The 252,111-nt window shown below is 45.0% G+C and overlaps 1 protein-coding gene across 2 annotated transcripts; it reads left to right on the plus strand.

Moving 5' to 3' along the window:
- Positions 1-31,345: 31,345 nt before the first annotated feature.
- Positions 31,346-178,311, plus strand: TOX2 (TOX high mobility group box family member 2). 2 transcript variants are annotated; one of them, XM_063108865.1, is made up of 9 exons: positions 31,346-31,454; positions 85,037-85,104; positions 119,261-119,506; positions 167,242-167,481; positions 170,394-170,621; positions 173,736-173,816; positions 174,540-174,935; positions 175,610-175,737; positions 177,549-178,311. In XM_063108865.1, exons 1-9 carry the CDS (start codon positions 31,346-31,348, stop codon positions 177,583-177,585), a joined length of 1,533 nt encoding a protein of 510 aa, XP_062964935.1. In that variant the 3' UTR covers positions 177,586-178,311. The 2 variants fall into 2 exon arrangements, with proteins under 2 accessions (XP_062964935.1, XP_062964934.1); XM_063108864.1 differs by having other exon boundaries at positions 31,346-31,444; positions 85,039-85,104.
- The last annotated feature ends 73,800 nt before the right edge of the window (positions 178,312-252,111 follow it).

Genomic DNA, 252,111 nt, shown 5'->3' on the forward strand with positions numbered 1-252,111 from the left:
GCATGGGGTGCAATTTGATGAAAAAACTCAGGCCCAGATTGGAGTTTCTACACAACCCAGGTGCACCAAGTACCTGGAGAGCCAAAAATACCTATAAGGTCAGCCATTAAACCCAGAGCTTCACAAAAAGGTTTCCCTTGGGAAACAGTAGCAAAGCAGCAATTTATTCAACCAAACAGCTCAAGTACTGGTTCCCACAGGGAGTTCCTCCATATTAGAAGTAAGCACAGGACAAAAAGTTGGTTCCAGCCCAGGTATGCCAGCAATGCCTTGGGGCCCAAATGGGACATGAAGCATGGAGCCAGGGGTAAGACCCCCGCCCACAACCACTCACATGACCAGCACCTCAGGGCCCTGCCCAGGAACCCGAGGATTAGAGCCGGGACCAGACCCCACTCTCACATCCAGGCATACCACCAAAGCCTCAGGTCCCACCCGGGGACCCAGAGCTAGCAGCTGGGGTCTGGACCCCCTTCCCAGACCCAGGCACACCTTGACAACACCTCAGGGCCCCACTCAGGGGCCCGAGACATGGAGAAGGGGACCGGAGCCCCCGCCTGCAACCAGGTACACTGCACCAATGCCCCAGGGCCCACCCAGAGACCCAGGGCATGGAGAAGGGGACTGGACCCCTCTCCTGCAACCAGGCATACCATGCCAGCACCTTGGGACCCACCTGGGGACTCGGGGTATGGAGCCAGGGATCAGACACTCTGCACAACCAGGCACACTGCCAGCACCAAGGAGCATGCCAAAATCATCTCCTCCATGTGGGTGGCCCACCACAGCCACCACGATATCCATGGCTGCCACAAAGGCAGCTAGACACCACAACCACCATGCAGATGGTCTGCCAGCCACTGGAGTACATTGACACAAGGAGAGTCACCAGCAGGGATAAAGAAAGGAGGAGGATGTCTCTCCCCACGGAGCCCATTTCAGAGTGACAGAAGAGGCATCTGCTCTATGATTGTATTGGGGGACCTGATCATGCCTCTCAGCATTGGAGAGATCATTTGGGCAGCAAATCAACAGAATAACCATTATTCTTTCAGAGGGAGAGAAGAAATCTAGGGTAATTGGTGGGGGGGGAGGAAAAGGGGTTGGGGAGGGATTGGACAAGGGGCATAAAGAATAATTATGATTTGTAACAATATATATGCTAGTAATATTGATTTGATCAACATATCTCAATGTTGAACCCCCAAAATATGTATAATCAATTTTGATTCAATAAAAACTAAATTAAAAAAAATCACCTATACCCTGAAAAAGAAAAAAAAAAAAGAAAAAGAAAAATGCTTTGAAATTTGGAGGATAGACGTAGAAATGCCAATATCCAGAAAATAAAAAATTAAGAAAAGAAAAATGGAGAAGATGAAATATTTGAAGAAACAGTGAAGATTCAGCTTTCTAAAATTGAAGACAAAAGTCCTTGGCTTGAAAAGGGTTATAGAAAAACAAATAAAAGAGATAAGAAAAAACCTGCACCTATGTTAGAGTGAAACATAAGAGCATCAAAGACAAGTTCTAAATATTTTCGGAGATAAAGCGTGTATTAGTCTATTTTTGTTCCTTATAGCAAAATACATGGAACTGGGTGATTTATAAGAAAATGAAATTTATTGCTTACAGTTTCTGAGCCTAGGAAGTCCACAGTCCAGGGAACACATGTGGTGAAGGTCTTGATGGTGGTGACAGTGACCCAGAGGTTTCACATGGCAGAAATGGTGGAACAGAGAGAGAAAAAGACACTAACCTCCTCATTTACTCTCTTTTTAAAGCCCTCAGAACCATGCCCCTGACCACCATTTTTAATCCATTCACTACAGCATGGTCCTCAATCTAATCACCTCCCGAAGGCACCACCTTTCAATTACCGTAATAGGACTTCCCACCGCCAGCAGTTACAGTGGAGATGAGGCCTCAGTGAGGTTGGGGGGTGGGCATCCAGTCCACAGCACAGCAGATTGCCATCAAGCAAGTATCAAACCAACATCAAGAGGAAGCTACAAGTAATATGAAAAGCAAGGGGGACCAGATATAAATACTGTCAAGTTCAAAAAATAAATAAGGGCAAATAAACTTGAATATGGGTCTTAAATTAGGAGCAACCAATGCAAGACCAAAAGCAAAATATATAACTTTTGAACTGGAAAAAGGAAATTCTCCTTATCCAAAAAAAGCAGGAAAGAAGAAGAAATAAGAAAAAGAAGTCCCTATAAGTGTAAATTGTGAAATATGTTCTAATATAATAATAATTGCAATAAATGGAAATGAATTAAATTCTCTAATTAAAAGAGAGACACCTCAGATTAGAGATTTTAAAGAGAGACTCAATATTATATTTTTTAAAATAGAAAAAAAATACAAAAAAGGCATAGAAAGTCTGAAAAATCAAAGACTGGATTCCAGGAAAATATCAAAAGAGATCTAGGCTATCCATTTTGATATGCAATGAAATAACATTTAATGTAAAAAAATCATAATAAACAAAGCAGGACATTGTATACCAATAAAAGGAACAATAAAACAAAAAATATAACCAACACAAACATACATGCACCTAAAAATATACACTAAAAATATATCAAGCAACAATTAACAAAACCACAGGGAGATGCTGATAATTCATTATTTGTAGTTGGATCTTTTATTCTATTCTTCTTAGAAGTGGACAGATTAGGTAGTCTAAAAATATTCAGAAATATTTTTTAAAATTTTCTTTGTTCCCAGTGTTCTGAAATTTTGTGATGATATATTTTAGTATGGGTCTATTTTTGTCTGTCTTACTGGATACTCATGGGCCTTTTCAATCTGGCAATTTACGTCTTTCTCTTTTGGAGAAATTTTTTATTATTGTTTTGTTGCTGATGTACTCTCCTGTGTATCTCTGTTTTCTCTGAAACTCCTTTTATTTAGATGGCATCATCTGAATGGTTTCTCTAGTTTTCTTATCTTTTTGTGCCTATAGCCTATATCTTCGTCTTTTTGATCTACTTTCTGGAAGATTTCCTCATCTATATCTTCCAAGCCTGCTGCTGACTTTTTTTTTTTTTTATTTATCCTTTCGTATTTTTAACTTTAAGAGCACTTTTTTGGTCTCAGAATGTTGCTTTTCTTAAAATAGAATCCTGTTCCTATTTCGTGTTTGCAATACTTCATCCTTTTGAGGAAACTAATAGTTTTTTAAAAGAAATTTTCTTCTTCCTGACTCATATCTTTTTCTCTAAATACCCCTGTATTGGTTTTTAACACTGCTGTAAAAAATTAACACAGCACAAGTGCGTTATCTTATAGTTCTGTAGCTTAGAAGTTCAATATGGATGTCACTGACTGGAAGTCATGGTGTTAGAAGAACTGTGTTTCCCTCTGGAGGCTCTAGGGATAATCTATGTCCTTGCCTTTTCCAGCTCTCAGGGACCGTTCACATTCCTTGTCTCATAGCCCTTTCCCTCCATCTTCAGAGCCAGTAACATCACTTCAAAGCCAGTAACATCTGACTCTCCTCTAGTTGTGACTTCTCTCTCTCTGACCATGAAAATGAAAAGTTGTCAGCTTTTGAGGGCTCATGTGATTAGACTGGGCTCACTTGGATATTCCAGAATAATCTCCTCATCTCAAAGTCAGCTCATTAGCAACTTGAATTGCATTGCAACCTTAAACCTGCAAACAAAACCAAACAAAGCAACCATGTAATGTAACATATTCACTGGTTCTGGGGATTAGGCCATTATTCTGCCTACTGTACCTTCCTCTTGTTGGGTTTTTTGTTGTTCTCTGATTTTCACATTAGAGGTTTTCTTTGGATGTCTGATAACCTTTAGTTATCTGCATATATTTAAGAATGGGAGATTAAAAAATGTATTGGAAGCTCTGAAAACATGAGTGGAATTTATCAACTTTGTACTATGGGTGATTTGACTGCCATTTCCTTGGGGAACCCCATTTCAATGTCTTAGGGTCCTTCCTGTTGGGCTGGATTCTCAGATTCCCCAGAGAAGACTTTTACATTCTCCTGCCTGGAGAAAGAAGGCCTGGCCACCACAGCTGTGCAAGCCAAGTGGGTAAAGAGGTATGGGGATTCAAGATCCAGGATGTACATGTTTACTTAATTCTCTTGTGTCCCTCAACTATGCCTGGCATCCCTTGTGCAGAGACTAGACTTTCAGTCTTCTCTCTGGATGTGATTATTCAGGGGGGAATAGGAAAGGGGTGTCCAACTGTCTCTTAAACAGACTTTCAATAATCCTTGACATTTTAGTCTGTAGTAGTCTGTTTTCTGTTGCTTATAACAGAATAACTGAAACTGGGAGATTTATAAATAAATGGAATTTATTTCTCACAATTTTAGAGCTTGGGAAGTCTAAGGTCCAGGGGGTGCATTTGGTGAGGACCTTCTTCTTGGTGGCAACTCTCTATAGAGTCCCATGCTGACACAGGCTATCACATAGTGAGGCCCAAGCAAGGGCATGCTAACATGCTTCTTCCTGTCCTTATAAAGCCACGAGTGCCACTGCCATGATAACCCACTTATCCACTAACCTATCAATCCATGAATAGATTAATCCACTCATGAGGGCATAACCCTTACAATACAATCACCTCCCCAAGGTCCCACCTTTCAACACTGCCACATTGAGGATCAAGCTTCCACATGAGCTTTGGAGGGGACGTTCAAATCACAGCAAGTCATATCCTTACTTCTTCTAGAGGTACTGCGTAACAATTGCTGAGTTATTTAGAGGTTCTTTAGTGTAAACTTGGCTGGTTCTTAACTTTACCCTCTGTTTGGCTTAGAGCCCAACATTCTTAGTTCTCAGCTAAGTCAGTTGAACTTGCCTATCTGCTTTCCAGCTTCCAAAATTTTGTGTTGCTTTTTCTCCTATTGGTCCATGTTAATAGATGCCTTATTTGTTGTTGTTAAATCCCTTTATTGTTGCTTTAATGGAGTTTCTAAAGGGAACAGAGCTCAAAGCTTAGGTTCAATTTATCATTTTTAACTGGGAATTGGTACATTTTTCTTTATATGTTGAACCCATTATGCAACATGGAGCTGGGGAAGTGCCCTGTCCCACTGTGATTCACATTTCTTTGCCTTTTGCGTGGTGGACCAACCATATCACAGAGACATCAAGCTAAAGGAAAGCTCATAACCATAGGCTTTCCATGTTGGGGGCTACTAGCATTCTCACCCAAACAGGCATTTGCCGATAATATTGGTCTATAGCTGTGAAAATAGCTCCAAAATCATTTTCCCCAGCCTCCCTGATTCTGCCTTTTGCCTTCATAACATCTGAGTGTGTACCTGTTTGTGTGTGCACACGCTCACATGCGCACACACACACAAACATTTTCCCCCTCCTTTGGAGTGTGCACTCAGCAGTATTAGGAATCTGGGTCAGAGAGATGTGATGGGGAAGGGCTTTGGTCTTCTCATTCAGCCCTGTTACCAAGGCTCAGAATGTTGTCTATGTAGGGAAACGGGTCTCTGATTTTGTCACAGCCCATCATGTCTTTTTTCCTCATACCTCCAAATTGGAGGTAGTGCCATAACTTTGCATTTAGTTTTATACTTATAGGAATATACAGCACCATATATGCTTAAATACAGGACAACCCAAAATATAAAGCACCTCCATCCATTTTCTAACTGTGAGCACCCTCGAAAATTTTGGCCAGCTTAAACATAAAAAACCTTTAGGGCCTAATTGAAACAGACATTTACAGTACTTATGAATTTTATTGGAATAATTTCATTACACACACAATTTTAAGCTATGTATTCTAAAAGTAATTTAATTTACTGCATTTTTCACTCATATTTTAAGAAACAATTTTATTTAACTCTTCACTGGCAGCTTGGACATCAGTGTCTTTGTTATCAGTAGAGCCATTTTTTCGAATCATCCAACACAGTTTTCCATAGCACATTGTGTTTATTTCCATCTAAGGCATTGAGATACATTAATGTTTGAATCTATTTTTGCTGTCATAGAAATTTTTATTTCAAGCCACAATAACCCATTATGTCAGGACAGGTTTTTGGTTGTTTAATTCGTCCTGGTGCTGTAGGTGCATGATCTCCACAGACAACCGTTTCCTGTGCTGATTTTAAAGTGAGCTTTAAAGGGCTTGTTTACAAAGACTCCTGACACTTGGAATTGTGATGTGGTATCTTCAGCAATAATTACTAAATCTGTGTCAAATTCCTTTGCCTTCCTTATCTACTGATGCTGTCAGGTGACGTCTCTAATCATCACAAACTAGTATTGATTGAGGTCATTTCAGGCTGATGTTTCTTCCCCAAACAAGATTTTTTTTTTTTTTCAAAATAAAGAAACTGAGAGTGTGTTTCCATATAAGATGTTGTAAGGACTTAAATTTAGGGCAATTCATTTCTGAGAGTTAATTTTTAGAAATGTATGATATTTGAAGTAAATTCCACACATAATTGGTTTTATTGCTTATTGTTAGTCCCCTTTCATCACCATCTTCTCATTTCTGGGTCCAACACTTTGACCCAATAGCCAGTGGGCTTAAAGCACGGTGGTTTTAAACATCATTTACACACTGATGACTCTCAGTTTTGTGCCCCCAGTCTTGACATCTCCCTTGATCTTCAGTTTATATATTCATCTGGCAACTCGACACCTCCAATAGATATTTAAAAGGCATCTCAAACTTAAAATGTCCAATTCAGGATCCAGAAGTGTTGACCGATGTCCTCTCCCCCTTCCAGAACCTGTTTCCCCTTCAGTCTCCCTCCCTCAATTAATTACTCCATCATCTACTTTGTTGCTCAGGTTCAAGAATCTAAGAGTTGTTGCTTTTTCCTTTTTTTTAGTCTAATTTTAACTTTTTTTTTTTCTCATTGTATATGTTTCTGGGGTACAGCTTGTTCTTTCCGTACATGCATATATTGTATAATGATCTAATCAGGAAGGTTAGCATGTCTATCACTTAAGCATTTATCATTTTTTATCATTATAACATTCAAGATCCTCTTTTATGGCTATTTCGACTAAGAGTCATTCTTGATTCTTCCCTTTTCCCCATTGACTCCCACACCGAACTCATCCTCATGTTCTGTTAACGCTTTCTTCAAAATGTTCCGTTGATTTGATCACATCTAACCTCTTCCACCACACTCACCCTGCCCCAAGCTACTAATTCTGTCTCTCTCTCTCCATTGTAAAAAGCCTCAAAACTGCTCTCCCTGTGGTATGGATTGAATTGTGCCCCCCAAAGTCCTTGTATTGGAGCTTAATCCCCACTGTAACTGTTAAGGGTGGGAAATCCTATTATGCTAATTGAAAGGTGGGGCCTTGAAGAGGTGATTAGACTATGAGGACCATGCCCTGATGAGTGGATTAATAATGGTGGTCATGGTCGTGGTTCTGAGGGCTTTAAAAAGAGAGCATGTGAGAGTCTCTCTCTCTCTGCTCTGCCATTTTCACAATATGATACCTGTATCACTGAAATCACCACCAAAGAAGACCCTCACCAGATGTGTGCCCTGGACTTTGGACTTCCCAGCCTCCAAAACTGTAAGCAATTAATTTTGTTTTCTTACAAAGTACCCAGTTCCAAGTATTTTGTTATAAGCAACATAAACAGACTAATACACCCTACATTCACTTTTGACCTCATACAACCTATTCTTTACACAGCAACCACAGGAATACTTTTAAAAACCTAATCCTTTGCTTGAATATCTCCAATGTATTCTCTTCATACACTGAATAAAATCAAAAGTCCTCATCTGGCCTACAACAGTGCCTCTCAATCTTTAACAGACATACAAATTACCAGGAGATTTTAAAAATACATATCTGATTCCATAAGTCTGGGGTATGGCCTGAGAATTTGTGTTAAGCTTCCAGGTGATACCAGTGTTGCTGTATTACACTTAGAATAGCAATGACCTTTAAAACCAGCCACAATCTGGCCCCTGCCTCTTTGATTTCATTCCTACTACTCTCCTTCTTTCCCAATTCTCACCAGCCATTCTGGCATTTTGGCATTCTTGGTATTAAATACCAAGCTCATTTCCTTCTTAAAGCCTTTTCATGTGCTTTTCCTCTTTTAGAAACACTTTCCCTTCAGATATCCACAAGTTTCTTTACATCATTTTATTTAGGTCTCTATTTAAGTGTCATCTTCCTGACTACACCCCCTCCCCCACCCCACATACTCCAGTCACTCTGTAACCTTTCCCCTGTGTTCTTTATCTTCATAGCACTTATCATTCCATGACAGTATATTTATTATAATGTAGATATTTATTGTTTACATTATACTTGTTTATTGTCTGTATTCCCACCAGAATGTGGGCTTCATTAAGGCAGAAACTTTGTTTTGTTCACACTTTATTCTCAGTGTCTAGCACCAAGCCAATGTTTAATAAATATTCATTAAATGTATGAATGAAAGCACTTCTTTGGAAACACCAATTTTCCTACGGCAGATCAGATAGTTGGTCCTCCATTTTTTGCCTCCTCTTTCATAATTTTCATCCTTTTTCTTTTACCACTGCATGCCTGAATCTTCTCAACATTGATGACTTGATGTGCTCTTATTTTGCTGCAGTACTTTGCTACTTCTTGCACAGTGTAAAATTCTGCTATAGCATTACTTATTTCTTATATGAGAGATTATTAGTTTGTCACATTTAAAAAATCTCAATCATGCTTCCGTTCATCTCATTCTATTGCATTATCATTTTTTCTCTCATCTTATGTTTCATGTGTTCCATATTTTCTTGCATTTTGTTTCTTGACAGAGTATTAAAGGTGTGTCCCAACATCCACACAGAGTACCAAGCCAAAGAATGGGAGACTTATTGGTCTGAGGCATTTAAGGAAATCTCTGTCCGGTCATTAGTGGCTAAGCTAGTCATGCAGAGACTTCTGTGGCAACATGTGACAAAGAATACAGAATTTATAGAATAATTCAGAAAAAACACTAAACGAACAAACAGTGATAGCAACAACAAACAGTGATAGCAACAACAAACAGTAACAACAACAATAAACTCTGGAGAAGAGAAGGATCAGATTTCCAGAGTTGCCATGTTATATTATTTTAAAGGTCCATTTTTTCAACAACAAAAAACAAGATATGCAAAGAAACCAGAAAGTATGGCCCATAAATAGGGAAGATAAAAAGAAGAAAGAAAGACAAAAGCAATCAATAGAAACTGCCCTAAAGAAGTCCAGACATTGGACATATTAAACAAAAACTTTAAATTGGTTATTTAAAATATGTACAAAGAACTAAGGAAACCATGTCTAAGAACTAAAGGAAAGTGTAAGAATGCTGTCTCACCAAATGTAGAATATCAATAGAAAGAAGTTATAAAAAAGAATCAAAAGAAATTCTGGAATTGAAAGTATAAGAACCAAAATAAACCATTTGCTTAGAGGAGCTCAACAGAAGATGTGAATAGGCAGATGAACAAAGAACCAGCAATCCTGATGATAGGTCAAATGAGATTATCTGTGACCAGAAAGAAGAAAAATTAACAGAGCCTCCGACACCTATGAGCCACCATCAAGCATACTAAGATATGCATAATGGGAGCCCTAGGAAAGAATAGAGAGAAAGGAGCAGAAAGAATATTTGAAAGAAATAATGGCCCAAACCTTCCAAATTTGATAAAAAACATTCATCTACATACCCAAAGACATCAACAAACGCCAAGTAGAATACACTCAAAAAGATCCACACCTAGACACATTACATAATCAAACTGGTGAGAGGCAAAGACAAAGAGAGTATCTTCAAAGCAGCAAGAGAGAAGTGACTCTTCATGTATGAAGGATCCTTAATAAGATAAACAGCTGACTTTTCATCAGAAACCCTGAAAGCCAGAAGACAGTGGAATGGTATATTCAAAGTGCTGGAAAGACTGCCAGCCAAGAATTCTATATCCGACAAAACTATCCTTTAAAAATGAAGGAGACATTTAGATATTCCCAGAAAAACAAAACCTGAGACAATTTATCACTAAACAACTTGCTCTATAAGAAATGCTAAAAGACATTTGGTCCTTCAGGCTGAGATAACAGCACACTCGACAGCAACTCAAATCTACACAAAGAAAGAGCATCAGTAAAGGTAAGCGCATATGTAAATACAAAAGTCAATATATATATATATATATTTCTTTGTAACTTTTTTCTCTTATTTATTTTAGAAGACAACTGCATGAAGCAAAAATTATTAATCTGTGTTGATGGTCATGCAACATTTAAAGAGGTACCTTGTATGACAAAAAATGCACAGTGATGAGGGAGGGAATGGAGCTATAAAGGAGAAAAGGTTTTTTTTATTTTTTTACTGTATAACAGATTATTTTTATTTATTTATTTATTTACTTGCAGCTGGCCAGTATGGGGATCCAAACCCTTGACCCTGGTGTTATAATTCCATGCTCTAACCAACTGAGCTAAATGTCCAGCCCTGGAGAAAAGTTTTTGCATGCAATTGAAATTAAGAATAGTATTAATCCAAGCTAGATTGTTATAAATTAAGGTGTTAATTGTATTCTCCTGGGGCAACCACTAAGAAAATAACTAAAACATATATAATGAAAGAAATGACAAAGGAATACTAGAAAATATCTACTTAGCACAAAAGAGAGCAATAATGGAAGAACAGATGAACCAAAAAATATGACACATAAAAAATAAAGAACAGAATGGCAGATGTAAATTCTACTTTATCAGTTATTGCATGAAATTACATGGTCAAAACTAAAAACTTTTATGCTTCAATGGACACCATTATGAAAGTGAAAGAAACACATAGAATGGAAGAAAAGTTTGTAAATTATATATCTGATAAAGGACTTGTATCTAGAATTCATAAAGGACTCCTACAGTTCAACAATAGCAAGGCAAATAACCCAATTTAAAAATTGTGCAAATGATCTGAATAGACATTTCTCCCATGAAGTTGTACAAACGGCAGTAAGTACGTAAGAAGATGCTCAACATCATTAGTCATCAGGGAAATGCAAATCAAAACCACAATGAGACAGCCTCCAGACCTACTAGGATTGCCATAATAAAAATGTGGTACGGTAATAAGGATTAGCGAGGATGTGGAGAAATCATAACACATACACTGCTGGTAGTAATATAAAATGGAGCAGCTGCTTTGGAAAACAGTTGGACAGTTCTTCATAAGGTTAAACCTAGAGTTACCATGACCCAGCAATTTAACTTCTGGGTATACACCCCCTGATACTGAAAACCTATATCCACACAAAAAAATTGTATGTGAGTGCTTATAGCAGATTTATTCATAGTAGACAAAAAGTGGAAATGACCCAAATGTCCATTAACTGGTAAATGGATAAACAAAATGTGGTATATCCATACAGTGGACTATTTCTCAGCCTTAAAAAAGAATGAATTACTGATACATACTGTAGAGTGGATGAACCTTAGAGGTGTTATGCTAAATGAAAGAAGCCAGACACTAAAACCCACATATTGTATGATTGCATTTATATGAAATGTCTGGAATAGGCATATCTATAGAGATAGAAAGAAAATTAGTGGTTGCCAGGCTCTTGGGGAAGTGGGAAGTGAGGAGTGGTTGCTAATGGTTACAGAGTTTCTTTTTAGAATGATGAAAATATTCTAGAATTTGATAGTGGTGATGGTTGAACCACTCTGTGAATATACTAAAGACCACTGAATTGCACAATTTAAAAGGGTATTATGGTATGTGAATTACATGTCAATTTTTAAAAATGAGATGGAGGCATAACTACAACTCTACAATACAAGGTCGCCCATGTCGTCCATCCATCACCTGGGTACATCTAAGTGGCTCTCCTGCCATCCCTTGATCCCTCTTGGTCTGTATTAATCAAGATTCTCCAGAGAAACAGAACCAATAGGATATAGATATTGATATTAATATTGACATCAAATCTATCTCAATACAGATATTGACTTAGACATATATATATAGAGAGGTAGAGATTTAGATACAAAGAGAGACCAGCCCTTGACCCTACCTGCCCCTTTTTGCCCAGTCTGAGAGCTCTATCCTTTATATGCCCAGTTACTAGCTAGAATCCTATGACAAGGATGATCACCCTTATTTCCTCCTTGTTGTGAGGTTAAAGAGGGAATATGTATAAAGACATTGAGCCCAGAACCTGGCCATTCCAGGCACAGGTTGTCCCAGTGAGGGTGACTAGCAGACAGCTGCTGAGATGGAGAAGCTGCAAGTCTATGTTTCTGCAGACAGTGTGGGGCTTCTGAGAACCTAAGCTCTCTCTGCACTGACTAGCACGTGCCCAGCTCTTTTAGAGACCAGGGTTAAAATCCAGTAATATTACAGCTGTACTCAAAAACCTTCATTGACTCCTCTTTGCATTCTAATGAGCCTAAGTTTTAATCTAACACTCCCATCTTTCTAGAATATGATCCCAACCCACCTGTCTATTCTCCTGGGCAATATTCTTCAAACTCCTCTCATCCTTCTGTGGGACACTTGACCAAACTTACCAGTGAATCTGGACTTCTCCCTCATGCGTCTGGCATGCCATTCAGCACAATGTAACTGACAGCGTGGACTTGGGATACAGGAAGACCTGTTCAGGAAGTCCAGCTCTGCCACTGACTAGCTGGGTGACCTTGAAAAGTCACATCAACTTCCTGAGTCTTAGTTTCTTTATCTGTTGAAATGAGGATGAGTCTACCTATCTCCCTTGGTGGTCATGACGTTTAAATGCGATAGGGTATGTGAAGAATCTTTAGAGAACTAGTTTTGCTTAGTTCAGCATCTTTTTCTTTGGGGAAGAGGCTTCCCTTCCTACTTCCAACCTTTGGTTCTGCAGGCTGTCAATCATTGCAGCTTATTTCCCTGGACACACAGGTGGAGACACAGAACTCTCTGTGAACTTTCACTGTGGAGTTAAAGGAAGAGGGGTAACCTCTTTCAGATGGGAGAGCTTCACAGATGTGAGGCAGGGAGTTGGTGGTAACCATGTGGCCCAGAAAGCCAGTGTGTAAGAATGATGCCTAGAGAGAGCCTTGGAGGCATTTAACTTTGGGTTCTGGTTATTTTTACAGCCGGCTGCAGCCTTTTCCACATGAAGCAAGCCCACCCATCAGTAAACCCTTTTTTCCCAAGCTAGATTAAGATAAATTTCTGATCCTTGCATGAAGTCACCTGACTAACTCAAAGGTCAGTCAGAGATTGGGGGACCCTCAGATAAGGTCATTTTTCTTCTCCATTCCCTCCCCCTCCTCAGACCCATCATAACCCCAGCTTGATATTACTCTCTCTGTGTGATTCTTACATTCTTCACCTGATCCAAAGCACTATGTGGGCAGGGCAATGGTCCTCATAGTGAGCTAGCTTGGAGTCCAGTCAGAGTTTGAGGATGTGTTAAATACTTCCCGAGGCTCAGGCAGCCTCAGCAGGGCACTGAGAGTCCTTGCTCAGGGAGTGAGGGGCTTAGAAAACTTCAATATGGTTGCTAAGACTTCTGCCAGCTTCCAAAGCAGTGCTAAGTTTGAACTTCCATGAATCTCAATAGCTAAACCACCTTCATTTCCACTAAGACCCACCAAATCCCAGTTTCTGGAAGTGGGGCCTGAGAATCTGCATGTTTTTCAAGCATCTGGGTGATTCAAAATTGACCAACACTAGAGAATCTTTGGGCTGAGTCTTTTATGAAGCCCTGAGTTAATAGTTTTACTTCAGATTCCTGAGCAGAGAGAGAGCAGTTCAAGAAAAGTTATGACCAAAACAAGCCAGTGAGCTTAGTTTCTTATGCTAATTGTCACAAAGGTCTCATAATTACAGGACAACACAAGTGTCCCATAATTAGCATCTGCTGTTCTGTTCCTGGGGGTCAATTGTTCTGCAACAATGGCCATGCTCACTGCAGGACCACCAGCATCCCTCAGCTCACTCCCCTCCACATTCCAATCTCATGAGAAAAGAGCCCAGAGTTCTCAGGACTTTAACCCTCTCCTGCCAGGACCCGAGGATCGATGCTGGGGACAGGGGAAGGTCCTGATCTGACTCTGGGCACCCAGAGGGTAGAGGGAGAAAGAATTATGGAATGACTGAGTATTGGGGGCAGCTAACGCTTTACATCTAAGGCTGTGTTTCTCACTCTGACCTAACAAAACATAATTTATGGGGCTGAGGCATAGGAATCCCCTTGGGATTCCAATTGTACTGGGATTTGAGATGCACTGACCAAATCCTTACCTCTTTCATGCTGAAGGGTTGACTAAAAGGGCAGGGGAACTTACTTGACGTGTATCTATCGCTCAAACCATCACAATAGACTTCCGCCTTCTCAGTGGGATTATGGGTGACCCAGCAGCAGGACACAGCACAGTGTGGTGGCAAGAACACATGTTTGGCCCTAAAACCTGGGTCAAATGCTGGCTGCCAGTCACCAGTTATGTGATTTCAGAAAGCTTAATCTCTGAGCTATAGACTCCTCATCTATAAAACAAGGATTAGAACACTCGTTCCCAGTATTTGGATATTCAGATTGTTTCCTCTTTTTTTTTCTCTTCTTTTACACTATTCTTTCTGGGCATTATGAGTTTAGCATTCAAGATTTTGACCAGTGAATCATACTAGAGTTGTCCATGAAAACCAATGTGGGGAGCTTTTACAAAATAAAGATCTAAGTCCATTGAGTTGGAACCCATGGGGGCATTACTCAGAAATGGGGTATTTGTAGAAAGTTCTTCAGGTCTTCCTGATGCACACTGTTTGCTCAAACCCATCTGTGAGAGGCCTGGAAGGACTTTGACCTATTAAAAAAAGTGTGATTTTTCAGAGGCATCAATTTAAATTGTGTAGACTGATATGTTGGAGCAAGTTAATTAGCAGGGAGTGAGCCCAGGCAAGTACCCAGCATACACCTGTCTGTCTTCTGTGTAAGATTTGCAAAGGACTAGACACTTTATTTTCCATATCTTATTTAATCCTAAATCTGTGTTGCTAGTCCAGACTACTCCCCTGACCTCCAGACCCATATGTCTCACTACCTGCATGATCCCTCTACTTGGATGGGAATAGACATCTCCAGTGTAGCTTGTCCCAGCCGAACTTCCGATCTCACCTTAAACCTGCTTTATCCTCAACCTTAATGGCAATTCACTTACTGGCAATTGAATTCTTATAGTTTCTTCGGCATTTTGATGATGTCCTTAACTTCTCGGTATCTCTCTCACCCTTACATTCTATTCATGAGTAAATTCCCTTGATTCTACCCTTGTGAAATATCCAAACTCCGTTAATTTCTTACCGCACTCATGGCCACCCCTGTATCCTAGGCCACCATCACCTCTCTCCTGAATACTTGCTATAGCATCTAAGCAATGTCCCTGCTTCCACCCTTGGCATGCTATAGTCAAATGTCATCTTAACAAGAGCCCATCCTGAACACTCCACCTCAAATGTAAACCTCTTTTCCCATTTCATTTCCCTGTTTTATTTTTCTTTTTAGCCCTTACTAGGAATTCTCGTAATTTTGCCTATCCTGTTGTTATTATCTGTCTTATAGAATGTAGGTTTATATAAGGCATGGATTTTTGTCTGTTTCATCGGGGCTGTGTGTCCAGTGTTTAAAAGAGTGCTGAGTATGACAGGCAGTCAGTATATATATATTTGCTAAATGAGTGAATAAATCCTCACAACTTCTAGGTATTGTTTTCTTCATTTTGCAGACAAGGAGATGGAGACACAGAAGATATCTTCCCCAAGACCACAATGCAAGTAAATGTGAGTGTTGAACCCATGACTGACATACTCCAGAAAACATTTTCCTACATGTGGAGGAGGGACTGATTTTTGCAATCTACCACAATTTCCTTCTAAATGTAGCTCTTACATTTGCATTTCAAATCGAGACTGCTATACTTGCAGATCAACATGGAGACTCAACTTTCAGACAAGGGGGCTTTCTTATCCCAGTGTCCCAAAGCTCTCTGTGCTGTTCCACGTTAACCCACAGGTGTCCAGGCAGCTGGAGTCAGTACTGACACGATAAGGAATTGAACCCTCTGTGGCTTTCTGCTCTGTGTTCCCACTCATGAGAAATCCTAAGGAGAAAAATACCCAATCCATGGGAAGACCCATTTGCACAAAGATATTTATCACTGAATTGTTTATCAGTAGAATTGCAAGTCTGAGCTCTGGGGCCCAATGTCAAGAGGTCTGGGAGAAGAGGAGAAAACAGTAAAAGACAATGAGTGACCTGTGAGGTAGGAGGTAACCAGAAAAGTGTGGTGTCCTGGAAGTCAATAACAAGTGCCTCAAGGAAGATTCCTAGAAATGAGATCAGGAAATGGTTTTATATGAAGAAAACAATTTATCTCCACTGAAAGATATCAATAGGATTTTAATAAATGGAGACATATCTTGGATAGGAAGATTTAGTATAGTAAGGATGTCCATTCTTCTTAGACTAGTCTTTAATTCAATGTGATCCCAATAAAAAACACCCCACTCAAATTGATGGGAATTTAACAAGATTATTACAAATATGGAACAATAGGTAGGAAAGAGGAGAATGGAATTTCCTGGAAAAGAGGCATAGTAAGCAGGACTTGCCCTGCTCATTCACAAAACATATTGTAAAGGTGAAATAATGAAAACCAAGCAGGGGGGGCAGGGGCGATGAATGAAAGGGGCCGCAGAGCATGTGGTTATTCAGTATATAATAAAGTCGGTGTTTCACATTTGGGGAGGAAATGATGAATTATTCATTACATTGTATCTAAATAGGCTAACCATTTGGATAAAAAGTTAAGCTAGAAACCATCCTCTGTCTTACTCCAAAATAAACTTCACATAGATCAAAGAATTTTTTTTTAAAAGTGCAATCTGTACAGTATAAAAGAAAACACAGGAGAATATTTAGTAATCTTTAGAAAAACTAGAGGAAGAGATTGACAGATTTGATTGTATAAAATAGAAAATTTCTATAGAGCAAAAGAAACCATAAGGTAAAAGATAAACACCACTGTGGGAAAATGTTTTTTAAAAATCTGTATGTGAGTGAAGGAGATATCATTAATATTAATTTGGGGGTAGGAGTAAAGTTGAGGGCTAAATAAATACTTTGGTGGACAGAGAAAGAGCCTTAGGCTCTGTCCCTGACCCCTTCCTGCAGGCGTCCACCTCCCTCTCCCTGAACTCCCACTGGGCCAAGCCAGCTTCCAGGTGGGCAGGCTGGGCCAGTGCAGGTTCCTAAGTACCAGGAGCTGAAAACCTCACACCACTACTTCTCTACCCAAATGGCCCACCCTGGACCCTCCTATTCTCTCCTTTGCACCAGGCATGGTGATGGGGGCCAGGAGGAGTCATGTGAGACCCCTACCCTCAGAGGGCAAGCCAGGGATCTTGAGGCTATGCTGGGCAGCTGAGTCGGGGGGTACAAGGAGGTGAGGTATGGGGTTAGGACTGGTGAGAGGGGTGGGGGATGAGGTGGATGCCAAGTTAGAGGGTGGGTGGGAGATCTGAAGGTTGTGGGCAGTGGCGAGAGGGGAAGCAGAGAGGAAAAACCTGGGGGTGGGAGCCACAGGCAACCAGAATGGGGGGGGGAGGGTGCAGAGCAGAGGCGGGGCAGCTGAAGGGGGTTTCTCCTTCTAGGCCCCAGGGCTATCACTTTGCACCTGCACCTCCCAGTCATGCAAACTACCGGGAAGGTACTCAGGTTCTTGTTTTCAGGAAATAAGGTAATGTGTGAAAGCCCATCTTGAGACATTAATTACTTATTTGGTTCATTCATTCAACGAATGACTTATTGATTATCTATTCTGAGCCACACCAGGCTAAGCACTGGGAATACTGGGCATGCTCTCCATACTGATGCATTTATAAGTTTTAAGACAATGTGAGAACACTTGGATTTAGAATGGAAAACCACAAATCACAGGTTTCTCTGCCATCTCTAACCCACTGCATTTCAAGAAAGTCAGAGAAACCCAAGGTGTGGGTTTCCTCCTAAATTTACTGAGCCTGCTGTGGCACTGGGAACACAGCGTCAACTATCTTCATGTTTTTATTAATTTAATACGACGCCTAAACACAGGGTCACACAGTGTCCAAAACGAAACAAACTTTGGACTGACACAGCCTATTTCAAAGCAGCAGAGATCCATTGCCTTTCTGGTATTTGATTTTTGGTGCTGGGCCAGAAAAAAAAAGGGGGGGGTATGGGAGGGAGGGAGGATCTTATCATAAATGCAGCTATTTAATCTGCTGTCACTTTGTAAGAGTCTCATTGAATTTTTGATGGAAAAAATGTTTTTGCCTGAGCCCAGCTTCAGGACAAAGGGAAATGTAACACAGAGCAGAGTTGATAGTGTTTAAAAATATGTTAAAAGATCTTATACTTTGTAACAGAGTTGCTGAGCAATAGTGGAAGAATGCCTGACACAGCAGGGTGAGCCTGGCCAAGCCCTGTCCCTGGGGGCTGGGAAATAAAGGCCCCCTCCTCCAAGCTGTCATTGAAAGAAATCGCCCAGCCTGATGACCACATGCCACTCCCTCAGTGCTGGGAACAAAATTGTGATGTGCCATGCTATACGTTGTTTTTCTGGAATAACATAGAAATCTCCATGGCATTCAGAGAATCAGTTTAGGTTCAGGGGACAGATGAGCCAGCACTAGACTAGGAAACAGATGCCCTGGGTTCTAGTCCTGGCTTCACCTGTGTGACCTTGCCCAAGGCTCTCTCTCTGAACCTGTTTTCTCATCTGTAAAAGAGGGAAATGAGCTAATGAGCTCCATCTCCCAAGAGGACCAAATGTAGCAATCAGTGGGTGAGACGGTCACTCGTGCCTCACACCTTCCTCCCTGATGCACAATTCCATGTTCCAGTTGGAATCTCAAGCAAAACCAAGAGCTGAATTCAAATGGTGGCTGCTCATGTCCTTGACCATGACCACAAATTAGGCCCAGAGGCCCCACCTTCCTCATGTCCCTGTCACCTCTTATGTCAGTGCACCAAAAATCTGTGCTGCCCTTTCCATGGTGTGAAATTGTTTCGAAGCATCATCTTTCCAGTCTAGGACTATATTTCCCAGACTGCCTTGTGTCTAGGATTAGCCATGTGACAAGTTCTCATCAAGGGAAGGTAAGCAGAAGGGATGTGCCACTTCTGGGCTGGGGTTTATATGAACACTCTCCTGGCCTTTACCTGCCAGTGGAATGCAAAGGACTTCAAGGCCCTGGTGGACAGTGGAGCCCATGATAGAGGAAGCCTGGATCCCTGAATCACCACATGGAGGAAATCTGTCAGCCAATGAGGAACAACTAGATTGGACTCTTTAGTGAGCAGGAAAAAGACTTCTGTTTTTATGTGAAGCCACTGAAATTCAAGGTTTATTTGTTACAGCAGCTAATGTTACCCTAACAGATACACTCTGTCCACATATTCACCTTCTCTAGCACAAGCACCCTTGGTGCCTTCCCTTTCAAACCTCTCATACATTCACAGATGACATCCACACAGTTCCAGGGTAACTGGATCACTGATGGTATCACTTCAGTCACTGATTGAACTTATCTGCTGTGTACAAGAAGCAGGGCTCGGCACCCCGGACACAGCACAGATTCCACCCCTACCCTTCCTGGAGGAGATTCCTGTCTGGTTGTTCTGGAGGGGACAGTCCAGCTGCTGATCTGAGGCCCTCATTCTCCCACCCCATGGTCCAACAAGTACCCCATCTTTATTTTAAAAGTCCAGCTTGAAGGCCTCCCCACCTATCCTCAGCTCTCTCATCTTTCCTCAGGTTGAGTCCACAGATACCTCCCAAACCAGAGCCTCTTCCCTTTATCATCCTCTGCCCCCTCATGCCTCCCCTTCTCCCTTAATCTAGAATTGATCTGAAAGCTGAGGGGTTCCCCTGCTGCTTTGCAAATGCCCTCACCCCCAGATACAGAATGCTGGAGCAACTGGTGGACTGTGGGGTGCATGTGCATACATCCCTGGAAGCCCAAGGGTCTCCTAGTGGTTCTCTAAGGCCTACTCATTTATTCTGCTTCTTGCCTGGCCTGCTTTTGGACTTGGCACCCTGCCCCCTTGCCTGAAGCTCAGACTGAGGACACTGCTGCCCACTTCCGGGAACAGACACATGTGTTATTAACGCCTTTGCAAGCCGATCTTGCTGCCTCTTTAAGTGGAAGGATTCAGCCATGGTCACAGGGCTTGTCCAGCAGACCACAGGTTGGATTTGAACTCCACTCACTCCCTTTACACAGTGTACAACTCATACAACTATGCATGGTCAACTTGGCTTTGAGCTCCTACACCTGGCTCATGGGGTCCTCCCTCTGGCTTGCCTCTCTGTCTGTGTCCAGGCCCTCTCTGCTGTGCCCTGTGTTCTCTACAAACAGAGTTTCATGGGGAGCCCTGCACACAGCAGGCTACTTCTCACCACCCTGCCTTTGTTTGCTCTTGCTGTTTCTTCTGACTGAAGCATTCTTTGCTCAGCCAGCTCCTGGTCATTTCTGAGACTGTTTGAGAGTGTCCTCACCCTGGAAGTCCTTATGTCCTTCTTCCCTCCTGCAGCCTCCACCCTGGCTCCTGCAGTCCCTGGGTGGCCCCCGTTGGCACTCATTGCCCTCCACTGCAGTGTCTGCCACACATTTGTCTGAATGCAGCCCTCTCAGGCAGGGACCATGTCTGTCATCTTAGTAGTATGCCCCAGTCCTGGGCCTAGCAACAGAGAACAGCAGGAAATAAAATTAAATGAGGAAAATGGTTTCAATCTCAAAGAGTGCTTGATAGGATGAAATGCGTCCATCCTGATAGATCCATTCATTCATAATTCACTGGTTGAAATGTTTTCTGAGTACATAGTGTGTGGAGGCACAGTGCTGGTCCCTGGGCCACAGTGAACATGATGCACACTGTTATTGGCTATGTTGGAGCTCCCAGTCTTAGCTCTTACATACCTCGTTGGATCAGACAGAGAAATATGAAATGATGATTCTGGTGGGAGCAATGAGAAAGGAAAGGATAAAGGACTACAGGAGCCTAACACGGGCCTCACCTGGCAGGTGGTGGTGGAAGCCCATGGCTCTGGGAGCTGGAGGAGGGCTGCAGTCAAGGCCTGGTGGCTGTTTACCACTCACCTGTGACCTTGAAGAGCCTAGGCCCAGAAGTTGGGAGGCTAGACTTCTGGTCTTGCTCTCTTGGGACCAGCTTAGAGAGCCTGGGCAAGGCACTGCCCTGTATTAGGCTTCAACTCTGAGGAATGAGGATAGTCCAAGGTTGAATGAAACATGAGACCCCAGATCTCATCTGACTGCATGGGGAAGGGGTGCCTTTAGTACAAGTCCCTTGGGTACAGAGGCCACTACAGAGCCAGGGGCAGCCAGGACCCCTTTCCAGGCCAGGGCCAGGCTGCTTGCTAAAATTTGAAGAACCCATCTGCTCACACACTGCTGCTAGAGTTGCCATTTTAATAACCAACTTTAGGAGATTCAATTAAGATTGGGAGCCTCATTCCTCTTCCAGGGAGGCCTCACAATCGGTGTTTTTCTTTGCAAGAGCGTGAGTGGGGCCTTTTGCAGGGGTTTTTGTACAGCAAGCAGCACAGAGAGAAAAAGAAAAAAACAACAACTTTGGTTCAAAGATGCAGTAAGAGGGGATTTCTTTTCCTGGTCTCCCCATGGAAGGTTGTCAACAGCACAGGCATAATTGGGCCGGTGCTGGCCTGCTCAGAGAGGGGGACGTGTGCTCCTTTGTTAGGATGGGCTGAATAGGATGTCCCTGCACCCAGACCTGGCCTCCCGGCTAACAAAGGGCCCCTTTGTCACCCCAGGCAAAGAGTGCTGCCGAGGTTGCCACAGCAACTCAGGGACACAGACTTAACGTGCAAGTGACATTTCAGATGGGAAGCGGGCATTCAAAAATTAAAATTTCTTTATGTAGAGTGGTCTCCTTCTCTGGATATTTTTAAAGAACCATATAACAAACCAAAGAAAAAATAAAGAAGCCAGCAGTAAATACATAGCCAAGCCAACAAACAAGATCGTTGCAATTCACCATGCTGATTCCTCCTCTCTCAATGAGAAAGTTGGGTAAAAAGCCTTTTTATGGGCATTGTTGGGGGCCCTGGGTGACCTGTGGGTTTTGCTTATCCAAAAGGTAACTGGACACCACTAAGGAAAGTTTGGGGAAAAAATATCAGCTGGAATTCCACCCACTAGCCACAGAACACTTTTTCCTTGTCTCTGTCTTTGCATTCACCAAACACTACTGGATGATCCGCTGCAAGCCAGGCTAAGAGTTGGGGTGGGCGTGCAAAGACACATCAGGTTTTGCTGCCTAAAGTGGATGGTATAGTGGGGTCCCATGTAAGTGCGATCTGCATACAACTCCACACGGCCTTTGGTTGAGGTCTAGGCAGTCATTGATCAGAGGAAGTAACCAATGCTGCATGGGGACAGGAGGTAGGCAGGGGGATAGTGAACCTGGGATTAGCTGCCACCCAGCGCTGGCACTTTGTTGCTATTCGCTGGATGAAATGAGGGAGGAAGGGAGGGAAGGAAGAAAGAGAGGGAGGAAGGGCTGTCTCAGCTTTCTTTCAAAGGGGAAATTATGGTAAATAGCAGAATGCAGGCAAAAGTGGCAGGCACAAATATGTTTGTACAACTGCCACCATACTGCACAAGATATTTTCCCTCAACACTTGATTAGGACAGTTTATTAAACAATGTTGTCAGACAATTACAGTGAACACCTGTATATCCACCACCTGGATTCCACCATTAACATTTTCTCTCCTGGCTTTATCACATTTTTATCCATTCATTATGCCATCTTATTTGGGGGGCACCATTTCAAATTGCAGACATCCTTTCAATCCCCCTAAAAGACATCAGTATGCATATCATCAGAGTCCAATATTTGTTTACATTTTTTCTTTTGATTTGAAATTTATTTACAATGAAATGTACAAATCTCAAAATGTACCTTTGCTGAGTTTTGATGAGTGTGTCAGGGTAACCCAAACCTTTATCAAGATATAGGACATTCGGATCACCCCAGAAGCTTATCTCAATGCTCCTTTCCAGTCAATTCCATCTCCCCTCCCCACAACATTTTGTCATTTGCTTTTCATTTACCATTATAGCAAAATAATTTCCCCATGTTGCTTTCTGTCTTACTGTCCACTCACTCAATTCATTCTTTAGTCACCTGGGTCTTCACTGTCACAGACACTGGGGACGTGCCCCCACATGAGATGGTGTGTAAGTGCTCTGGAGCCAGGTTGTTTGGGTTTCAATCGCAGGCCTGGTGTTTTCTAGGTAAAGTCACCTCACCTCTCTGAGCTTCCCTTTCCTGACATGTAGACTGGGGATAGTGACATTAACAACAACCCCACAGGTTTCTTGGGGGATTACATGAGACAAGTCATGCCAAACACTTAGTACACAGCAAGTGCTCAGTCATCATAGTTCTTCAGGGAGGCCACAGTTGAATGGTCTCCGACAGCACCCTGGAAACTTGAAACCCTTTTTTTCTCTCATGGCCATTAATTAAACTGTGGCCTTTGTCCAATTTTAGCCATTTAAAGTCCCATTTCTCTAAATGTTTTTGGACCAGGAAATTTAGGCTTCTGCAGAGTGATTTTCTAAGGCCCCGAGACTTGAAAGGGAGTGGCCAGAGAGTTGTACACATTTTATTTTAGTGTTCTTGTCCTGACGTTCCTTCTACAAAGTCACCAGCAGGGGAGAGTGGTCATTTCCATAAGGGGCTTTGCCAAATGTCTTCTTCAAGGGGAGAAGTAGCAGCCAAGTCTATCTTTACTCTCCTTTGCCCAAGCTTGAACATCATTGAGGCCACTGCAGGTGATAGAGAATATGGGACCAGAAGAGTCTCTGGGACCAAAGTGGAATATCGTTATCCTTAGAAGGGAGAAATATTAGCAGAAACTCTCTTGTGGAAATGAAGAAGTCTTAAGATCAGATTCCTGAGTCCAGGCAGCCCACCCCTGCTCAGAGCTGAGCCAACTAAAGATGAGCCCAAGGGTAGGCCAAGAGACACCCATCTCCTTCACCTGCCTAACTCCCGTTCATCCTACAGTCCTCAGCTCAGCATCACCCCCCTGAGGAAGCCCTCCTTTGTGTTCCTGTTCCACTTTGTACTCATCTCTATTATGTTTATCACGCTGAGTTTAACTGACTGTTTACCTGTCTGTCCCCCTGATTCAGCTGTGAGTACAAATTGTGTCTCAACTGCTGTTTAATCTCAAGTACCTGCCATGTGCTCAAAAATATTAATTTAACCAATACTTGCCAAACACTTTGTAAGTGCCAAGTACTTTACACGTATTACCTTTGTTTTAAAAAATGTTAATATTTTACCCACTTACTGTAGAAAATTTGGAAAGAAAAGAATATGGAAAATAGAAATATATAATAAAAATATATAGTCTAATAACATTGACAAACTTCGGGTATGACTGATTAAGAAAATAAGAGAAAAATCAAGGATAATAGACATGGTAGCGTTTTAAAAACCATAAAATAATACTAAAAACACTTTTACAAAAAAAAATTTTAAAGTTAGGGGAAATGAGCAATTTTCTCGAAAAGTATAACTTACTAAACTTTACTGGAAAAAATATAAGTTGTAGGGATTCAATTATAATTTAAAAAGTTGAATTAGTTATCAGAATTCTTCTTCTCTACTCATTAGGCAAAACCAGTATAACCTTTATACATAAAGCTTGGCAACAATAGATGGATTTTAGACCAATTTTAATTCTTAACATAGATGCAAAAAAAATCCTAAATGAAATAACTGTAAATAGAAACTGTAATAGTGTATCAAAAAATAAATTATGACCAGATAGAAGTCCCAACAGTTACACTAGGAATTCAAGGATGGTGCAATATAAATAATATCTATTACTATAATGTACAATAATAATAGGTTAGAAGATAAAAAACGCTGATGACTATTTCAGTAGATGCAAAAAGATATTGCAAACTATAATTTCATGCCAGAAAAAAAAAAACTCTTAGACTAGAAATAAAAAAACTTTATTGATTAATAAAGAGTATTACCAATAGCTTACAATAAGTATCTTATTCAATGGCTTAATGATGAAATATAAGAAGTGTGTTCACTGAAGTAAGAAATAAAACAAGAATGCCTGATATTACCACTTCTTTTTAACATTGATTCTAGAGGTGCTTGACAATGCAGTAAGAAAAGACAAAGAAAGAAGTAGTAAGGTTGGAAAGGAAGAACAGAATCAATCCCTCCCTGCAGATAACATGATCATCTACATAGAAAACAAGAAAATCTACAGAAAAACTATTAGAATAAATAAGAGAGTTTATTAAGTTTCCTGGATATGAGATCAACATCCAAAACTTTAATGGTATTCTGAAATATCAATATATATATATATACTCATACATAGATATGGATATAGATATAATCTCAATGAATTGAAAAAACTTTTTATCAAAAAATTCAATTCTCTCCAAGTTAATAGAATAGTTAAATGTAATTTCAATCAAAACACTAACAGAGTTTTATTTTTATCTTTACCTGAAATTTATATGAATAATCAGAGAGATGCAATGAGGTCTAGTGGTTACAAATGTGGGTTTTGGAGCCAAACTGGCTAGTTGCAAATCTTGGCTACAGCATGTACTAACTGCAGGTAAGTTCTTGGCCTGTCTGTGCCTCATTTTCCTCATTTGTAAAATAGGATAGGGATAATAGTAGTATCTAACTCATGGGATTGTTATCAAGATCAATACAGACAGTAGATGCACAGTACTTTGCACAGTGTCTGGCACATCTGTCACTCAGTAATTCTTAGCTGTTATTAGCACTTGCACTTATTTCCCTCTAGATAGCCACACATAGTGAATTTTTTTCTTATTTCTTTTTGGAGTGGGTTTCATTCACATCTAATTTTTCTCATTTTTCTTCCTATGTAACATAACACATTAGTATCCAGGTGTTCACATGGCAGACAAAAGTAAGGAAACCTAGAGAATTCTTGAGGTGCATGTTGCAGGTAGTTCACCCATCAACAGCTCTTTGAATAGTAGGGCAATCTGCCCAATGTAATTTAACCTCACATGTAGCATGTTGTTATACAAGGAGTATGGATTTCAGGTTTGAATCCCTGGCTGTAAGACTGAGGTTCAGGGACTTCACCTTAAGGTTTCCTCATTTGTAAAAAGTGCTTTGATAATAATATCCACCTTCAAGGCTGGTGAGAGGACCCCAAAAGACAAGGTACAGTTCACAGGAGGTTCCTCATGAACCTCAGTCCTCTCCCAAGGACTCTACACTCCCTCCTTCCTTTCTGACCCTCCTTCCCCTCCCCATGAAACTTCAAGGAGTGTGGAGTCTCCCAGATGGACCTTGGCATGGCCCTCTAGAAAGCTGGAGAGGGGTCATGGTTCAGGGGTGGGTCATGAGGGAGAAGAACACCTGAGTAGGAGAATGTCTTTCAGTAACAACTACTCACAATTTAATGGTGCTTCAGAGTGTTCCAAGTGCTTTGCTATCCATTTCCTTACTGCTTCTCACAACAAGCCAGTGGCATAGGCATTACCACCTGATTTTGCAGATGTGGAAACTGAAGCTCAGAGAGGTACAGTGACTTGGCTAAGTCCAAACAGGGAGTTAGTTGAGCAGAGATTAGGACTTGGGTTCAGTGCCTTGGGTGTCCCTGTCTCATCTAGGGCTCTTCTCGTGGGCAGAGGCCTGAGTGGATCCCTTTGTGCCAGTCTCTGCCACACACATATTGGTCCATCTGCTCTTTTGTCCAGCACACCTTTTGAGTGGAAGTTGTGGGCTGCCTGGGCCAGTTGTCAGAAATAATGGACAGATTGGAGTGCCATATACCACTTCTGCTCATGTTCCATCAGCTAAAGCAAGTCTCATGATCAAACCTAAGTTCAAGTGGGAGAGAAAGTACAATCCTTCTATGTGCCCACAAGGAGAAAGAGGAATAATACTCATGATTAGACCTAAGGTCTCCACAGTTGGGCATTTACTTCCTCTGCCACACTTGTTTTTTAGGGGTTGGTAATTTTGATTTAAAGCCAAGACATTACCCAGATAAAGGGGCCACAGGTGGAGCAGGACACATTTCACTTTGGAATCCCATGGGTAAGTGGACATATCTTGTATTAACCATGTCTTTTATTTTCTGTATTCTGATGCATTGACATTTGGAGCTTTGCAGACCCTGGAGGGACTGCCCCTTCTAGGGTTAGCCAGTTCCTAGAAATAGTGTAAACAACTTGCCTGTGAGTGTACTTTTTAAATGTAAAAAAACCAATCCAAAGCCTAAACCTCCAACCACCTCCTTTATTGGGCTCTTAAAGTCTATATTATTATCCACCTGCCTTCATCACTCCAGGGCCAGGTACAAGACAACCAGGGACAGCCCCTATGCCCTAGAGCTGCCAAAACCATTCAAACTAGCCAATCCTAAACCTGCTGACCCTGCCTCGCCTGTTCCTTTCTCTGGAAACCACAGTAAAGTCTCTTGTCCACAGTTCTCCCCTCTCCCTCCTGATTGACACCGGTACGTCCCCAAATGGCCCCCCCTATGGCATGGCATGCCCCTCCTCTTGGAAACTGTGAGTACCAAACTATCTTTTCAATGGCAATTGTCTACTCTGTTGGTCTTACCTTACTTAAAGAATAATAAAACATGTTAAACACCATCTATATTCTCACATCTCAGCTATTGATGATATCAGAAGCCGAGAGCTGGAAGACGCATGAGCAGATACTCTGGGTATCTGCTCAAACTGGACCAGCTATTCCATTAGCTGAGACCTGAGACTCCCTTGTCACAGATTCCCCCTGGGGTCAAGGGAAAGAGGGGAGGGCTCTAGTCCCACTCCCACCCTGAAGACAATAAACGTGGCTGTGCTGTTTCTTTGGGGGAAGTGAGCCAACAAATTCCCATCTGATCACTGCCAACATGAAAGCAAGCCCGAGCTTTGGGGCCCAAATGGCATCCCTGCTGGACTTCACTTCTGGACTTCCCAGATCCCTCCTGGGTGCTGACTCCCTCTTCAGGATAGGGAGTGGAGGTAGGTGACTGGCAGGCTCCAGGGAAGCCAAATGGTTGCCTGAAGCTGACCCATTGCATGTGAGCCTCCAAACTCTGGGGGATATTGTTCTTCATCCCTGGCCAGAGTCAGTGAGACCAAGGCTGTGGAAATACAGGCAGTGGGAAATATTCTAAGTGGGATTTCCAGGCTTAGGTATAGTCCTGGCTCTGCTATTAGCTCTGTGATGTTGAGCATTTCTCTTTTGGCCTTACTGTTCTCATCTGTAAAATGGCCACAGACTCAAAGAAATGCTATGATGATTGGTCTCCCCAACCTGCAACAGAGGTATCTACAAAAACAAAACAAAACAAAACAAAACAAAATGAAGCAAACAAAAACAGAACTTATCAAGCATTATAATTAATGTTGAAATATTTCCTTCTGAGATCAGGAATGAGACAAGGATGCCTAGTATTATTGCCTCTTTCCAACATTATATTGCTGATACCAGCCAGTGCAACAAGGCAAGAAAAAAATAAAATGTGTAAGAATTGAAAAGAAAAAACTAAAACTCTCTTTTTTACAGATGAGACAGAAAATTATACATATTTTTAAAAGCCAAAGAACCTACAGATAAATGGTTAGAATTAATAAGTGAGTTTGGAATTAATAAGTGAGTTGCTGGATAAAAGGCATTATATACAAATTTATTTTCTATTGTGTTTCAGATCTGTGCTGCTAAGTAACAAATCACCCCAAAACTTTGTGGCTTAAAATAACAAGAATCATTTATTATTTCTGTTGGTTTCTGTGCATTTTGGATTCAGGAAGCCCTCAGATGAATGTTTCTGGGTTTTTCATGTGGTTGCAGTCAGACATCAGGTAGAACTGGAACAGCAGGCACTGGCCCAGCTGGGAAGTGGTAAGGTATCTTCCTCTCTTCGCTTAATCTCAGGCTGTCTGAATATGGTTTCTCTGTGTGTGTTAGTTTGGGCTTCTTCAACTCATGGAAGCCCAAAACTTCTTATATGATGGCTTAGGGCTCCAAAGACAAAGGTCCCAAGACAGGGAGTCAGGCTGAAGCTGTATTAACTTTTATGACCTAGCTTAGCCTCAAAAGTCATGCAGCATCACTTCTGCCACATTCTATTAATAAAAAACCATTCCGTAAGAGCAACCCTTTTCAAGGGGAAGGTTATTAGATCCACCTCTTGGAAGGAGTGTCAAAGAATTTGCGGACTTGTTATAAAACCACAACACTGTACTGGCAACAAACGAAATAAAATCAAGAAAACATTTACAGTAGCATCAAAAACATAAAACATCCAGGACTAATCTAAAAAAAGATGTGCAAGATCTCTACATAGAAAATTACAAAACATTGCTGGAGAACATTTTTAAAAACCCTAAATAAATGGAAGGACATACCATGTTCATGAACAGGAACACAATATTGAACATGTCACTTTATCCAAATTTATCTAAAGATTAAATGTGATACCAATCAAAATCTTAGCAAGATTGTATGTGTGGAAACAGACAAGCTGATTTAAACATTTCTATGGAAGTGCAAAGGTCAAAAATTGCCAAAGCAGTCTTCAAGAATAAAGCAGGTAGATTTATTCTATAGGACATTAAGAGTTATAAAGCTATAATAATCCAAACAGTGTATTGAGGGCACAAGGACAGAAAAATAGGCTGGTAGAACAGAGTAGAGAATTCAGAAACAATCCCATGCACATATGGGACTACTTGATTTACTACAAAGTTAGTACTATGGAGAAGGGAGGAGGTGTTCTTTTCAATAAGTAGTTCTGGGTCAATTAGGCATCCAGATGGTTTTTAAAAAAGGAGAGGGCACAGTGGAAAATTCCTTCTGATGAGGCGTGGCACTGTATTTCTAGAAACAATGAATGCTGAAATTTATTTGGAAGATCTTTCCTTTCTGAGTCGTAATTTCCCTCTGTTGTTTCCCAACCTTCAGTGAAAGCCTGTTTCCCACACCTATCTTGTGTTAGTGCATCTTTTTGGTCACAAACAGTGGTCCCAGCTTAAGGCCAGGACCAGCAAAGCCCAAGCAGCAATTGGGAGCTAAGTACCAAGCTGGCTCCTGAGTGGACAAGAGGCTCTTTTCTCCAAATAGCAATCCATGTCCTGCAGCCACCCAAGAATACTATTTTGGTAGACTTCTTCCTCCTGGCCCCTCCCCAGCAGGCATCTCAGGTGCCAGAGCCAGGAACCAGAGGGCAATGGGTGGAGCAGTGAGTGGGTGGTGAGGGAGTAGAGATTGCTAGTGTAGACAATTCTTGCATGAAAAGGGGAGGAGCAACATTGTAGCAGCCAGCAAGCGATGTGAGGAATCAGGGGGCCTTTTTGTGTGTGGGGGAGGGAGGCCATTTCATAGTCATCTTTGCGATCCACCATCGGAGCCATCCCATCTCTTTTCTTTTATCCCTCCAGGAGATTCTAGACCCCTCTTCAGAGCTTGGGGCTCTAGACCATTCCTATGGCTCTTCCCCTCCCTGTCATTAAAGGGGGCGAGGTCCTTCTGCCTTCTCCAAGGGGTTTCAGTTCTGGATCCTTTGGGGGCAGTGGAGTCCACCACCCTGGAGCTCTATTACTGATACCGCAAGTCCTTGCCTCAGTTTCCCCATATGAAAGAGTTTAAGCGCAGCGATCCCCCCCCGGGGTGGGGGGCCTTTCACGGTGATTCAAATCAGCGGGACAAGGAGGAAGGGCATCTTGAGATCAGTTTGGAGAGCTGGGCCGCGTCCCCCGGTAAGGCAGCACCCATCTCTGAAAGTCTTCCGGTCACCACCTTGCTCCCTCCTCCCCACACTCCCACCATGCCGCTTGTGGGCTCAGCACCTCCCGAATATCTAGGGCAGGGAGTGTCCCACTTCTGGGGAGGGGTGTCGTACAGCTTTCTCCCACCCTCTCCGTTGGTGGCGAAAGGCGGGGACTGGAAAGGGCCGTCTGGACAAGCGCGCAAGCCCCGCGGTCCCTCACGGGCAGAGGGCCGGGCGGGGGACCCGGAGGTGGCCCAGCCGAGAGAAGAGACCTCCCCGCCCGGCCCCGGCCCCTGGCCCTCGGCGCCGCCGGAGGCCGGAACAATAGCGTGCGCGGGCGGGGCGGGGGCGGGGGCGGGGCGCTCCGCCGGGCGCCGCCCCCGGCCCGCCCCCCGCGCTCTCACACCCGCTCGCACACTGGCTCCCACCCGCCGCCCGCCCAGGCACTGCCCGCGGGAGCCGCCGCCGCCGCCGCCGCGCCCGCCATGGACGTCCGCCTGTACCCCTCGGCGCCCGCCGTGGGTGCGCGGCCCGGGGCCGAGCCGGCCGGCCTGGCCCACCTGGATTATTACCACTGCGGCAAGGTAGGCGGGAGCGGGCGGGGGCGCCAGACGGGCGGGGCCTGCCCGCGCCTTCGGACCCCGGGCCGGGGCCTGAGCGTCCCGGATGTGAGCGCGGGACAGGAGTCGCCTGGCAGTTCCGGACGCGGGCACTGTCGGGGGCACACGGGGGGACACGCACACATCTGCCCTGCCGACGGGCACATGCCACTCGGGCCGCTACCCTCGCGGTTACACTCACACCCTGAGTTGTTGAGATCACAGGCAGAAGTCACCCCGACAGCCACCCACACGACGACACAGTGACACAATCACCCACGCCCCCCTTGACAGCCTCACATTCATTCACAAGCTGAGACACAGTGACCCACTGTGACACACACAGACAGCCATGCACTACTCACACTGACCTACCGTCCACGCAAGTCACCCTTACAGTCACTTGTGCACGGCACGCAGTCACTCGTGCAGGTATACTGTCGCACTGCCACATACAAGTCACCCATCACACACACTACGATGCACACACCGTTACGTGCCCCCATCCGCTGTCACACCCAGTCACAACTGGAAACAGCCACACAAAGACGTCGCTCGACAGTCACGCTCACACTCACAATGACTCATACAGGCACACACAGCCACCCCCTGGACGATGAACCTAAGACACAAATCGCCCTGACGGCCACACAGTCATACGCAGTCACACCCAGGGAAAACCACAGTGTCCGCACCGACCCCCGCCTCGGTCATCTACACTCGCGCGTCGGGGTTTTAACTTCTCGGTGCCGCCGCACACTAATTGGGTCGTTTACTAATTGGCCGTCACTGCCCGGCGGGGCCTCGGATTCTGAGTTGACAGCAGCCAATCGAGGCCTGTCTCCTCCGAGGAACGGTGAGCGGGCGTCCCTCCAGCCAGGGGCTGCAGTGAGGGAAACAAACCCTCTTCCATTTTTGCAGGATCGCCGCCCCCACCCGAGCCGCGTCCCCCCGCGAAGGAGGCTCGCGCGCCTCGAACTCCGGACCGGCGCGGCTTGGGCCCAGCCGGGATGCTTAGGTGTAGCTGCGCTGTCCGCGTCCTCTTTTCTCGCCAGGGAGGCAACTTTCAAACTTAGTTAGGAAGCCAGGCCGTCCGTGCGTCCGCCGGTCGGTGCGTCGGTCCGAGCCCGACTGGAGCCGAGCGCGGCTTTTCGTCACTCTGAGCCCGGATTGAACAGCGCGCGTGGGTTTCCCCGCGGCCCGGGCGCAGACGCGCGGGCTCAGCGGCGCTGCTTGGTGAGTGCGCGTCCGGTGGCTGGATCGGCGGCCCCCCAGGGTCTCTCCCTCACCCCACAGGCTTTTAGCCCAGCCCCTTGCTGTGGGGAGGCTGCGGGAGGGGGGCGTCCCTGCGCCGATCGCGGGGCCTCCCGGGCTGGGCCTCGCCGAGGGCGTCCTCGGGCCCAATGCAGTTTGCCCGGGACGGGGGTCGGGGAGGGTCTGGGGCTACCAGGGCCTGGGACGATGTGGGGTGGGGTGGGCGACAGGTGAGGTCTCGCGGAGGGTGGAATGATTATCTTTTGTCCAGTGACCAGCAAAGTTAGAAGCCGAAGAGGGGGATGGTAACCTGGAGAGAAGGCAAGTTCTCAAGCAGTGCGATGGAGGGAAAATAGATTAGAAAGTAGCGACTGGAGTTTTCAGGGAAAAGAAGGTTGGGTGTGGGGCCGCTGGTCTGTCTTCTGCCCTTCGCTTTGTTAGTTTTTAAAATATGAGGTTGGCAAGGTAGGTGACAGATTCTGGTTTAAGGGTGTGGGTGGGAGTGGGGATTTGTGCCTCAACGTTTGGGTGGTTGGGTGGCTGGGACCTTGGCCGAGAGTGCTCCTTTTGGGGATGGTGTTTCCGTAAACCTCGCCAGTTTAGGGCCGTCCCACATCGGGCCTTTGAGAGGCAGCACTCAGCCCAGGCCCCTGCTTTATTCTGATGCTCTCCAAACCTCTGACTCAGCACCAGAAACTGTGTGAAACCGGCAGGAGGGCCCAGGCGGAGAGAGAATGAGAAGATGGTGACTCTGGCTTCTGTTCTGTGATCTAGGACCCTTGGCCCATATCTAGGGAGGTGGGGGAGGGGGGTGTCCAGCTGGGCCACCCGGATAGGTGAAAGGAAGTTCTAACCTTACGCTTGGATGTGAGACTTGCTACTCAGTCCTTCAGGCTAGGGCAGGATGAAGCAGGGGAGGTCACTTGGCTCAGCTAGGAGCCAGAGGTCTGTTGGTAGCAGATCCCAAGTGGTGTTCTTCAGTGGTAGTGGTTATGGAGTGGGGCCCTGCCATGACCAGGAACTCCCTTTTTCTGTCCCTGGCAGCTGATGGTGAAGAGTTGGGGAGGGAAATGCCTGGGCTTCATCTTTACAGCTGGTCACTATCAGAGCTGGAGAGGAAACTGAGGCTCAAGGTACAGCAGTAATCACATTTGGGGCCTGTAGACTGGGCTGCAGAACCAGGACACAGGCTATACATTGAGGGTTCTGTCTCTGGAGCCCAGAGAAGAGGCTTGTCCCTAAGGGATCCAGACTTTAGAAACACAAGGGTAAGCATTTGCCCAAGTGATGCCGGACAACCATGAGGCAGTTGACCTGGAAGGGCCCTTGGTGACTGTCCCCTTGGTGACCGTCCCCTTGGTGACTGTCCTCTTAGTGATCCTCTATACAGAGATTCCCAGCCTCTTTAAACCAAAGTCATGAGCAGTGGTTGTTCTTTTGGTATCTTTTGTTTGAGAAAATACATGATGACAGAAAGCTGCTATGGTTTCATTTTTGCTTTGAAATAGATGTGCATTTTATTAACCACATAATATTAGCTTGCATTAGAAAAATAGCTTACCAGATATGAGGCAGGCACATTATTTAATGTAATAACGGTGCTTGGTGAGCATAGGGGCTTGTGGCCCTCAGCATCTGTGGCCCCCTGCTGGGAACCATTGATCCCCTCCTTCTTCTTTGCTTCACAGAAGGGGAAACTGAGTCACAGGGTAGCGTACTCACAAATTACATAGCGAGTAAAGAGCAAAGCTGAGGACTGAACCCAAGTTTCTTGACTCCCAGCTGGACACTCATCTGACCTCCCCACAAGTCTTTGCTGTGGTTAGGGGTTGGGGGCCTGGGACATCCTTCCTAGGGTAACTGTGAATTCCGTTTATTCAGATTTTGACAAGGCACTTTACCAGGCTAGGAGACTGCTGGCGGCTCCTCACTTATCTGTGGCCCTCCAGTGTAAATTGGCCCCTAGAAGTGGGCAAACCTGGTTCAGATCTCCATTTGTGGCTTTGTGACCAAGGGAAAATGACTTTTGGCTCATTTTTTACTGAAATATAATTTATATATAATAAAATGCAGATTCCATGAGTTTTGATAAATGTAAACACCTATGTAACCACCATCCCAATCCAGATATAGAACATTTCTATCACTGGAGCCTCTTTCCAGGCAATACCCCCATCCCCACCCCCAGATGCAACTACTTATCTGATTTCTATTACCAATGCTTTATGTAGTTCAGTTTAGGTATATTAACTATATTTAAGTTCTAGAACTCCATATGCAGCATAAATATTTTTGAGTCTGGCTTATTACTCAAGGTTTTTCTGTGTTGTTGCATGTATCTATAGTTTTTCCATTTTATTCCTGCAAAATATTACATTATATGGATATAGCGCAATTGGTTTATCCATTTACCTGCTAATGGACATTTGGGTTTGTTTCTAGGTTGGGGCTACTATAAATAAAGCTTCCATGAACATTCTTATACAAGCCTTTTTGTGGGTCGGCAATTTATTTAATATCTCTGAGCTCTGGTATCCTCTTGAGGACATTGCCTGCCTCTGAGGTTCAGGAAGGTTAAGTGAGGTGATGTAGGTTAGAACAGTTCTTGGCACATAGCAGCTACTAATTAGATAATGATGGTATCAACCATCTGGGACCTATTCCAGTAAGAGGCTTAGCCTCTCTGTTCCAAGCATCCTTCATCCCTGGTCTAAACATCCTTCAAGGCCAACACGAGTACCACCTTCCCTATACAGTGCTTCGTGGCAAGCAAAATTCTCTCTTCCTCCAGGCTCCCCCAGGAACTGGTACCCTGTGGAATGTGGCATGTTCTGCCATCCATCATTCAGTCGACAAATATTTATTGATCATTTCTTTTGTGCTAGGCTCTATGCTAGGTAACCAATTCTACAGCAGTGAACAAGAGTGACTCAAATTGCTGCCCTCCGGAGTTTATATATCAGTGCGGGAAATCATAAATATGTGGATGAAATATATGGTATTATGATTGATGGCAATATAACTATGGACAAAAACGAAGCAGAGAAGAGGGTTAGAGTGGTGCCAAGGCCTGGGGCTGGTTTGCAGTTTTAAATATTTGGGGAAGGTTGGGGAAGGCCTTGTGGTCTAGACCAAATGTTTCTCAAGTTTAAGTACACATCTTTATTAAGAATCATCTGGCAAGATTTTAAAAACAGATTCCTGGGCTTCACTCCCAGAGATTCTGATTCAGCTGGTCTGGAGGGGGCCCCTGAGAATTTGCATGTCTAATGAGCCCCCAGGTGATGCTACTGCTGGTCCAGGAACCACACTTCGGGTAACAGTGGTTTGGTTGTTTGTGTACAGATTTTTGTGGGCTCCTGACAGGCAGGAACAATATCCAGCACTTGGCACAGTTCCTGGCCCATAATTGCTCAGTGGATATGTGCTGGTAAGGGAATGATTCAACTCTCCACCCACACAGCTCTGGGCGCAGCATCATGTAAGGATGGGGATCTAGACTAGCTTGCTTAATGAGTGATTGGAGCCTTTTTTTGAGAAAAATCCATGAAGTGGAGGTTGCTGTTACTGCTTCATCTGGACTTGAAATCTGTGAAGCCTGCTCAGCATCCCTGGTGGGTGAGATCTCCACAGCTTCTTTCTACAGGGGCGCAGGTGGCTGTGGTGGGTCCTGTGGAGGCCTGGGCCAGGTGGGCTGTGAGCTGAGATGGCTGGTCCCAGGGAGCTCTAGAAGGGAGCCTTCATCTCTGTTGGGAAGCTCTTCTTTACTTTCCATTTAAACATGTTCCCTACAGCTCCTTACCCCACCTGTCCTGGAGGCTCCTCCTGGACCACACTTTGTATGTCAGGAGCAGCAGCCCAGGCCTGCTGGGTGATCTTGAGCACATCAGTGCCCTTCTCTGGGCCTCTGTTCCCCACTGTTCAAAGGGAAAGTGAATCAGTGACCATCAGCCTAGTGGGATGGTATGGTGTGGAAATATTATGAAGTAAGGGCTGGGAATGTCCTTTATAACTGTGGAAAGAGTAGTGCACTGGGAGGGATGAGGGAGGTGCTTTTGGAGAAAATGGGCCCCATATGCTTCAGAGTGTCTGCTTTCACTTTTGTATTTGCAGAGCTGGCCTGGCACATAGGTGCTCAACAAATATTTGCTAAATGAATGAATGAATGAGTTGGGGCTGGCCAGTTGTCCTCTGTGACTTGAGGAATTTAGCATCTGTTCGGCTGTTATAATCTGAAGATATTGTGATGAACTTACTGAGTCCAGGGTAGGACAGGGTTCTCTTGGCTGACCTACCATTCCTGGAGGAGCTTCCCTGAGCAGGCTCAGGAGACAGTGCCTGGCTATAGATAGAGTAGGGAAGAGCAGCTGAGTCTGTGCACACAGGCCAAGGTCCCACGCCTCACCCTCATCCCATGAGTCCCTCTGCTGTATGGCTACTTGCCCCATTGATTCTATAGGGCAGTCTGTTTTGCTTCTCTGATTTCCTAGAGCTGGTCTCAGAATATGAAGGCAGCATGGATTCTGGAACCAGCCAGATCTGGGTTTGAACGCTGCCTTCATCATCATCAGCGCAGGCAAATTATTTAACCTCCCTGTGCTTCAGTGTCCTTTTCTACAAAATGGGCCTGATGCCTCCCCCACAGGGGAGCAGTGAGGGCTGGAGATCATGCACATATAGCACTGGGCCCTAGCAGAAAGTGCTTTCATTTCCATTGACAAAGAGCCACGCAACTGAAAGTTAAGCAGGAGGGGAACCTACCTCTCAGCGCTAGCTGTGGGAGGACTGACCACACCCCCAGCTGCCTTCCTGAGTCTTTGTGCTGGGCGGGGCCTGGCTTTCCCAACGTGGGGTGCTTCTCTGGATCCGACTTTGCAGGGCCTCTGGTTTGAAGAAGTCTCTTGTTGGACTGTTCAGGATAATAAATTGCGGGGGGCGGGGGAGCTGCTCATTTCCTCCACGTCCTTCTGTTACCTTCTTGAATCTGTGTAGGAAAGTGGGTTTTGGAGGCACAGAAAGTTGTTCAGATTGTGTGACATTCAGATTAAAGTAACAGATATGGAAGTTCTCTCTAGTCTAGAACACTGTTTCCCAACCGCGGCACTATGGACATTCTGGACCTGATAATTCTGTGTTGTGGGGGCTGTCCTATGCGTTGTAGGATGGTTAGCGGCATCCCTGGCCTCTACCCACTCGATGCCAGTAGCACCTGCTCCCAGTTGTGACAACCAAGAATGTCTCCAGACTTTGCCTCTGGTTGAGACCCACTGGTCTGGAAAGTGTCGTGCAGGTAAACTAGAAGAGGATGGTGCAGAGAGTGGCAGAGCTGTACGGCTTGTGCTTTCTGTCCAGTATTTCAGTCAGTAAACCCCATATCCGCAGGGTTGACAGTCATTTTATTTACATGGACCCAAACCTACATGGCGATTTTTTCAGTGTGGTTTGGGAGCAGCAGGACAAACATATGGTAAGTAACTATTAATGAATCATGGTTAATTGTAATTTTACATCTTAGTGAAAAGATGTTCTATAACACAGGCTAATACATTTTGATCAATTACCCTGATGCTTAGCACTTGCTACTATACAATTGTGATTTCTGGGGCCAACCCCGTGGCGCACTCGGGAGAGTGCTGCGCTGGGAGCGCAGCAGTGCTCCCGCCGCGGGTTCGGATCCTATATAAGGATGGCCGGTGTGCTCACTGGCTGAGCGCGGTATGGCCGGTCACAAAAAGACAAAAAAATAAAATTAAATAAATAAAAAAACCACAATTGTGATTTTTGGTGCCTGCTAGAATGAACAAGAAGATTGTGATTTTTCAACATTTACAACCTGTTTACCGCTGGGTTTTTGGGTGTTCAACAGGTTTTTATTGAATGCCTACTATGTACTGAGATGCTGGGGATTCAGCTGTATCCTGAAAGCTCGGTGACTAAACAGGAAAGTTTTATTTACTGAATGAAAGGCTGTGTGGAGCTGTGATCTACTGGCTCAAAATGCAGAATAATCATTAAATATAAAATTACCTGGGGCAGTGACAGTTCCAGGGGTGTGGGAAAGGAAACTCCAGGTGGGCTGGGGTGGGGGGTGGGGGCGGTGTAGAGGGAGAAGCCAGTGCAAAGATGGTCTGGGGCACCCTCAGCCTAATGAGTGGACACCAGCGGAGACTGTCATAAAGAATGTTGCATTCAGCCTGTAGGGTTTTAAGTAGAGAAGTGCCTGGAAGCCAGAGGTGGGGGGCAGAAGTATGGAATGTTTCATGTTGCTGGATTCAGACCATTCTCAACGACTGTCTCATGGTCTTCTGCTGATGGGAAAGCTTAATGACTTGTGTTTGATTTTCCCCAGTGGCCAGGGATATTCCACTTCTCAGGGATACTTTGGCCCAACAGAATCACCTGGAGGGCAATTAAAACAGATTGCTGGGCTCCACTCCCAGAAGTTCTGATTCAGTAGCTGTGGGGAGGGGCTGAACATTTTTGCTGCTAACAAGGTGATGGTAGGGAACCACTCGTCTAGACTAGAACAGGGGAGGATTTTCCTGCCTTGGTCTAGGACAGCAGAGATGTATTGCTGGCCCAGGGCATGTAGCTCTGGCTCAGACACAGGTGTCCTTCTTCAGCCCCCTGATAGGTCATGGGGAGAGTCTTATGTTAGGTTCCCTAAAAGCAGACACTGGGATAGAGAGTTGCCCATGGAAGGTTTATTTGGGGGTAAGTTCTCTGTGAGGGGCTGCACTATAAGGGAGTGAGGGAAGCAAGCTTAGCAGAGAGAGAAGCTGACCCATCATGTGGTTACCGATGAAAGCCATACCACAGGGAGCTCTGGAGCTGGGGAGGCTCTTCAGAGTTGTCCCAGACTGAGGCAAGGGACTGCCCAAGCATTTGATTCCTGCATCACCCAGACATTGGCTGCAGGCAGTTCCCTTGGGTGAGGTAGGTCCCTGCAGCGGAGAGCAGTTCCTGGGGCAAGGGGGTCGGGGGGACAGAGCTGTGAGCCCAACACCTGATATTCCTGCAGTTGGGGGATGTGGATGTGTGCATAGATGGGGGGGCACCACAGTGTTCCTTTTAGGGAGATGCATCTTGGGGTGAAAACTCACCTTTCTTGCTGAAGATTTCTTCTCTGTGCCATCTGCCCTATGTGGGAGATGCAGGATAGTTGCTTCTTAGGTCCAAGGGAAGAAAAATTACAATTAATGAAGTTTTCAGGGGCCCAAAGAGATGCTCTTTCACATTCCAGGGTAGGATTCCAGAGCTCTTGTGCTGAGATGTTGCACATTTTTCTGTGTATGGGGAGGACTCCAGATGGATTTCTGAGGAGCTTCTGGGCCATGCCTACGCAAGTCACCCCTGGGCAGGCAACCATGGCTTTCTTTTTGGACTGGAGTCCTGTCAAGTTCTTCAACAAGAGGCTATTGGCCCTGCCCCCACCTTAATGTAGGTCAGTGTCCCTGGCTTTGCCCATCACCTTCTCTGAGTTCCCAGGAACCTGAGAGGCCAATGAATGAGTCACTTGTAGCCTTAACAGAGTATCACAGCATGAGTTTTGTTCATTAATTCTCTCCCGACTTTATTTCACTTTCCTATTGTTTTCCCCCTTTATCTTGAGTTATTTTTTTAAAAAACTGCTTTTGTTCTTTGTAAAACACAGAGAAGTATTCTAGAATATAAAGACATGAGTAAAGTCCCTCTCACCTCCCCTTCCCTGCTCAGCCCTACTCCCCAGGGGACCTGCAAGGAGGGCTTGCTAGGTGCTCTTCCACTCGAACCCACTCTTCAGTTCAGCACTGCTAATGCATTTATTGCTTTTAATTCTGTCATCGTTTTTTCCAGAATTCTGCTGTGTCATAGTAGCCTGTTTATTTTTTTATGGATATGTGAATATCTTGAGTCTTTTTGAAGAGGATAATTCGATTTTTTAAAGTTATCTTTTGTTTCCTGCATTAACTCTTTTCTTGGTGGTTAGTTCTTCTGTTCACTTTTAGGCCTCTCTTTTACGCTGATATTTACTAAAATGTCTGGTGATTCTTGGTTGACATTTAAGTTTGTACATGGGATCTAGATTGATCTGTTCTAGAGTTGTGACTTTCCTCAGCACCAGTGAAAGCCACGACTGTGTGGGTCACGGTGTGGATGTCACGTGCAAGTTGAGAGGTGTGTGGGTGGAGACTCTTCGCCCAGAGCATCTACGAGAGTGTGGGATGTGCCCACTTCATTAGGGACCTCTCTTCCTCTCCTGGTGGCCAGCAGCCACCGTGGGCACTGGTGCACCACTTTTCTCCTGCCTCAGGCCTGCCTGCCACAGGGGATCTCTGAGGCGGATTTCTCACTTCAGTTAGAGTCTTCCCCCTGGCTTTAGCGTGGGGGAAAACCCCACAATAAGCTTCTCCAAGGGCTTTGGACTGACACAAGGGGTTCTGTCACTTTTCCTTCCCGGGGCTCCCCACCCCAGCTGCCTCTCTCTTGGGATTTTCTGGGGTTGTTAGGAAAATAGCTTTTATTTTTGGTGGCTGGCTGGGAATCCAAACTCTAGACCTTGGTATTACAAGGCTTCGCTCTAGCCAACTGAACCAACCAGCCAGTCCCCAGGAAATTCGCTTTTTTAGAAGTTTTGTATGGGGGTGCTGGTCCCTTAATGCTCATAGGCTTCCTTGTCAGTCTGTCTCTTTGACCTCTTAATTTCCAGCACCCTACCTATGTATCGCCAGCCTTTTCTTGTTTTCTTATGGGCTCTTAGGGAGTGATTCTATTTTCATACACGTGTGTGTACGTATGTATGAATTCTGAATGGTGTATGTACGAGGGCACTTCAGAAAGTTTGTGGAAAAATTGAATTAACTTTTTGAAGACCCCTTGTATGTTTATATATGTTATATATATTTATTTATATATATCTATAGATATAGATACAGGCTTTTTTTTTTTTTTTTTAATGGTCATTCCGGTGGGGGTTAGAAAAAAGGGGAGATAAAAGTGTGTGCTCTATCAACATCTTGGACAAAAAGTCCTCTCACATTGATTTTCATTTTAAATTTTGTGGTGTTTTATGGAGAGAAATAGGGTAGAATTAAGCACAGATTACTCACTGAGCATTTACTGCATCTCAGGCTCATTCACTCATATGATCTCCTCGTATCATAAGAACTATGAGAGGCACCAGTGTCTCCATTTTGTAGGTGAGAAAACTGAGATTCAAACAGATCAAGTAAATAAGGGCAGCAGAGGAGCTGGCTGGGGGAGCTGGGATTTGGCCTGTGCTCTCTCTGCAGTCCCCACCATCCTGGGCAGAGCTCCCTCCAGCTGCTGGGGATGCAAGAATGGGCAGCTTGCCTCTTGTTTCTATGGGGGGGGACGGTTCCCAGCTGGGCTTCCTGCCTTCATTTTCAACTTCAGACATCATTTGCCAGTAGAATGCCTTCGCATTACAGCTAATTAAAACGTGCTTACCTCAAAGTTGTGCCTAATTTGCAGGAATGATTCAGAAACTTCTTGGAAATGAATCCAACTCAGTAGTATAACCCAGGGTCAATCTCATGCATAAATTTTATTGTTCCATGGTGCTGTGTTTTGACTTGAACTGAACTTTATAATGTGGAAAGTGGACCTTGGGCCTTTCGTTGCTCATTTAATCTGCAAATATTTACTGAGTGCCTATTGTTTGCTACTTACATTATTTAAGGAGGTCCTTTCACCCCACCTACCCTCCAAGCTTTCTCTGTTCTCTATATCCACCTTAGATGTGAGTTAATTTTTATGTAAAACCAGATGGTGGATTCAAATTTGACTTTGAGTTCGATGGAAGTGCCTGGGTTCATATCCTGGCATGTACAAGCTGTGTGACTTTTGACCTGTCACTTACCCTCTCTGAGCCCCAGTTTCCTTACATAACCACAATTGCAACTCAGGCTTGTGGTGAGGCCTCTGGGAGATCAAGTGAGCCATCCCCTCCCTCATTCCTGCTGCCACTGTGAGAATAGGCTCTATCCCAGGATTTTAAGTTCTAGAGTCTAAGGAGATTTCAGTTCAGTATAGGGGCAGTGCTTGTTCCAGTGGAGATGTTCTCTTTTCTGTATTGTTTCCCTTCTTTCTCATTGCAGCTCCCACAGGGAGTCTTTAAGGATTGATCAAACATTCAGATGCACAAGACTAACACAGATGACAACGGGTACCAGTCTCCTGGAAGGATTTGGGACAGAAACCACAGCCTGCCAGCAAGGCACAGGAACTGTCCCTCTTCTGCAGGATGAGTTCTTGTAGAAGTCTCTGCAGTTGTTCACCGAGGTGGCCAGGAGGTGTTTTCTTTGCCGCCCGCTCTGTCCCAGGTTGTAGTTCAAGTGCAAAGGAATGAGACCCACAATGTGTGGATCTGGAAGCCACCCTGGCTTGGAATCCTTGTTCTCTATAGCAGCTGGATCTCTTTTAACAGTTCCATAGGCTTAGCTTCAAGGACCTCACAAGGGACATGCCTGTTACAAATGTCACTGCACTCAGAAAAGCCTAAAGTATGGCTTCTTTATCAGATATTTATAATTTATATGTAGTCCTCCCAGTGTGGATGTAACTAACCAGCCAGGGGTCATTATTACCATGAACAGAGTTGCCTAGTAACATAGTTAACATCCTACCTTCATCAAGTTTCCAGGGGAGTTATGCTAGATTGTTAGCAAAGGTGAAATTCTCTTGCAGCAAGGAAAAGGGTTTGGTTAACCCTTTACCCACATTCATCATCCTATTTTCCCCTGAGTGTGGTGCTTTTCAGCATCAATTTGAACAGATAAATTAATTACTCAGCATGTTTTATAATATATTCCACACCGTGTACATTTTCTAATTATCTGCCTAAGACACACACACACTCACACACACTCTGGCCAAGAGATATGCTTTGATGTCTTACTGGCCTGGGATCAAATCCTGGCCTTGCCACTTATTAAGAGTTAATTCACTTATTCACTCCTTCCTCATTCATTCATTTAGCCATCAGAAGAACATTCACTGCCTGCTGTGTGCAAGGCTTTGTGGTAGGTGCCGGGCATTAACAGGTGATTTAGACATGATCTTTGCCCTTGAGGAGCCACAGTCTTATTAGAGGGACAGACAGAAATAAACAATTTCAAATGTATGTGGTAAGCATTAGGTAGAAGTAGCTCAGGAGACTGTGGAACCACCAGGCCAGGCATGATAGTCAGGGAAGGCTTCTCAGAGGAGGGGACACCTGCCTGTGCTTGAAGGTAAGTAAGACTTGACCAAATGAAGAAAGTAGGGGAAAGCATTCTAGGTAGAAGGAACAGCATATGCAAAGGCGTAGAAGAGGATGAGAGTGTCAAGAGATGAGGCTGGAGAGGGAGCCATGGCCATTTGGAAAGCTATTTGTTATCTCTGGGCCTCAGTTTCCTCATCTGCAAAATGGGATTAAGCATACTACTTGTTTATGGAATTAAATGAGGTAGTAATATATGTTTAAGCACCTGGAATAGTTAGCTTTAATTCCCTTTCCAAGTTTATCTCAGATGCCTAAGAGCCAGGATGTGATTTTGATTGAGGCAAGGATTAAAAAATACCGAAGGGCCTGGCCACCTGTTTGCACAGAGCATGCACTTCCTCCAGCTGCTGTACTGTCTGTTGCTTTACGGCTCTTTGGGATGGAGCACTAAATGTTCTCACGTTGTCCTGGATTTTGTCTTACAGTATCAACAAAGCATGTAATTGTGTTTTCTTAATGGCTTGACATTAACAGTAAGCAACGACCCTGTTGAGGTGTTCTCTGGGACAGTTTTCCGTCTGCCGAGAGCCATGCTTCTGTCTGATGCTCTGTCACCACGTCCTGTCATTTGCAGCTTCATCTTGCTTTCTGGAGGGTGGCTGCCTCCCGTATACCAGCTGGAGAAGTTTAGATTTCAATGGAGTTTGGAGATATTTACTCTCTGGTGACCAAAAGTCACATCAGGTTGAGCCGAGGAGCCATTGTGCCCACGGTAGAGATCTTTCTGACACATAAATTGGATCCTATCTCTTTTCAGTGTGAAACTGCTCAATGGTTCTCCACTGTGGCTTGATGAATTCTTACAAACCCCAATCATGTGTTCTCAGGTCTCTACTTAAAACCTTCCAGTGCCTTCTCCTGGAGTGCAGATAACATTAAACTCCTCTTTTGGCCCATAGGTCCTCATGTGATCTCGCCCCTGCCTGCTTTTCCAGCCTCACTCCTAGCCACTCTGTACCAAGCACCAGGCTTCGTGCTGGGGACATGGTGGTAAGCACAGCCAGCATCCCCTCATTGACTTCATTCTAGCCACCCCAGCCTTCGTGCCATTTCCCAGACTCACCCTGCTTTTTCTTGCCTGAGGGGCTTTGCACATGCCGTTCCCTTTGTCTGGAATGTTCTTGCCTTCATTCTTCATGTGCCGGCTCTGGATCATCCCTCAGGTCAGGCTTCATCCTCATCTTCTCAGACTCTGACCCACTAATCTCTGCAGTTAGTCCTGTTCTCTATCACAGTCTCTATTTTTCTTTTCATGGCATGATATATCTGTGAGATTACTTGATCATTCCCCCTTCAGAACAGTAAACTTTAAAACTCACTGGGATCGTGTTTGTTTTATTCACAACTGAGTCCCCAGCACCTTGCACGGTGTCTGCTATATAGTAGGTGCTTAATTAAAAGTTGTTGAAAGAATGAATAAGTGAATGTGGTGGGTTGTATTTTCTAGAAATGGCCATTGTAAGATGTCCCAGGCCGTGTTTCTAAGAATAGTCCACCTTCCCTCTCCGGGCCTCACTTATCTTGTTTGCACATAGTCATCAGGTGGATTAAACACATAAATGTGAGGGACAGTGTCTGGGGCCTGCAAGTGTTAATAAATGGGAATTCTCGAATTCTTGTTTTAGCAACCTGCTAGGCTCTTCTCCAGCTGAGCTTAGGGAGAAGGCTGAAGTGTGAGTCAAGAGGGCTGATGTTCATAATCCTCCTCCTTGTGGTTTTTAATCAATGCTCGACTCTCTGGGGCGAGGGCTGGCAGATCCAGCCCTGTTTTGACCCCTTTCCATCTCCTTTCGGGCGGTGACCTTGCTTTTGTCAGCAGGGAGGCATCACTCCCAGTTGCTTGGGCTGGGGTATCTGGGGCACAGTAAGCCCGGCCTTCGGAGATAATGAAATCTCTCTCCAGCCCGTGGGAATGTTTCTGTTGAGGAAGGAGGACTTTCTGGTGGCTTCTCTCCTGAAGCTCTTACCCCTGTCTTTTCATTAAATTTTAAATTATGAACACAATGTTACCTGCCCAAAAGTTTAGGAAATGGTGGGACATCACTTGCTACTATCCCACTATACAGATTCAAGAAAAGTGTTTCTTTTGGCACTTTTCCTTACTTAATGATATTCAATGCTGAAAACTGCTCTACCTCACCCCTGGTCCACCAGAAATCCCTTACCTATCTTTGTCTTTTTCTTGTAACAATGGTAATTTACCTGTTCATCATGTTGATTGTTTATATCCCTCCTTCCTTTCTTCTCCTCTCCCCAGAATATCAGCTTCACGAGGGTGGAACTCTCTGCTCTTTGCTTATGAATGCAGCTATCAGAGCATGTCTGACTGGGTTTCTGGTTTTGGTATTCCTCACCCACCTGGCAGACTCCTACATACATGTCTTTTAAGTTTCTGCTCGAGTGCCACCTCCTCTGGGAGGCCTTTGCTGCTGTCCTCCCTGTGCCACTGTCCTCCCTCCATCCAGCACCTGTGATACTGTGGGCCCCCTGAGAGCTGAGCTGCTCAATGTCCTCAGGAGACAGGGGCCTCAGAGGCCGTGTTTGGGAGCTTCCACCTTGATTCGAGGGCAGAGGGAGTTGTGAAGGTGTGTTGCATTTGAGAAGAATCTTTGCGGCTCTTTGAGGTGGGGGGACAGTAGATGGGCCTGGAGTGGATGCAGGAGAACAATCGGGAGGGGATTCCTATGGTTTGGCGGGGGGACATTGATGATGGCCTGCGGCTGTGCTATCCAGTATGGAAGCCACTAGTTCCACTTAAAATAAAGTAAAATAAAATAAAATTGAGTTCTTCCCTCACACTGGCCACATTTCAAGTGCTCTATAGCCACATATCTGTAACCCCTATTGGGTAGTGCAGATATAGAACATTTTCATCATTGCAGAAAGTTCTATTGGTCCACTCTGGCATGGACTGTGGTGGGGGGGCAGGAATGGAGACAAATGGAAGGGCACGGGGGATATTGGGTGGTAGGATGTATGAGATTTGGGGATGGGTTGGATGTGGGGTGTGGCAGAGGGGGTGTCAAGGATAAGACCCAGGTTGTTGGCTATGGCCAAAGTAGAATTCCCGGGCCCAAAGGAGTGAGCATTTTTATGGTCATGATTCATGTCACCATGTCCTTTTCCAACAGGTCATCCACATTCATCAGCAGCATGAGTTGGTGCCCATTTTATCACACACCCCCAGCACGGCTTGTTATCTTTCGAAAAACCTTCCATCGTGCTCATACCTCCACTGTCACTTAGGTCTAACATGTAGACCATGAGGTCTTTGTGATTGGGGAATTATATGTGTATTAATACAGATTTCAATAAAAAGAGTTATGTTTGCCATTGTGGTACGGTCTGATGCTGTTTAAATGCCTTTGGTAATATCTTCAATCAGATGGCAAATAGAAAACAGGAAAGTTAGTAATAAAAAATGAATTAGTACGATTAGCAAAAGGTGAACTTCTTCCTTCCTCAGGCGACAGGCAGAGTTGACTGAGCTTTGCAGGGTGCCTCCTGTCCAAACACACGTCTGGATTATTGCAGCCTCCAGGACTGGCCCTGGGGTCTGCTCAGCACATAGGACTTGGTTATTGCATTTAGTTTAGCAAAGGTCATGGACATCCCCTCGGAGGGATTTTGAAGGGCTCACCCCAGTATGGGGAGCTCACACCCTGGGGTGGGGCCTCTGAAGAGGGGTTCCTGCCCTCCCTATGACCTTTGGCTCAGGGCAGGCCAGGGGCTTCTTCTTCTGAAGCAGAGACTATGGGCCTAGCTCCCCAACCCACATCCTCTAGGGCCCTGGAGAATCTCATTCATCCTACTTTCTGGCACCTTCCTCAGGGTTGCTTTTGGGGAATCTTTTCTAGCTTTCTAGAGGTGGGGGTGAGGTCCCTTCAAGAGGGAAGTAGAGGCAAAGGCTTTAATTGGCAAATGCAAATGCTGGGACCAGTCCCTGTGGCATCAAAGAAAAACAGAATTCTAGTGACCGAGTGGCTATGTGGGATTAGAGCTCAAACCAGAAGGACAAGAAGCTTCCACCTGGGTAATGTTGAGATTTGCACTCACACAGAGCAAAGGAGACCATGTAGATCCCACAGCTGGAGTCAGGTGGTTAATGTCCATATCAGCTGGCTCATTTGCACAGTTGATGGTCAAGGTTGGAATTATCCAACCTTGATCATCTTAGTCCATTCAGGCTAATAGAACAAAGTACCAGAAACTGGATGGCTTATAAACAACAGAAATTTATTTCTCACAGTTCTGGAGCCTGAGAAGTCCAAGATCAAGGCACTGGCTGATTCGGTGTCCAGTGAGGGCCTGCTTCCTCATAGACCACCATCTTTACAATGTGTCCTCACATGGTGAAAGGGCTTGCTAGCTCTCTGGGGTCTCTTTTATAAGGGCACTAATCACAATCATGAGGGCTCTGCCCCCATGACCTAATTACCTCCCAAAGGCCCCACCTCCTAATACCATCAGGATTTTAACATATGAATTTGGGGGAGACACAAACATTCACAGCATAGCAGATAACATCTACATTAGCTATATGATTGCCACGACAAATGGTAGGTTTGGTTAATACCCGTGTTAGTTGGCTGATCCCTACAGTGGGCTGGTAACTACCTACCTTAAGCCAGCACTTCTCAAACTTTAAGGTACATGTGAATTGCACGGAGGTCATGTTAAAATGCAGATTCTGATTCAGTAGGTTTGGAATGGGGCCAGAGATTTTGTAATTCTTACAAGGTCTAGATGATGCTGTTAGTGGACCACATTTTGAGAGTCAAGGTGTTTGTGTTAGGCTGAGCTATAGAAGCAGAGGATTCTTGTGGGGGAGATTCAGTGGGGTACACTCTCAGGAGAAGGGGAGTGGGAGGCAGGACAGGGCAGGGAAGGCGTGGAGTGAGGATGTGGCCTGATCCCAGGGGAGCATGGGTGACACTAAGAGCGGGTCCCATCTCGAGGTGGGGGGTGGGGGGTGGGGCCTTCTGCACCCTGCATGTCAGTCAGTCATTGGCCATGGGCTGCTGGGAGTGATGGGGAGGGTGCCAAGCCTCCTGTGCCTTCTCCCACCAGCCAGGCACACTTCCCCAGAGGAGGGGCAGCTGTGGGCAGCAGCGCTCACAGCCACTGTGGGACGGGTGCACAGCCTGAAAGTGGGTCTGGGTGGGGCCCGTCATCATCCACACACAGCATCTTTGCCTGAGAATGGCCTTAGGGGATGTGGTCTGGGAGGCAGGACTGTTGGGCCCTTGTGTGGACTCAGCTGTGTCACCTTGGGTAAGTCACTTCTCTCTGGGAGCTGCTTGTGCTGCAGCCTCACAAGGTGTTGGTTCTTGTTGGTTCTTGGTCCTTGTCCTCAGGATGTGATGGAGCCTGAGGATAGGGATGGGTGGGGGTCTGTGCAGGAGGAGGCAGCTTTTATTTTACTCCCAAGGTAGGAGTGAGGGAGAGTGAGAGAGAGAGAGAATGAGAATTCTTGTGGTGTTCAGGGAGGACTTCCTGGCAGAGGGAGCCATTTGGTCAGGACCTCCAAGAAGGGTAGGATGGGTATATATATGCCAGCTATTTAGCATCTATCACAGGATGGGTATTTCTTTCTTGTCATTTATTTAATTTCACAACAATCCCCAAAATAGAAAGCCATCCACACTGTGCAGATAAGGAGCTGAGGCTCCAAGGGTGAGGTGACAACAGTCATATTGAGTTGTGGTCACAATGGGATTGGACCAAGCCTGTTTGCCAGGAACACCCATTCTCTTCCTACAGGACCACACTATGTAGGGAGGGGGCGGGGGAGAGGGGGTGGGGATGTAGTGGCTTAGGGAACTCCTGCAGACCTGTCTAGATGGCTACAGGCTCATGTCAGGCTCCGGAGTTTGGATCCTGTACTGGGGAGCCACAGAGGACTTTGGGGCAGGCATGGTGTGTGCAGGGAATGATCCAGATTCGTGCTTCTCTGCTCTGGGGGTCCCCTTCCCACCCCCATTCTGAGCCATCTTCTCCACATTGTCTGTCCTCCCTGGATTCACACTTCTTCGTGTGTGTGTGTGTGTGTGTGTGTGTGTGTGTGTGTGTGTGTGTGTGTGTGTGTGTGTGTGTGTGTGTTGGGTGGAGTCCATCCAGGGCCTTTCCTGTAGACCACTTTCTGGACATTTGGGTTACTTGGGGCAAAGGGGCATCTGCTTTTGCTGTAGGTGCCTTGTGCAGTGGAGACCAGGCCATGATTCTGACAGTGGCCCTGGAACCAAACTGCTCTCCAGGGGTCTTGGTCACAGCCAGTGCCTTGCCTGTCTCCCTCCTTTTTGCGAGGCCGCCTCAGGCTGTGCACTGGTGCACTGGAGGTGAATGGAGAAAGGACCACAGGTAATGGTCCCAGATGAAGAAAGATGTTTCAGACATTGGGGATGAGGATTCAGTTCTGAAATGTCTTCAGTCTTCTTCACTCTGTCCCCACCTCTATGACCTGAGTGTTCTCTCCCAGTCAAAGCCAACAACATCAAGCTCCTCCTTACTTATCTTGTGTATAAACTTTTGCTCACAGGATGTTATGTAAGCTGCAGTCTCAACTTGGCACCTGGCACAAGATACTGGTATCAAACATGGAAACCGTTACCACCAAGTAGAGTGGAGGGGGAGGGTAAAAGCAGTGTGAAAGGTACTAGTGTAGTGGGGGTGGGAACAGAGGAGGAACTACTATTTATTAAATACCTACTGTGTGCCAAGCACTGTACTAAGTGTCTTTTGTATACTATCTTATTTAACCCCCATAACAGCCCTGTAAGTTGTTTTATTATTACCATCATGTTACAGATGTGATACCGAAGTTCAGAAAGGTTGAGAAACTTGCCCAAGGTCACACAGCCTGTAAGGAGCAGAATTGATCATGAACCTGAATCAGTCTAACTCTGAAGTCATGATCTTTATTCTGCCCCATATGTCCCCACATGTTCCGGGATCTTTAGCTTCATTTTGGAGACACTTTCACATAGGTTCCTGTTGAAATGCAGACTGTCCCACCTGAAGAGGCTTGGCATGGGATGTGTTATTCCCACTGCAGAGACAGGCAGACCAAGGTATAGAAGCCAAAGTCACAGGCCAGCAGGGCTCAAACCAGGGGCTTGACCTTCCCTGCCACCTGCACTCTCCAGCTCACAAAGAGGCTTTTGTTGTTTTCAGCTTGATGCTGTATAGACCAGACACATGTTCTCTGGCTGTGAAGCTATCAGGCCAAATGCTCTTCTATTATCTCCTGTATTAGTTGTGTATTGTTTCATAACAAGACACCTCAAATTAGTGGCTTAAAACAACCACCACTTTATTTAGCTCACAGTTCTGTGGGTTGGTGGGAAGGCTTTCTGGCTGGGTGGTTGGTCTCTGCAGGCTCTCATGTCTGTGGCCAACTGGCTGGGGCTGGCTGGTTGTTAGCTCAGCTCTCCCCTAGCCTCTCATCCTCCAGCAGGCTAGCTTGGGCTTGGCTGCCCTGCTGCTCCCAGGCTTCCCGGCGCAGCAAGAGGGAGCAAGCCCCAGTGCCCCAGCGCTCTTCAAGCCTCTGCTTGTATCATATTTGCTTCCTTCCGTTGGTCAGATAAATGGCCAATCCTAGCTTCAAGGCATGAAGTAGACCCTCTCTTGATGAGAAAAGAAGCAACATGATAGTGCAGAGGGTGTGTGTGTAGGAATGGGAGGATTCATGGTCATCTCTGTAATCTACCTGCTGTAAATTGGATGCCCCCCAACCTCACTGAGGCTTAATCTCCACTGTTAACTACTGAGGGTGGGAAGTCTTATTACAGTAATTGAAAGGTGGGAACTTGAAGAGGTGATTAGATTGTAGGACCATGCCGTAGTGAATGGATTAAAAATGGTGGGCAGGGGCCTGGTTCTGAGGGCTTTAAAAGGAGAGCACATGAACGTTTCTTTCCCTCTGCTCTGCCTTTTACTGCCATGTGAGACCCTTGGGTCACTGTTGCCACTACCAACCAAGACCCTCACCAGATGTGTTCCATGCACTTTGGACTTCCAGCCTCCAAAACTGTAATCAATAAATTTCATTTTCTTTATAAATCACCCCATTCCAGGTATTTTGTTATAAGCAACAGAAACTGACTAATATACCACCACAGCTGCCTTTGCTCTTGCAGACAACACTGAGCCCCTGCTGCATGCCAGGCACTGTTGCAGGGACTCTGGGGTGTGCAAGACAGGCCTAGTGTTGTACTTGTTTGGCCTCTAGTCTGGCCAATGGATACTCACATGATGAAACACATAATAAAAGTATGACAGGTATAATGAAGGAAAGCTGCATGGGGCTTGGAGACCAGATAACGGAGCGTCAGGGAGGACTTCCTGGCACTTGAGCTTAGAACTATGGGAAGACTAGTAGTTGCTATGTGGTAGGGACAGGAGAAGCATGCCAGGCAGAGAGAACAGCACATTGCAAAGGCCCTGTGGAAGGAGAGACCTGGCACATCTGGGCAAGCAGTGAAGCACCAGTTCCCTTTAAGTGTTGGCAACCTTGGGCTGAGAAAGGAATTTCTGGTTCACACATGTCCTCTGAGCATTCCCAGGTGATGCAGTCTCTGAAGAAAGGTGAGGCGAGACCTTCCTACAGGCAGCTCATACACGAGAGTGGCCTTTGTGGGCACTGGGAAGAGGGAGAATTTGGTGCTGTTATGGGGACTCAGGAAAGACTTGTGGGAGAGGAGGGATTTGAGCACTGAAAGGGTAAGGAGGCAGTGAGTGAGGGGTCAGAGGCGTAGGATTTGGGGAGCACTGATGTGTGAGGTAAGCGGGGGCAGGAGAGCTAGGTGAAGAAATTTGGATTTAGTTCTCTTGGCTGGTGGTCTTTGAACCATGGACTGAGAGTGATGTGCTCAGATCTGGGTGGGAGACCTGTGGGGAGGGCACCCAGAAGAATGCTGGGGAACTCTCAGCAGCTAAGCCCCAAGCCAGCCTCTTGTGTCCATGTGCCAGGCCAGGAGGATGTCTTGGGGTAGGCACCTGAATTGCGCATCCCCCTGGGGAGCTGCCTTTGATGTCCCTAGAGCTTTCAACAGATTCTCTCAAGGCATATGTGGTTTTGGAAAAGGCCCTGGGTTCCTGGGAACCAGAATAATGATCATAAATAATGAGCTAGCACAAATTAGAAAAGTGGGACAAGTTGGACAGATCCAACCATGAATCCCTGCCTCTCCTTTAGGTCACCATGAAACTCCGGGTAAGGAGCTGTTCAGCCTCGAACCTCAGTTTTCACATCTGGAAATGGGGCCTGGTCCCATCTCCTGGGCCAGGTGAGGAGGAACCCCAGGGGCCAAGTTAATGTTAGCGCCTTTGCTCCTGTGCCTGCAGGCTCCTGCCTGTGTGTGGCCAAGGACAATGGGGACCCTGGTGATACAGTAGAGAGAAAGAAACCCTCCTTTTACCAGGCATCAATGTCAGTGAACCTATCTTCCCCGGAATAAACAGAAATCATGGCAACAGGGATGCGTCAAGTGGGTTGTGGCCAGGAGAAGGGCCTACCACAGATGCAGGTTCCACTCAAGACTCCACCAGCTGTGGGGTGACCCACAGGGACTCCCTTAGCCCTCCCTTCCTGCCTGAGGTGGCACCAAGCAGTTCTAGAGAAATCACTGCTGACTTTGAGTTTCTATTCAACCTCATATTTTATTGTTACTTAATTTTACTTTTTTAGCCTTGTCCCAGAAAGCATGTCTCAAATGAGATAAGTTGAAGCAAACCTCTCTGCCCCCACCCCGCATCATCTGATGGACGCACTAGAAGGAATTGTAGGATGCTGCTGGAGGCAGGCTCTGAAATGGCAGTGAATCTACCCTGGGAGGGCACTGGCCAGTGGGCTCTTTAGTCTCCAGACATCCAGCGAGGTGGTGGTACGAATACCCCATTTCATGGACAGTCTCAACCCTTTATGCAGAGTTCAAAGCTAGGAAGTGGCAGTGTGGAGATTTGAACCTGTGTCTTCATGCTTCAGAACCTATTCCTACACTGCCTTTGGCTGAATAGGGAGCTTAGCCACCAGTGTGGCAGGGAAAAGTTCCCTGTATGGGGATGACTGGCCTGTGAGGCCTGCCCCCAGCACAGAGGTCCAGGTGGTGGTGGTGGGGGCAGCTGAGACAGTCTTGAAGACCGCAGAGGTTTTCTAGCCCTTGTGTTTTTGCCTCATGGCCTCCTAGTGCACCTCTCAGGACTAGACTTCTAGAAACGTGGTCTTGCCTTAATTGGAAGTGGGGGTTGGGGCTTCCTGAAGTCCCAGCTTTACCTTCTGTGTCTGCAGCCATCCAGATTGGACGTCAGAGCCCTAGCATGGGCAAACCCCTTGTCTCTCAGAACCTTAGTGTCCTCATCTGTAAAATGAGGTAATCAGTGATGCAGGTGACAGTGTACCCTAGTGGTAGTGAGCATGCATGGTAGGGCCCAGGCCCTTCGTTCCAATCCTGTCTCTGACAGTTACTATCTGTGCACATCTAGTAAGTTACATAACCTCTCTGTGCTTCAGTTTTCTCCTCTGTCAAATGGGAATAATAATCCTGTCCCCTTAATGTATGGCGAGGTTTGCACAGGGATTTCATGACATTAGGATGCAAGGGGTTAGGCAAAAAGGAAGAACAAAACCCAGTTCTAGCTCCTGTCAATTTCTGAACAAAAGCTGAAGTCAGCGCAAAGTCAGCCCAAACAGATTCATCTGTGCCCCCAGTATAGTTCTGCTGTCGGAACCTGGCCAGGGGAGTGTGTCTGTGTGTAGGAGGTGAGCGCTGATTAACAATAGGACAGATGCACAGGCCAATGGGGCATTTTAACAAAATGAATGTGGCATTGTGCAAAAGTCCCACAAACAAGTGCATGCAGTGGGGTTGGAGAAGTGAGGGCTCATTTGATGAGACCATTTGTACTGACCCTGCAACTTAGAAGCTATGAGGCCTCAAGAACTTACTTAACCTCTCTGAGCCTATTGACACCTGGAAAGAGAAGCAATTTATCTCATTTTGGTATGTTGTTTGAAGATTAATGGAAGACAGAGAGTGCTGGTGCCTGGCACACAGTAGGTGCTTACTAAGCGTCAAAAGAATGTTGTGTGGTGCATTTATGTGATGTAGCCCAAAGATTCAGCCAGTGCTGCCATTGAGTGACTACTGGGGTTGTGCCCACATGTTCGACAGAGGTTTCCTTCTGTGTTGAAGGGGCAGGGAGCCCAGCCTGAGACATTTTTTCACAGGGAAAATGAGGTTGCAGGGGCCTATTTATCTGATTAATTCAGGCCAGGGGTGAATGGGGCTTGGGGGACTGCAGGCAGGACCCTGGGACAGTGTGAATGAGGGAGAGGGACAGTGAGTTTCATGACTAGGCTTAACAGAACACACAGTGTGAGGACTTTCTACCTTGAGGACAGTGGGCACCAATTCAGAGTTTTAAACAGGGAACAGCAAGCATAGAGTCACATTTCTTTTTTCTTTTTGTGCGAGAAAACTCTAGTGATTGGTGTGGGAAATGAATGGGACAGGGTGATCTAAATGCTATTGTGGGGGTCCATGCCAAAACGATGAGAGCCTGGACCAGGGCCGCGGGGCTGGAGCGGGGCGTGGGAGGTGGGGATCAGGGACCCTCAGGAGTGAGGCGTGGCTTGTGGTGGGCGGTGTTTTGCCACCAGAAGGTACATGGATTGAACAACAACATGCCCGTAGGCATGAGGATCTAGACAGGGCACCTTAGAAGCTTCAAGCGGCTGTAGCGACTTCCCTTGGGTGAGATTTGTTTCATAGAAGCTCGTAGCTCCTCAGCACTTACAGGTGCTGATGGGGGCATCACAATATTGTGAAATGAAGCCGTGAAGCCGACTTCATTACCAGCTTACCTGGTGCTGAAGCAGCTGCCTTAGTTAGCACCGATGGTTGAGCATGACGGAGCTAAAATTGAACTTGGCAATTACCGCGCCTGTGAGGTTCTCGGTGCTGTGAAAGGAAGGTTCCATGGAAATCAACCATGGTAATCACAGGGTTTAAAATTAGTCAGTTACTATTAAGGCTGCTCTGTCAGCATCTGCTTCAGGACGATGCAAGGGGAGGGGGATGGAAACTTGGGTGCTGGCTGTCTTGGGTTACCTAGTGTTCACCGGCAGCAGGACTTTGAAGAAAAAAAATTAGTTCCAGGACAAAGGTTTGAGAGACTCAGTGTTAATGTCATGGTGTAGGGTGGCCATTTGGGTGATGGATCATTTTAAAGGCCTTTTCCTTTTATATGCATGAGTTTTTCCTCTGTGTTGTCTAGAGTTCTTCCTCTAGTCTTGTGAGGGGGTTTCCTGAAGGGCTTCGTGCCTCTCCTTGGGATGTTGTGCAGGAAGAGCTCAGCTCTTTGTCAACTCCTTGCTGCGGAGGAAGGAATCGTGTGATATGCCTGAAGTTTCCCGAGTCCTTCACAGAATTGTTTTTATAAGCCTTGGTTAGAATATCTCAAGAGGCTTAGAATATTTGTCCCCATTTTTCAGATAAAGACAGTGAGGGGCTGGTGTGAACCTGGTTGCTGGTACAGGGAGAGTTAGAGGAGAAAGCTCGTATAGATTCGATTGTGAGTTGGCTTGGGGTTGTGCACTGACTCACGTGAGTGGTAAGACAAAATCTCAAGTCAACTCATTGCTTTGAGCCTCAGTTTCCTCATCTGTAAAATGGGAACTTGTGCTGTGCAGGCATGAGGATTAAATGAGATGTAAGCCCCGTAGAACCTCAGCATGCTGGCTGTTGTCATTAACATTGAAATTTAGGGACCACCTACTTTCTGCCAGGCACCAGACCAGACCCTTTCCATAGGTGACATCTGCTTTACACAATAACCCTGCCATGAAGGAACTATTATTTCCTTCTTAAGATTAGTAAACAGAGGCTCAGAGAAGACATAACTTTGCCCAGATTCTCTGGACAAGTAAGGGGGAGGGCCAGGGTTCAAACGCAGGCAGTCTGGCCCCAGAGCCTGACCACTCTCCCTGCCCCTCACTCTGGGAAAAGTGGAACAATAAGAAAACAAGGCAGTCCGGACAAGCCACCTCTATGGCCAAGAAGAGAACGTCATTAAAACAGAAATATCTTTTCCAAAAGGCTACAGCTCCTCCACAGGAAGCTGAGTCATATCTCTTTGTTTTGAACCTTAACTATCAAGCTGCCTCAGAATCTGAAAAATAAAAATAAAAATAAAAACTGCTGAGTTCTTTCAAGGTATAAGGGCCCCACTCTGGCTTCACCCCAGAAGGAACTGAGCAGAGGGTCCATAGAGATGGGACCCCCCTGCCTCCAACCCATGGTGGGCACCTTGGCCTAAATATTTAGTGCAAAGCCAAGAGCACTGAGCCTGGAATCCAAGCCCACACACTGGGGTTCGCCTTGCTGGGTCTCAGTTATCCCACCAGGTGAGTGCACCTGCCCCAGCCTTGCCTGTCCTGTGGGGCTGGCGCTGTCAGGGTGAATGAGTCATGGTCGGGAAGTTGCTTTATTACCTGCACACCTGGATCACAGCCTCAGAATGCCTCTTCCCAGCACATGGGGCACAATTAAGTCAGGAATCTTCAGGCCCCAGACTTAGCTCCTATAGACTCCCTTTCCTACAGGTCGATGGTGGAGTTCACTGAGTGTTGGATGAAGAATGCAGGGACTTCCTGTACTTGCCCCATGTAGTCCCATCTCTGCCTCTTAAATGCCTCCTCCCCTCTATATACCCAAACTCTTCCTCCCCTTCAAATTCTAGCTCCAACAGCACCTTTTCCATGAAGCCATCAGTCAGTCAACCACCCTGAGGCCCTTAGTTGTGAGCACTGTCTCCCTTATATCATAATTACTCACCTACGTGAGTGAGCCAAGATGCCTTTGAGGGCAGGGACAGTGTCCTGTTCACCTATTCCTCCAGCGCCTGGAACCTGTGTGGAGCAGGAAGTAGGCAGAGGGAACAGAAAATGCTTGTTGAGTGAATGGATACATAAATGGTAATTGAAGGATTTTTGTCTTCACTCTTTCTCTGTTACAATCAGTTTTACCTTGAATATGTCAGAATCTCTGGTTTCTGATGAGCAAGTTTAACATTCAACAAACAATATAGGCTTCTTTTCACATCAACAAATGCTGATCATTTTCATGGCTGCATAGTATTCCACTGTATGGAGAGCCATGATTTATTTAACCAGTCCCCTATCCATGGACTTTATTTTCCTTTCCATTTTCTTATACATAATGATGAAGTAGACATCCTTCTTCACAAAAATTTGGGCCTAGAAAGTTGTTTCCCGCCCTAAGTCTATATAAGTATTCATGGATAGTTTCTTCTAGCACCCTTACAGCTTTTTGTGTGTGTTTCTAGATCTTCAGTATGTCAGAAATTTTCATCTTTGCACCATGGTGCAAAATCTGCATCTCTTTTTCCTTCATCTGAGCTCCAGGTACTTGGATCTTAGCTTTTGGTCAATGGGCTGTGTGTACTTTCTATTTGGTAAGCACCTACTGTGTGTCAGACTCCGTGCTAGGAGCTGGGACCCCGTGATGAGCAAGACAGATGGTCCCAGCCATTAGGAAGCTGAGAGCCTAGTGAGAAAGATGAACAATAAACCCAGAAACAAAAACCATCGAAACAAACAAGAAGAAACTGTCAGCCGGAGGAGTGTGCTATGAAGAAAATAAGTCAGGTGTAGGTGAGATCAGAGAAGCCCTCTTTGGGGAGAATCTTTGAGCAGAGCTGGAAGGATAGGAAGTCAGTTGTGTGAAGGTCTGGGGAAGGGCATTCCAGGCAGAGGGAACAGCATGAGAAAGGCACAGCAGCATGGGAACAAGACTTCTTCCTTTCTGGAGCCTTTTCTAATCAAGCTCTCCACACTGTCTTCCTCCTCTTACAGACACACTGGGCATCAGCCCTTGTCATCACCTGGCATTTGCTGTTCCCCAGGCCCTAGTCTCTGTCACTTAGTTTATTACTGTTACAAGTGTTCAGTAATAGGACAATTCCCCGGAACTCTTCTTGTTCAGTCCTGTATACTCTCTTAGCTCTGCAACACTTCTCCAGCAGCCTTTTCTGCTTCTGAAATTAAAATTCGTTTAATAGCACCCAGCATAGTACATGGCATTTAATAGGTACTATTATCCCCATTTTATAGGTTAAGAAACTGAGGCTCAGAGAAATTAGCTGTTCCAGCAGGCAGACCTAGGATTCAAACACAGTTGTCTCATATTCCAAAGTTTGCATTCTTCTTAATTTAATTGCATTTGTGTGAAAGCTACTGAGACTCCTGGGGGGTCCACAGTGCCTCAGGCCAGCACTGTCACAAACCCAATGAAGGCTTGTGGTAGGTGACCTTGGCCCTTAGCCTGCTGCTTCAGAGGAGTGGGAAGGAACCAGGGGAGACTCCTATGTTTTTGTTTTAAAATACAAATATAATACATGCTTTGTTGTAAAGAAAAAAAAAATGAAACAAGACAAGAAAGAAAAAAGTAGCAACTGAAAATACCTCCATTTCCTACTCCCTGTGTACTTGGTATCTTTTACAGTGCATATCCAAACACACACACACACACACACACACACACACACACTTATTATTTTTATAAAGTTGAGACCATGTCCTTGACTTTTTCTCCTGACCAGTTCCAAGTCAGCACCTACAAACCTTCTTTATTCCATCCCATTCCACAGAATGGATGTGTTTCAATTTATTCAACCAGACCCTGGCCTTAGACATTTAGCTTGCCTCTGATTCTTTCTGTAACAAACAATGTCCTTGGGCATGCATCGGTGCACAGGGACAGGTATTTCTGCAGGGTGGATGCTCAGAAGTCCAAGTGCCGAGTGAAAATGCATGCAAGTTTCACACGTTGACAGGTGCTGCCAAATTGCCTTCCAAAGGCCCTTCCAGTGCAGCACCTGCTCCAAGGGGGTGTGTGCGAGTGGGGAAGGCTCTTAAGCCACAAATGACGCAGAGTGGTGCGGTATATAGGGGCTGCCTCCCCTCTGCTCCCTGAGACCTGGTGTGGAAACCGCCACCAGGAGCTCTGAACATGCAGGCCCAAATTGGGATACAAGATAGATTTTTATAAAAGAGGTTAAATAACAGGTTTTTCCATTTCACCTTATAGGATTGGGATGGGGGGTGGGGGTGCTGGGCCTCCAGCCAATAGAGGACCAAGAGTTGTCAGGAGGGCTTGTAAAGCTTGCTATTTCTGGCATTTTTTCTCTTTCTCTGCTGATTATGCAGCAGAATCGCACAGAGGCTGTCACGGGCGCGTTCTCTCGCTGCCTGGGCTTCTGTGGAATGAGACTCGGGCTCCTACTTGCAAGACGCTGGTGCATTGCAGGTGTGTTTCCGTAGAAGGTAAGAAGTTGGTGCCTGCTGCCTCATGGGGTGGAGGCTGTCAGGCTGTCGCTGCGGGGTGAAGGCAGACGACACGTGGGTGGGGGCAGGCAGGGACCTGGACTGGTGCCTGTCATGTTCTGGAATGAAGATGCTTTGGAGTGTCCAGGAGGCCTGTGGTTGGCAGCTCCTTCTTGAAAAGGAATTCTGGAGGTAGTTGGGATTGGCCTTTGAGAGTAGGGTCAGGCTCTGGTCTTGGTGCCTAGAGCATCATAGTTACCCAGTTTGCTCAGGAAGCATTCATTCATTCACTTGTTTGTTCATTCAGCAGGGGGTCTGGGTGACTCAGACCAGAAACTGAGAGCAGTGATGGGGACAGACCATGGCATTTAGGAACCCAGAAGAGACCTGGGCTGAGTGGGAGGGGCCTTCCAAAAGGCAGGAGGAGTAGCTGGGGATGTCACCAGGAACAAAGTCTGAGCTGCCTCTCCCGTTGGATTTTGGAGTTTGGGGAACCAATAAAAATTCCTCTTAAAATTACGTGAATACCACCTTTTCCTTTTGTCAAGTAAGGATATTGAAAAATAACCCCTCACCATACTTTTGTAGAAGAAAGGACAGTAGCAAATGAGGAAGGACATAGTTACGGGTTTACGGGCAAACACATACATGTAATAGGTGGAAGAGATTTTGAATGCAGAAATAACGTGAATGGTCCTTTCTGCCGTTCCTGGGTAGCAGTCCTGGTGATGTGAGCTGAGCTGGGGGCAGGGCTAGTTTTGACAGCACAGTACTTGCATGCCAGCAGGCCCAACTTCTGCTGCTGCTCTGATTTATCATTGTTGAAAACCTGGCTTAATGTATGTGTGTCCCAGAAGTGGAAACCACTGCTCGGGTCTGCCTTCTCTCATTTGGAACATCCTGGGTGAATGGAGAGAGACCAAGAAACAGCAGTTCTGTGCCTCCCGGGCTGCTGTCCACTTTCTGCACGCTGGCTCTGAAAGCAAGCAAGAGGCAGCAGGCCCCAGGTCTGCTAGGGAAGGCTTTGGAGACAGCCGGCTGTGGAGGAAATAGCTATTGAGTGCCTACTGCATACCAGGGCCTGGGTTAGGTGCTGTTTTCAAATCTCAGCTCTGCCACAAATATAATATGTGACGTAGGGCAAGCTCCTTGAGCCTTCCAAGTCTCAGTCTCCTCATTCATTAAATGGGGCATGATACCTACTTGCCTGTGTTGGGATGATTGCATGTTTGTGTATTGCATGTAGGTATATATGTATGTGTACACACATGCACGCACACACATGCACACATACACATACTGCCTAACACTTGGCCTTGTATGTGGAAGGACCTCCATAAATGTTGAATGAATTAATGAACAAATGACCCAGACCATCAGCTCGGCTCAGGAGGAGGACATGACTCACAACAGAGGCGTGTGTTTGTGTGCTTATGTATGTAAGGCCTGGGGAGCTCTCCCCCTGTGCTGAGAGTCAGAGACTGTGTGTTCTGTTCAGGGAGCTCGAGCACAGGGCCACATCCTGGTCACAGCCCTGGCTCACAGTAGCCTCTCTATGTCTCTGTTACTTCTATTGGTTCCTGACTGGGAGAGGAGTTCATTGCAGAGACTTACTGTCCATCTTGAAACAGAACTGACTCTTTTGCCTTCCCGAGCGACTTACTGAATGCCAGTCATCATCATATTAGTCAGCGTTATATTGGTGGGATCTCAGGAGAATGGCCAGCCAGTAAAACAGTGTTCAGACTGCTACTTGATCACCTGTTTGCTGAGAGCCCTGGCTGGGGAGGAAGGCCTTGGAACAGAGGAAGTAGTCCTAGAAGGAAGCACATGGCTGGAGAATTGTCACCTCCCCTGCACCCCCCTGCCTGGAGAGAAGAGTCTGTACCCAGGTTTAAGATCTGGCTTTTTAAGTTATGTCTCTGTTCCTTGTTTGCTGTGTGACCTTGGGCAAGTCACCTCACCTCTCTGAGCCAGAGTTTCCTCACCTACAAAATGGCAGATTGTCACTGCTGGAAACCCCCCAGGCTTCCAAGCTGGAGTAGGGGGAGCCCACAGGCTTCAGCCATGCCCCCCACCTCCGCAACCAGGCCAGCGAAGTAGCTGGCTTTGGGCCAGCCCTGCCCCCCCTCCACCTCCGTCCCCCTACCCCTCCCACTGCTCTGCAACATCTTTGCATGTAAAAAAATAAATAATAAATAAATAAATATCTTTTAAAAATGGCTGATTGTTAGAAGATTAAATGAGACAAGATATATAAAGCTTATTGTTGGTGCTCAGTAAATAAAAACGCTGATTCTTCCTGGGGAAGGGACCCTGGGAGCCTTTGACTGGGGCCCGGGGTGTCTGCTGGCACACAAGGGCTGGCACACAGTAGGCACCCACTGAATACTTCTGGGAAGAATGAAGTTGCCCAGGAGTGGGAAGCCCATGTTATAGGGCTCTTCCTGCTTTTAGGTAATTTCTGTGTGATTTGAGGCAAGTTCTTTGTGCTTTTGGCCTCTGGTTTCCTCAGAAAAATTATTCTGACTGGTCACACCAACACCTACTGTTCTTCTATGTTGGACATAGAGGGTGTGTGGGGAGCCTCCAGAGGAGGCATGTTTGAAATTAATTTTCTTTCTGCGACTAGTGGCATCCCTGGGGACTCTCCCCTGCTGCTGCCTTGTGCATTAACAAACTAGTAATTAATGAAATTGGGAGCAGAGGTAGGGGGTGGGGGTCCCCGAGGAGGCAATGCGGGCACAGCTGGGACAGCCTCAGTGACACTCACTGGAGGCCCCAGGGCTGCCATCTCTGCCCAGCCAGGGGCCTAGCAAATGTTCACACATGTGGACAGTCACAGCGGAAGGCCTGAAACATCACAGACAGGCAGTGGGTTCTCTGACTTCTTCTAGGCCCTGGGGAGCCATTTTCCAGGGAGGCCCTTGGGGGCCTCCCGCTGCTGGGTGTCTGTCAAGAAGAGCCGTAGAGCAGGAGTCAGGCGGGCTTGGCTTCTCAGTCTTTGCTCTCTTGATTTCTGACTGTAAGGTTTTAGGCAGCTCACTTACCCTCTCTGGGTGTTACTTGCTGTGAAGAACAGTTCAGGCCACGAGCAGCAGCCCCTTAATAGTGGGGGGAGGGAGTTAGCGTAGAAAGGTGGCTTTGATTTGCATGTCCTTCCCCCACCCCAAGAGGGGAGACAGTGACTCTAAATGGCCCTTCTCTTGAGTCACACCCCCTCACTCCCGAACATCATGCCCCTCCCCCATCATGCCCGTCTTAGTAAACAGGACCATACACCCCTTGGCTTAGACGACACGTCCAGAGTCATCCTTGGCCCCTCTCTCTGTCTTACTCCGTGCATCGAATCCACCTGTGTGTGCTACTGGCAGTACTTTCAGGGCACAGTCACATCTCCAAGCTTCACTATTCTGTCACTTGGGTGACTTCAGAGCCTCCTCCTAGGCCTCCCTGCCTCCACCCCTCACTGTTAGTCTGTCCTTCTCCCACCACCTCTCACACTGTGGGCCACCTTATACACACATCCCTTCCCTGCTGAAAGCCTTTTTTGTCAGATGTCCCTCATAATCTGCTGGATCTGTTCCGATACCCTGACTATGCCCACTGGGGGGCTGGGGCACCTGTCTGATCTCACTTTGTGCAGTCAGAGAACTGGCTTCTGCCTCCTCCAGCATCACCGCCCCGCTGTTCCCTAAAGCCCCTCCCCCTGACCAAGCTATCATACCTCTCGATTATATGTATTCAGAACGCTTTGTCCAGAATGCGTTTCCTTTACCCCTCAAACTCCTGCTTATCCTTGCAGGTGTGGTATGACATCATGGCTTTCCAGAAGCTTTCTCTGATTGCCCTCTTGTCCCAACCCAACAGTCTGATCCAGGGGCCTCTTCCCTGTTCCCAAGCCTGTCATAGCCCTCCCCATCAGTGCTGTGATGCTCTGTTCTTTATTCTGTATTCTCACACCTGCTGGAAGGCTGGAGAGCACAGAGTCTCTGCTTGGGAAACATTCATTTAGGCAGTAAATTCAAAGAACTCTCTGCAAGTAAAGCGTCTTCAGACCTAGCCAGACTGGATTAGAATCCTCAGTTTGTGGTTTGATTTGGACAAGCCACCTAACCTCTCTGAGCTTGGATGGTCATAAGGATGGACAAGATGACACATATAACAAATCTCCTCTAGGCTGGCTGGTTAGCTCAGTTGATTAAAGCACAGCCTTATAATACCAATGTCATGGGTTCAGATCCCCATACCGTCCACCTGTCCCCAAACAAAACCAAACCAGATTTTCTCTTCTTTCCCATTTGCTGGACAGTAAGTGTCCCCAAGGACACTTGGAACATTTAAATGAACTCTCACATTTGCTCCGAGGAGAGCAAACCCAACTGTGCACAGAAGAGCCCTCCCCAGAACCCCAAACGAGCAAAAATAGCAGCCATCGGGGCAACCTGAGATGTAGAAGCCACAGGAAGAAGCCGCAGGCTGAGCGGATGTCAGCTGCTCTGAGGCGCCGCTGAGGTTCCTCGGATGTGCCGAGCTGTACAGCCCTCACACGCCTGCCCTCGCTGGCTCCTGCAACCACAGCATCAGATAAGGCCGGTGGAAAAAATGCTGGCTTCCTCTCACTGGGGAGGGGTAATCTCCGTGCCATCTGCAGGGTATGCTTACTCCCCAGTTGCCTCGCTGGCCTCTCCTCCTCTGCCCCCCATGCTTGCTCTGCCCGCCTTGATGATCTCCTTGCTGACCGAGGTCACACCAGCACACTCCCACCTCAGGGCCTTTGCATAGGCTGTTCAGCTGCTTGGAATGCTCTCCCCCACACATCTGCTTGGCTCACTCTCTCATCTTCAAGTCTTTGCTCAGCCATCACCTCTACAATGAGGCCCACCTTGACACCCTAAATATGCATACCCTCCATCTTAACCCTCCTGATTCCCCTCACCTGGGGACTCATTTTTCCATAGTACTTACAACCTTATAAGGTACTCTGTAAGTCAGTTATTTAGCATGTGTATTGTTTGTTCTCTGTCTCCAGTGCACGAGTGTAATCTCCAGGGTCTTCATTCACTACTATGGCCCAGGTGCCCAGAATAGTGCCTGGCACAAAGGAGGTGCTCAGCAAATATTCTCTCAGTGTGTGGATATATATGAATAAGAACCAGCCCAGCAGTCCAAAGTAGTTCAGGCTGAATTGGGGGTGGGGGGGGGTTGTTTCAGGGCTGCAGGACCCAGGGATAGACTTACATTGTTATTAAGGATTCTGGCCCCAGGATCACCTGCATTGGCTAGAAGCCCCTGCTGACCTTCAAGGTGACAGCTGTTTGGTACCAGAGAAGGCTCTGGAAACCTATGGTGCCCTGAAGGAGGGACCCCTTGCAGCAGTTAAGAGTTTGGAACCACACTGCTCTGGGTTTGGATCCCAGCTCTACCATTTCCTAGCTGGGTGGACTTCATTTCTACCTCTCTGTATTTCAGTTTCCTTGTCTGTAAAATGGAGTAGATAATTCTGATCTTGCTTGGGTGGTGATAAGGAGCATGACATGTAATGTGTGTGAAGTGCCTGGCTTTCAGTAGATGGTCAGCAAATGATTGTTACTATTAAACTCATTAATTGAGTAATACAATAGTCAGGTTAGGTTGGGATATACTACAGTAAGAAATATGCCCCCAAGTCTCAGTTGCTTATCACATGGAATGTTCATTTTTGCTCTTCCTACATAGCCCGTGACAATCAGAGAAGTAGGGGGTTGGGCTCTGCTCCACACAGTCACTCTGGACTGTAGGCTGATTGAGTCTTGACTGCCTGCAATCTTGCTGGTCCTACAGAGAGAGCCTGGAGATCTCATGCTTGCTTTTCTATGCTTCCACCCAGAAGAGACCCACGTCATTTCTGCTCATAGCCCATTGGCCTAAACTAGATGCATGGCCCCCATAAATGCCAAGGGGAGCCCAAGGCATAGTGTTCCTCATGGTCAGAAGGAGAGGAGAGGCAGATATTGGGGAGTAGTAGTAAAGTCTACCACAGCAGGCACGTCATTCCCTGTCATCTCCAGACAAGTGGGGAAACTGAGACACAGTTCATCAATAGCTTCATGGAACTCACCTGTAGTTGGCTAAATAATGGCCCCTAAATATAACCATGTCCTAATCTCTGGAACCTGTGACTGTTACCCTATATGACAAAAGGGGCTTTGCTGATGTGGTTCAGGTAAGGATATTGAGATGGGAAGATTATCCTGGGTTATCTGCGTGGGCCCAATGTAACACAATGGTCCTTTTAAGAGGGATGCAGAAGAAGTCAGAATCAGAGAAGATGTGAGGATGGAAGCAGAGACTGGAGTGATGTGCTTGTAAGATGAGGCCACAAGCCAAGGAATGTGGGCAGCCACTAGCAGCTGGGAAAAGCGAGGAAACAGACTTTCCCCTGGAGCCTCCAGAGAACCAGTCCTAATGACACTTTGATTTTAGCCCAGTGAATCTGATTTCAGACTTCTGGCTTCCAGAACTGTAAGAAAATATTTCATGTTATTTTGAGCCATCAAGTTTGTGGTGATTGTTACAGCAGCGATAGGAAACTAAACCATCACCGTACATCAGAAAACAATTTGAAACCCAGTGCACAGAGGCCCCATCTGTCTGCTCTGACAGAGCTAGTCCCTTCCTCCTTTGTTCGTGTGCTCCACCATCCTGTTGTCATCATGTTCATGCACAGAGTGATCTCTTAACAGAGTCCCTCCATCCACATACACACACACACTCTTTCTCAGCCACTTTTTGCATTGTTCAGGCCAGGGCTGGCCCAGGGTGGGCACTCATCAAATGTTCGCAGGAAGGAAGGGGAGGCGTATAGCAATGCCTGAGTAAAGGAGACCCTGTGCTTCAGGCAAAGGGCGCTAGCACCGTCCAGGAGTGGATCAGGACCTCAGGACCAAGGGCAAGTGGTAGTCTTTATCCTGAGGACAGTGGGGAGCCTTTGAGCAGGAAGTGACTTACCAATGAAGTATGACTGGGTTCTCCTGGTTTATGATTGGGTGGGAAAACCCAGTCTCTGTTCTTCCACCTTCTGAGAGTCAACTCTATGCCAGACACCCCTGGACTATGCTTTTCACAAGGTATCTCATGAACCCATTTTATAGATGAGAACACTGGGACTCACAGAACGGAGTCTCATGGAATCCATTCTCCCTATTGCTGCCCGAGTCCTCATGTAAATTAGAGCATGAACGCCTCTGCAAATACTCTCCAAGGGCTTCCCATATGGGATAAAGGCCAAGTCCTTTACCATGGCCCCAGAGCCCCACATGCTTTGGCTCCTGATGACCACTCTGATCTCATCCTCTCCCAGCCCCTCTGCCTGCTCCAGCTGCGTTATTCCTCCTCCACATGAGAGCTCTGCCTGTGGGCCTCAGGGACTTTGTGCTTGCTGCTCCCCCTGCCTGGTGTCGCCTTCTTTTCCTTCAGGGCTACCTCCATTTAAATGTCACTTCTATCCGTAGTTGTTTGAGGAACCTCCATACTGTTTTCTATTAATGGCTGCACTAATTTATAGTCCCAGCAACAGTGCAGGAGGGTTCCCATATCTCCACATCCTTGCCAGCATTTGTCATTCTGTCTTTTTGATAATGGCCAGTCTAATTGGGGTGAGATGATATCTCAATATGGTTTTGATTTGCAGTCCCACTCCTGAGTATATACCCAAAGGAATGGAAATCATCATGTCGAAGGGATACCTGCACTCCCATGTTTATTGCAGTTGTATTTACAATAACCAAGAGTTGGAAACAACATAAATGTCCATCAACAGACAACTGCATTAAGAAAATGTGGTATACATACACAATAGAATACTACTCTGCCATAAAAAAGAATGAAATACTGCCATTCACAGCAGCATGGATAAACTTAGAGAAAATTATGTTAAGTGAAATAAGCCAGGCACAGACAGAGAAATACCACATGTCCTCCCTCATAAGTGAGAGGTAAAAAATAAACAAAGAAATGAAAAAAGAAAGATAACAAATAATCACAATAATTCATTTAACTTTCAAATGGAGAGAACAGAACTGAGCCCACCGGAGATGGGAAATAGGCAGGAGGAGGGAGAGTTAGCAAGAAATTAGTAAAGGGCCACAAAAAATGATTACATTGTGAATGTTGAATATATTAATTATCCTGATTTGATCATCACATATTGCACACAAGCATTGATATTCAAAGCTATACCCCACAGATATGTACAATCAATTATGTTTCAGTAAATAAAATGCATAAATAAATGCCACCTTTAGAGAAAGACCTTTTTAGGTATGTTCCTCTCCATCCTCTATCTCTACACATTCTTTGTTTGCTTCACAGCATTGGATCACAGTTTGTGGCCTCCTTTGTGTGTCTGCTTGTTTGTCACCCACATCCCTCAGTGGGTTGGAGCCCTGCAGGGGCTGGGACCTGTCTGCCTGGCTCCTCACTGTGTCTCTGCCCCCAGGACAGGGCCTGGCATGAAGTGGGCACTCAGGAAACATCTGCAGAGGATGCAGGGAGCTCTGGACCTGAGGATGGATGGTTGCTCCTGGACCTGCCTCAGAAGAGAGACACCATGCAGGGGCCACCTGTGGAGGGGCACAGGAGGAGGGGGTTCAGCACCTGATCAGCCTCATTCCTGTTGCACCTGGTCTTGATCCACTCCCAGTTCCTGCCACATTCTCTGTAATGGTAAATGTTCTACCTGGCATTTCAGCATCCTGGAGGATCCATGAGGTATGGAAAGACATCAGACCTGGGTTTGGATCTCAGCTCAGCCACTTAATAGCTGTGAGACCTTGAGCAGTTTCCTTTGCCTCTCCAGGCCTCAGTTTCCTCATCTGTAAAATGATCACACAGAGGGGCAGTCTCCCAATGAGGGACTAGCACACATGTGCCTGGTGCTTGATTCAGCTCCAAATTCCCTTATTCGGAATCCAAAAAGCTCCACAACTAAAAGTTGTTTTGAGAATATGCTGTAAACTCATTTGGCCCCCAAACCTGACCTGAACTGACACGAGGCTCTTTGTAATCTTTACTTAACTGACTTGTGTGAATATTCATACATGTCACTGCAGAAACATGAATACGTTTGATGGTAGGTATTGCCCCAGAACCTCCTGAAGCCATTCCATAGTTGTGAAATCTGCACTTCATTACTTTTCTGAAATCTAAAGAAATTTTGAATTCTGAAACTGCATGGGTTCTGGCCAAGGGCCATGTATGTGAGCTGCTGCTGAAGACCCTCCTGGGGCATGGGAGGGCCCATGGGGACCTCTGGCAGCGGGCACAGAGCTGAAACCTCTTGTTTCCTCTCAGTGGGTTTCTCAGCAGCCAGCATCATAGTAACCTGGGGTTAAGTTGGGTTTTGCTGGCTCAGGGGCAGAGGTTGAAGCTTGGGGCAGGGTAAGCCCAGGTACTCAAACATTTCTGGTTTGAATTTAAAAGAGGAAATGTTTTTTCTTATGAATCATCAGAAAAAGAAATCAGAAGGAAGTATGTGACCAAGGAGAGGAAATTAGGGTTTGCAAACTGCGTGAGTCAACCCTTTCTGACTCCTGGGTGATCCCTTGCTCTTGGCAATTTCATTCATCTCTGAGACACTCAGTGCTGTATTCTTCAAACATGTCAGGGCTGTCATGGTTTGATTCTGGTGCCACACCTGCTTCCCATTCTAGCCATCAATACAGATTTCCATTTTTGAATTACTGTCACACTGTTACTTATTATGGCTCTGCCCAATGTTTCTTCTCGTCCACGCCCTGCTCTGAGTCCCATTTCCTTGTCCGGCCCTCAGATCATCGCAGCAGCTTCTGCCTGTGATGCCCTAGACGGGGCTCCAGTCTTATCTTCCCCAGTCCATTCTCTACCCAGAACCCAGAGGCCAGCTCCTAAAATGCAGCTCATATTCTGGGCTTCAGTCTCAAGCCCCGGAGTGGCCCTGAATGTGCCATCACGGTAAAGCCCTGTTTGCCTTCCCGTCTTTTCTCTCGATGCCTCCCCACTCACTGAATAGGCCCTTCTCTGCAGCTCCCAGGCCGTGTGGATGCTCCTCCCACAGTCTCTGCCCTCCCTTTGGTGTCCCCTTCCCTCACTTGGCTAATTCCACTCATCCTGCAGGTAGGTCTGCTGAGAAACCACCTCCTCTGTGAAGTCTTTTTACACACCCTTGTCTAGGCTGCATGAACCTGGCTCGCAGTATACTTGTCACTCATCTATATTCTAAGTCCTGGTCTTGTTCCCTTCATTAGATCATAAGCTTCAGGAGGACAAAAAAGTGTGTCCTGTTCATTACAGAATCATCCCTAGCACTCAGAAGGCTATTTTAAGCAAGCCTGGGTGTACTTGAAGCAGACGGACAGTGTGGTGGGGGGTGACTCCTAGGACAGCAGGAAGCGTCTTGGGTACCAGCTTCTGGCTGGCCGTCTTCCCAGGGGTGGCCACCATGTTGCTTTCCTGGAAGTCAGAAACTATTTTCCATCTCAGCAGTGGTGCGATATATCCCAGTTTCATTACGTAGGTTTGTTTTATGTGCATTTCTCCACTGCCGTTGAACCAAGTGCACATTTTTTCCTATGCATTTGTTTCTTGGTATTTTGCCTCTTGGGTGACCTCTCTGTTTGAATCCCTTGTCTTTCTGTGTGTCGGCATCCTGCTTTCTGTTTAATTTGACTGAGCCATTTCTCCATCGTATATATTAATCGTCTCATGGTTGGTGCTGATATTTTCTTAGCCTGATGTCCTTTTCATTTTGTTTTACTGTGTTTCCTTCCATGAAAGATATTAATGCATATATATTTGAATCTGTCAATCTCTCATCCTCTGTGATTGCTTCAAGGGCTGAGGAAGTTGTCCTGCCTCCACAGTTCTGATAAATTTTCTGTTCTGTTTTCTGATTGTCTCCCTGTAACATGACTTTTTTTACTTAACTCTTTAGTCCGTTTGGAGTGCTTTTTGGTGAGTGTCTTAGTGTGGGGATCTAGTTGAATATTCCTCAGTAGGAACACGATAATCCTGTGGTCCCTACTCTGTTTATCAAACAACTGGTCTTTGTCTCTGAGAAGAGACAAAATGGAGTCGTTGTTAGGAGCAGGAACCTTGGCAGAATTAAGATTCTGACTCTGCCTCTTTCTAGGGCTGCGACCCATGAGCACAGTGCTAAAATTGAGCTTGTTTTCTCCTCTGTAACACGGGGCAATCACACAAATCTCCCTCCCAGGATTGTTGCAAAGATGAGGTGAAATATCGTGCATGAGGCACATCACACGGTACCTGGCATAAAGTAAATGCCCTCTTAATCATGGTATGTTTCCATACTTAGGTCTAATTCTGTACTTTAGTCTCATTGATTTAAACTTCTCATTTTATGCCACTACAACACTGCTTTAATCGTTGCTTCACAGAATGTTTTACTCTCTGGCCAAACTGGGCACCCCTTCCATTAATCTTCTTTTAGGAATATTGTTTTAAATTTGCACTTGTATTTTTCAGTGAATGTTGATTTCTTCCCTCCCATTTTGCCCCATAGCCCATCTTCTTCCCCTAACACACATGCCGGTTTTCTCACCCTCCAGCTGCCTAGCCTGTGCTCTCTCCACTCTCTCTGCTTGATAGGTGTATATCAACTTCTCTCACCTAGCCTGTCTCCCACTTAGTGCTTTATCACCCCCGGGTGGCATCATGCTGGTGCCTGTGCCCTCCCTGGATCTGAGCTTCCCTGGGGATTGGTTCTGTGTCCCAGCTCCCCCTCTGAGCCTGGCACTGGGTGGGTACATTGCAGGTGCTCAGGTCAGGGCTTAGGGGAGGTGGGATGCTCACCACGTCCTTGGGCTTTGATAGTACTGGGCTAAATCTGGCTTCTCCTGGAGGCACAGGCTCAGGGGATCCAACAGTGTGGTGGTTGTAACCCTTGGCATGTTGTTGCTACTAGTAACTGAGGGCCATCTACCAGCCCTGGATTCAGTTTCTCCAGGAGGATACTAAAAAGGTCTCTGAAGCTCTGCCAGCCCAAGGCCCTGTGATTCATCTTAAACTGGGCGGCTCGATAGTGAAGATGAATTAGAATAACTCATTGGCACGTGCTGTGTGTTGGAGGGGTTTTCCCTCTCTGTTTTCTGAGGGAGAAAAGGCCTACCAAGACAGATGCCCCACTGCCCTCCTGGGTCTCCAGGAGAGAGCCCAGATCTGGAGAGTAAGGGTTCAATAGTCAACAATAGAGGGGTGGCCCTCAGCCTGGGAAGGTAGCTGGGATGAAAGATGGGGCTCACCTTTCTAGGGCACACTCACTTTCTAGGGCACAGCATACACAACCCTGCCACTTCCATTGCCATCTTACAGGGGAGGAATCTGAAGAGGTGAGAGGCGAGATCTCTGTCTTTACCCATGCAGCAGCTAAGTGCAGAGTCTCGGCTTGAACTAAGATCTGCAGGATTCTAGAGCTGTGCTGCACCAGCGCTCTCTTAGCAGCCAAGTCCAAAGACTGATTTTAATACAGCACTTATACATCAGCAATGTTTACAAATATCATTTCCTGTGCTATCTGGTACTGACAGAAGGAAGTGAACCTGGCGCTTTGTGTGTGTTAGGTTTGGGGGTTAGATGCATAAGTGCCAAGTTCAGGTGACCTAGAAAAACCTTTCTAGGTCAAATGACAATTTCAAAAGATTTTTTTTCTTTTCTTTTTTTTAACCTCCCCACAATCAAATGCTGTCGTTGACATATTTCCCTTCCAACAATACAAGCCCTTTGTGGCATGATTGAGGGCTTGTTTTGTGGCACTGGGGAGAAAATATCTTCCAAATCATCTGCTGCTCATTGTCTCCGTCACTCTCGCTCCCCCCACGCCGCAGTCCCACCCGATGTACGCTCATGCGGCTTTTAGTTAATTGTCTTTGGCAAGAATCAGTTTTGGGACTTGTTCCCAACCGCTCAGATGATAGATAATTGTCAAGCACAAATATTGGCAGGGCTAGGCCCTAGACGGCTGACCGCCGCCCAGCCTCTGAGGAGGAGGCAGGGAGGTGGACAGCTCCATGCTCTGGGATGTGAGGAGCAAGACCGCAGGAGCAGCACAGCCTCGTCCTTACAGCATGAGCTCCGAGCTGCACTTCCTGGCTGCGAATCCTCCCTCCACCACTTACTAGCTCTGTAGCCTAGGGCAAGCTCCTTAACTTCACTTGGCCTCAGCTTCCTTATCTATAAAATGGGAGCCTTAATAATAGTAACTTACCTCATAAGGCTGTTGTGAGGATTACATGAGTGAGTATTTGTAAATCAATGAAAAGAGTGCCTGGCTTGTAGTAAGCCTGATTTAAGCATTGCGCACATTAGTTAAAACAAATAAATGATCGTAGCAGTGGTGGCTGCTATCGTCTGTCACTCAGATCCCTCCTCGGGACTACGGCACTTTTTCTGCTACCTGTTGAGAATTTTGGCCGCTCACAGCTGAACCTCTCTGGGTATTGCCTTTGGTGGAAGGAGGATGCCTTCGTCAACATTATCCTCCCACCCCAACCCTAGCAGCCTGGATCCTACAGTTGGTCCATTTGAGAATACAATGCTGGGTTCCCTGCCTCAGTTTGGGACATCTCTGCAGGGCCATCCCAGTTCTAGAGCTCCCTTTGAGACAGGCTGAGGCCTCTGTTGTGATTACGTCACAGTTCCACTTGTCCCTCTGGCCCATCCTGCTCCTGTCTCTCCCCTACAGTGCTCCCCAATAAACTTCCTACTAGTAGATTTCACCCGCAGGGTCTGTTTCCAGGGAACCGGTCCTAAAACAACAAGTAACTCATCCAGTGAAAACATACATTTATTTCACTTGCTTAAGTTTCCAGGAGCTCTTTGAGGAGTGGCCTTGGGGCTCTCCACCACCCCTATCCCTCAGTTCCTGGGTGTGCATCATTTGTGCATGATTGATATGCCTTGGTGAGCTCCATCAGTTCCTGGAGGGCCCTCCTGCTCTTCAGGCAGGAAGAGGAAAACCTTGCTCCTAGATGAATCATAATACTTAAAACTGACGGAACTGCTGAGAGGCCCAGAGAACCTCACCCATTCAATCCCTCCAGGTACAAAAGAAGAAACTGAGGCCTGGAGAGGGGGAGGCCTTGTTCAAGGCCACACAGTGAGCGGGTGCCCCTCCTTTCAACCCTTGGAAGGGATGGTGCCTTGAGATGTAGTGAACAGGCAGGACTTAGAAGTCAGACATGTGGCTGTCCATTACTGCATTGTGGTCCAATAAGCACTTTAATAGGTGTCCCCACAGCAGAGGGGTAGCCAGTCTGGCCTGGGAGTGGGTATCAGCAATGGCTTCCTGCAGGAGGCAGCATGGCAGTTGAATGGGTGTTAAGTGCTTGGAAAAGAAAGAGAAGGGAGTTTCAGAGGGGGAGTACCACAGGGGCAGAGACTTGTGGGAGAGTGTGGTCCATACAGGGAACTCAAGGTATCTTGGAGAGATGGAACAGGGGACCAGCGTGTGTGAGTGTGGGGAGGCCAGCCTGGGGTGGTCAGGCTGGCAGGGGCAGATTCTCAAGTGCCTTGAAGGCTATGGTCAAGAATTAGGACTATTCCCCAGTGGGGTAGATGCGACTTGATGGAGAATGGCCTGGGCAGAGCCACACACATGGTCACAACTGGCCGCTCCCTGCCTGACACAGTCGATGCTCAGTACATAGCTATGGAATAAATGAGTGAGGGAAGGGACAACGGTGCTGGAGAGAGATGGCTCCAGCTGTAGGGTGGGGTGGGGCAGGGGCAAGCTCTGAGGCTCTAAAGAGACCAGCTCCTGGTGGGGGAGGGTCGATCCTTAGGGCTGGGACTGTGGGTCCTTATCTTCCCTTCTCCCCATCTCTCGAGAGGCCCGTTGACACCAGCTTAGATGAGTCTATGGAGACGTTGGGGTACAGGTGGGACCAGCTGAGAGCACACAAGTTGGCACCTCCCATGGCAAAAGCCTGGTGGAAGGCCACAAAGTCTTGAGCCCAATCTGATGGGGGCCTGGCTCTGCCATTTGGATGGTCCCTTCTGACCATACTCTGACCCACTTCCCAGCCCAGCTCCCTCCAGCCTCAGGCGGGGCGTCTGCAGCCCCCCTTGGAACCATTCCCCCTCACAGCGGCCAAATGAAAATGTTTGTTGAAAACAACATGTGCATAATTAAAGCTTAATGAGCGCTTGTCTGTTTGGAATGTGCAATTAGATTTATAATTGGGGATGGGAGTGAGCTCCAAATGGCTTTAAATGGAGCCGAGAGAGAAGATAATTTTTGCCATAAATCTGCAGTAAGGCAGACGGTGTGTGAGCTCCCAATGGCAGAACCAGTGAGGAAACACAGGCCTGTTGGGCCACTATGCTCTGCCCACTTCGCTGCCCTGCCCATTGGGCCCTTTTTGGCAAATGCAGCTGCTTAATGTCCCATGATGGGGCTCACTGGTGGTCTTGTAGGCAGATCTTCTCTGGGTTGGAGCTAGAGTTCCTGTCCACATTCTGTGAGCTCTGTGGTCAAGCCAGCTGTGGGGAGATGAGGGACTGGTGCTGAGTCCAGATGCTCTGGCCCTCAGGCTGACTTGGCTGGGCAAGGAATCCTGCATCATCACCACACTCACCCAGCCTGCAAGCTGGCATCAGGGCAGAGCCCTGGCCTGGGATGTGGCCCCATATTTTGTTCCCTGCTGTATCCCTGTACTCAGAGCATATAGTAGGGCCTCAGTTAACATTTGTTGAATGACTGAATGCCTCTTTACTAGACTCTTGCCATCAACAAGTCACTGTCCCTTCGTGGGCTTCAGTTTCCTGATATCTATCATGGAGAATTGGATTCAGCTATCACTGATGTCAACTCTTCTCTCTCTAAGGTTCTGGGTCTGGAGCAGACAATGGCTAGGGCAGGGCGATGTCAAGGTCAGCAATATGTAATAGGAATATAATGCAAACCACATACATGATTTTAAACTTTCTAGTAGCCACATTCAGAAAAAGTAAAAAGAAACAAATGAAATTAATTTTAATAATACATTGTAGTTAATCCAGTCTACTCAAAATATTATCATTTCAACCTGTAATCAGTATAAAAGTACTGCGGAGGTATTTTACATTCTTTGTTGCTGCTGCTGTTCTTAGTCTTTGAGATCCAGTACGTATTGCGCACTTCTTAATTTGGACCAGTCACGTTTCAAGTGCTCAGTAGCCCCATGAGGCTGGGAACCACCATTCTGGATAGTGCAGGTCTGGAAGGAACACACAGCCAGGTGAGAGGGCTCCGCTTTTTCACCTGTGAAGTGGGGACAGTGATTCCTGCCTTCTAGTGGAGCCAGGTGCTGGGTGGCACTTGTTCATGGCAACTGTAGTGATCACTACTGTTTTTATACTACCTCTTTGTGGTTTTTAGTGACTTTATCAAACGTGGGGCACCATCCACACCCACTCTTGTCAGCAGCAGGGACGAGGGTCCTGCAAGCAGCCCGCAGCACCAGACTTGCTCATGAGGGACATTCTCAGCTCCTCCGGCAGATCATGCCCATGGCTTTGTTCCTTCTTACAGACAGAGAAGACCCCAGGCCCAGAGTCATAAGATCACCTTGACATGCTGGGGGTGGGAAGCCAGTGTGGGCTTTTGGGGGTCCAGCAGACTGGACTTCAGACTGAGGCATGTCTTGGCTGTGTGGCCTTGGACAGATCCCCTGACCTCTCTGGGCCTCAGTCATAGGGCTGGATTTCTTAGTGGGCAGGATAAGAATGGGAGTTATGTCTGGCAAAGAAGGAAATAACTTTTTTTTGAGAGAAATTGATATTTGATATTTCAGGAACAAAGCACATAAGTCGTCATCATGGGGAAAAGTCAGCCCTCAGCTGGACTTTCTTACAAAGACTTTAATTTACAAATTTCATTTTAAATTATACACAGAGGGCAGAGGCATTGCGGATCTTTCCCATGCTTAAGACATCAGAGGACTGTGAGAAGCACGATTTAGTTTCTTCATCTACAGAAGAGAAGTCCTTATAGCAACCTGAGAGAGTTGTAGTGAAGATTAAATAAAAAATAAGAAATTGCTAACAGTTATTGAATGCTTTCTCTATACTAGGCAATGTCCTAAGCACTTTTCATATATTAACTTATTTAATCCAAACGACATTCATACCCATTTTCCAGATGAGGAAACTGAGACACAGTACTTAGTTAAAAAAAAAAAATCACACAGCTTGAGAGCAACAAGCCCAGTAATTGAACCCATGTTTGTAACCACTGTGCTATCATGTTTCTCCAGGTGATGATGGACCTGGTATTGGGCATACAGAGCCTAGGTCAGTTTGAGCCCGAGGCTTCCTGGAACATCCCCTATTCCTGTCCTCCTTCCATCTGTGCAGGCCTCTCTGCCTCCACCCCTCCCCCAGTGTCTCCCTGGTCCTGATGTGTATCTTCCTGTGAGATTTCCACATAAAACTGCACTCTCGGCAGGGCCTAAGTTGCAGCTGCCACAGCTTGCTTCTTCTATCTGTTGAGCTGTGTTTTATCTGTGCAGAACAAGTGTTCTCACAGCCCGATGCGGGGGCAGGCGGGAGCAGTGAATGCTGCTTTGATTGTTTCCTCTTTAGATCTCTGTGAGGTACATCTCTCAGTGCCTGTGACTGTCTGGGCTGAGCGCTGTGCATCCTTGGTCTTTGATCTGTGTCTCTGTGCAGAGGGTAGGGGCAGCAGCTTGTACAGAAATGTTGCTTTGGTACCTGGGGTCAAGGCCAGCTTCAGAATGGCTGGGTGGCTCTGGACAAGCTCCCAACCACCTTGAGCCTTGCCTTGCTCATCTCTACAGTGGGGCTGTCATGGCAGCCTTGGGCTTTCCAGGCAGTTCCAATGAGATGACTAGGCACAGCTCTAAGACAACTGCTGGTATACAGTAGGTGCTCACAGCAGCCTTGGATGTCATGTTTTCTGCTCTTTGCCCAGCTACCTCCTGTGCATCCTACATTATGGATCTTCCAAGTCATCTTTTTCAGATGCTGTGGGAGCTGAGGCTCAGGACAAGGTATCTCCGAGGGTCCTTGATGCAAGGCTAAGTGATGTGGAGTCACTGCAGGGTTTTGACCTGAAGAGTGAAGTGATTGCACAAAGATTACTAGTGATACCAGCATGGGAGATGGATTGGTGGGGAAGTTGAGCATGAAGCTCTTGTGGGTAATTGGATCAGGGAGATGTAGGAGAGAGGGAGTCCTGAGTCACCACAGGGGAGCTGACTATAGGACTATGCAGAAATTGACACCTTCTATTAAGATGGGCGAGTGCTGGAGAAAGAGCAAGTCTGTACACATGTCATGAGTTCAGTGTTGGACGTGTTGAATTTGAGGTGCTCATGGGCCAAGTGGGGGAGATATCCAAGGGGAAATTGTACAATTGGAATCTGGAGGTAACTTTGCTGAAGATGAAGATTTGAGAGTCAGTGATCTGTAGCAACCCTAAGAGGTCATGGCATTGTCCAGAGAATGTGTGAGTAAGGACCCCTTATCTGCTTACCTATCCATCCCACCCACCCATTCAACCCATTCTGTCTTCCCCAGCACCCACTTATTCAGGCATCCACGCATGCATTGCAAACAGCTATCCAACGATCCATCCATCTATCTCACCCACCATTGCCATCATCTTCCCACCAACCCAGACATCCTAGCTCATCCGTCCCTCCATTTGCTCCTCCTTCTTTCCCCATCCTTCCAGTCCATGCATCCCAGCCACCCATCTACTCATCCCTTCATCCATCCATTCCTCCATCCCATTAACCATCTCATGAGTAAAAAATGTTTATATTGGTTATATGTTGAAATCATAATTCGAATATAATATGAAGTACTTCAAAAAATTCATGGAAATGTGGAATTAAAAGATAATCCAAATCTTTCCATGGACACTTTGAAGACCCCTCATATATCATTAAAATTAATTTCATCTGTTTACATTTACTTTTTAAACTGTGACTGCTCTAGTATTCTAAAATTTTAAATTACATATGTGGCTCATGTTTGTGACTTGCATTATATTTCTGTTGGACAGTGCTAATTTATATAATCCATCCCTCATCCATCCCTCATCCAACTATCCATCACCCATGTATCCATTGCCTGTCTGTTCATCATATGTTTATCCATCTGTCCGGCTATTCATTCATCCATCCATCCTATTCTTTATTCCCTTCTTTCCTTCCATCTGTTTATCCACCCACTAATCACATCTGTCTATCCCACAAATATTTAATTTATGCTGTCATGAACCAGTGACTCTGTGGATCATAAGAATGAGGAAACTGAGTCTCAGAGCAATTAAGGAACCTGCCCAAGGTGGCACAGATGGAACTAAGATCTAATTCTTTAAGATCAGGGCTCTTCATCTTTCACCTTGGCTGCCTATTTGCTAAGTTTCCTTAAAGATAAAGAAAAATCCTTCTGGGGAACATGGTGTGCTTAGGTTGGGAGGGGGATGTTGGAGGGACCAAAGACCCCTCTCTATGAGGGGACCACACAATGTGGGGAGAGACAGACCCTTCAGAAGCCTCTGTGATCTGTGTCCGCAATGGCCGTCATGAAAGGGTTATCCCTACACATTTGATATTTGCAAAAATGTGGATTCTTTCAGATTCCAAAACTCATTTCCATGACAAAACTCTTGGGAAGAGAAGATGTAGGCTTCGCTTTTGCAGAACAATCTTCCAGCTGTAATGAGGACTGAAGATGGCAATGGGAAAAGGAATTATAATTAGAATATGAAATGGGGAAAATTAATCTATTCCAGTCAGTGGGTAAGAGGATGTTCTCTTGGCATTTCATGGAAATTCTTAGGCTGTTGTTTCCCCCTACATTTTTTTTTTCACATTTAGAATGTACAGAAGGTTGTGTGGTATGAGAAAAGATTTTTGACCAAGGCAAAGATACATTGTGAAATATGCACAGGATTTTAAGTTCATGTGCATTTTTGTTTTGTATATCTCTACATGCACATGCAGGATGAGCTTGTGTTCACATTTTATGTGAATTACATTTATACAGTTGCAGGTGCATGGTATATTTACACACATCTGGGCACACCCTCCTTTCCTACATGTGCATGCTATGGGTATTGTGTGCCCAGTCATGTAAAGGGTCTCTGATATGTTCACACTAATGCTTGTGCTGTGCACACATTGGTTTATGTTGGTTTGTGTTACCCTTGGACGTGGCACATGGGTGACTAAGTGCCGTCTTGAATGCAGTGTTGTGTGTGACATTGATCCACACATACATGGATTTGTGGTGTATATGTCCCCATGCTTGTGCATACTGAATACATTGTGTACCTTCGTGTTCTCACTCAGCGTGCACTGTGCGGTGGGTGTAGTGTGGGCATTTTCGATTTTGTCTGTGCACACATGAAGGAGGAGGTAGTCCTGCTGTGTCTGAGGGCAGAGCCTGCTTCGTGACCTCTCCCCTTGGCTTGTAAGTTTTTTCCTCCAGAAAGAGCCTTAGTGTCCCAGAGGCCAAGCCAGAGGAAGCTAGGAATCCTCAGGGTCCTCCTGCCTCCTCTGCCGTGGTGGAGCCCTGGGCAGAGGTGGGCAGTTAACAGGGCTCCCCTCCACCTCAGGGCCTCTGTTCACAGCTGCTCAGCAGCGGCCCTGAGCCCAGCATGCTCCAGGGCACTGTGCAAGGTGCCCAGGGGTAACGGAACCGAGGCACCAGCCCTGCCTCGGTAACCTCTGCCAACTTCTCAAGTCCTCCTTGTAAACTGCAAGCAAGCTTTACTTGACATGTGGCAGCTCTTTCTTAGATGTTGGTCGAATAACTGAATGAATGAATAAGCCCACTTATTTGGTGGAGACAGCCTCGTGGGAATCCACTGCCCCACTCCCTTGCCCACCCTGACACACACACCCAAATCCAAGATCTCCTTTCCTTTCCTCTTCAATGCCGTTCGCACTCCTCACTGTGGGCAATTCCTCCCTCTCCTGAACCACTAACATACTTGGCAAGCACCTATTACGTGCCAGGCCCTGAGCTAATTATTGATCATATGGTAATGTATTAGTCCGTTTTGTGTTGCTATAACAGAATACCTGAAACTGGGTAATTTGAGAAAAACAGAGGTTTATTTGGCTTATGATTCTGGGACAGCTGCATCTGGCACGGGCCTCAGACTGTTTCTACTCATGGTGGAAAGCGGCAGGCAGCTGGTGGGTACAGGAAGATCACATGGAGAGAGGAAGCAAACGAGAGAGAGAGAGGGGAGGTGCCAGTGTCTTTTAAACAACCAGCTCTCATGGGAACTAATAGAGCAAGATCTCACTCAGGCCCCCCTCCCCCAAGGAGAGCATTAATCCATTCATGAGGGATCCACCCCCATGACTCAAATAGCTTCTAGCATCACCACATTGGAGATCAGATTTCCACATGAGTTTTGGTGGAGACAACACATCCATACTCTATCAGGTAGGATCCAGAAAAGCCTTGATCCCTGCTACCAAGGAGCTTGCAGCCTAGTGGGAGAGCCCAAGCAGAAAAAATCTCAAACAACCAACTGTTAATTCTGGTCTCTCCTCAGCTGAGTAATCTTGGGCAACTGCTTTTCCTCTCCCCACCTGTTTCCTTGGTTTTAAACAGGGAAAAGAATACTTTCTTCATTAGGTTGTTGTGAGGATTAATTGAGATCTTTTCTGTAAAGCATTTCGCTCTGTGCCTGGTATATTCATTCATCCACCAAAGGTTTTTTGATTGTCTGCTATGCGCATTGGGGAACACAGCAGATAGTGGCCCCTGCGTCATGGTGGCACTATTCTAGCCAATATTTGATAAATAGTGGCTGTTACAAAGGGTTTTTTTTTGACATCTTTCCCTCTCTGCCACATATTCCTATATTTTTAACCTGTACCTTACTGTTTGATTACTATTGCTTTATGAAATGTTTCAAATACCTTGTTAAACTTAGTCTCCTTCCATCTCTAATTATTCTTTCTGTTAGAATATATTAGTAAATTATACCTTTGTCAAAGTAATCAGTGGCCATGGTGACACATCAAGTAGCACCCAGGAGCTTTTGTTGACAGCTCCCCTACCCTGCCCAATTCATAGTCTCATTTCCTGATGCCAGCTTGTGCCAGCTGGAGGATTCAGAGATGACCAGGACATGTCTCCACATTGCTCCCATTCTGGGGCAGACAACAGATGTGGAGAGAGTTTGTGTTGTAAGAGGGACAGCCAGAGGAGATAAGAGCATGGCAGGTCTCCTGAAGGTAGTGACCTCTGCAGGGCCTTGAAGCATGAGCCCTGGGTGCAGTTTTGTGGATGGAGCCCTGCATTTAGGGTCAGTGCACAGACTCTAGGTATGCCATGGCCTTCTCTTCTGATAATCCAGCAGTCACTAAGGGACTCTGCCCACCCCTGTGCTGGGGAGGCACTTAGGTGTAACCATCACTCCCATGTGATGAGAAGACTGGCCTGGCACAAGACAATCTGAATGTCATAGTGGCTGCTTCATTCATTCATTCAACAAGTATTTATTGAGTATCTACTCTGTGCCAGGCACTATTCTAGGAGTTAAGGAGGCATTAGTATATAGATAGACTAAGATCTCTGACCCTTAGGAGCCTCTATTTTAGTAGGGCAAATCCAATTATAAGCAATGAACATGGTAAATAAGTAAATTCTAGAGAATGCTGAAAGGTAAAAGGGGCTATGGAACAAAGACCAAGGGTAAGCAGAGCAGGGGAGTTGGGAATGATGGTAGAGGTGGCAGGGGGCTCTCAGAGCCCACAGAGGTAGGGGGTTGACATCTGAGTCAGTTGTGGAGCAGAGCCTTTCTGAGCAAGGGGCTGGCGAACTGACATCTTGTGCATGGTTGTGGAGTGAGGATTTTTACAACCTCCACGAGGGCTACTTGGTGATGTCTGTCAAAATTGCACACACACATACAGTTGAACCCCGCAATTACACTCACACAATTAATCCTGCAGATAAACTCACACCATGCTAAATGGTGGCTGTACAGAAACATTCATGGGAGCACTGTTGGAATAGTGAAAGACTAGAAACAACACAACAGCCCATGTGCTCAACTAATTAAATAATATGTTACATCCATACTATGGAATACTGGGAACTGGATGAAAGAATTATGTTCTGGTATAAAACACTTTCCAAGATGTGTTGCTAGGAGGAGAAAAAGGTGCAAAAAATTGTGTCTTGTATGTTGTCACTCATGTGGAAGGAATGAATGACTATGAGATGTGTAGATGTAGACTGTCTCTGAAAGGTTGTAGAGAAGCTGGGTGATACAGGGGCCACTGGGGAGGGGCAGTGATGGCTGGCAGATGGGCTGATATTGCTTTGTGTACTTTTGGAATTTTGGACAATGTAAATATATCCTAATAAATACATGGTTCAATTAAAATAAAATGGCCGGTTGCTGTTGGTGTCCCATCCAGAACCCTTTACCAGCCAGCACAGTCATCTCCACCCGCTTTGAGCACTGCTGCAGATGACCTGCAGATGGTGTAATTCTCTGGAGAATTGTCCTTGGCCAAATGGAACCACCATGCTCAGAAGGTTATGCCTCCCCGTGTCCCCTTAGGGCAGCCTCCAGCCAATGACTGATGTATGTGGGCTATAAGAGGCTGCCTCTGCTTCCTGCTGGGATGCGCTTTGCAGTACAGTCCATGCCCCAGGGCTCCCCACAGGACCAGGCTGAAGCCAGTCTCCAGCTGAGACCACAGCCCTGCTTAGCTCCATCCATGGCCCTTCCTCTTCCTCCCACCTTTACAGCTCATTCCCAAAGAGCACTCACTCAAAGCCACATGCACCTGACCCCTATCTCGGGCTCTGTGTCTAGGAAACCCTATCTAAGACACCCATCTCAAGGAAAGGGAACCAACTGGAATTGGGTCAAGGGCTTAACATGTTGACATGTTGAGTCAAGGGCTCTACAGCACAGCATCCTAGGAAGAGAGGATGCTGTTCTGTTATTATCCCCCTTTGACAGATGAGGAACCTCAGATGTTTAGACACCAGCTCGAGATCACATATCAGAGCAAAGAGGGAGCCGGTGGCCCCCAAGCCCGTGTTTCTCCCACGGCACCTGTTCCCTGCCATAGGGAAGTCTTCCCGAATCCACACTTGACAGCTTTTCTGAACACAGGATCATAGTTCCTGTACATGGTTTGTACTGCAGTCCTCATTGTCTGTGGCCAGGGATGACCATAGGAACTAGAATGGGATAGGTGAGGGGCAAAGGAACTGAGGGTAGTAAGACCTGGAAGACATGTCTGGGGCAGGCTGTCATGACCCCAAGGCTCTGGAGATTTCGGTCTCCCTCTGGCACACAGGATTCTAGCTCAAGCTGATTGCCTGATGTCATTTTGGCCAAGGGAAGTGTTTGCATACTTCTAAGGGTGGGAACCTTAGTGCCTGACATAGCAACGTCTATGCACAGGTATAGAGGGCAGAAGGGTTTTCCTGTCTTCATTCCAAGTGTGATTAATGATGCTAACCTGAGCCCTCAGGAGCCACAGACCAGGGGCTGCTCCTTCCACCCCAGAGGGAGCCCTTCTGAAGTGAGCCTTGTCATCTTGTGCTCCAATCTGTGCTTCTTTGGGCCCCGCAGCCCTGTGCATTCAGTCCCCTGACCTCCTCTGGCTGTGCTTCACCTGGTGTCTTCTTGAGAACATTTTAATCAGAGCTGCTTTTCTGTCTCTGTTCTAGTTTGATGGTGACAGTGCCTACGTGGGGATGAGTGACGGAAACCCAGAGCTCCTGTCAACCAGCCAGGTGGGTGCCCTGTCCTCCCTGAGTGGGGGTCTAAGCCTTGGGCTGGCTGGAGTTGATCTGCTCCTGGGGTGGAGATGGGCAGGGTACAGAGTGTGTGCGGCAGGGGTGGGGTGGGTGCATAGCCTGTTACTATCCTCTCTCTGAATGTTCAAGAATATCAGCTGAGTCCTCTTAAAAGGGACAATCAAACTGGTACTATAGTGTTTTCTGCAAATCAGCTACCTGGCAACTGTTGGCTTAAAATTGACATCATTGAGAACTTGATGAAACTCGAAATATGTGGCCCACATTTCCCATGATTAGAGGGAAGTTTCCAGCAGCAGTGAGTAGAGGTGCCAGTGCTCCCTGGGGCTGCCTGCCTCTTGCCAGCACACAGCACTCATGGGACGTGTGGATGCACACACACCCATGCACAGGCGTGCGGGGTTCTCCTGCCCACCTGGAGTTGTCTAAGGCCACTGAGAAGGGTTGTGGCCACGGCGCAAAGGGAGGACAGCAGAGGCTTCCTGTGAGACCCTTCCCAGTGGCGAAGGGGGCTGAGTCATCCTGGGTAAGGCTGTCCCAACCCCAGCCCAGCCCTCTGGGGGGTCAGAGATGCCAAGTAGAATCATATTTTCCACTGAAAGCCTGGTTTCTGAAAATTAACATTTCTGTCAGCTAGGAGCATCCTCACTATAGACTACAGTGCCACAGAAGGTCCTCACGGCAGGCTGGCACCCTGAGGAAGAAGCTCCCTGCAGGCTGTGGCACCGTGGAGGATGGCTCTCTAAAGCAGTGGTGCCTGCAGGGTGTCATCGGCTCAGGGTGCTAGATGGATGGCCAAGGAGTTTCATAGCTGCTGAGAAATTTTGGGAGCGGGGGGACAAGCCTGGCCCTGGAGCTGACCTCCACCCTCTGTCTATTCTGTCATGGGGACTGTGGTGGTCCAAGTTGGGTGGCCCCTCGGCCATCAGGCTGGGCCCATATTTTCCAGCTGAGGAAACAGAAGCTTGTTAACTCCCAAACATTTATGTGCCTCACTCTATGACAGGTTCTGTGGGGGCCGTAGATGAGTAAAACATGGGCCTGTGGCCCTTGGGAGCACTGCCAGTAGGAAGACAGTGCAGCTCCAGGGGGGCATGGAAGCTCCACTGCAGGGCAGTGCAGTGCAGGGGAGCTCATGCTGGCACCCCTTTGCCGTGCACCTTCTCTAGCCTGTCCCCCTGTGAGTGCTGTGCTGCTGCTGCAAAGCTGCCATTATATTGCTTTGACATGTGCCAACCTGCAAGACCGGTGGGCAAGACTCCAGGTCCTGGAAGTGGTCATTTTGGAAGAGTCACTGAGGTCATTCAGTTGTCCCTAATCAGCTTGGAAATGTGGTCATCTGAAAAGACCAAAGCTTATCTCCGAGCATCTCATCTGAGCCTTTTCACAATGTTTAAATAGCATTTTGTTAACATACTGAGCCCTGATTTTCAGAACCACGCTGTGGTGAAGTCAGTTCTGACTGGGGCCCTGATGAAAAGTGTTGGCATCGTCCTTCCAGGAAGGGAGGGTGAGACTCAAGAGGACTCTGTGTCTGCTCTAGGCCTGGGCCCAGGGGAGCACAGTTGTTTGGAGGGGAAACTCAAGGAAAATAAATGTTACCCTCCCCCAACCCTTCATAGTAACAACCTCAGCTATGACCCAACTCTTTACCGTTGTGAAGCCCTTTTCCTCAGTGGTTATTTCAGCTGATCTCTGCAGCACTTTTGAGAATGAGTAGACATTATCATTAAGTCCATTTTATAGATGTGGCAGCTGAGGCTTAAGGATGTGGACAGATTCAGCCAAGGTGACTCAGCCAGGGAGCGGCACAGCTGGCATTTGAACCCACGCAGCTGGGACTCGAACAAAGCTGGACATACCCAGCTTTCCCTTTCTGTGGAGAGCCCCGTTCCCACTCACAGCTCCAGCTTGCTTCAGTCTACATGTCACTTCTTCAGAGAGCTCTCTGTGACCTCTAAATCCAAATTAGGTCCCTTTCCCGTGATTCTTTTTCATGGCACCAGGTCATTTTAATTCACAGGGTTTGTCACTATTTGTGGTTGTCTCCTTATCTGTGTGATGACCTGGTTGATGTTTGATTTACACACTAGACTGTGACCTCAGTGGGGCACAGTGTCTGGCACATAGAAGGCACTTGGGAGATATCTGGATAATGAGAGAAGGTGGCCCTTTCTCTTCTCTGAATTTCAACTTCCCTAACAATGGAACGAGGTTGTTGGACTTCTCGAGGTTCCTTCCAAACCTTTTGTGCTGTCACCCAGAGGGTCTCCCCAACTTAGTAATTTACAAAGAAAACATTAGAATTCTCTGAGATTAATTACCCAGCAGCATGATCCAACCTTAATGTGAGCCAATTCTGCCACTGCAATTTAGACTTCTTATAGTCTATAAGTTAGATTTGGCCACATAACGAACACCTCAGAACTTATGGCTTAAAACAACAAATATTTATCTGACTCATGATTGCGTGGGTTGGGAGTCTGGCTGGGTTCAGCTGGGTGGCTCTTCTGGTCTTGGCTAGGATCATTTATGTGGCAGCAATTAGCTGCCAGGTCAACTGTGGGCTGGTTGGTATGAGGGGCTCACTTCTCCACAGAGTCTCCCGTCCTCCAGCAAGGTAGTCCAAGGTTGTTCACATAGGGAGAAGTGTTCCCAAAGCAGGAGAAGTTGCAAGACCCCATGAGGCCTAGGCTTGGAACTAGCACATGACTACTTCTAGCACATTCCATTGGTCAAAGCCAGTCACAGAGCCAGTCTAGATTCAAGAAACAGGGAAATAGACTCCACCTCTTGATGGGAGGGGCTGCTGAGTATTGTGGCCTTTTTACAGACTACCACATGTAGGCAACATGTGGGATGTAGTTTATGCTGATTTTGCTGAAGAATAAGTTAGATTTTTCTGGGACCTACAGCTTCCTACGGCTCATTGGGACTCTTTAATGGCAAAAGTCCTATATGTTTCCTTCCAGTATTTTCCCTGGAGTGCTTGCTTGAACTCACTCACACACACACACACACACACACACACACACACACACACACACACACACACACTCTAACACCCTCTTAGGGTGTGTTGCCTCATCAACTGCAGGAGTTATATTGTCCCAATTTCTGAAGGATTGACATGAACATGTGTAAGTCTGTTTCTGTTGCTTATAACATAATACCTGGAACTCGGTAATCTGTAAGAAAATGAAATTTACTGCTTACGGTTTCTGAGGCTGGGAAGTCCAAAGTCCAGGGAACACATCTGGTGAAAGCCTTCCTTGGTGGTGGGTTCAGTGACATAGTATCACACTGTGGGATGGTGGAAGCAGGGAGAGAGAGAGAAACTCTCATGTGCTCTTCTTTTAAAGCCCTCAGAACCAACCAAACCCATGACCCCCATTATTAATCCATTCACTAGGCACAGTCCTACAATCCAATGACCTCTTCAAGGCCTCACCTTTCCATTACAATAATAGGATTTCCCACCCTCAACAGTTACTGTGGGGACTAAGTTTTGGGGGGGCATTCAATCTAAGGCAACATGAGAGCAAAATGAAGGAACCATAGCCAGTAGAGGATTCAGAGGATGAACACCATAAATGGCATAAAATACATTTTATAAATACAGGTAAATACAGGTTTCACCCATTCAACACCTGTTTATTGGGCACCCATTATGTGCAAGGCTCTAGATATGAGTGGGAAACCATTTCTGAAAAACATATTACTTCTAGAACACCCAATATTATCATGTTATAAACCTGCTCTTTAACACTTCTCCTGAAACACCATCTTCTTCATTCAGAGCCGAGACAGAGGCTCCCATGGGGTATGTATTAGCTGACCACGTTCCTTTTTAAAAACTTTCAGACCAGCTTTTATGGGCTTGAAGTTTATGCAAATTCATATTGCATTGTTTGGTTGTTGCAAGTTCTCCACAAAGTTCCTGCATAGTTGCCTTAGCTTTCACAAATTACCACTTTTCCCCCATTCCCTAGACCTTGTGGGTTTTTTGGACCAGACTTGCCTGCGTGGTCTGAGAATGGGATGTAGTTCTCAGGCAGGGCTGTAGCATTAGCAGCAGCTTGGGGGAGGGGCTGGAGGGCCTGGTAGAGATCAGCCCTTCCCCCTGTTAAGAGTAGACCCTGTCCAGGACTTACAGGGATTGATATTTCCTGCTTATGTGACCCAGGAAGTATCTTCCGGTGAACAGGGGAAGAAGAAAGGAGGTGAGCTTGGGACTCAGCAGACCTGGATTCAGATGCCAGCTCTTCCATGCTCCAGCATGGGCCAAATTGCCTTATGCAAGTGATGTCAGCTTCCTATCAAGTGGGAAGAGTAATGCCTGCCTACTAGGGTGCTGAGAGGAGTAAATGAGGTGTGTGTTCTGGATTCAGATGGTGCCTCACCAGATTCTCTTCAATAGGCCAGGCTACTCACCATCCAGGTGTTGCCAGTGTTGGCTGTGAACTACTCACAGCTGCCCTTTCTCGGAAAAACCAACCTCTGTCAAATGGGAACTATGAACCAGGAAGGGGGGGGTCAAGACCCACCCTCATATCTCAAGGGGGGACTGACTTTGCAACTCCCCGTGGAGCTCCAGCTGACTCCAGCCAGACTCCAGCAGAGACCACATCCTTGCTCAGCTCCTTCCCCATCCTGTCCTACATGCTTCTCCTGAGAGCCTTCCTCCGCTAGGTCACTGCCGTAGGAATCCCCATCTCAGGCTGTACTTCCAGGAAATCTAAACTAAGAGAGTATGTAAAGCACCAGTGTTCGGGGAAAAGTAGCTAAGGCTTATTTTCATTGTTTTTATTACCATAAATAATGCTTTGATCACACAAGATGAGTCTCTGGTCACCTCTTGAGCTCATTTACAACTCCGTGTCTTTGTATGCACTATTTCCCCTGATGGGAATCCCCCAGCCATTTTCACCTAACAAATGCCTATTTGTTCATTCAGGGGCACTGCAAATGTCATCTCCTCATTATAGCCTTCCTGGCTACGGGTAGAGTTTTCCACTGTCATAGCCTTAAATACCACTTCTGCTAAAGATCTCAGAGTTTTTCCTAAGAATTATTGAAAGAACTTGTGTGTGTGTGTGTGTGTGTGTGAGAGCGAGAGAGAGAGAGAGAGAGAGAGAGAGAGAGAGAGCGAGGAGATAGAGAAACAGAGTCAGGAAGGTGATTGATTGAGATTGAATGACATGATTAGATCTGCAGTTTTGAAAGCTCTCAGTGGCAAGAGTGGATACAGGGAAACCAACTGGGAGAGTGTAGTAGAAGGCCAAAGGAAGGATCATGTTGTCCCGGATTGTGGTAGAGGCAGAGAAGATGGAAAGAAGTGGATGGATCTGAGATGTGTATTGGAAATAAAGTCAGTAGGTCTTGACAATGATGGACATAGCGGGAAAGAGAAATGGTGGAGTAAAGGATGACTCCCCAGGCTTCCAGCACGAGCCCATTTCCTAGCATGGTGGTACCATTTCTGAGTTGGGAAAGGCCTGGGGAGACATGTATTTGATAAGGTCAGACTTGGACATGTTACATTTGAGATGCTCATCCAAGTGGACGTGTCCAAGTGGGTAGATGGTTGTACAAGTCTGGAATTCCTGGGAGGAGTAAACTTGGAAGTCTTCAGCCCATGGTATTAAAACTTGGGAGTGAATGAGATTTATGGAGAGAGAAGGAAGAGTGAGAGGAGCAGAGGACGAGTGAGAGGAGCAGAGGACCAATGGCTCTTATGTGCTGAGTTCCAACCGTTGAAGGCAAAGTGGAGGAGACGAAGACTATGAAGCAGAGTGAGGAGTGGTTTGAGAAGCAGCAGGAGAACGTGGAGTCTCCAAAGCCAAGAGCAGAGTGTTTCAAGAAGGAAGGAGAGGCTCCGAGGAAAAATGATGTTGGACCTATCAAATTAATTAATTGAAATTTCAATTGATTAATTAATATTTAATAAATTAATTTTAAAAATCACAATTTAAATTAATCAAAGATTTAAATGTACTTGATAAAAGCACAAAAGACCAGCCAAACAGCTTTTAAGGTATACTTTACAACCTTGGATTGGGGCAGGCATTTCTATGACTCAAAGCCTTAGAAGGAAAGACTTAAAAATTGGGCCATAGATTAACATAAAACACCTTTGTATGGTCAAAACAGCATCAGTAAAATCACAAGATAAAAATGGGGCAAGAATATTTTCAGCTCCCCACATAGTCAAAGGATGAATCTCACTAATATATAAATAATTACTAGAAATCAATTCAGAACCCTGGCAGGGAAAGGGAAGCAGACCTGAACCAGCAGTTTACAGAAAAGGAAATAAAAATGGAACTTAAAAATATGAAAAGATACTAAAAATAGTTCATAAGAGAAATTAAAACTACCATTTTCCAGCTATGCGATTGAGAAAAATCCAAAGGGTTTGATAACACACTCTGTCAGGGTTCCGGTGGGGAAGCAGGCACGTCTGTACATTGTTGTAGGGAATCAGCTGTGGGGGGTTGTAAATTGGCCGTGTCTACCCAAATTACAAATGCTTTTCCTTTCACTCAGCCATTCTCCTTTTGGAAATATTTCCTACAGATATGTTTGAACACATGAGAAATGACATATTCAAGATTATTCATTTTGGTATTGTTCATAATGGCAAAAGATTGGAAACAACCCAAATGTCCAACAATGGGGGATTGGTTCATTAAATTATGTGCATCTATCGGATGGTTTACCATGTGGATCTAAAGAAAGAATGAGGAAACTGGAGTGATATAGAAGTTCTTTAGATACATTACTTACTGAAAAAAGCAAGGTGTAAAACAGTTAAGTACAGTATGCCACAATTTATGCAAAAAAGGTAGTAAGAATGTATGTTTCTATGTGTTTGTATTTGATTAAAGTAAACCTGGAAAGATATGTGGAAACGAGTAACAGCAGCTCTGTGTGTTGTGTGTATGTTACGGAAACTGAGCCAGGTGGTAGACAGGTAGAAAAGAGACTTTCCACTGTACCCTTTTGTATTTATGGGGTTTTAAACGATGGAGATTTATTATACCTTCAAAAAGTTAAAGTAACATTTAAACAAGAAGGAAAAGATCAATCAGGTCAAATGCTTCTGAGGGATTGGTTGAGATGAGAGTTGAAATGTCCAATAATTTTAGCAAAAAAGAAATCGTTCTGGATTTCGTAAAAGTAGTTCTGATGTGTGGGGACATCGTGCAGGTCATCTGGGTGAATTGAGGAGGGAGTGTGAGGTGAGAGCATGTACATAGTAGGTGCAGACAACCTTCATGAGAAGTCCAGCTGTGCGGGACAAGGGGGAGGGCTGTCGCTCAATGCCACGAGGACTCCACAGAAGGGATTTTCTAAAAGATGAGACAGTCTTTAGAAACGAGAATGTTTCATCATTGATGAAAGGCGACCAGGAGAAAAGGTGAAGCTCAGGGTTCAGGAGAGGCAAAGGTTAATTGATGGTTTAAGTTTTCAGAGAAGGTGGCAGGAGGTGGGTCCTGCCCAGAGGTGGAGGCTGTGGCTTTAGCAAAGGGTGTCTGCTCCGGAAGGCATGTCTCTTCTCAGAGAGTTGATGGGCAGGTCACCTGCTGGGAATCAAGGCACTGAGGGACTGACTGGGGGAGGAGGTCTGGGATATTTGTCGTGGAGCATGGGAGAATCGGCTCCTGGTGCAGGAGCTGTGGGGGAAGGCAGGTGGGTTAATCAGGGCAAGAGATTTACCAGGCAGGTGTACCAGGAGGACTCTCACGCCTTTTGCCCCAAAGAGAGGCTGACGTGAAGGACCCGGGAGTCTAAGCTGAGTATGGGGAGAAGACGGGATTCTGGGCTCAGAGTGTCCAGTGCCACAAAAGAGCCCCAAGGAGCAGCTGGGCAGCAAGGACACTTTAGTTAGAGTTAGAAGCGGCTGGAGATTTCGAAGGTGAGCAGCTGTGGCATTGACAGGATCCTGGGTGTGTCCGGGGAGTGGGGAGCTGAGGCAGCAGGGAGAAGAAGCCCCTGGGAGGTGAAGCATTGACATGGTGGCTGAGCTGAAGGGACCCAGGGGGACGCTGGGGCGGGGTGCACAGGAAGCCGGAGCCCAGAGCTGATGGCTGGGAGCATGAGGGGCAGGCGGGTGCTGATGGAGCTGATGGGTGCTGATGGAGCTGGGGTGGGGGTGGAGATTTAGAGGGACAGTGGGCAGTGGCCTGGATGGGGCAGTGGAGAGGGAGGAGGATGTCAGTCCCACCTCCAACCTGAGGCAGGTGGGTGGTGGGGGAAGGCAGCTCAGTGCAGGAGTGGAGAAGGCAGGTTCCTGCTGAGGCGGGGGCTAGTGGAAGGTGTGTTCTAAGATGCAGCTGGGGAACAGGAGACTCGATTGTTCTGACAGCAGAGTCCCAGAGGGCTAGGAGCTATTTGCAAGAGCGAGACACTGCACAGTAGGGCAGGAAAGTTCAGGGGTTTACCTGTGAGGTGCTCACTGGGGAGCCCATGGGCCTCTGGAGTGGGATGAGTACCACCAGGTATGAGCGCTGCCAGGTGTGAGCGTCACAGAGTGTGAGCAGCACCCAGTGTGGCCCTGCCACCCACTGTGCCTTCACATTCCCTTCCCGGATGCTCCACCAGAATGTGTGTGGAGTGCGGTTATCATGTCACAAAGGCCAACGGCCCCAATTACAAAATGAGGCTTCCCAGGGCCTCACACAGATGGGGCACACACAGGCATGCAAGAACTTTGAGTTCAGTGGATTCTTACTCTTGGTTCCAAGCACCATCACTGTATTGTGTAGCAGCCTTCTGTCGTAGATCCCCAGCGATGCCTGTTCTGTTTTTCTCACTATTTGGATCAAGCATGGACCTAGGGTGGGTATATGGTACCACCAGGAGGCCAGAAGACAGGGAGCTGGTCAGCCTGTGCAGGAGAGAGCTCAGGGCTCAGTCCCTGGGCACTGAGGTCCTTGTGACCTTGAAGTCACAGCTTCCTTCCACCAGGATGTGTAGGTTGCCCAGAATGGGGAAAAGAGCCAGAAACTCTGAGACTGAGGTTCTGCCCTGCTTTGTTCCCTCGACCTATGTTGGTATCTCTCTGAGCCTCAGTTTCCTCATGCGAATGATGAGGGAGGGTCTGTTGACTTTTGTCCCAGACCTAAATAATGATGATGCTGATGGTCATTAACATTATTATGGACTTCTTTGGGCTCAGGCACATGCCTTCCATGGCTGGTCTCATTTCATTCGCATATTGACTCTATCAGGTAGGTGATGTTGCTGTCCCCATTTTGCGGATGAGAAAACTGTAGCACATGGAGATGGAGAGGTAGCTAAGTCTTTTTGAAATAAATACACTCCCCAGTAAATGTATTGGGAGACAGGAAACCCTCTTGCGTTGTTGAAATCTAAGATTTTAGGCTTAGTAACTCTGGCCTCGGAGTCTGTGTACATTGTAAAGGGCAAAGATGACACGGCTTTTATTGGTTTAATTAAAACCTGTGTGAAGAGCTCGCGATTCATATTAAAATGAAATTGTGTTTTGCCTGCTGTGGTGCACAGAAGGTAACAGCAGCGATTATGGCTAAGATTACAAACAATCAAAGAGAAAGGCCTTTTGCGAGCATTTCCTATTAAAGCCACAAACATCACACTTTAAAAATAATTATGGTTGTGTTATCGGAACACGATTCATGAGTTCTGAATAAATATAGAGGGGGGACTTAAAGGAAACTGTTTCAAAACCACAGATTTTGTTCAAATCTGATGAAATTTAGTATCATTTCACAGCTGGAGAATAAAATGCAAGGAGGAAAAAAAATAACCCATCCTATGTATATGGAGAGAATTGAGTGTATGTCAGATTGAGCTAATGAGCTCTCGCCCATTGGCCCTAAACACATGCTAAGAAAGAATGGACTAGCCTCTCCTGTTCTCATTGAGAGCACACTGCCGAGAAGGAGTCAGTACTTACCCTCACCAATCTTAATTTTGTGTCCTAATGGCTGAAAATGTATTTATTTTAAAGCTCTGGATTCCTGCCTTTGAGCTGTTTAAATATTTGAGGGCACAGGCATGGAGGCATTAGGAGACGGATTTGGGGGAGGACCTTGGTCTGCATGTACCGTGCCTCCCCCTAATAAAGATATTTTTCATACAATGCAGTGGATGTTTACAGCATATAGGTTTGTTTCCTTCCAACTATTATGAGCAAAATTGAATCCCAGGAAATGTTCACTCTTTCTAAATGGGATGGGAACCATGAGCATGGTGTTGGCAGTGGCAGGGTGGGGGAGGGGACAGCAGTCACTTGGAAATGTAATTTCAAGGATTTTCTTGAAAACAGCACCCCTCCCCCTCTCCTGCCACCTTGAACTTAGCATCCTCTGTAGGGCCTAGGTCTTTGCTGGGGGTAGTTGGAGAGTCCTTGATTTTACACATTTGTTCATTGCTACATGTGAGCCCACCCTGTGACCAAGAAGTGGAAACGAGGCCAGACATGGGGAACTTTCCAGAATGGCACTGGGTCCTTAGATGCTGGAGAGTCAGGAGCCTGGGTCTGGCCCCTCTTTCAGCCTCTCTCACTGAGTGCCCTTGGATAGATCCCTTGCCCTCTCTGGGCCCTGGTTTTTGCATCTGCGAATGGGGACTGGATGGATATCTCCAAGGGATCTTCCAGGTTATGTTTTGTGGCCAGCAAGGGATTGGCTTCCTCCACTGCTGCCTGAGTGCCTAGTGGGGACAGCGGTCTATCCAAAAGGCCAGACACTGACCTTCCCCCACCTGGCTGAGTCACACCAATGCTGAAGGGCCCTGAGATGAGGCAGGTAGCTCTGAGAGAAGTTTCAGCCCATTGGGGATGACACTGAGGGGATGCTGTTGGTTGGGTGGGTTTTGAGGGTAATGACACGAGAAGACAGACAAATCTGGCTCACATTCTGTCTTCACACTTCATGGCTGGTGGAGCTTGGACATGTTATCCGGCTTTTCTGAGCCTCACTTTCATCTTTAGAAGTTGTGCAAAGTGATGTAGGCATGAGCATCTATTAGAGCACTCATTTTACAGATGAAAAAACTAATTTTCGAGAAGATAAAACAACTTTCTCTGGGTCAGCCACCCAGGATGTGGTGAGCTCAGGAGTCAGATGCAGCATCAGAAACACGAGCAGAGGGAAGGCCAGTCAGTATTTTTATCTAATGAAAACTGAATTATGCTAAGGACTGAAATGGAAAAGATGCTATTGGAACTGTCTTGCTTTTAAAATTGCCAAGAAATGCCCCCATAAAATAAAAACAATTAGTAAAAGAAACCTCCTGATCATTTCTAGCCTGTTGAAAATGAGCAGCCTCCCCCACCCCCGGGCCCCCGCCATTTGACTACCCTCTGCTTAGTGTTCTGGGGAAAAGCTGGGTTTGCTAAACCTCCTTGACTCATAAGGAGTCAAGGGCTTTATGTGGCCCAGACAGCTAGTTTCTCCATCTCTTGTATGTTCAAAGCCCGAGGCTCTGATGAGGAATGAAGACACATGTGTGAGGTTGTACCCCATCCAAGTCCTACCAGCTCCTGGGACAGTGTGGAGCCCAAGGGACTCAGGAGACCGTCTTGGTGGCAGGTCTGTGTTCTGTGTGCTCCATTTCTGCTTTGTTTCTCTGTATGACCTTGATCAAATTACTTAACCTCTTTTGGCCTCGCTTTCTACCTCTGTAAAATGGGAGTGTTGATATCTACCTGGCAGGTTAGTTCAGAAACCCAGAAGTAGATGTGAGGTAACCACCTTGGCCTGTGCTGGTTATGATAGGAGCTTGATAAAGTTATTTTGTTAGAACTGGCAGTTTAGAGAAGGGAAGCAAAATAGTGAAAGAGCTAGGAAAATGTTGGCTCCAGTTTTCTGTGAATGTTTTCTACCTAGGACTGGGGTGGAATCAATGAGATGAGGCTTGTGTTTAGGTAGACAGAAATCCAGCCCAGAGAATAGGCCTGAAGCCCTCAAATCAGGCCAGCCGCAGGCCTGTGTCTGTCTGCCAGGTGGCAGGGTCTGTGCTGGACAGCCGCCCAGGGCACTGAGCTCAGTGTAGGGAGGGCGGCTTACAGCAGACTGGCGGCTTGGAGTGCGTGGCCTCCAGAGGAGACTGGAGGCCTGGGGCAGGACGCGGGGTGGGGGGCTATGTGCATGACTACTTGCTTTGGAGAGGGAGGTGGGGAGGAAGGAAGGGGGGCTTTGAGGACGTTTTAATTGCATTGTGGGTGGGATCTTCCTCTTAAAAGTCCCCTCAAGGAAACCTCAAGTGAAGTTCTTGTTGTAATTGGCTCTGTGTTACTTCTGACTCTACTGTGCTGAGATGGCCCTCCAGGGCAGGCAGGTTGGGGTTAGTGGTTATATTTGTGATGGGTAAACATTGAGCGGTTGTAGTTGTGTTCTTGCTGCTGGCCTTAATAAACAATTGTTGGAGGTAGCAATGGGAGGTGTATCATGGGGGAGAAAGGGGGAAAGCATTTTAAAATTTATGAAACACTCACCCCAAAAAGGAGAATATAAAAAAGACAGAAGATACCAAGTTGACAAGGGTGTGGAGGAACTGGTGCCATCGTACATTGTGGTGTAGATTGGTACAACCACTTTAGCAAACCATTTGCAGCATCTAAAGCTAAACGTGTGTCTCTGTGACCCAGCAATCTGACTCCATAAATGCCTTTATAGGTTCACCAAAAGATAAGTATAAGAATGTTCATAGCGGCACTTTTCATAAAAAATACAAAACTGGAAACAATCCAAAAGTCCACCAGTGGTAGACTGGATAAATGCTTGTGGAATATTCTTGCACAGTGGAATACTATACAGCAATGGGAATGAACAATTTATAGCCACATGTGGTGATATGATGAATCTCACAAACATGTTGAGTGAAAGAAACCAAGTAACATGGCAGAACATTCTGTATGTTGCCATTTATATAAACAAGTCGGGCAAGTTAATCAATGATGATACAAATGTAAATTATGGTTACCCTGGGAAGGGGCTTTGAGGGTCTGGTAAGGTTTTCTCTTTTCCTTTGAGTGCTGTTTACACACATCTGTTTGCTTTGTGAATATTCATTGAGGTGTACATTTATGATTTGTGAACTCTTCTGTTGGTATCCCATGCTTCAATAAAGAGTTTTTTAAAAAAGGATTAAGGTATTGTATTTGTACAGGTATCTATTTTTAGAAACGGAGCGGGCTGGGGGAGGGAACCTAGCCAGGTTTGGTCATTTGTATCTTGTGTTAATCAGGTCACCAGGGTAGTACATTCCCACTGGGAGCATGGATGGACTTTTACAGCCTGAACAATTTATTAAACTTCCTGGGAGGGGAAGAATTATTTTAGCTTCATAATGGACAATGAGCTGTGAAATTGCTCTGGCAGTGACTTGCCCCAGGGAGGCAGATAGCATGGGCTTCCCCAGATCTGCTCAGCTCTGCAGTCTCCGGCCTTCACTCCCATTTCTCTGTGGACAGAGTTTAAGAAAATGTCTGAAACATAAGTATCTTGTAGCACATGCATGCATGCGTGTGTGTGTGTGTGTGTGTGTGTGTGGTATTGTGATACTATACCGTGATACCAGAAAATCTTGTTAATGAACTGTTTGAAGATGTCTATGGAAAAGTTTCTCCAGACACACACACATAAACACACACACTCACACTCACATTGTTTGCAGACACATTCATGCACAAATACAAGCATATGAGCACAGCGTGCTGATTATATACAGCTCTGCACACATTAAGCATTATTGTGTGACTCTGGGCAAGTTACTTAGCCTCTCAGTGCCTCAGTTTCCTCAGTGAAATGGAGATAATAATAGCACCTGGCTCTTGGGGCTACTGGGAGCAACACTTGCACATGTGTGTACACATACACACACAAATGAGATTTTTATCTGTTTGCTTGTTTAATGGCTGCCTCCCTCCTAGACTGTGGGTTTCCTGGGAGCAGGGACCTGGCACATAGTAGGAGCTGAGTTAATATCTGTGAGTGAGTGAGTGAGTAAGCAAATAAGACCTCTCACAAACCACTGGCACATGTGCTGAAATTTAGACACATTCACAAGCACCTCTGTCCAGACATTTGTACATGTCCGCAGAAACCTCATTCACATATGCAGATGCATACAGGATTTTATACATGCACACACCCAAACAGACATGTTCAGACTTGGAACTCAGGAGGGTGGGTTTAGCTGCACCTTGGGGGCTCTGGACTGGATGTCAGAGCATGGGATTATGTTTGTGGCTCTAGGTTACTCTAATTTGTGTGACCTTGGCTAAGTCTCTCCTTCTCTCAGAGGTCGAGGACTCCCAGCTGGGACATGATAGAACTGGAATTCGAACTATGGTCTGTCTGCATCAAAGTCTATGCTTTTGATGTCTAAGGCCTTGCTATACACAGTGTGATCCTGGAGATTGTAAGGAATGTGGCATGTCTGTCCCCACCCAGACCTCCTAAATCAGAATCTGAATTTTAACAGATGCCTCGTTGATTTGCATGCACATTACAGATTGAGAAGTACTGGCCTAAGATACTCTGCCTTCCCCAAGCATTGTGAGGAATTAGAGCCCATGCACAAGGAGTTCATAAGCCAGTGGGGCCCAGGCACATGCCCACCCTGAGGAGCAACCAGAGAAATGGGAGAGGAGGCAGTCGGGAACTGCCTTTCAAGACAGAATCAACATGGAATATGAGGAGGCCCAGTCCCTCCTACTTATAAAGATGGAGAATCACCTAACTGTTAAGAGTACCAATTCATGAGCTAGACTTTTAAATTTTAAAAACAACGCTTATTAATCATCTCATAGTTCCTGTGAGTCAGGAATCCAGGTTGGCTTAGCGGGGTGCCTCTGGCTCAAGATCTCTTGTTCTATGCACTCAATGTGGCAATCAGGGCTGTGTTCTCATCTGGCAGTTCGATGGAGGAGGATTTGCTTCCAGGCTACCTCTGGTGGTTTTTGGCAGGATTCCCTGAGCTAGACTTTCAAGTTGGCCCCCTCCCTTTCTGCCTGTGTGACTCTGGGCAAGTTTCATATCTCAGTGCCTCAGTTTTTTGCTCTGTACAATGGATATAATCATAGCACCTGCCCCACAGTGCTGTTGTGAAGACTAATACATTTATGTGTGAAAAGTGCATGGAACAGGGACACACATGCACATGGTAAGTGTTATATAAATGTTTGCTGCTATTATTATTGTTTGAACATAGCTGTAGAACACCATGAGGATGGGGATGGAACTGTCTTTTCACTAGTAACTCTTCAGGTCACAGCACAGGCCTGGCTCAGAGTGGGTGCTCAATAAACCTTAGCAGAGTGGATGAGCTCTGGGTTGTCCCCTGATGAGATCTGTGGGGAATGTTGACAGGAGTGGGGGCCTGGCTGCAGGAGGAACAGGCCCTGCTCCGTTCTGCTCAGAGCTGGTCTAGAGTGCTGGGGCCAGTCCTTGGTACCACCACATGGGAAAGCAGGAGGGTGTTGTAAATGTCCTGTCAATAAGCAAGTGTTACCTGAGGGGACAATGGCCTGATCAGGGGGGGTCAGCATGCCCAAGTTCATGGTGGTAGCAGAGTGTGTGGTGTCTGGGAGCTACAGTGGGCTCATTGTGGCTGGTGTCAGGTGGGGTTGCAGGATCTGGTCCAGGAGGCTTCAGATGTCAGGCAGAGGTGAGGACCCTCATTTGAAGGCAGCCACTCTTGGAAGAGTCTGAGCAGGGTAGTGTCCATGGAACAGCGTGCACTGGGGGACTTTTCTGCTTAGCCTGGTGTCACAGGACTGTAGAGCACTCATGAGGGCCATGCTCTGAGAATTTGGGTGCCTTCCTCCACAGGCAGCTGGCTTGGCACATTTTTAGACAATGCTACTTCTATAATTTTCAAAAGGTAGAAATGGAAAATAAAAAAAGCTGCAAAGAGACATAATTTTTTCCAGAAGCTATTTTAGCACAGAGACAATTAAAGAGCCTACTCATCATTTTAAAATGCTTTAAACATCAGCACAGCCTTGCATCTGCCTGTGTACCTGCAAAACAGTGACAAAGGCATGAATTAAACTTGGGTTTAAAAATCCCCTTATCTGACTTTTTCTTTTTTACAAGTGGTGTGAATGAGGCCCAAAAAGGTGTGACTTGGCCAAGGTCACACAGCCTGTCAGGGGGAGAGCTGAGACTCAAACCTTCATGAAAAGATGATTTCCAAGGTAAACACAAGGAACCAGGAGACTATCATGAGCCAAGTTGAAATTATTTCATACTGAGTAGCATCTCTGAGGGGAAGGCCACTTTGGAGCTTTGCTAACTTCTTAGCGCTTGCAGGGAAAGTGACGCAGAGCTCGGCCTAATGCTATCTCAGGCCATCAATAGATTCATTCATTCAAAAACATATTTACTAAGCATCTACAGTGTGCCAGGCAATGGCGTATGTGCTGGAGATACTATTGTGGCCAAAATAGAAACATGCACCTTCATTCATTCATGTATTCTTTCATTCAGCAGATGTTTATTAAACACCTACTATGTGCAAAGCACTGTCCTTGGCCCTTAGGATATATCAGTGACCAAGTACTGGAATCTACATCCTAGTGAAGAAGACAGGCAATTATTATTTTTAAAAAATCAAGTGTATTGCATGTTAGAAGGTAAGAGTTCTATGGGGAAACCATCAGAGCAGGTAAGAGGGACTGGATATTCCAGCAGGAGCTGTAGTTGCAAACAGGGCGGTCAGAGAAGGCCCTGCTGAGAAGGGGACAGTTGAGCAAAGACTTGAAGGGAGTGAGATCTGAGAAAGAGCATTCCAGCGGTGGGAATGGTGAGTGCAAGGCCCTGTGGTGGGAGTATGCCTGGCATGTTTGGGGAACATGGCTGGAGTGAAGTGAGGGAGAGAGAGGAAGTAAGAGGAGCTGGAGACATATCTGAGCAATGGCTGGCATGGTCAAGGGCAGCTCCTGACCCTTTGGAACATAGAGCTGAGTGACCCAGGACTGCGTCAGCAGTTGTAGTATAGGAGCCAGGACGCCCCACCTCCTTCAAAAGCCCCCAGCATTGACATGTGGGCAGGTGGGGAGCTGCTGGCCTGCATATGGCCCAGCATCCCTTGTAGTGATTTAAAGGGAGGTCTCAGCATCTCAGAATGTCTTAGAGCCAAAGGAAATCCCATTTTCAAGCCACCTTAGGGAATCAGTGTGGTGTAGAAAAGGATCATGGCCTGTACATTCAGTCACTTCTGAGTTCAAATCCCATGTCTGGAAAAAGTCATGGTTGAATATCTGAGTCATACTAGTGTGGGGAAGTCATTTTCTAAGCATGATTTGAAAGCCAGAAATTATGCAGCATTAATACATTTAATTTTATTAACTTAAATACAAACGCTTGGTATGGCAAAAAAAAAAAAGTATAAATAAGATCAAATGACAAACTGGGGATAATATTTGCAGCATGTAATATGCAAAGTGCTTTTTCAAATACATAGAATAAGATAATTAGGAAAATAGTAAAGGTAACGCTGGTTTCAGAACACGAAATACAAATTGTCCATAAAAATATGAGCAGGTACACAACTTCATTAACAATTAAATAAACAAAAATGCAAGCAAGATATTCTTTTCTCGGGTGGGCTAAATTTTGAAAACTTGGTAATATTTGGTTATCTGTCATTTTTACCTCTAGGATTAGATTTTGTGGAGAGTTTTATACAATGTGCAAACATGTAAGAATGAGGCTATTTGTCACAGTGTTTGTAAAGTGAAAAATTGAAGAAAATAAGCCAAATGTCCATCAGTAGGAAGTCAGTTAAATAAATAAACTAAATAATTGAATCACAGTATTTTTACTTGGTTCCTACTCTGTACCCAACACTAGGTTACATCCCGGGGATACAGAAATTTTGTCTTCCTGTCTCATGGGGAAGATGAGCATTAAAAATATAATCTCACAAATAATTGTAGTTGTGATAAGTGCTAAGTGTGAGAAGTACTGGGGGCTGGGGAAGGGTATAATTGGTGGGCAGCAGGGTCAGGGATGTGTTCTATTTGGGGGTTCAGGGGTTATCTCTCAGGCAGACTGGAAGACGAGAAGCTGCTGAGCAAGGCACCAGAGAAAGCATTCTGGACAGAGGGAACAGTGTGTGCAAAGACCCTGAGCTGGGAATGCCCCTGAAGCCTTTGAGGAGCTGGGAGAATCAGGGTGACTGGTGTCAAAGACAAATTGCACCAGATGGGGTTAAACATGCAGGAAAGACTTTATTCCAGACTATTACAACAGGAGTCAAGACTGCTGCAATGGGGGAGAGAGATTGATTCCAACTCCAAATACGACAGGAGCAGCTGAAGATGTATAAGCAGTGTGGTGGGTGAGGGAGTCAGTGGATGGAAAATAACTAAGAGGAGCTGGTTAGGTTTTGGGGGTGTTTGGGGTTGGCAAGGGGATTCTTGCTGAACTGGTCTCATTAGGCCAAGGATGGCAGGCCAGGGACAAGGCTAGTTGAGGACTCAGAGGACTCTCAAGCAGGAAGCAAATGGGAGAGTGGCTACAGATGATGTATGTTTGATCATTCATTCATTTGTTCACTCAATGAATATTTCTTAAGTTTCTACCATGTGCTGGGCACTGCTGTAGGCCCTAGGGGCTCAGTATGGAACAAGACAGACATGGTGCCAAGCCCTACTGGAGCCTGCACTTTGGTCGAGGAGACAGGCGATAATCATGCAAACAAATCAGAGAGTGTGAGGTGTCATAAAGGAGAGAAGCAGGGTGCTGTGATGATGGAGAGAAGGAGGGTCCAGAAAAGCCTCTCTGGGGAGTTGGTGCTGGAGCTGAGACCCGAAAACGAGAAGGCACCAGCCACACAGAGACGTTGGTCTTGTGCACAGCCATGGAAGGGAAAGGTGCCTGGTGTGTTAGATGCTGTCAGGGCTGGTTCATAAAAATGAGGAGGTGTCACAAGAGGAGAGGGGGTGTCACAGGAGGTAAGGCTGGAGGGCAGCTGGGCCATCATGCAGTGCCCTACAGGGTATAGAGAGGGTTTCTCTTCGTATCCTGAGTGCAAAGGGGACATCAACTAATGGCAGTATCATGACCAGGTTTGAGTGTAAAACTCTCGCCCTGACTGCAATGGAGAGAATGGACTGGAGGGAACATAATTGAAGCTGGGAGACCATTCAGGAAGCAATTGCAGCTGTTCTGGGGGAGATGATGGCCACTTGGACTAGGGTAGTCACCCTGCAGATAGATCATAGTGGGTAGATTCAAGATACAATAGAGGTAAGGCAGCAGGACTTTGTGACTGATTGGAGGTAGGGGTGAGGGAAAAGGAGGAACTGAGTATCCCTTCCAAGGTGCTGTCTTGAGCCACAGGTGGAAGAACACTGAGGGAGAAACATGCCTGGTGGGTACCAGGAGGACCCTGGGCTCAGTTTTGGACATGTCAACTTTCCTAACTCAGTTAGGACAGGGGGCAACAAACCATGGCCCATGGTCCAAATCCAGCCCTCCACCTGTTTTTTGTAAATAAAGCTTTACTGGAACACACTACACTCGTTAGTTTAAATATTGCCTGTGGCTACTTTCATGCTTTAGCAGAGTTGAATGGTTTTGATAGAGACTGTATGACCCACGAAGCCAAAAATATTTTCTGTCTGGACCTTTGCTGAAAAAATGTGCTGAGCCCTCCTCTAGGACATCCAAAGGAAAGGGTCAGAGAGGTTGTTGGATATGTGGTTATAAAAGTGATGTTTAAGAAAAACAAACAACTCTTCCACTTATTGGAAAAGTGGGCTTCCTTATCTGCAAAATGGAGGTAATGCCTGTTTCAACCTGCCTCTCAGTCGAAAGCTGGGGTCCCCAAATTATGTCCGGCCTTACTGCTTAAGTTCTGCTGGGACTGCTTCCTAAAGAAGAAGGAAACCCCCAAACCCAACCACCAATCCTTCATCTTTCCAGAACTGCCCCTCCCTGCAAGGTGAATTACCCCGAAAGCTGCCGGAACCTTAGAGTGAGTCAGATAATTTCTTGAGCAAGAACACATGGGGATTATCATGTTTGTTCCTAGATACGGTTTTAGTAAACAAAACTCATGTCTAATGTGTCTGCATGTCAGTGTCCCATTATGATACCTCTGTCTGCTCTGACCCAAGCATTTCAGGGTCAGGAACAGCCATGAAGGAACCGTGGCCGACAGCATGGTGGACACACTCCTCCACTGCAATTACCACGGCTCGGCTCAGAGGTTCTGCCTGTAAATAAAGGCTTAAAAAGATATTACGTCTCCCCTCCCCCACCTCCTCCAGAATCCATGTTCAATTTTAACAGTATGGCTTTCTCACTTCCATTTGGTTTATATATGGTATGGTATGTGCTTTTATTTATTTATTTAAGAAGCATTTTTAGTCCAGGAAAATGACAGGCCAAGCAGAAGGCATAATTGTACTGATTTTCAGAAGTGCCGCAATACTCCAGATCTGATGTTCTGTGAGACATGAATCAGAAAGATTCTATTAAACATCTCTGGGATGGGTGTCACAGGGGTATTATCCAAGATGATTAATTTGACTCGGTCATTATAGACACAGACAAGCCTGACAAAATTGCATTTCATTCCCTGCAGAATTCATAAAATCACTGTACACATGATGAGAAGTCACAGTGCTGGGAGACTTGCTTCAGTTTCTGGGCTCTGGGTTTGGATAGATACCATTTTCCTTGTTTTGAACACAGAGTTGGGAAACACTGAATTGCATGACAGCCTTTTAGCTGAGATGTCCTTCCAGGGTATTGATGTTAAGAGAGTAGGATGGTGGCCATATGATATATCATCCAAACAAGGACACTGTTTAGAGTGAAAGAGAGCACTATTAAACATTACACACAGACTGAGGTAGGGGTAAGCAGGGTTAATGTGTGTGTTGGGAAGGGCACACATGGTGACAGAGCAAGCTTTGGCTTTAGGAAGGCGGGATTTCTCATCCTCATTTCCATAAATGCTACCCATGTGACTTTGGATAAGTCATTTCACCCTCTTGCACCTCAGTTTCCTCATCTGTGACATGTAAATGCTATTTAATCTTTGTTCTGCTTACCACCTGAAATCTTTTTTTTTCCTTCCTTGGGTATGGGTGGGGGTTCATTTTGACTTTCGGTTAATGAGTTTTCACATCTGTTTCCTTGTATAATTCTCTCAGCTGTTGGGGGAGGGGGTTCCTAGAAAAGGAAATGGAGGAATAGGCAGTTTGGATAAACTGCCAAAAGTCCCTCAGCAAGTGGCAGCACTGGATTTTCCAGGCCAGCCCAACTCCAAAGCCAGAGTTCCTCCTGCAGATCAAAGAATAGTGCTCACTGATTATGAATTCCAAGAATCTCCAAGCTTTGCTGGAAGGAATGTTTGAAATACGTGAAAGCATTTGGAACCCCAGAGTCCTGTATCGATATAAGGTACTGTTGCTGAAACACCAGCTTATTCAGCAGGCTGGACTTACGGGGTACAGAAAAACATGGGTTCACCTTTCTTCCCATGGTCTCTGGACTTGCTCTGCCGAATCTCACTTAACAATTCATAGAAGACATCTCCGGCAGATCCTGCAGCTTTTTGAGCATTTTCGGCTATGAGAATCAGAACTGCAGTCTCTTGGCCAAGCCCATGATATTTCCCCTGCTGGCTCGTGGCCCTGGGAACCTGTGGTGGGGATGGGAGTGGTCTATCCCTTACTCTTCTACGCCCATTTCCTCTGCTGCTGCTGGGGACTCTAGGATCAGGACAAGGTGAGGTGGAACTAGAGGAATAGGGTCAAAACACCTTGGCTGACTAGTGCTGTTGATGTCCTACTGTCGACGCTGCTATCCTATCAGACCCTCTCATGCTGGCTCTATTCCATGAGTCACACTGACCTGGGGGCTCACTCTAAGGTCATCTCTTGTGACCTGCCCTGCAGCTGGTACCACTGTTGACATACCTCCTGCTGCTGAGGTCCCCCTGCCCTATCAGGCCACTGTCTTAGGGGGACCTCTTTAGATGCCTTTAGCTGGCTACCTTCCTTAGCATTCATCCCCTCCCACCACGAACTCACATGTCCTTGCCTTGCCAAACCATGTACATGCAGATTGCCCTCAATCTCTTTGTCTGTCTGTCTGTCTCTCTCTGTCCTTGCCCTGCTGTTTCAAGCAGTTCCAGCTATCCTCCCAGCTTCCAAAATCTTCCAGTGACAGGCAAATACTAGTTGGGGTCCTCCTAAGCTTCTCAACTCTGCGGACACAAGTTGGGATCTCCCAAGAACTCTTCTCACCAGGCTTCACCAGGGAATGAGGTGCCACTTTCTCTTTTGTGCTGTACTCCAAGTCTCAGCAAGCTGTTTGGAGAAAGGTCAGATCACCCCCTGCTCCCTCAGTGAATCTTCACCTTTCTCTTATATAGCACTGGGGTGGGCAATGGAGATGGATAGTCAAAATGTCAGTTTCAGAACCTCATAGTAAGCATTAACTAGGACAAAGTAGAAAGCCATCAAATAATGAAAGGAACACTTCAGCGAGAGGGAAAACAGTATGAAGGTTCCTCAGATAACAACAGATGGAACTGCCATATGGTCCAGCAATTCCACTGCTGGGTATATACCCAAAGGAATGGAAATCATCATGTCGAAGGTGTATACCTGCACTCCCATGTTTATCGCAGCTCTATTTACAATAGCCAAGAGTTGGGACCAACCTAAATGTCCATCAGCAGGTGACTGGATAAGGAAAATGTGGTATATCTACACAATGGAATACTACTCTGCCATAAAAAAGAATGAAATACTCCCATTCACAGCAATATGGATGAACTTAGAGAAAGTTATGTTAAGTGAAATAAGCCAGGCACAGAAAGAGAAATACCGCATGTCCTCCCTCTTAAGTGGGAGCTAAAAAAAATAAACAAATAAATAAAAAGAAAGAAAGGAAGATAAAACAATCACAATAATATGTTGAGCTTTCAGAAGAGAGAACAAAACTGAGATTACTAGAGGTGGGAAAGAAAGAGGAGGTGGGGGGTAAGGGAGGAATTGTTAAAGGGCCATGAAAAATGATTACATTGTATATTGTTGAATATACTAATTATCCTGATTTGAGCATCACATATTGCACACAGGATTGATATTCAGCTCTGTACCCCACAGATATGTACTATCAATGATGTTTAAGTTAAAACAACAACAGAAAAAAAAAAAAAAAGAGGAAGGAGAAGATACAGTTCCAGTACTGGCCAGCTACAAGAAAAAAAAAGATATTTAAATAAAAATATTTGTGTTAAATATATTTTTAAAAAGACATGATAATAGTTAATTTGTAAATAGTAAATACTTAGCAACACACCTTTGAAATATACAAAGTAAAAATGGACAGAAATACAAGAGGTGGATAAAATCACTATTATGGTAGAAACTTTTAACATACTTCTATCAGAAACCAATGGATGAAGCAGAAGAAAATGTGGGGCCAGCCTTGTGGCTCACTCAGGAGAGTGCAGCGCTGGTAGCACTGAGGCCGCGGGTTTGGATCCTATATAGGGATGGCTGGTACGCTCACTGGCTCAGCGTGGTGCGGACCACACTGTGCCAAGGGTTGCGATCCCCTTACTGGTCAAAAAAAAAAAAAAAGAAGAAAATGTAACAGTTATTTAGAAGATTTAAACAACAGAATTAACAAGCTGGAAATTATAAACGCTTATCAAAATTAGCCTTATATTGTGTTACAAAGTAATTGTCAATGGCTTTCAAAGAATCAATATATTTTTCATTCCTTTTTGGGTATCCTCTTTTTTCTTGTTACCTATTTCATTGGCCTTTTCACAATATCAGCTCTTTCTTATATTTCTTATCTAAATTTTCTTTTTTATTTTATTACTTTCTCTTCTACTGACTTTTGATTTATTTTGTTATTCTCTTTGAATCTTCTTGAATTGAATGCTGAGTTCATTTATTTTGTCTTTCTTGTCTTCTAATAAATTTATTGAGGTAAAAAGGTATAAATTTTCCATTGTTTACCTCTCACAGGTTTTGTCAGGTAGTAATCTTATTATTTCAGTTGATTTCCTCTTTAACCCAAAAGTTATTTAGAAGATTGCTTTTAAAGCATGCACATGTTGAGGAGGGTTTCCCTTTATTTTTTCTGCTTCCTCTTTCTTTCTTTTGTTTGTTTTTTAATAACTAGGTTAGTGCATTTAGATCTTAGAATGTGGTCTATATAATTTCTACCTTTTGACAAGTTTGAGATGTTTTTTGTAGCTTGTACATGGTTGTTTTGTAGATGTTCCATGGACATTTGAAATGAATGTGTTTTCTTTAAGTATCGAGACAAATCAAGAGGGTAAATTGTATTATTCAAATCTTCTATCCTTATTCACTTCTATCTGATTGATTTGTCAGTTTTTGAAGAGATGGGTTAAAGTGTCTCACTTTGTTGTACTCACTTTATATTCCTATGGTTTATCAATCAACATAAAAGTTTACATCTTCATTTCTTCTTAATGGATTGTATCATTTATCAACTTAAGTATTCCTCTTGGTCTCTTTAATGCCTTTTGCCCTGTATTTTACTTAATGTGTTATTAATTTTGTCACTTTTCTTTTTATTAGCCTGATACATCTGTTTATTTTTAACCTTCCATGTAATTTTATTTTTGGCATGTCTATTATAAATGTCATATGCTGGATTCATGTAGATTAATCAAAATATTAATTTTTATCTTTTAATAAAGCAACTGAAATCATTCATGTTGATTGTAATTACTAATACTTAGGTTTAATACTGCCATTTTATGAAGATTCTTTATCATCATGGTTTATAGTTCATTCTTATTTTCTTTTCAGATTTTTGTTAGGTTGATCAAGTTCTTCTATTTACTTTTCCTTTTTTTGTTTTGTTTTTGATTCCTCTAATGGTGGAGAACTTCTGCTTTCCCTTAAAATTATAATGAGTAGTTAATAAACACGCTTAGCAAAGTTTCAGGGTACAAGATCAACATGCAAAAATCAGTTGTATTTCTATAAGCCAACAATGAACAATCCCGAAAGGAAACTAATCAAACAATTCCATATGTGATTGCATATAAAAGAGTAAAATATGTGGGAATAAATTTAACCAAGGAGGTGAAAGACTTGTAGACTGAAAACCATAAAACATTGCTGAAAGAAATTAAAGAAGACCTGAATAAATGGGAAGACATCCCATGTTTGTGGATTGGAGGACGTAATATTGTTAAGATGGCAATACTGACCCAGCGATCTACAGATTCAATGCAATTTCTATCAAATTTCCACTGGCCATTTTTTTTTTTTTGTAGAAATGGAAAAGCTAATTCTCATATTCATACAGAATCACAAGGGTCCTTGAATAGTACTAATAATCTTGAAGAATAAGTAGAACTCACATTTCCCAATTTCTGCAGAGCTACAGTAGTCATAAATATATAAGGATAAATATATAGACAAATAGAATAGAATTGAGAATTCAGAAATAAATCAATACAAATAGGAACAAATTATTTTTGAGAAGGATGCCGAGACCATTCAATGGGGAAAGACCAGTTGCTTCATGAAGTGGTGCTGGGACAACTGAATAGCCACATGCAAAATAATGAAATTGGACTCTACCTCATGCCATATACAAAAGTTAATTCAGAATGCATCCAGGATCTAAATTTCAAGGTTAAAACCATAAAATTCTTAGAAGAAAACATAGGGGTAACTCTTTATGACCATGGATTTAACAATGGATTCTTAGTTATGACTTTAAAACCATGAGCAACAAAAGAAAAAGTGGATTGGACTTCACCAAAATTAAAAACTTTTGTGCATTAAAGACATTATCTAGAAAGTGAAAAGGCACCCTACAGAAAAGGAAAGAAATGTTTACAAATCATATGTCAAGGGTCTAGTGTCTAAAATATACAAACAACTCTTACAATGCAACAACAGAAAGACAACCCAATTTTTAAAATGGGCAAAAGACTTGAATAGATATTTCTGCAAAGAAGATATGCAAATGGCCAAGAAGCACATGAAAAGATGTTCAACGTCATTAGTTTTTAGGAAAATACAAATCAAAACTACAATAAGGTACCACTTTACACCCATGCAGGTGGCTATGATTTTTAAAAAACGGAAAATAAATATTGGTGGAAAGGATGTGGTGAAATTGGAACCCTCATGCATTGCTGGTGGGAATGCAAAATGTGCAGCTGCTGTGGAAAGCAGCTTGGCAGTTCCTCAAAAAGTTAAACATAGAATTACCATGAGACCCAGCAATCCCACTCCTAGGTATATACCGAATAGAATTGAAAACAGGGACTTAAACTATTATATGTGCACACTTGTTCATGAATGCTGTTCACAATAGACAAAAGATGGAGACAACCAAAATGTCCATCAACAGATGAATAAACAAATGTGGTATAACCATACAATGAAATATTATTTAACCATAAAAAGAAATGAAGTAGTGGTACATGCTATGAACCTTAGAAACATGATGCTAAGTGAACATTATGTACATTATGCTAAGTATAATGTGGATGAACCTCGAAAACATTATGCTAAGTGAAAGAAGCCAGACATGAAAGGTCATATGTGATTCCATTTATATGGAAATATCCAGAATAGGTAAATCCATGGAGGCAAAGTGAAGATTGGTGGTTACCAGGGGTAGAGGGGGCAACGGGAATAAAGAGAAGCTGCTTAATGGGTATGGGGTTTTCTTTGGAGGATGATGAAAATGTTTTGAAACTAGATAGAGGTGGTGGCTGCACAGCATTGTGAATGTACTGAATGCCACTGAATTGTTCACTTTCACATGGCTAATTATATGTCATGTGAATTCATCTCAATAAAGTTTAAACATTGTAACAAATATATTTAAACCTATATTTTTCTTACAATATAAATAATGAATTACTATCTGTAATCTCTGTTAAAGAAGACAACTTCTAGCTGAAATCATCTAGATTTTTAGTCTAGGATCGAATTAATTTTATAATCCTATACTTTTTCTATTTTAAGAATCCCTATTCAACAATCATGTTAAATTCCACAGTCACTTTATCAGCAACTATTTTGAATTGATATAAATTGTAGTGGTTTTTTAGCTTGCTGCTTTTTCTAGAATCCCTCTCTTGGTTTCACTTTTCATTCTCTGGGTTCTAGATTTGAGTATTTTTCCAGAAAGGATTATTTAAAATATTTTTTGTTTTTACTTTCTATGGTTGAATTTTTTATCAATTTGTCATTTTATTTTATGGTGGTAAATGAATGAGTTCATTGTGATAATTTGATAGAACATAAGCTTATCACTGTAACACGTTTCTGACCCGCTGGCTGTTCTTCAGGTTCCTTCCTGTTTATCACTTCCTCAAGGCCCACAGGCTTCCCCTTTGCCCATTTACTCCCCTGCCTTGAGAAGTTATTGCCTTCAATGCTTTAAGATCTCTGCTCCCAGGAATTCTAGGAGTGGGCTTACCACTTCTCTGACCCAAGGGCAAGGCATAGCTCATTTGAATCAGTCCAGCATTCTTCCTTTCCTGGAACTGGTGCATGAAAAACCTAATAATCTGCCTGTCTGGATGCCTTTTCTACCCCACCCATATCACTTTGCTCTGGATTCCCATTTCTTTGCTGATTTGGAGAGAGAAGCACAGATGGAGTAATTGAGGAGCAAGGTGATTCTAGCAGCCTTATAGCACATCTCTGCATGATAAGGGAGCTCTGCCTTCTCACTTGTTAGTAAATCCCCATCTCCTAGTCCTGCCATTTGCCTCAATGTCTCTCCTCCTCCCGCTTGCCAACTCACACCTCCCCAAAAGACAGCCAGTTTTGGTTTTTCATGTACCAGTTCAGGGAAGGCAGGAATACTGGACTAATTCAAACAACCTGTGTCCTACCCTTGGCTCCGAGCCCTGGGTAAGTCTTCTCCTGGATTCCTGGGAGGGAAGGATCTTCCTGATCTGCCAATCCATTTATTTTCTTACCACTATTTCTTCTGGCATTTGATGAAAAGTTCATTCGTTCATTCATTTTATTCATTCATTCATTTAGCAAATACCTTTTGGGCACTTGCTATGTGCCAGGCACTTCTAAGAAGTGGGTACAGAGCGGTGAACAAAACATGAAAATCTCCTGCCCCCATGGAGCTGACATCCTAGTATGGTGTGACAGGTATAAACATAATAAATAAAGAAAATATATGGGAGGTTAGAAGGTGGTAAGTGATTTTTTAAAAACAGCATGGTCAGTGTTTGTAAGTTTAAATTGAGCAGTGAGGGTAGACCTCGTTGAGAAAGGGGTGTTAGAGTAAAGACCTGAGGGGGTGAAGGAAGGAGCTGTGTGGATATTTGAGAGAAGAATGTTCTAGAGAGAGGGAACAGCCAGTGCAAAGGCTCTGAGGTAGGTGCATTCTGGTATGACTGGAGTGGTGTGAACTTGCAGAGTAGAAAATGATGTCAGGGAGGTAAAAAAGACAGAGGTGGGACTCGGGGGAGCTGACCATGTAGCACATTGTAGGAGACCATTGTAAGGACCTTTTTCTGAGCAAAAAGGGGACCACTGGAGGATTATGAGCAGATCTCACTTTTTTTTTTCCAGATCTTACATTTTAACAGGATAGTTCTGGCCCCTGAGTGAGAATAGTCTGCGGCAAGGGTGGAGACAGGGGAACCAGTTAGGAGAGGCTGATGGCTTGGACCATAGTGGTCACATCTTGAGTTTATTCTGAATGTGAAACCAATGGGATTTCCTGGCAGGTTTAGTGTAGGATGTAAGAGAAAGAGAGAGTCAAGGATAGCTAGTGGTTTTTGGCCTGAGTAACTGGAAGGATGGGGTTGCCATTAGTTGAGGTGAGGAAGACCGTGGGATGGACAGGTGCTCTTTTGGATGTGTTAAGTTGTTTAAGATGTCAACTGAAATTCAAGCAGAGGTGTCAGATAGCAATGGGATAGCTGAGCTGCAGTTCAGGGGAAGGTCTGGGAGATGGGAGCTGGGGAGGCAGCAGCATATAGATGTATTTAAAGCCATGAGTCTGGACGAGAGCAGCAAGGGATTGAGTGTGTTTAGAGAGGTCTCAGGTCTGAGCTCTGGGACAGGTCATCATTAATAGGTTGAGGAAAAGAAAGGGGACCAAACAAAGGACACGGAGAAGAAATGGCTGTGATGTCAGAGGACCGACATCTCTGCTGTTCCAGAAGCCAAGTGAAGAAATTTGTTCCCAGGGAGGAGGACATAGCAATTATATCAAGTTCCACTGAGAAGGTCACGTAAGATGGTCAGATGAAGACTGAGAATTGACCATTGGATTTAGTAACCTGGAGGTCATCGGTGATCTCCCCAAGCAGTTTTGGTTGAAGGAGGAATGAAAATGGGATTGGAATGGGTTTGAGAAGGGGTGGAAAGGAAGAGGGTACTTTTTGCAGATTTTCTGGAAGGTTTTACAAATATTTTCAGCTGCCAGAGCTCTTACAACTTGGCATATATTTCTTTATTTCCATGAGGACTCCAGTGGGAGAGAACAAATTCGGCACCATTGAGTGGCCGGTCTCTTACTTATGGGAAAGTCTGAAATATGGATCTTGAAGAGGCATCTCACCTAGTGTGGGAATATGTTGGATTCAAAGTCTGAGTTTGAATGTCAACCAAGACCTGTTAGTTATGTGACACGTCCACTCTGTCTTCCTCATTTACAAAGTGGGAATAATCGTCACTTATTTGCAGAATGCATACAAATTAAGTGAAGAATGTGTATGGAAATACCGGGTCCAGTGGCTGGCACACAGTAGGTACTCAGTATAAATCGGTAGGAGGACAGATTGGTTTGTGTTCAGGTGCCATGCATTTAGGATTTGACTGCACTCAGAAAGGCATGTATGTGTTTGCATGCTTAGTTATTTTTAAGTGTGCTAATTGCCTCTTTAAATGAATTGTCATAATTGTGTTATTCCAATATTTTGATGCAACATATGCTTAGTTTTTCAAAAGGCTTCTGGTCGATTGGGCTGGTTCCAGTGGATGGAGGTTTTGGTTTTTGACTGGAAGGATTGGACACATGCAGTCACATAGCAGTCACGGGGCACCTGCTAAGTGACAACACATGTTCGGAGTGCTGGGTGTCAGGGTGGGAGGTACAGTCAACAGTATGTTGGGAGGGACAGATATGGAAACACCTAGGGGGGATTTGAACCTAGAGCCTGGGAAATGCCCGCATTTTGTGTGCTCATTTATTGCGTTGTAAATGAGAACAGTCATCCCTCAGCATCCACAGGGGATTGGTTCCAGGAACCCCCTATGGATACCAAAATTTGTGGGTGCTCAAGTTCCACAGTTGGCCTTGCAAAACCTGTGGATACAAAAAGTTGGCCTGCCCTGTACTCGGGTTCTGCATCCCGTGAATACTGTATTTTCAATCTGCAGTTAGTTAAATCCACGGATGCGGAACCTGCATATATGGAGCCATGCATTTCAAACTCATGTTGTTCAAGGGTCAACTGGATTTACTATGTGCCAGACACTATGCTAGGCATGGTTGACAAGAGAGACTTAACCCCTGCCCTCATGGAGCCTGGGATCTGGGGGGAGGGGGGCACAAAAAAAAGGTAAGCAAAAAGTCAAAAATAATTGCGGGTAGTAATGCATACTATGGGGGACGTAGACAAGGGCCTGTGGAGGGGGCATTGGAGAAGGGGAGTCTTGCTGCAGGATGGTTAGGAAGGCTTCCTGGAGGAGGTGATTCTGAACAGGAAGGCTGGCAGTGGGACTCTGCTTTCAGGGGTGATGTGATACCCAAGCTGATTCCCACCTAAAGGCAGTTGCCCTAGCCCATCTCAGTGGTCAAGTTGAAAACAGATGTCACCTCACGGTGCAGAGGTCTGTGGCTTGCAAATTAGGAACACTCACGAGTGAGGATCTGAGCCAGTGAGCTGCTGTTTATCAGCTCTGTGTCCTTGGGGATGTCCTTTAACATCTCTGAAACTCCAGGAAAGGACAACTGGGAAAGCAATAATAACTCACACTGAGAAGGCTATGTGCCAGGCATTGTCCTAAGCAATATGCATGTATTAATTCATTTACACTTTATAGCAACCCTATAGATACATGCTGTCATTATGCTCTTTTTCACAGATGAAGAAACTGAGGCACAGAGAGGTTAAGTAATGTGTCCAGAGCCACACACAAGTAGTAAGTGGCAGGGCCAGGAGTCCAACACAAGCTGTTTTGTGACCACTACACCACACTGCCTCCTGTATAACAGACACACGAAGGGCAGTCACCCCCACGGCAGCACGAAGGTTAAGTGAGAGACATGTTAACAGCACTGCCCCATGACCCAGCCATCCATTCAACTCACTGTTTTTGAGTTCTTTGTGCCCCGACTTTGTGCCAAGTTCTGACCTAAGCATTGGGGATACAGTGAGCAGAACTCACACTAAACATTAAACATGATGATCACACAAGAAGTCAGTTAACCACAAGTTCAGTGGGCACTTCCAAGGGGAAATGCCAGGCAGTCATGGGGTGTACAATAGGGTATGACCCACCCTAGAGAGCATCAGGGAGGACATTTAAACGAAACCTGTCACTGAAGGATGAGTAGAGCCAGAACGTTTGGTGGGCGGTGCCTCCAGCGGGGGGAACAGTGCAGGTGAGGGCCTGGGGGCAGGAAAGGTCACTGAGGCTAGACAGGTGACAGGGGCCAGGCCCTGTGAGGACTTACAGGGCCACATTTGGGACCGTGGACTTTATCCTAGAGGCAGTGGGCAGCTGTCAGAGCATTTTAAGCATGGGAATGACATGATGAGATGATCATCTTGATAAAGACCACTCTGGCTACGTTGAAGGGAATAGAGGAGGTGGGAGAGGACTGAGGGAGGCCAGCCTGTTGTCACTTCCTGGGTAAGAGCTGGTGGTGGTCTGGGCTAGGATAGTGACGGTCGGGATGGAGAGAAACGGACAGATTTTAAAGATATTTTGGAGGAGTTTCATCACCTGTGAGAGGTGACTGAAGCTGCACCCTAGGTTTGTGGTTTTATTAAGTGGATGGAGGATAGCGTCATTTGCTGAGATGGGAGCACACAGGTACAGGGTAAGGGGAAGGGCATCATGATCATCAAATGAGATTATCAATTGGGCATGACCAAGGCTCGAGATGTAAATGTGGCACCTACATGGGACTTGACACTAAGACTGGTTGAGGACCAAACTGGAGAAGAGCATAGGCCAGGAAGAGAGGAGAGCTCAGGACTGAGCCTGAGAAACTCCAGCATGAGAACAGAGAAGAAAAAGGCAAAGCACGAAGGTAGCCACAGTCACCTCTTCCCAGACCAGTTTGTCCATCTGTGAAGTAATTGCACAACAGCTCTGCAGAGGGAGCCAGTGAGCAAGAGATGACGCAAGCTCAAGGTCCAAAGGGGTGGGTGCCAGGGTGGCAAGCCCCTAGCCTCTCAGAGTCTGTCTGTGGCTGTAAAGGGCAGTCCAGAACTCTTCCCCATGGGGTTAGGGTTAGAATTGACACTGAGCAGGCATTTAGGAACCTTGTGCTTTCTGCTCTTGCTCTACTTACCCATCCTCACTGCTCAGTGACTTCATCCAACAAGAATTAGTGAGAATCTGCCTATCAAGAGCCAGGCACTGGGTTAGGCTCAATGACCCTAGCTGTTGTTACACACATGCTTGACTTACCAAACAAGATAAAGATGCTAGAAGATGGTGTTTCTTATATGCTCTTGTGGTTTAATGTTTTTTTCCTTCTTTACACATATATTTTTTATTGATTTAAAATTTACCATCATATTCACCAATACCTTTGCTATCATTCATCAGTTCTGGAATATTCTCAATCACTATCTCTTCAGTTATTCCTCTGACCCATTCTCTCCCTCTTCTCCCTGCAGAATGCTGATTGAACAGAGATGTCCATTAGCTACTCTTCCTCTGTCCTCCGTGCTCATAATCTCTTTTTCATATTTTCTCTTTGTCTCTCTGTGCTGAATTCTGGATAATTTCTTCAGATCCATCTTCCAGTTCACACATCTGTCTTCTGCTGGATCTCATCTCTTCCAGATATAGAAAAGGAAGAATGACTCCTCGAGCTAATGTAACCCTAATACTAAAACCCAACAAAATTATAAGCCGGTCCTACTTGTGAACCTGATGCAAAAATCCTAAACAAATATTAGCACACAAAATCCAGCAATACATTAAAAAAATACATCATAATCAAGTGGAGTTTATTCCAGGAATACAAGGTTGTTTTAACCTTAGAAAACCAAATGAGCTATTTGCCATATTAACCAAATTAGAAGTCATTTGAGCCTTTCAGTAGATGCAGTGAAAAAGAATTGGATAAAATTAAAAATCCATGCACAATTTTTAAAACACTACACACCTTGACAAACTAGGAATTCCCTTGGCCCACTAAAGAATACCTGAAAGAACCCATGGCAAACATCATACATTCTGGTAAAATGCCAAGATACATAAGATAAAGAAAAAGGCAGGGATGTCTACTCTCACCATTTCTATTCAACATTGTCCTGGAGGTTCCTGGACAGCTGAGTGAGGCTGGAAAAAATAAGCAAATAAGGATTAGAAGGAAGATACCCAGGATGACTCCTAGTTTCCAGCTTGTGCTCCTGGGGGGATGTTTGTACCATTTACCAAGATGAGAAAGACTAAAAGAGGCCACACGTGGGCTGAGTATTGGGAACACTTAAGAGAAAATTGCCCAGCTGCCCTGAAAAGACCACCAGACTGGAAGCCAGGATACTTCAGCTCCATTCCCAGCTCTTCTACTAACCTTGGAGGGGCACCTTCCTCCTGAGACCCGAGTGCCCCTCTTTAAATGGATGGGTATGGAAAGATGGATCCAAGGTGGGAAAACAGAGAGAGGCAGGTGAACAGGAGATAGCTCCGACTCTCCAAGAGGGCAGGCTGTGGGCTACAGAGCCTCTAGTGGGAGGGAGCATCATTTGGGGATGGGGCAGAAGTCTGACTGAGTCAGGGGCCATCTGGACCCTCTGCCTTGCACAGGGATCACCCTTTCTCTCTTTGCTAAGGAGAGCTGTTATTGGTGCTGTTGAGTATGTTTTGAAGTTTGAAGACACTGACCCCCAACAACATGCCCCTTTGATGTTTTAGACCTACAACAGCCAGAACGAGAGCAACGAAGACTATGAGATCCCCCCGATAACACCTCCCAACCTTCCTGAGCCATCGCTCCTGCACCTGGGAGACCACGAAGCCGGCTACCATTCACTGTGCCACGGCCTCGCACCCAGCGGTCTGCTCCCTGCCTACTCCTACCAGGCCATGGACCTCCCAGCCATCATGGTGTCCAACATGTTGGCCCAGGACAGCCACCTGCTCTCAGGCCAGCTGCCCACGGTGAGTCCCCGTCACCTGCCGTGGTTCCCTCTGGCTACAGCAGGGAAGGGGGTTGAGAGGGAAGCAGAATGCCAAGGCCTTGATGAGGGCCCTCTGCTCGTGTGCAGGGTTTGGGTTTTCAACTCATTGCTTACCTGGAAGTCTGCAGAATATGAGAGGTGAGCACAGAGGGACGTTAAGTGTCATCCCGCTGCTCATTTTGGGAGCTCTGTTTATAATATCTGCTTATTTGTTTTATTATTCTTTAATAGCATAATCTCATTTATATTTTATGTTTTATTTTTTAACAGCTTTATTGAGATATAATTCACATACCATACACTGCAGCCATTTAAAGTGTACAATTCAATGGCTTTTAATATATTCACAGAGTTGTGCAATCATCAGCACAATCAACTTTAGAACATTTTCATCACCCCAGAAAGAAACCCTAGACCTTTGGCCTTCACTCCCAACCTGTCCCTTGCAAGCCCCAGCCTTAGGCAACCACTAATCTACTTTTTGCATCTATATGTCTATTTTGGACACTTTACATAAATGGAATTATATTACTTTTTATAAAAATTGTATCCTGCTTAAGCTGCCAAGGAAGAGTGATTACCGAGTTAAAGTTCATGGGATAGGTAGAAATTTAGCAGGTAGATGAAAGTAGGAAAGAACCTTCCAGGCTGGGGGAACAGCAAGGAGGCTCGTGCCATGCTTAGGAACTGCGTGAGATTCATTCTTTTATTGGGCTGGAGAGGAAGGACCTGGAGCCAAGGAGGTAGAGAGGAGGTGAAAGGGCTCAGCAGAGCCTGGATCACAAAAATCCTGAATCCCATGCTAAGGAGATGTATGTCTTTTAGCATGAATGGCTGATTTGAATTATCGAGACCTATAGAAAACTAGTAGACCTTTTTTTTTTTTTTTTTGGACAATGGAAAAATCTCCTTAAGGGAATTCTAGTACTTCTCTTGAAGGACTGTGATTTGTGTTTATTTTTGCTTTTTTTTCCTTCACACTTAATAGTATGTGCTAGACACAACTCTTACATTCATTTTTAAGTGACAGGAACCAAACTCAAACTAACTTAAGCAAATAAGTCTTCAATATCTAGGTCTGGACAAAGGATTTCAGGCATGGTTTGATCCAGGAACTCCAGTAGTATCATTAGGGCCCTGTCCCATACCCATTTTCACACAGCAAGCCTGAGGAATGCACATCTTCCCTGACATCTCTGGCAGGTGGCTGTTTGGGTCTCCCGGGAAGGACCATGACTGAGCATCACTGAACCAATCACGGTGTCCAAGAGAAAGCAGTCCTCAATTTTGTCAGCTTAGGTCACAAACACACCTGTGGCAGGGGAGGAGGGGTTGCTTAATTAATTTTCATATCAGAATCACATGTGTTGGCTGGATCATGTTTACCTCTGCGATGGCTGCTCAGAAGTCACGGCCAAATTCGTAGGCCAGTTCTAGAAGATACCTGGGACCTTACGTATACTGCATGTATATTCTAACAGTCTAGACTGCATTTTATTTATTGTTTACTCTTCTTTTATTACCACCAAATTTCATTGCTTAAAAAATATGGTGAACTCTGTGTATTTTTGTAAGCCAGATCACATTTTTTTGTTTGTTTTTGAAGCCAGGTAAGAAATGAAAGGAGGAAGAGAGGAAACCAACTCAAGATCCACATTTTACAGTGTTTGGTTCTCACTAAAGAGCTCAATGAAAAATCCATTTCTTGAGGAATACTTTCCTTTTGGGCTTATCAATAATGCAGGTCCTCAGCTGCCTCTTTTCTCTGTAAGAGACCTAAGGATTCAGACTCCACAGCCATATGGTCCTAATTCCACTTTGTTAGAATGCTTATACCTTAGCTGCTTGCCTGGTTCATTTCCTGTCAAAAACTTCACTGCTGCAGACCGTCCTTGTTTGGGATTTATGGTAACACAAGCAAGAGCAGAACCAGGCAGCCACCTTTGTCATGTATTACAAGGTTCCGTGATTCAGGGTGGGCATGGCTATAGTTTTGCACCACAGTGTCACTGGTGTTTGGTACTATGATGAATGGAGACAGTGTGGGGTAGTGGTTGGTGTCTGAGTTCTGGAGTCCCATGGACTGGAGTTGGATCCTGGCTCCACCTTTGGAGCTTCCATTTCCTTGTCTTAGAATCATCATAGTACCCACCTCCAGACTACGGTGAAGTGCATCTGAGATAATGTATGCAAAGTCTTTGCAAATGTCTGGCAGAGAGTAGGCAACCAGTGAATATTTGCTATTGTTATTATTAGTAATAAAAATTAATTCTCACTGTAACCAAATGGCAGTGTTTTCCCTTAAGTCTCATTTACCTAAGGGAGTAGATTGCAGATATTCTCAAGTACATTTGCAGGGCCACCTGGTTATAATAGCTCTGATAATTACAAAGCATGTTATCTGTTTATCAAAGATGACCCCCTCATCACCCCTCCTAGGAAATGCTTTTGTTGGGCTCTGTCCAAATAGGCACTTTACAGTCATTTTCCAGATTTCTTTTAAACTAGCTCATGTTTAAGATGTTTCACAAATTCAGATAGCCTTAATTCTTCCATTAGTCAGACTTTGCAAGGGTTCAGTGAATTTTATGTTCCCTCATTAGGTAACAAAAGATAAGCCAAACCCTATTACCCAGGGGAGAGTGCTTGGACCAACTGGGAAAACCAGATAAGAACATGTATATACATTGGGGCTGTCTAGTGGAAAGAGGCAAGGGCCCTTAAAGACAAAGTTTTTAAATTCATTTCAACTGCAGGAGGAAGGGGTGTCTGTGTATGCCTGCACACTGTGGAGGTGACGCTGGCATTTATGTTAATACCTGCTGGGTGTCAAGCACTGTGCAGGGGCCTTTGCAAATGTTTTCTCACATAATTGCTCCCAAAAACCAAACTGAGGAAGGTAGGTATTACTCTCATGCGGGGATGGGGGCTTCCAGGAGGTAGGTGATTGTATGAGTTTCTTGTGGCTGCTCTAACAATTTCTACACATTTAGTGGCTTAAAACAACAGAAATGTATACTCTCACAGCTCTGGAAGTCCAAAATCAGTATTCCTAGGCTAAAATCAAGGTGCCAAGAGGACTTCACTTCCTCCGGATGCTCTTGGGGAGAACCCATCCCTGCCTCTTTTAGCTTCTTGGGGGTGGCTGGCCTTCCCTGGTCTGTGGTCTCTTTCCATTCTCTGCCTCCATCTTCATTTTGTCTCTCTCTGTCTATGGAAGCTCTCTCTGCCCCTCTAATAAGGACACTTGTGATGGCATTTAGGGAGAACCCAGGATCATCTCCCCATCTCAAGATCCTTAACTTACATCTGCAAAGACCCTTTTTCCAAATATGGTAATATTTACAGGTTCCCAGTATGAGGACCTGATATCTTTGGGGGGCATTTTTCAACCTACCACAGTGATCTTCAGCTGTGCAGCAGCCTTTATTGAGCACCTGCTAGGTACCAGGCATTGTTCTGGGCTCAGGATTTATAAGATGCCCTTGAGGAACTCCTGCTGCTGAAGGAGAGAAGGTGAAAAGCCCATTTCTAAAAATGTAGTAAATGCTCTAGTAGTGTCAGTGTGTGGTGCTCTGTGTGCCTGGAAGAGGCCCCCGACTCAGATGTGGGCTTATCACTTGCTATAGGAAGTGATGGCCTGATACAGAGTAGGTTCTATCAGTACTTTGTGAGTGAATTAATGTCATGTTGTTCTTAAGCAGCAAAACCAGAACTCAAACCCAGCTCTGTCCTGCACCACCCACCTCTCCAATTAACCAGTGACTGAGGGATGGCTCAGCGGGTTGCAGGGCCACAGGTGGCACGGGGGATGCCCTGATGGCCAGGATGCTTCAGGTGTTGTCTGCACAGACTGAGATGCACTGAGGATGCCATCCTTGGAGAGGTGGGTGAGGCCAAGGCGTTTGACAGCTATCTCACAAATGCCACACTCCCCTTCTCCCTTGGCTCTGATCCCAGAGGCCACTGATTCCTTCTGGTCTCCTGACCCAGCCCACTCGGCCTCACAGGGATGCATGGGAGTCAGCCCTTCTGCTTTAAAAGTATGGCTGCTGGCAGGAATCATGTGCAGTATTGGACTCAGGCCCCTTTTACAAAATTAAATATGCTTAAGGCTTCTCTCTTGACTTCAGCGTCTTAACTGATTAAACATTCATTTCCAAGACAAAAAGAGTCAATTTAGTATGAAAGATATATTTTGCCGATTTAATTTAAAGTGCTGCACCTCCATCTGACCCCTATTTTCATAACTCAATAATTTTATCCTGTGTTGATTGTCTCATTTTGAGAGAGATATTGTGTGTATAAATCAGTTTCTAAAATACCAACGAAACTCAAAGAGTGGAATTTGTTGAGCAGCTTCTGTTAAGTCTGAAATCATTTATTTTGGAGTCGTCCTTGGGAAATGTTCAAGTTTATGGTCTAGGCTTACTGAGGAGAGTAATTATCCTGGGAAGGGACAGAGCTTGACGTTCTCAGACAGGTTCCTGGGGAACCCGCATCTTTTGCAAGATCAGAGAAACTCCTGAGAGAGCCTTGGGCAGGTGGAGGCTGGGCCCAACAGGAAGTGAGTTCTGGAAAAGCTCCCCCGACACCAGCCATGGATTCTGGTTATCTGAGAAATACGGGGTTTTCCTAAGCTGAGCCCTGTGGGTCACTGGCGCTGTGTGGCCCAGCTGCAGGACTCACTTAGCACAGGGGTGGTACGCAGATGTCATTCAAGCATTCTCCTGCCAGCTCTTGTGTGCTTCCTCTGGGACCTTGGACAAGTTACTTCTCTCCCAGCCTCAGTCTTCCCATCTGTGAAGTGGGGATCAGGAATCCAGCTCTGGTGAACTCACAAATAGGACAGTGGGCATAATTGCTTTGTCAGCTGTGATATACCAAGCAGTATATGGGTTTGAGGTTTGATCCCCCTCCCATTACCACCACCTCACAGGCCACTGATCTGGGAGGCTCAAATCCCTTCAACTTGGATCAAAATCTTGAGTGCCGAGTTTTAGATCCTTTGTGCTCCAGGTTCCTGTCCCAGTGCATCTTGCCAGGCTGATCCTTCTGGCCACAAACAGAGGGCTAGGGGCCATGGCCCAGGGACCTCCCACCCCAAGTGAAGGGCCTTTCCAGGCAAGTGTCCAGGGGTAGGCTGCTGGGGAGGGAGCCTGGACAGTACCTAGTTGTCACTTGACCAACTTGCTTTAGAGATGGTTCCCACAAGAGAGCCTGCAGCTCTGGGTTAGGGCCTGGAGCCTGGGAGTGAGGCTTAGAACCTGGGGTGGGGACTGGATCCTGGGCCCAGGGCCTGTGTATTGACACTGGGAGGTCCTGACTATACCTCCTCACACCTCCCCACTTCTCTTCCTGTTCTGTATCATTCCCCTCCAAACTCCTTTCTTTCCCCTCCTCCCTGCCCTGCCATTTTCCTCCTCCCGTCGGGAGGATTCATCTATCCCTGCTTGTTTCTCACAAGTTGAAACACAGGGAATCCCCTCCTGAGTCTGAGCCACAGGAACCAGAAACTCTCAACCCTTGGTCCTCTGGATTTCTGAGGCACAGGGGGAAGTAGAGACCCCTAGTTCAATCTCTTCATTTTATTTATTCTTGATGCATAACATGTTTTTGGTTTGGTTTTGTATTGATTGTATCAGTTAGATCTTGCTGTGTAACAAACTACCCCAACACTGAGTGGCTTAAAACAATGAACTTTTATTATTTCTCATGCTTCTGTGCATCAGTGAGGTAGTTCTTTGATCTATACTGGCTTGGGTGATTTCTGGGGTCAGCTCTCAGCTTGCCTGGGGCTGCATGGTCTAGGATGGCAGCATTCACATCTCACCAGTTGGCCCAATGTCAGTGGACACCAACGGCTCTCTCATCACATGGTGGCCTGGGCTTGTTCATATGTCGGGTCTGCCGCTGGCCAACCCGAACAGCCCTAGCCTCATTCCTTTCGGTGGGCGAGCAAATGGCCCGGGATTCCTCTTTCCCTCCTGTCCCCTTTGGAAGGAGATGGGGGAAGAGAGCCGTGAAGAGAGGTGAGCACACCGCCAGCCCCCCAAAAACAGCCCAGTTAAAGGACACTCAGATGCGGAGGGGGTTCTGTCGAGCAGTTCCGTTTATTAGTACACAAGCACTTGTTTTTAACGGCAAATGGGGAAGGCAGGTTTTTTACATCCTCCAATCAGCTTAAGGGTCCTGTCTCAATGCCTATCTATTGCAATCACGCAGTGTTCACGAGTGCGGCCAATTAAGGGCTAAGGCAAAGTTCCCGCAGACACTCCCACCCTACTTCCTCCCGGTGCCATCTTAGGCTGCCACATTAATACGCCCTTGTGGGCCCATAATGGCACTGCTTGTAATGTCACTTAAGGTGGTGTTAGTTTTTAAAGCCCGACATTCATATGGTGTTGGTCACAGGGTTCCCAGGAGCATCAAGAAAGGGTTGGCCCCACTGCACAAGAATTTCACATCTCCGCCAGTGTCACTTGTGCTACTGTCCCATCTGCCAGCACTACCACATGGCTAAGCCCAGAGCCAAGGGGTGGAGAAATGGATCTCACCTCTTGAAGGGAGAAACGGCAGAGGCACATTGCAGAAGGGCACGGATGCAGGGAGGTAGGGATGTGTGGCCATTTTGCAATGTTCTGTGATATCTTGTTTTCTGTGCATTTTTGCTTTCTTGGCATATGCTATCATCTAGCAGTTAGGAGCATAGGCTCTATGGTCAACAACCTAAGTTCAAAACCAGTATTTCCCATCTGTTACTCCCACCCTGTGACCCAGAGCAAGGACTTGTCCTCCCTGAGCCTCAGTTTCTTCATCTGTACAATGGTGGTTCTGTTACTTGTCTCATAGGAACTTAGGAAGATTCAGTGATGGGTGGAAGGAAAGCAGCACACAGCCGGCCTTCAGTAAATGTGAGCTACTCTGTGTGTTCATTTGTACATCATATTGGCAGGCTTTGGTGGCTTCAGCCTTGTCTCTTAGTTCGTCCAGCCTGCCCTCCTGGGTACGGGCTTTGCTAGGGCAATGGTCAGACTGGCTTATGGTGGGATGGGTGGGGAGTGGGTGGGTGGGTTCCAAGAAGTGTTGGAAAGTAGATGAGAGGCTGTGATGGCTGGGGTGAGGGTTAGGACCCCCACAGTGGGCAGGCAGGGGAGGGCATATTCATGACACTAGGACCTCGGTCAGGGCTCAGAGCTTAAAAACAACAGTGAAGTGACAGGTGCACGGCTCCTCAAGAAAGTGGAGGCCCACAACTCAGCTCTTCTTGGCTGCATGTCCAGGGGAGGATCCATCTTAGTCAAAGCAAGAGGTTGACAGGGGCACCTCCAGCCTGGGCTTTTCCTGGGTGCTGTGTTTTTGTTTAATTTCCCTCTGGGGATGGGAGTGGCCCCAGGGTGGCAGTCTTCTTAATGGGGCTCTGAGGGTCCTAAATGGGCATAACTAGAGGCCCAAACGTTTCTTTGTATTCATCAGAGTCAGGATGAAACCCTGTCCTCCTGTTTTTCAGAGGCAGTAAGCAAAAGAAATATGTCTTTTTACATTTTCTAAAACTCAGATAAATGGCTTTAAACAGCTTTTGCTCCCCTGCTATAATTATTTATTTTCAAACACTCCTGCAGGGGACTGCTCCGTTTTCTTATCCTGCACTCCTTTTTCTCATAAATGAACCATCACTTCAATAAATCATTATGAAAACAGAGACTAACACTGGCTCTGAAAGGTTGAAAGATTTATGTAACACATTTATGTTTCCCATTTTCTCATTCTGGTACTCGGCTGCAAAAGCTAAGCTAATAAAAGCTGCTATTAATATTTCTTGTTGCCTGGCAACCCCAGAGCGGGAGTAATAGCTTTGGCTAGAAAAATAGATGACCGATAAGGAAAAATTCAATTCTTTTATTATCTCAGGGGGAAATGGCCTTTTACTGGAACATTATGATGTACGAGTGTGAAGTTGAACACAAAAGATTTTTTTCGCGTGTTTGTTTTCTATTTTTAATGAACATTATTTTACCTCCACTAACTCTTTTAGGGCACTTTTGTTTTCTTTCCTACTCCCCCCCATCCCATCCCTCATGCTTAATTTAGCAGCTATACTAGTTACGAGTCTGTCAGTGGTTTTTAGTTTAAAAATGGTTTTTTGCAAAGGTTTACAACTCGGTCATAAAAATTCACTCCCTGTTAAAACTCAGGCCAGTGATAAGCCAACACGCAGGCTAGTTCCTCTGCAAACAGGATTATGTTTGTCTAGAGATAAGGTTCATGATTTTCCCTATAAGAAAAGTCGGAAAGAAACAAAACATGTCCTTTTCCGGGTCCCAGTTTTCTTTGGAACCTAGGGATGCTGTCTCATGAGAACTGTTTTCCCTAAAGTTTGGGGTGTGTTCAGAGCAGGAAAAGATGGAGCATAGACATTTGCTGAGCACCTACTGTGTACACGCTTGGTGCCCTGCCTCCTCCTAATAACCCTCTGAGGTAGATATCATTATTATTCCCATTTCTCAGATGCAGAAACTGAGGCTTAGAGAGGTCAGGAGATCAGCCTGAGGTAGCATCATATGTCATGTTTCCCACCTTTGTTCTTTAACACAGGGTTTCCCAGCCTCAGCACTACTGACATTTTGGCTGGCTGATTCTCTGTCGTGGGGGGCTATCCTGTACCTTGTAGGATGTCTGCCAGCATCCCTGGCCTGTATGCATTCTTCCTGGCCTCTAATAGCACTCCCACAGTCAGAATCAAAATCAAAAATATCTCTAGACATTGCCAGGTATCCCTTGGGGTACACAATTGCTCCTGGTTGAGAACCACTGCACGCCGTTCCCTCTGCTTGGCAGGTTCTTCCCCCTTGTAGACGTGGTGAACTCCTCTTCCTACAACAGGACCCAGTTCAGAAGTCATCTTCTCTCTGAGGCTGTCTGGATCCTCTGGGCTGGGACCAGGGTGAGGCACGTGAGAAACTTATCTCAATCATAAAATATAAGGGAGTGCCAAAAAACTCAATTATCAAGATAAGTAACATTTTGATGCAATATTTTTAAAAATAAAAATTAACACACAAAAAAACATGGTGAACAAAATATAAAAAATGTAAATGAAGGTGGGAATCAGTCTGAATTCACAGAAATATGGGCTTGTCCATTTTCCTGCTCATCTGTGCTGCCAGGCTGGAGCAGACTGAAGGCTGGGCCTGCTTTCCGCCTTTCTCTGGCACCAGCAACTAGCAAAGGGCCTGGAGAACAGATCACCCTCAATGTCTGCTTATTACTGAATAAATAGGCAAAGATAATTACTTGTCCAAGGTCACAGAGCTAGACAAAGGGTAGAGCCGGAACTTGAACCTGGAAGGGCCTCTGACTCCAAGCCCAGTGCTGTCTTCACCCTTCAGGCTGTGTATGGGGTGAATCCTTGTTGTCTGCAGAGTGGTACCTAAGCCAGAGAAGATTTAAAGATGCCGTGGGATGCTCACAGTCTGGGGGAGGGAGGCAGGGACCAGCAGCCATGATTTCAGGTTGGTCTCAACTTGGCTGTCCCTGTGGTTGTCTCATTTCAGCCTCAGAACCTCCGTGCCAGGCAAGAGCTGGCACACACAGCTCACGGATACAGAGAATCCCCAAGAACAGAGCCATGATGGCCAGTCCTTTAGAGCACTGCTCATGCTCATGTGATCAGATGCCTTATCTTGGTTTGGAGGGCAAGGTCCACAACTCATTTGACCCTATATCCTCTCGGTGAACTTTTCCTAAATGAATGGCTGAAATATCTATAACTATAGACAGCTAATATTTATTTTGCACTTTCTGTGTGCTTGGCACCCACTTAAGCCCTTTATATTTGTTTTATCGTTTAATCCTGGACCCTGAGAAGGAGGTACTATTACTGTTGCCATTTTACAGATGAGAAAACAGAGGCACAGGGAGGTAAATGACTTGTCTGCACAACTATCTGACTGGTGGTGCCAAGCTTTGAACCCAGGCAGGCTGACTCCCTAGCCTGTGCTCTCAATAACCTACATAGCCTTCCAGTGAATATGTGAATGAATAAATGAATGAGCAAGGGACTGGATGAACCAGGACTGATATGAGCTTTACCTGTTCAGTCTGGGTTGAGCCATTCACATTCATGAGTAGCCACAACGTGAAGTGTGAGCTGCTCAGAGTTTGGAACAAGGGACGGAAGAAGTTCTGAGGATCTCAGAGGACAGTGGGGGCAGGGAAGGCTTCCTGGAGGTGGTGGCCTTGGGGCTGGGCCTTGGGGGCCAGAAGATAATGGCAAAAGCCTGAGAGAAGGAAACTTCACGCCTGCACAGACCTCCCTGTTCAGAGCTAATCACCACCCCTCCTGCTTGAATCATAAAATAGTTTGTGATGTTTTATGATCACTTAGCCACCCCTGGTACCCACCCTCTCCACCCCATGCCAGGCTCTTAATCAGAGCCATGACTCCCAGCCTCAAAGAGTGCAAGGGCCAGGTGTTTAACTTCCATTCCAGGCAGGATGCCAAGCTTAGCAGACTATGAGCTCTGAGAGAGACCTGCTCCCGAATCATGAGGGAGAATTCAGAGAAAATCGCAGTGACATTCGTCAGCTGCAGTTTCGATATTACTTGGTGTAATGACTCTTCCCTCCGAGTGCATATTCGGTACCATGTTTGGGAAAATGAGCTTTTAATGTACCATCGGCATTGCTGAGAAGCCATCTCTAGCTCTGCAGAATGTCTGGAGCACATAAAACTTGAGATTTATTGGAGTCATTTTCCCCTTGCTCTGGTTGGATAATAAAAGTCAGTCTCGTGCGCTCTTTCTCTCATCTTGTGGCTTTGTCCATTTAGAACTCAGAGTCTTTATAAAAGCTAGCAAGACAAATAAGACTCATCTAAATATTAAAGCTCCAGGAGCGAGTGTCGATGCACTATGTAAGACTTGAGGCCAGAGCATTTCCAGGAGAAGAGTGTTCTGTTGGGGATTTAAGCACACCACCTGGGTAGCTGTGATGGTGGCAGCCTGGTGCCCCAACGATAACACTTAACTAGAAGTCTGGAGCCTGGGGTCCCTGTTCTGCCCTGGTGGGTGTCTTGGGCAAGTTACTCTCTCTCTCTCTCTGAGCCTCAAGTAAAATGGAACTAATTCTGTCTACTCTATGGGGTGACGGTGAGAACTAAATGTGCTAATGAATATTCCAGATGCTTAGCTTTGTGTGTGGGATATAGCAGGTGTCTGAAACAGGTTTGTTGACTAGCTGAATGACTGAATGAGTGAATGAAAAATAAATGCCTATCTAAACACCTCACTGTAGAGTGATGCCTACCTCATTGCTGGAGAGTAAGCCAAATGGTGACCCTATAGCTTATTCTGTCTTATGGTGCAGCCCACCTTATCTCATCGAACACTCTTGTCAACTCTGGAGTGAGAGAGAATTATCCTCATTTTGCACATGTGCACCTGAGACTCAGACCGAGCTAGGAAGTGGTGGAGGCAGGATGGGAACTATATTCCCTTGACCCCAAATGCTTCGTGCCCTCAACAGAGAAGCATCCCTCACCCCAGGCCTCTGAATTGGGGGTGGGACTCTCACCCCTGACTCCCCATCCGGTGTGGGGGTTGGTCAAAGCTCTCAGCCAAGACAGAGTGTTGCAGGAGGGGCAAAAACATCGGCCCCAATGGCTCTGTCTCCAAAGTCCTTGAAGCAGGGAAAAAGGAAAGGAATGTGGGGAGAGTAGTTAGGGCCCTTTGTTGGGTTGTGGTGTTGGAGGCAGCTGTGGGCCTGGGATGCTGGAGCCCTGAGGAGTCTCTCTGTCAACAAGGCTTGGTTGGTTCTTCCTGTCACTCCAGAAACTGATGTCAAGCCCAGGAGTCAGGAAGCCAGGATGCACTCCCTGTCTCTGCCGCCACTGACAGACTGCGTGAGACTAGTCCCTTTCCTCCCAGCCTCACTTTCTTCGTGTGTTGAACAGACAAAACCCATATTACCTCAGGGAGTTGTTGAAAGCCTCAAGGGAGAGAGTATCTCTAAAGCATTTCATGAATGGGCCTGCAAGGTTGTTGTCCCTGGGGTTGCAGATTAGAGCCACAGAGCAGAAGAGCCCAGTGGGTTAGTGGGGAGGACCCTCTGTCAACTGCACATGTAACCAGCTGTGTGACCTCCACCAAGCCACTTAACCTCTCTGTGCCCAGTTTTCTCATGGGGATGTTGTGAGGAGTAAATGAGACATCCTAGGTGTTATCCAGATCCATGCTAGAGGGAGGTCTGCCTGGTCCCACAGGCAGCTCTGGAGCATGAATTAAACCACAGAGTTGCTGGCATTTGTACCCCCATGTGAGGTGTGCGTTAGTCACTGGTCAGTCCAGAAGGGGAGTAGACCTAATGCATAACTTCCTCTTGGCCAAGGGCAGCTGTGGGGGGATAGGGCAGCTATGAACCTTTGGTAGCCACCCCTCCCAGCAGCAGATCTGGGTGGGGCTCCAGCAGCGGACAACCACATGGTTCGGTTCTTACAGTGTGGTCCTAACACCAGCAGGGTCAGCAGCTCCTGGGAGCTTGTTAGAGATGCAAATTCCTAGGCCTCTCCCCAGACCTAGAGAATCAGAGACTTCGGGCTGGGGCCCAGCAACTCATGTTTAAGCAGCCCTCTATGGTATTCTGATGCCTGCTCGGAACCATAGGACTGCAGCCATCCTCAGATGAGTCCTGAGTTTGTTGTTTTTAGGATACACAGAACTGTCACTTGTGTTTCTGTTTGCCTTGAGGATTTCATCACCCCTGTGACAGTTGCAGACTTTTTCTCCCAGAGAAACCAGGTAATCCACATCTCTGCCTGTAGTTCTTGATTCTTTCCAACCCTTGTGCCTCCCATCAGCTCAGGCCTTGAAGCAGACACTGGCCTGAGGGAAGTCCCCAGCCTGTGATCAGAAAGACTCCAGGTCTCCTTAGATTGTAGAATGGCTCATCCTGGGGAGGCTTCTTGCGCAGCTGTGTGGCAAGGGCCTAAGCAGAGTCAGAAACAAAATGCAACCAGAGAAAAGAAAGGAAGCCCAGGACAGGGGTTATATCAGGGACCTCTGTATGACCGGAAGGCAAGTTTCCTCCAACTGCAAATGGGAGACTGTGTGTGTGTGTACCAGGTAAGGGATGACCAGTGAAGCCCATTCTGGAAGAACAGAGTGACAGAAGTTGGATGAAAGACTCAAGCTAGACATCTGCAACACTGGCAGCAGCTGGACCAGAAGAATTGGGCCTTGGTCAAAATCACAGGGGGACAGTAAATCGTGGAGCTTCAGCTGAGATCCTGGGCCCAAAGGGTCAGCCTGAGATGGTCATTACCCACAGGACTCCTCTTCTCCCTTGGAACTCCAGACCTCAGGGCCCTATGCTTTTGCACACAAGACCCCCAGCCACCCCACCCCCCTTGTCTGCCTTGGGACAAGTCACCCACATCCTCCGAATTTTAGTTTTCTTATGTGTAAAGTGAGTGTATTAATAAGTCTTCCATTTGGGGTTGTTTTGAAAATTAAACGCTGAAATGCCTACAAAATGCTCAGCATGGTAGCCATAGCAATGCTATTATTTGTCTCTAAGCACGTTAGGTGTGAGCTGTCTCTGTTTTCCTTCCCTGCCAACCCACATGGAGAACTCTATATTCCTTCTGGTTCCCCCAAGAAATCCACCTGTTCAACTATTGGTGAGCAAAGTTGATTCGCTGGTGGTCTTACAGGGTACCCACTACAAACAGTTTACACATTTCTGTGTTCCCAAGTCCCAGTCTCTCTCTTATCCCTGCCCCATGGTGTGTTCAGTGTCTGGGGCTGCTCTCAGTCCTGTCCCATGCTATAATTTCCTCACCTTGGCATCTCCTCCCAGACTTACAGATCTCCACACTTATCTCTGTGCTTACAGAACAGAGGCTCCTCTGTTAACAGGACCTGTCTTCCTTGGCAGTTAATTTGATGACCCTTTGGTTTGAATCGAGCATCCGTAAGGTCCGCCTTCCACCCCAAGTGGGTCCTCAGTGTATTTCTATCAACCAAGTACAGTTTTCTCCCAAAGAGAGATTCTAGTTGTATTAGTTTGAGTCTACCAAGCAGCAGGTGCCAGGTAGGATTAGATGTGTAGGAAATCTGTTGAGGAGGGAGAAAGAGAAGGTGGGAGGTGGGGGAGATGTCAGACCACAGTGCAGGTCTGACACCTGAAGAACAAAGGAGAATCAGGGAGGAAGCGTCTTGGACTGCAGCATAGTTTTAGGAAAGGTTTGGCCAGGCCAACAGGGAGTGCTCAAACCTAAGTCGCACACTAGGTCTCTCCAGCATGGACCTGCCTTCATTCCCTGTGGTGTGCTTGGAGTGGGAGTGGCCCGTGGTCTGTGGTGCCTGATGAGCAGTGGCTGGCACTCAGCACTGGTGCTCCCCAGCGCAGGGGACCTGAGCAGTGCACCTCTCATACCACACGGCTCTGCTTCTCCACGCAGGTGAGGAAGCAGCACTTCCTTGAGGCTGTACCCACTACTCAACCTCTCCCCACCTGCTCAGCTATATTCCCCTCACTCAGCTGCCACCTCGGCACACCTGGTGGCCCACCTGTCTCACCTGCTTCTGAGAGGTCTGAGTCCTTGACAGTCATTCGCTTTTTGGGTCTGGGTTGCTGCACATGTCCCTTCACAGCTGCCATGGGGGAGGGAGTACCAGGGAGTGCCCAGGTGGATCACCTGGGTCACATGTGGATCCCTCCCTGCTCCCATGGGACAACAGCAGCCATACCTCCTCCTGCCAATCGGGGACAATTCCCCCTCCCATGATGGTGTCTCTTCACCTGCTGGTCGCTAGCCATAAAAGGTCCAAAGGGCCCTGGCAGCAGCCATAACTCATGGTTCAACAGGGCCCTTGTGTCTTCTGGCAAGAGTGCACCCCCTTTTGGGAACCAAGTCCTCCAACCCTGTAGAGCCAAGAGCTGCAGGGTCAGGAAGAAATATTCCCCAGTGGGTCCTGGGGAGTGACAGTGAGGAAGGCCACTCCTGGTTCCTGGACCCACGTATGCTTCAGAGGACCGCATGGAGGTCTCTGATTACTGCTAGTACCACATCCTGAAGGACAGCACTCCATCCTTTCAGAGTGATGTCCCCAAGCTGAGGCTTCATCCACACTTTTAGGCCATTCCAGCATTCTCTGAGGCTGGTGGCTTTTGGATGGTCCTGTGATGAAGGGCCCATTCCCATGCCTGTCACTGTGACGTGGGCCATTGGTTGGATGCTGTGCTGTGTGGGATTCCACACCTGTGGACCAGGCCTTCTATCAGTCTCCAGAGTGAGGTACCGGCTGAGGCTCTGCAGACAGGAGAGGCAACCTCAGACCCATAATATCTGTCTCTGAGAGGATGAACTGTTGGCCTTTCCATGATGGAAAGGGTCCAGTATAGTCCATTTGCCATTGAGTGGCTTGTTGGTGACCTCAAGGAGGAGAAGGGTCCTATAGGGGTACCCAATTCACAAATACAGCTCTCCACCAATAATGAGGATCAATTGTATATATGTATAGATACATGGATAGTGGGTACCCCTGTAAGACCCTTCTTCTCCTTGAGCAGACCAATCAGCCACTGGTTGGCAAGTGGACTGCACTGGACCCCTTCCATCATGAAAAGGCCTCAGAATTGGTTTCTGTTGCTGACAGGTTGGACCTGCAGAGGCAGCAGCAGCTAGTCTGGCCTTAGTCAGTGGCAGTTCATGCTGTTGGACCCACATATGGCCTCCATCTCTGCCACCTTGGCTCCTCCATTCATGTGCCCAGTGCCAGTTCTGGGGTGGACAACAACAAAGGCTGCTAATGTCAACAGCTCGCACATTTTGTCTGCTTGATTGTTCAGTGCCTCTTCTGTGGCAAATGCTCTCTGACTGGCAAAATGTGTGAGTCAAAGTTACCCCTTATGTCTCCTTGCATGTGTCCACCCATGTGCCTCTTCCCCAGCGAGCTCGCTTCCAAGTCCACAGTTTTCTTCCTTCCAGACCCTTGACCAAACAGGCAGACATTGGCCACTGCCTGCGAACCTATATATATATATACAGTCAATCCTCATTATTGGTAGAAAGCTGTATTTGTGAATTGCTAAATATTATCTACTCAGTAAAATGCACTTGTAACCCCAAAATCAATACACACAACACTTTCACACTTATTCGTGGACATGCACAGAGTGGCAGAAAGTTTGAGTCACCCAGTGGCCATATCTCCAGCTGAGGTCAAACAAGGGTGAAGTTCTGCTTTCTTGTTTCAGCCTCATACTGTAAACAGGAGTCTTTTTCATGGTCTATTTAGTGCCATGTTTTTCGCATTTCTGTGCTTTTTGTTGCTGTGTAAAATGGCCCTGGGCCTAGGGCTGAAGTGGTCTAGGGTCCCTAAGCCCAAAAAGTCTGTGATGTGCTTTATGGAGACAATAGGTGTGTTAGATAAGCTTCGTGCAGCCATGAGTTACAGTGCTGTGGGTTTAAGGTTAATGAGTTAACAATATATATTAGATAGAGTGTCTTTAAACAGAAACACACATAAAACAAGGTTATGTCTCGATCAATTGACAAAAATATTGTGACCAGAGGCTGACGCAGTTCAGTATTTGCCAATTTGGTGTCTGAGGTGACTTTAAATAGAATATCCCTACCATGAAAAACAGGAGTTGACTATATTCTCGCTTCAGGCCACTTCCCCTTCCACACAAAGTGGGTGATTGGGTGCAGAGCTTACAGCTCACCTCCCAGAAAGATTTCCTTTCTCTAGTCCCTTTCGAGGCCCCCCGTGAGCTCTGCTGTGCTAGAGCCACTGTCCACTTTTAGCTGGTACTCACATGTGGACCTGACTCACTTGTCAATCATACTTAGGCCTTTCTTCTTTTTTCAATGGTTGTGCAGGACTGCCCCTTCCCTGGTACAGCCATAGATGTGAGCTCAGGGAGGGGCATTGGAGCAACTATGGTAGGTGACAGGAGGGTTTGAGCTGTCTTCCCATTCAATGTACTCCTGCCTCTAGTCCTGTTGGGGTCGATCCTGGATATACCATTTCCATCTCATGATGGACAGCTGCTGGGCCCATCTGATGTTAGGACTTGGCTCATCCAACAGAAGCCAGCTCTTAATAGGCAGTTCCAGATGCATGGCCATGTGGTGCCCTGTAGTCAAGCATCCCACCTCTACCACAGCCCAGTGGCACTCTAGGAACTGCTTCCCAAATGGAGTCTAATTATATGCTGTGAAAGGTGTGGCTCTACTTGGAATCCCAGGGACCTGCATTGGGATTCTTTTATAAGCCCCCACTGGCATTTTTTCCCACCACTGATGTGTCCAACATCGCAGGCCTTACCATATCAGATGACCCAAGTGGTAGATCTGCTTGTACTGAAATCTGGACCACTGGAGAGCCCTTTCATGTCTGGGCCCCACCCAAAGCCGCAGCTTTCCATGTCACCTAATATGTGGGCTAGAGCGTCTCCCTAGGCTGGGAATGTGTGGCCTCCAGAGTCCAGAGAGGCCTTCCTTTTTTGTGGAGAGGGATGCAAGATGCAGACATTTGTCTTTTACTCTTACTGTACCCCTAAGATGTTCACAGAAGCGGCAGGTATCTGAATCTTCACGTGGTTTATCTGATACTTATTTTTATCTGGCTGTCTCAAATTCTAACACTTTTAGGATTTGAGGTTTTGGAGGTTTCTAGAAATGCACTCATCTCTACAAAGAAGATACTTTCCAGTGGTTGTAACTCATTTCTTTTTGTTTCATTGCATTGGGCCAAACTTTCACTTAATAGTGGTGATACCAGTGACCAGTGACCTTGGCCTTCCCCTCCAGGGAAAGGGAAATGAAATTCATCCTTGGCGTGGAGTCGGTTTTCTCTAGCATATTTTAAAACGTTCTTATTTTTTCAGCTTACTCCTAGTTTGTGTTGAGTTTTATCAAATGCCTATTAAGTATGTGCTGAAATGATCATATAATTTTTTCTTCCTTGGTATATGGAGGTGATTAATTTTATGAATAGATTCTCCAATATTAATACAAGAGTACCTCAAAAAGTTTATGAAAAGATTTGTATTTTAATCCTATTTTTCATGAACTTTTTGAAGTACCCTCATACTCATATAGTCTACTTGGTTAGTAAACGTATATACCTTTTTAAATATACAGCTGGGTTTAATTTACTGTTTTGCTTATGTTTTTCTTTTACATTTTTTTATAGTAGAATGGGTCTGTAGTTTTCTTTTTATACGACAGTTTTTTCATACTTTCGTATTCAGGTTATACCACCTTCATAAAATGAAGAATTTGATCCACTGAGATCTATACAGTCATTACTGTTGAATTGTATATAGTATTATCTTATCATTTTTATAGGCTTTGCACCTATAATTATACCCCATTTATATTTCTAATGTATATTTGTGGTTTCGCTCTCTTTTTCATGCTCATCTTTGCCAGGGGTTGATCACGTTATTAATTTATCTACTTAGTTTTATTCATTTTATTCAGAGAACTAACCATCAGAGTTATGTTTCAATTCTGTTACTTTTCTTTTCCTTCATTTATTCATTTTCTCTTTTATGTTTATTAATCTCTTTCCCTTTCTGTACATGTTTAAATTCTTCATTTTCGGTTCTTTACTTTTATTGTTTATTGTTTAATAATAAAAAGTTTATGGCTGTACATTTTTTTCTGAGTATGGCTTTGGCTGTATCCTGTAAATTTTGGAATGAAACGTTGTTACATCTTTTACTTCTTTCTTCCCAAAGCATAGTTTTGTGGACTTTATAAAAATGGCACATGTTCATTGTAAAAAAAAAAAAAGGAATTAAACACAAGCAAATACGAAGAAGAAATAAACATCGTTAAAACTGTGCCATCCACAAATAACCATATTAACCTAGCCATTTGCTAAATACCTTTTCAGTCATATCTTTGTGTGTTATACACATATAATTTACATAAATGGGACTACAATATGCTGCCTTTTCCTGTACTTTCGAGTCTGTTTCATTGGAACTGTTCTTTGAACTCCCCATTTTCTACAACTGTTTGGCATGGATATATTTCCATGTCCATAACTATAGATCACGCCCTTCTTTTTAGTGACTGCATAGCATTCCATTGTGTGGATTTTTCAGCATGAAATTAACCTTCTACTGACAAACATTTAGGCTATTTCTGATTTTTCTCTATTATAAACTCTCTTGATATGGGTTCCTTAGGAGCTGTGAAAATGATTTTTTGAGGGTGGGATCTCAGGAGAGGGAGCGAGAGATGTGTGTCAGGGCAGGCTAAGAAGTTTCCCTCTGTTAGAGTCCAGCCTCAGCCTGACCCTCCAGTGGCTCTGGGGCATGAATTGCACCACAGAGTCAATGCTGTCTTAGGGCAAAGGGGTTGCCTTTTGGTACTTTTGGTTGTCATTTGGTAATGGACTGTAGGTTGGGGGATTGAGTAACCTCCTGGGAGCACTGGCGCCTGTTGGCCAAGGAGTGTTTTCTGGAGAAGGGAGTAGCTATGAGCCTCTTAAATCAGGGCCTCATACTAGGAGACACTCAATATTTATTTTTAAGTAAAATGTGAGTAGATAGTGGGCCAGAAGACACACACATTTTGAAGCATGTTGCTAAGTAACTTTGATTATGGTGGTTGATGATGATATTATGATAGCTATTGTGTACCGAGGGCTTTCTTACTATTTGTCAGGCACTGTACTAAGTGCTTCCTTGTGCATTATGTAATTCTCACAGAACCTTATGAGGCAGGCCCTGATATTACCCCATTGTGTGGATGAGGCAGTAAGGTTATGGAGCTGTGCAGTAAGAAGTGATCAAACCAGGTCTGTCTGCTCAGTGCCGAGCCCATACCCCACACACTGCCCACCAAATGGTGCCTCAGTTACACCCCCACTAATGGTGTCAGAGATGCCAGTGCTCTCCCAACTGTGTCAGCACTGGATTTTGTAGATTTAAAGAAAAAACATTAACTAATCTGATGATTGAAAAATATTATTTTCCCCTTCCTCCATAAGACAGAACCTCTATCCTCATTGGAGAGGCCACTGGATGCACGGAGGAGAGGAGGGATCTTGGGCTAGAAGCCCCCAGCCCAAGCCCAGCGGTACCCTGGGCACGCTTCTGAGCTCTCTCAGCCTGATTTCTCATCTGTACATATGGGAATCATCATAGCACTTGCCTCATAGGAGGGGGTGTGAGGACACAGGAAGAGCCATTTGTGGAGACTTCTAAACTTTCTACAGGGGGCAAAGGGGACACACAGTCCTCTGACGTGACTATGGAGGGGTGGGCACTCTGCTTCTCGAGGGTGGAGCCAGCCTGGTGCCTTGAACAGCTATACCTAATCTGGTGACATTTGCCATTGCCCATAAGAGGCTGAGAGCAGGGAATGCCTGGCTTCCTCTGCCTTGCTGATGTTGTCTCAGAGGCCAGATCTCCACAGACCCCCTTCACCCATTAATTAGTGGCATATTAGGCAGCGGGAACTGTCCCAAACTCCAAGTCCTATCTGTGACTCAGATCCACTGTGTGACCTTGGGGCCAGTCCTCACCCTCTCTGGGCCTCCCTTCCTCCTCTGTGGGGTGAGGCCACTAAGAACCCTCTCTGGACCCCCCTAGCCTGACCACCCACAAGTCTCCTGAGAAAAGATATGGGAAGCTTTGTCTGTGGCCCCCTTCCCCTCCCAGGCATTTCAATCTCAGCTTAACCAGGAACTTCAACAGGCAATGCTTTTCTCAAGAGTTCATAAAAACATGTAAACACGGGTGAGGATACAAAATATTGAGTAGCAAGACAGTAAAACATGCCAGTGTTTGTTGTGTTAATTGAATATTCATGAGCTGACTGTTTAAATCACAGTTCACAACTGTTGCAGGGTCTGATGAATAATTTAAATGAGGTGGCCAAAGAGATTTCAACACTACATTAGCAAACTGCTCAGGATCAGCTACAGAGAATTTATAATTAGCCTGGAATAGCCTATAATAAGTTCTTTGGAAAGATGGTTTTAATTAGCACATGTGCCAGTTCAGAATGTAGAATGTTCGGCATTAAGGGGGAGGGATGGCTCACCCTTCCCTTTCCTTATGTTTTCCTCTCATGTGGGGTCTCACCACCTGCCAGGAATCTCTGAGCCATGCTGAGCCCACCCTGAGCCTGCCATTAGGTTCTGCAGATCTTGCCTCCCGAATCTCTCCCACATCCCTGCCCCATTCCAGCTCAGACATCCTCCAGCGTGACCTGGGCAGGTGCAGAAACCTCTGACCTGGTGTCCCTGCTTCTATCTCCCCTGCTCCAGTTCATCCCCACTGGGGCAGCCAGTGCAAGCTTTCTGAATGCAGATCAGGTTCCATCCTTCCAGCCCCAGTGCTGGGGGTTGGGGGTATCAGGCCCCCTTCAAAATAGAAACTGAAGATCAAAGTCAGGAAGATGGAGGATTCACACCTTGGACAGGTCATTTTGGTTATTTGCCCCCTGTGGCCAAGGGTGGCTGGTTCCACCTCCTCAGCTCTCTCCTGTCCCTGGCATCTACCCCAGGTGCCTCCTGACCCTACCTCTATCCTCTTACCCTGAGCACAGAGGAACCTGCTGGTCCATCCTCTGCTCACACACCACTCTGGCTCCCCAGTGCCTGCAGGACCAAGTCCTTGTACTCTTACATCCAATCAGCCTCTCTGGGTTCCCCCGGCTTCATCTCTGCCTCGGCCCCATGACCCACAGAGCCCTAGCAGCCCCCTGATGCTTGGGGCGGCCAACATGCTGACTCTGAACCTCAAGCCTCACCCTCCAGGGTTTCTTTAATCTCAGCAGTTCTTTGGTGGTTTGTCACTGTTTTTGTCCAGTGTTTCCCTCCCAGTTCTTCACAAGATGCAGGATGATTAGTCACCAGGATTAGTCAAAACAAAGCAGATATTGCTGGGCTGACTCCCTGTACAGTGATACCAAGAACTCTGAAGCACTCTGTAGCTGTGGTGAGGCCAGCCCTGCCCACGCTGCACCCCTCTGCCGTCAGTACTGAAAAGAGCTCAGACTCTGGGGTCAGACAGACCCAGGTTCAGATCCTGGCCCTGCTCTGTGTGAGCTGAAGACAAGGAGTGGTTGGCCTCACCTCTCTGAGACTCTATCTGCTCATCTGTAAAGCAGAATCAGCAGCGTGGCCCGTGAGTGGCAAAGCTATGCTGTGGTCGATCAGTTGTGCAGTTAAGGTCCCATGGGGCATTGCTGCGATGGGACACCCACCTCCTACAATTACACTCTCTCCTTCACATTGAAATAGAAAGTCATTCTTTGACACCTGCCTACTGTCCTGTCTCTCTCCTCATGGTCGCAGTGGAGCTCCCAGGAGAAGTCATCAACCCTGGCTGTCTGTATTTTCTTCCCTCCCCTTCTCTTTGGCCTCTGCCTTCCCTTTGATTATGAAACTGCTCTGGCAAGGGGCACTGGTGGCCTCCAGATTGCCAAACCCATCGGGCACATGCTATTTTTATTATTCTTGACTTTGGCTGTATTAGACCAGCTGGCCACCCCCTTCTTCTTGAAACTCTCACTCATCTGCTCCCTTGATGTGACATACTCTTGGTGTCCTGCTCTGCCCCTTTGTGGCCTCCTCTACAGGCCCCTCCCATGTCTCTTTCTCTCTATCTGCTTTTCCACCCTCATGGCTGAGTACCAAAGGGGAGCTCAGGCCAGTTTCCACCGATCGGTCCTCTCTCCTAAGCACCAGACCATGTAATTGACCTGTCCCCACCTGGAGAATCCCACTTGGATATTGTGCCCAAGCTCAGCCTGTTCACAGCTGACCATGCCTCCCATCTAGCTGGACATATGTCTTCTCCTGTGGGACCAGCCCAGGAATACCATCAGTGATTCTGTGTCATTCTTGACCACCTGTCATGACCAGTCACAAATCCTGCCTCTCTCCCTTGGTGTCTCTCGGACCCATGTCTTGCTTTCCATCTTCCGAGGCTCAGGTGGTGGCCGTACCACTTTTTGCACCACTTCCGTACCTGGAAGCTTCCACCTGCTCCTAGCAGCCAAGTTGGCCTCTCTAAAATACAAGCCACTGCTCTAAAACCCTACTGGGTTCCCAGTGACCCTCAGGACAAAGCCCACTGTCTTCACCTGGCATTCAGGGCTCACCCAGCCTGGCCCTGCCTGTTTCTTTCAGCTGATCATTCCTCAGCCTCCTCACTGTCCTTCACTCCAGCCAGACTGGGGCCTTTCTGATCCCTAGTCTGCCCTTGACCCTCTCCATCTTACAGTCTCACAGTGGCTTGTGGCTTTCCTTTCAGCACTCACCGCTGTGACTGTGTATTGACTTGGGTGTGGAATCAGCTCCATGGGGTAGAGACCATCTGTTAGTCACTTGATTGAATCCCCAATCAATGCTCAGCACAGTACCTGGCACAGGGCAGATGACTAATAAATACAGATGTGTCTGCTGTGATGTGACAAATGCATTCCTGAGACACCTGCAAAATCCTAAAAATAACAATTTACCGGAAATATAGAGCAAGCCACTCAAGGTCCATGCAACTTTGTAACCAGAGCACTAATGGAAAATGGTAACAATCCTGATACATGTACCTGTGCAGTTGAAAAATGTTTGTTAAATTCTTACTGAAAAACTTTCAGTAAGAAGTGGGGAGGCAGCTCGGTGGAAGGCAGTGTAAGACACCTGTTCACTGCTGGGTTACAGAGACAAGGGCAAAATGCACACACACTGGGGAGGAGCACACAGTCAGCGCTTTCATGCCAGAACACTATCTGGCCGAGAGGGACAAGAGGAGGAAGGTGGCGAATGCCATCGGGAATGGCGCTGATGCCTCTGTGGCTTGCTCAGTCCCACTGTGCTGGCTCCCTCTGCGTTCAGCGACTATGTGTTTGGTAGCACAAAATACTACTGTGCTGGAACAATCGCTCTGCCAGAGCAGGACTTCTGCCCAGTGCGATTCAAAGGGATGGGATGCTTTACATCAGAACACACTGCGGCTGTTGAGTGGGTGAGGGCATTCATGGGACGGATTGTGCTGTACTGACTTGTCTCTCTGTCTCACTGGACTTGGTGGCCCTTCCTGTATGGCAAGACCTGTGCCTGACTTCTTTATGTCCCAGGACCTATGGCCCATGGGCTGTCACCGTGTGGGCCCTGAGGCTGTGATAGTTCACAGGCCACAGTTTCTGTCCTCAAGGAACCAACTGAGAAAGCACCACATGGTACATGGGAGTTGCCCAAAAACACTTGCTGGAGAAGTTCCCGAGCGGCCCGTTAAGAGACTTTTCATTGTTCAGGAAAAAGAAACTGGCTCTGAACCTTGGCAAGAAGAGGTGGATTTGGGAGATCATGAAGAGGTGGCATGTGCCTGACTTGGAAGCCACATGAAAGTGGGAGGTGAAGGGAGGAGGAGTCTGGGCAGATAATTTATTCAACAAACATCTGCGGAAGTCCTGCTAGGTGTCACGTGCTGTTCTAGGTGCTGGCAATACATTGGTGAACAAAACAAAGATCTTTGCCCTTGTGGGATTTACATCCTAGCAGGGGGAAAAAGCTAATAAACAATAAACTAATAAATAAGTCATATGGTATGTTAGCGGGTGTTAAGTGCTTTGGAAGAAAGAAGAGCAGCAGCATAAATGGCAGCTTTAGAGATGCTGGGGGGTTGGGGGATGGGAGGGGGCAGCTTGCATGATCAGGCCCGGGGCTCACGGGAAGCGTGAGATTTGAACAAAGACTTGCAGGAGGTGAGGGAGTGAGCCAGGTCAGCCCAGTGGAGGAAGAACATTCCATACGGGGGCAAAAGCTAACTTCACAGAGTTTTCCAGTCTCAGCCCTATGGACATTTGGGGCTGGATAATTCTTTGTTGTGGGGGGCTGTCTTGTTGTCGTAGGATGTTTAGCAGCATCTCTGGCCTCTACCCACTAGATGTCAGTAACATCCTCTCAGTTATAACAGCCAAAATGTCTCCAAATATTGCCAAACATCCCCTGGGGGGCAAAACCACACTGAAGGGCCCCATGGAGGGAGCATCTTGGATGTTCAAGGGGTAGCAAGGAGATGAGTGTGCTGCAGCGGAGCCAGTGAAGGGAGAGCAGTAGGGAGGAGGCCAGAGAGGTACCAGGTGGTGGTGGTGGGGTTGTTACAGGGTCTTGTAGCTTGGTGAGAACTTTGGCTTTTACTTGGAAGGAAGTAGGGAGCTAGTGCAGGCTCTGAGCAGAGGAGTGAGGGCTTGCATCCCGGCAACAGAAAGCGTAAGGACCACAGCCCCCCTTCCAACTGGAACAGAAATCTCACACTCACAGCCCTGCAATCCAGACCCAAGGGCTCAGCACCCTTGTTTGCAAACCTTTCTTCAAAGGCAAAACCAGCCCCAAAGGGGACAAATTGCTTTTCATTTACATCCTTCCCTGCTGGTGCCTTCATATTCATAACAGGGTGATCAGTATAACAGGAATGGGGCTGCTGCTTTAAAGGATAAATTAGTCTGACTCTTAACTCAATAATTAAAACTGTGATGGCGCTCGGCCTGCAGGGATAATGTACCATTATTATAGTCGTTTGTTTCAATTAAATGCTTACTGATTTTACAATAGCAGCTGGGCACCTGTGTGCTACAGCTATTACTCTGAACAAGACATCTACATTTCAGGAGAAATTTGTCAGCGTGCGAAGGATCTCCCGCCAAGCATGAAAGTTTATTAGAAATACTTACCGATGAAGCTTCAGGGCCAGAGCCAGGCATTGGGGAAGACTTCCTATTGGCTTTTTTTCCCTTCTCTTTTGTGCTGGAATTTTTTTTTTCCCCTAAAAGGAGATCATTTTCAAATATTAGACTTGTAAAGCCTGAGGACATCTCAGAGAACAGTGTGCCACTGGGAAGGCTGGCATAGGGGAGCTTTGATTGTGACTTCCCATCTTGTTAATTCCAGGGTGCAGTAGGCTGAATAATGCCCCCCATCCCCCCCACTCCAGATGTCTAAGTCCTGATCCCTGGGACCTGTGAATATGTTACTTTATGTATCCAAAGGGACTTTGCAGATGTGATTAAGTTAAAGATCTTGAGATGTGGAGATTATTCTGGATTATTTAGGTGAGCCCAATGATAAAATTACAAGTGCGCTTATAAAAGAGAGGCAGGACGGTCCAACACATGGATGGCCTATGGGACTGTGGAAGCAGAGAGAGAAAAGGCCATGTGATACAGGGCCATAAGCGAGGAATGAGGACAGCATCCATTCTAAAAAATAAATCAATTAATTAAAAGTGAGAAACCAGATTTTCCTTGGAGCCTCTGGAGGGAAGGCCTGCCAACACCTTGACTTTAGCCCACTGAGGTTGACCTTGGACTTCTGACCTCCAGAACTGTAAGAGAATGAGCTTGTGTTATTTTAAGACCCTAAGTTAGTGATAATTTGTTAAAGCAGTAACAGGAAACTAATACACAAAGTCTTTACCGCCTTCTCAGAGTGCAAGGATAGAGTGACTTTCACTAGGGTGACGGATTTGCTGCTGGCAGTAGGACTTTTTTTCAGCTGTCAGTGCACAGACCTATTGCCTGTTGCCGTCCTCTTAGCACCTGTAGGCACAGTCCCCTCCACCAAGCCTAGCCTTTGGATATCCTCATCTCTCACTCTCCCCAGCACCTCAGCTCTGCCAGGCCATGGGCAGCTTGCAAAGCTCATCATGCCACTCCATGCCTCAGTGCCTTTGCATATGCCATTCTTGCTTCTGGGAACACCCTCACCACCCTCCTTGTCTTCCGCAAACTTCCCCTTCAAGAGACAGCTCAGAGTTTTTTCCTTGGAAAAGCTTTCTGGCTTTCCAGACATTAATAGCGCTTCTTCTCTGGAACCCACAGGACCCCCAGCATATTTGGGTGCTGCACTGGTTAACACTGTGTGGGTGCATCTCTGCCTTTGCCATCAGACTATGCACTCTGGATATGGGATATTTTTAATATGCTCTTTGTCTCCTGTATTTAAGGGCCCAGGGTCTCAGACATAGCAGCCCTCAGGGAATGTTTGTTCATCAAATGAATGAATGAATGAGTGGGTAACAGGAACAGGCTTGGGGACCTGGGAAGCCTAGAGAAGTAAAATGACCACAGAGAGAGTTCTGATGAGAGTAGCTCAAGGCAGAGGCCCAGTAGAGGACATGAGAAAGAGGCTCAAGGCAGCAATGGGAGCTCAGCCTCCAGATCTCTGTCACCAATCCTGGCCTCTCTGCTGGGTCTAGACTTCTAGGCTGGACCCCAGACCTATGAGCTCTCTTCTCCCTCCAGGACTGGCATGAGGAAGTTTTGGCATTGACTTCTCACATCATTGATCCAAGTGTGGTAAGCTGAATAATGGCCCCCAAAGATGTCCACATCTTAATCCCCAGAACCTGTGAATGTGTTAGCTTCCATAGACACCCTGTAGGCTCCTCAAACTCAGCACATCTCAGCCTGTGCTCATCATTGGTCCTGCTCTCCCTCCTGTGTCTCTGCCTCAGAGAACTGCAATACCCACCCCTTATCACCATTTCATCCCAAGGGTCTTGCTTGACTCCTGTCCACTTTTCATCCTCCACATCCCACTCTGCCACCTATTAGTCTTCCTTAGTGCCTCTCAGACCCAGCAGGTGGACCTAGACTCAGCAAAGCCACACTGAGTGCTGCCAGGTCCATCTCAGCTCCAAGGCTTTACACAGGCTGTTCCCTCTTCCTGATGTTCTCCCCCTCTTCACCTGCTAGCCCTTGACCAGTTATAAGACTCAGTTCAGACTCCACTTCCTCTTGGTAGCCTCCTTCTTTGCCAGATTGGGTAGGGGACTATGCACAGGTCTTGCCACCACTGCCACCCCCACCACCACACAAGGCCTTGAAGGGAGGACTGTGTCCGTTCACCCCTGTATTGCCTGAGCCCAGCATCTGCACTTGGCACCTGGGCATGCTCACCAGGGTTTGCTGAATTGCTTCAGGGAGGTGTGGCTAATGAATCAGGGAGAGGCTGGTTCTTGCTCTCTCAGCAGGAGCCTGTCCAATGCCTGGGAGACAAAGAGAGTTTAACTGTGCTGGTCAGTGGGTTTGCAAGGGCCAGCAAGGGAGCCATTGTCCACCAGGTTCCCTGGAAACGGACTCTGAGATGAAGATTGTGTGCAGCAAGTTTGGGGAAGAACACTCAGGAATGTCACCTGTGAGGAGCAGAGGAAGTAGAACTGAGCAAGGAACTTGAACCAGAATGTATTGCTAGAGGCCTCAGCCAATCCCCTAGGGAGCTCTGGAACTAGGATGCTCCTTTTGAGATGTCCTGAATTGAATTAAGGGGACTGGGCCTTTGAGCCCCCATATCACTGGATGCGGGCCACCCCTTGGGAGGAGTTGTAGCTGTGGGTGAGGCAGCTCCATTAGCCAAAGGCAATTCCTGGAGAAGGTTGCAACTGTGAACTGTCCAGCAGCTGGGGACTGAGTGTCATGGTCCTGAAGCCATAGTGGCATGCCACAGTATTCCCTACGGGGTCATGGCTGCATCAATTTTAGAGAGAGACTGCAATGCGAGGTCAGAGCAAGAGCCCAGCTGGTGGCCAGGGCAGGGCACACTGAGCAGGAGTTTGCCGAAACCATGCTGGGCAGGGGGTGGGGTGATGATGTAGGGCTAAGGACATGGATGTGGGAACCACACAGACCCTCCTGTGAATCCCAGCTCTACCACCTACAACAAAATGACCCTGGGCATGTGACTTCCAATTCTGAGTCTCAGCTTCCTTATCTGTAAAATGCTCATGATAAACACACCTTCCTCCCACGAGAGGGTAAGAATTAAATGTGGTCAGAAAATCAGTGCCTGGCAAGTGTTACCTGCCAAATAAAAGGCAGCACCTCTACCATTATTTCCACTTACTTAACAACATTCAACTAACACAGAGGTTGGCAATCTGTGGCCATGGGCCAAAGACCCTCTGCCTTTCTTTTGTAAGTAAAGTTTTATTGGGACACAACCAAGCCCATTCATTTTCATATTGTCTGTGGCTGCTTTTGTGCTACAACAGCAGAGTTGAGTAGGTACGACAGAGACCATCTGGCCCACAGAATATTTACTATCTGTCCCTTTTTGGAAGTTTGCCAACTCCTGATCTAACAATATAGCAAGTATTTGTGAGGCACTCCCGCCCCTATGTCAGACCTTGTGCTGCTGTTTTTTTTTTGTTTTTTTTTTAAAAGATGACCGGTAAGGGGATCTTAACCCTTGACTTGGTGTTGTCAGCACCACACTCAGTTAGTGAGCAAACCGGCCATCCGTATATGGGATCCGAACCCGGGGCCTTGGTGTTATCAGCACCGCACTCTCCAGAGTGAGCCACGGGCCGGCCCGTGCTGCTGTTTTTTATTGTCATTGGAGCCTGCCTCCTGGCTTCTCTGTCCTCTCGTATTTCAGAACCTTCTATTGTTTCTAAACTCTCCTTAGCCCAGTTGAGATCCGGTTCAAACTCACACCTTGAACAAGTTCATTAGGGGATAAAGGGAAGGAAACCTTCTGATTGAACACCTACTATGTTCCTGGCTCTGTACAAAGTTACCTTTTCATTCAATTTTCACAGCTGCTCCCTGAGGGCAGATTCATTATTACCCTTCACCCCTGTGAGGGCCGTTAAGATCAGTATGGGTGCAGTGAAAAGATCTCAGGATCAGAAGACAGGCAGAGTTCTGGCTTTCCCTCTTCCTTGCTGTGTGATCTTGCAAAAGTCTCTTAACCTCTCTGAGTTTCAGTGTTTTTATTGTAAAATGGAGGTGATAAGAGTGCTTATATCAAAGATTTGTTTGTGAGACTTCTAGTACAGTGCCTGACACATGGCATGCACTCACCAAACATAAGACTAAGTATTATTATCATGATTACTATTGTTTCCATCCTTTATAAAACAAGGATGTTAGTATCTGTTGGCAATGGCTACTCTGAGACTGTAGAAGGGATTGTAAAATGCTGGTCAGTGGCTTGTTAATTTTTCTTTGGGGTTTGATCTGCTCAGAAATTGAGAAGTTTCTGGATCCTCCCAAACTGAGGCAGAGTCCAAACTGAGAAAACACAATTGAGCAGATCCACTATCCCCACCAGAAAAAAAAAGTTCCAATTCCCCAGGGAGAGCTTGAGGCTGTGTTTGAAGACACTTCGTTTCCCTGGGAGGAAGCAGGCAGGGTGTCAGTTCTGTGAATCAGCAGAAAGGGGGAAGGAGGAAGGTGTGATTTCTTACTCTCTCCCGTCTGTGTGGGGTCATGCCCAGCACATGGGCTGCTCTCCATAGAGATTGCAAATGGGCAATTTGTGAAAAACACCTTTGTATTTCTGCAGCCCTGAGAATCTGTTAAGCCCAGTGAACCTAATTACGTTCACGACGCCACCTCATTACTGTTTCTTCTGCCTCGTCCTTCCTGGAGAGGGTGCAGATGTGGCTCCTGACCGTGGCCATATGTTTCCAGGAGGGAAGCAGGAGGCACGTCTCATTTGCTTCCCAGACATCTCCTGAGTGCCGGCTGCATGCCAGGCCCTGTGCCCAGTGCTGGGGAGGCAGGTGTCTCTGCTCACTAGCAGATGCTCACACACACTGGGGAGGGCTCTGGGAGAGGCTCGGGAAGAGGGGGGGGCCAGGGGATGGAGCAGCGTCCCCAGACAGCTCTGGGAAGGGGCCAGAGAGGTCAGGAAGAGAGAGACTTTGAGCCCCTTTGCGGGCATTTTACAAGGCTTGGCCATTGCTGAGCAGACCCAGGGGAGCTGCAAAAAGATGCTAAGCAGGGATGAGACACCTGGACCCAAGGAAACCATGCTGGAGGCTGGGAGGAGGGCTAGTGCCATAGTTTGGGATCCTCTTGAAAGCTGACCCTGACACAAAGTTCTGGCTGCAAGTGGGAAGAAAGGAAGTGAGACCGGGAGGAAAGAAAGTCAAGGGCAGCCCACTGGGTTGTGACCACTGTGGGCAACAGGAACGCCATCCTGCTGGGGACTCTCTGAGAGGCTTGTGGGATACAACTCAGAATTGTCCCATCGAGGGGAGAGGGGGCCAAGGTTTCATTCACAAACTCCTGTCCCTCACTGCTTGAGGGTCACTCCTGGGCCTCCATTGCTCAGCACACCCAGGTGTTCCTGGCAGAGGATGCCCTCAGGCAGGCAGCTGCAGGAGGCCATCCACAGGGACAATACCCTCTGGAGGGGACCCTGAAAGTAGGCCAAGGGCAAATGAGCTACAGCCTCTGCTGTAGCTGGTAGGATGAAATGTCACAGTTGCTAAACATGTTGGGCCAGAGGGGGTGGGTTCTAATTGGGGTAGGGATCTTGTGAGCTAGTAGAGTATTGTAGAATGTGTGGAGGGATGGACATGGTCTGAACATTACTGTGTACCTCTCCTGTGAGCTGACCTTTTTTCTTCTAAGCCTGAAGTTGGCTTTAAGGGAAACACTTTCTTCGGTGGAACATGAGAATTTAGAATGGTCACCAGGGGGGTGCCCCTTATTTGTAGGTACTCGTGTAGGAGCCTCAGACTCACCCAGGGCGAGTGTAAGAGAGGAGGGAAGGTTGGGGAGGCTGAGGAATGCCGGCATGTAAGGGGTGGGAGAAAGAAAGATTGGCTACAAGGTAGCTGGACAGCCAAGAGCTACCCCGGCCCGGGACAGGGGAAAGAGGGCAGCCTGGGGAGGTGGCTGTCCCAGCACAGAGGAGCAAGGAGTGTTGTGGGGAAGGCATCGTGACTTAGGGAGGAAGTGTAACAGTCTGAAGAAACACAGCTCCACCTTTGGTAGCTGTGTGACCATGGGCGAGTCTCAGAACCTCTCTGAGCCTCGGCTTTCTCAGCTGGCGATGGCTATGTTACACCTCCTGTGGAGTCATGGTGATTCAGTGAGTCATATGTGAACTGCTATGCTTAGCGCTGTTTCTGGCACATAGTCAGTGCTTAATAAAAATCTCTCCTCCTCTTCCTCTTTCTCCTCCTCCTGATGAGGATTGCAGGGAGGGCAATAAAGGTGATTATAGCAGTGTGGATAGTAATGAGGACAGAGGACAGATGAGTCACGGATGGGAGGAGTGAACCTGCTGACAGTGAGGAGAGACAGTTCTCTGCACACTTGGCCGCACAGGGAAGAGAGAAAGTTGGGACAGAGTTTTTAGGAGACCTGGAGCTAAGAGAGGTTTCATTTAAAGATGAGAGAGACATGACTGGGATTTGATGCTGATGAGATGCAGCCAACAGAGGGGAGATGAGAGCTCAACCAACGGAGGGTGTCTTAGGTGAGGCTTCCTGGAAGCAGAGCCCTACACAGGGATTCTTGTGAAGGTTGGTTACTGCGGGAGCGCCCTCATGAGAAGGGGCGGCAGGAATCAGGGTCCACAAGGGACAGGGCTGAGCAAGGCTGTGGCCTCAGCCTGATCCCATGGGGAGCCCCAGAGCACAGCTGCACAACAGAACAAGGGGCTTGCCCTTTGCACCCCTGCGTCAGGCTCGCACTGGTGAGGTCTGCTGCAGGGCGGGGCAGGTGGCATGGGGCATAGCCTCCTGAGAGAAGCAGCTCCCATTTGGCCGAGACACTTCTCTGGGAAAGGGGACACCCCAGAACCTGGGGGGTGGGTACAATAGCATGGCGAAGGGGACCGGGCCAGGCACTTGCAGTGCCCTCCACAGTGGGCATCCTTAAATAGCAAGCCTCAAATTGGGGCCATATTTTTCACTTTGGGGAGATTAGGGCAAAGTTTTTAAAATGCCCTAGGAAATCTGGGCTGCTTAGTGACCCGTGTCTTGTTGGTTCGTATCTATTAATAACCAGTATTATGTTTTGTGTTTATGTAGGGGTCTGTCTCCCTAATTGACTGTGAGACCCTGAAGGGCAGTTGGGAGAAGGGTGCTCATCCCCAGAGTTTAGCATTATGTCCATCACAAAGCAAACATTCATGAAAGGTCTGACAATAGTTTATTGAGGATATATTTGTACCTACAGCAGGAGTGAAGTGCCTCCAGGGAGAACTGGACCTCACTCCCAGATCACATCCAGTTCTGCTATTCTTGCTTTAATTTTATTCAATAGGTCCAGCAAGCATTTGCTTTTAAGTTTGCAGGCCCAAATCTAGGTATTAAGAATATAAAGAAAAGTCACTGGAGAAGTGTAAAAAGTCAGTAGTTGTCAAGAAGATGCATTCGAGGGTCCTGCTCCAAAAAGTTGGGGGTGGGGTGGAGTGGTAAATGCTCACTCTTAACAAACTTCAATTATATAATGTATCCATGTGGTGAGAAAAAATCATCAGGAAAGATTACTTTAAGATAAATGATATGATGGTTGGATTTAAAAAATCAGTAAAAGAAATGAACACTGCTGGTAACCAAATAAGCAAAGATGAGCAGCACAAGATTTTTCTCTCAAATTTCCGTGGAAGAAGTTACAGAGCTCAAAATTGTGACTGAAACGATAAAAGATCTTAATGACTTAAAACATGTTTAATAGGAAATTCAGGGGAAAAAAAGGCAATACTCAAATGAATAGTAGAAAATATCTCTTATCTAAAGAAAGTGGAAAATGTTCAACTCGAAAGAGCTTGCCATGTATCAGCAAAATTAAAAATATTCCCCGCATGTAAAAATATCATAGTGCAATTTTTTTTAATTTAAGGAAACTTTGCAGTATAAAGGATCCACTATTATTATTGTTATTGTTATTATTTGGTTTGGATTTTAATCTGAGACGATCAGGAAGCCAATGAAGTATTTTAAGAAGCAGAATAGTATGGCCTGGTTTACATATTCTAGATGGCAATGTCTTGGGAGGGAGAGGAGTGTGAGAGATTTAGGGTTTATTGTGGAGGTAGGGTCAAAAGTGGTGGGGTTGGGGCTGGGGGGAGGTTATAAGGGAAATCAAGGCTGGTGCCCAGGTTTGTGGCTTGGGCGACAGCAAGAATGATGGTGCCATTTACTGTTTTGGTAAAACTGGGGGAGGAATGGATTTAAGGTGAATGAAGAATTCCCTTTGCAACGTGTTAAGTTGGATGTGCTTGTGGGTCATCCAAGGGAAGATGTCAGTTAGGCAAGTGGACGTAGGAGTCTGGAGCCCAGGTTGGAGATTAGGGGCTTAGCTTACCTGACTCCAGACATTTCATGGTTCATAGCATGGCCAGTTAAGCAGGTGGATGCCCACGTTTCCCTCCTCCCAGACTTCCCAGAACCCTTCCCACTTAAGTTCTATAGTATGCTTTGAAGAGCCCATGTTATTATTATTATTATTACTATTATTGCTTTGGCTATGTATTTTGTAGAAATAAATATTACAGATACAAGTTAAGCTCCCTTTGATCTCTCTGTTTTCAGAAAGAAATAATCACTGTTCTGTGGTTGGTGTTTTTATGCTTTTACTACATTTTTATATATCCTTAAACACCTGATAGTAATGTTTTACATCTTAAGCACATACATAAAGTTTTATACTGTATGTATTCTCCTGAAACTCTTTTTGCTCAATATTGTTTATGGGTTTATCCACACTGGCGGATGTAGCTCTAGGTCGTTCTCTTTAACTTTATACAGAATTCCACAATGTGTATATACCACAGAATTTTGCCATTCCTCAGTTGGTGGACATGTAGATTATTTCCAATTTTTCTGGAATTAAGAAAAATGCTGCAGTGATCATCTTTGTTGTAATGTGTAATTTTTGAAAGGTAACACCATGACTTTCATATAAATATAAAAATGTCAAAGTTTATTTAACTCATTATTAATGAGAAAGCCAGTAAGATACTACAGTAGGTTCAAAGGAGAACCTGAAGAATAAACACATATGTAGGCAGTCAGGAATGCTGAAATAAATTTGCTAATATAGTAAATGCAAAACTGGTTAATATCTACAGAGCAATAGAATATAATGTTTGGAATCATCTTTTCTACAGGGTGGGATCAATTATATCTCCACCAGACAAAATTTGTTTGCATTTTTATGGACAAGAATCAGTTGCTTTTGGGTTCTTATTCATAAAATCTTTGCCCAGTCCTACTTCCTGGAGTGTTTCCCCTATATTTTCCTTTAGTAATTGTATGGTTTTGGGTCTTATATTTAAGTCTTTAATCCACTTTGAGTTGATTTTGGTGTATGGTGAGAGGTACAGGTCCAGTTTCATTCTTCTGCATATGTATGTCCAATTTTTCAAGTGCCATTTATTGAAGAGGCAGTCTTTTCCCCACTGTATGTTCCTGTTGCCTTTGTCAAAGATCAGTTGGCTGTAAGTATGTGGGTTGATTCCTGGGTTTTCTATTCTGTTTCATTGATCTGAGTGTCTGTTTTTATGCCAGTACCATGCTGTTTTGGTTACAATAGCTTTATAATATAATTTGAAGTTGGATAGTGTTATGCCTCTAGCTTTATTTATTTATTTTTTTTCTGCTCAGGATTGCTTTGGCTACTCGGGGTCTTTTGTTGTTCCACATGAATGTTAGGATTGCTTTTTCTATTTCTGTGAAGAATGTCATTTGTATTTTGATAGGGATTGCATTGAATCTGTAGATTGCTTTGGGTAGAATGGACATTTTCATGGTGTTAATTCTTCCCATCCAAGAGCATGGTATGTCTTTCCACCTTTTTGTGTCCTCTTTAATTTCTTTCAATAGTGTTTTGTAGTTATCATTGTAGAGATCTTTTACGTCTTTGGTTAAATTGATTCCTAGGTATTTTATTTTTCTGGCAACTATTGTAAATGAGCTTGCTTTCTTGATTTCATTGTCTGCTACTTTCTTATTAGAGTACAAAAATGATTTGGGGGTGTTGATTTTGGATCCTGCAACATTACTGAAATTGTTAATCAGCTCTAAGAGTTTTTTGGTAGAATATTTAGGTTTTTCTATATATAACATCATGTCATCTGCAAACAAGGACAGTTTGACTTCATCCTTTCCAATCTGGGTGCCCTTTATTTCTTCCTCTTGCCTGATTGCTCTGGGTAGTACTTCCAATACTATGTTGAATAGAAGTGGTGAGAGTGGGAATCCTTATCTTGTTCCTGTTCTTAAGGGAAAAACTTTAAGCTTTTCCCCATTTAGGATGATATTGGTTATTGGTTTGTCATAAATGGCTTTTATTGTCTTGAAGTAATTTCCTTCTACACCTAATTTGCTCAGACTCTTTATCATGAATTTTATCATGACCCTTCATGTTGGATTTTGTCAAATGCTTTTTCCACATCTATTGAGATAATCACATGGTTTTTGTCTGTAGTTTCATTGATGTGGTGAATCATATTTATTGACTTGCTTATGTTGAACCAACCTTGCATCCCTGGGATGAAACCCACTTGATGATGGTGTATAATGTTTTTGATGTGTTGCTGTATTCTAGTTGCTAATATTTTGTTGAGACTTTTGCATCTATGTTCATCATTGATATTGGCCTGTAATTTTCTTTTTCTGTTGTATCTTTATCTGGTTTTGGTATCAGGGTGATGCTGGCCTCATTGAATGAGTTTGAGAGAATGGCTTCTGTTTCAATTTTTTGACCCCAAAGGCACAAGCAAGAAAAGAAAAAATAAACAAATGGGATTATATTAAACTAAAAAGCTTCTGCACAGCAAAGGAAACAATCAACAGAGTAGGAAGATAGCCTGTGGAATGGGAGAAAGTATTTGCAAACTATACGTCTGACAAGGGATTAATATCCAGAATATACAAAGAACTCAAACAACTATACATTACAAAACCAAATAATCCAATTAAAAAATGGGCAAAGAAGATTAATAGACATTTTTCAAAGGAAGACATACAGATGGCCAACAGGCACATGAAAAATGCTCAGCATCAATAGTCATCAGAGAAATTCAAATCAAAACCACACTGAGATATCATCTCACCTCAGTTAGACTGGCTATTGTTAAAAAGACCAAGAATAACAAATGCTGGGGAAGATGTGGGGAAAGGGGATCTCTTCTACACTATTGGTGGGACTGTAAATTAGCACAGCCATTGTGGAAAACAGCATGGAGTTTCATCAAACAACTACAGATAGAACTACCATAGGATCCAGCAATTCCACTACTGGGTATAAATCCAAAGGAATAGAAATCATCATGTCGAAGGGATACCTGCACTTCCATATTCATTGTAGCTCTATTTACAATAGCCAAGACAAGGAACCAACTTAAGTATCCATCAATGGATGACTGGATAAGGAAAATGTGGTATATATACACAACGGAATGTTACTTAGCCATAAAAAAAGAATGAAATTCTGCCATTTGCAACAACATGGATGAGTCTGGAGAAAATTATGTTAAGTGAACTAAGCCAGACAAGGAAAGAGAAATACCACATGTTCTCACTCATAACTGGGTGCTAAGAAAGAAGGGAAGGAAGGAAAGAAGAAAGAAAAGACAAGACCACAACAATATGTTGAACTTTCAGAAGGAGAGAACAAACCTAAGGATACTAGAGATGGAAGGGAGGGAGGGAGAGGGTTTGGAAAGTGACAGGTCAGGTAAAGGGCAAAAAGAAAAATCACAATTTGTAATAATGAATATGCTAATAATAAATGATAAAAATTAAAAAAGAATCAGTTGCATTCCACCTCATGCCCATTATGATGGCTTCTATCAAAAAAAAAAAAAAAAGAGAGAGAGAGAGAAAAAAAAACAAGTGCTGGGAGGATGTTGAGAAACTGGAGACTTTGTGCAGTGTTGGAGGGAATGTAAAATGGTTCAGCCACTATGGGAAACAGTATGGCAGTTCCTCGAAAAATTTAAAATAGAATTACCATATAATCCAGCAATTTCAATTCTGGGTATATACTCAAAAGAATTGAAAGTAGGATCTCCAAGAGATATTTGTACACTCGTGTTCATAGCAGCATCACTCACAACACCCAAAAGGTGGAAGCGACCCTTGTGTCCGTCTACAGATGAATGGATAAACAAAATGTACGTACAATGGAATATTATGCAGCCTTAATAAGAGAAGGAAATCTTGACCCATGCTACAACATGGATGAAGCTTGGCGACATTGTGCTAAGTGAGATAAGCCAGTCACAAAAGAATAAATACAAGGGTAACTTCAGAAAGTTCATGGAAAGATTCATATTATCTTTCCATCCTGTTTTTGCACGAACTTCTTAAAGTACCTTGTACTCATATGATTCCACTCATATGAAGTACCTAGAGTAGTCAAATTCCAGAGACGGAAGGTAGAATGGGGGTTGCCAGGGGCTTGGGGGAGGGATAAATGGGGAGTTATTGTTTTTGTACAACATGAAAAGAATTCTGTGGATGGATGGTGGTAGTGGTAGCACAACAATGTGAATGTATTGAATGCCACTGAACTGTACACTTAGTAATAGTTAAGATGGCACGTTTTATATTATGTTTATTTTACAACAGTGTAAACATTTTTAAAGAATACAATCAGTTGCATTAATAATTTTCTGCAGCTTACAAAGTTGTAAAATAGCCTCGTCAGAGATGAAGGCGCACACTTCTATACACTCAGATAACCCCAGAGGTCCCCTAGACAATGCCCAGCATTCCACTCAAAGGACACTCATTTGTTCATTTCAATGTTTTTCACTATTTTTCTTGTAATATATATGTCTTTTTATGCATGTGGGAAAGTTTTTTATAGTAAATATCTTGGACTAGAATTACTAGGTTACAGGATATGCGCATGTTTAAAGTACTGAGTATTATCCGATTGTTTCTTAAAGTGTTTATCTTATTATTTTACACTCCCAACAGCAATATAAGCAGAAACCCAAATGGCCCAGTAAACTTGTGGAAAGGTGTTCAACCTCACTAGTAACCAGAACAGTGCAAATTAGAATGACTTTAGGAGCATTTCACAGTTAGCGTATTTGCAAAAATTCAAAAATCTGTCATTAGCAAGTGTTGGCAAGGTATTAAATTACTAAGTCAGGAATATCTGATTGAAGAATTCTGAAGCAGGCAGCTGGGAAGAAAATCAAAACAAAAGAAGCCCTAACACAGAACCCTAAGGTGGATTTGCCCTTGAGGAAATAATGTCAGGTTCTTGTTTAAGACTTGTGGAAGGAGAGTGTGTACATGCTGGGGTGGGAAGAGGGGGATGTTTAGAGAATAGATTTTAAAACCATCCACCCTTTAACACAGTTCACTTTAAGTCTGTTTCTCAGGTCTCTTTATGATTAATGTAGTAATAAAATATATATCACAATATATTATAAGAACTAGATTAAAACCCAAAATCTACCATATGCTGTTTACAGGCTGCACGCTTAAAATGATACAGGACAAAAATAAAACTAGAAAAAACAGTGATAATTATAGCAGATAAAGTAGAATTCAAGACAAAAAGATTAATTGAGGCAAAGATGCTTGTTTTTTTATGAATAAGGAGAAGCCATAATAAAGATATAGCATTCTGGGACATTTAAGGAATGAATAATTTTACATCTATATATAAAAAAATACCTGTTTAAATTCTAGAGAGACACTGATGAGAACACAATAGGAATGGCAGGCTTTAACTCATTTTTCTAAAGATTTCACAGCTAAAGTAGTCAAAACAGTTTATTGAATAGACATATAAATTTTTACATTATGGAGTAAACATTATTTCAGATGTACATGAACATTTTACAAAAATTGATCATATACTATGCCATAATGAAAACCTCAATACATTCCAAAAAGGTGAAATTCTAGGAGTCATGTTCTCTGCACACCATAACAAAGAGATACGTTAAATGAAAACACTCTTCCAAATAACTATAGGGTAAAGAAGAAAATCAAGTCTTCGGTTGCAGAGTATTTTAAAAATATTTATATGATGCAGCTAAAATTCTTTTCAGGGGAAAAAATCATGATTGTGGAGTAGAGTTTCTCAACCTCCTCAATACTGACATTTTAGGACATTTATTTGTTTGGGGGTGGTGGGGCAAGGAGCTGTCCTGTGCACTCTGGGAGGTTTAGCAGCATCTCTGGCCACTACCCACTAGATGCTAGTAGCACAACCCCCAACCCCCAGTTGTGAAAACCAAAATTGTCTTCGAATGTCCCCCACATGGTAAAATTCCTCCTGCTTGAACCCCTGCCACTATCGCTAAGAAAGAAAATGTAAAAATAAATAAATAGTTTAATTTGAAAAGCTAGCTAAAAACAACAACACAATACTTGAGGTCAACATTAATACAGAGGAAAGCAGAATTTAATAATGATCATAAAAATTGTCAAACTGATTTTTTTAAAATATAAGAACTTGTTCTTTTGATAGTTAAAATATATAAACTTTTGAGAAGGAAAAAAAGGTTTTTTTATTGTCATCTTTATTTTATTTTATTTTGTGTTATTATTAGCATATTCATTGTTATGAGTCATGATTTTTCTTTAAGCCCTTTACCCGACCTGTCCCTCCCCAAACCCCTTCCTCCCTCCGCACCATCTCTAATAACCTTAGGTTTGTTCTCTCCTTCTGAAAGTTTAATGAATTGTTGTAGCCTTTTCTTTCTTTCTTTCTTTCTTTCTTTCTTTCTTTCTTTCTTTCTTTCTTTCTTTCTTTCTTTCTTTCTTTCTTTCTTTCTTTCTCTTTTTCTCTCTTTCTCGAGAAGGTAAAATTTTTAAAGCAATAGGCATTCACAATATTACAAATTTGACTGAGGATTTAACTACAAAAAACATAGAATGGATTAAAAATTTGGTATTATCTAGGTTATATGTGATTAAGTGTTCAAATGTGGATTAAATGGACTATTTTCTAAAAAATATACATGTATATTTATATATTTGGTGTATATGTATATATACATACATATAAATTAACAAAACTGACCCAAGAGAAAATGGAAACTAAAATAGACCTATTAGCCATGAAAGATATTATAAAAAAAAAAAAAATCACTGGGCCTCAAATGGTTTTATATCTAAAGTCTTTACTTTCTCTAAGGAAAATATAATTTCTATGTTAATTATGCTGTTTCAGGGCATAAAGAAAAAGGGAAACATCTCAGTTCTTTTTCTAAAGCTGATGATAACACAGACACCAACATTTGACAAAGATAACCCTAACAAAGAAAAACTAAGAGATATGTAAAAAAGAGTTTCCCAGAAATAAAGACACTCCAGACGCATTCAAACAAATATTCAGACAAGGGTAGCAATATTAATATCAGTCTCCTCTGTATTCAAGGCAAAAATAAGACAAAAAATGAGACACTTTATAATAATAAAAAGTTCATAGAAGAGCATTTTTATGTAGCTCAGCCAGAGAGGCACCTCATGTTTAGGAATTGGTCAGGATGAAATTCTCAGTTTCCAAAAATATCTAAAAATCTTTACATCGGGCCGGCCCGTGGCTTACTCGGGAGAGTGTGGTGCTGATAACACCAAGGCCACGGGCTCGGATCCCATATAGGGATGGCCGGTTAGCTCACTGGCTGAGCGTGGTGCTGGCAACACCAAGTCAAGGGTTAAGATCCCCTTACCGGTCACCTTTTAGAAAAAAAATAAAAAATAAAAATCTTTACATCAAGTTTTACTTGATGTCCAGCCCCTTTCTTCTTATAGCTATTCAGTGAACAGTCTAGAAAAGATCAATGCCTTTCTGGGGACAGCTGCAATTAATAATAAAACTGTCTTACTGCGGTATGTACAACAGAAGACATGTGAGGAGAGTGAAGTCAAGCTGTCAGTCTAATGTAAACTACAATTAATCTGAAAAGTCTCACACAAGCCGACCGAATTAAAACCTCCCCCAGAGGTCGTCAGGAGTTCCATAGTCAGGAATGGATAGAGGGGTCACATTTTCTTTGATGTGTCCTGCACTAACTTGCAGATTTTGGCAGCAATCACAAGTTACAAATGTAATTAGACTCTATCAGAAATATAGAGTTAATCAGCATCTCAATTTTTGATGGTCTTATGAGAGAATAAGTCCTTTACTTTGGGCATCTTCAAGTGACCCAGGTAGTCCAGCAAGCATCCTGACCAATTCCTACATATGAGGTGCCTTTCTGGCTATACAAAAATACTGTTTAATGAAAATGCTTTGTCTCTCTCTCTTTTTATTTATTTTGTTGTTGTTGTTGCTCTCTCCGCCCTCCCTGCCCCCCACTCTTGATTTGATTCAGATTTTTCCCTCTCCTACTTTGGAAGAAATACAGTCTATTCCTTTTCTTTCTTTTTTTTTATTTTATTTTTTAAATTTTATTTTATTTTGTCAGTATACAATGTGGTTGATTATTGTGGCCCATTACCAAGACTTCCCTCCCTCCTCCCTGTTCCCCCTCCCTCCCAACAACCTCATATCTGTTCGCTTGTCATATCAACTTCAAGGAATTGTAATTGTTGTGTCTTCTTCCCTACCCCCCCCCCCAGGTTGTTTGTGTATTTATTTATTTATTTTTAGCTCCCACAATTAAGTGAGAACATGTGATATTTCTCTTTCTGTGCCTGACTTGTTTCACTTAATATAATTCTCTCAAGGTCCATCCATGTCATTGCAAATGGCAGTATTTCATTCTTTTTTATAGCAGAGTAGTATTCCATTGTGTAGATTTACCATATTTTCTGTATCCACTCATTTGATGATGGACATTTGGGCTGGTTCCAACTCTTAGGTATTGTAAAGAGTGCTGCAATGAACATTGGGGAACAGGTATACCTTCGACTTGATGATTTCCATTCCTCTGGGTATATTCTCAGCAGTGGGATAGCTGGGTCGTATGGTAGATCTATCTGCAATTGTTTAAAGAACCTCCATACCATTTTCCATAGAGGCTGCACCATTTTGCAGTCTCACCAACAATGTATGAGAGTTCCTTTTTCTCTGCAACCTCACCAGCATTTATCATTCACGGTATTTTGGATATTAGCCATCCTAACTGGGGTGAGATGGTATCTCAGTGTGGTTTTGATTTGCATTTCCCAAATGCTGAGTGATGCTGAGCATTTTTTCATATGTCTGTTGGCCATTTGTATATCTTCCTTAGAGAAATGCCTACTTAGCTCTTTTGCCCATTTTTTAATTGGGTTACTTGTTTTTTTCTTGTAAAGTTGTTTCAGTTCCTTGTATATTCTGGATATTAATCCTTTGTCAGATGTATATTTTGCAAACATTTTCTCCCACTCTGTTGGTTGTCTTTTAACTCTGTTATTGTTTCTTTTGTGTGCAGTAGCTTTTCAGTTTGATATAATCCCATTTCTTTATTTTTCTTTTGGTTACCTGTGCTTTTGGGGTCATATTCATGAAGTCTGTGCCCAGTCCTACTTCCTGAAGTGTTTCTCCTATGTTTTCTTTGAGAAGTTTTATTGTTTCAGAGTGTATATTTAATTCTTTAATCCATTTTCAGTTGATTTTAGTATATGGTGAGAGGTATGGGTCTTGTTTCATTCTCCTGTATATTGATGTCTGGTTATCCCAGCACCATTTGCTGAAGAGGCAGTCTCTTCCCCAGTGTGCCTTTGTCAAAGATCAGATGGCTGTAGGTGTGTGGGTTGATTTCTGGATTCTCTATTCTATTCCATTGATCAGTGTGTCTGTTTTTATGCCAGTACCATGCTGTTTTGGTTATTATAGCTTTGTAGTATAAAGTCTGGTAGCATTATGCCTCCAGCTTTATTTTTTTTGCTCAGAATTGCTTTGGCTATGCATGGTCTTTTGTTATTCCATATAGAAAAAAAGCATTTGATAAAATTCAACACTCATTCATGACAAAGACTCTCTATAAATTAGGTATAGATGGAAAGTATCTCAACATAATTAAAGCTATATATGATAAACCCACTGCCAATATCATCTTGAATGGGGAAAAGCTGAAAGCTTTTCCCTTAAGAACAGGAACTAGACAAGGATGCCCACTCTCACCACTCCTATTCAACATAGTGTTGGAAGTACTAGCCAGAGCAATCAGAGAAGAGAAGGAAATAAGGGGCATCCAGATTGGAAAAGATGACATCAGACTGTCCCTGTTTGCAGATGACATGATCCTATATATTGAACAACCTAAAGCCTCTACAAAAAAACTCTTGGAGTTGATAAATGATTTCAGCAAAGTAGCAGGATACAAAATCAACACACAAAAATCAGTAGCATTTCTCTTCTCCAATAGTGAACATACAGAATGAGAAATCAAGAAAGCCTGCCCATTTACAATAGCCACTAAAAAAATAAAATACTTAGGAATTGAGTTAACCAAGGATGTGAAAAATCTCTATAATGAGAACTACAAACCACTGCTGAGAGAAATTAAAGAAGACACAAGAAGATGGAAAAATATCCCATGCTCTTGGATTGGAAGAATCAACATTGTGAAAATGTCCATACTACCCAAAGTGATATACAAATTCAATGCAATCCCCATCAAAATTCAAATGACATTTTTCTCAGAAATGGAAAATCTATCCAGACATTTATATGAAAATGCTTTGTCTCTCTTCCCTACAATCCTATCAGATGAAAGGTTTGGAGGAGCATAGAAGATAATTTTTTTTTAGTGAAAGTAACTTTATTTTATCAAGATCTATTTCCTGTTAAACCCAACATTTTTAGGTCCTGCCCAAGAAGATAATTTTTTTAAATGTAGTTTTGGTAACAGAATGGGACACAATCATTTTGTAACAATAGAGAAAATACAAAACCTCGTACTTGAGGAGAGACGAGAAAGGGAGGAAGGATTTAAAGATCTGTGTTTTTCAAAACTACTATTTTGTAAACTTTCCCCTCTTCCTGAATAAAAACCTCCCATGCTGCTTTGAAAAAAAAAAATCAATCCATAATAAAGATATAATTGCATATTCCTTTTGCAATAAAAACTAACACCAAATTCCCCAAACAAAAACAAATACATGTATACAATGTAATGTAATCAGGGTAACTAGCACATTTATCATTGTGAACATTTATCAATTCTTTGGGCTGAGAACATTTGAACTTCTCTCTTATAGCCATTTCAAAATATACAATAAGGGCCGAGCCCGTGGCGCCCTCGGGAGAGTGCGGCGCTGGGAGCGCAGCGACGCTCCCACGGCGGGTTCGGATCCTATATAGGAATGGCCGGTGCACTCACTGGCTGAGTGCCGGTCACGAAAAAGACAATAAATAAATAAATAAATAAATAAAATAAAAATAAAAATATACAATAAGTTGTTAATTATAGAAACCTGACACTACTATAGAACACTAGAACTTACTCTTTTTATCTGGCTATAATTTTGTATTTGTTAACCAACCTTTCCCTATTCTCTCTTACCCCCTATCCTTCCCAGCTTCTAGTAACCACAGTTCTACTCTCTATTTCTATGAGCTCAACTTCTTAGCTCCTACATAGAAGTGAGAACATGTGGTATTTATCTTTCATGTGCCTGACTTACTTCACTTAACACAATGTCTTCCAGGCTCATCCATGTTGCTGTGAATGACAGAATTTCATTTTTTTCTTATGGCTGAGTAGTATTCCATTGTGTAAATAAACATTTTCTTTGTCCATTCATCAGTTAGTGGACATTTAGGCTCATTCCATATCTTGGCTATTGTGAATCATGCTGTAATAAACATAGGGGTGCAGATAGCTCTTCAATATACTGATTTCCTTTCCTTTGGATATATACTCAGTAGTGGGACTGATAGATCGTCAGTAGTTCTATTGATACTGGTAGTTCTATTTGTACATTTTTGAGGATGCTCCATACTGTTTTCCATAATGGCTGTACTAATTTACATTCCCACCAACACCATACAAGAGTGCCTAAAGGGAGATATTGAAAGAAGCAGAAAAGTTGTAGGCCACCTAGACAGGGCTGTATCAGATTAAAGAGCCAAAAAGTAAGAAAGGAATCTAAATAATGTAAGCATTGCTGATCAAATAGGTAAATATTACATTGTGACATAAATATGCAAACACAGCCTACCCTTTGCCTGTGAGTACTGTGGAATGTGTTTAAAATTTAATCATATTTGGGTCCCAAAGGAAATCTTAACAAATTCTCAAGAGTTCGAATAGTATAGACCACATTCTTTGATCACTTTTGTTACTAGAAATAAGTAGCAAAAGGAAAAGAAACACACAAAAAAATTAACCACTTAGAAATTTCAGGACTCTTCCTAAACAATTCTTGGATCAAGGAGGAAATTAAAACTGAAATTTAAAAATAAATACATAAAAAACAATAACAGATATCTTACACGATGACTCTATGAGAAGTGTTGAAAGCATGCTCAGAAGAGAATTAATAGCATTTAACATATTACTAAAAATGGAAAATGGAAGTAAATTAATTAAAAATGCAACTCAATAAGCCAGGCACAGAAAGACAAATACTGTGTGATCTCACTTATATGTGAAATCTTTAAAAATAGGGCTCATAGAAACAGAAAGTAGAATAGTGGTAACCAGAGGCTGGGGGTGGGGACATAGGGCGATGTGCTTAAAGGGTACAAAGTTTCAGTTAGACAGGAGAAGTAAGTTCTGGAGATCTACTGTCCAGCATGGCGATTTTGATTAATCATAATGTACAGTATACTTGAAAGTTGCTAAGAAAGTAGATCTTAAATGTTCTCATCAAAAAATGGATAGGTATGTGAGGTGATGGATGTGTTAATTAGCTTGATTTAATCATGCCACAATATATACATACATCAAAACATCACAATGTACACCATAAATATATACAATTTGTCATCTGTCAATTAAAAAATAAATAAAATGCAACTCAAAATTGAGGAGGAAGTGACAATTATAAATCTTTAAAATGCAGAAGAAGGATTACTAAAGATAAAATTTGATATTAAAGAATTAGAAAACAGAAACAGAAGTGATAAATTTGAGATTTGGTTCTTTTGAGGAAAAAAGAAACAGCCCGCATAAAATTGAAAACCCATTAGTCTGCCTAATGAAGAAAAAGCAAGAGGAAAACACAGGTATGAAACATTAGAAATTAGAAAAGGAGAATAACCACAGATGCAGAGGAAAATAAAAATAATGATAAGCGTATGCAAATTGGTATGCCTCGCTGAAGTGTGTGGATACGTATTTATATTTAGGTCAAAAGTACACACTTTTAAATAGATGTTTAGTATGGGAAATGGTTATATGTAAAAATCAGTAGCTTGCTTATATTCCAGAAATAATCAGTTAGAAAATGTCGTGGGCATGGAGTTAATAAGAAAATTACTGGCCTATAAAATAAAAAGTGCTCAACTTTATCAAGGAATTTATTTACTCAATGTATTTAACAAACCCTTACACAAAATAGGGCTCACCATATGCCAGCCAGAGACACATGATCCTTAACAACTCTAGAAGGTAGGTTTGGAAAAGATGAAGAAGCTGAGGCACAGGGAAGTTAAGTAGCTTCCAAAGTCACCCAGCTGGTAAGTGCCAGGATCAGGATTCAAAAGAGCCAGTGTCTAGCATCTGTGCCCTTTGCTGGGACATAGCATGTTCCAGGAGTGAAGGCTCCACGTCACAAAATGATCCATTCACAACTGGACTGATCTGTCTGGCAAGGGCTGAAGGGGTCACCATCTGTCCAGGGTGAATGTCACCAGAATGGCAAAGGGACAAGGGGCTGTAGTCCCCCCCACAAGTGCACCGAATCATGCAGGGGTCAAAGTAGAAAGGAACTAACTCCCCCTCGAGATTCATCCAGTGGGGATCCGCAGGGGAGCCACAGTGGGCCCTCCTCTGAGTCCCGTCACGCAGATGCGATGGTGTGGCCGGGCAGATCCTTTCTAACTCGAAGTGCCCTGTCCTTCTCTCTTAGATCCAGGAGATGGTCCACTCGGAGGTTGCCGCCTACGACTCAGGCCGACCAGGGCCCCTGTTGGGCCGCCCAGCTATGCTGACCGGCCACATGAGCGCCCTCAGCCAGTCCCAGCTCATCTCTCAGATGGGCATCCGGAGTAGCATCGCCCACAGCTCCCCGTCACCCCCAGGGAGCAAGTCAGCGACCCCATCCCCCTCCAGTTCAACTCAGGAGGAGGAGTCGGAAGCCCATTTCAAGGTAAATGGGGTGGAGAGACAAAGCCTTAAGATGCCTTAAGTTGCCCTCTTGCTACGGGGAAATGGGCATCGTCTCCCTCTAGAAAAGACGAGAAGAGAGGCTGTAGCTTTTGCTGGAAACCAAGAAGGGAGAAAATGAGCCGGTGAAACAGGGGCTGCTGGCCAAACACCTGCTCAGGGGCCTTGGGACATTGGGCTTCAGCTGCTGAACTCACTAAGTGTCCTTGACTGTTCTGTCCCCTGTGTGTTCCTGTGGTGTTGTGCATAAAGCAGAGAAAACTCCAGCAAATGTCGAGGGGATGTGGTGAGAAAATGCTGTGAAAACATGGCTCAGTCTTATTCTTGCATGTCCAGTGGGTCATTTCAGTGACACCAGTGGCATCAGCAAGATCCTGCGGGTCATATCTTATGCCATTTTGGCCTCTTAGGAGAAAATATTCTGACAAAAAATATGTAGTTCAGCAGAGGGCACCTCTGGACCCAGGGTATCAGCACTGAACTCAGGAATGGGACACTAAAAATGACCCCCCGTTGGGGGCACGCCCCCGCAACATCCCCAGAGTTCAGAGGTGGTACAGCCTCTTCAGGAGCATGTCAGTGCTCAGAGCCACCACCGGCCCAGGCTCTGGTCTTTTCCTTGCACTGACTCCAAAGATTCCTTCTTGCTGGAGAGAATCTTGTTTTACTGCGCAGGAAGACAGAGGCCCCAAAAGGCCAGGGAGGGAAGTGTTGGTCCAGAATCTCCCAACAAGCTCCTGGTACAGTCAAGGCTTGACCCTGTGACTCCTGCCCTTTCTTCTTCATAAAGGCCCCTCACCATTTTCCACATGGTTGCCCTGCGGAGGCCTGGGGCAGTAACCATGGCACCCATGGTATTAGACTCTGACATCTTGCACGGGGTGGGTGGGGGAAGTTACCCCTGAATCCTGGTCCAGCTTCATCCTTAGGATAACTAGGGCTCTATCATAGACCAGGCAGGGACAGTTTTCATTTAACTTTTTCTTTAACAAACACTTCTAAAATACTCCCAATGGGCCAGATAGTGTTCTAAGCACATAATGTATTCATTCGTGTAATCCTCATAACAATCCTAAGTGGCAGGTATTATAATCTCCATTTGGCAGATGGGGAAACTGAGGCATGGGGCAGTTAAGTAACTTATCCAGTGCCATGCAGCTAGTAAGTGGCAGACCCAGGATTCAAACGCTGGTGGTTGCAGTTGCACTCTGGTGTATGTGCCCTTAACCACCTGCAAAGCCAAGTCTGTGCAGCTTTTCATTAATGACAAGATGCATCTTCATCCGTGTCTTGTTAGGGCCTCTTCGTGACACTGTAGAACTGAGGCTTGGAAACATGGGTGGCTGCAGAGAAAGTCTCAGGAACAGAACCAATGTTGCCACACACTCTGCCCCTCCCTGTCCCTCAGTTGTGGAGGCCGGAGTCTTGTCCACTGGCCATGGTTTCCTTGTCAGTTCACGGTATCACCTCCATCTTCTTGGCACATAGAGCCACAGTCTTCACCCCAGGATCCAGGGCCTTTTACCAAAGTCCCTGGTCCCTATGTGGCCTGAGGGTCCTAACAGAGACCCACTGAGGTCTGTGATGAACATCCTAGCCACCCCCACCCCCCGTCGTGGAAACCCTATGCCAGGCGCTCACAGGATTGTGGTCCTAGAGCCTGTCCAGGTGAGGCCACTGGCTCCAGGGCTGACCCAATGACCGTCACATTAGCCTCATCCCTTCCAACCACCTCACAGGGATCCAGGGGACTAAGTCACCTGCCCAAAGTTGCACAGCTGAAATGTGGTAGAGGAGACTGACCTTTTGTAACCAGGAATAATCTTTGGGGATTAGTCGTGATAACAAGGTGAACAGCAGTTAAGAAAAATATATACAGTCCTCCCTTGGTGTTCGTGGAGCATTGGTTCTAGGAACCTCCACAAATACCCAAATCTGTGGATGCTCAAGTCCCACAGTCGGCCCTGAAGAACCCGCGGGCATGAAAAAAGTCGCCCTCTGCGTGTGCGGGTTCTGCATCCTGCATATTTCGATCCTCAGTTGGTTGAATCCACAGATGTGGAACCTGTTGGTATGGAGGGCCAGCTGTATTTATTGGAAAAAGTCTGCACATAAGTGGACCTGTGTGTTGTTCAGGGTCAACTGTACAAGTATATCCAAAACTTGGAAATAGGCCCCCCAGTGACGCACATTCTTTTAGTGTTATGCCAAAGCGTTGTCTTAACAGACTCACTCAAGACTTCCCCGATTCTCTGGGAAAATGGCCCTTCGTTTCAACTCATTATTCATTATTGATAAGGGATTTTATAATTCTGCAAAGGCAGATGTTAACTTGGGGAAAAAAATGATAGAGATGTAAATGATTTTTGTCTGTTTACAAAGCAAATTAATTTTGCCTTGTAGAATTTCAAATGATTTCTGTCCAGTAGAAAAGATTAAAAGTCCCAAAGGTGATTGTTTTATTGCTCTATAGAGCAATAACTAGTTTTAAGTGTAATTTAGTAATTTTATTCTGTCATTCTTTCGGTGACTGTAAAGACTTCTCTTCCTTCTGTGTTTCTCTGAATCAAGTTTACAGCCATGCTGATTCTCTTTGATGAGTTGAACAAACACCCAGGGCTCCTACCCAGAGTGGGTGTGTGTGTGTGTATATATCTGTCTCTCTCTGTGTGTGTCCATCTGTCCATCGCCTCCCCCACCTAGTGAGTGGTCAGCCTGTCAGTGTTTGAGCCCCGGCTGATGGCAGCCCCCTGTCATTGCCTGTGTGTGACTGGGACTGGACAAAGCACACAGAGCTGCAGAGGAAAGTCCAGCTCGGCCTGAGGCTGCGTTGGATCTCCTTGGGCAGGAGGGCCATGGGCTTCTTTGGTTTTCTGACTCCTCTCACCTGGGCAGATCTCGGGAGAAAAGAGACCCTCAGCTGACCCAGGAAAAAAGACCAAGAACCCAAAGAAGAAGAAGAAGAAAGACCCCAACGAGCCACAGAAGCCTGTGTCAGCCTATGCGCTCTTCTTCAGAGACACCCAGGCCGCCATCAAGGGACAGAACCCCAGTGCCACCTTCGGGGATGTGTCCAAAATTGTGGCCTCCATGTGGGACAGCTTGGGTGAGGAGCAGAAGCAGGTGAGCCTCGATCCCTTTCTGGGTCATCCCCCAAGGCTTTGTGGTCCTGCACTCAGGGACAGACTTTGAAGTTCCAGAAGCAGGCCCAGCCTCTGGGACTAGAGACTCTTGCAGAGGTCTTTCCTGGGTTCCATTTGCCCATCTATAAACCGGGAAGCTAGGTGCCTGCCAGTTCTAAACAGGGGGTGCTGGCTGCCATTCTCAAGCTCGTGTCTGGGCTGAGCACTGGGCTGGTCTCTCCCTCCCTCATTTCACTGAATCCTCACAATACCCTGAGGAGTAGCCATTGCTTTCGTATTTTTAATAGGAGTAGATGGAGACACCAAGAGACTAAGTGACGTGCCCAAAGCCACCATCATGAGACAGGGTAGGGTCAGAATTGGAATTCAGATTCACAGAACCAAGAAGCTCAGTTGAGCTGTTGACATAAGATATATTGGTCCAATTACCAAATAAGTAAATATAAAATTACTATTGTGCACCTGAGCGGGGAAAGAGGGGGAAGGACATAGTCTGGGTGAGACTGAAGGGTGAATTCCCTTGAGGAAGGGGAAGAGATCCAGGTGGGAGAGCTGGTAAGGGAAGGAGCTTGGAGAGCACATGCGACTGAAAGGAGACCAGATGGCTAGGAGGAGATGGTGAGAGTGCACATGGGAGAGATAGAGCTGCAGAGGCTGGCAGGGGCCAGACTAAGCTGGGCGTTGCAGGCCTTGGAAGGACTTGGGTCCTTGTTTTAAGAGGAGAGGAAACCACTGAAGAGTTGAAGAGATTCATGCAGAGGAGAGACCAGTCTGGCTGCATGAAGGCATGTTGGAGTGGATGTAGCAGGTCCATAGCCGTCCAGGTGGGAGATGACGGTGGCCTGGACCAAGTGGATGGGATAGGAGACCCATAGAAAATGCCATTCACTGAGCTGGGAAACATGGGAAGAGTAGCAGGCCCAGGGCTAGAGAGATGGATTATTGACTTTACTTATTTAAAATGCCTCCTTTATCATATTCTAAAATTTAAAATAATTTTGGAATATATTATAGTGAGAATAGTTTATTTGTGAGGTGATCCTGAAATCTGCTTGTAGGGGAATGGGGAAGTGAGACAGGGAAAGGAAGGCGGCCAATGAAGGGCACCTTGTCAAAGAAGTTACCTCTGTAGGCAAGAGGAGCACGGTCCCAATGGGGACTGCACAGCCAGAGTGGAGCATGCCAGGTCTTGGAGTTGTCCCGTGTGAGCGGCAAGGGTGCTGGGTGTACACCAGCTTCTGTCAGTCATTGGTTGAGAGCTGCTCCAGGGGACATTAATTCTCCAGAACTTCTTGCCTGCTATGCACATGGCAGACCAGGTTTCTGCTACCAGAAAGACCCCATGGGCAAAGGATCAGCTGTTGGCAGTTAGACATGGAGCATGTTTGCAGTGCAGTAGTAAGGGCCTGGGGATATGGGCAGGGCACCGCCAACTTCTGCTGTAGGGACATTTGTCACTTTCGTTTGCTTGTTTTGTTGGCACCCATTCCCCTTCCTAAGAAGACTTTAGTTTTTTGCAGGGGGGAGGAAGGACTTCCTTTTATACACAGTCTTGGGATTTGATCTCAGGTGCTCTATCCCCAGAGGCTCCTTCCACCAGGTGCTCCCTCTGACCCCATCCGACACAGCCCAGGGGCAAACAAAGGTGGTTGAGGGTCTTACCTCCTACAATTGGTACTATTTCTGAGTTTTTTATTTATTTCCATTGACCTTTCTGGTCTTTTAAATTTTTTTTTAATCCAAGAACTTGGTATATATTTATTTCCATTCAAGAACTTGGTATATCTCTCCATTTATTTGATGCATTATAAATGGCATGTTTTTCCCCATTTTCCTAGCGGATTTTTGTTGATACATAAAAAAGTTAAGAATTTATTTTGTAACTACCCACCTGGCCAAACTATGTTATCATTTCTAATTATTTTAAAATTAATTCCTGGGTCTTTAATGTTAAAAGAAAGAGAGAGAGAGAGAGAGAGAGAGAGAGAGAGATCTGTATATATCTGTCTATATGAGGGTACTTCAAAAAGTTCATGGAAGGGATACCTGTACTCCCATGTTTATTGCAGTGCTATTTACAATAGCCAAGAGTTGGAACCAGCCTAAATGACCATCATCGGATGAGTGGATAAGGATACTGTGGTACATCTACACAATGGAATACTACTCTGCTATAAAAAAAATGAAATACTACCATTCGCAGCAACATGGATGGACTTAGAGAAAACTATATTATGTGAAATAAGCCAGGCACAGAAAGAGAAATACCATGTTCTCACTTATTTGTGGAACTAATAAAAATAAATAAGTAAATAAACAAATGAATGGGGTGGGGAGGGAAGAAGACACAACAATCACAACAGTTCCTTGATTTTGTTAAGATGTGAACAGATATGATGTTGGTGGGGGGGAGGGGGGAGAGGGAGGGAGGAAAAAGAGGAATTGATAAAAGGACACGAAAATCAACTATATTGTATGTTGATTTTAAAAAGTCTAAAAAAAAAGTTCATGAAAGATTTATATTATGTTTCAATTCTATTTTTCCATGAACTTTTTGACGTACTCTCATATCTGTCTATAAATATGCACATGTGTGTGTGTGTATATATATATATATATATATATCTTTTACAAATGATGGTAATGATGATAATTTTGTCTCCTCATTTTCTATATTTATATTTCTAATTTTTTGTTTTCTTTTCCCATTTACATTGACTAGAATTTCTAGAAAAAGATGTTAAATAATGGTGGTGCAACATTAAGATATCTGCGCTGTGCTATATCAGAATAGGTGGTTTCAAGGGGCCTTGTCTTTACATACTCAGTTGTGCTGATGTGACCCTGAGGCCCAGGGAGGTGAAGCATGTTGCCCAAGGGTACACAGCAGCTTGGCTGAAGAACTGGGATGTAGCCTGGTTTCCATAATCCCTGTACAGTGCTCCCAGAGAGGGACCAGTGGGTGACTGACCTGGCTTCTGATCCTAGCTCCCTCATCCATGCACGGCCCTTGAAACCATGCCATCCCAGCCCCCAGCACTGTGTCTCCCCCATAACATTGTCCTCAGTGTTGCCCGTGTCTTGGATATTTCAGGCTTACAAGAGGAAGACTGAAGCGGCAAAGAAGGAGTATCTGAAGGCTCTGGCAGCCTACAGGGCTAGCCTCGTCTCCAAGGTAGTGGAACCCACAGCCCTGGTAGAGTGGGACCTATGGGAATGGCCAGCACTGTGGGTGGTGGAAAGGGTGGTTGAGACCCACATGGTCATGGTGTATGGGCTCAGGCTGGGCACTTTCCATGTGTTCATCTTGCTGAAATTTTCCAACAAGAACCTAATACTCAGGTCAAGCACCTTGCCTGAAATGATGCAGTTTGTTAAGTCTTGCCAGTTTTCATATTGGCCTTACTCCTGACCACTCCATCTGCTCTCTTTCTACACTAGCAATGTAGGAGGCTTAATGCGGCTGTGGATCCCACAGTGGAGGCAGGGGTATTGTCCTGAAAGCTGTTCCAGAGGAGAAGGCATCTGAATTGGCCATTAAAGGCTGAGGAAAGAGGGTGTTCCCATCAAGGGAACAGCTCATGCAAAGGCCCTGAGGCTAGTGCGGAGAATGAATAGAGGACGGCTCAGCTGGCTGGTGCTGGCTTCCCTGCCAGCCGCCTCTCATGGGCAGGGGAACCTCCCCACCCCCCAGAGATAAAGCAGGGGATGGCTGGATGGTCAGAGCCAAGTATACTAAAGACCCCGCATAGTGATCTCTGCTTACTCCACAGTGTCCCCCAAGGAGCCAGAGAGCCATCCCACTGCCATATCAGTGGGTTGCAGAACCACTTGGCCTCAAGCCCAAGCTCTGGCTTATCTCTCTTCTCCAGAGTGACTGGTTTCCATCTTCTTCTAGAGCTCCCCAGACCACAGTGAGGCCAAGAGCACTCAGGCGAATCCACCAGCCAAAATGCTCCCACCCAAGCAGCCTGTGTACGCCATGCCAGGCCTGGCCTCCTTCCTGACGCCATCAGACCTGCAGGCCTTCCGCAGTGGAGCCTCCCCTGCCAGTCTTGCCCGGACGCTGGGCTCCAAGTCGCTGCTGTCAGGCCTCAGCGCGTCCCCACCACCGCCACCCTCCTTCCCGCTCAGCCCCTCACTGCACCAGCAGCTACCACTGCCCCCCCATGCACAGGGCGCCCTCCTCAGTCCTCCTGTCAGCATGTCGCCCACCCCCCAGCCTCCCGTCCTGCCCACCCCCATGGCACTCCAGGTGCAGCTGGCCATGAGCCCCTCACCCCCAGGGCCGCAGGTAAGCAGGGCACAGTAGGAACGAGCCCTTCTGTGACCCCTTGTGGAGGCGGGAGGCAGCCTGGGATTTCAGATACTGGACCTGCCACTCACCAGCTGTGTGACCTCAACCTAGGCCTCTCAGCTCTCTGAGCCTCAGTTACCGCATCTGTGAAGTGGGTCCAGTGCACCTTACCTGAGATGTACTGGCTACACAGAGCAATGGACCCATTGCCAGAGAGATTCTTAGAATGTTCCAGGTCCCCCTCTCATTCTCTGTCCACTACGGCCCCCTGGCCTGAGGGGCTGAGGCAACTGCAGCTTCTGCCAGATCAGCCCTAGCCCATTGCTCTCCCCAAAGCCTTCAAGGCCTCACCCCCACTAATTGTTCCCTAAGATTGTTACAAGTTTCGCCCAGCCCTCGGAGGTCATTTAGTCCAATAACCCCATTTTACAGATTGGCAAACTGAGGCCCAGAAAAGGAAAGGCCCTGAAAACAAAGTCACCCTTATCAGCTAAGACAAGGGTTGACTTTTTCAAAAGGTGCGGTGCTGGGGCACAGGCAGAAGCATTGGGGGCAAAGAGGCAGAGTGGAGATCCTGTGGACACCCTCAGACACATAGAACTCCCCACCCCCACTGCCAGAGACTGTCCCTCATCTCTGCTCTGCTCACATCTGCTCCCTCCCCTCCATAGGACTTCCCTCACATCTCTGAGTTCCCCAGCGGCTCGGGATCTCGCTCACCTGGCCCATCCAACCCCACGAGCGGCGGGGACTGGGACAGCAGTTACCCCAGCGGGGAGTGTGGCATCAGCACTTGCAGGTCAGTCCTCTCCCATCCCATGCTGGACCCACCTTGTCTTGCGATGCAGGCAGAGTGGGAAAAGGGATGGCAAGGGATGGACGTGGCCAAGAGGGACATGGGACAGGGCGAGGCTGCAGTGACTGTCAGCTCTGCGGAGCGTGCGCTCAGCACCTTCAGCACACGAGGTGGAGCAGAGCGGGCCTGGAAGGACTCAGCTGGCCTGATGCCGAGGCCTGCTTGGGAAACTGAGGCTGGTCTCCAGTCTTGCTTTTTCTCCTTTTGTCCTGTTTTTTTCACAACTGCTCCCATGTGACATTCACAGATGGGTCCCATGTGCTACGCCAGGCCCCCTAGAAGCAGAGCCTGGGGCAGCAGGGACTTGGGCGCCCTCACTGATGTGTTGAGGAAGAGCTTGCAGGAGAAAAGGGTGGGGGAGAGGCAGATCAGGGCAGGGGAAGGGGCTGAGCGAGGACGTGGCCTCAGCTGGGACTCACTTCTGCCTGATCCTACCTGGAGCATGAGGGATACTACAGAGTGGGTCCCACCTGGAGGTCAGGGAGCGGCTTCTGGTACCCTTGTGTCTGTCAGCCACTGGCGGTGGGCTGCCCCTGGGGGAGTGCAGCCCCCCAGCAGGGCAGTTCTCTGGGGAATGGGCAGCTGGGAAACTGGGTGAAGCCCAACTGTCTAACCCAAGAAAATCCCACACCTTAGAGGGTTCCCCTACCCTCTGCAGCCCACCGTCTTCCAGACACCCAGACTCCGGTGCCACGTGGCTCCTCCCCAGTCCTCGTGTGGCCTCCTGCCTCGGGCCTCCCTTCCCGCCCTGCACTCTTAGCCTTTCCAACCCACGCCAACTGCCCCTCCTCTAGAGAGTCTTCCTGGGTCCGCAGCACACTCCCTCCTGATCTTTTATCTCAGCAGAAGAGGAAAGCTAGCGTGGAAAAGCCACGCTTGCTCCTTAACCTGCCAGCTGGGTCCCCAGTCCCTTGGCAAATGAATCCCTTGGCCACACATAGGGGATGTAGCGCTGAGAGGCTGTCCCAGCGACCGCTCCACACCTTCAAAAGTAGAACACTAATGTCTGCTGGCCGGGCGGCCATCTCTGCTGCTGGCCACCTGCTGTCCCTAGCCCTAGCCGTCAGCCTTCCAGCACAGGGCCAGGCCCACCAGCTCTCACGGGCACTGAGCAGACAAACACGGCACATGCCCCCATTTCTGCTATGCATGGGGAGGGATTCCACATGGGGGGCAGACTCAGCCCAGCAAGAATTCCCTTCCCCCACCCCAGGTAGGAGCTGACCCTCTCACTCCAGCCCTTTCCCCTCACCTGTTTCCCTTCCCAAAAGTCAGAGTGCTGGGGGAGAGGGACTTCTGCTGTGGATGTCACAGAAGGTCAGAGCTTCCCGAGGCTGCCCCTTCACACCCAACTCGGAGCTGGATCACAGCAGTGCCCTCTTCTAAAAACATAAAGAGCACCTGCCCTCTTTTAATTGTTTGGAACTTATAAAGGAAAACACTGTGATCAAAGATGATAGAAGAGCAATGGTGGCATTGGAAGGGGCTTCGATGAAGGACACAGTGCTGCCCTATCCCCCAGGGTTGAGACCGGTTGGTCCCCTGCTGGGATTCTAGATAGGGTGTTTGGTTCTGCCTGATGGACAGCAAGAGGAGCCTAGTCGCATGTGCCTCATCCATCCTCAGAGGGACAGTTGCATTGAGGGTGAGGGATAAAGGGCTGGAGTGCAGTGGTCCCAGTGCTCCCCGGGCCCCATTTTCAAGGCACTGGGTGGGTTCATGGCAGCTCTGACAGCCCCTCCTCTCTCCCACAGCCTGCTCCCCAGGGATAAATCGCTCTACCTCACCTAATGCCGCCTGCCCTCCCCTGCCCGAGGCTTGCTGGACGGGCACTGCTCAGAGCCTGAGGGGCTGATAGCAGAAACGAGGCCTTGGCAGGAGGCAGGTGACTGACCAGAGAGAGCAGTGACATACCAGCACCCCAGGGCTGAATCTCCTCCTCGACCTCCCACCAGACTGTGCAGAGCAGCCCACCACCCACCAGCCCAAAGAACCTGCAGGAAACTTCTGCCTGCTGACCCGCTTGCTCCAGGGTAACTGTGGACCCCGCGCCTCGCCCTGCACACGGTACCCTATGTCTGGACGTCTGGCCCCAGCCCCGGCTCACATGGGCTGCCCCTGGCGGGTCACTGACCAACGGAAACCCTCCCCCAGATGCATGGGCAAGGGGCCGGCCCAGCCACAGACGTGCAAATGCAGTTTTTTGGTGTGAGCAAAAGATTTTGAACCCTTTGAACTGTTGGCTCCGTGTAAGTAGTTGACTAAGTGTTCTAGAACCGTGCTGGAGACATCTGTAAAATTGTTTTGTGGGGGGAAGGAAGTAGTTTCCTTTAAGGTAAAAAACATTTTATATGATGCTTAGCACATTTTTTTTTTAAGTTTTATCTTAAGAGAGACATGCACAATAGCGGCTGCCAAACCATTTCATCATCTGGACAGCCAGGACCGGACAATTTATAGCCACACTTGGAGGCTTTTTTTCTTTTTTTTAAACCATATGTCCATCTATTTAAAATTGCCAACTATGACTTTTGTCTATCTATTTATGAAGAAAACTTGAAAACCAAGTTGCAGTTTATCATAACATGTGCGTGGTTTGGGGGGTTTGGTTTGGGTTTGGGTTCTTGTTGTTTGCAGCTGTTTCCTGGCCCTGGCAAATGTCTGTCTCAGTGCCCAGTGCTTCTCTGAAGTTTCTTTATAATAAAACTTCTGAAAAATTGAAAACATGTCTGTGTCTTTTTGCACGTTGGTATTTGGTGGTGGCTTTGCCACAACGGAGCCCCTCATGCCAGACAGACTCGGTGAAAGTCCTGCCTGCCATTTACCAGCCCATGTGGGTCTGTGTGGGGGATGGGTCCCCCCAACTCAGTGCTGCCGCAGGGGGGGCATTCATCAGCACATGACTGTGGAGAGCCCCTCCTCACCATTTGCTCAGGGATGGAGCCCCAGGCTGGTGCAGGTGAGTGGCAGGAGCCTAGCGGGCGGGGGAACTTCTTCAAACCTGAGTCTCGGAAGCTTCTTAGACAAGGGACTCTAAACCAGGTTTCCGGCAGGTGCTAGGTGGTGGTACTTAAAAAAAACGTAATGATTATGTGACTACTTCAACAATGTCTGGAAAAATAACAATTACCTGGTATGAAGGTTTGTTGAGAGGCTGCAGCTATCTGCCCTGTGACACAGCTATTCTGAGGTGGGGTCAGGTGCCTGCACTCTGAGCCAGGCCCATGATCTAGACAGAGGAGCCCTGCATTTCCAACAGCTCTCTAGACCTCTTGTTCTCCAATCATAGTAACCTCCACTCCTTGCAGATGACAGCCCCGGGAGCAGGGCGCAATTTCTCTGTGAACAGTTTCCTCACTGGAGGGCATTTTGTAATCCACTTTGGAAAAAGAAAAAAGAAAACCCCAAACAAACAATAACAACGTGCTGTCACATTGGTGGCAGCACCGCAATGTGGAACATAAATATTTCATGTGGTTACAATTTCCTTTCCTGTGTGGAGCTTGTCAGTAACACAGTGATGGCCCAGACAGTTTAATATTCGACTCTAGCTTTTACATTTGAGAAAACAGCATGACTTGATCCACACAGACAGCCCAAAATAATAAGAGTGTGAGGTTATCAGATTGTCACTTCTGAGGCAGAGGCCTCCATCACGCCCTCATCGCTGCACCAGAAGCATAGGCGCCATTTGAAGTGTCCACCGGCCTAGGCTGGACTCTCATCTGCACAGGACACTCAGAGAAACTGAGGCAGAGTCCACGTAGCTGCATAGAGATTTCTTTGAATCAGGAGCAGGGGTGGCTATCCTCTGGTTGAAGGTGCATGCACACACATATCCCACAAACACATATACCCATAAACACATCAACCCCACATGGACACAGTACACACACTCAAACCACACAAACAAATACATGTACACATGCATACTGCATGCACATACCACATACCACATGCACACAATGCCCATGCACACATGTATGCCACGAGCACCATGGCACACCACACACATGTAACAAAAATGTGCACACACATCACATATATGCATACCACATTCACACACAGAAGCCCACCACACACATACCACATGCACACAAACATTCCTCATACCCCCACACACCAGACACATGTGTGTCTTGCACAACACACCGATACACATGTACAAACCACATGCACACATAAAAACCACACTACTGTGCATGCTGGTATACAGCATGTGTATACACGCATCAGTTAGCATGGGAATTATCTGTTCAAGAAAGTTTGGAAGAACTCCCATACAAAAAATATCTGACATGCTATTACAGAACAGGGGTTTTTAAAAAATTGCTCAACACATCAGTTATTACTCAGCTCTGCTTCCCGAATTGCCCAAAATTAATAACTCCAAACCTACTAGATGCTGCAGAGCAGAGTGTGAGACCGTGAGAGGCAGTGTGGTGTGCTGGTTAGGAGTGAGGACAGGGTCTGCCTGGGAGAATATTGACTCGGCTGTCTACAAGTTGTATGACCCTGGGCAAGTTTCCTCTGTTTCTTAGGGTTGTTGTGAGCAACCGTGAGTTAATAGATGTAAAGTTCTCAGAATAGTGTTATCATTATCATTATCATTATTACTTAATCTCCCACCAGAAGGTCAAGTGTCTTGCATTGTGTACTAGTCAGGATGTGCTAGACTATGCTGCAATGACAACTCCTGACATCTCAGCAGCTTGACCCAATAGGAGTTTATTTATGGATGACTCTGGTCCTGGGTGCTCTTGGAGGTCCTTCTCCTGCTTCCAGGAACACTCCAGGATCCAGAGTTCTTCTCTCTAGATGCTCTGCCACCCACTTGGGCCTCAGAGTCCTCCCCTGGGTCCTCTGCAGCCAGCCAGCCAATGGTGAATGAGCAGAGGGTGTTGCAGAAGGTCTGGGAAACAAGGTCTGGAGGTGGCACCTGTCACTGCCTGGTGAGGACACAGCAAGAAGGCAGCCATCTACAAGCCAGGAAGAGAGCCCCTGCTGGAAATCAGCCATGCTGGCACCTTGATCTTGGACTTCTAACTTCCAGAACTGTGAGAAAATAAATTTTCTGTTGTTCGAGCAACCCAGTCTGTGGTATTTTGTTATGGCAGCCCAAGCTGACCAGCACACTCTCAGAATTAGGGCTCCAGAGGGACAAGAAAAGGGGACCAGGACCTAGCAGGGCAGCAGCAGTGTAAAATCATGCCTGCGGGGCACCGACACAGTCATTTTGTGCTGTTGTGTAAAGGCAATGAAATCTACATGGTTCTCGGTAATTTCCAAGGTCCTTTACTTCAACTTTAAAACGTTAGTCATACGTGTAGGTGGCTTAAAAAGTCACACTGTACTATGAAGCTTATGATGACACCCAACTGTCCTCTGTTCTCTACTCTTCCAACCCCAGACTCCCACCACCTGGACCTAAATACTCTCAACTCTTTCTGTTACCTAACAAATAAATATGCACTTATCCATTTTCTAATATTATTTATTTACTTATTTAATATTATTTGCAGAAAGGGAGGATCTGTGCCTCACCTCTGCCTGGCTTCCCTTCCCCGTCCTCTCAATGGAGCTACACGACAGTCTCAATTAATCCATATTCCACGTTTACATTGCTCCTGTTCTGTTTACTGGTGGGCCAAGTTGTGCACTTAATATTTTTTTTTTTGAATAAGTTTTTGTTTGTATTTTTTTGTTTTTCATATGCTTGACTTTCCTCTCTTTATCACCCATTCTTTCCCAAATCTCACAGAACTGTGACTTCCCTGTAAATATGGCCAGACACTTTGTGCTCCAATTCGATCTCTCCCTCGAGGCGGATGGCAGCTGCCATCTGATGCTACCTTTTATTGTTATTTAGGAAATTCCTTTGCTTTTCTCCGCGGACGGGTCCTCCTCTTGGTTGCTTTGCTGCTTTGTTGTGGTTGAGCACATCTTCCAGCAGCTTTCTAAGAAAGGGCACGTGGGAAATAATTTTCAGTTCTGCAAAAGTTTTCATTCTGCCTGCACACTTGATTGATGGTTTGGGTAAAGACTTCTAGAATGAAAGCAACTTTGTCTCTGAGTTTGAAGGCGCTGCCCTCCTGCCCTCCAGTTTCCAGCATTGCTGTTTGAGTTAAATGCAATTCTGCTTCCCCGTTCTTTGTAGGTTGCCTGCTTTGTTCCCCCTTCTCTGGTACCTTTTAGATTTGCTTTTATCCACTATGTCTTGAAACCTCATGGTGATGTACAGTTAGGTGGGTCTTTTGTATTATAATGGCACTCGCTGGACCCTTCCAATCCAAGAGCACTAGACCGCACCTCCCCTTCCAATTCCTTCCGACTTCCTCCTAGACTGTACTTCAGAACTTAGGAACCAATACTCTGGCTTCTTTGTGCTCCTGTCCATGAAGAAATGGTGGTTCTCTTCACTAATAGTAAGAATGTAAGGAACAAATCACATCAATTAATGCCTCTGCCTACGTGTCTTATGCTGGGGGAGTGGGGGATGGGAGGGTGGTCCCCAAGCCCCTTCATCTTCCTCTCCCAGGCTGGCTCTAGGACACAGACTCACATCCTCAGCTCAGCCAGCCCTGTCTCAGCCCCTGCCCAGCCCACCTTTGATGAAGACGGTGTATGAGTTTGCTAGGGCCATCGTAACAAACTACCACAGACTGGGCAGTTTAAACAACAGAAATTTATTTTCTCACAGTTCTAGAGACTGGAAGTCCAAGGTCAAGATGCCAGCAGGGTTGGTTTCTTCCGAGGCTTCTCTCCTTGGCTTGAAGATGGCCACCTTCTCACCATGTCCTCACAAGGTCATCCCTCTGTGCATATGTGCCACGCCCCTGGTGTCTGTCTGTGTCCTAATCTCATCTTAAAAAGACAACAGGTGGATTGAATTTAGGCCCACTGTAAAGGCCTTATTTTCATTTAATCACCTCTTTAAAGGCCCTACCTCCAAATACAGTTGCATTCTGAGGTTCTGACAGCTAGGGATTCGACATGTGAATTTTCAGAACACAATTCAGTCCGTAAAAGACGGGGTGCTCCATAGTGACTATAAACCCCGTGGTACAGGGAAAGCCCAGCCACTGGTTCGTGGACCAGGCAGAAGGAAACAGACACAAACAGGCCAGAATTCTGTGTGGATGCACAAAATAGCCAGGTCACTCTTCTGGAAGGATGTTGCCAGGTTGAAACATGCCATCCCCCACCCGCAGATGGCCATTGGTCATTCCAGGGAATCTACACATCTTGTGAGGTGCTGTGCATGCTGGTGGAGGGAAAACGACACTTACTAATGTGTCAGGGCAGACACTGCAGGACAGGGCTACCTCCCCACGTCTCTACAATGACAGTGAGACACACAATTTCTCACTGTTCTGGTGCTTTCCTAAAAATCCAAGCTTCCCTTCAGGGTTTTCCCCTGATCCTTTGATTCCAGTCCATGAAATGTTATTAGTACAAATGGAGCCAATAAACTTTTATTAGCATTGAAGTTGCAAGTTCAAATGACATCAGGGTCAGGCAGGTAACATGAACAAAGGAAGGAGACAGGATAACATACAAGAGGGAGTGGTGAGGACTGTGGTTAAGCGGAGACTGACTGCCCTGCCAAAAAGCATTTGAATTCAGTGCATTTTAAAATGCCAGGTGTATTAGCCCAATTCTGTTGCTGATAACAGCATACCTCAAACTGGGTGATTTATAAAGAAATGAAATGTATTTCTTACAGTTTGAGAGGCTGAGAAGTCCATGGTCCAGGAGACGCTTCTGATGAGGGCCACCTTCTTGCCAGTGACTGTGTGCAGCAATGTAGGTTGTCACATGGTAAGAATGGCAAGAACGACCCTCTCACTTGCTCTCTTTATAAAGCCATCAGAACCAAGCCCATGATAACATGAATGGATCAGTCCACCAGGCACAGTCCTCATGATCCAATCACCTCTCAAAGGCCCCACCTTTCAAATACCATGATTGCATTTCACACCCTCTAACACAGTTGCAATGGAGGTCAAGTTTCAATACATGAACTTTTTTTTTTTTTTTTTTCCCCAATACATAAACTTTTGAGGAAGTTTTAACCCATAGCACCATGCTAGCCAAAACCAAAAAACAATAGCAACAACAAGCAAGTCTTCAAGCAAAATGCAGCCTCCAAGCATATAGTCTGTGACCTCCATTGAGGATATGGTTAAGAGTATGGGCTTTGAAGACAGACCTAGTTTTGAATCTTAGCTTCTTATCTGTAAAACACAGTCGTATCTCAAATCCTGGAGCTGCTGAGAGGCGTATATGAAATACAGCATGTAAAGTGCTTAGTACAGGGCCTGACACATAGTAAGTGCCTAATTAATAGCAACTGTTATTGTTGTGATAAATCAGAAAGCGGGGATGGTGATGTTTTTTTTTAAAAAGCCTCGAGCAAATGTATGAGCACTCATGTGTGGAGCGGCGGCGCCCCCTGGTGGTAGTAATCATGAACTGCAGTGCAGTGCCGCAGGCCTAACAATGGTTAGGAGTCGAGTTGGGCTTCGGGGTCAGACAATGAGTTTGAATCCAGTCCTGCCATATGCAAGTAAGTAACACGGGTCATTCACCTCCATGCTTAGACTCCATGTTCTCCTCCCTCCACCCCCGTCCCAACAATTACAATCCCATGGAGTGTCTCTGACAATTTAGTGAGACAATATAATATCACTTGGCATGCAGTAAGCCCTTAGTAAGTGCTGGTTTTGACCCAGGGACCCTAGCATGATCCCACCCCTCAGAACACTCCTGTCTTCACATTGCCAAGATTCTTCCCTCTTGTGAGAAGGTAAAACAGGTCGGTGCCCAGTTTTTATTTATTTTTTCTTTTATTGGGTGGTGGTGGAGAGGGGATTAGAGCCCCTGACCAAAAAATAGATCCCCTGTGGATACCTGAAATTCACAGAAGCAAAATATTCTTTTGGATTATTCATTGCTCTGCCCAGACTCCTTTTAAACTGAAAGTTCTCCTGGAGGGATGACTGTATGAGTCCCAAATACCCAGTTTATCAGCTGCTTCTCTCCAGACAGGAGGCGTCTGGGGGACCCTGGAGGTAGGGGACACTTCATGTTGTCATTACCTCCAGTTGGATCCCCCACCCCACTCACAGCCCTTTGCCTGCTTGCTGTTGCTGCCTACAAAGCTGACTCCCTACCTTCTCAGAGGCCAGGAGAGGAGCCCACTCAGGCCTAGGATGGGAGACTCTACCCTTGAGCTGGCCAGGCTGTCTCCAGGAGATGGATGACCAGAGGCCAGGCCTGGGTTCAGGCTGCAGGGGCCCCCTCCTGCTGCGACCCTCTGGAACTGCTCCCCCCATCCCAGCTGTACCCCTTCTCCACACCCTGCTCCTGCCTTTTTATAAGGTACTGGGCTCTTTTCCCAGCAAACTGAAGCACCATCTGTCCGGAAACCCAGGAAGAGGGGCCTCCGCTTCCTCCTAGATCATCCTTTCCTGCCACCTGGAGGAGAAATAAAAACAGGAATAACAGCTCACGTTGCTGGAGTACCATGTGCTGGGGCCTATGCTAGGCATTGCAGACCAATAGTCTCACTTAATCATCTCATCAACCCCATGCAGTAGGCAAGGTGATTATCTATATTTCATAGGTGAGAAACTAAGGCTTAGAGGGGCAAGTGACTTACTGAATCCCAGAGCTAGAAAGTGCTGGAGCCTGGGTAGAAACCAACAAGCCTGATGCCAGCCCCACCACACTACGGTATTTGCCCAATGATGAGCCACTCCCACCATCCCTAAATCCAGGGCCCCCGCTGCTAACTGACCGTTTGTCTGATTGACTTAAGATCCAACCTATTAGCTCACTCTCCAATTGATCGTAAATGAACATTAATAAATCATTGAACTGACACTCTGACCGACTCTAACTAATGTCACTGGCCAAATGTGTTATAACTAATGGACAAACATTTGGCTTGGAAAAGCTATGACCTGACCAACTAATCTCTGCTTTTAAAAAGATCTAATTTTTTATTTATAAAATTTTAGGGCTTTTTTTTAAAAAAAAAAAAAAAATTGAGGTATAATTTACCTACTCTAAAATGCCTAGATTTTAGGTGTACACATTGGTGAGCTGCAACAATTGCAGATGTCACCACCATCTCTGTCAGGACACAGAACATTCCCATCATCCCAGAAATCCCCTCACACCCCGTTCCAACCAGTCCCAGCACCCACAGCCCCAGGCAGCCACTGTTCTGATTTCTATCACTTTAGCCTGGTTTTGCCTTTTCCAGAATTTCTTATAAATAGAAGTGTTCAGTATGTACTGTTTACGTGTCTGCTTCTTTCACTTAACATAATGGCTTTTAAATCCATCCATGTTGTTGCCTGTATCTCTAATTTGCTCCTTTTTATTCCTGAGTAGGAGTTCATTGCACTGCGTAGAGCCCGGCTTGTTTTTCCATTCTCCTGTGGAGAGCCACATGCGTTGTTTTTAGCTTGAGGCAATTATGCATAAGGCTGCTATGAATATTCTTGTACACGTCTTTTTGGACATATGTTTTCATTTATTCTGGGTAAACATGCAGGAGTGAAAATACTTGATCATAGGGTAGGTACATGTTTAACTTCAGAAAAAACCACCCAACTGTTTCCAAAGCAGGTGTATGATCTGGCCAACTAATTTTAACTCCTCATCCGATAAGCCAGAACTACCTACCAACTGACCTCTTTTCCAGACTAACTCACTGGGCTTCAGGGGACTGGAACAGCTCCCGAAGACAGGCTGAGTGCTGACCAGAAGCAAAGGATGGAATCTGAGAAGGTCGCCTGGCTGATTGGTCAGTTGCCCGGCCTCCTACAGGCTTCCAAGGCCAAAGAACTTCTGTGGGGCCAGACATCCCCGGCTCCCTCTATCCTTAGAACATGCTCATTCAGTCCCTCCCATCAGTCCCAAGTGGGAAGGACATGATCTGGGGTATCCTGAGGCTGCAAGTGACCAGGGGAGGCGGCAGGGAGAAGGTGGGACCTCTAGTCCCCACTGAAGTTCTGTGCTCAGGTGTGGTTCTGTGAAGACCCTGGTACACCCCAGGTCTGAGAGAGGAAATGATCTAACCCACGAGGGTGCGGACAATTCTGTTCATAGCAGCCCAGCCCTGGCCTGGTGTCAGTTATCAATTGCTGCATAACTAAGTACTCCCAAACTTATGGCTTAGAATAACTCATTATATCTCACGAGTCTGTGGGTTGACTAGATGGTTCTCCTGCTCCGCCTGGTTGGCTGGGGCACTAGGACAGCTGAGTTGGAACATCTGATTTGGCTTCACTCATGGAACCTAGAGCTCAGCTGGGATGGCTGGAACATCTGGGGGTTGACTGAGCGTCTCTCTTTCTCCATCCATGTGGCTCATCCTTGGGGCCAGCTTGGGCTTCCTCACATCATGTTGGTCTTAGGGGCATTAGATTTCTTACATGGTGTAGTGGGTTGAATAGTGTTCCCCCTCGCCCCAAAAATTCATGTTTACCCAGAACCTCAGAATATGACCTTTCTTGAAAATAGGGTCTTTGCAGATGGAAGTATTTAAGATGAGGTCATACTGGATTAGCGTGGTCCCCAAATCCAATGGCAGGTGTCCTTCTAAGAATAGAGGAAACACAGATACACACAGGGAAGGCCAGGTGAGGAAGGAGGCAGAAACTGGAGTTATGCTAACACAAGCCAAGGAACGGCAAGGGTTTCCAGAAGCCACCAGAAGCCAGAAGAGCGACACAGAGCAGACTGTCCACCAGAGCCTCTAGAAGGAACCAGCCCTGCCAACACCTTGATTTTGGACTTGTAGCCTTCAGAACTGTGAGAGGATAAACCGCTGTTTTTTCAAGCCTCCCAGTTGGTGGTAATGTGTTATGGTGGCCCTAAGAAACTAACATACATCATGACCAGGCTCCAGGGATGAAGGAGAAGCTGCCATTTGTCTTAAAGGCAAGCCCAGAACCGAGACAGCATCACTCTGCTGTGCTGTCCTGGTCACAGCGGGGCTTCTCAAGCTGGGCACCATTGACGCTGAATCAACTAATTCTCTGTTGGGTGGGGGTGGGGGAGCTGGGGCAGGTGGTTGTTCTGAGCTTTGTAGGATGTTTAGCAGAATCCCTGGCCTCCACCCACTAGATGTCTGTAGCACACCTCCCCCCCGCAAGGCAAGACAAGCAAAAATGTCCCCAGAGATTGCCCAATAGCATCTGAAGGGCAAAATTGCCCCCCAGGTTGAGAATCACTGGGTTCAAGTAACAGGACCAGCCCAGATTCCAGGGGAGAACACTACACAGTGTGTGAACACCAGGAGGTACATTGAGGGCCACTAATGGGACACTCGATCTACCACTTCAGAATCACCTCAAGCTTGATGTGAGATTTGCAGGACCCATGTCCCCGAGATCTTCATGGGACCTTTATCTTATGGCCCTACCTCATGAAGTGAACCCCAGGTGAAGATCAGAAGCTGGCACCCGAGTCCAGGACTCTGTCAAGTGTTACCTGTTTGTCTGGTACTTTGGCCCACATGTTACTGATCTGAGCTGGGGAATTCAAAACACCACACAGCTCCTCCCCATAGCAGGCAAGATGTGTGGGGAAATGGTCTGAAGCCCTGAGGTCTGCCCTGGGTGGTTTTTGGAATCAAATAGGCAAGACTTGAGTGTGCAAGTGTCCAGGTTGGGCCCTGCATAAGGGACGCCATGTCCAAGGGCAACAAGGCAGACATACTAACTCACACAAGTAGCAGTGGTAAAGCTTCTCGGCTATCACCCGAGTCCCGGGGCACCACAGGAGAGCCCCTGCCTACCAAGTCTGCACTGGCAGCCCCAGCCACGCAGCGCACTCAGGAGAGCACATCGGCCTGTGCCCCACCATGCACTGCCGACTCCAAACCTGTGACACAGTGGCCTTGGAGTAGCATGTCGCTGTCGGGGTACCCCCGGCATGTGGGCTGGGGTGTGTGTGAGCAGCCCAGGGCGTGGGCACCTGTGTGTGTAGCTGAGTTCGCCTGGGGGGAAGCAGCTTACAATTTGCCTGATTTCTCACTTGTTGCATACTCTCTGGATATTGATTTAAAAGGACGGCTTTTTGTTTGCTTGCTTTGTTTTTAACCAACAAATTCTCACATCTCTGCCCTTGTAGCCACTACCCAGATCAAGATAGAGCATTTCTATCACCCTGAAAGTTCCCATGTACCCCTCCTTAATCAGTTATTCTACCCCCTACCCACCACCACCCCAGGTAGCCATCATCATGACTTTTATCACCACTAATTGTTTGCCTGTTCTATAATTTTATGTAAATAGGCTCATATATTGTCATCTTTTGTGTGTGGCTTCTTTTTTTCAACATCGTTTTTTGAGATTGATTCCTACAGTTGCATATATCAATCATTTGTATTTTTATTGGTGTGCAATATGATAAAAAGAAGTTTGATTTATAATTAGCCGGATTCTTCTGTTTATGCCCCCTGTCCCCTCCCCTCATCCTTCCCCCAACTCCTCCTTTACACTTAGGCCATGACTGCAGTCACCCAACACAGCTGGAAGGAATGTCCCCCTTAGGTCCAGCCTCCCCCCAGGGCTGCCTATGCAATGGCATACTGACTTCAAAAATTACTGTAGGAAGAGGTGCCTTTTTCTGATTTGCACCCTGGCCCTGCCTGGCTGGTGGTGGCCATCAGGCACTGTGGCAGACAGGCAGGGATAGCAGAAGGGTCTCCACTTCCACAACCTAGGGCCCTTTAAGGACCATGGTGGCCTTGACACTGTTGCTCCAGCTGCAATAGACACAGCTGATGCATCCAGGACAGAACGTGCACTCCTAGCTCTGCACGAGAGGCAGGAAACCCTTCTGCAGCATGCAGCTGCTGTGCTGCTGGTGCAGACACTGCTGGACTCCAGACTCCTTGTCCTGCCCCCCGAGACCCCCGTGTTCTGCCCCAACATGTCCTTGAGACTTTGTTGCACTGAAGTCCTTCCCACTCCACCAGGTGTCCCAGACACCATCCTTCCCAGGAGTAGGGTGCTGGAGAGTACACAGGCCATGGCACCAACCGTGCTGCCACCTAAGATTTAAATATTATTTAAGAGCCTATTCTAGAAAGCAGTAATTTTCCTCATTCTCCCCCTACATTATATGGAGAATGCAACTTTCTCAATATCATTCCTTCTCAAGTGTCTGATGCTTACCTGGTATAACTCTAAATAGAGTATTTATACTATTCTTTCTTGATTTATCAGCTTCACATGTTACCTCTTCCAAACTCCTCCCAGTTTTTGAGAGATTAAGAGTTATTTTCTGCTGGAAACTCACACCTTTAAACAAAGCACTTAAACCACATTTAACTGAACTTTTCCCACAACTTTTGTCTCCCTACAACAGAGAACGCCAGCTCCCCCCGCCTTGCCACACCTCTTCTCTCATTTTATACCTTCCAGGGTCATTAGCTCTAGCATAAGTTTTACCTGTAATTAACTCCTTCATGGCCAGACACTATCATATGCACTGGGGATACAACAGTCAAGATGACAGATCACATTTCTTCTCTTGTGAAACCAACCCCTTAAGGGAGATGGAAAATTAAAATGTAAGGAAGTACAGGAGATGATTTCTGAGAATGAAAAGCAGAATGAACACAAATAAACACGGTCATGTGCTGAAGACCAAACCTAGAAACAGGAGCATCAGCACTAATTGGGAGGTGACAGGTGCTCTCTCCCAACAGGTGTATTTGGGCTGAGACCTGGAAGACAAGAAACCCATTCCATAATGATCTTAGAGAGAAAAGCAAAAGGCACATTCAGGAAAAATCTTGAATTCTTCTAGGAACAGAAAGGCAGCTGGGATTGCTAGATTTAGTGCACTAAGGAAGAAATGAGTTTTTCTTGTAGACAGCATAGAATTGGGTTTTGCTTTTTTAGTCCAAATTGACCATCTCTGACACTTATATTTAATATGATCATTGCTTTTTAAATCCATCATCTTCATTTTGTTCCCATTTTTTTCTTTTTCTGCCTTTTTTGGATTAATGGAATATTTTTTATGATTTCAGTGTATCTCATTTTTAGCTTATTAGCTATAATTTTTTTTAATTTAGTGGCTAATTTAGGGTTTATAGAATACATCTTTAGCTTATCACAGTCTACTTTCAAAAGATATTTTACTTCTTCATGTATGGTATAAGAACCTTACCATAGTTTACTTCCATTTCTCCTCTCCCAGGTTTTTTGACATGGTGGTCATTTTATTTTAGCATATGATAAACGCAATACTATATAGCTAGTAGTTTTGGTTTAAGCAGACAATTTCCTTTAAAGAGATTTGAATAATAATGAAACAATTTGTATATTTACCCATGTAGCTACCATCTCTGGTGCTCTTTATTCCTTTGTTTAGATCTATATTTTCATCTGGTATCATTTTTTTCTGCCTGACAGATGATTTTTAGCATTTCTTATAGTTGGGGTCTGCTGGTGATGAATTCTTTCAGATTTTGTATCCCTGAAAGTATATTTTATTTCACCTTACTTTTTTGAAAGATATTTTTGCTGGGTATAGAATTCTTGTTTGACAGGTTTTTGTTGCTTTTTTTTTTTTTTTATTTCAGTACTTTGAAGATATTGATCTATGTCTTCTCACTTGCTCCCAATGGGAAATCTGCTGTCATCCTTACCTTTGATCTTCTTTGTTTCTCTGTCTATAACATGTCTTGCCCCCTCCCATCTGATTGCTTTTAAGATTTTCTTATGGTTATGAGAAATTTGATTATGATTTGCCTTGGTATATTTTTCTTCATGTTTTTTGTACTTGGGATTCATTGAGATTCTTGCATTTATATGTTTATAGTTTTCATCATATGTGAACCATTTTAGCTCTCATTTCTTCCAGTATGTTTTTGGTTGCTCCTCCCCTCAGTGATTCCAATTATAAATATATTCTATGGAAGTTGTTTCACAGCTCCCCGATGCTTTGTTCATTTTTGTTGATTATCCTCTCTGATTTTCATTTTGAATCGTTTCCATTATTATGTCTTCAGTTTCACTAATGTTTTCTTCTGCAATGTTTTATCTGCTGTTAATACTATCCTGTACTTTTCATATCACACAGTATAGTTTTCATTTCTAGAACTATGATTTGGATCTTTTTTATGTCTTCCATGTGTCTGATTAACTTTTTCAATATATGGAATACCATTGTAGTAACTGTCTTAGTGTCCTTGTCTGCTAATTCTAACACCTGTGAAAGTTTCAGATCATTTTCAATTGATCGATTCTACTCAATCAATCAATTCAACTGATTGATTTGGCTCCTTGTCATGGGTCACATATTCCTGATTCTTTGCATGCTTAGTAATTTTTTATTGGATGCCAGACATTGTGATTTCACCTTGTTAGGTGCTGGGTATTTTCATGTTACTATGTATATTCCTGAGCTTTGTTATGGGGTAAAATTAACCTACTTGAAAAACAGTTGAACTTCTTTGGTCTTGCTTTTAAGACTTGCCAGGTATAATTGGAGCAATTCTCAAACTTAGACTAATTATTTTCCACTACAGAGGCAAGATCCTTTTGTCTATTCTACCCAATACCCTGTGAATCTTAAGATTTTCCAGTCTGATTTGTGGGAGCAGGCACTATGCCTGGTCCTATGTGAGCACTTCTTCCCTGGTCTCAAGTAGTTCCATTGCATACATGCACTGAATGGAAATCAGCCAAATAAAGGAGACCTTCTGCAGATACTAGGATGCTCCCTAGGATACTCCATCTGTGCAGTTCTGTCCTCTCTAATACTGTCATGAGAATTCTATCTACTTTAGTTTTCCCTGGCTCTTGGAAGAATGTCTTCAATTCAAGGATTCTGCCAGGTTCTCTATCTCTAAACTGCAATGTGGAAACTCACAGAAGAAATTGTAGGGTGTGTGGTTGGAGTGAGCAGTACTGAAGCCATTTTAGGACCTAAAACCACATGGGCTGTAGGCAAATTTTAAGAAGACAGTTTTTTTTCTTGGCATGCATTTCTCTGGTGTCCCTCTTTTTCCATGGTTATTTGATATTTTGAACCGTGGTTATTGGGCAAGATGACATTATTTACATGAATGTAAAGTTTTCCAGCCAACCCAAAGCTGCAGACTTGCATGTACTACCCAGACCCTGAGATAATAGCAAAGATGGGAGCAAAAACCAGACAAAGTTTGACAAGACTTTGCACTTGAGACCTTTCGTGAAGCCCTCGCTGCTCATGTGCCCCTCCGTCCTGCTTTTCAATTCCCATTCCATTCCCTTGGCCCCCTCTTTAAAAACCCCTCGGCAAACCCAAGTCTCTGAGATAGGTTTAGCCTGGCCATTCTCCTCCAGGTTTACCAGAGAGATGGGTTAACCTGTCATCTCTCCCCAGGTCACTGGTATTCCTGAATAAAAGCTGACTTCCATTTTCATCAACATTTGACTTCTGAGTGGTTTGTTTTTGGAAGGGGGCAGGCAGCCAGACCTGTGTGCCTGGTCACAGTATGAGTCAGCTTGGGCTGGAGGCTGGAAGTCCATGTCTAAGGTGATAGCAATTCAGTTTTGGGTGAGAATGCTCTTCCTGGCCTGTAGCTGGCCTCCTTCTCACTATATCCTCTTGTGACCTTTCCTCTGTGTGGCACAGACTGTGTGGGAGGGAAGGGGGGGTTAGTGTCTCTTCCTCTTTTTATAAGGATACCAATGATATTGGATTAGAGGCCCCCCCCTTATGAACTTATATAACCTTAATTACCTCCCTAAAGGCCCTATCTCTAAAAAGAGTCACACTGGAGGTTAGGACTCCAACATATGAACTTGGGGAGGGAGGACACAAGTCAGCCCATAAATAAGGCTCACCTCCTTTACTTCCCATTTCCCAGTTATCTCTGTTCTTTGTTACTTGATATACATACAGTGTCTTGCAAACCATTGTTTTGTCCCTTCTTTTGTTGATGCAGGAGGGAGGTTAAATCTGGCCCCTGGTATTCTATCGTATTAGTCCATCTCTGTTGCTTATAACAAAATACTTGGAACTGGGAAATTTATAAGAAAACAAAAATTGCTTACAGTTTCAGAGGCTGGGAAGTCCAAAGTCCAGGGAAGCCACCTGGTGAGGGTCTTCTTTGGTGGTGGCTTTTCAGTAATGCAGGGGTCTCACATGGCAGAAAATGCGAGCAGAGAGAAAGAGACTTTCATGTGCTCTCCTTTTAAAGCCCTCAGAACTATGGCCATGACCGCCATTAAACCATCAACTTAATCACCTCTTCAAGGACCCACTTTTCAGTTACAATTTCCCACTCTCTCAACACTGTCACAGTGGGGACAAGTTTCCAATGCCTGGAACTGGGGGACACAATTTCAACTTCAATGAGGTTGGGGGAAACATTCAATCCACAGCATCTATCCTGGCTGATCTTATTTATATGTTTACATTTGTGTGCATAAAGTAGTTTCATAATTTGTTTTTTATGTTCTTTTTATGTTTCTAGGGTCATTTGTAATATTTTGCATATTTGTGCTTTTATTTCTTTTTTAACATCTTAGCTAGTAATTTTTTTCATAGAAACAATTCTGTTTTACTATTTCCTTTCTCTTTTCTAACTCAATATGTTATACATCTATCTTTATTAATTCTTTCCGCCTCTTTTTGTTATTGTCATTTTTATTGTTGTTGATTTCCTAACTGTGAGTTGGCTGCTAAACTTATTTCTTTTCTTTTTAATACATTTATTGCCATAGCTATTAAATGGTATGAGTTCTCATCTAAGCACCAAGTTAGCTATGTCCCAGTGATTCTGATACATTTTTATTCACAATAAAGTTTTCAATTTAAGTAAAATATATGTGCAGAAAAAGCACAAATCTTAAGTCTGTATAGCTGACATACTTACTGCAGAGTGAACAGACTCAGGAAACCTCCACTTGGTTAAAAAATGGAACATTATTGGAGCTGGCCAGTTAGTTAGCTCAGATGGTTAGAGCATGGTGCTGATAACATCAAGGTTAAGGGTTCAGATCCCTGTACCAGCCAGGAGCCAAAAAAAAAAAAAAAATAGAACATTACCAGCATCCTAAAAACTCCTATTGTTCTCCTTCCTAATAATATCCCTCTTTTCTAACTATTTTCCTGACTTCTAACACAATAGATTAATTTTGCCTGTTTTTGAACGTTATACAAATGATATCATAAGGCAGAATTTTGTGTGTGTCTAGTTTCACTCAACATTATGTTTGTATAATTCATCCATGTTTCTGTATTTTGCAAAATATCAATTTGTTAAAATATAATATACTTTTGTTATGACTAGAATAGAATAAAAAATGCATGCATAGTTGCTCTTTGAAACCCACATTGTTGCAAATGCTCCAAGCTGATTTTATGATTTGGTGAAGAGGTTGGATAGCTTACCCGATATTACACAACAGGTTAGAGAGATGGAGTACTCCAAAAGTCATAGTGGAAAAGTAGAACGATGGCTACCTATGTAGAAAGAAACCTTAAAATTGACAAAGCAATATACGTAAGTCTTGTCCAAAACATTCATATTATTATTTTGACTTTTCAAAAATTACTAAAGTGGAATCTTCCATTTACAAAGCTTGCTCATGTAGAAGTTTTGCACAATAACCATACATCACTTTGTAGTTCTTCTGAAGAGAGCCTGATCATGTTGTGCAAATGGCTCTGGACTGGGAGTAAGAAGAGTCAAGTTAGAGTCTCTGTTCATTGATGATTTGTGATCTGGGTCAAGGAGAAGTTAATTTTTAAAATTCAGGATAATATTTCCTTTTCAAGCATAAAATAGGAGACTCATAAGATGCACTCTGAAGTTCTTTTTAGTTCTAAAACACAAAATGATTCTAAACATATTTCAACAACCAAAAATTATATTATAGACATATGAAAATTGGGCAAGATGGTGATTTAAAAAGCAGACCCAGCTCATTCTCTGTATTAGTTTTCCACTGGTGTTATTAAAAAAAATTACCAAAAACTTAGTGGATTAAAACAATACTAATTTATTATCTTATTGTCTTACACAGTTTTAGAGGGCAGAAGTCCAAAAGGTATCTGATGGTGTCCTCCTTTCTGGAGGTTCTAGGGGAGAGGCTGCTTCCTTGCCTTTTCAGTTTTTAGAGGCCACTGGGCTCCTTGGACATGGCCTCCTTCCTCCATCTTCAAAGCCAACAACATAGCATCTATCTGACCCTGCCTCCCTCATGATATGGGTTGAATGTTTGTCCTCTCCAAAGTTCATGTTGAAGCTTAATCCCCCATATAGTGTTTGAAAGGGAGGGCCTTTAAGAGGTGAGTGGGCCATGAGGGCTGTGCCTTCATGAATGGTTTAATCCATTCATGGATTAATAGGTTATCATGGGAACAGACTGGTGGCTTTGTAAGAAAAAGAAGAGAGCAGGTAGGATGCTCAGCCCCGTTGCCATGTGTAGCCTGTGCCACCTTTGGGACTTTGCAGAGAGTTCTCACCAAGAAGAAGGCCCTCACCAGATATATCTCCTGGACCTTGGACTTCCAAGCCTCCAGAATTGTGAGAAATAAATTTTGTTTATTTATAAACTGCCCATTTCAGGTATTCTGTTACAAGCTACTGAAAACAGACTGATACGCATCATTGTATCTCTCTGACCACAGCTGGGAATGGTGATCTGTTTTTAAGGATTCATGTGATTAGATTGGGCCCACCTTGATCATCCAGGACAATCTCCCCAACTCAAGGTCGGGTGATTAGCAACCTTAATTGCGTCTGTCATTGTGTATCTGCAACCTTAACCCTCTTTTGCCATGTAAGGTAACATACTCACAGGCTCTGCGGACTATAGGACATGAACATCTTTAGGAAAGTCATTATTCTGCCTACCATACTCTCCTCAATAATCTTGACGTAGTGACTCAAAATACAGGACCAGCAGAATAGTGACACTTAGAGGGTATATTTTAAACAGGGGGGGAGGTTTGTTTTTGTTTTTTCCCCCAAATCAGCCCTCTCCACTTTCTGTCCTGTCCCCCAAAATTCCAGGGCCCAGAACCTAAACAATCTCTTATTTCTGTAAAGCAACACATGAAGCAAAACAAAACAAAACAAAACAGGAAGCTTGTTTCCACCAGGCTTTAAGCAAGACCAAAGATTTCCTGTGCTCCCTGAAGGAGTCTAGTCAGTAGATCCATTTAAATGATCAAGATCAGGGGCTGGCAAACCTTTTCTGTAAGAAGCAGAAAGTAAATATTTTAGGCCTTGTGGGCCACACACTATCTATCACAACTACTCAACTCTGTTATTGTGAAGGTTAAAAATATATAAATGAGCATAGCTGTGTTCCAATAGAAATTTATTTATGACATTGAAATGTGAATTTCATATCATTTTTCACGTCATGAAATATTCTTCCTTTGTCCCCCATCACCACCATTTAAAAATATAAAAATCATTCTTAGCTCACAAAAACACATGGGGCCAGATTTGGCCACCAACCATAGTGTGGCAGTCCCTGATGCACACAAAGAAACGCCATCCTGTTTGCTGAGTGTGACCTTATTTGGCTGAATACCATGGGCCCGAAGCAGGCATGACTCAAATCTCTGCAGCTGGGAGATAACTTAAAATGCAGCTACAAAATTTTCTTGGATATCTGATGGATTTACAGTTTGCCAACTTATCAGATAAGAGCTGCTGGTTTGCCTTGATCAACACTTTACTGTTCTGACCTGTAAGAGAGCTCAGAGAACACAATGGCCAAGAATAGGCAAAGGAAAACAGTTTCTGGAGGAGATCAAGTACCCACTCTATCACCAAGAGACAGTGGAGGGTGGAGGTTGAAAGTGTGAGCACTGGAGTCAGTGAACAACTCAGGGTAAATTATGTAACTTTTCTGGCCATCAGTTTTCTCATCTGTATAATGGGGACAATGATAGTGTCCGTCTAATTATACTGCTGTCGACTGATGGCATCAAGATGACAGAATAGATGATCCCTAGCATCACTCTCCCCCACAGTCAACCAGTTTACAACTATTAAAAAGCAAAGACTGCCAACTAGGGAGTGCCAGAGCTTGGGGGAAGAGGAGGAGAGACTCATGGAGTTCATGAAGGTGGGAGAAGCCACGGTGAGAGAAAGGACTGCTCCCGACCATTTCAAGCCCAGCTGCTTCAAGGCCAGCCCAGGGAGAGGCACGAGGAAGCTGCAGCATGTGGAGCAGGAGCCAGCAAAAGCCACAGCTGAGCCCTTTGCATGAAGTCGCTTATTTTCTGCAGGGGAGACGAGGGCCTCGGGGCACACTGTACCAGCCCCCAGACAAGTGAGACCCCTGACGGGGTTCCCCTGGACCCACATAGGAGTAAGAACCACAGCTAACAGAAGAAAGGAACCACCTAGGGGCTGATGAGTATTCACGAGGGACCCACTCATGGCCCACCCCAAAGGAAGCATTCGTTTGGAGTGTCAGGGGAGGCTGGTCTGCCAGGGGAACATTGTAGTATAGAGTGGGCAGCTGATTTGCCTTCTGATCAGCACAGACCCACTCAGTGGAGACTGGTCAGGGAAACAGAACTGCAGGCAGCACAGTTTGCTAGAAAGACTCAGTCCGGGGCCAAAATTTCCACATAGCCCGGGTATGACCTCACAAGATCAGGAAGGGGTTAAAAGGCCAATAATTAAAATATGACCTGCACAAAACCTTCTCCAGAGAATCAGCAGCAAATCAGCAATTTAGCATAACCACAGAACTCAAGTGCTGGTCTCCACAGGAAGTTCCCATAATTTTGTAATTAATCAAAGGACAACAAATTAGTTCCAGTGGGAGTTTAAGTGGTGGTAGTAGCCAAAAATGCACCACGGAACTGAAAACAGCAACAACAAAAAAAACCCCACAGACCAGAGACAAAGCTCTGATATTAACCAGTAAAGGCCTAACACCACCAAAGAACATCATTAAAACCTAGAAGAGGTAGCAATCTCTTCAAATGCCCAGGCATCAGTGAAAAGACACAAACATTGAAAAGGAACAGAGAAATACTATGGCAACAAAGGAAACAAATGAATGGACACATTCTACCAGCAATGGATGCAGAGGAACAGCAGATTTATGAAATGTCTGACAGAATTCAGAATTATCCTCTTAAGGATATTCGAGGAGTCACAAGAAAACACAGATAGAAAATTAAATGATACCTGGAAGAAAACAATCCAAGAGTAGAATGAAAAACATGACAAAGGAATTGAATGAATTAAAAAAATAGAAATTCTAGAAATAAAGTATACATCATCTGAACTGAAAAACTTGATAGAAAGCTCCAACAGCAAACTTAATCAAACATGGGAAAGAATCAGTAAGCTCAAAAATAGAGCATATGAAATTATCAAATCAGAGGAGAAAAAAAAATCCAAAAAAACAGAAATGCAGCAAACATAGGACTCCCTCAAGCAAAATAACCTCTGCATAATTAGCAGACATGAAAGAGAAGAAAAAAGAAGAGATGTAGAAAGTATATTCAAGAAAATAATGGCCCAAATTTCCCAAGTATGGAGAAAGATGACAGCATCCAGGTGCAGGAAGCTCAGAGGTCACCAATCAAATTCAATCCAAGGAGGAACACCCCAAGACACAACTATGCAAATGATCAAAAACCAAAGACAAAGAAAGAATATGGAAAGCAGCAAAAGAAAAGAAACACATAACATTCAACAGATCTCCAATACATCTCTCATCAGATTTCTCAGAAGAAACCCGACAGGCCAGAAGAGAATGGGATGATATATTCAGGGTGCTGAAGGAAAAAGACTGTCAGCCAAGAATTCTCTATCCAGCAAAACCAGTCTCCAAATATGAAGGAAGAATAAAGTCTTTCCCAGACAAACAAAAGCTAAGGGAAATCATCAACACTAGACCTGCCTTACAAGGAATGCTAAAGGGAGGTCTTCAGTTTGAAAGAAGATGCTAAGGAGCAGCAAGAAAACATTGGAAGGTACACAGTTCATTAGTACGTTCACATACAGCCTCAGAATACTCCAATGTCATAAGGGTGGTGAGTAAACTGCTTACATCTTTAGTGTGAAGACTAAAGAACAAACCGAACAAGACACTAACATGCAACACCCATATAAGAAATAGGCAATATTAAAGATGCAACTTGAAACAACAAATTGTCAAAAAGGGGTGGGGAGGGGAAGGACACCAAAGTGTAGAGTTGACTTTGGTTTTTTTTTTTCTATTTTCACAGATATCAAAGTTAAGTTGTTATTAATCTAAAGTAATCTGTTATAACTATGACATGTTTTTGTAAGCCTCATGGTAACCATAACACAAAAACTTATAAGAGACATGCTAAAGATAAATAGCAAGAAACTGAAATACACTGCTAGAGAAAACCACTCAATTACAAAGGAAGAAAGTATGATCATGGAGAAATAGATCAACAAAACAAACAGAAAAAAAGTAGCGAAATGGCAGTAACAAGTCCCTGCATATCAATAATAATTCTCAATGTAAACAGATTAGATGCACAATTAGAAGACACACAGTGGCTCAATAGATTACAAAACAAGAACCAAAAATATGCTGCCCACAAGAAACTCACTTCACATATAAAGACACACACCATCTGAAAGTGAAGAGATATCTCATTCAAATAGAAACCCAAAAAGAGCAGGAGTACCTATACTTATATCAGATAAAATAGACTCCAAGTCAAGGAAAGATAAGGAAGGTCATTATATAATGATAAAGGGATCAATTCAACAAGAGAATATAACAATTTTGCATATATACACACCCAACTCCAAAACACCCAGTTATAAAAATCAATTACTATTAGACCTAATACACAATAATAGTTGGTAACTTCAGTACCCCACTTTCACCAAAGGACAGATCATCCAGGCAGAAAATTAACCAGGAAATATCAGAATTAATCTCTCTTATTGGACCTAATGGACATATATAGATCATTTCATCCAACAGCCCCAACATACACATTCTTCTCACCAGCACATGGAACATTCTCTAGAATAGATTATATGTTAGGCCACAAAAATCTCAACAAATTTTAAAAAATTAAAATCATATCAACTACCCTGCCCAACCACAAAGGAATAAAACTAGAAATCAACAACAAAAGGGACACTAGAAACCATTTAAAAACATGGAAATTAAACAACATGCTCCTAAACAATGAATGGGTCAAAGAAAAAATCAAAAAGGAAATTCAAACATTCTTGAAGACCAATGAAAATGAAAACAGAACATACCAGAACCTATGGGGTATAGCAAAAGCAGTTCTAAGAGGGAATTTTATAGCAATAAATACTTACATCAAAAAAGAAGAAAGACTTCAAATAAACAACCTAACATTTATACCTCAAGGAACTAGAAAAACAAGAACAAACCAAACCCATAATCAGTAGAAGGAGAGAAATAACAAAGATCTGAGAAGAAATAAATGAATTGGAGATTTAAAGAACAATACAAAAGATCAATAAAAAAAGAGTTGGTTTTCCAAAAAGATAAAATCAATGAACCTTTAACTAGACTAATGAAGAAAAAAAGAGAGGACTCAAATAAATAAAATTAGAAATGAAAAACAAGACATTACAACTGACAACACAGAAATACAAAGGATCATAAGAGACTTCTTTGGACAACTATATGCAAACAAACTGGGAAACCTAGAAGAAATGGGTAAATTTTTGGACACATATGACTTACCAAGGTTGAATCATGAAGAACTAGAAAACCTAAGCAGACCAATAACAAGTCATGAGATTGAAGCTGTAACAAAAAGTCTCCCAACAGAGAAAACCCCAGGACCAGATGGCTTTATTGCTGAATTCTACCAAACATTTAAAGAAGAACTAATACCAATTCTTCTCAAACTCTTCCCAAAAACTGAAGAGAAGAGAATACTTCCAAACTCATTCTACAAATCCAACTTTAACTGCATACCAAAACTGATAAAGGATACAGCAAAAACAAAACAAATAAACAAACAAAAAAACCACAGACCAGTATCCCTAATGAACACAGATGAAAAGTTCCTTGTTAAATACTAGCAAACAGAATCCAACAACATATTAAAAAGATGATTCAAAATGATCAAATGGGATTCATCCCAGGAATGCAAAGATGGTTCAATATGTGCAAATCAATAAATGTGATACATCACATCAACAGAATGATAGAAATAAACCATATGATCATTTCAATAGATGCAGAAAAAACATTTGATAAAATCCAACACCCCTTCATGATAAAGACATTTAACAAACTAGGTATAGAAGGAATGAACCTCAACACAATAAAGGCCATATATGACAAACCAACAGCTAATATCATACTAAATGGACAAAATTTGGAGGCTTTTCCTCTAAGATCTGGAACAAGACAAGGATGCCCACCTTCCCCACCTTTATTCAACATAGTACTGGAAGTTCTAGCAAGTGTAATGAGGCAAGAGAAAGCAATAAAAGGTATACAAATTGGAAAGGAGGAGGTCAAACTATCCCTATTTGCAAATGACATGATCACATACATAGAAAACCCTAAAGACTACACCAAAATAATACTAGAACTAATAAATTAATTCAAAACAGTTTCAGGATACAAAATCAATATGCAAAAAGCAATAGCCATCTTATATGTTCATAACAAAATAGCAGAAGAAGAAATCAAGAAGGTAATCCCACTCATAATAGCTACCAAAAAAGTGAAATTCCTAGGAGTAAATTTAACCAAGGATGTGAAAGACCTCTACAATGAAAGCTATAAAACACTGGTGAAAAAAAAAATTGAAGAGGACACAAATAAATGGAAAGATATTCTTGGGCTGGAAGAATTAACATCATCAAAATGTCCATACCACCCAAAGCAATCTACATACTCAACACAATCCTTATCAAAATACCAATGACATTCTTCACAGAAACAGAAAAAACGATCTTAAAATTTGTATGGAACCACAAAAGACCCCATATAGCTGAAGCAATCTTGAGCAAAAAGAATGAAGTTGGACACATCACACTTCCTGACTTCAAGATATACTGTAAAGCTATAGTAACCAAAACAGCATGGTACTGGCATAAAAATAGAAAAATAGACCTATGGAACAGAATAGAGAGCCCAGAAATAAACCCATGCACTTACATCCAACTGATTTTTAACAAAGGCACCAAGAATATACAGTGGGGAAAGTATAGCCTCTTCAATAAATGGTGCTGGGAAAACTGGATATCCACATGTACAAGATTGAAACTAGATCCCTATCTTTCACCATACACAAAGATCAACTCAAAATGTATTAAAGACATAATTTAAGACCCGAAGCTATGAAACTGCTAGAAGAAAACACAGGTGAAATGCTACACAAAATGGGAATGGGCAGCGTTTTTTCCAGCGAGACTACAAAGGCACAGGCAACTAATGCAAAAATACACAAATGGGACTGCATCACACTGAAAAGCTTCTGCACAGCAAGAGACACTGTCAACAAAGTGAAAAGGCAACCTACAGGATGGGAGAAGGTTTCTGCAAAGTACACACAAGACAGGAGGCTAATATTCAGACTATATAAGGAACTCAAACAACTCAACAGCAAAAAACCAAATAACTCAATTAAAAAATGGGCAGAGGACCTGAACAGACATTTCTCAAAAGAAGACATACAAATGGCCAACAAGCATATAAAAAAAATGCTCCAAATCACTAATCATCAGGTAAATGCTAATTAAAACCACAATGAGATATCATCTCACCCCAGTTAAGATGAAAATCATCAACAAGACAGAAAATAACACGTGCTGATGAGAATGCAGAGAAAAGGAAACCCTCGTTCATTGTTGGTGGAAATGTAAATTGGCACTGCCATTGTAGAAAACAGTATGGAGTTTTCTTAGAGAACTAAAAATAGATCTACCTTACAACCCAGCTTTCCCACTACTGGGTATATACCCAAAGGAAATGAAATCAATATATCAAAAAGAAACCTGCACTCCCATGTTCATAGCCACACTGTTCACAATAGTCAAGAGATGGAATCAACCTAAAAGCCCATCAACAGATGAATGGATTTAAAAAACCAGTGGTATAAATACACAAGGGAATACTATTCAGCTATAAAAAGAAATGATACCCTATCATTTGCAGCAACATGGATGGAACTGGAAACCATCATGTTTAGTGAGATAGGTCAGGCACAGAAAGACAAATACCGCATGATATCACTCATATGTGGAATATAAGGAATAAAAATAAAGTGGTTTTCATAGAAGTAGAGAGTAGAATAATGATTACCAGAGGCTGGGGAGGGGGTGGAGAGGAGGAGGAGAAGTGGTGGACTAACAGGTACAAAACTATTCTATCTACCCTAAGTGAATCATTGTGCAGTATACACATGTTAAAACAACACTCTGTACCCCACAAAAGCTTACAAGTAAATGTTAAAGTTAAAAAAATTATTAGAAAATACAAAAAAAATTGTACTGTTTTAGGATTAAATGTATTTATACATTTAAAATATTTAGTGTCTGTTTGTTAGCTTTTGCATAGTTGTTATTTTTACTACTCCACTATTAACTATCCTGGGATGAAAAAGAAAACCCATTTGTAGAATTAACTCCCCAAGAAGTTGAAAGAATTAATAAAAGAGATGAGAAAAGATTAATCAAAAAAAAAAGAAGAAGAAGAAGAACATCCAAGAAAATGCAATTTGGGCCTAATAAAAGACTTTCTGGCAGGTAAAGTATTTCATAAATTAAAAGAAGTATCCAATAGTTGAACTGAAATAAATGGGAACATGGTACAAGTGGACAGGACATCTCACCATAGAGATGAGAGGCACACCACGTAGATCATGGGGGAAAGTAAGGTTTTGGGAAGATAGGTCCAAAACACCCAAATGAGAATAACAGAGCATCCAGGAAAACATAGAATTAGAAGACAGTTGGATAATTAATCGTATTTGAGAGGGGAATTTCAGTGAGCTGAAGACTGAAATTATCACATAAAACACACATTGTTAACAGGATAGAATTAATTAATAAAGAACCTACCTTAGACATACTCTGTTTAAATTCTGGACACTGAATTTTGGAGGAAATATTACCAGATTTCAGAGTGTACTAGTCTGTTTCTGTTGCTTATAGCAAAATACTTGAAACTGGATGATTTATAAAGAAAATGAAATTTATTGCTTACAGTTTCTGAAGGTGGGAAGTCCAAAGTCCAGGGAATACATCTGGTGAGAACGCACCTTGGTGGTGGTGACAGAGACAGCAGAGTATCACATTGCAAAAATGGTGGAGCAGAGAGAGGCTAACCCACTCATTCACTCTCCTTTTAAAGCCCTCAGAACTACACCCCTGACCACCATTATTAATCCTTTCACTATGGCATGGTCCTACAATCTAATCACGTCTTCAAGGACCTGCCTTTCAATTACCATAATAGGATTTCCCATCCTCAACAGTTAGAGTGGGGATTAAGCCTCAGTGAGGTTGGGGAGGCATCCAACCTACAGCACAGAGGAAAAAAGCGTTTACATGCAAAATAAAATGAACAAATCAGATTTCTCATTGTAATGTCATCATCCAAGAATACTATACACAGCCAAGATACCACTGAGGACTTGGGGAGAAGAACGTCATCTTCAGACAGGCAAGACCCCAGAACATATAGCCTCTTTAGCCCATCTAAGGAAAATACTGGAAAAAAATACCCTCACCAAATGCCAGTTTTTTAAAAAATTGAGCTAATAAAGAAGACACAAGAAAAGTAATAACATGCACTTGAGAATGTACTTGAAGGAGAAAGATAATTTTCCCAGATGAAAAGTCTGAGATGAATGAAAGACGAAGAGCAAAGAGAATGTTAACTACGTGGGAAAATCTAAGTTAACAATGACATAAAAATAATATTTTCTGAAGTTAATAACAGTAGAAATAAAAATCTAAGTGAGGATGGGTATAAAAGAATCAAAGCATTTTAAGGGCCTTATTTAATCCAGGAAGAGTGTAAATGTGTTGTAAATGGGAAAGTAAGTCCTTCTTGTGGAGTCTTTAAGGATCATTTCAACAAAGCTGTGGAAATTACACTCAGAGAGTCATATGAAGTGAAGGGATTTATTATACTCACAGGTCCTCAAGACAAGAGGTGCTGCATGCCACACAGGGGGCCATATGAAATGGACTCCCCAGGAGTGAGCTCAACCCAGCAGGTGGGGATTCCAGAGGACCCCTGGTCAAGTACCTTTACTGGAGGTTGGGAGGAGCACATAAGCAAAAGGCATGAGGGGATTTCACTGGTGTGCGTGAATGTCACCAGGTCACAGTTAAAGGAGGGCAAGATGGAAAACTTACAGCAGAGACCAGCTTCATCACAGGGCTGCACCTGCTCACCTGGATGTGGGGAGGGGATGCTCACAGCCTATGTGTGGGGATGTTCAGGCATCAGTAAAATATAAAGTTTTAAAGATTTACAATACTGTAAAGTTATGGATTAAGTTCAGACTTGGGGAATTTCGGGATGCGTATTATAATTTCTAAGTGCTAAAACTGCTTTTCTGACTAGCGTTATAAAAACTAAAAGAACATAAACATAATATATAATTTTCAAACGAATAATCTGAAACTCAGAAGAGGCACATGCGCCTGTGAATGTTGAACTGTGTACGGCAAGTAATGAAGCTTTTGCCAGAGAATGTAAAGTTGAATTAGCTACACTTTAATCTTAACAGAGACTTGCTCAGTTAAATATTTGTAGAGAATTAAACATAGGCTATCTAAGCCATTTATTTCTCCAGAAAATCTGGTTTTATACTGGGATCAAGTATATATATATATATACAGTTGATATTTTGGTCTCTTGAGGAATGTAAATTTTGCTTTAAGTCTTCTGCTAACACTGAGCAAAGCTGCAATGCACAAAGATTCTACAACTGCATTTAATTCCAGGGTGTAATCAGACATGTTGTACATCCATAGTACCAGATGAAAACCACCAAAAAAACACACATTAGATTTTAGTGCTAGAAAATTTTGGTATCCCTAGAGAAACTATGTTTTTCTCTTTATGATAGATCAAATCATATAATAGATTGTACTTTTACCATTTTTGTAGAAATGAGAAACAGATTTCAACTTACCTTCTATTACACATCCTATGACTTAATACATGTCTATTTACCAGGTTTGTCCTTGTGGGGATCTACTCCTCTAATTATATTTTCCCATGTTTGCCTCTGGCCATCACAAAGTAACTGGTACTAAACTAGATTTTCCACCATAAACAACTGGAAACCTGAGCTCAGTTGAATATGAAAAACCCTGGACAACCTCAGCACAGCACAGGAATGCCATTACTGAAAGAAGGGGAATGAAAAAAAAAAAGATAACTGTAGACTACCCAAGCTCAGCCAGGTCGTAGCCCAGTTACAGCTACCATGTTGGCCATGGTATCTTTGCTAAAGTCAGTTAATACAGAATTAGGTACATGATATTCAAACATTGATTTGGTGAGTGTTTTCTTTTCTATCCTACTCACGAACAAGGATCAAAAACAGTCCGCATTCATATGGGAAACACAATTTTGCCTCAAGGCTTGGCAACATCGTACTATAGTCATTTTGGGTATTCCGCAGAACATAACACTGACCGATGATGAACATAGACACAAAAATCCTCAACAGAATATTAGCAATCAGAATATAGCAACATGTGAAAAAAATAATACACCATGATCAAGAGGAAAAGATACAACAATCACAATAATTCCCTGAACTTTCAAAAGGAGAGAACAGAACAGAGGCCACCAGGGGTGCGAAAGGAGGAGAGAGCAGAAGGGTTAGAGAGAAATTGATAAAGGGCCACAAAATATGATTACATTGTAAAATTTTTAATCTAATAATTATCCTGATTTGAGCATCACATATTACACACAGGTATTGATATTCAAGGCTGTATCCCACAGATATGTACAGTCAATTATATTTAAATTAAAAAACTAAAGTTTAAAATTAAAAAAAAAACAAGCAAACATGACAATAAATGGAAGCAGCAGCAGGGTTGCTTCCCTGCTTGTCATGTGGCACTGAGGATACAAATACAAAAAGCATGAGGCAGATTGGCCCTGGTATCTCCTCAGTGAGAATATGATCATGAGCTATCACCAAACCGAATGCAGCTAAAATGAATGGATTTGGCAAGAGTTTACCAGATTTATGATTGAATCGCTGAAAACGAGTAAATGGAAATAGTTGTGGGTTAGGTAACCACTGCCACTTCTCATAAGTGTGGTTGTTAGTTATATTTAGTAATAAGCATTAAAATGATAAAATATACAATATATGATACATATTCTATTATACAAAATTCACATGCATATGTTTAACGTTTTGTCTAATATTTGGTTAGTATTTGCACCAAGGAATATACAAAGGCACTCACTGAAAGCTATTGGTAACATAAACTAGGTTTGTATGTTTCTGAAACACCATTTATTTCTCTTACACAGAAGTTCTGTTACCAGTTTTGGAATATACGGTTGCATATTATATAGAAACAGTGCTCCAAAACATTTTCACAGACACAGCTATTTTTAATATTTAGTTTATAAGAACTTCTGAGCTTAGAAGTTGAATTTTATGTTACTGTACTAAGATTTTTTATTTGCCTACCCAGAAATTATGTGACGCTCAGATATTCAGATATTACGTATATTTTTTATATAGCATAACACATTTAATAATTGTAACTCAATGGTTCAAGTTATTTGTGGTCCTTTAAGAACCCTCATGTTTAATACAGAATGGTAATTAATAAACATTTCATTAATTTTTCTGGGAAAAGTTGAGTATTATTTCTCAAATATGTCATTAAATGTAATATGTACAAAATAACATGTTTTTTCTTTATTTTTGATTAATAATTTTACAGGTAAGAGTCTTTAATAAAGAATAAAATCTAAATTCTTTATTGCTTGTTTCACCCAATAAAAATATTCACGTTTTTCCCCCCTGCTTTATATGTGGACTAGGGGGATGGCTTCCCCACATTTGTGTTCTCCTCAGGGTATCTTTCCTGTGGGTCCTCCGAGGTACATTGAAGTCTGACTTCTGGCAGAAGATTTACCACATACATTACATTCTTAAGATTTCTCTCTAGTGCACATTTTCTTCACATTATAAAGCAGGACTTCTTACCAAATAATTTCCCACTCTCACCCTACACAAAGGGTTTCTTACTTGTGAGAGCTTTTTGATGACCTATGACTCAAGACCTCCCAGCAAAGGACTTCCTACATTAAAAATATACCTAGGGCTTCTCACCCATGTGAGTCCTCTGTTTAGGGTTTCTTTCCCATGAAAAAATTTTTAAATGCAATATGATGCCTTACCCTGCCCACTAAAGGAATTGCCACATTCATTAGATTCACAGGGCTTCTCCCCTGAATGAACTCTCTGTGTAACAAGTTTGACAGTTGCGTGAATAACTTCCCACATTCACTACATTTCTAATGTTTCTCTGCATGAATGCTAGGAAGAGCACATAGGTGAGACCTTTGCTTGAGACCATTCCCACAATGATTACACCTGTAGGGTCTCTGTCCTGTATGAGTTCTCTGATGAACAGTGAGGATTAACTTATGACTGAGTGATTTCCCACTTTCATTACAAGTATGGGATTTCTCTCCTGTATGAGTTCTTTGATGGACATTGAGGGTTTCCCTCTGATGAAAGGATTTCCCCACATGTATTACATTTATAAGGTCTTCTCTCTACATGTGTTCTCTGATGTACCATGAAGGCTATCTTATGGCTGAATGAATTTCCACATTATATTTATAGGGTTTCTCCTCTGTATGTGTTCTTTGATGGTCACTGAGGATTTCCTTCTGATGGAAGGATTTTCTCACACATTACATTCATGGAGTTTTCCCCCTTTGTGTGTCTGTGATGTTCAGTGAGGGCTGACTTATGGCATAAGGATTTCCCACATTGATTACATTTATACCATCTCTCCTATATGAGTCCTCTCATGTAAAAGACTTCCTACCAAAGAATTTTCCACATTCATTACATGCATAGAGTTTCTCACCTGTGTGAGTTCACTGGTGTGAAACAAAATGTATCCTCCATCTAAAGGATTTGCCACTTCATTACACTCATAGAGTTTTCCCTTGAATGAATTCTCTGGTTTTCAATAAGATTTGACTGCTGCCTGAATATTTTTTCACTTTCATGACATTCGTTGTTTTTTCATCCTGTGTGTGTTATCTAGTGGGCAGCAAAGTTTGACTTATTCCTGAGACATTCACTACACTTAAAAGATTCATACAGTATCTCTACTTCAGAAATACTCTTACACATAACAGGAACTGCCTTCTTGAGGAAAGCTTTTCCAGATCCCTCAGATGCAAAAAGTTGAATTTTTTTTTATTATCTTCATTTGAACTAAAACCCTTGTCATTTTGATTACTGTCAATCTTTAATTCTAGAAAGTGTTTTCTCTTGCTTGGTATCACAGAGAGTTTTGCCACATTCAATGCTGTCATTATGACACCTTTCTGTATAGTTTTCCTTTCCAAAATTATACCTACATTTGGTTTCAAACTTTGTCTATATGAGTCATCTTCATGGTAAATTTTACTTGCAGAAACAAGAATTGCACCAATAGCAAATGTTTTCTCAAGTCCATTACCTCCCTTTCTAAGCAGCGCTTTGTTTTGCCGAAATATGATTAGCTGTGAAACACCGTTTTGGTTTTCTTGGTTTTTCTCCACCAGGTCAACAAAATTCCAGACTTTCTGTAGAGAAAGGCAAAGTTAAACATGTCTCATAAGTCTTTACATAATTGTTATGGAACAGAATTTCTCAGTGAATGTTGGAACACGGGATTGAATCTTAAGTTTGAAGTTAGTCTTGCAGAGTGAAGGAAATCCTAGTTAACAAACTTCCCCTATTCATTTCATTTGGTAGGAGAGTCAAAATAACCAGGTGTTTTGGAAAAATAGGGAATAAAATTACAAAATGCCTGAATAGCTTTGACATATCTGGTGCTTCACAACTAGGAAGGACAGGTGAAATGAAAAAGAAACAGTGAGATGAAGATAAATTAGATTCAAAGGTGGCTGATATAGAACTGAACAGGAAGGTAAGATGTATGCAAAGCCACTTAATGAAGAAGGGTAACGTCAAGGTTGTATTATGTTACCAAAATTAAACAAATACAATTTTTTTAAAAAAACATGTTAATCTTTGATTTGGGGGAAGATGGTCTAAAGTATCAAATGAAGTCTAATGGTGAATTAAAGAAAGTGACACATTAAAAATAATAACTTTGGCAGAGCATGAGGATTTTGAAATTAGACTGCACATCTTAAAACAAAAGAATGAAAAGTCAGATAGACAGGGAAAAAGGTAAGTTTGGGAATTTAAGGGTTAAAAAAATTAAACAAGAAGGAAGGAAACAGAAAAAATAAAAACAAAAATCTCAAATGTTACAAAGGATGTTTTAAAAGAACATCTATAAATACCTCATAACAAAAACAGTATAAAATAAGGTATGTAGTTGGAAACTATGAAAGCTGGAGAATATGAATAAGCTGTAGAAGGAAGGAGCTGGATTCTAAATGTAGGTTAATGAATAGCAAATAATCATATATCTTGAACAAAAGGAAGAATGCACCTAGATGGTGCTATGGTCTAAATGTCTGTGTCCCTCCAGAATTTATATGTTGAAACATAATCACCAAGGTGATGGCATTAGGAGGTGGAGCCTTTGGGAGGTGAATAGGTCATAAGGCAGCACCCTCATGAATGGGATTAACACCCTTATAAAGAGGACTCAGGGAGCTGCTTTGCCCCTTCCACTATGTGAGGACACAGCAAGAAGGCACCATCTATGAACCAGGAAATGGGCCCTCACCAGACCCCGAAACTTCTGCTGACTTGATCTTGGACTTCTCAGCCTCCAGAACTATGAGAAATAAATTTCTGTTGTTTAAAATCTACCCAGTCTGTAGTATTTCATTATAGCAGCCTAAATGGACAAAGACAAAAAATATGAACAAAAGAAGCACATTCCTAAGCTCATGGAGCTTACAGTATAGCAGAGAAGGCAAAGAAACCATAACCACACAAATAATTATATTTGATGGATCTATGACAGATACCTGTGTGCCAGGAATCTTTCTGATAGGACAGGTAGGGGTAAAACTCAGAGTGCTTTTTAGGTAACACCTCCATCCCCTCTCTTCCCAACTCACAATGCTTTTCTGCATTTTTCTCACAGCCACCTGCACATCTCCTCTGGCCTGGCACTCTCACCCTGTAATGCAAGACAGTCCAGGCCTGTTTTCCTAGAGGACAAGGACCATGCCTGGTGTTTCTCTTTAATTCAAGTATTGAGGAAAGGCCCTGGAAATCATTGATATCTTAAATATTTTTTCAAATACATGATGGAGAAGCAGAAAGGGAGAAGATACACCTCCTGCTGGGGAATGTCCAGGTGTTCAAGTCTCAGAAGAGAGTAATCACTAGCTTTTCCCACTGTCTCTACCTGGATATGGGAATCCAATCCAGGTAAATACCAAGAAAGATTTTTCTACTGACCAATATTAGATGGGACTGGGTGGAGGAGAGGTAGAGAGGAAAGAAGAGAACACATGGGAGAAACTGAACTTGTGAAAAGAAGTCATGAGTTAAACTGGAGGGAGGGACTTTGGTATCAGTGCAGCCCAGAAGGGTTGGTGGCATGAAGAGTTAATGCCATCACAGCTGGAGACTGGAATGCCCATGGCAGCTCATAGGAACCCCCTTCCCCGACCGCTGGCTTCTCTCTGATTTTTCTTGCTGTGGTATATTGAGATTTTTATTCCCAACCCTCAGTCCTTATAAAAGAATTATACACCCATGCCATTTGCAGTAAGGACCTCCCTCTACATTAGGAAGAGTTTACTCCCCACACCATTGTGGTTGGGCTCAGCCATGTGACTTGCTTTGGCTAATGGGAGGTGAGCAGACATGATATGAGCAGAGGCTTTAATTCCTGCACTTGTTTCACATCCATAAGATAATATGCCCTGGGTGGCACTGGCCCCCCCTAGATTGGCCTTGAGGAGCCTGAGGGGAAAGGCTGATGGAACCCAGAGCCCATGCTGGGAGGAAGGGGGTGCTGTGGGGTGTGAGAGAAGGAGCACCTGGCAAGCAGGAGTGACCTGGATGGGACCCAGCTGAGAGGGGGCAGCAACACACCAGGGATCAGTGAAGGGACCCTTGAGGAAGAGGATGAGTGGAGAAGCATCTGGAGGACTGGATGGGGGTCTTTGGAGGTGGTTTCTGGGATGAGAAATTCTGGGGCAGAGCTGTGAGGAGTCTGGAAGGGACTGTGAAGTGATACACTCTCCCCTGCTGTCCATTCCTCGCCCACCTCCCAAGCCCTGGGGTCCTACACCCGGGGATCAGGGATTGAATTGGCACAGGAGGGGCCAAGGTGGGGGCTGGAGAGTGGCCTCTCTGCTCTGCCTGGTGCCTCAAATTCTGTGACAGCCACCATGAAGGGTCACACAAGAGCTGCATGGGCACCAAGTGAGAGCCCCGCCCTTTCCCCTGAGGGGGGGCCCCCCTGGAGTGGGCGGGGCCAGCAATCACAGCTTTCATTATGACTCCACCCTTCCTTGTGTCCTGGCCACACCCTCATTAGTTTTATCTCTCTCATCCACCAATGGGCTGTTAGTATTGAGGCCACACCCACTTCAGTGTTGTTTAGCACCTCCGCTCCCACCAGCTCTGGCTCAGTTGCACATCTGCACCCTTAGCTGAAGGAAGTGATTCCCCAGTGCCTGGATGATGCTGATGCAGCCCCGCTTTCCCTTTCCCTGCCCCAAGATGCTGGAGGAAACCTGACAGAGGAAATTGACTGTGCCCTAGAAAAGGGTATAGCCTGTTGGGTCACAGGCCCCAGACCCAGCCCTAGGCCCCTCTGATGGTGGGACAGGGGCAGGACTTTGTGTCACTTCTGAGGCACACAGGGCTTTCCCCTCTGAGCCTCTTGACTCCCCTCACCAAAGTCTTCTCAGCCATCCCTGTCCTCTCAGCAGCCCAGCCCCTGCCCTCACCAGGCATCCCCTGTCATTACTGCCTGTAGCCCAGCCTTTGACCTGATGACCCAGTCCCCTAAGTGTTTTCACCCTCTTTCCGGCTTCTGTGGTTGTGGCACAAATTTCCATTTGAAAGGGTACTCAGGTCTAGGGGATCCAGGACCAAGAGGTTTCTGGCTCCCTTATTTCCTTGCTTAGACATTGACAACATATGGCTCAATATGTTGATAACATCTCTGGGTGACAGTTGGGAGAATGGGTTTGGTTTGGTTTTCTCCTGTGTTTCCACTTTCTAGAGACACTTTACAGTTTATTTCTGAGTCTGTATCTCACATTAGAATTCTCTAGGATTCTGGGACCAGAGTGCCTTTCAGTCAGTGCTCTCTGGAGGGAGATGTGCTTGTCTTCTGTGGAACAGATCCTGGGCAGCTGAACTTCACAGCTTGAATCTTGCTCAGAGCATTTCAATCTGCAGTGCCACAGGACTCATGGGGGGCATCTTACTGAAGAATCAGATTTGCTTGATTCTTTTGAGAGAGAAAAAACCTATTAATATATTTAGGGATGACATTCGCTTAGATTTGTAAGATTATAATAGACTTCTCTCTGAAATGATGCTTTGGTTGTCCTCTTTTTGTTAGGTCCCCAGATCCCTAGGGGTGTGCCCTCATGACTTCTGCCACTAGGATACATTGATGTAAAAGTTTGAGAAGTACTGGTGTGCAGCTCTCACAGCTCCATAAAAAAGTACCCCAATGTCTGATTTGTATTTTGCCACCTGGCAGCTGCTGATTCATGACAAAGCCCCAGAAGACTGAAGTTAAATTCCATTATTGCCTTTTTAAAGTCATGTTATCAATCCATTTCTTCAGCAATTTAGTCATCATTACAACACCTTATAGGGTTGCTGATGGCATTAAATCAGATGGTATATAAGTAAGAATATTTTGTAAAAACTGTAAAGTAGGATGCAAGTATAGGGGCTTATAATTCTCCTGAATATTACTGCTTTTCCTTTTCACGGTTAAGAGATTACCAATGGAGAAATGGGCCTGGTGGTCCTCCAGGAGCAAAGAACAAAATGAAAACTGGCAGGAGCCATGATTCGACCACTTCTGGGGGTCACCAGTTGCCTAAGGAGGTGAGTGTCAGCTGGTCAGGATCATGGGAACAGGGGGCTCAATGGGCAGTAGGGGGTAATGGTAACAGTCATGGAAGAAGTTTTCAGGGACTAGGTAAGAAGTCTGGATTTGAATCCTATCTCTCCCTCTGCTAGGGATATGATTTAGGAGTCTTTTCTGAGTCTTCTCCTTTGAAACTGTACACACAAAGACAGACCACAAGCTTGGCTATCTCATTGGATCCTGCTGCAGGAAGCACAGGATGATGTTGATAACACCAAGGTCCAGGGTTCAATCCCTGTACTGGCCACCACCACCAAAAGAAAAAATGTACAGGATGTGAGCTGCTCGGGAGGGGAGGGACGATGCAGGAGAGAGAACTTGAGAAGTGGGCACAAATGGGCTATAGAAGAAGGGCCTTGTCCAGGTCAGGCAGGAAAGAGACTTTTGCCAGTTGATGGGGAAGAAAGGACATCAGAGGGCTTAGCCATTGAGGGGGACAGAGCGTCTCCATGTGTACTCTCATCTCTTCTAGCCCACATCATACATCAGAGGGGAGGTTTTGTGACATCGGTGGGGAGTCCTTTGTGACATCAGTGGGGAGGCCTTTGTGACATCAGTTTATATGAAGGAGCTGGAGGTCTGTGCCCCTGCTGGCCAGCCTCTTGACCACCTCCCATGCTGGGGGCTGGGTGCCCACCTGTCAGCTGAGACAACTCCAACCCTCACTCCTAATGATTGCTCATTCTACCTCTCCCCCCAGACCTCCTCTAATTCTTCCTCTCTGCAGGCGCCTCAGAGTTGGTGCCTAGATCTGGCAGTAGCCCAGTACTCCAGCTATGCAGAAAACAAACATCGAAGGAGCATGATCCAGGAATTGGTAAGAGTCCAGTGGGGTCCCCTGATTCTCCGCTGCCAATACTGGGCTCCAATTTCCCCTTGGGGCTCTGAAGAATGGGGCTGGGTGTCCCTGATGCCAAGGGAGGATGGGGTAGTGGGGGGCCTAGGTCTCAGCAGGAGGGACCCCAGACCATGCATCATGGCTCTTTCTGTTGCCGCCCTATCTGCCCACTCTCTCTTCTCCAGGCACCCCTGCTTGAGTCCTCGCCACACATGCCCTGGTCTGTCCCCCTGCCGGAAACACTAAGCTGACTGTTGTCAGAAGCCCTCTGTTCCCACCCTGACTTAGTTCCCGCTTTGCTTTGTCTTTGGTTTTCGACAAGCCACCTCTCCTGCCTGGGCTTGAGTGTCCTGAGATAGAATTAGAGAGTGTCAAAGGTCCCTTTCAGCTCTAAGAATGAAAGATTTCCAGGCACACTTGAAACATCAGGGAGACAGGGATCTCGCCTGTCTTTCACATTCCTCGATCCCTGCTATTAAGAACAGTCCCAGTCCCATAGTCTGTGGTTCGTGGTGAATACATGCACACTTGTGAATCACAAGCTGGGAGAAGGGTAGTCTTTCCTTTCTCAGCCTCCATTTCTAGAGGTTTGTATGCCTGTCTTTTAAAGAGAATCCAGATTCAGATGTTCAGTTCTGTAGCTGTGAGTGAAAACCACAAAGACCCAAATTCTCTTTCCTTGGGAGTTCGAGGAGAGTTTGTCAATTTGCATCCCCATAGGGTGTGAGAGCTTTTCCTTGAAAATCCTTGAAATTCCTGTCCCCTGCCCACCACTCTAGTCTGGGGAATGGAGCTGACGGGGACAACCTCAGTCACTTCCCTGTGATTCTCTGCACAGGAAAAAAACAGCACCAGGAAACTCTGGATGAACTGGAAAGAACATGATTTCTTTGTTCTCTCATTCCATGTCTGATGGGTTTGGGGAAGACTCAGAGGGAGAGGCCATAGGCTTGTCTTGCCCACTCCCAACCTGGAGAAGGCTCACCTCTGCACCCCACCCTCAGCCCCACAAGGTCCCCAAGAATCTGGTCTCACTGGTGGGCCTGTGCTGGGGCATTGGTCGCATTCCTGGGGTCTGTCCCTTGCTGTTACATCTCTGCCTCCCTGATTAGAAATGTTTCTTTCCTCTTCCTACAGCAGGAGAGTAAATGTCAGCCTGCAAATTCTATGTGGAAACAACTGCAGGCAGTGGACTGTATGGCATCTCTCATGTCCCCTAGAGAACCTTCCTTTCCATCTCTCAGCACCCATTTGGCTTTTCTCCCAAAGGCTCAGATTCGGACCACTGATGTCTTAATGTCTGAAAAAGCACAGTTAGAGAGAGCCCTGACCAACACTCACCATGCAGTCTGGCAGAAAGCAGGTGTGAGTCTGGGCACACTTCCTTCCACAACCTGGTGCCTTGGCAGACCTTTAGGGAAGTCCTTTGGGCTCCATCTTGACCTCTGTCATTCCAGGGGAGTGAGAACATCTGGAGAGCTGCCTGTGCTCATGTGAGTGCAGATAAAAGAGCTGCAGTGGAGTCTGACCACTGTCTCTGTACAACAGAAGGAGGCAGAGAGGGTGAGTCCAGCCACCCATCCTCATGCTTGCACCTCCATCCCCAGGGGAAAAATGGCCTTAGAGAATTAGATAGACCTGGATGTTCACATCCTAGCTGTAAATGACATTAGCACTTAACCTCTAATACTTTGTATTTCACCTACAAAATGGAGATAATAGTAACTCCCTCCTATGGTGGTTGTGAGGATTCAATGGATTGTTAGCATGGTGCCTGGTGATGTGCTCAGTACAGTCAAATGATGGTGATGATAGTCATAACCATGGCAACATGACCCTATATCCCTGGGCCTCTGTCAGCCAGCTGCAAATAAGATTCCTTTTCCTGCCTCCTCCACCCTTACTGAGTTCTTAGTAAAACCAACTGAGAACATAGGCTTGGAAATGCCTTGAAAAAGATGTCAAGTGTGATTCAGGGGGGGAAATGTCACTGCTGAATGGTTGCTGTAGGTGTTAGTGTGAGTGTGCCCCAACTACATCTTCTCCCTGCCAAATCCTGACTTCACCTTTCTGTATTTGCAGTACTACCATGACTTAAAGAAAGAGTGAGATGCTCTCCACCTGCACTTGGAGGACAACAAGTAGGAGGGGGAAGGTGGATGGCAGGTCTGGGGGCTTCAATGAAGGGAGGTGGGAGGGTAAGGTGAGCATTATGAGGTGGATGCACAGGTTTCAACATGTGCAGAGCTAAGCTCTGGCCCCAGCTGTGCCAGTGACTCGTGTGGCCTCAGGCAATTCATGTTCACTCTCTGGACTGACACTTGTGACTCTTGGTTCCTCGGGCCCCCTTTCCATACCGTGGTCCTCTGGTTGTGTAGCAAAGTCAGCGCATTGATCACCAAAGTGGTCTTTTCTTTTCTTCGTTCTTTCCATTCTCCACCACCTCTGGCCATAGGAAAAATGATGAGGACCACAAATGTCACCAGTCCCAACTGAAGAGGAAGCTTCAGGTCCTTGTGATGTAGAAGGCAGCCTTGCAGCTCCAGATGATGAAGCTTGAGACATGAAAGCTCCTGCCACAACAGGTGAGTGGCTGCAGCACAGGGTTTTGGTTTTAAGGGGGTGTGGTAGAGAGGGAGGTGGCAGCCTGTCTGTTCTTCAGCTGCTCCCTCCATGGCTCATGCCTCTGTGCTCTGGACAGATGCACGCTTCAAGGGAGGAGCAGGGCCCGCATCAAGTCCAGGAGTCAGAGACCTGCTTGGCTGATGAAAGCAGGTGGACAGGTAAGCTGAGACTGGTGCGGCCTGGGAGCAGGTGGGGGGAAGAGAAAGAGGTGTGCGCCAGCAGACAGCAAATCTGCTCATCTGAGCCTCAGTGTCCCTGTCTGCAAAGAGGGGTGGGGTGCCTATTGTCAGCCACCCACAGTTGTCTTGAGCACAAGAATGTGAAGAACTCTATTGAAAGTGGTTTGAATGATTGACCATCATCTGGGCATGAGGAATGATTAGACATTAAGCCATGGCCTGGGGCAAGGCTGAATTAGGAGCTGTGGATCAAGAAGAGGGTTTTGTGCAGCTCCAGAAGCCAGAATCCTTTATTGTCCTATTGTTTTCTCAGCTGAGCCTCCACCCCCAGAGCCTCCAGCAGGGCCCAGCGAGGAAGAACAGTGGCTGCAGGTGGAGGCTGAGCAGCTGCAGAAGCAGTTGGAGAGCCTGGCGGGTCAGCTCCAGGCTCGGGTAAAGGACAACGAGGGTCTGAGCCACCTGAACTGGGAACAGGAGGAGTGGCTGCTGGAACTGGGGAGGCTACTGGGCTCTAAGGCAAGCAGCACAAGCAGGTGCTGAAGGGCATGCAGCACCACCATGCCACCACCAGCTGCATGCTGTCCCATGCCTGTGAGCTCCAGGAGCAGCTGGCTAAGTTGTAGACTGGCATCATCAAGCTGGTACACCAACTGCCCTGCCAGCCTGCCCTCCATACTCACCCCCTGGGCCTTTGTTTTCCCACCTGTAAACTGGGGTCATGGAGACCTCACATGAAATGGTATCTGGGAAGGCACCTGTGAGCCAGTGCCCTGTGCCCCCTTCCCTGTGCCATGGGTCTCCAGCTGCATCGGGGACCACCGGTTGCTTATATACATCCAGACCAATTAGAACATGGAGGTCACCAGTGCACTGCAGTCGGGGCAGCATGTGAAGATGGAGCTGGCTGAGAAGTTGTGCCAGAAAAGAAAACAACCAAAAGAAAAAAGAAAAAAAGAAGAAGAGTTAAACAGGAAGAAGAAGGAGAAAATACCCAAAAGAAGAACAAAACACCCATAAAAGGAAGAAAACACCCAGAAGAAGACATCAAAAAGAAGAAGAAAATAATCCGAAAAAGGAAGAAAACACCAAGCAGAAGAAAACACACCAAATAGGAAAACATTCTAAAGAGGAAATCACCCACAACAAGAAGAAAACACCCCAAACAGGAAAACCCCAACAAAAAGAAGAGAACCACAACATAAAGAAGAAAACCCAAAAAGAAAAAAACGCCAAAAGAAGACAACCCCAACAAAAAGAATGCCAAGAAAAAGAAGAAAAATTCCCCCCAAATAAGAAAACCCCAACAAAAAGAAAACCCCTATAAAAGAAGAAGAAGAAAAAAAAAACAAAAAACCAAATACAACAAAAGCCCAACAAAAAGAAAACTCCAGTTCCAGCCCATGGCTCACTTAGGAGAGTGTGGTGCTTATAACACCAAGGCCAAGAGTTTGGATCCCTATATAGGGATGGCCAGTTAGCTCAGTTGTGTGAGTGTGGTGCTGACAACACCAAGTCAACGGTTAAGATCCCCTTACCAGTCATCTTTTTAGAAAAAAATTTTTTAAATAAAATAAAACTCCAATAGAAAAAAGAAAACCCCCAATGAAAAGAAGAAAAGCCCCCCAAAAGAAAAATATACCCTCATGAAAACAAGAAAACCCCCCAAAGAAGCCCCCAAAGAAGAAAAACCCCACCAAACAAAACCCCAACAAAAAGAAAACAAAAAAAAGAGTGCTGCAAAAAAGGAGGGAAAAAAAGAGGACAGGAAAATTACAAAAAACAAAAAAAATGCAAAAAAAAAAAAAAAACCCAGAAAAAATGAAACAAAGAAAAATAGTAAAAACAAAAAAATGAAAAAACAGAGAGAAAAGCAAACAAGAAAAAATTTTAAAAAACCATAAAAGAGAAACCAAAAAAAAAAAAAGTAGACAAGTAAAAACAAAAAACAACAACAACAAAAAACCAGAAAAGAAAGCATCAGCATGCCCTTACCAGTAGTCCAGCCTCAGAAGTCCATAGGGAGAGACCAGTGCAATTGGTCCCTTGGGCAGGCTAGGCCAGGGGGTGCTAGTGTCAGGCCAGGGCAGGGGGCCTTTAGTGCCAGGGCAAGCCAAGGAAGCACTTAGGGCAGGCCTGCCAGGTCTGGGGTGACCTTAGTGCCAGGCCAAGCCACAGGGCCCTTAGTATGAATACAGGCCAAGGAAGCCCAAGGGACATGCCAGTCAAGTGGGGCACTTAGTGGCAGGGGTGCCCTTAGTGACAGGGTGGCCCTTATGGCTGTGGTCTGTAAGGGGCAGACTAGTAAAGGGGGGGCATATGGCAGAACAACCAGTGGGTTCCTTAGGCAGGACAGGCCAGGCTTGCCCTTAGTAGTAGGAGGCCCTTGAGAGCCTAGGAGACAAGGAAGCCCTTAGTGGCACGTGAGGGTACAGGGGCCCTAGGGGCAGATCAGGCCATGGGAGCACTTATTGGAAGGCAAGCCCAGGCAGGGACGCCCTTAGGACCAGGCCAGGACAGAGGTGGCCCATAGTGCCAGGCCAGGACAGGACAGCAGGGCCCTGGGGACAGTGCAGGGCAGGTCAAGATGGTCCTTGGCTCTGGGCCAGGCTGGGCCAGGCAGGCCCATAGTGCCAGGTCAGGCCAGGCCTGCAGGATCCTAAGGATAGGCCAGGTCAGGCCAGGGCAGCTCTGAGGCAGTGGGTCTCTGGTGCAGGCCTGGCCAGGCCTGCCCTTAGTGACAGTGGGGCCATAAAAAGGCCTAGACAGGGAAGCCCTTAGTGGCAGGCCAGAAAACGCCAGAGTTGCCCTTAGTGGCAGGACAGGTGAGGCCAGGGGCTCTCTTAGAGGAAGACCAGGCCAGGCGAAGGGGGTCCTGGGGGACTCTTTTTTCTTTCTTCCTACCTCCCTTCACTAACCTTCCCTTAACCTCCCCTAACCTTCCCTTAACCTTCCCTAACCTTCTCTTAACCTTCCCTTAACTTTCCCTAACCTTCCCTAACCTTCTCTTAACCTTCCCTTAACCTTCCCTAACCTTCTCTTAACCTTCCCTTAACCTCCCCTAACCTTCCCTTAATCTTCCCTAACCTTCCCTTAACCTTCCCTAATCTTCCCTTAACCTTCCCTTAACCTTCCCTTAACCTCCCCTAACCTTCCCTTAACCTTCCCTAACCTTCCCTTAACCTTCCCTTAACCTCCCCTAACCTTCCCTTAACCTTCCCTAACCTTCCCTTAACCTTCCCTAACCTTCTCTTAACCTTCCCTTAACCTTCCCTAACCTTCTCTTGACCTTCCCTTAACCTTCCCTTAACCTCCCATAACCTTCCCTTAATCTTCCCTAACCTTCCCTTAACCTTCCCTAATCTTCCCTTAACCTTTCCTTAACCTTCCCTTAACCTCCCCTAACCTTCCCTTAACCTTCCCTAACCTTCCCTAACCTTCTCTTAACCTCCCCTTAACCTTTCCTAACCTTCCCTTAACCCTCCCCTCCCTTCCCATTTCCTTCCTTCTTTCCTTCTTTATTCATTTAGGGGCTTTTTCTTTCTATCTTTGCTTCTTTCCTTTCTTTCCTTCCTACTTTTTCTTCTTTCCTTCTTTTTCTTTCTCTCTTTATCTTTTCTTCTTTCTTTCTTATCTTTCTTTCTCTTTCTTTTTCTTCTTTCTCTTTCTCTTTCTTTTCTTTATTTCTTTCTCTTTCTTTTTCTTCTTTCTCTTTCTCTTTCTTTCTCTTTCTTTTTCTTTCTCTTTCTTTCTTTTTCTTTCTCTTTTTCTTTTTCTTCTTTCTCTTTCTTTTCTTTCTTTATTTCTTTCTCTCTTTCTTTATTTCTTTCTTTCTTTTTCTTTCTTTCTTTCTTTCTAGCCCTAGGGGACACCAGGCCAGAAGAGCCCTTACTGGAAGGCCAGGCCAGGCCAGGCCAGAACAGGGGGCTACTTAGAGGCAGGTCAGTCCAGCCCAGGGGGCCTAGGGGTGCTCTTTTCTTTCTTCCTTCCTTTGGTCCCTGCCTTCCTGCCATCCCTTTCTCCCTTCCTTCCTGCATTTCCTCCCTTCCTGCCTTTCCTCCCTTCCCTTCCTGCCTTCCCTTCCTGCCTTTTCTTCCTTCCCTTCCTGCCTTCCCTTTCTGACTTTCCTTCCCTCCCTCCTGTTCCTGCCTTTCTTCCTTCCTTTCCTTCCTTCCTTCCATCCTTCCTTCTTTCTTTTTTTGTTTGGGGACTCTTTCTTTCTTTCCTTCCTTCCTTCATTCCTTCTTTCCTTATTTCTTTCCTTCTTTCTTTGGGGTCTGTTTTTTCTTTCTTTCTTTCTCTCTCTCTTTCTTTCTTTCCTTCCTTCCTTCCATGTTTCCTTCTTTCTTCTAGCCCTCCTATGCTCCTCCTGGCCTGCCCTGCCACTAACAGGCAGGAGGCCCTGGCCTGACCTCCCTTGGGCCCCCAAGAAAGAAAGAAAGACTCTCCCCCTAGGGCACCCCCAGCCTGGCCTGCCTCTAAGAGACCCCCTGGCCTCACTTGGCCTGTCCTGCCATTAATGGTGCCCCTGGACTTTCCTGACCTGCCACTAATGGTCCCTGGCCAGGCCTGCTAAGGGCCCCACTGCCACTATGGGTGAGCCTGACCAGGTGTAGAGAAGAGACCCACTGGTTGGGCCTGCCTCAGGTCTGCCCTGGCCTGCCTCTAAGAGACCCCCAGGACAGGACAGGCCAGTCCAGGGGGTCTCCTACAGGCAGGCAGGTGAGGCTAGGGGGGCCATAGCACTAAGCAGGCCAAGGGGGCCATGACCCAGGCCATTTAAAGAGGGCCCTTAGTGGCAGGGCAAGGCAGGCCAGGTGATCTCTTAGAAGCAGGCCATGGGGGCTCTTAGCACCAAGACAGGCCAATGGGACCCAGGGACAGGCCAGTCAAGTGGGGCACTTACTGGGAGGGTGGCCCGTATGGCTGTGGTCTGCTAGGGACAGACTAGTAAAGAGGGACCGTATGGCAGAACAACCAGTGGGTTCCTTGGGCAAGACAGGCCAGGCTGGCCCTTAGTGGTAGTAGGTCCTTGGAAGCATGCCTGCCCAGGGCAGCCCTTAGTGGCATGTGAGGGCACAGGGGCCCAAGGGGCAGTCCAGGCCATGGGTACGATTAGTGACAGACCAGGCCAGGACAGAGGTGGACCCAAAGTGCCAGGTCAGGCCAGGCCAGCAGTTCCCTTGGGACAGCCCAGGAGAGGTCAGGGTGTTCTTGGCTCTGAGCCTGGCTTGGCCAGGCCAGCAGTGTCCTAGGGACAGTCCAGGCCAGTCTAGGGAAGTCCTATGGGCAGGCCAGGCAGGGCCAGGGCTTCACTAGTAGCAGGCCATGACAAGTTAGGGGGCACTTGGGGTAGGCTTGCCTGGCCAGGGGAGCCCTAGCGGCAGTCCAGGTCACTCTAGGGGGTCTGTGGAAGCAGGCCAGATCAGTGGTCCCTAGGGACAGGCAAGGCCACTGGGGCTTTTATTGCCAGGCCAGGCCAGGGAGGCCCTAGGGGCAGGCCAGCCAGGGGACCCCTTAATGCCAGTCCAGGCCAAGGAAGCACTTGGGGCAGTCCTGGCAGGCCCTTAGCAGAAGGGGGGGCATTAGCAGCAGGGGGGCCCTGAATAGAAGGCCTGGACATGGAGGCCCTTAATGCCAAGTATTCTGTTATAGCCACAAAACATTGGAACCAGGAGTGGGCTGTTGTTCATAACAGACACTTGAAAATGTGGAAATGGCTTTGGAACTGGGTGTTGAGGGTTTGGAGGAGATTGGTGGAGTTTGGAGGACTCAGAAGAAGACAAAAAGATGAGGGAAAGTTTGGAATGTCTTAGAGACCTATTAAATGGTGGTGAGCAGAGTGCTTATGGAAATATGGACTGTAAAGACCATTCAGAGGAGGTCTCAGATAGAAATAAGGAGTTTATTGGAAACTAGGGCAAAGATCACCCTTGCCGTGAAGTGGCAAAGAACTTGGCAGCATTGTGTACGTGCCCTAGGACTTTGTGGAAATTGAAACTTAAGAGTTGTGAACCAGAGTATTGGGTAGTGTAGTGGGTTAGAAATCTTGATTCTCCTTTGATCATAGAATAGGATTTTTAGGTAATGCATGAATGAGCCAAAAACCTCTTGAGTAAGGGATGAAAGTCCACAGATAAGGTTGATGAAAGCCATCTAATCAATTCTAATCACTGTTTAGGGATGGGATTGTGTACTTTGACTGTTAGGTTGCTGGATTGATTCCAGCTTGAATGACTATTGACTATTTAACCTACTGGTTGTTCTTAAGATATGTTAAGGAAACTGCTTGAATGCTATTTAAATATGCTAAGGAAATTGCTGGAGGAAGTATGTGGAAAAGAAAATGTTTACTAAGGACAAGCTGTTTGTTGGTGAATTAACCTAGCTTTTTACAAATTACATTCTGGAATGTCACATTGTTAATTTACCACTGTTACAAGTTTTACACCACCTGTTTTTATGTCCTTCTTTGATGATTGAATCAACTGATTTTTCTTGTGAAACTTCCTTGTCTTGTCAATAAAAAGAAAGGCTGATTTTGAATCAGAGCTGCTCCCCTGATGGGCAGCAGTCCCTCCAGGCCTCATTGATGGTACTTTGAGTGAATTATTTCTCTTTTTCCTGTCTCTGTTACACAGAGGAAAGTGTAACAGGGTGGAAGAAATTTCTAAGCAGCAAAGCATTAAGGAAGCTGCATGGCTACTTGTAAGAGCCTACTCTGAGTTATGGTGGCAAAGGCAGAACATAAAGCCAGAATTTCAAAAGGAAGCAGAGTGTAAAGATTTGGAAAATTTGTAGCCTGGCCATGTGGTAGAGAAGCAGAGAGCATTTTCAGGAGGAAAATTCAATGGTACTAAGGAGATTAACACAAAAGAACTGGGTCATCAAGAGAAGGAGAAAAAGGCCCTGAAGACATTGCAGAAGCCTCTGGGGCCACCTCTCCCATTTCAGGCCCAAAGATCTAGGGAGACAAAATGGTCTTGGGAACAGGCCTGAGGAGCCCTCCACAGGCTCACTGCTCAGGACTACCTTGGGAAACTGCTTCTAGCACCAGCACCCCAGATGCTTTGGCTGCTCCAGCTGTGGCTAAATTGGCCCCAGGCGTGGCTGGACCTGCAGCTTTGGAAAATACAAGCCAGATGCCTTGGTGGAGTCCATGTGGTGTTAGGTCTTCAGGCTCACAGAATTCCAGAGCTCAGAAGGCTTGGGAGCCTCCACCCAGATTTCAAAGGATGTATGGAAAAGTCTGGGGGCCCAGGAAGAGATCTGCCACAGGGGCAGTCACTGCAGACAGCCTTCACTAGAGCAATGCCAAGTGGAAATGTGGGGTCAGAGTTGCAGCAGAGAAACCCCATCAGCACCATATCCAGTGGAGCCGTGAGAGAGGGGCCAGCATGGAGACCCCAGACCTGTGGAGCTACAGAGTGGAATGACAGCCTGGGATTGCTGAAGTGTGGCCTGCAACCGGGAAAGCCATAGGAGCAGAGCTGCCCAAAGACTTGGGGACCCAACCCCCACACCAGCATGCAGAGGATGTGGAACATGGACTCAAGGTACATGATTCACCATCTTTGAGATTTAATGCCTGCCCTGCTGGATTTCATACTTGCTCAGAACCTGATACCCCTTTCTTTTGGCCTATTTCTCCCTTTTGGAATGGTAGTATGTACCCTATGTTTGTCCCAACACTGTTTCTCAGAAGTAGATAAATTGTATTGATTTCACAGATGGAACTTTGAACTCTGGACTCTCGAGTTGAAACAAGTTAAGACTGTCGGGATGAAATGAATGTATTTGCATGTGAAAAGGACATGAGTTTTGGGGGCCAGAGACAGACCATGCCAAATTGTATTGATTAAAAATGGTGGTCAGGTGTATGGTTCTGAGAACTTTAAAAGAAGAGCACATGAAAGTCTGTCTGTCTCTGCTTTCTCTGCTTCCAGCATCTTGCAGTGTGAGACCCCTGAGTCACTGTTGTCACCACCCGATGGACTTTGTACTTCCTAGCCTCAGAAATTATAAGCAATAAATTTCAGTTTTCTTTATAAATTACCCCATTCCAAGTATTCTGTTATAGCAACACAAAATGGACTAAAACAGGCCCTGAGGCAGGCCAGGCCAGTGGGTCTCTTGTGTATGCCTGGTCAGGCCTGCCCTTAGTGGCAGTGGGCCCCTTAGCAGTGGGCCCCTTAGCAGCAGGCCTGGACAGGGAAGCCCTTAGTGGCAGGCCAGTTCAGGCCAGTGGGGCCCTTAGCACCAAACAGGCTCAGGGGGCCCTGGGGCAGACCATTTGAGGGAGGCCCTTAGTGGCAGGTCAGGCCAGGGGGCAGTGGGACCTTAGCAATGTTTTATCATTTATATTTGGCCAGAAAATTTTCTTTTTCATTAAACTATCAAACTTATTTATGAAATGTGTATTTCAATAATTATCCTTATTTTTGTAGTTTCTTCAGAATCTACATTTACTTTTTTTTCCACTCCCACACTTGTGTATTTTTATTTGAGTCAAATTTATTTCATTAAAGTAAACACTAAAAGTGAATACACAGTTTTTGTAGGGTTTTTATTACTCAAATAAGCAGCTTTCAGATTTATTAGTCTATCAATTCTATCATTTTCCCCTCTCCTGATAATTTGATTTCATTTTTTTGTGTTTAGTATATCCATTCTCTTGTGAGTCTTAGGTTTGTTACTATTTTCTTACCTTCTTCTAATGAATAAGTAGTTTTAGAATATTTTGATATTTATTATTTAATAATGACATATAAGGGTGTGAATTTGCTTTAGAAAAGAAATTTGACATCTGCCTCATTTTAGCAATTTAACTATGATGGACTTTAGCATGATTTTCTCCTCTTTCCCTTTTTATTCCCAGTTGGGGTTTGCTGATCTAATTGGGGTTCTTTAATCTGTGGATTGATGTATTATACCCATTTTGGAAATCCTCAGCCATTACACCTTCAGTGATGGCTTCTGCCCCCTTCTCTCTGTCCCCCTCTGAGTCCAATTACCCATACACAGTTGTAATGAGGCTCATCCATCTATGCTTCTTCTGTCTTCCTGAGGAAAGGCCCTTCAGGAATTTGGATGGAAATTCTAGTGGGTCACTGGTCATTCACGAAAGACTGTGACAAATCCACCTTTGACCTTTGGAGAGGTTTCATCTTGCTGCTTTAGTACCCAGCCCTGAAGCTTTAAAATGTGGCAAAAAATTTGAGGGACCAATCAGAAGGCCCTGTCCTTCTGGGGAAACATTATCTCCCAAGCACTATGAGATTCAGGCAGATTTTACTTTCACTTTTAGAAACCCTTGGCCTGGCTCTTCAATCCTCCATGTTCATCCCCAGAACACAGAGAACGTCCTATGGAAAACACCGACTGTGTCGGTGCTTCTTGAGTTGTGTGATGTCTCACACCAGCACCAGCCCTGAGTGACCAACCAATACTTCCCCAGTTTCTCTGTTCCCTGCGTGGGCCAAGTGTGATCATCAGTCCCTGCTGAGAATTTTTTTTTTAAAAAAAAAACCCTGCTCTAGAAGTCTCCCTCTCTGAAATTCTGATTCATGTAATATTTGTTTCCACAACTCTATTATGCCTTCTGGTTTACACAACGATACATGCTTTGCTTTTTTGTTCAATTAGACATCAGTCCTGAAGCTCTTTTCATTATGAATAGGTGACTTCCTTAATTTTTATAAAAATTAATATATGTTTATGTAACTGGTTATCTCTAAACAGACACTGGCTGGTTCTCAATCTTTTGCTACTCAAATCTGCACTAATGAAGACAGAGATAAATTGAAATGAACATGGTACAAAAGGCTTGAGAACTCCTTCCAAACTAAGACTGATGGCAAAACTGGGAAGGTAGTCATATAATATGGCAAAATAAATATTTTTAAATTGTACATTTTTCCACATGTAAATAGTTCTTTAAAATTTTTTAGTGAGGTGTATCATACTTAGAGAAAAGATTACATAAAATGTTTTAAATTTAAATAGTAATGTCATATAAACTCTGAAGACTGGACACACACTAATGAATAGACTGGGCAGATATTAGGCTTCCAGTGTGTCCATCCTGACCTCATTTCCCTCCTATCCCTAGATGTAACCATTATCAGAAATGTTATATTCTTTTTGTCTTTACCATCTATTAGGTATCATTAAGAAGTGTTTTGTATAATTTTGCCTCTTTAAAACGTTCCCTGAAGGGATATTAATAGAATTACCCTGAACATGGTCATCATTGACCTCTGCCTCAGTCTGTTTCAAACATGCTGGTGTTTGAGACTGTAGGTCATACAACTTACCCATCCATTCCAATGCTTATAACGTTTGGGCTGTTTCAAGTTTATTTTTCTGCTCTTATGAAAATGCTGCTCCTATAATTCACGTTTGCTTCCAGATGCCGACATGTACCAAGCCTCCGGTTGGTCCTGGGTCGGCTGGGGCTGCGAGGTGGAAGGAAGACCAGAGGCTTGCACCATTGGCGGGGTGGTATTTGGGGTGGCGGAGGCGCGGCGGAGGCCACTGGAATGGAACGGGTTGTCACCGGATGAAGGGCCGGAGGGGCAGGAGGCGTGGGCGGGCGCCAAGCGCAGAAGGGAGCGTGGCCCAAAGCCTAGAGTACCCGGTATTTCCAGGCGGTCTCCCATCCAAGTACTAACCAGGACCTACCCTGCTTAGCTTGCCAGATCAGAGGGGATCCGGCGCGGCGTGCAGTGTGGTTTGGCTGCAGACCCCGTTGGCTGCGCACAAGCGCCTCAAGAGGGCGCGCTGCAGCAGCCAAACCCGCCAACGCCCCGGATCTGCCTGCCTGGGGCTGCTTCGGGGTTGGCGGGGATCCAGTCGCACCCCCTGGGACAGAGGAAAAGACAGGAGCAAACTCCAGCACACACAAGCACTCTCACGAAGAACCACAGCCAGAGGCAGGGGCAGAAGGAGAGAGGGGTCTGGATCATCAGGGCAGCAGCATCTCTTACTGGTGGCTGGGGTGGCTTTGGCTCGGCCAGGGAAAGGGGCGAAACCGCGGGGCGGCCGGCACCCAAGGGGCCTCAGGACGTGCTTGTAGGGGGCGGTGGCGCCGCCTCCTGCTGTCACTCCTGCTGTCCCTCTGGCGGGATGACGGGGGGGGGGGGGACCTGGGATGCGGGATTTTGCGTTGGGTCCCGGGTTGGTGGGGCAGGGGGGCTGCATGTGTGTATTGAGTTCTTGCCTGCCTTCCTCCCGATTTCCTTTCCTTCCTCCCTCCCTCTCTCCCTCCCTTTGGCTCAGGTTAAGTTCTAGAAGGAAATTTACAGAGAAACAGGACAAGAGCCAAAGCTAAAAAGGCTGCTCTAATAATAGGGAGAGGCCACCCCTTGGGAGACCTGCCAAAACTGATAGAATCTCAAAATGCAATCTCGACAGTGCTCCTTTTTTCTTCGAACTTGTGTGTGTTTTTTTGTTTGTTTGTTTTTATCTTTTTGTGTGTGTGACCGGTAAGGGGATTGCAACCCTTGGATTGGTGTCCTCCGCACGGCGCTCAGCCAGTGAGTGCACCGGCCATTCCCATATAGGATCCGAACCCGCGGCGGGAGCGTCGCCGCGCTCCCAGCGCCGCACTCTCCCGAGTGTGCCACGGGCTTTGTGTTTTTATGCCACGTCCCCACCGAATTTTATCCTAAGGTAACTCACATACTCTTGTGCTTGAGTCTTTTATCCACTCCCATTGTACTTATCTGCACCTCTGTTTCTCTCTCTCCCTCTCTTATTTACACTCACATATTTACACATATTATATTTACTAAAAAGCACTTAATAAAACAACATAAATGTTTCAAATTTTAATATTTATTGTACATAAGCTCAAATTGTATTGGAAAAACACCCTCTAATCAGATGGATGGGCACTTAAGGGAATTGCTGAGAGATCTCTTTTGGGTGCCTGGGGCGATGTCCGTTGTTGTAAGTTTCAGGCAGGTGCGTTGGCACGTGGGAGAAGGAAAGAAAAGTGAGAAGGGGCCCAGGAGCAGAGACTTCCCTGGAGACTCTTTCTCTGGCTGATTGATTTGGGCATGAATGTATATAGACTGTGAGGATTTGGAAACTGATTCCCTGAAAACTCCCCAAGTCCGCATACCGCCTAGAAAGGCTTTTCCTGCTCATCCTGGGTCCCTGGTACCTTAAGTACAGGGTCTCTATTGCTTGCCTTATTGTAGCGACTCTGATAATGCTGTAGAGGAGCTACAGAACTAAAAGCCAGCCTTGGGAAAGGATGCAAGGGAATCTCCTCACAGGAGTGAGATTTGTGTTTATAATGAAGTCTCAGGCTATTCACCGAGTTAAAAACCCAACAGAAAGCACTGCTGCAAAAGTCTGTCCTTAAAACGGTTTAAAGGTAGGCTCCCCCACAGATGGAAGGTCTACCGTCTGACCACGCCCCTCCGTCTTGAATTTCCTGCTCTCTCTCTCTCTCTCTCTCTCTCTCTCTCTCTCTCTCTCTCTCGAAAAAGTTGGTTTGTATTCTAGTGCTTGTAAGATTATTGAACAGACATTCTAGCACCTCCAATGCCTAATTAGGCTGCCTCTGTAAGTAAGGAAGAACTGTCCCCGAAAATAAGCAGCAATTATAGGGACAAAAATAGCATTTTATGGGGTTATTCAGAGGTGAGCTTTGTTTAATGGACGAGGAAATGGGAGCTAATGTCCCAGAAAAGGTTTATAAGGTCCCTGCATTTATTTATCTACATCTGCCTTGTCTCATACAATTTAGAGCTGGCTTTCCTGCACATTCTCGTTGCTTTCTTCAGGGTTTGTGTATTCTCATAGACAGCTTATTTCTGTGTCGTTGCTCTCGAGCAGGGAGTCTCAAATTTGGGGGGCCTCATGGTCCCTTTATACTCTTAACAATTTTTGAGAACCACGGAGAACTTTTATTAATGTGGGTTATAGCTATCTGTACTTGCTCTATTTGAAATTAAAACAGAAATTTTTCACATATTCATTTATTAATTCATTTGAAAATAACGATGAACCCATTTCTTGTTAACACAAATAACTTATTTTTATGAAAAAAAACCTCATTATCCAAAATCAAAAATAGTGAAAAGAGCAGCATTCTTTCACATTTTTGTAAATCTCTGAAATACCTGGCTTAAGACAGCTGGATTCTCACACTGTTTCTGTATCTGGTGAACTCCACCCCACACTCTTGAGAAAATGAGAGTAAAAAGGGCAAATACCTCTAGCGTCATCACAGACACGGTTTTGACCTCATGGACCCTCTGAAAGGATTCTGGAGACCCTCGGGAGTCCCCACTATGCTGTGAGAGCTGCTGCTCCTGATCAAGAGAGCCAAGCTCCAAAGGGTATGAGGGAGTTGGAGGGGGTTGGATGTGGGGGGAAGGGGCGTCACCACAGGCATGTTTGGGCTCTATTTACTTGACCCTAGGTGGGCCCAAGGAAGCTCCCCCCCACACACCCCCACAACGCGGGTGGCTCCAGGATGGAATCCTGAGCATAATTATTTTAGGATTCATTCAAATTGTCATGCACGAGGTATTTTAATTGGATAACTTTTCTAATGTAGTAGCTAAGCTCTGTAAACCTACATGTGCAGCAACAGTAATGATTAGGTATATTACAGTATTCTAAAGCTGAATACTCTGCAGCCATCAAACAGAAAGTGGGAGAGAATGAGCTCAGTGGAAATAGCCTCTGGACTTATTAAGCAGATATTACAGAATATAGAACAATGTGCACATTATGATATTTTTGTGTGTGTTTGGAAAAGAGAATAATGCATATGTAACTGGAAAAGACGCAAGAAACTACTTAAAGTAACTGGTCGTGTTTGACTAGATGTAGGACCTGGAGAGGAAGGTTTGTAGTTTTTAAAAATTTTAAATCATCTGCCTGGCCAGTTAGCTCGGTTGGTTAGAGTGTAGCCTTGTAACACCAAGGTCATGGGTTCGTGAACCCCCTGCCGCCAGCCACCAAGAAGGAAAAAAAAAAAGAATCATAAGAATTCTAAATCTCGTAGCAGTGAGCGCTGTTCCACGTATTTGGTTCTTAAAAAAAAGGCAGGAGGGGACATCTCGGCAGTAGGAACGTGCTCAGCTTGTAGCCTCCTACCGCTGTCCTCCTCCTGCAGCACCTGTGCGGGGCAGCGCGGCCGGCCCGTCGCCCCGCCCCGCCCTCTGCGCCTTCCCATTGGCCCGCCGCCGCGCCTCCCGCCCAATCGCAGGGCTTAGCGCCAGAATTCGAATCACAATTTTCGTTTGAATCTGGTGGACGCGGTGGGCGGTGAAGTGGGACGACGGGCGGCCTTCCACGCGCGAGCCGGGGACGCCGGGCCTCCGGGTCCCGGTCGCGGGCGGGGTAGAGCAGCGGGGGCTGCGGGCCGGGGTGGGCGAGGGCGGACCCCGCGGGCGGCGGCCCTTCGTGCGTGGCGAGGCGCGGGCTTGGCGGGGGCGGCGCACACAGGCGGACGCGTCTCCGGCTCCTCCTGCTGCGGACTTTGGGGGCGACGGGACGAGCGGGGATCCGACGGGAAGCTGTGCGGGCCGACTCGTCCAAGGTGAGCCTGCACCTCAGTGGGGGCATCTGGGGGCGGGGGCTGGGCTGCGGGGTCCCTCCTGGCTCTGGCGAGGGGGTCTCGGTGGGAACTCCCCTCAGGGCGGGCCGTGGGGACAGCATCGTGGCCGCGGTTGCCACGGGTCAGTTACGGTGTGGGCCGGGGTGGCGGGATCGGGGAGCTGTACAGTCGACCCTGTCTGGTCACTTGACAAGTTACTTCTTAGAGCCTCCACTTTCAGAGTACCCCACCTGTTTTGCAGCGAAGAGTCGCTTGTAGGTTGGCTTCTGCAAACGTTCTGAGGCCTGTCCTCCCTATACGGGTCATACTCAGTGTCCGGTGTAGAAAATGGGCCTACGGGACGCCTGGTGACCATCCAAAGGAGCGGCGTCGACAGCCCCCACTTTCCACTGAGCCTGAGGACCTGCTTGTTGGGAAGGTGATCCCCGCGCGCGCCCACGTTTCAGCTTAGAAAGATGGAAATGTCCTAATCCTGGTATAAAGTCCAGAAACATGCTCTAGGATTAGTTCCTGCCCTCCAATTTCCTGGGTTCTTCCCTATACATTTTCACCTTAACGTAGTTGTTTGTTACTAAGTAAAAGTTTGAAAATGTTCACATAGTTAAGTGGTTTTTTTAAAACAATCAAAAGTTTTAAAATTGACTTGATAGAAATCTTTTGGTGGGGAATGATGGAGATGATTCTCAATCCTGATTCGCTTCAGGGAGTCTTTAGAGGACACTGTGTGCACCCGAGTCCCTCCCCAGAGGGCTTTTCCTGGCTATTCTGGACACTATGGGAATGAAGGAAGAAGGCGCAGCCCTTGGCTCTTGGCTCTTTTTGGAAAAAAGAAAATAGGAGAGAAAGCCCTCTTGCTTGTGTTTTGAGAACTGTTCCTCTTTGAGAACTGTTGCCTTCCTGTTGTGGTAATAACCCCATGCCATTGTAAGAAGGCACAGTTGCTAACAGCACCCCCTTTCATTCTTCAATGTGTCTTCTTGTGTGACCTGGCCCCTGACCCCCATTCTGGCCTCACCCCATTCTCCCAGCCCCATCACCTACCAAGGTCAATCCACCTAAGGCATTCCAAGCTCTTTGGTGCTTTACACAGTTGGAACTTTATGACTGGAATTTCTGCCCACCCTGGTACTTGAGTAATTCCTTTCCCTCTTTCAGGTATGTGTTTAAATGTTACCTAGAAATAAGACTTTAATGAAAGCTTGTCTTTCCTAACACCACAATTTCAGTGATGAGTTGTTGGTTTGCCTCTCCTGCTAGGCTAAGCTCCCCAAAGGGCAGAGACTATCTTGTTAATAATTAGGTACTCAGGGCCAGGAATGGTGATTGGTATGTAAGAGGTGACCAATATATTACACTCTGGTAAGTGTGTAGTAGAAATATGGGCTGGAGATGGGGACTTGTAATCAGTAGATGGCAGTGGTTTCACAAGAGGGCCATTTTACAAGGTGACATTTGGCAAGGTCTGGAGACTTCCGTGTCACCATGGGGGAGGGACTTGCCTCTGTGATGACTGAGCAGAGGGCAGGGGTGCTGCTGAGCATTCCTGCAGTGCGCAGAACAGCCCCACACAATGAAGAAGTGTCTGGTCCAAAATGTCAACAGTACTGAGGTTAAGAAACACTGACCTATAGTAATCCTCCTGCCAAACAAATTCTCATCTCCAGTGAGATTGTCTCTCTTTTGCTGGGATGTTCTGATACCTAAAAATCTAATTCTCTTCCTGGGGTAAAAGAAGCTGTTCACTTTCCCTAGCTTCCTTTCTCTTCAAAAGATAAAAAATAAACATTTCAGTCTTAAATGGCAGCCATTTTGGTTAGTGTACAGTACTACCTAAGTACACTTTTATACAAGATTTTATAATTTAGAAACCAATTCATAAGTGTTTGGTCATACAACATGGGTAGGAAAGAGATATACTTAGACTCCAAAGGTTCATTTGGAGAACAGACAGTGTTATGGAAAGAATTCGGCGAGGAAACAATTCCAGTCACTCAGAGATTGAGAGTCAGGAAGTTTATTACAGTAGTGGGACAGGAACACTAGCGGGACTCAGGTGGGCTCACATCCTGAGATTCTGGGACCCTGAGTGTAGGGAGAGCTGTGGTTATATACTTTTCTTGAGCAGGCATGCAAGCCTTTTATTGGCCCTGTCTGTATCCAGGCAGAGTCACCCAGGCTGGGGGCCTTCATAAAACAGGCAAGGGGCTTCATCAAGCTGGGTTACACAGAGGCAGGAAATGTGGTTAAGGGGTTTCTGTAAAACAAGCTGACAGCTTCTCAGAAGCAGGCAACGCTGCCCGTCTCTAACTGCAGAGTCACAGAAGCCAGAGATACAATTAACTGTTAACCCTTAACACACTCTTAGGTGTCCCTTACAAGCAAGCACGTTTTAGCTGTAAAGTTAAACAGGGGAGGGGGTGCTTAGAAATTTACATTTTGGGGTCTACTATAACAGGACATTATATAGTTTGTTCAAACTTTCTAATCCACAGGATAGAACAGGAACACCAGACTCCAGGAACCTGCTAATGAGCTCTTAAGGTTATTAGTTTATGTGTAGGTTTATTCCACTGTTTTGCCATATGTTAGCTTTCTGTGGAAAAGACCAGTTGAATCCACATATTGTTTTTTGTTGCTTGCAGATTAGTATTTTTAATGTCAGCAGGCTTTTGATTCTGTCACTTAATACAATGTAGTTTTAAAATAATGAAAATCTCACACATAATGAGCATTTACTGAGTGTACAGCAAATAAGTGATGTATACATCTCATTTTATGTTTGAACACCACCATGATGTAGGAGCTAATGTAATCTCTTTTCTGTATGTGAAGAAACTGAGGCACAGAGTACATAAAATACCCTACTTTGGGGGATGATTAAAGCTTTAAACATACATGACATTACAAATAAACATACATAAGCTTTTTTTTTTAAGCACAGAGTGTTAAAAATAGTCATTGTCCAAAACTGATATCATTACACTTTTATTTTGTCTAAATATAGCTGTTTATATAAAAAGTAATTCAGTTTGTATTCTGGTATTTTCTATGATTTTTTTTTTTTAAACGCTGGTCAAGTGAAGCAGTGGGAGTGGAGAAGGAACAAAGAAATCTGTAATTGGTTGTGATCAATTAGTCTCAAACACCACTGCACTCAGACCACCTCCATCATAATTATTTTAAAATACTTTAAGTTTTAAAGATCTAAAGGAGTTACTTATACAATACTTGTAAAAATTGTTTGCAAATGCAAAGGTCATTTACATTGCCAATTTTTTAAAAAATTTAAAAACTTTAATTGACATGTAATAATTGTTCATATTTATGGGGTACAGTGATATTTCAATACCTGTGTGCATTGCATAATGATCTAGTCAGAGTTATAGCCATCATCTCAACAATTATAATTTCTCTATGTTGGAAACATTCAAAATCCTCTCTTCTAGCTATTTGAAAATATAGAATATATTATTGTTAACTGTAGTCACCCAACAGTGCTGTAGAACACTAGAACTTGTTCCTCCTATCTAGCTATAATCTCATGTCCATTACCCAACATCTCCCTTCCCCTTCCACTTCCCATCCTCTGGCTGCCACTATTCTACTCTCTACTTCTATGAGGTCAACTTATTTAGCTTCTGCATATGAGTGAAAACATACTGTATTTATCCTTCTGTGCCTGGCTTATTTCACTTAACATAATGTCCTCCAGGCTTTTCTATGTTGCCACAAATGACAGGATTTCATTCTCTTTTTTATGGCTGACTAGTATTCCATTATGTGTACATACTACATTTTCTTTATCCATTCATCTGTTGATGGACACTTAGGTTGATTTTATATCTTGGCTATTGTAAAGAGTGCTGTAGTATCTCTGACATACTGATTTCCTTTCCTTTGGATATATACCCATTAGTAGGATTGCTGGATCGCATGGTAGTTCTAGTTTTTAGTTAGTTGAGGAACCTCCACACTGTTTTCCATAATGGCTATACTAATTTACATTCCCACCAATAATGTATAAGAATCCAGGAAATTCTTAATGGGCCACAAAAAACGACTACATTGTATAATGTTGAATATACTAATTATCCTGATTTGAGCATCACATATTGCACACAGGTACACAGGTAACGATATTCAACTCTGTACCCCACAGAAATATGCAATCAACTATGTTACAATAAAAAAAAAAAAAAGAATTTCCCTTTCTCCACATCATGGCCAGCTTTTGTTTTTTTGTATTTTTGATAATATTCATTTTAACTGGGGAGAAATGATCATTGTGGCTTTGATTTGCATTTCCCTGATAATTAGTGATATTGAGCTTTTTTTTATATGCCCGTTGGCCGTTTTGTCTTTTGAAAAATGTCTATTCAGATCATTTGCTAATTTTTTAATTGGATTTAAAATATATATGTATATATATATATATATTGCTGTTAAGTTTCTTGTATGTTCTGGATACTAATCCCTTGCAGGTGAATAGTTTGCAAATATTTTCTCTCATTCTGCAGGTTGTTTCTTCACTCCGTTGCTTGTTTCCTTTGCTGTGCAGAAGCTTTTTAATTTGTTATAATTCCATTTGTCTAATTTTGCTTTTGTTGCCTGTGCTTTTGAGGTCTTATTCATAAAATCTTTGCTTAGATCAATGTTCTGAAGCGTTTCCCTTATGTTTTCTTCTAATAGTTTCATAATTTTGGGTCTTATATTTAAGCATTTAAGTCTTTAATCAATTTTGAGTTGAGTTTTGTATATGCTGAGAGATGGGGTCTATTTTCATTCTTCTGCATATGGATCTCCAGTTTCGCTAGCACCATTTATTATAAACTGCCCTTTCCCCATGTATGTACTTGGTGCCTTTGTCAAAAATCGGTTGGCTGTAATTATGTGGGTATATTTCTGGGATTATTGTTCTGTTCCATTAGTCTGTCTGTTTTTGTGCTGGTACCATACTGTTTTGATTACTATAGCTTTGTAGTATATTTTGAAGTCAGGCAATGTGATGCTTTTCTTCCAGCTTTGTTCTTTTTGCTTAGGATTGCTTTGGCTATTTGAGGTCTTCTGTGGGTCTGTATGAATTTTAGGATTTCTTTTCTATTTCTGTGAAAAATGTCATTGGTATTTTGATAGGGATTACATTGCATCTGTAAATAGTTTGGTGTAGTATGGTCATTTTAACACTATTAATTTCTTCCAATCTATGAACATGGGTTGTGTCCACTTTTTTGCATCCTCTTCAATTTCTTTCATCAGAGTTTTATAGTTTTCCTTGTAGAGATCTTTCACCTTCTTGGTTAAATTTATTCCTAGGTATTTTATATTTTTAGTAGCTATTGAAAATAGGATTGATTTCTGGATTTATTTTTCAGATAGTTTATTATTGGTGTATAGAAATGCTACTGATTTTTGTGTGTTGATTTTTTTATCCTTCAACTTTACTGAGTTTATCAGTTCTAAGAGTTATGTGGTAGAGTCTTTATATTTTTCTCCATGTGAGATTGTGTCATCTGCAAACAGGGACAATTTAGCCTCCTCATTTCCTGTTTGAATGCCCTTTATTTCTTTGTCTTGCCTGATTGCTCTGGCTAGGACTTCCAGTGCCATGTTGAATAAGAGTGGTGAAAGTGAGCATTCTTATGTTGCCCCAGTTCTTAAAGGTACATTCCTTCTCTACCTAATTTGTTGAGAGTTTTTATCTTGAAGGAATGTTGAACTTTATCAAAAGCTTTTTCTGCATCTATCAATAATGAGCATGTATGATGTATCGTGCTTATTGGTTTGTGTATGTTGACTCATCCTTGCATCCCTTGGATAACTGCAGAGATCATTTATATTACACATTTCATTTTGTTATTTCTTTATGTCATTACATTTACAGATCAAACATACTAGTCAAATTCTGTTTTGTTTTGAAAAATTGAGGTAATTTTTTTAAAAAGTTGCAACAACCAAAAAAAACTTAATTCTTTTATATCAAGGGGTATCGAATGTGATATCTGTACCCAGCTTCTTGTAGTGTTGAAACAGCACAGCAAAACTGAAATCAGAGAGGAGGAGATAAGTGGATTTTTAGAAGTTGATTTTTAAAACTTTTTAGTTCACTTTTTGTCTATTCACTAGTAACATATTTTCTCCTTTCTTTCCACTTGAAGGTAATATTGTATAATTTAAGTTCCACAAATCCAACACAAGTAAATGGATTTGCTATTGAGGAACCTGTACAACTGAAACATGTAAAGATGTAATAACTATTGTTGATCGATCTTTCAAGTAGGTAAAAATTAATTGGGTTAACAATAAATGGCACCTTCTGATTAACTGTAAATTAGTGTCCTAGTTCTGCTGTGATCTTTCTTTAGTGTTGATGAATATTAAATCTTTTGTATTTTCATTCTCAACACTAATCTTAATCTAAAAGCATATGGATCCAGAAGGAATGACAAGAGGGGCTCAGTGTGATTCAAGGATTTGAGTGCACATAATTATGTAAAAGAAAGGTGACCTAGTCCTAAAGGAGTTTGTTATTTTGTGAGTGTTGTGAAACCTCATGAGTTTTTTAGTTTCTTTTTTATTTTAAAGCAAAATATACTTATAGAGAAAGGTACAAAACAAAATATACAAGTCAGTTTATCATTATGTGAACACCCTTGTGATTACCACCTGTTATAGACTGACTTGTACACTCCCAAAATTCATATATTGAAGTCTTAACCCCAGTACCTTAGAATGTGGCTGTAGTTGGAGACAGGGCCTTTAAAGAGGCAATTAAATTAAACCAAGGCCATTCTTATGATGGGCCCTATTCCAGTGACTGGTGCCATTTTAACTAGAGGAGATTAGGACACAGAGATACACAGGAAAGCAGGTGCACAGAGGAAAGACCATGTGAAGAGGCAGGAAGAGTGCAGCCGTCTGCAGGCCAAGGAGAGAGGCCAAAGAAAGCAGCCCGGCAGACACTTTTATCTTGGACTTCAGCCTCCAGAACTGTGAAAAGTGAATTTCTGTTGTTTAATATATCCAGTCTGTGGTATTTTGTTATGGCAGCCCTGGTAAACTAATACACAACCCAAGTCATAAAGAACATTTCCAGAAGCTTCTTTTATGCTGTCTTTTACTCACTGCTTCTTTTTCTCACTAAGTAAACCACCACTGTGGTTTTTGTGATATCACAAAATTCTTAGGAGTTTTGCTACCTGAGCATGGATCTTTGAACACTGCAGTTTTGTCTGTCTTTGTGACATGCATGTGAGAGTCACAGCATGCTGCATGTCTGTGTAGTGTGTTCATTCTCACTTTGTAAGCATTTTGTTGAGAAAAACATGCACAAGATACACAAAAATAAGCATAATTACACACAATTTATTTGTTCTGGAAGGGCATTTGAGTAATTTCCAGTTTTTGAAATATGTCAAGGCTTGCTTTATGATCAAATACGATTAATTTTTTACTAATCTGTCCTGTGCATTTGAAAATAATGTGTGTTCTACTGCCATCGGATGCAGTGATCTATCTATATATATGTATGTGAGATTCAAGTCTTTTATATTCTTAGTAATGTTCCCCCTGCTTATTTGTCACTCTAAGAGATATGTTGAAATCCTCCACTGAGGATTTACTTATTTTTCTTTTTTTAAACTCTTAGTTTTTGCTTTATTCATTTTAAGGCTGTCCAATGGCATACAAATTTAGAATTATGTCCTCCTAGTGCATACCATTTTTTATCATTTAGAAATGTCCTCTGCCTTTAGTAATACTTTTTGCCTTAATGTTTCCTTTATTTATTTTTTTTATTTATTGATTGATTTTTTTCTTAATTTTATTTTGTCGATATGCAATGTGGTTGATTATTGTGGCCCATTACTGAAACCTCCCTCCCTCCTCCCTCTTTAATGTTTCCTTTAGATGATAAATATATCTACTGTGATTTCCTTCTGATTAGTGCTTACATAGTGTAACTTTTTCCACCCCCTTGATTTCAATAATTTGTGATCCTTATGGTTTAGGTATTCTCTTGGAACCTGCTGTCAGGTGAATTTTTGTTTTTAATTCGAATATCCTCTTGATGGATTGAATCTTTTATTATTTGACCTATTTATCACTGTAAAATGTCCTCTGTCTTTATGAAGAATTTTTGTCTTCAGGTCCATTTTTTCTCACGTTAGTATAGGCACTCCAGTCCTCCACTCCTGGTTGCTGTTTGCATGGTGTATCTCTTCCCATGCTTTTACTTTCAAACCATTTGTGTCTTTAAATCTAAATTGTGTTCCTTGTAGGCAATATATAATTGGATCACTTAAATAATCCATTCTGCTAAATGGATCTCTGACTCCATTACTGCCTTCATTTGTATTAAATAAGTATTTTCGAACATACTGCTTAAATTCCCTGGTCATTTTTTTTTTTTTTTTACCATGCTTCTTGTGAGTTTGCCTTTATTTGTAAAGGCTATTTTTATTTAATATAGACTTCTATGTAGGAAATCTTTGACGTGGAACCAAGACTATACTGTTCACATTGAGATCGATTGAGATGATTACAGACCTCCAACAAGGATTGAGAATGGAACTTGGGGAGATGGACTTGATTCAGAACTCTGCTACCATGAGAAGCAGTTCCAGTGCCTGACTGCTTAAGATTTTACTGAGGTGGGGCCGAGCCCGTGGCGCACTTGGTAGAGTGCTGCGCTGGGAGCGCGGCGACTCTCCCGCCGCGGGTTCGGATCCCATATAGGAATGACCAGTGTGCTCACTGGCTGAGTGCTGGTCACGAAAAAGACAAAAAAAAAAAAAAAAAAAAAAAAAAAGATTTTACTGAGGTGGCATCTAAATTCAAATGGGCCATTTTGAGTAGGTTCCCAATTTTCATTATGCAGAATAAAATGTTGCTTCTATGAAATGATCCCTGAGTTCTGCTAGAACAATTATGTATCTTGTTAAATGTAGCCTTCCTATGATGTGCCTGTCTTGTTCAGACACAGATTACGTGGGAAACTGAAAAGATCATAGTGTCCTAAAGTGAAAGTATGGCTTTGTAGTTAACCTGAAGTATGTGACTTCACAATGTGGTAAAAAGTCAGTTGCCACCACGCTTGCTAGTTGACCTTCAAGCCATCAGATGACTTCCATGGGCATGGACTGGAGGAAACCTGGTTTTGCTCTCAAAGGTAATAGGTTCTCACATAGAAGTGACTCAGGTATACTGTTGAATTATACCCAGGCTGGTCAGCAATCAAAAGTTAATTTGGGTCTACAACCTCTGATGATAGTGTTCCAAAAGAAACTTGAGTCAACTTATCTGAGTTTTACTATAAAAACACTTTTCTAACTCTAAATTTATTTTTATGAAAAAGGAATATCTTGACAAAGCCTGAAATTTGTTCTATGATCTTTAGACATTAATCAGATATGGAGACTTTAGCCATAGGGTACAAATCTTTGATTTGGATCTGTGTCTGTCATTCTATGTACTGCAGGTGTAAAAATGAAAGTTGTTCAAATGAAAGCAAGTCAACAGAATTTCTAGGACAAAGACATGAACAGGTGATGGGAAATATCCAAGTTTGGGCTCTGATTCTTTTTTGATGATTTGAAAGCATTTGTAAGCACATTGATGAATGATTTCTTACTTTAAATCAATGGCGAGGGAGGGTTGTTTAGTGGTTAGAATAGGAAAATGTAACTAAGGTATCATTGCACGTTGAACTTAGACATATTAAAATAATCTAAAACTATATTTTCTCTTTACTGTTCAAAATGAGAGCACTAAGTTGTTCTTATACTTTTGGTCAAAAGGCCACTAGTGTATGTTATGATCTTATCTTCTTGCAGGCTTGCAATTAGGACAACACCAACACGTGGAAATAACATTTGGGGGCTACATTATCTGGTGGTTCATTTTTCCTCCCAGTCATTGTACTCATCTATCTTTATGTGTCTGAAATAACCACATTATGAAAATTGTGAGTGCAGAAGATGATTATCAATTTTGCAAGACAGAAGAGAGTTACTGTACTTTGCCATGTGAGAGAATCCTATTACTCGAGTATATTAATGTAGACCAGATATTCCAGTGGTATATAGCACATTAAAACACAGTTCTGGGCACATTGTTAGAGATTTAATGGGATTTAGTAAGGTTAGGATAGGTCCTGAGAATTTCTACATTTGTTTGTTTACTACATTTAAGGATACTACTCCAGGTAGTTTCTTATGAGCTCGTTGGATTTCCTTGGCTTAGGAGACTAATCCTAGATGCATCTTAAATTAGCAACAGGCACTTGAGTTTCAAGGTCTCTGTCTTGTTAAGTATTGCTTCCTCCCTAGAGGGTGACCCTAATGTTGAGCCTGCTGCTCCTCAGCTCCTGTGGTGAAAAGCTAATGGAAGAGGTAAGTGATGAGAAGTAACTTTTCCTAGCCACCCAGCTCTGTGCATATGGGATTTAACTGGGGGAGTCTGACTTCTGAGCCCCTCCACTCTTAAATGTTAAGCTGCACTGCTGCCAGGGTGTTTTGGATTTTATTAATCAACAGAAGATTCTGAGCAGTTTTCAACAAGGAAATATTACATTAAAATTAAAACAGGAAAAGAAAAGAAAAGAAAAGGAAGCAGCAGGTGCCCTTACCAGCTGTCCAAGCTCAGGGGCTCACAGGGGCAGATCAGTCCAGTTGGTCGCTTGGGCAGGCCAGGCAAGGAAGCCCTTAGCACCAAGTCAGGCCAGGAAGGCCCTGGTACAGGCTAGGCCTGGGGTCTGGAAGGCCCTTATCAGAAAGGGGGCCCTTAGTGGCAGGGGGACCCTAATGGCAAGAGACCCTGCAGGGCAGACCAGTAGAGGGGGGCCCTACAGCAGGCTCGACCAGTGGGTTTTTTGCATGTGCCAGGTCAGGATGGCCCATAGTGGCAGGTGGGCCCTTAGCAGCCCTGGCCAGTTCAGCCCTTAGTGGCAATCCAGACCAGAGGGACCCTAGCAGCAGGCCAGGAGAGCCCTCGGAACAGGCCAGCTCAGGTCAGGGGTGCCCTTCATGGTAGGTCGGGCCAGTGGGCCCTAGTGGCAAGCCTGGCCAGAGGACCTCTTAATGCCAGGTCAGGCCATGGAGGTCCTTAGTGCCAGACCAGGCAAGGGGTCCCTAGGGGCAGGCCAGCCAGGGGGGCCCTAAGATCAGGCCAGGGATGTACTTAGCACCAGATCAGGCTGGGGGGCCCATAGCAACAGGCAAGATCAGGCCAGGGGCCCCAGGGGGCAGGCCTGGCCATGACAGGGGGTCCCTTAGCAGCAGGCCGGGACAGACCTTGCAGGCCCTTTGCAGAAGGAGGGCCCTTAGTGGCAAGGGGGCCCTGAATAGTAGGCTTGGCCAGGGAGGCTTTAGTGCCAGGCTGGGCCAGGGGACCCTGAGGCAGGCCAGGAGGCCCCTAGGGTCAGGCCAGGCAAGAGTGTCCCTTAGTGGCAGGGTTGCCCTAAGCAGCATGGGGGCCTTAAATGCAGGAGACCCCTAGGGGCAGACCTGTAGATGAGGCCCCTTTGGCAGGCCAGGCTAGTGGACCTCTTGGAGAGGCCATGCCAGGCTGACCCTTAGTGTCAGGGGGTCCTTAGTAGCAGGCCAGGTCAGGCTAAGGACACCCTAGGCCAGGCCAGAGGGGCTCTTACTGAAAGGCCAGACCTAGCTAGGGGGGCCTTTGGTGGCATAGGGGGATTTTAGCAGCCAGGAGACCTTTAGAGACAGGGAAGGCCAGGGTGGTCCTTAGTGACAGGGTACCCTCATCAGCAGGATATCCTTACTGACAGGCCAGGCTAGAGGGACCCTTAGTGATAGTCTAGACCAGGTCAGGGGGGCCCTTAGTGGCAGTCCAGGTGAGGCCAAGCTAGGGTGTCCCTTAGTGGCATTCAGGCCATGCCAGGGGGGCCATTAGCAGCAGGCCAGGACAGGGGTTCCCTTAGAGGCAGAGTACCCACAGTGATAGGCTTCTCTCAAAGACAGGCCAGGCTAGGGGCCCTAGGGACAGGCCATGTCAGGGGGTCTGTATGGCAGGCCAGGTCATGGGACCCCTTAGAGGCAGGCCTGGCCAAGTAGAACCTAAGGTCAGACCAGGCAAGGGGGGCCCTTAGTGACAGGCCAGGCCAGGGTGCTCATAGCCCCAGCCCAGGCTAGGTGAGGGGGGCCCTAGTGGCAGACCAGGTCAAGTCAGGCCTGGGGGGGCCTTATCACCAGGCCAGGTCTGGCCTGGGTTGTCCTTACCAGCAGGTCAGACCAGGGGGACTATTAATGGCAGGCCAAGGGGGCCCTTAGTGGCAGGGCAGGCCAGTCCAACACAAGGGGGCCATTAGCACCAATGTAGGACAGTACAGGCAACCCTTAGTGCTAGGCCATTTGGGCCCTTAGTGCCAGGCTAAAACAGCCCACAGAGGCTGTTAGTGGCAGGCCAAGTTACTCCAGGAGGGCCCTTAGTGGCTGGCTAGTTTTTCCAGAGTGGCCCATAGTGGCAGGCCAGGCAAGGCCCTGGTGTTCCTTACCACCAACGTCAGGCCAGGGTGCCCTTTGAATCAGGCCAGGGGGCCCTAAGAGGCATGAGAGGCCAAAACCAGAGGGCCATTAGCGGCAGACCAGGTCATGCCAGGTTTCCCTTAGCAGAAGTCCAGACCAGGCCAGCAGGCCAATAGCTGCAGACCAGTTTAGGCCAGGGAGGCCCTTAGCAGCAGTCCAGTCCAGGCCAGGGGGGCCCTTAGTAAAGTTTTATACTTTATACTGTACCAGAAATTTTTCTTTTTCATTAAAATATCAAACTTATTTATGAAAAGTTTATTTCTATAGTTACCCTTATTTTTGTGGTTTCCTCAGAATCCATAGTCACATCTTTTTTTCACTCCCACATTTGTATATTTTTATTTGAATCAAATTTATTTAATTAAAATAAACACTGGAAGTGAATACATGGTTTTTGTTGGATTTTTATTATTCAAATAACCAGCTTTCAGTTTTATTAGTCTATCAATTCTATCAATGTCCTCTGTCCTGATAATCTGATTTCTTTTATGTTTAGTATACCCATTCCCCTGTGACTCTTAGGTTTGTTATTATTTTCTTAATTTCTAATGATGAATAAGCGGTTTTAAAATATTTTAATATTTACTGTTTAATAATGACATATAAGGGAATGAATTTGCTTCATACACTTATATGTCATTAAGATATTTAACTTTATCTGCTACATTATAGCAATTTAACTATAATGGACTTTAGTATGATTTTCTCCTCTTTTCTTTTTTAATCCTAATTGTGGTTTGCCAATCTACTTGGGGTTTCTTGAATCTGTGGATTGATGTATTATACCCATTTTGGAAAATCCTCAGCCATTACACCTTCAATGACTGCTTCTTACCCCTTCTTTCTCCCCTCTCCCCCCGCCGAGTCTAAGTACACATATGCAGGTTTAATAAGGCTCATCCACCTCTGGTTCTTCCTTCTTCCTCAGAGAAGGCTCTTCAGTAATTTGGATGGAAATTCTAGTGGGTCACTGGTCAATCGTGAAAGACTGTGACAAATACACTTGTGACCTTTAGATGTTTCAGCTTGCTTCTTTAGTGCACACATCCTGCAGCTTTAAAATGTGCCAAAAATCTTGAGGGACCAATCAGCAGCCCTGTCCCTCTGGGGAAACATAATCTCCCAAGCATTTTGAGATACAAGAAGATTTTACTCTGATTTTAGGAAATCTTGACCTGGCTCTTCAATCTTCTATGTTCATCTCCAGAACATGCAGAATGTCTTGTAGAAAACACCAACCACACTGTGAGACAGGAGGTGCTCAGTTTTCCTGGATCCATGTTTCCCCAGGGAAAACATTAGCATAATGTTTTCAAGGTTCATGCGAAGTTGTAGCATGTGTCAGTATTTTAGTGCTTTTTATGACTGAATAATGTTTATTTACGTGGATAATCCCACATTTTGTTTATTCATTCCTCAGTTCATGGACACTTGGCTAGTTCCGACTTTGGACTATTGTGAACAATGCTGCCACTCCCTGAGCTCTCAGGTCCCTCCTTTAGGCCATCCCCTAGAGGAAATCTGTTACCAGTTAGGCCTATTTTCAGCACCAACATGGGGGAAATGAGAACATAAAGGGCCAGCTTATGCAAACCCAGTGGCTGGACATGCTCAGTAGAGAGGGGTTATGTAACCCTGGTAGCTGAATGACCGTCTACTACAGGAGCTAGAGAGCACAAATGTTCTCAAATATGTCTGGTGCCTGTGATAGGATTTGACCAATGAGCATGCTCCAAGAAGAGACCAACTGAGCATGTGGAAGACTATGTTACACAACTGGGAACCACACTTTTTGTCGAATATTTATTAGACAGTGAAACTATAAAAGCCAGATCCCAGCAGAAGGAGGGACTGCTGCTCAATCTCCTGGAGGGAGCCACGCTCTGCCTGTGGAGTGTGGATTTCTTTCTCTTTGTATCAAACTTACCTTCAGCGAGCAGCTGCTCATTCTCTTGAGCCAGCCTGCACTCTGTACTGAACTTTAAGTGTGTATTGCTTGCTTTTGTGTTAAACTTGGTGTGGGCCCTGCTCAGTCTGTGGAGGTAGGTCTCTCTCTCTTTTTCTCTCTCTCTCTCCCCCCTCCCCCTCCCTCTCCCTTCCTCCCTCCCTCCCTCATCTCTGTCTCTCTGTCAAATCTGTACCTCTTGTTACAGTAAACCTGTTCTCACTTTGTTCTGTGACTCCACTCTTGAATTCTTTCCTATGGCAGAGTCAAGAACCCAGTAAGAGGGCAGGGTGGGTTGAGACTGACTATTGGGACCCCACAGACATCATTCAGTGCTTCTTGAGTTGTGTGATCTCTGACGCCAGCACCAGTCATGAGTGACCAACCAATACTTCCCTGTTTTCTCTGTCCCCCACATGGACCAAGTGTGATCATCAGTCCCTACCGAAAATTAGCAAAAACCCTGCCCTAGAAGTCTCCCTCTATGAAATTCAAGTTCATATAATTATTGTTTCCACAATTCTGTTATGCCTTCAAAAATAGGATTTTTATAGTTTATCTGGCTTTTTCCTAGTCGTTGTGTTGAGCATCAAGCTGTTGCAACATCTATATCTAATGAGAAGCTGAAGTCATGGCATATTTGTTTTTTAACAGGTTTTACTGAGATATAATGTACATGCCATGCAATTCACCCATTTAAAGTGTGTGATTTGATGGATTTTAGTACACTCAAGAGTTTTACAATCACCACAACAATTGTAGAACACTTTCATTACTCCAAAACTAAATCCCTTAGCCATCATCCCTAATTATTTCATCCCCTCCAACCCTAGGCAACCATTAATCTACTTTATTTTCCTACAAATCTCCTGATTTTGGACATTTAATAAAAAAGGTATCATACATTATGGGATCCTTTGTGACTGGCCTCTTAGCATAATGTTTTCAAGGTTCATGCAAAGTTGTAACATGTGTCAGTACTTCAGTGCTTTTTATGACTGAATAATGTTTATTTACATGGATATCCCACATTTTGTTTATTCATTCCTCAGTTCATGGACACTTGGCTAGTTCCGACTTTGGACTATTGTGAACAATGCTGCTATGACCATTTGTATTCAAGGCTTTGTGTGGATGCATAGTTTTATTTCCCTTGGCATATACCTAGGAGTGGAACCGCTGGATCATATGATAACTCTATACTGAATCATTTCAGGAACTTTCAGGCTGTTTCCAAAGTGGCTGCACCATTGTACAGTTTTCTCAGCCATGTGTAAGGGTTTTAATTTCTCCATATCCTTACAACACTGTTTTTATGCATGGTTGTGATTATAGCCATGGTAGTGGGTGTGAAGTGATATCTGACTGTGGATTCAATTTGCATTTCTCTGATGTCTACTGATGTCAAACATCTTTTGATGTGCTTATTGGCCATTTGTATATTTAATTTAGAAAACTGTGTATTCAGATTTTTTGCCAATTTTTAAAAATGGGACTCTGTGTCACTTCTGAGGCACACGGGGCTTGCCCCTCTGCACCTCTTGACTTCCCTCACCAAAGTCTTCTCAGCCATCCCTGCCCTCTCAGCAGCCCAGCCCCTGCTCCCACCAGGTACCCCGTCATTACTGCCTGTAGCCCAGCCTTTGACCTGATGACCAAGTCCCGTTTTCACCCTCTTTCCGGCTTCTCTGGTCATGGCACAAATTTCCATTTGGAAGGGTACTCAGGACGAGGGGACCCAGGACCGAGAGGTTTCTGACTCCCTTACTCCCTTCACTTAGACATTGACAACCTGAAAAGCCTATACTTCACCAGTGGGCTCAAAATGTTGACGATATCTCTGGGTGACAACTGGGAGAATGGGTTTGCTTTGGTTTTCTCCCAGGTTTCTACTCTCTAGAGACCCTTTACAATTTATTTCTGTGCCTGTATCTCACATTAGAATTCCCTAAGATTCTGGGACCAGAGCACCTTTCAGTCAGTGCTCTCTGGAGGGAGATATGCTTATTTCTGTGGAACAAATCCTGGGCAACTAAACTTCACAGCTTGAATCTTGCACTCTCGCTTCAGAGTTGTTTCCCCCATATGACAAATAAGGGGGCCAGAATAGCTGATATCTTAGGGCATCTCCACCTGTGACAACCTAGGGAGCCATTTCCTCAAGCCTCTTGAGGGACCCCCTCCTTCCTTCCGTGAGCTCCTCCGAAACTCTAAATCATCTTATCCACTCACATCCAACATATGAACCCTCTGCAATATCCCCATTGAGTCTGCCGTTAGCTGGCTTGCCTCCAGTGACGGGGAGCTCACTTCTTCCCTGTGGGAGGCAGTGTGGTTCTGTGGAAAGAGCCCAGGCTCTGGGTTTCAGTTCCAGCTCTGCACTTCCCTCAGGGTGATACCTTGAGCCAATCACTCCATCTCTCCAAGCCTCAATTTCCTCATCTGCAAAATGGGAGGACTAACGTCTACACCATAGAGTATTGCAGAAAGTGAACATAAGAGCACATCGTGTGCTCATGCCACGCTAGGAAGTGTTCTAAATGCTTTGTTCGTACTTTTCATCTGAAGAGGCAGGTAGCTTGGTAACCATCATCCCAGAAAAGAAAACTAAGAAAGTTCAAGATGTTAAGGGACAGAACCAGGATTCGAACCAGCAGCCTCGCTCCAGAGCCCTTGAGCTGAACCACACTGTTCTGACTGTTCAGACAGAGGAGATGAAGGGCTTAGCACAGGGCCTGAGCCATAGCTGCCCGACTGCACTGAGAGGACCAGCAAGACAGGCAGAGAGAGGGAGAGAGAGGGAGAAGTTCGGCCTCCAGAGACGCAGAGGTTTGCACAAAGGAAAAAAAAAAGCTATTTTAATTTCAGCACACAGCACGTTTTGTGTTCTACAGTTTAGGTATTGTTTTTATTTTGAATTACATATGGGGGGTGAGGCTCCATGTAACTTTTACAGGCTTGGCACCTCCACAGGTCATCATCTGGGCCTGCATCTCCCCCAGCACAGCTGATCCTCTGTGGGTCCATCAGAGATTATGAAACTTCTCTTCTTGCCAGGAATCCCACGTCTGACTCCCATAGATCCTGGGCCCCCTCCCTTTCTCTGCCCTGGAGGAGTCCTGCTGAGATCCTGACACAGGGGTCAGTAGTCATAGGCCCCAGCAATGCCCATAAGTCCCCACATGGTAGGAAACACTGTAAATGAATATGGGACAAAGCAGGAGATGGGTCAAACTTCCTACAGCTTCTGGTGGCCAAGAAGGAAGAGGAGGGACCAGCCAGGCTATGTCCTGGGCCCGAGCCACCAGGGGGCACCCGACTCTGACCAACCTTACCTGACTCAGAAGCACCTTTTGAAATCCTCCAAGGTGATTCTAATGCAGCCATGCCCACACTCCCAGTCCTCCTCCCTCCACTCCAACACACAGCCAGTCTGCACAGCAGCTGACTAGGCTGGCTGCCCATCCCCTTACCCCCTGTGGGTTTATCCAATCCTCTGCAGATGAAAACAATTCCCTCCATATTCCCACTTCCCCACCCCTCCTATGGTTCCCCAAGCCCATGCTCTTCCTGGGGATCCCAGAATCATTCCAGAGCTTTACCTCTTTACCACCCATTTGAGTCTCACAACTGCGCTGCCTGTGAGGAAGACTATGGGGCAGGTATTATAATCTCCTTGGCAGAAAAGGAAACTGAGGCACAGAAAGAGGGAATGAGCTAAAGGAACACACTGCAAAGTAGTGGTGGTGCTAGAGCGAGAGCCAGGGCTCCTGATGACCAAATTACTCCAGGGCATGCCTGAACTCAAGCCTATGGGTGGGCAAGGGACCCTTCCAGCCTCCTTGCTGAGGGCCACCGGCTTTGAGAAACCCTTGATGGACAGTGTTTACTCCCAGACAAGCCAAGAAATCTTCTTTCCCATCACTGACTTGCTGTGTGTGAGACCCTGGACAAGTTCCTTCTTCCCTGAGACTGTGGAATGTGGAGATGGCATCTGGGGCCTCCCTGTGACTGAGACGTTCTATGACTATATAACTGGTGCTTGAATCATCTCTGGCCCTTTGGAGTTGCCAGGATCCTCCATCAAAATGTAAGAGGACTTGCAACAGCTCATGCCAGTACTGTAGTGAGATAAGTTTCCACTCCTCAGCTGCTTTCGACAGCTGGGCTTTATACAAGCTTCAATATTTAATGTGATCCTCTCTGAACCCCAGGAGGAAGACACTATTATTATCCCCGTGTTATAGATGTAGAAAGTAGCTGAACCAGTATTAGAGCCCAGGAGGACTCCACCTCAAAGGGTGGGCTCTTGTTT

The sequence above is a fragment of the Cynocephalus volans genome, chromosome 1 (assembly GCF_027409185.1).
Source record: "Cynocephalus volans isolate mCynVol1 chromosome 1, mCynVol1.pri, whole genome shotgun sequence".
In the NCBI taxonomy this organism is placed as follows: Eukaryota; Metazoa; Chordata; class Mammalia; order Dermoptera; family Cynocephalidae; genus Cynocephalus; species Cynocephalus volans.

Coding starts and splice junctions, on each gene's coding strand:
- TOX2 (XM_063108865.1), top strand. CDS start 31,346: ATGGACGTCCGCCTGTACCCCTCGGCGCCCGCCGTGGGTGCGCGGCCC. Junction 173,817..174,539: donor GGGCTAGCCTCGTCTCCAAG/GTAGTGGAACCC, acceptor ATCTTCTTCTAG/AGCTCCCCAGACCACAGTGA. Junction 174,936..175,609: donor CCTCACCCCCAGGGCCGCAG/GTAAGCAGGGCA, acceptor TCCCCTCCATAG/GACTTCCCTCACATCTCTGA.